This window comes from Alternaria novae-zelandiae (genome assembly GCF_023758075.1).
Source record: "Alternaria novae-zelandiae strain BMP 2774 chromosome Unknown scaffold_5, whole genome shotgun sequence".
Taxonomy (NCBI): domain Eukaryota; kingdom Fungi; phylum Ascomycota; class Dothideomycetes; order Pleosporales; family Pleosporaceae; genus Alternaria; species Alternaria novae-zelandiae.
Window position 1 is genome coordinate 914,568 of NW_026056965.1, and position 243,740 is coordinate 1,158,307.

At 51.7% G+C, this 243,740-nt stretch overlaps 77 protein-coding genes across 77 annotated transcripts; 38 read left to right on the forward strand and 39 right to left on the reverse strand.

The window, feature by feature from the left end:
• Positions 1-256: 256 nt before the first annotated feature.
• Positions 257-1,582, reverse strand: J4E88_003337 (uncharacterized protein; the record flags this gene model as incomplete). The annotated part of the gene is made up of 1 exon (XM_049396990.1): positions 257-1,582. One exon carries the CDS (start codon positions 1,580-1,582, stop codon positions 257-259), a length of 1,326 nt encoding a protein of 441 aa, XP_049257332.1.
• Positions 1,583-4,472: 2,890 nt separating this feature from the next.
• On the reverse strand, positions 4,473-8,286 carry PKC1 (Serine/threonine kinase; the record flags this gene model as incomplete). Its single annotated transcript, XM_049396991.1, has 7 exons — positions 4,473-4,534; positions 4,586-4,991; positions 5,042-5,243; positions 5,293-6,463; positions 6,514-7,488; positions 7,536-7,802; positions 7,854-8,286. 7 exons carry the CDS (start codon positions 8,284-8,286, stop codon positions 4,473-4,475), a joined length of 3,516 nt encoding a protein of 1,171 aa, XP_049257333.1.
• Positions 8,287-13,641: 5,355 nt separating this feature from the next.
• Positions 13,642-14,611, forward strand: J4E88_003339 (uncharacterized protein; the record flags this gene model as incomplete). Its single annotated transcript, XM_049396992.1, has 4 exons — positions 13,642-13,647; positions 13,701-14,089; positions 14,141-14,208; positions 14,265-14,611. The coding sequence occupies 4 exons, from the start codon at positions 13,642-13,644 to the stop codon at positions 14,609-14,611; spliced, it is 810 nt and encodes a 269-aa protein (XP_049257334.1).
• A 1,253-nt stretch (positions 14,612-15,864) lies between these two features.
• Positions 15,865-17,159, forward strand: J4E88_003340 (uncharacterized protein; the record flags this gene model as incomplete). The annotated part of the gene is made up of 3 exons (XM_049396993.1): positions 15,865-15,949; positions 16,000-16,282; positions 16,322-17,159. The coding sequence occupies 3 exons, from the start codon at positions 15,865-15,867 to the stop codon at positions 17,157-17,159; spliced, it is 1,206 nt and encodes a 401-aa protein (XP_049257335.1).
• A 563-nt stretch (positions 17,160-17,722) lies between these two features.
• On the forward strand, positions 17,723-20,940 carry J4E88_003341 (uncharacterized protein; the record flags this gene model as incomplete). Its single annotated transcript, XM_049396994.1, is given in 6 exon segments — positions 17,723-18,548; positions 18,568-18,745; positions 18,804-19,158; positions 19,177-19,842; positions 19,896-20,117; positions 20,173-20,940. The coding sequence occupies 6 exon segments, from the start codon at positions 17,723-17,725 to the stop codon at positions 20,938-20,940; spliced, it is 3,015 nt and encodes a 1,004-aa protein (XP_049257336.1).
• Positions 20,941-22,118: 1,178 nt separating this feature from the next.
• Positions 22,119-25,967, forward strand: J4E88_003342 (putative NRPS-like protein biosynthetic cluster; the record flags this gene model as incomplete). Its single annotated transcript, XM_049396995.1, has 1 exon — positions 22,119-25,967. The coding sequence occupies one exon, from the start codon at positions 22,119-22,121 to the stop codon at positions 25,965-25,967; it is 3,849 nt and encodes a 1,282-aa protein (XP_049257337.1).
• Positions 25,968-26,201: 234 nt separating this feature from the next.
• Positions 26,202-27,668, reverse strand: J4E88_003343 (uncharacterized protein; the record flags this gene model as incomplete). Its single annotated transcript, XM_049396996.1, has 2 exons — positions 26,202-26,799; positions 26,848-27,668. The coding sequence occupies 2 exons, from the start codon at positions 27,666-27,668 to the stop codon at positions 26,202-26,204; spliced, it is 1,419 nt and encodes a 472-aa protein (XP_049257338.1).
• An 860-nt stretch (positions 27,669-28,528) lies between these two features.
• Positions 28,529-29,485, forward strand: J4E88_003344 (uncharacterized protein; the record flags this gene model as incomplete). The annotated part of the gene is made up of 1 exon (XM_049396997.1): positions 28,529-29,485. One exon carries the CDS (start codon positions 28,529-28,531, stop codon positions 29,483-29,485), a length of 957 nt encoding a protein of 318 aa, XP_049257339.1.
• Positions 29,486-29,682: 197 nt separating this feature from the next.
• Positions 29,683-30,696, reverse strand: ESF2 (RNA-binding ATPase activator esf2; the record flags this gene model as incomplete). The annotated part of the gene is made up of 1 exon (XM_049396998.1): positions 29,683-30,696. One exon carries the CDS (start codon positions 30,694-30,696, stop codon positions 29,683-29,685), a length of 1,014 nt encoding a protein of 337 aa, XP_049257340.1.
• Positions 30,697-31,049: 353 nt separating this feature from the next.
• J4E88_003346 (uncharacterized protein) lies at positions 31,050-32,150 on the forward strand (the record flags this gene model as incomplete). Its single annotated transcript, XM_049396999.1, has 1 exon — positions 31,050-32,150. One exon carries the CDS (start codon positions 31,050-31,052, stop codon positions 32,148-32,150), a length of 1,101 nt encoding a protein of 366 aa, XP_049257341.1.
• Positions 32,151-32,545: 395 nt separating this feature from the next.
• J4E88_003347 (uncharacterized protein) lies at positions 32,546-33,301 on the reverse strand (the record flags this gene model as incomplete). The annotated part of the gene is made up of 1 exon (XM_049397000.1): positions 32,546-33,301. One exon carries the CDS (start codon positions 33,299-33,301, stop codon positions 32,546-32,548), a length of 756 nt encoding a protein of 251 aa, XP_049257342.1.
• Positions 33,302-35,385: 2,084 nt separating this feature from the next.
• On the reverse strand, positions 35,386-36,849 carry J4E88_003348 (uncharacterized protein; the record flags this gene model as incomplete). The annotated part of the gene is made up of 1 exon (XM_049397001.1): positions 35,386-36,849. The coding sequence occupies one exon, from the start codon at positions 36,847-36,849 to the stop codon at positions 35,386-35,388; it is 1,464 nt and encodes a 487-aa protein (XP_049257343.1).
• A 411-nt stretch (positions 36,850-37,260) lies between these two features.
• On the forward strand, positions 37,261-39,481 carry J4E88_003349 (uncharacterized protein; the record flags this gene model as incomplete). The annotated part of the gene is made up of 3 exons (XM_049397002.1): positions 37,261-37,397; positions 37,454-38,461; positions 38,515-39,481. 3 exons carry the CDS (start codon positions 37,261-37,263, stop codon positions 39,479-39,481), a joined length of 2,112 nt encoding a protein of 703 aa, XP_049257344.1.
• A 1,366-nt stretch (positions 39,482-40,847) lies between these two features.
• On the forward strand, positions 40,848-42,064 carry J4E88_003350 (uncharacterized protein; the record flags this gene model as incomplete). The annotated part of the gene is made up of 2 exons (XM_049397003.1): positions 40,848-41,433; positions 41,487-42,064. 2 exons carry the CDS (start codon positions 40,848-40,850, stop codon positions 42,062-42,064), a joined length of 1,164 nt encoding a protein of 387 aa, XP_049257345.1.
• Positions 42,065-46,231: 4,167 nt separating this feature from the next.
• J4E88_003351 (uncharacterized protein) lies at positions 46,232-47,785 on the reverse strand (the record flags this gene model as incomplete). Its single annotated transcript, XM_049397004.1, has 1 exon — positions 46,232-47,785. The coding sequence occupies one exon, from the start codon at positions 47,783-47,785 to the stop codon at positions 46,232-46,234; it is 1,554 nt and encodes a 517-aa protein (XP_049257346.1).
• A 229-nt stretch (positions 47,786-48,014) lies between these two features.
• Positions 48,015-49,187, forward strand: J4E88_003352 (uncharacterized protein; the record flags this gene model as incomplete). The annotated part of the gene is made up of 2 exons (XM_049397005.1): positions 48,015-48,083; positions 48,330-49,187. The coding sequence occupies 2 exons, from the start codon at positions 48,015-48,017 to the stop codon at positions 49,185-49,187; spliced, it is 927 nt and encodes a 308-aa protein (XP_049257347.1).
• Positions 49,188-49,483: 296 nt separating this feature from the next.
• On the reverse strand, positions 49,484-52,845 carry J4E88_003353 (uncharacterized protein; the record flags this gene model as incomplete). The annotated part of the gene is made up of 5 exons (XM_049397006.1): positions 49,484-49,756; positions 49,823-49,988; positions 50,046-50,131; positions 50,190-52,741; positions 52,812-52,845. The coding sequence occupies 5 exons, from the start codon at positions 52,843-52,845 to the stop codon at positions 49,484-49,486; spliced, it is 3,111 nt and encodes a 1,036-aa protein (XP_049257348.1).
• Positions 52,846-53,377: 532 nt separating this feature from the next.
• On the reverse strand, positions 53,378-54,085 carry J4E88_003354 (uncharacterized protein; the record flags this gene model as incomplete). Its single annotated transcript, XM_049397007.1, has 1 exon — positions 53,378-54,085. The coding sequence occupies one exon, from the start codon at positions 54,083-54,085 to the stop codon at positions 53,378-53,380; it is 708 nt and encodes a 235-aa protein (XP_049257349.1).
• A 4,621-nt stretch (positions 54,086-58,706) lies between these two features.
• On the forward strand, positions 58,707-59,487 carry J4E88_003355 (uncharacterized protein; the record flags this gene model as incomplete). Its single annotated transcript, XM_049397008.1, has 5 exons — positions 58,707-58,712; positions 58,790-58,829; positions 58,885-58,962; positions 59,026-59,133; positions 59,195-59,487. 5 exons carry the CDS (start codon positions 58,707-58,709, stop codon positions 59,485-59,487), a joined length of 525 nt encoding a protein of 174 aa, XP_049257350.1.
• A 658-nt stretch (positions 59,488-60,145) lies between these two features.
• J4E88_003356 (uncharacterized protein) lies at positions 60,146-61,485 on the reverse strand (the record flags this gene model as incomplete). The annotated part of the gene is made up of 2 exons (XM_049397009.1): positions 60,146-60,933; positions 60,984-61,485. The coding sequence occupies 2 exons, from the start codon at positions 61,483-61,485 to the stop codon at positions 60,146-60,148; spliced, it is 1,290 nt and encodes a 429-aa protein (XP_049257351.1).
• Positions 61,486-62,026: 541 nt separating this feature from the next.
• J4E88_003357 (uncharacterized protein) lies at positions 62,027-63,113 on the reverse strand (the record flags this gene model as incomplete). Its single annotated transcript, XM_049397010.1, has 3 exons — positions 62,027-62,392; positions 62,440-63,014; positions 63,062-63,113. The coding sequence occupies 3 exons, from the start codon at positions 63,111-63,113 to the stop codon at positions 62,027-62,029; spliced, it is 993 nt and encodes a 330-aa protein (XP_049257352.1).
• A 685-nt stretch (positions 63,114-63,798) lies between these two features.
• J4E88_003358 (uncharacterized protein) lies at positions 63,799-64,830 on the reverse strand (the record flags this gene model as incomplete). Its single annotated transcript, XM_049397011.1, has 4 exons — positions 63,799-64,529; positions 64,582-64,642; positions 64,696-64,708; positions 64,754-64,830. The coding sequence occupies 4 exons, from the start codon at positions 64,828-64,830 to the stop codon at positions 63,799-63,801; spliced, it is 882 nt and encodes a 293-aa protein (XP_049257353.1).
• A 2,670-nt stretch (positions 64,831-67,500) lies between these two features.
• J4E88_003359 (uncharacterized protein) lies at positions 67,501-69,278 on the forward strand (the record flags this gene model as incomplete). Its single annotated transcript, XM_049397012.1, has 6 exons — positions 67,501-67,568; positions 67,622-67,963; positions 68,011-68,374; positions 68,423-68,743; positions 68,794-69,024; positions 69,075-69,278. 6 exons carry the CDS (start codon positions 67,501-67,503, stop codon positions 69,276-69,278), a joined length of 1,530 nt encoding a protein of 509 aa, XP_049257354.1.
• A 183-nt stretch (positions 69,279-69,461) lies between these two features.
• J4E88_003360 (uncharacterized protein) lies at positions 69,462-72,041 on the reverse strand (the record flags this gene model as incomplete). Its single annotated transcript, XM_049397013.1, has 1 exon — positions 69,462-72,041. The coding sequence occupies one exon, from the start codon at positions 72,039-72,041 to the stop codon at positions 69,462-69,464; it is 2,580 nt and encodes an 859-aa protein (XP_049257355.1).
• Positions 72,042-76,445: 4,404 nt separating this feature from the next.
• On the forward strand, positions 76,446-77,835 carry J4E88_003361 (uncharacterized protein; the record flags this gene model as incomplete). The annotated part of the gene is made up of 2 exons (XM_049397014.1): positions 76,446-76,520; positions 76,570-77,835. 2 exons carry the CDS (start codon positions 76,446-76,448, stop codon positions 77,833-77,835), a joined length of 1,341 nt encoding a protein of 446 aa, XP_049257356.1.
• Positions 77,836-78,584: 749 nt separating this feature from the next.
• Positions 78,585-79,388, forward strand: PSF1 (DNA replication protein psf1; the record flags this gene model as incomplete). Its single annotated transcript, XM_049397015.1, has 3 exons — positions 78,585-78,611; positions 78,666-79,198; positions 79,295-79,388. 3 exons carry the CDS (start codon positions 78,585-78,587, stop codon positions 79,386-79,388), a joined length of 654 nt encoding a protein of 217 aa, XP_049257357.1.
• A 1,596-nt stretch (positions 79,389-80,984) lies between these two features.
• PRP5 (pre-mRNA processing RNA-helicase) lies at positions 80,985-84,479 on the reverse strand (the record flags this gene model as incomplete). Its single annotated transcript, XM_049397016.1, has 2 exons — positions 80,985-83,632; positions 83,684-84,479. The coding sequence occupies 2 exons, from the start codon at positions 84,477-84,479 to the stop codon at positions 80,985-80,987; spliced, it is 3,444 nt and encodes a 1,147-aa protein (XP_049257358.1).
• Positions 84,480-84,751: 272 nt separating this feature from the next.
• On the forward strand, positions 84,752-87,158 carry ERB1 (Ribosome biogenesis protein erb1; the record flags this gene model as incomplete). Its single annotated transcript, XM_049397017.1, has 2 exons — positions 84,752-86,785; positions 86,841-87,158. The coding sequence occupies 2 exons, from the start codon at positions 84,752-84,754 to the stop codon at positions 87,156-87,158; spliced, it is 2,352 nt and encodes a 783-aa protein (XP_049257359.1).
• A 1,045-nt stretch (positions 87,159-88,203) lies between these two features.
• Positions 88,204-90,128, reverse strand: J4E88_003365 (uncharacterized protein; the record flags this gene model as incomplete). Its single annotated transcript, XM_049397018.1, has 3 exons — positions 88,204-89,003; positions 89,056-89,663; positions 89,713-90,128. The coding sequence occupies 3 exons, from the start codon at positions 90,126-90,128 to the stop codon at positions 88,204-88,206; spliced, it is 1,824 nt and encodes a 607-aa protein (XP_049257360.1).
• An 874-nt stretch (positions 90,129-91,002) lies between these two features.
• J4E88_003366 (uncharacterized protein) lies at positions 91,003-92,597 on the reverse strand (the record flags this gene model as incomplete). Its single annotated transcript, XM_049397019.1, has 5 exons — positions 91,003-91,091; positions 91,144-91,302; positions 91,351-91,903; positions 92,126-92,367; positions 92,594-92,597. 5 exons carry the CDS (start codon positions 92,595-92,597, stop codon positions 91,003-91,005), a joined length of 1,047 nt encoding a protein of 348 aa, XP_049257361.1.
• A 1,972-nt stretch (positions 92,598-94,569) lies between these two features.
• On the forward strand, positions 94,570-95,645 carry J4E88_003367 (uncharacterized protein; the record flags this gene model as incomplete). Its single annotated transcript, XM_049397020.1, has 3 exons — positions 94,570-94,573; positions 94,599-94,803; positions 94,850-95,645. The coding sequence occupies 3 exons, from the start codon at positions 94,570-94,572 to the stop codon at positions 95,643-95,645; spliced, it is 1,005 nt and encodes a 334-aa protein (XP_049257362.1).
• A 61-nt stretch (positions 95,646-95,706) lies between these two features.
• Positions 95,707-96,992, reverse strand: J4E88_003368 (uncharacterized protein; the record flags this gene model as incomplete). The annotated part of the gene is made up of 2 exons (XM_049397021.1): positions 95,707-95,852; positions 95,909-96,992. The coding sequence occupies 2 exons, from the start codon at positions 96,990-96,992 to the stop codon at positions 95,707-95,709; spliced, it is 1,230 nt and encodes a 409-aa protein (XP_049257363.1).
• Positions 96,993-98,246: 1,254 nt separating this feature from the next.
• Positions 98,247-98,907, reverse strand: J4E88_003369 (uncharacterized protein; the record flags this gene model as incomplete). The annotated part of the gene is made up of 2 exons (XM_049397022.1): positions 98,247-98,774; positions 98,827-98,907. The coding sequence occupies 2 exons, from the start codon at positions 98,905-98,907 to the stop codon at positions 98,247-98,249; spliced, it is 609 nt and encodes a 202-aa protein (XP_049257364.1).
• A 2,734-nt stretch (positions 98,908-101,641) lies between these two features.
• On the forward strand, positions 101,642-103,195 carry PRP46 (pre-mRNA-splicing factor prp46; the record flags this gene model as incomplete). Its single annotated transcript, XM_049397023.1, has 2 exons — positions 101,642-102,217; positions 102,272-103,195. 2 exons carry the CDS (start codon positions 101,642-101,644, stop codon positions 103,193-103,195), a joined length of 1,500 nt encoding a protein of 499 aa, XP_049257365.1.
• A 5,029-nt stretch (positions 103,196-108,224) lies between these two features.
• On the forward strand, positions 108,225-112,536 carry J4E88_003371 (uncharacterized protein; the record flags this gene model as incomplete). Its single annotated transcript, XM_049397024.1, has 2 exons — positions 108,225-112,330; positions 112,395-112,536. The coding sequence occupies 2 exons, from the start codon at positions 108,225-108,227 to the stop codon at positions 112,534-112,536; spliced, it is 4,248 nt and encodes a 1,415-aa protein (XP_049257366.1).
• A 243-nt stretch (positions 112,537-112,779) lies between these two features.
• Positions 112,780-114,209, forward strand: J4E88_003372 (uncharacterized protein; the record flags this gene model as incomplete). Its single annotated transcript, XM_049397025.1, is given in 3 exon segments — positions 112,780-112,786; positions 112,803-114,034; positions 114,084-114,209. The coding sequence occupies 3 exon segments, from the start codon at positions 112,780-112,782 to the stop codon at positions 114,207-114,209; spliced, it is 1,365 nt and encodes a 454-aa protein (XP_049257367.1).
• A 1,581-nt stretch (positions 114,210-115,790) lies between these two features.
• J4E88_003373 (uncharacterized protein) lies at positions 115,791-116,503 on the forward strand (the record flags this gene model as incomplete). Its single annotated transcript, XM_049397026.1, has 2 exons — positions 115,791-115,858; positions 116,002-116,503. The coding sequence occupies 2 exons, from the start codon at positions 115,791-115,793 to the stop codon at positions 116,501-116,503; spliced, it is 570 nt and encodes a 189-aa protein (XP_049257368.1).
• Positions 116,504-118,778: 2,275 nt separating this feature from the next.
• J4E88_003374 (uncharacterized protein) lies at positions 118,779-120,399 on the reverse strand (the record flags this gene model as incomplete). The annotated part of the gene is made up of 4 exons (XM_049397027.1): positions 118,779-119,588; positions 119,655-119,786; positions 119,846-120,113; positions 120,173-120,399. 4 exons carry the CDS (start codon positions 120,397-120,399, stop codon positions 118,779-118,781), a joined length of 1,437 nt encoding a protein of 478 aa, XP_049257369.1.
• A 1,732-nt stretch (positions 120,400-122,131) lies between these two features.
• On the reverse strand, positions 122,132-123,395 carry J4E88_003375 (uncharacterized protein; the record flags this gene model as incomplete). Its single annotated transcript, XM_049397028.1, has 4 exons — positions 122,132-122,756; positions 122,804-122,985; positions 123,037-123,131; positions 123,182-123,395. The coding sequence occupies 4 exons, from the start codon at positions 123,393-123,395 to the stop codon at positions 122,132-122,134; spliced, it is 1,116 nt and encodes a 371-aa protein (XP_049257370.1).
• Positions 123,396-129,719: 6,324 nt separating this feature from the next.
• Positions 129,720-131,646, reverse strand: J4E88_003376 (uncharacterized protein; the record flags this gene model as incomplete). Its single annotated transcript, XM_049397029.1, has 2 exons — positions 129,720-131,327; positions 131,401-131,646. 2 exons carry the CDS (start codon positions 131,644-131,646, stop codon positions 129,720-129,722), a joined length of 1,854 nt encoding a protein of 617 aa, XP_049257371.1.
• A 1,532-nt stretch (positions 131,647-133,178) lies between these two features.
• Positions 133,179-134,481, forward strand: J4E88_003377 (uncharacterized protein; the record flags this gene model as incomplete). Its single annotated transcript, XM_049397030.1, has 4 exons — positions 133,179-133,330; positions 133,386-133,429; positions 133,513-133,981; positions 134,037-134,481. 4 exons carry the CDS (start codon positions 133,179-133,181, stop codon positions 134,479-134,481), a joined length of 1,110 nt encoding a protein of 369 aa, XP_049257372.1.
• A 4,591-nt stretch (positions 134,482-139,072) lies between these two features.
• On the forward strand, positions 139,073-141,926 carry J4E88_003378 (uncharacterized protein; the record flags this gene model as incomplete). Its single annotated transcript, XM_049397031.1, has 2 exons — positions 139,073-140,818; positions 140,868-141,926. The coding sequence occupies 2 exons, from the start codon at positions 139,073-139,075 to the stop codon at positions 141,924-141,926; spliced, it is 2,805 nt and encodes a 934-aa protein (XP_049257373.1).
• A 167-nt stretch (positions 141,927-142,093) lies between these two features.
• J4E88_003379 (uncharacterized protein) lies at positions 142,094-143,758 on the reverse strand (the record flags this gene model as incomplete). Its single annotated transcript, XM_049397032.1, has 1 exon — positions 142,094-143,758. The coding sequence occupies one exon, from the start codon at positions 143,756-143,758 to the stop codon at positions 142,094-142,096; it is 1,665 nt and encodes a 554-aa protein (XP_049257374.1).
• Positions 143,759-144,333: 575 nt separating this feature from the next.
• On the reverse strand, positions 144,334-146,790 carry J4E88_003380 (uncharacterized protein; the record flags this gene model as incomplete). Its single annotated transcript, XM_049397033.1, has 1 exon — positions 144,334-146,790. The coding sequence occupies one exon, from the start codon at positions 146,788-146,790 to the stop codon at positions 144,334-144,336; it is 2,457 nt and encodes an 818-aa protein (XP_049257375.1).
• A 685-nt stretch (positions 146,791-147,475) lies between these two features.
• On the reverse strand, positions 147,476-152,972 carry J4E88_003381 (uncharacterized protein; the record flags this gene model as incomplete). The annotated part of the gene is made up of 2 exons (XM_049397034.1): positions 147,476-148,346; positions 148,594-152,972. 2 exons carry the CDS (start codon positions 152,970-152,972, stop codon positions 147,476-147,478), a joined length of 5,250 nt encoding a protein of 1,749 aa, XP_049257376.1.
• A 656-nt stretch (positions 152,973-153,628) lies between these two features.
• On the forward strand, positions 153,629-155,629 carry J4E88_003382 (uncharacterized protein; the record flags this gene model as incomplete). The annotated part of the gene is made up of 1 exon (XM_049397035.1): positions 153,629-155,629. The coding sequence occupies one exon, from the start codon at positions 153,629-153,631 to the stop codon at positions 155,627-155,629; it is 2,001 nt and encodes a 666-aa protein (XP_049257377.1).
• Positions 155,630-156,755: 1,126 nt separating this feature from the next.
• J4E88_003383 (uncharacterized protein) lies at positions 156,756-160,737 on the forward strand (the record flags this gene model as incomplete). Its single annotated transcript, XM_049397036.1, has 3 exons — positions 156,756-158,674; positions 158,778-158,988; positions 159,313-160,737. The coding sequence occupies 3 exons, from the start codon at positions 156,756-156,758 to the stop codon at positions 160,735-160,737; spliced, it is 3,555 nt and encodes a 1,184-aa protein (XP_049257378.1).
• Positions 160,738-161,288: 551 nt separating this feature from the next.
• Positions 161,289-162,344, forward strand: J4E88_003384 (uncharacterized protein; the record flags this gene model as incomplete). Its single annotated transcript, XM_049397037.1, has 1 exon — positions 161,289-162,344. The coding sequence occupies one exon, from the start codon at positions 161,289-161,291 to the stop codon at positions 162,342-162,344; it is 1,056 nt and encodes a 351-aa protein (XP_049257379.1).
• Positions 162,345-162,620: 276 nt separating this feature from the next.
• On the reverse strand, positions 162,621-164,351 carry ALTA10 (Aldehyde dehydrogenase; the record flags this gene model as incomplete). The annotated part of the gene is made up of 5 exons (XM_049397038.1): positions 162,621-162,730; positions 162,787-163,118; positions 163,173-163,762; positions 163,812-164,214; positions 164,293-164,351. The coding sequence occupies 5 exons, from the start codon at positions 164,349-164,351 to the stop codon at positions 162,621-162,623; spliced, it is 1,494 nt and encodes a 497-aa protein (XP_049257380.1).
• Positions 164,352-165,981: 1,630 nt separating this feature from the next.
• On the reverse strand, positions 165,982-167,474 carry J4E88_003386 (uncharacterized protein; the record flags this gene model as incomplete). The annotated part of the gene is made up of 4 exons (XM_049397039.1): positions 165,982-166,243; positions 166,295-166,536; positions 167,162-167,191; positions 167,241-167,474. 4 exons carry the CDS (start codon positions 167,472-167,474, stop codon positions 165,982-165,984), a joined length of 768 nt encoding a protein of 255 aa, XP_049257381.1.
• A 557-nt stretch (positions 167,475-168,031) lies between these two features.
• On the forward strand, positions 168,032-171,067 carry J4E88_003387 (uncharacterized protein; the record flags this gene model as incomplete). The annotated part of the gene is made up of 3 exons (XM_049397040.1): positions 168,032-168,124; positions 168,174-169,343; positions 169,391-171,067. 3 exons carry the CDS (start codon positions 168,032-168,034, stop codon positions 171,065-171,067), a joined length of 2,940 nt encoding a protein of 979 aa, XP_049257382.1.
• Positions 171,068-171,844: 777 nt separating this feature from the next.
• Positions 171,845-173,224, forward strand: J4E88_003388 (uncharacterized protein; the record flags this gene model as incomplete). The annotated part of the gene is made up of 4 exons (XM_049397041.1): positions 171,845-172,023; positions 172,075-172,237; positions 172,339-172,923; positions 172,982-173,224. The coding sequence occupies 4 exons, from the start codon at positions 171,845-171,847 to the stop codon at positions 173,222-173,224; spliced, it is 1,170 nt and encodes a 389-aa protein (XP_049257383.1).
• Positions 173,225-173,359: 135 nt separating this feature from the next.
• Positions 173,360-173,995, reverse strand: J4E88_003389 (uncharacterized protein; the record flags this gene model as incomplete). Its single annotated transcript, XM_049397042.1, has 1 exon — positions 173,360-173,995. One exon carries the CDS (start codon positions 173,993-173,995, stop codon positions 173,360-173,362), a length of 636 nt encoding a protein of 211 aa, XP_049257384.1.
• Positions 173,996-174,793: 798 nt separating this feature from the next.
• On the forward strand, positions 174,794-176,533 carry J4E88_003390 (uncharacterized protein; the record flags this gene model as incomplete). The annotated part of the gene is made up of 4 exons (XM_049397043.1): positions 174,794-174,800; positions 174,860-174,867; positions 174,921-176,082; positions 176,145-176,533. 4 exons carry the CDS (start codon positions 174,794-174,796, stop codon positions 176,531-176,533), a joined length of 1,566 nt encoding a protein of 521 aa, XP_049257385.1.
• A 294-nt stretch (positions 176,534-176,827) lies between these two features.
• On the forward strand, positions 176,828-178,326 carry J4E88_003391 (uncharacterized protein; the record flags this gene model as incomplete). Its single annotated transcript, XM_049397044.1, has 3 exons — positions 176,828-177,451; positions 177,550-177,895; positions 178,028-178,326. 3 exons carry the CDS (start codon positions 176,828-176,830, stop codon positions 178,324-178,326), a joined length of 1,269 nt encoding a protein of 422 aa, XP_049257386.1.
• Positions 178,327-178,596: 270 nt separating this feature from the next.
• Positions 178,597-179,736, reverse strand: J4E88_003392 (uncharacterized protein; the record flags this gene model as incomplete). The annotated part of the gene is made up of 2 exons (XM_049397045.1): positions 178,597-179,503; positions 179,552-179,736. 2 exons carry the CDS (start codon positions 179,734-179,736, stop codon positions 178,597-178,599), a joined length of 1,092 nt encoding a protein of 363 aa, XP_049257387.1.
• A 3,374-nt stretch (positions 179,737-183,110) lies between these two features.
• Positions 183,111-183,564, forward strand: J4E88_003393 (uncharacterized protein; the record flags this gene model as incomplete). Its single annotated transcript, XM_049397046.1, has 2 exons — positions 183,111-183,196; positions 183,249-183,564. The coding sequence occupies 2 exons, from the start codon at positions 183,111-183,113 to the stop codon at positions 183,562-183,564; spliced, it is 402 nt and encodes a 133-aa protein (XP_049257388.1).
• A 548-nt stretch (positions 183,565-184,112) lies between these two features.
• J4E88_003394 (uncharacterized protein) lies at positions 184,113-185,103 on the forward strand (the record flags this gene model as incomplete). Its single annotated transcript, XM_049397047.1, has 3 exons — positions 184,113-184,395; positions 184,451-184,670; positions 184,719-185,103. 3 exons carry the CDS (start codon positions 184,113-184,115, stop codon positions 185,101-185,103), a joined length of 888 nt encoding a protein of 295 aa, XP_049257389.1.
• A 421-nt stretch (positions 185,104-185,524) lies between these two features.
• On the reverse strand, positions 185,525-187,049 carry J4E88_003395 (uncharacterized protein; the record flags this gene model as incomplete). Its single annotated transcript, XM_049397048.1, has 3 exons — positions 185,525-186,569; positions 186,619-186,739; positions 186,800-187,049. The coding sequence occupies 3 exons, from the start codon at positions 187,047-187,049 to the stop codon at positions 185,525-185,527; spliced, it is 1,416 nt and encodes a 471-aa protein (XP_049257390.1).
• Positions 187,050-187,676: 627 nt separating this feature from the next.
• On the reverse strand, positions 187,677-188,368 carry J4E88_003396 (uncharacterized protein; the record flags this gene model as incomplete). Its single annotated transcript, XM_049397049.1, has 2 exons — positions 187,677-187,916; positions 188,111-188,368. 2 exons carry the CDS (start codon positions 188,366-188,368, stop codon positions 187,677-187,679), a joined length of 498 nt encoding a protein of 165 aa, XP_049257391.1.
• A 336-nt stretch (positions 188,369-188,704) lies between these two features.
• Positions 188,705-189,511, reverse strand: J4E88_003397 (uncharacterized protein; the record flags this gene model as incomplete). Its single annotated transcript, XM_049397050.1, has 1 exon — positions 188,705-189,511. The coding sequence occupies one exon, from the start codon at positions 189,509-189,511 to the stop codon at positions 188,705-188,707; it is 807 nt and encodes a 268-aa protein (XP_049257392.1).
• A 376-nt stretch (positions 189,512-189,887) lies between these two features.
• PRP43 (DEAH-box ATP-dependent RNA helicase prp43) lies at positions 189,888-192,241 on the reverse strand (the record flags this gene model as incomplete). The annotated part of the gene is made up of 2 exons (XM_049397051.1): positions 189,888-190,007; positions 190,058-192,241. The coding sequence occupies 2 exons, from the start codon at positions 192,239-192,241 to the stop codon at positions 189,888-189,890; spliced, it is 2,304 nt and encodes a 767-aa protein (XP_049257393.1).
• A 363-nt stretch (positions 192,242-192,604) lies between these two features.
• J4E88_003399 (uncharacterized protein) lies at positions 192,605-195,103 on the forward strand (the record flags this gene model as incomplete). The annotated part of the gene is made up of 3 exons (XM_049397052.1): positions 192,605-192,721; positions 192,767-194,872; positions 194,927-195,103. 3 exons carry the CDS (start codon positions 192,605-192,607, stop codon positions 195,101-195,103), a joined length of 2,400 nt encoding a protein of 799 aa, XP_049257394.1.
• Positions 195,104-195,491: 388 nt separating this feature from the next.
• Positions 195,492-197,056, reverse strand: J4E88_003400 (uncharacterized protein; the record flags this gene model as incomplete). The annotated part of the gene is made up of 5 exons (XM_049397053.1): positions 195,492-195,578; positions 195,637-196,098; positions 196,148-196,564; positions 196,612-196,913; positions 196,969-197,056. The coding sequence occupies 5 exons, from the start codon at positions 197,054-197,056 to the stop codon at positions 195,492-195,494; spliced, it is 1,356 nt and encodes a 451-aa protein (XP_049257395.1).
• Positions 197,057-198,380: 1,324 nt separating this feature from the next.
• Positions 198,381-199,253, reverse strand: J4E88_003401 (uncharacterized protein; the record flags this gene model as incomplete). The annotated part of the gene is made up of 1 exon (XM_049397054.1): positions 198,381-199,253. One exon carries the CDS (start codon positions 199,251-199,253, stop codon positions 198,381-198,383), a length of 873 nt encoding a protein of 290 aa, XP_049257396.1.
• Positions 199,254-200,217: 964 nt separating this feature from the next.
• Positions 200,218-202,325, forward strand: J4E88_003402 (uncharacterized protein; the record flags this gene model as incomplete). Its single annotated transcript, XM_049397055.1, has 3 exons — positions 200,218-200,561; positions 200,798-201,664; positions 201,704-202,325. The coding sequence occupies 3 exons, from the start codon at positions 200,218-200,220 to the stop codon at positions 202,323-202,325; spliced, it is 1,833 nt and encodes a 610-aa protein (XP_049257397.1).
• A 487-nt stretch (positions 202,326-202,812) lies between these two features.
• J4E88_003403 (uncharacterized protein) lies at positions 202,813-204,348 on the reverse strand (the record flags this gene model as incomplete). Its single annotated transcript, XM_049397056.1, has 1 exon — positions 202,813-204,348. The coding sequence occupies one exon, from the start codon at positions 204,346-204,348 to the stop codon at positions 202,813-202,815; it is 1,536 nt and encodes a 511-aa protein (XP_049257398.1).
• Positions 204,349-206,073: 1,725 nt separating this feature from the next.
• On the reverse strand, positions 206,074-207,887 carry J4E88_003404 (uncharacterized protein; the record flags this gene model as incomplete). The annotated part of the gene is made up of 6 exons (XM_049397057.1): positions 206,074-206,548; positions 206,610-206,934; positions 206,995-207,159; positions 207,216-207,377; positions 207,436-207,534; positions 207,596-207,887. The coding sequence occupies 6 exons, from the start codon at positions 207,885-207,887 to the stop codon at positions 206,074-206,076; spliced, it is 1,518 nt and encodes a 505-aa protein (XP_049257399.1).
• Positions 207,888-208,451: 564 nt separating this feature from the next.
• On the forward strand, positions 208,452-209,234 carry J4E88_003405 (uncharacterized protein; the record flags this gene model as incomplete). Its single annotated transcript, XM_049397058.1, has 2 exons — positions 208,452-209,047; positions 209,099-209,234. The coding sequence occupies 2 exons, from the start codon at positions 208,452-208,454 to the stop codon at positions 209,232-209,234; spliced, it is 732 nt and encodes a 243-aa protein (XP_049257400.1).
• Positions 209,235-210,130: 896 nt separating this feature from the next.
• Positions 210,131-211,334, forward strand: J4E88_003406 (uncharacterized protein; the record flags this gene model as incomplete). Its single annotated transcript, XM_049397059.1, has 4 exons — positions 210,131-210,137; positions 210,173-210,369; positions 210,430-210,999; positions 211,161-211,334. 4 exons carry the CDS (start codon positions 210,131-210,133, stop codon positions 211,332-211,334), a joined length of 948 nt encoding a protein of 315 aa, XP_049257401.1.
• Positions 211,335-211,998: 664 nt separating this feature from the next.
• Positions 211,999-213,547, forward strand: J4E88_003407 (uncharacterized protein; the record flags this gene model as incomplete). The annotated part of the gene is made up of 5 exons (XM_049397060.1): positions 211,999-212,005; positions 212,110-212,337; positions 212,394-212,680; positions 212,733-213,216; positions 213,288-213,547. 5 exons carry the CDS (start codon positions 211,999-212,001, stop codon positions 213,545-213,547), a joined length of 1,266 nt encoding a protein of 421 aa, XP_049257402.1.
• A 596-nt stretch (positions 213,548-214,143) lies between these two features.
• On the reverse strand, positions 214,144-214,759 carry J4E88_003408 (uncharacterized protein; the record flags this gene model as incomplete). The annotated part of the gene is made up of 3 exons (XM_049397061.1): positions 214,144-214,185; positions 214,236-214,352; positions 214,406-214,759. The coding sequence occupies 3 exons, from the start codon at positions 214,757-214,759 to the stop codon at positions 214,144-214,146; spliced, it is 513 nt and encodes a 170-aa protein (XP_049257403.1).
• A 1,204-nt stretch (positions 214,760-215,963) lies between these two features.
• J4E88_003409 (uncharacterized protein) lies at positions 215,964-217,226 on the reverse strand (the record flags this gene model as incomplete). The annotated part of the gene is made up of 3 exons (XM_049397062.1): positions 215,964-216,122; positions 216,176-216,817; positions 216,939-217,226. The coding sequence occupies 3 exons, from the start codon at positions 217,224-217,226 to the stop codon at positions 215,964-215,966; spliced, it is 1,089 nt and encodes a 362-aa protein (XP_049257404.1).
• Positions 217,227-218,416: 1,190 nt separating this feature from the next.
• On the forward strand, positions 218,417-219,778 carry J4E88_003410 (uncharacterized protein; the record flags this gene model as incomplete). The annotated part of the gene is made up of 1 exon (XM_049397063.1): positions 218,417-219,778. One exon carries the CDS (start codon positions 218,417-218,419, stop codon positions 219,776-219,778), a length of 1,362 nt encoding a protein of 453 aa, XP_049257405.1.
• Positions 219,779-221,393: 1,615 nt separating this feature from the next.
• On the forward strand, positions 221,394-223,056 carry J4E88_003411 (uncharacterized protein; the record flags this gene model as incomplete). Its single annotated transcript, XM_049397064.1, has 2 exons — positions 221,394-221,474; positions 221,527-223,056. The coding sequence occupies 2 exons, from the start codon at positions 221,394-221,396 to the stop codon at positions 223,054-223,056; spliced, it is 1,611 nt and encodes a 536-aa protein (XP_049257406.1).
• Positions 223,057-233,780: 10,724 nt separating this feature from the next.
• On the reverse strand, positions 233,781-234,633 carry J4E88_003412 (uncharacterized protein; the record flags this gene model as incomplete). Its single annotated transcript, XM_049397065.1, has 3 exons — positions 233,781-234,146; positions 234,204-234,365; positions 234,424-234,633. 3 exons carry the CDS (start codon positions 234,631-234,633, stop codon positions 233,781-233,783), a joined length of 738 nt encoding a protein of 245 aa, XP_049257407.1.
• Positions 234,634-236,532: 1,899 nt separating this feature from the next.
• On the forward strand, positions 236,533-236,925 carry J4E88_003413 (uncharacterized protein; the record flags this gene model as incomplete). Its single annotated transcript, XM_049397066.1, has 1 exon — positions 236,533-236,925. The coding sequence occupies one exon, from the start codon at positions 236,533-236,535 to the stop codon at positions 236,923-236,925; it is 393 nt and encodes a 130-aa protein (XP_049257408.1).
• Between the last annotated feature and the right edge of the window lie 6,815 nt (positions 236,926-243,740).

Below are 243,740 nucleotides of genomic sequence, written 5' to 3' on the forward strand. Positions count from 1 at the left end.
CAGTACGCGTGCGTGTGTTACTAGTGTTGATGCAAAACACTGACACGGCAGTCTCGCTGCGGCCCGTCAACCATGCACGTCGCCCGTAACTTTCTCAACAGCATATGTCTTCGCGGCCGCACATGTGAGCGCCTGCAGCTACCTTTCCGAACACGAACCAGGAATCCGGAGGCGAGACTGCCTATCGTGCAATGTCAGGGCCCAACCATTTTCATCGCTGTAGCCGGGTGTCTTTGCATGATGGGTGCTGCGTCTCTCATGTGAACTTCGCCATGTTTACATATCGTGCGAAGCTGTGGTCCTCGCTTTGGTCGACGCCGCGGTCGTTGACTGCCTGCCTGTATCGCTCTTTTAGGCCGTTTTCTGGATCATCTGAGTCCATCTCGTCCTCGTAATCTAGGTCTTCGTCCATCATGCCGGCTTCGTCGGAATTTTCTGCGTCGCTGACCGTCTCGGGCTCTTCTTTTCGCGGCTTACTCTTTGGTTTTGCGCCCGCGCCGCCCACCTTCATGTCTTTCATCATCTTGTCCAACTCGCGCTCACGTGTCGCTTTCTTCTCTTGCTCCCTTTCCGCCCGACGTCGCTCAAGCTCGGGTTTGTAGTCGCGCTCAAACTCTTCCTTCTTTTCCTGCACGCCTTTGAAGAACTCATCCATGCCGTCTCCGGTCATAGCACTAACGCCCACAACACTGAGATGCTTGTAGAATTCCTCCAGTACCAGTGACATGCTGTTCAGCAGACTGCCCATGTATCCACTTCCTCCACCCATGCCTTCACCACCGAAGCTGCCACCCTCTTCCTCGTTGCGTAAGGCGGTTTGGAAGGCCTCGAAGTCGGTCATCCAATCCTTCGCAAACTGGGCGTCTTGTGCGTCGGTCTTGTTGAAGACGAGTATCATGGGCAGTTTTGTCTTGTAGAGAATGGAGCAGGCGTAGAGCATGTTGGACATGAAGGTACTCGTGCTAGTTGTGCGCGGTGTATCGATGATGTATGCGATGACGGTGGGGAATGTGCTGGCTAAACTCGAAAGCAGAATCTCTCCACTTGCCGACCAGACGAAGACCTCAATCTGCCCTGGCGTGTCCACGAGGATGTGTTTGACCTGCGGTTGTTGCGCCGGCACTGCCTGTTTATCCTTGCCCCCACTTGTCATGAATTCGACTGTGCTTTGCTCTGGCTCCTTCACTGGCGCTGGCGGCTGCGTTCGCTTTTCCAAAAGACCAATGACCTGATCAATCTTTGTGCTGAATAGGTTCAAGCTCGTCAAGATACCCCCGTTGGGTCCTAGGTTGAACTGCTTCATGACCTCCTTGTAGTTGACACTGTCTCGGATGTCGATGTTGGGTGTGAACGGCACATGGTGGACGGCGGGGTCGAGGTTGATGATGTACGGGGGTGTCGGAGACGCTTTGGAGACGGAGGGTTCGCTTTGAGTTGGGTCGGGATGAGTGTAGAGATGTGAGACAAGGCGCTGCATGAAGGTCGTCTTGCCGCTACCAGCCATGCCCACGCAGACAATCGAAACGGGTGTGTTCGAACTGGTGGCAGGCGCGGAGCCCTCTGTAGCCTTTGCGGAGGACATTGCAGAAGTTGTGCGCGTGTTTTGTAGACGATCGAGGGGTGAGAATAGAGATTCGGAGAACGAGTGGTAAAGTGGCAGCGGTCTATCGGGGAAAACGCGTGATACTTTGTAAGGAGAGTTAGGTCAAGCAGCGTTGTTGACAGCGGGATGTAGAGGAGTTGTTCTAGAAATTCTTAGGCGGGGCGGACGCGCGCTAGGGAATCCGCCGCGGTGATGTCAGGCCCGAGCTTTCGAATCTGTCTCCAAACTTTCCTCTCGCGACAAGTCTATCAACACCAATCGACTGAGTATCACCGCCAACATGGGCCTGGAGGATTTTGAAAAGGAACTCGCGCAGACCAAGAAGAAGGACGATAAGAAAAAGCGCGATCGAAGCAGAAGTCGCGACAGACACCACAAGCACCGCTCATCGCGCCATCACGACGACGACCGGGACGAGCGCCACCGTCACAAGCGATCGCGACACCATCGCGAAACCTCGGAAGAGCGCGCACGGAGGAAAAGGCGTGAGAGAGACGAGAATGACGACCGGTCGCGACGGAAGCACAAGGAAACCGCATCGAGCGACGAGGAAGACCGCTTGACGCGAAAGCGCAAGTCGCGACACTACGAGGAAGATGAATCGTCGGGAGATGATGCACCCCAGGAAAAGGACTACGCGCCACCGGACGACGATATCCTTGACCAGCAGCTCGAAGACGCAGCGAACGCAGACCTGCAACGCGACGACTGGATGAAGGCGCCTTCTTCCATGGACGTCGAATACGTGCAGCGCAAGAACAAGGAAGAGAAAGCTACCTATGTGAAGGCGTCGGATGAGGGTCAACCCGCGCTTAAGATGCATCACGCGGAGCTGAACCGTCACATAGGGGACTCCAAAGACCAGGAAGCCGTCGCTGAAGAGCCCGCGCAGAGAGAAGTCAGCTACACATTCGGTGACTCAGGTGCGCAATGGCGCATGACGAAACTGAAGGGCATCTACCGAAACGCAGAGGAGTCAGGACGAAGTGTGGAAGAAATAGCCATGGAGAAGTATGGCGATCTACGGGACTTTGACGAGGCGCGCGAGGAAGAGATCGAGCTGGACCGCAGAAAAATGTATGGGCAAGACTACGTCGGAAAAGAAAAGCCATCCGGCGAGCTATTCGAAGAACGCAGACTCAGCGCAGGCATCCACAGGCCGTCTCGCGAGTCGCACGAACCCTCAGAGCTACCCCAAGGCGAAACAGTGCAGGACCCCCAACCTGCAACAAACACTGTTATGCTCAGCCAGACCGAGTTGAACAGACTAAAGGCGCAGATGATGAAGGCAAAGATGAAGAAGGCGCCCGAAGCCGCCCAACTGGAAGCCGAATACAACGCCGCCCTAGCCGGCAACTCCACCTCCAAAGACCGCGACGTCGTCGTCCTAAACGCAATGGACAACCGCATGCTCGCCGGCGGCCGACAAGGCGAAGTCATCGCCCTAACCAACAAACGCGGCACAGAGCGCGGCCTGGTCAAAGAAAACGAAGAAATGACCATCGACGACATGGTCCGACAAGAACGGCGCACCAAAAACCAAGCCGGCGGCGAAGGCGCCCTCCTCGCCGAAAAGATAGCCAAAGACAGCAAATTCGACAACGACCTCGACTACATCGACGACAACGCGACCAAGCTCGCCGCGCGCGCCCCCAAATCCTCCATCAACCTGCGCAACGCCGCGATTCAAGACTACACGAAAATGAACCGCATCCTCGACGCCTGCCCCCTCTGCCACCACGAAGACAAATCCCCGCCCCAACCCCCCACCGCCCCTATCATCAGCCTCGCAACCCGCGTCTTCCTGACCCTCCCCACCGAACCCGAGATCAGCACCGGCGGCGCCGTCATAGTCCCCATCCAGCACCGCACCAACCTGCTCGAATGCGACGACGACGAATGGGACGAAATACGCAATTTCATGAAGTGCCTCACACGCATGTACCACGACCAAGGCCGCGACGTCGTCTTCTACGAAAACGCCGCGTTTCCGGGGAGAAAAGGACACGCGGCGCTCAACGCCGTGCCTATTCCGTATGAACTAGGTGACACGGCGCCTGCGTTTTTCAAAGAAGCGATCCTCGAGTCTGCGAGCGATTGGACGCAGCATAAGCCGCTTATTGATACGCAGAAGGCGAGTCGGAGTGGGCTTGGGAAGCAGGCGTTTCGGAGGAGTCTGGCGAAGGAGATGCCGTATTTTCATGTTTGGTTTGAGTTGGATGGGGGGCTGGGGCATATTGTGGAGGATGAGAGGGCGTGGCCGAGGGGCGATTTATTTGCGAGGGAGGTGTTGGGCGGGATGTTGGATGTGGGTGTTGAGGTTGTCAAGAGGCAGGGGAGATGGGTGAAGGGGGATCGCAGGGTTGAGGGATGGAGGAAGGGGTGGAGGAAGTTTGATTGGACGAGGGTGCTTACTGAGGGTCAGTAGGTGGACTTGGTTGTCTATCTACTTGAAGTTGGATATGATGATAGAGATGGATTATGTTCTCAAATCGAAGGCATTTGTTTCGTCTATCCTGTAATGTCGATTGCCCATGCAAAATCATTATCGCTTGCTCGCTCCACAAACATCTCCCCAATCACACACTACTACACTACACCACAACGATCCAACCCCCTCGAGCCGAACATATCCATGCGTGATTATACCTCTCCCCTCCGTCCATCCACTCAAGAGATTATTACGCTTAGCACGCTGCGCTTTTCATGCTAATAACATACGTACGGGTGCATTACTGCCCCTCCCCCTCCACCGCCCCTTCGTCGCCAAGGCAGGTTGTTGAGCACGCTAACCACACAAAAGCAAAAGGAACAACCCATTTTCCCAAACGAAAGCCTAGGGTATCAGAAGTGTAAGGCAAGGCAAGCTTTAGGCGAAATCAGCCGAGTACGAGAAGCCACGGAATTCTTCCTGCATGGCTTGTGAAAGCACTGCATGTGTTGTTAGCAAAAGCAATGCGTATACAAGGTTGGGCAACGTACCAGACTGCACAGGCGTAAGCACAGGTGTGACACTTGTAAACTCGGTGTCGAAGTTGCTAGTATCCGTTGGGCTCGTAATCTGTGGCGTGAATGGCGGTTGTACTCGCTTGTGGTAGATGTCGTCCCAGTTGATGTTCCTGAAGAAAGCATGTGACATTATCTCTTGTGCGTCGGTCGGTCCGGATCCAAGGCGCATTTCAGGCTCACGTGTGAGCAGTTTCTGGAGGATAGATACCGAGTCGCGCGGCATATGGATGGGGTAGAGGGGTTCGTCGGCAAGAATGGCGTCGTAGATTTCGTCTTCGTCTTCACCACGGAAGGGTGACTGTTGGAGAAGCATCTGGTAAATGAGCACACCAAAGGCCCACCAGTCGACCGCGCGGCCGTACTTCTTGTCAAGAAGGATCTACAGACTTGTGTTAGTAACTTGACTTTATGATGATGGACGAGACTTACCTCTGGTGCCATGAATTCGGGGGTACCACAGAATGTGCTGGTAGTTGATCCGTACCACATCTCTTCCTTGCACAATCCGTAGTCACCGATCTTGATGTGTCCATCTAGCGTGAGCAGAATGTTATCCAATTTCAGATCTCGGTAGATGACGCCGTTCTCGTGGAAGTACTTCAGTGCAAGGCAAACCTCGGCAGCATAGAACCTGTGAACAAGTTAGCAATTTTCTTCTTAATGGCATCTTGAGAACGTACTGTGCGCGTTTGGTGCCGAACTGGCCTCTCTGAATGTGCAACATCAAGTCACCACCACTAATGTACTCCATGACAAAGTATACACGGGTCTCGGTTTGGAAACAAGCGTGCAAACTCAAGAGGAATGGATGCCTCTCCTTGTTCGCAATCAAGAAGACTCTCTTCTCTGATCGTGTGCTTTCCACTTCGTCGTTTTCGATGATAAACTCTTTCTTCAGGACCTTAATAGCGTAGAGCTGCTTGGTGCTCTTCGTCTCTGCCAACATGACCTTTCCGAAGTTACCCTTACCCAAGACTGCAAGGAAGTTGAAGTGGTCCAGGCCTATTCTCTTTCCAGTTCCCTGTGTGTTCGCTGCCGGTGTGACCTTCTTGCCTGGTGCTTCTATTACCGCCGACGGGGGTTGTTTCGCGGGCGCGGATGGTTCTTGCATCTTTGGTTGCGAAGGAGGCGCTTGTTGCTGGTGCTGGGGTTGCGCTTGTGGCGATGGCTGTGGTAGAGCGTATGAAGACTTTTGTGGGTAGTTGGGCATCGCTGCGGGTTGTTGATGACTCGGTGGGTAGCTCGGGATGTTGGCATATGCCGATGGGTCGTAGGTGGCCGATTGAGGAGCTTGCTGTTGTGGTATGCGTTGATCTGCTGGGTATCCACTACCTGACGTCCTTCCGCCCGGTGGCGCATAGTCCGTGTTACTGCGGCCATAGGCAGGTTGAGCTGTGGTTTTGTTCATCGCAGCTGCAGCCGCAGCGACCGAGGATTGAGTGCGTGGGCCCGACGAAGGTCTTGAGCCTGCAGTAGGCGATGTGGGAGCCGCGCCAGAGCTGGATCCAGAGAAGGAGGCTCTTGCCGCATCAATTGACGCCGCCGATGTGGCATAGGATTGTTGTCGTGGAGGGCCAGGCGGAGGGCTCATCTGCTCTTTCCCGTAAGAGTACCTGTCGGATTGGGCTTGGTCTTGACCGGGTTGACCTGGAGATTGAGGTTGCGCTGGTGGCAGAGGTTTTGCTGGCTTATCTGGTCGCAGGGTCCGTCCGCTCATGCCTGGGCCCGACGATGACTGTCCTCTTCTCGTCCTCTTGATTTCCATCAAAATCTGATTAGCCACTTCCATGGACATACCGCAGAAGTCAGGTACGAAGTGAACGCAGTGAGCGTGACAGGTGAGACCACATTCTGAATCACCGTTAGTGGGGTTTGCAAATCGGAATAGTAGGTCCACTCACCATTGCACTTCTTGGTTTGTTTCCGACCAAGTGGCAGGACGTAACCGCAGTGACAGCACCAGTTGGCACCCATATTGGAAAAGTTTTCGAAGCGATGAGGAATGCGGTGGTTGAGCTTGGCCTCGTCTGGGTCGGTTTCGGCGTTGGACTGAGTGATGCACTTGGTAACAACCTTGGGGTAGCACTTCTTGTGACACGTGTAGTTGCAGTCCGAGCATTGCATACCGGCGGCATACTTGAGGAACTCACCACAGAGCGCACAACGCATAACGTTGTAGAACTGCTGCTGAACGAACTTGTGTCCGTACTGCTCGACGACGTCTTCTTTACGCTGGCGAACGGCACCTTTGCGACCAAGACCAAGATCGAAGGGTTGCTTGTTGCCGGTGTTTTTGGCGAAAGACATGGTGAGGTGGATGCGACCTACCGGCTCCAGTGAGAACCAGTCATCAATCATAACGGGTCCTGTTTGGGGTTGAGGACCACCCGGTCTCGCGCCAGCAGGGCCAGGGCCTCCAGCACCGGCGCCTGCAAAGTTCTGCCCTGGCGGAGGCTGGAACTGCATGTCGGGCTGAATGCCGGCTGCAGCTCCTCCCATCTTGTCAGCAGCCACCCAGCCTGAGTTCGCGAGCTCCGTCTCAATCTTCTTCCTTCGCATTTCTTCGGCGATGTCTGATATGCGGACCCATAACATGCCGATGGGCAGGAGATGGTCGCCCGTCTTGTCGTATACGGTAATTTCGATCTCGTTCGCCTTGTCGATGGCAAAGTCGTGGACTTCGTCGACCCAGCGGTCATTTCGGGTGGGCTTTGTGCGACCCTTGATTGAGTCTTCGACTTTAATGTTGACAAATGTTTCCGGGCCTCGACTAAAGCGCCCAGTAGCTGCGTGATCGACATCGGCGACGGCATGTACGCGGAGGGAGAGGTGGCCGCTCAAAGGTTTTCTTTGACTCGGAATGTTCAAACTGTCATCTGGACATAATCAGCATGTGGCAGCACGCAGTATCGCTGGGACTTACCGTCGCCATCGGCGTCGCCCTCAATGTCGACGTGGAGATCCTCATAGCGCTTCAACGAGTGCTTCAACAGCTGGATCTTCTGGTTACTCTCGATGCGCTTGGCTTCTGCGTCTGCCTTGCTCTTGCGGTCGCCTTCCATTTGGTATAACCGCACCATCTTCTCGATTCCATCCTTGTACTGCTTTTCGACACTGAGCTTGAATTCGAGCTGGGACAGCATGAGCTGGATGCGGGGACCGAGATGCGGGGTATCATATTTGATGAGGTCTGCGCGTGTTAGCCAAGTAGATTACCGATGTATGCAGCAGGTGTATATACCCAGTTTGCTGAAGTTCGGTCGCTTGTTGGGCGCGCCGGGAGCTGGCGGGGCATATGGCGCGCGAGGAGGCTGCAGAGCTTGCCCTCCGCTAAGCTGGCTGTACTGGCTTTCAGGACCGCCATAGGCTCCCTGTTCTTGCACATACCCGTTCCAGCCGTCTTTCGGGGGAGGAGTCAGCGGGTTGTTGGGGCCGCGGCCTGGCTGCAAACTCATGTTCTCCATGCCTGTAGAGGTTCTCTGCACGTCCAGGTCCCGCAGCTTCGACTCAAAGTAGTCAATGTTCCGGCGGCCATCTTTGATCTGTCCATCGAGGCGGGAAAGCACGGCCGGGTTGTTGGTCGACTGGCGCATGGCATTGGCGGCGTTGATGAGGGCCCTTTCACGGTCGATTTTGCGTTGCACATTGGCAACGGTCTCGTCGACGTTCGCCATGGCGGCGGTCGTCTACGGCAGGTGGGCGCGGAGGGCGGCAGGAGATTTCTTCACCGACAGAGGCGACGGCGTGACACGGTGCCCAGCGGTGGTGGGCTGCGAGGGATGCGTCGGCGCTCGGGCAGGCAGCCGTGACGTAAGCAGCTTCTGCGCGCAAGCAACAGCCAGTCCAACGCGTCGTCGGCGGCGGCGGCAGGGAGGTCGCGTAGGTGAGGTTGGCGGGCGACAATGGCGGAGTCGTCGTGCTGTGGTGATGTCGTTGGGCGAACAGCGATTTAGCTCACGCATAGGGTGGCTTAGCGGAGCCCCACTTTCCCCCTCTTCGTCGAGTGGCGTCGGGAAAGGGTTAAGTGCCGCTGTCTATCAAAAGCCGCGGGTGCTGTTTGGCGTCGTCGGGCGCGAGTACGAGACAGCAGAGGTGATGACGGCGACTGTCTGGGCGGCCGTGGCTGTTGGTGGGGAAAAGACTAACAGGCAGGCAGCATGGCGGGGTGAACTCTCAACACCGTCTCACAAGGGTTCCATGGAATCAGGCTTATTGCCCTGCTTCAGTCATGCCACTTTGACTTCTCGCATCCTCTCGACCACATCCCGAATTCTTATCTTTGTTGAAGGCAGGTGCGCATGACGCCCGCCCGATTGGGCACCGACGCCTTGACATGTGCGACCTGATCTGACTGTGCGAGGCTTGTTTTCCCCCAGAACTTCCTCCATCACTCCTTGCACAACTCTCTGAAACCTTCATCACACCGTCCACCACGTCTTGCGCGTCAAGAATTGAGAGCGCTGATGTCGGTAGGCATGTTCCCGTTGTATCGCATTGACACGGGCTTCTTCGACTGCTACCCCATCAGTTCACTCACGCCAAGTACGCGTCGTACTTTCTTATGCTAATCCTAGCTTGATATGTGCGCGAGATGTTCGACACATTGCTTTTCCCTCACTCAGAATGTGTGCATAATCGCGTTGATCTATAGCTACTGCTGACCGGTCCCGTTGCCAGCTGGTGGAGCTAATGTACCGTGTAGTGACAACAATCTTCCACCTGGCATCAAGAGCTGTTGAGAGTGATAGAATATTGCAAGACCGCGTAGCAGACAGATGTCGAGTCAGCATTCGAGAACCGAGCTTCAGTTGATGTTGATAACCACATGCGTCTAGCGAGATCGTGTATGCCGACCCATCCAAGAGCGAATAGGTATGGTCGCATGCACAGCCTCGTGCAACCACCTACATTTTCTCGCCGTCATTGCTGCCTACCTTGACATTCTCTTTTAAACATGACACGAGACCCAACGCTACTTCTATCATAAAGCTGTCAAGGTGGCCGCATCGACGAATTGACGAGTCGAGTCATAGGTACGCTTATTCACACGAACGGCCAAGCGCTACCGAAACTTGGGCCGCACCTACGTTTGTTCAGGAGCTATATGACTACCAGCCGCCATGTCTCTGGCCATGTCGGAAATTTACGATTGCATCCCGTCGTTCAAGCACGCCTCTCTCGATCATACACGACCATCCATCCGGGTCCTTAAGGTGCTACCGGATCTCTCCCGAGAAGGCTTCATACAATGCATTATTGAGCAAGGGACTATCGCCGACGATTATACCTGCTTATCCTACACCTGGGGACACGAAGACACAGCATGTCCAATCCTTGTGGACGCCCAGCTGTTATTTGTCCGACAAAATCTGCACAACTTTCTGCACGTTGTCCGAAAGAAATATCCTTTGAGGCCGTTCTGGATAGACGCTGTTTGCATCGATCAAAACAGCATTGCCGAGCGAAATCACCAGGTCGCTCAGATGGGGGCCATATACGCAGCAGCAGCGCACGTCATGATCTGGCTGGGCAACAGTTCCAAAATTGCTGACTTCTTCCGCACTTGGAACGAACGCCCGCAACATGAGAGTAAACTATCCTGGTACATGCGCGCTGAGGATCAACTGAAGAGGGTAGAGGCTGGCTGGGTCGAACTTGCGAATCATGCTTATTGGACTCGGGCCTGGATCACACAAGAAATCGCAAACAGTAGAGTACTCAGTATGCTGGCCGATGTGGTGGAAGTAAACGATCTTCAAGGTATCCCCCGGATTCCATGGTTTGCGGCTGTAGAATTTGATGAGAGATTTCTTGTTCAAATGAATATTGCACGGCACCATCATACCATTCTGGGAAAGCCCCTCCCATACTTGCTCGAAAGATTGCCGCACCAAGAATGCCACAACCCCCGTGACCAGGTTTACGCTCTTCTGGGACTTGCTGCAGAGGGAGCAGCTGTTCGGGTTGACTATGGCAGCTCAGACCTGGGTTTCATCCTGACGTTGTTCAAAGGATGCACAGGACTAGCGTGTCTATGTGGTATCAGGCTGCTTTCCGGTGTACTAGGCAACATAGAAGAGATGGGCGCCAGGGCATCAATGGAGGCATACTTTGTCAAGCTCACACTGCCGTTATTTTCGAAGTCTATCGTCCAGCACAGAATTGCACCTCAGACGATTACACCCTGGAGAAGTGGGAGAAGTAACAACGACTGCCCGCTGCAAATTCGACCAGGTACAATGCTTTTCTTCCAGATGCGTGACATCTGTCACACGCAACCCCCTAATTTAGGTCTTGAGGTAGTAGACCTCGGAGGTGAAGGGAACAGACAGCAAATCTGTCGTTTTGCTCAGATGAATACGCGCTGCGATGTGACAGGGAGAAAAATATGGCCATTCCATGAATGCCCTTGCGAAGACAGTAAAGACAGTCTGCAAGGGTGGCAGCGACCGATTGCGTCATCACAGGAACGTATGCACTATGACTATAACAGTAGGAGTTGGCAGCCGGACATCGGAATCAGCGGCCATGGAAAGTTATGCTGGTTCTACCATGCGGAAAAAATGGTCTCGGATTGGTTCCGCGTAGAGTCTCAGACCGTAGACGCGAGTGAGGGAATTTTGTGTACTCTGCATATCCCTATGGCGATTCTTCTGTCATACACTCAGCAGTCGAGAGTGCTCGAGGATCTGATACCACGTTGTGCGTCGAGGAGTGCTAAAGATTTGTTGTCGAGAGACACAACGCGTGGGCGGCAATGTGATCGGGCCCGGAATGGACTGGGTGCTTTTATGGCGATAAAGAAAGATCAAGACTCCTGAGGACGTGTAGCTGCGCGAAGGTGTTATCGGCTCTGTACCAAAGAAAACCACTCAATGTTTGCCGAACTCCGCGATAGCACTGCCGAATATGAAAGCGCACGACCATATGTAAGGTGTCGACGAGGAGCACGTGCGACCAACAACGGTTTGCGTACGTGATAAGGGTTATACGAGATGTAGTGTTAGTGGTGGAAACAAGTAAGCAGCGTGAAGTCGAAGACATAGCCCGCGTTTCCCTTGGGTATTTGTTCGCTTGCAAGTTCGTGAGATGGCGCCAAGGACTGGTCTGAAGGATAATCTGTGATCACAAATGCTTAGTGGCTCTCCAGGCAAATGTGAGACGTTCTGGGCGCTCCTTGTATATTTGGGTCTAGTATTCATGAACTGCTGGGATGTGTATAGCACCTAGATATCAATCGCTTTGACATCTTTGGCCCCCATTCCCACGAACTAGGAGCCCTTATCCAAGCCCAAGATTAGGTCCAGTCGTGTCCAGAGACGGGTATGTCTGAGCGAACGACTCGGCAGCCTCCCGCTCTTAGCAGTGCAGGATCTGGGATCTGGGCAAACCTGCATCCGGCTAGCGTCACCCATTTACGTCATGACAAGTCGCGTCAATTGGGTACGTAAGGAGAAGTCGCACGTCGAAACACCGACTTTTCACACTCCACCCAGGCACTATGGCCAATGCCATAGGATACAGACGCCACTGTTATTACGACGTCGGCACTCTTACTCTGGTGTATCCATCACCCGCCAACGCGTTCGTTGAGAAACTGGGATCACGCGCCTCACCTCAGATAGGCATGAGTGCGCCGAGCCGTCCACGGGGATTGAAGTGATGGTTCCATGCGCGTCTCTTCCCCATGTTCTCTCCTATCCTTATGGGCTCCTTCCATCCGCCCATCTTCATCACCAGCCGTCTCGAAGGATTCGTGCAGCGGTTGAGAGTTGATAATTCAAGGTACAAGGTCTACGAGTCGGGCCTTTTGCGGAGCATTTCGCAAGCGAGGCGCGACTAACGCAGGTTCGCCAGCGACGCGCTACCCGAACCCCCTACCGACAACGAGTCCATCAGCCGTCGCGGCTAGCAGCCTCACGGCACGCTGCCCGGGCACGGAGAACTGTGCAGAAGCTAAGAAGAAGAGAGAGAGCCGATCTTTCCAGATGATGCACTCCCGACATCGCGGTACCTCCCAGTATCATGACAAGAAACATCGCACGATCACCAATGGATCCATCCTGTGCTGCGCGGTGTATCAGAATATCAATACCCCTACATTTCAACAGGGCCATTCCATGAACAGAGAGTACGCGAGTGTCAGTCGCGAAGTTTTCGAATCCTCCAGGGTCCATCTATAGCAGCCGTTCAGGAGCCAGGCACGTAACAGCACCCAGCAATATGGTCCAGCCGTGCCACATTCACCGGTTCCACATCGTCAGGCGACCCACGCCATATCTAACCTCGACACGGGAACGAACGTCGGGTGAGGGTCGCCGTACTTGCCTAGCAGCATCCTAGATTACGCCCCAGAAGCTATGCCAGAATGCGACAAAAATCTGTCTCGTGCGGGTCTTTCTGGCGGCTTGTGCTCGACACAGCTGTCAAATTATTTGTTGGACTGATGTGGATACTCGAGAAACCCGGAAGATCAACGATAACAGGTTGATATGCGTCCAATTCTTTCCCTTCTTGAAACCAGGTCGGCTTGTTGCCTCCGCTTAAGTCTGCTTCACAACTATTCGCAATGTCCTGAAGCATATGCATCTTTGCATCGCATCCTGATGTGTTTCCACATGTTCCCTCCTTAGTCCTTCTTTTGCATCTTTTCTGCATACTTCATCCCTTCGCTCCCCACTTCGCGCTCTGGGAAGCCGTGGCTATCAGCGTAAGGGTATTAACATGACTTACTACGGCGACAACGCTCCTGAGCTTGCTGCTTCAGTCATCGCACTGGCAGTTATTGCTTATATTCTTTTCGGATTGCGAGTCTATACGAGACTACACAACAATGCTTGGGGCTTGGATGACTGGAGCATGACAGCTGCAACTGTGAGCCAACCTCGAGGATTCCACACAAGACAACTCAACTGACAGGAACGACGCAGGTTCCCTTTACTGGCTTGACAATAGCATGCATTGGGGGCGCCTTCAGCGGAGTCGGGGTCCACGACGACAACCTCAACGCAGAAGAGAAAGTTAAAGGGATGGAGGTACGTTTACACCTATCTCAAACTCTGTAATTCCTCCATGCTAAACCATGTAGTTCTTCTTCTTCTTCGAGGTCTTCTACTGTGCAGCGATCATTCCTATCAAGATGAGCATCTCGTTCATGCTCATCCGCATCGCATCCCGGAGAAAGGCCTATATCTACAGCTTGTACACTGTTTCAGCCATGTTCATCGTCATGAACTTGATTGCGATGCTGTACATCATTTTCCAGTGCGCACCAGTGTCGTACGCTTGGGATACCTCGACTCCTGGTGGAAAGTGCAACCCAGCGCAAACACTGGCCGACATATACTACGCGACGACTGCAGTCAACATTGCGACGGACTGGTTTTGCGCACTCCTACCCATACCACTGCTCTGGAACGTACAGTTGAACCGTAATGCTAAGCTTTCGGTCGGCGTGATTCTCGGTCTCGGTGCATTGTAAGTTTCGCCTATCTCTTGGGAACCAGATCACCATCTAATGCCCCACAGAGCAAGTCTTTCAGCATGCATTCGTCTTGTCTACACTGTTAATCTGACCAATGCGACCGACTACCTTCGTAAGTCCCCATATCCTTCTGCTCCCACCGGGCAAACGTACTGATCAATCCTGCAGATGGTGTATCTAAGGTGATCCTCTGGGGTTACGCCGAGAATGGTGTCGGCATGATCGTAGGATGCGTCGCCACACTTCGTCCCCTCCTCCAGCGCGTACTCAAACTCGGAAGCAGCGGTAGCTCACATCCCCACACGCCTGCAGCAGGCTATGCGAAACGACCGGTCATAAAGAGTCGTCTGAGTGGAAGAGACGAGGAGTGGGTTGCCCTGGAAGATGGCCAGATGGTCAATATGGTCCATGGGCAAGGGAGTACCGGGAGTGAGGAATACATCCTGCCTGTGAAAGGCGGAGGCATACAGGTTACCAGAAGCGTCGAGCAACGATCAAGCGCCTTGAAAGATTAGGGGTACACCACCCGCAAAAGCGCAAGCTGAACACAGGCACGAAAGCCACATCACATTAGAGAACTACGAAATAATACAATCAGAACCAATAGACAAATCCAACAACATACTCCATCAGATGAAGAGTCAAGCAGGTCTTCGTGCCTACCCTCCAATGTACGGCGACGCCTGCACACGCGCGTCCAAGACCACACAAGCAGCATGCCCAGACTGGGGCCTATGGAGCCGCATGATCGTACCGCGGAGCATCGCGGAATCGCAAAAGCGAAAAAACGGGTCCACACGAATGAGGCGATCCTCCTCAGTTCTGACTCGGCAGGCCAGCCGATCAACTCTCCCCCATCCAAACACAACTCCAGGCTCCAGAAAAACAAACGTTGCCATGTGCCGTATTAGACTACGGCAATGCCGAACGTGTTTGTCGCGTGGCTTCAACGCTCAGCGCCTAGACGAACGATGACTCGGTTGACTTTCGGGGAAATTGAGGAGCGAGCGCCTGTGGGACTTGGAACGGGCTTGGGCCACGGGTGTTACGGAAGAGCGGCACTGGGGGTCATGAGCGTGCGCAACGAGCTTGCGACGCATCACGATCAAAAGATAAATTGAACCTCCACAGGATAGTAGAAGTAACAACCTAGGACTCTTCATTGCACTCAGATTTTGCTGGTACTCATTTTCGATACTAATGTAAACTGCAGGGCACCTCTTCAATCCCTTTTCCTCACGACAGCCGCGATGCACCGTCGTGCTCGCGCCACTGTGATCGGCAATTGTCGTAGCAATCGCCTATTTTGCGTTTTCTGGGAATAGCTGTTCGGACAAAGGGGCGCTGCGACAATGCATCGAGCGATTCGTAGAGGCTGCGTGGTGCATCGCTCAAGCCGAAGTAGAGATATCTGAGGAGGGTGCAGGTGGTGTACAGTACCCGCTCATCAGGCCCACCGTGTCGCGCGTCAGCGTCGGTGCATGTACTCACATCGAAGTATGTATCGTATATGCGCTGCACTGGTTTGAATTTTGGTTCGCAACGAACTCCTAACAGAGGTGGAAGTATAGGTGTCTTTTTGTTGACCGACACGTCAATGGTCGGCCGAGTAGCGATGGTTCTGACTATGCAGTCAGCAATCCTACGGTTTGCAATACGCCTTGCCAACGCCTTGATTATCCGCGACCTATGTCGTAGATATAAAGATGACTTCGAAGTCATTGCTCATGTTGATAGCTGGTAGTCGGAAGGTGATACCATCGCCATCATGACAGACTTCGAAAAGGCGTACGAAAAGGCGATTGCAGACAAGATTCTTCCTGGATACGCTCTTCTTGCAGGCAACAGAAACGGTCCATAATCATCCTTGGCACAAGGCAACAGCCATCTAACAACGAAGCAGGCAACATCCTGTACTCTGGAGCGAAAGGTGTTCAGTCACTTGCGGAAGGCTCGACACGTCCTTTCCAACTCGATACGATATGCGGGATCGCATCGATGACAAAACTCATGACTGCAGTGGCAGCCTCGAAGTGCGTCGAGGAAGGACTAATCACGCTTGATGAAGACGTGGCCAGATACTTGCCTAGTATTGGAAAGTACGGCATTATGACGAGCTTCGACGAAAAGACGAATGAGGCGGTCACTGTGCCTAACACCACGCCGATCACCCTGAGGCAAGCGTTGTACTAATGCACTAGCTGATGGGAAACTGACCGGAACAGGATGCTTCTGAGTCACACAAATGGCCACGAGTACGATTGGCTCAATCCTGATCTGGGGAAGTGGCGTGCAAGCCGCGGAGAGACCCCGTCTTGTGGACCGACAGTGGAGGACAAACATACCCTGCCGCTCCTTTACGAACCAGGCACCAGCTTCAAATACGGCCCGGGATCGGACTGGGCAGGCAAGGTCATCGAGAAAGTGTCGGGGAAAAGACTCGATGCCGTCATGAAGGAGAAGATCTGGGATCTTCTCGGCATAGACGACATCAGCTTTTTCCCAAAGGAGAGATCCGATATGAAAGATCGCATGGCGAGCATCAGCACGTTGAATGAGCAGGGTGAAGGGCCGGCAACGGATGTTGGAGGGTTCGACGTCTTCGTCGATGCCACAGACTGCCTAGGAGGTGTAGGTGCTTTCGCGAGCGCAGACGCTTACTTTACCTTTCTTCAATCCGTGTTGAAGCGCGACTCAAGGCTTTTGAACGACCACTCTTGGGACGAGCTTTTCAAACCGCAGCTCGATGAGAGATGCAAGAAGGAGCTGAACGACTACCTCATGTCTTCACCTCTTCACACGCAGCTTCTGAGTATGGGTCTGCCTGCGGATATCGAGAAGCAATGGTCGTTCGCTGGAATGATAGCCGAGCAAGGCCAGGAAGGACGCATGAATCCTGGGACACTCTTCTGGGGCGGCGTTCCTAGTCTGACCTGGTATCTCGACTTCGAAGCCGGGGTCTGCGGTGTGGCGTTCTGCCAGGTCATCCCGCCGATGAACCCACGCATATTGAAGCTGCATGAATTGTTTCAAAGGGCAATATACGAGAAGGCGGCCGCCTAATAAGTTGGGGTAAGTATGTTGGATGAGGGGTTGAGTGGCACGGTGGACTGTCGAGAATGCTGTGATAGCAATGTATGGTCTGTGCGCTTATCGATAGGCAGGTAAACATGATTGTCCCTTCCGAGCTAATCCCATGGACTCCATCCATCTTCTCTTTCTACGAAATCCTCTTCAGCAGATCCGACATTGAGCTTTCAGTGTAAAGTGACATCAGTGTCACTTCAAAGCTTGGCAGGATGCATAGTTCGAGGCGTTCCCCGCATTACGGACTCAGTTGGGGCACGGTCCTGCCAAGCGCTTGCTGCCTGTTGCCTGCCTTACTGCCTACTATTGGCTAGGTAAGAATTGCACTCAGTATGCGGCAGTGCAATTCTATCACTATATAGTCGAACAAGTCCCCCTCTTATCGAGCGAGCAGAATCACGTTCTCATCGGTTTTCTTTTACCAATCTTAGCGACCACCACCAAAACCTATTGTCACACGCCCTTTCTTCAACCATTCTTTTAAACGTACCACCACTCATCCAGTTTATCCATCTGACACAGTCTCCTGAGACTCGGCCATGGCGACATCGTCCGGTAGTGTTTTCGGGGCGACGCTCAAGACCATCACGACCACCAAGCTCGAAGAGCTTGCGAAGCAGCGCGGAGTATTTGAAGAAGAGTATGCTGCACTCACCACCGCCGCGAAAGCCGAAGCAGACCCACTGAAGCGCGTATGTCTTCTTCTCGATGGCTCGAAAACTTGTTTGGGTTTCCAGACGGAGAAGAAAACCAAGTATGGGCGAGTCGGTCGAGTTATCAGCGGAACATCCAGGAACCTTCGTCTCGAGACTGATCTCAAGAACCTCGATCGCTTCGTCGAACAGGCCCGCTTCGATCCCTCTGTGTCGAACAAGGTCCTCTCAGATTGGGAACAGACCCTTCTACGGTATCTTTCCATTCAGTCGACCAAGTACCAGTACGCCGACCTCTACGGCAAGCTCGTCAGTGAATGGCTTTCTTCTGAAAAGTCTGCAACGGACGATGGCGATGTCGAAATGGGTGAGAGCTTCGAAGAAGTGCCTGGTGCTAAAAAGCTGGCGTCCCGCGCCGCATGGGAGAAAGACGTCTTCCAAGCGGCCGAAGTAGACGAGCAAGCACTAAGATCGTATCTTGATGAGTTGTTCCAGGCGAACAAGAAAGACAGCTCCGCTGCTATTCGCGAGCTGCGCAAGACAGTCGAGAACTTCGAGGCTAATCTGAACTATTCGACACCGTTCAACCCCACTAGCCTTCGTTCCACCATCGAAGGCCTTTTGAATTCCGATCTTCTTTCGAATGAGAAGCGAGAAGCCCTTAGGGACTTCCTCGGTAACGGCAAGTACATATCCTTCGTAGAAATATCTGGTAGCTAACAACCCCGCAGATGTGATACTCGCCGAATTGTGCGACATTCTCAACGTACGCATGGCATCTCTCGATCGCTGGTCTTGGGGACCGCATGTTCTACTAGAGCAGCGAAGGAAGATCAACGGCGACTTCTCTATCCACTTCGATCCGGACCTTCTTCAGGCGATCTTCCTCCATTACGTCGGTGTGACATGGTAAGTCGACTACTACCGCAAGACATGCACAAAGGAATGCTGACCAAATAACTTCTAGGTCTGTCTTCTTCAAGTCCGCATTCTTGGCCATGCACAAGCACCAAGCTTGGCCGAGAAACTCCACAGAGGTCCCGAAAGTTGACCGTCTACGCCGATCGTACTTCCTGGGCGACAAAGGCACGGACACTAAGTCCAGTGTCGAGAAGAAGCGGATGAGCACACACCACAACCGATATTTCGCCCACCAGCTACTGGACTATGATACACAGCAAATCGAGGCACAAGATGGTGAAGAGGAAGCCGAGTATGGGGACTACGTCGCCAAGAAGCGCAAACCCAACGTGCAACGGGAAATGGCTGACAACCAAATGCAATACCATTTCAACACAATTCAACAACCGAGCGGAGGAAGTGTAAGCCAACTATCCCAGCTAGCCCGCACTCAGGGAGGGAGGACGAAGCAGACAGCAAGAAAGGCTACTAACTCTAGCTTGGCTAGAGCCGCTGCGCCTAATCAGCGTAATGGTGCCGGCTTGTTTGGAGGGAACGCCCAAGCGGAGGTAGACGAAGATATAGGGGGTGACAGAGATCGCGACGCGTGCGACTGGGAAGATGAGGTGCACAAAAGTCAGTCGAAGAAGCCTATGGAAACAAAGCAAGGCCTGCTTCATCTCTTGTCCACTGAAATCGTTCTGAACACAAGACTGCACGGAGGACTGACCTGCTTCTCAACGACTTTTGACTCGTGGAATCCACTACTACCACATCAGACCATTTATACGGTTCTAGACTTTCTTGGCGTCTCGGATAGGTGGAAGAAGTTCTTCGAGCGATACCTTCAGGCACCTCTGAAGTTCAATGATGACCCATCCGCTGAGCCGCGTTTACGCCGTCGAGGCATGCCAGGCTCACACGTTCTGAGCGATACTTTGGGGGAGGCAGTGCTATTTTGCTTGGATTACGCGGCGAACCGAGCCGCCGGCGGGCCAGATCTATACCGTCTCGGTGACAATGTCTGGTTCTGGCACAGGGACTACAACACGTGTGCCAAAGCCTGGGCAAGTATCGTCAAATTCACAGAAGTTACGGGAACCAAGGTCAGTCTCCTCATGAGCTCTACTCACGTTGATTCATCTGACGACAGCTCTAGCTTGACCACAAGAAGACAGGTAGTGTTCGCATCTCACGCGACTCCGATGCTGAGATTGACGATCGACTCCCGGAAGGTGAGATTCGATGGGGATTCTTGCAGCTCGATCCAAAGAGTGGCCAGTTCAAGATCGACCAGAAGATGGTCGATGGTCATGTTGAAGAGCTCCGCACGCAACTGCAAGGAAAGCTGAAGAGCGTTATCGACTACATTCAGGTCTGGGTAAGTACTGCAAACTCATTGGTCTCATATCGCAGTCTCTAATCATCAAGAACAGAACTCGTATGCGGCTACGTTCTTCAGTTCCAATTTCGGGACCGCTTCCAACTGCTTCGGCCGCGAACATGTCGACATGATGCTCGCCACCCATCGCCATATCCAGGACAGTATTTTTCCCGATGGTAGCATCGTACAACATCTAAAGACGATGATAAAAGAGCGCTTCTCTGTTGCGGATGTGCCAGACGGTTTCCTCTTTTTCCCAGTCGAGCTTGGGGGTCTTGACTTGAAGTCCCCGTTTGTTGAACCCTTGCAGATCCGAGACTCTGTCAAAGAGAACCCGTACGATCTGTTGGATGAGTACGAAGAGAAGTTGCACGATGATTACGTCACCATCAAGCGCGCCTTTGATAAGGGCACCCGGCATAACGTGCGCCGCAGTTTCCAGGACGCGAACTGGCAGCCTGAAGACCCCAACACATTCCTACCCTTTGAGGAGTTCACCAAGTACCCCGAGACGTTTTCTGCCATTGGTAAAGCAAATTTGACGGAGGTTTACAAGGAGCTACTCGAGCGCCCGAAAGAAAAGTCCATCGACGATAGCGAACAGGTCCTGCAAGCGCTGGAGCAACTCGAGGGCCAGAGCAACTTACGTGGCATCACCGCAGACTGGTATACTATGGATGCCTACTGGAAGTGGATCGCACAAATGTACGGCCCGGACATGATTGGTAAGTTCGGTGGCCTCAATGTAGTTGACTTCGGGCTGCTGCCCATCGGTATGGTGTCAATGTTCCGCCAGAGGCGTACCAAGTGGCAGGGTTGAGCGCAGATGAAACACCGGACCAGTTCACGGTCCCTCAAGTATGTAGCACAATGAAATCATTTGGTAGACACGTCGGTTAGGCGATGAACCACACGGACTTCGTCAATTTTGTGCAAGGCTGACGTGCGTCTGGTACCGCGCCCTAGCGTCTTTCCCCGCACCCGCTCCTCGGGCATGACCTCGACACTGGTCTTCCTTCTTATATAACTTGAACAGCGCTACTGTGCTTATAGATTTGTGTCTATTAAGATGTATCACCCACGCAACGTCCTTCTACATGGCATAGCCTCTGGGCGCGCCTTGTACCCGCGAATATGTTGTACGCCGACAGAACCTCAGCTGGACAATATCAACGTCCTAACATCGACTAACAGTAAGTTGCATATCCTCAGTCCAGTTTTTACCAAGCTATCGGTACATGACTACGCATTGCGATGCTTATTTGAACGACGGAGACCCCCTGGTGTCTTCGTTATGTCTCGCCCAGCGATCAGCATGAGCACCGAAGCCTTCTACAACGCACAATAGCTCAAGAGGGCGATGCGGGATCAAATGGAAATGAAACACAAAACGCGCTTCCGATCGTCTAGTCAAGCTGACCGTGTACAGCATAGAGACGTGCCACGGCTCTTGTCCGGTGGAATTGAACACCCCCACAACGCCTCCCGCATCCACACGTCTCCATTGATGCCCCCGAAAGTCTCAGCAGAAACTGCGCGACCTTTCCTTCTCCAGTGGAAAGGCACTACGAGTTCTCTAGACTGACGCTATGGAGCGACTACCCAACAGGCGGCCACACTGTGTCGGCAGTAACCCGGGTGGTGTTCATGCAAGCTGTCAACAAAGGACCAACCAGCCAAAGGCAACTTTCCGACGGCCCCAACGATGCGCATCACTGAGCAATGATATGGGGTTGTTGGATTGTTAGTTAACGCTAGCAAATGACGTTATCGGCAGGCCTCTCGGCACCACCTCAAGACAAGGAAAGTGCCATGATGCGCGAAGGAATTAGCGAACCACCTCATCCTCAACGAGCCAAATTCCCCACGCTTTGCATCACTCAACGAGGGCTGTCGATCCGACTTATGGGGTGTACAACTCAATAAATAAGACGTTGAGTACCCTTTACTCGCAAACTTTGACTTTTCATCTGCCCCTCCTTTGGAAAATTCCAGACCATGTCTGTCGTCGACACTACCAAGGACCTTTCGGCACTTTTCACGAAACAGGTCCAAGCTACCCCGGATCTGATTGCTTTGGAAGACGACAAGCATACATACACTTATCAGGAGCTCCACGACAAAGTCGCTGCCCTCGCCGACCGGCTGCGGGGTCATGGCGTCGGCCGTGACAGCTTGGTAGGTGTCCTGTTGCCGCGATCCGCCGACTATGTGATCGCCTCTCTAGCAGCCCTACGGGCCGGCGGTGCATTCTTGGTCCTGGAACTGGCCTACCCTCCCGACCTCCTTGCGGATGTTCTAGAGGATGCTCAACCTACCGTCGTGGTAACTATCAGCGCCGAAGTCGGCAAGATCAAGGGAAGCACTCCGCTTGTTGTTCTGGATGAAACCAGTTCAGCTACCAACGGCCAGTTGAGCGAGTCAGAGTTGAAGCCATTGCCCGAGGAGACCGATTTGGACCGCTTGGCCTTTGTTGCGTACTCTAGTGGAACGACTGGCAAGCCGAAAGGCATCGCCAACCCACACCGAGCGGCGGTTCTCTCATATAACCTTCGATTTGGACTCTCAGACATACAGCCAGGCGACCGGGTGGCCTGCAATGTATTCTTCGTTTGGGAAATTCTTCGCCCGCTGTTGCGAGGTGCGACTGTTGTCGCTGTACCGGACGAGGCCAGCTATGATCCGCGCATGCTGGTCGACCTACTCGCCTCGAAAAAGATCACAGAGACTCTTTTCACACCAACACTCTTCTCTGCCGTTCTTGCACGTCACCAAGCGCTGGAGACGCGCCTGCCAAACCTGAAGACTGTTTGGCTTAACGGCGAAGTTGTGACCACCGACCTTGCACGTCGTGGTATCAAAGCTCTACCTAATACCCGCCTACTCAATGTGTACAGCGCATGCGAAACTCACGAGATCGCTTGTGGAGACATCAAGGATATGCTCGAGAAGCTGGACAAGGATGCTGCCTATTGCCCTGTAGGACCGCCGCTCATTGACAGGAAATACATCTACATCGTGGACGAGAGTGGCCAGAAAGTGGACGAAGGAGAAAATGGCGAGCTCTGCGTAGGTGGACACTTGCTTGCTCGTGGATACCTTAATCGCCCGGAGACCACCGCCAAAGCATTCATCCGGAATCCTTACAGCTCGAAGACCGGTGCTCGCATGTACAGGACTGGTGATAAGGCACGTCTTCTATCAAATGGCTTGCTTGAGATCACTGGACGCGTTGGCGCAATGATCAAGATCCGCGGATACTCTGTGGTACCAGGAAAAGTTGAGAGTGCGATTCTCAACCACTTGGCTGTCAGCCACTGCGCTGTCGTACCTTTCGGCGAAGGCATAGATCGACAATTGGTTGCGTACATCGTACGGGACAAAGAAGCGTCTGCAGAACGTCCAGAAGTCGAGATCGACCGAACAGGCCGCAGCTCGACCGCCAGGCGCATGCTAATGGCATACCTTGCCCATTACATGATACCCGCACTTTGGGTAGAGATGGACAGTCTTCCCAGGAGCGATGTGTCTGGAAAGGTCGACCTCAAGGCACTTCCTCCTCCTAGGCCTGCATCCCCCACAGGAAGCGCACGCAAATTCGAGCAGAGTCCCATCTCCATCGAACAGATCACCCAGATCTGGGCGTCTATATTGAGCATCAGCCCAAGCTCCATCACTCCAGAATACAACTTCTTCGATCTCGGTGGTCACTCACTACTCCTTGCTGATCTCGCCGCGCGCCTGTCGAACACTTTCGGATTCAGGGTGCCGGTCGCACGCCTCGCCACTCCAGCAACTCTCAATGGACATCTCGATACCGTTCGGGCTATCCGGGATGGTCACACCGCCGAAGTCCAGGAGAATTTGCCGGCCGTTCTGCGAGCAGACTCTGTACTAGATAAGGAGATCCAGCCAAAAGACGCCAAGATGTGTGCCCTGAAGGATGCGAAGACTGTATTACTCACTGGTGTCACTGGATTCTTGGGCGCATTCCTGCTCCGAGATCTCCTTGAAACTACATCTGCCCAGATCGTCTGTATGGTCCGATTCGCCGATTCTTCGCAGGACGATATCCCTGCTGGTATTGCTAGGATACGTAGGAATTTGCTGGACTTCGGTCTGTGGAGCGACAACATCATGGAGCGTGTCGAAATTCTTCCAGGAAACTTGTCGCGTAAACGATTCGGTCTCGCTCCGGACACATTCAAGGCCCTGGCCGACCGTCTGGACGTGATAGTTCACGCAGCTGCCACTGTCAACTTGGTCTACCCCTATGCTGCGCTGCAGAAACCTAACGTTGGTGGTACAAGAGAGGTTCTTCGTCTTGCCGCTCAGGGCGGTGCTACCGTACAGTACATCTCCACGAACGGAGTACTTCTGCCTGCAAAGGGCCGTGAAGGATGGTCAGAAGATGCCATGCTGGAGGTCGATGATGTTACCAAGCTTGCCGATGGTTATGGTCAGACTAAGTGGGTCGCTGAACAGCTCGCTCTAGAGGCTGGCCGAAGGGGTCTTCCCATCAAGATTCATCGTCTTGGAACAATCAGTGGCCACAGTGAGACAGGTGCTGCTAACGCATGGGATCTGTTGACAGCCATGATTGTCGAGTCGATCAGAATCGGCTACTACCCTGATGTCAAGGGCTGGCGCGCGGAGATGACTCCTGTCGACTTCGTCAGCAAGGCTATAATGCACCTTAGCAACCAGACCGAGACCGATCAGACGATGTTCCACATTGGAGACCCTGACCCAGTCGACATTAGCAAGGTCTTCGAAGATCTCAGCGCGCTAGGTTACCCAACCCAGCCGATGGAATTCGAGAAGTGGACCAGCCTCTGGGACGACAAGCGAGGTTCTGCCAAGGGTGGTGACGGAGCTTTCACCGTTGATATCCTACGAAGCGGTATGCCAAGCGTCGAGTTCCTGAGGGATGTTGTTGTGCTCGATAATGCGAAGACCAGGCCGCTGCGCCTCGCGGTGGAGCGCCCAAAGGTGGACCAAACACTACTTGAGACATACACACGACATTGGTATGCACGTGGCTGGCTTCCAAAGCCGCCCGCGCACCAGGATGCTGCTGGTGGCTCTGCTAGGCTTCCACGAAGAGGTCCTCTTTTCGGAAAGGTTGCCGTAGTCATGGGCGCATCATCCGGTATTGGTGCTGCCACCGCCACTGCTCTTGCCAGGGAGGGTTGCCACGTCGCCCTCGCAGCACGCCGAATCGACGCCCTTGAAGACCTTAAGAAGCGCCTTGTGATCCGCGAAGGCAAGGTCATTACGCAAAAGACCGATGTCACCGACAAGGCTCAGGTTGAGGCACTCGTTGCCGCAGCAGAGAGCCAGCTTGGGCCCGTCGATATCTTCGTGAACGTCTCGGGAGTAATGTACTTCACCATGATGGCCAACACATACACCGACCAGTGGAACCAGACCGTGGACGTCAACTGCAAAGGTCTTCTCAACGTCATTTCGTCCATCGTACCCTCGATGCTCAAGCGCGGAAAGGGCCACCTTCTCGCCATCTCCTCGGATGCTGGACGAAAGGTCTTCCCTGGTCTCGGCGTCTACTCCGCATCGAAGTTCTTCGTCGAAGCTACACTGCAAAGCTTGAGGCTCGAGACTGCTGGGACTGGGCTGAGAGTTACTGCTGTGCAGCCAGGAAACGTGGCGACAGATCTCTTGGGTATGAGCACTGACCAGGAGGCGTTGAAGAAGTTTGGAGAGCCAACTGGCGCGAAGGTACTGGATCCAGAGAACGTTGCTGAGTGCATTGTGTATGCGCTCAAGCAGCCGGATCACGTCTCTGTGAACGAGGTGCTTATTGAGCCGAGAGACGAGCCTATCTAGACGAAACTGTGTGTAGAGAGCGGATCGATACAACGCCGACATGAATCATGATTGAGCCGTACAGCAATGAAACTTTGACGGACTTGTAGCGAAATATCTGTGCCCACTACTTTCTTTTAAGAAACGTGAGATTAACCATGTACGGCAGTATGATGAATCTCATTATCTTGCTGTCAGATTCATTGTTGATACGCACTATCACTGCCATCTCCATGCTATCGCATAACCCCTCAACTAAGCCGCTGGGCTAAGCACAAAAGTCACCATACTTCTCCCCGGCACCTGCGCACTAACACTACCCCCATCCGCCGCCACCGTCGCCACAATCTCATCGCAATCATGTCCATTATCCGTGATCCACGCCTTCGCCTTCTTAGCAACAAAGCCACTCACCTGAACCGTAACGGCACCCGTCACCGTCCCTCCCTGTATGACCTGCACCGCCAAACTCCCATCCACATTCCTAAACGCACTAACGCGACTCCCACTCGGCCCACCGCTCGCACCCACTCTCACAGCACCCGGTCGCACATGTCTACTCCAATTCGCGAATGCCCAGAGACGTTTACTCGGTATGACTGATGCTTTGTCATCGGAGATGCGGATCAGCTTGCTGTTCGTTGCGCCGCCTTGAACGCCGATCCAATATAGATATGCGGAGGCATTGGCGGTGGTGAGTGCAGTGTGGATTTTGTTCGCCCAGTTTAGGCCTTCGCCTGCGCCGTTGTTGGTGTAGAAGGCTGTTGTCCATGCGCCTTGAAGGTCGGCGTTTTCGGTTTGCCAGACGTGGTGGGGGGTGTTTATTGGGCTGTTGGGCTGGGATGTGTAGGAACTACATGGTGGTCAGTGTGCGGTTCCGGCGCTTGGGTGGAGGACTTACTGTGCGGTGATCGTACCCAACAGGCTACTCACGCTACTCAGTGCACTCATCATACTCTGCTGACTACTCCATCCCTCGGCATCACAACATGTAACCTTTACGCTCGTAAAGTTTGCTTTGTCGAGTGTTGGCCGTAGTACTTTGATGAAATCAGCGGCTTGCTGCCCGTTGCTCCTCATGCTGGCATAGCTCGTCGTAAGATCAGGTTCATTCAAGAAACCTAGATGCGTGATGTCCACCCCGATGTTCTTGTAGTAAATGATGTACTGAACTAGATAGTTGGCGTAGGCCTGTTTCCAATCTCCGCTCGAACAACTGGCACCGGATACTCCACACAGAGACCCTCCATTTGCATCGTTGTTGTTCGTTTTCATGTATCCTGGTGCCGACCACGCATTTGCATATACAGTGCGTAAGCCGTACGTCTTCACTGCTTCGGTGCTAACCCAGACTTGGCTGTTGTCATTGCCGTCAAACACGTATTTCGGTGTCGCGTTCGGACCACCGGGATTCGTGGGTTGAATGGAAACCATGTGATCGCTGCTCGAATCCGGAGATGAACCGATGCCATTCCGCAGAATTGAGAAGCCGGCGCCTGATGTACGGTTGAAGAGCAGGTCAAGGGCGTAGCGTTGGAGTGTAGGCGAGAGAGCATGCATCTGGTTCGCGCGTTGGAAGGTTTCCGATATACCGAAGCCATCTATGGTCTGGTAGGTTTTGGTCAAGTCGACGGTTACAGTGGAGGATTGTCGGGGTAGTAGGGACGCGTATGTACTCCCGAAGGTTGTCAGCGCCAGGACGAGGTAGCTGGAGAGCGCCATGACTGGAGTCTGAGGTGACTTGATCCCTTGAAATACACCTAGGGAGCTTCGTAAACGACTGACATGCCGTGAATTGCGGTAGGTGAAGCTTTTGTATAAGCATCATCTCCATTTAGCCTTTATCCATGTTAGAGGAACGCCGCAGGGATGCTATTAGTTGAGTGCCCCACAAACGGCTTCAAGACCGAGCTTCCTGTGCATTCAGTATACGACGAAGATCCTCTGTGAGCTGTTCCCCGCCATAGCGGTATGATCGAGCAGCAATGTCGCTGTGAGTGGTGGAATTACCCGGTGCTTACCTCCGTGAAGTACTATAGCTATCATATATAAATCTCCGAGAAGCGACCTCGAGGAATTGAGCCATATTCTGAGCGGTAAGAACCCCACAATGTCCACTCCATTTCGGTACCCATGTGCGATTTCCTTGGGAACTATCTCCTCCTGAACATTACACAGGGCATGGCCCCAGAATCAGCTGCGTCGCTGCGTCTGAAAATTGCTGCGGTCAATGATCAAGATCTTCCTATTCGATAGGAGATCGACATGTCGTTGCACGTCGGTGTCTCACTGATCTTTCAGATGTAGTATGTGACCGGGAAGCTAGGCGGAACGCGGAAACGCATGTTAGATCGCGTCGGGATACGACAGGCAGGCCATCAAGCATATTGATAGTTGTACCTCTGATACATCTGGTGTGTTGCCGAGCTTGCAGAACTGGTGCTTAGCCTTTGTCACGCTGAGAAGTGATGAAGCGTCATCCAGGGTCGAGGCTGTCGCATGCAACCACGCTAGTGTCTTGGCAGTCGTCAATCCAACATTTCGCGGAGGAGCGACTGCCCTCACAGCAACAACAACCCACCATGGCCGACCTGACGAAAGTAGACGAAGCGGCGCCCGCGCCCGAAGCCCCTCAAAATGTCGAAAAGGAGGTCACTACCGTATCCGTACCGCCGAAAGTCGAAAAGGCCGAAGCATCAGCCACCATGAGCGCGAATGGAGCGCCAGCGCAAGATGCGATCACAGTTGACGAGGCCGCTTCGACGGAAGATAGCTCTCTCAGTGCGACTACAGACCCCGACCCGAAAGCTGCGCTCGCTGCGCGAATGGCCCGCTTCAAAGCGCTCCAAGCAGCCAAAGTAAACGGGCGTAAGGAGACAGAGCGCGAGGTTCGCGATGCCGAAGACCGCAGTTCTCGCCTCGCGCAAATCTCCAAACTCGGCGCCCTCAACGAGAAAGCCTCGTACAAACTCCTCAAATCCGAAGACCCTGATTTTGAGCGCAAGAGGAATTGGGACTACACAATTGAAGAGAGTGAGAGCTGGGACAAGAGGCTCAAGAAGAAGTCAAAGAACAGGGAGGGAGTCGCGTTTGCGGATTATAGGAACGAGGCGAACAAGGTGTACAAGAGGCAGATCGGTCAGATGAGCAAGGTCGATCTGGAGGCGTATGCCGAGGAGAAGGCAAGGAAACTCCAATCGCAAGTATCCTCCGGACTTCTCCAACTCGTCGAAACGGATGCTGGCGAAATCTACACCGTCGACAATCAAGGGCGCATAAACACACCAGTCGACGAAGCGTACAGTCACGACCACAAGCCATCGAAGGAAGCCGTGGATAGGCTAGTAGAAGACTTGGAGAAGGGCGAGCGCGCCAGGTTGAAGGCCAGGGCAGCGAGGGGCATACGCGACTCAGAGGATATGGGCGATGTCACGTACATCAACCAAAAGAACAAACAGTTCAACGACAAGCTCTCGCGCTTCTACAACAAGTACACGAGCGAGATACGGGACAGCTTCGAGCGAGGCACCGCGATATAAACGGGGCGAGAAAACGATACTGTACTTATACCCTGGCATTGTGCTCCCAAGGGCCGGCGTTATTTGATTCAAAAAGGCATTAGGGATTTGGCGTTATTACTATTACGTTATGGCACACACTTTCATCATAGATATGGCTGAGGACATTGGCTCAAGTCTGAAATATACTCGTATTCTTGGATATCATGCGCAACGCTCTACATCATACTACTCAACACCCTATTCACGTCCTGACCCGGCTCGGGCTTCTTCATGGCCTTGCTCGTAGCCGTATGCTGCGAGAACTCGAGCCTTCCCTTCCGCCTCTTTGGCTTCCCATCTACTTCCTGTACCGCTGCTGCCTCGGTCGCCACGTTATCACCATCGACATCTTCTCCTCTCTTCCGCCTTGTAGCCTCAATACCACTAGCCATCTTGCCTCTCTCCACGTTCTCCAAGAACGCCTTGTTCTCCTTCTTGCCCTGCGAAATCTCAAACCTGAGTCTTGCCGCGCGCTCCGCGTTCTCATTCTGGATCTGCTCGACCAAGTTGTGCCACTTGACGCCGCTCAAGTACCGAATATTCCACACTTCGTCATGCCACCTGCCCCTTTTCTTGCCGCCCATTGTTTGCGCATTCAGGTTCTCGGCCACGAACTTGGCGTCGCGCTTGTGTAGGAATTCGACCCAGCCGTCGAGGAAGAGCTTGCGACGCGTGCCTCCGTTGCGCAGGCGCTGGGTGCGCGATGTACTGTCTTCTGGGGTGAGGAATATGCGGCCTACGGCGCCGTAGGGTGTTAGAAGGGAGCGCATTACGGCTGGCTTCATGAAGGGTGGCACGCGCGAGAGGTATATGACGCCGGACTTGTCTTTCTTGAGTGATGATGGTGGCAGAGCCTTTCCGAGTTTTGTGGTCTGTAACCTCATCTCTGAGGGAAGGGACGCAGCGAGTTTCTCGAGATGTGCTAGTTCGGCGCTCTTGGAGGCGAAGCGCTTCGGTGCGTGTTGCTCATCATCTTCTTCTCCATCTTCGGCACCGTCTTCGTTGAAGTCTTGTTCTTCATCATCTTCCAGTTCCTCCGCATCGCCCTCGGAGTCGGAGACGTGATCTATTTTTTGCCGTTTTGACGTAGGTAGCATGCGCGCTCTGCTCTCCTCCTCGGAGTCATAGCCTCTCTCCTCGTCTTCGCTTTCCTCAACGTCGAGGTATTCGTTTCGTTTGCGCGTCGCCATTGCTGCGCGGAAAGTAATTCTTTTGCGGATCGCAATATGATAGACTCTTCTCGGAGTACGTAATCGTCTTTCGGTCGGGAAACGCCTGTCGTGACGTGGATATTCGGGCTGTAAACGGGCGCATTCGTCCGCTCGAAACTTTGGCGGAGAAGTCGCGGAGGTCAACTTTTGGGTGGGGCCTGACCTAGCGCCTTGGCACTTTGTCGCGCAACTCATCTGCCAGCCTCCATCACCTTTTCACATCCACACCCACCACACCCACCAACGAACTCACCTACCCGCGCATCACACCTTACTCGCAAACCTACCAACGAACTTCATCTACCCGCACACACACCACACCTCTCGCAGCCATGGGAGGAGATCTCAATTTGAAGAAGTCGTGGCATCCCCACCTGCGCAAGAACCAGGAAAGAGTGTGGAAGGAGGAGAAGTCTGCGCTCGAGGAGCGCAAACTGATCGAGAAGTTGCGCAAGGAACGTGAAGAGGAAGCGGCGATCGAGCAGCTGCAGAGACTGCAAGCTGAGAATGGCGGCAAGGTCGTACAGCGAAGGGTTGATTGGATGTATTCAGGCCCGAGTGGCGATGCCGGCGTCACAGAGGAGCGCGAGGGCTACCTTTTGGGCAAACGCAGGATCGACAACCTGCTGAAGTCGAACGATACACAAAGCCTTCAGAAGGGCGCTGCAGTCGGCATCGACGCCGCCACCGCCGACACGAACGCGAACACTGCTCGCGACACACAGAAGAAAGTCCTCCAGGACCCGCTCCTCATGATTCAGAAACAGAAGATGGAGATGCAGTTGAAGGCTATGAAGGACGCGCAGAAAGAGGCTAAATACGTCGAAAAGCGCGAGAAAGAGAAGGAGCGAGAAAAGAAACACAGAAACCGGGACAGGGAGCGGAGCAGGGATCGCGAACACAAGCACAGCAGCCGACGCCATCGGTCACGTTCGCCACGCAGGAGGGAAGACCGCGAAGATCGTCGCGATCGCGACAGCCACCGTGACAGCCATCGTAGACGGTCGAGATCCCGCTCACGATCACCATACCGCAAACACAGCAGCCGACGAGACCGCACTCGATCACCACGCAGGAGGGAGGATCGTGGCGATCTTCGCGACCGCGACACATACCGACGACGGGACCGTACACCACCGAGAAAACAAGTCGAGAAACAAGTTGAAAGCAAAGCCGATGATACGGAAGCCCGTCAGAGCGCTGCTGACCGCCTAGCTGCAATGCAAGCAGAGGCGACATCGCTAGAGGAGCAGCGTGCTGAGCGTGTCCGACAACAAGAGATCAAGGATGCAGAGGAGGAAGAGAAGCACAAGAAGAACATGGATGGAGGACGCCGTTTCATTTCGAGCGTGCGTGGACAAGCCTCGAACATGGACCTGGGCGATGCGATTGCTCGCGGACGGGGTAACCTAAGGGCAGAGATTGATGCCTAGGGCCTGGTGTTATGTGCTTATGATGAATAGATAGTAAATTGATACCCTAGTCTTTCTCGCTAGACTTGACTCCATTCTCACTCCCTGAGTTTGGGAGACTTCTGTAACCCCGACTGCTATCTAGTATCTTGATTTTGGCAGTTCTGCGATCTCTTCAACAAAAAAGAGTTCTAGTATTTTGCTATAGGGACAGTATATCTCTCGCAAACTATATGGCCAATTGTTGTCTACGAAGGGGAACTAAGGAATCAAGGTACAGAATTGTGAACCTTCCAAGTAGCTCTTCGCATGTTAAATCTCCCCAGCCTTGAAGTGGAACGATACAACCCGCAATAACCTTACGCTCACTTCACAGGATTCCCTTTACTATCCGGTCCGAAGCTCTAGCTGACCGTTCACAAGCCGCTGTAAATGATGGCAACGGCAAGGGCCGTCACTAGAGCAGCCAGACTTGGTGAACTGATTGGTGCCGCAGACTTGGCGTCAAGTCGCTCAAGACAATAAGTAACAGAGTAGCTCGAATTCTGACCGGTAGGTGCACAAGCGAATGGAGTGTCATATCCGTACTCCTTGGTTTCACATGAGGGCTTGTTCTGCTCGAGCTCGTCCATCTGGTCTTTGGTATACAAGGCATTACCAACGATGACTGGACCAGTGCAGTTCAAGGGATTTCCGATGACACCGAGCACGATGCTGAGGAGTTTAGCTGGGAGGGCTTGCGGACCTGGGATTGCGGCAGCGACGGCGGCTATGCCCTCCACGAAATCTAGTGAAGTATTAGCAGCGATGGGGCACATATCGACGAACTGCTTACTGAAAGCCAATTCCTCATCTTCATCATCGGTATTCAAGCCACCAATGGCTACAGACAGGTTCGAAGCAGAGTCAGGAACATCGATCTCCTGCGTGTACTTGACGGTATCGTTTGCTGCAACGATAGCATCGGCTTCGACCTCGCCCACAAGCCAGGAGTTCTTGATGGTGTTGCTGCCTGCTGTTGAGGCGATGGCGAGAAGCAGGTCGTCTTCTTGCAAGTCACGGGTGACCCCAACGTGTACTTCCTGGATGGTGAAACTGAAGCGGACGGCGATGGCAACGTTTGCTAGGAGCAGGAGGGATAGCAGTACTTTCTGTAGGGTGAAGGAAGACATAATAGAGAAGGTAGGATGATATCAATCCCAAGAGAAATGTATTGTAGGCGTCGGATGAGACTTGACTGGAAACTCTAGCAGATGCAGATAAGTCTCAGGCTGGGATTTACTCCGTTAGAACGAGCATCGTGCTCTACTTATGTTCATGTGAACAGCCTGGCCTAGAGCGCGTGAGTGTCGAGGCTCAGTCCCGTCGCCGTCTAATCCACCGACCGGATATCTGTGGAATGCCAGGGGAAAGCGAGTATCAGGTCTAATCGAGACTTCCTGGCCGTCAAAAAGCACTGCGCATGCGTGTTTGCCAATCAATGAAGCTGGCCCCCCATCTTACAGCGCATGGTCTCTTGATGGTGTGATAGAGAGACATCGCCGGAAATGTAAATATGATCCAAGCTCATGTTGACTTCGACGCCGTGGCTTTGGGGCCGAGTCATCATGCACAGGTGCCAAGTGCAGATTGTCGCCTGGAATTCTGCATGGTATGAATGTTTCAAGCTCGTCTGAAGTAGGTCTTTCCAGCATGGGTGGCTGATGTATCCCTAGCGACAGTGTATATATTCCATGGTGTTTCTCCGGTCAGAATTCCGCCCATTGCCGAAGAGTTTGGAGCCATTGACATTCAGTGTTGTGGTATGTAAAGATACCTCGATTTTCAGCCTTGCTGCTCGGTGCTTGTTGTGCCAAGGAGGAGTGGCTGACACCGCCCCCACTGAGTTCGGGAAGGAGCACTGAATAGAGCACGATGCGTCGTATTTATGCTACACGCAGCATTTAGCCTAGCAAGTGCTCTGGCGTTGAGTATCATTCGTGGCTGATCAGCCCAAGCGGAGTAGGGTCGTTAACGATTGCGGCGGCCTCAGCCTTGTGAGCCGCAACATGAACTCAGACCGATGTGCCGGGAATAGCTGACTAATCAGATTATTTTCTTAATGTCCCACAGTCAGCCCTAGCCCATCTATGGAAGGTACCAGGCTGAGGGAGCATCTGTCTCTAGGTAGCATGGACGCATCCGGCGATACTGAGAAGGTATACCATGCCGCCACACGCAGTGATCCGGAATCCCAAGCCGTTTTGATGAGTGACTGCTGTTAGACACTTGTTCGGCATATGCATGACCGGGCACTAGAAGTACGGCGACAAATCTGGTGGACTTCTGATCCTCAAAATAACTTGGTGCAGGCGGCACGTGCTTTGCTACCACAAGAGTAACAAGCATGACCAACTTCGTCCTTGTCAAGCGATCAACGCCAGATTGACTTCAGTGCATCTGATCGGCATAGCTGGCATCTTGAAAGCGGATCTTCCACCGACCGTGTGGCCCGTAGCTGCAGCGCCTTGAGCTACCAGGGACTATATATATGTTTTCGTGATGAGAGAGGCATTAAGGCGCCATACCCGGTGCCGAAGCTTTTAGCATAATGAATGCGATGTCAAGTAGCGTATCACACGCAGTTGACGCTGATGCTTCTGTCATTAGCAAGGATGAGGCTTCGGTGGCCCAGTCTCTCGATGTCGTATTGTGATAAGAGGGGGTAAGGAGGGATGGCGCGAAGTGGCTGTAAGAAGCGCTGGAAGCTTCATATCCGCACATCTCCGCAGACTCGAAATCGCTGAAGAGGCTGTCTTGATGTCGCATAGTCATTAAGAAGCTGAAAATAGGGCCAAGGTGTATTGACAGATATGGACGATGGCGACATTTGCGCAATCGACGTCTATACGCGCGACACTGGACCTCGACTCCAGGAGACCGGCGGATTGAAAATATCGTGATCGTGAGCCAGTTCATGTCGGGCCAGATGAGCATGTTTCAGGACCGGGAAACCAAGCTGACAAGAGTGTTAAGTATACCCCGGGGTCTCTCGTATACAAATCGCGGGTTCACCAGAAAGACAAATGATCTTGATCATCCTGTAGTTCCTGCACCGTGTAGCGAGCAGGAGAGGTCGTGAAATTGACAAAGACACTCTTCTGGTCAGGTTCATCGTAGGGATCAGTGTTCAGGTACGTCCCATTCATGACTAGTCCTAGATTGGCCAGCTTCGGCCAATTGCTTCCGATCCCTAGTAGGCATTAGTACGGCTTGACTATCCCCTGACCAATGGCCACTTACCCTTGTCGTCTCTGATTGTCAACATAATGTCAAACGTAATGGATGACGTCTCGTATTGCTCTTTGATCTGTACCAGCGACTGAAGTCGTTCTAGCAGATCGAATTCTTCCTTTCTGCGTTGATAGTATACCCATGTGATGTAAACATCTTTCAGTGACGGTAAGACACCGTCCTTGTACGCGGTGAGAACATCGAGAAGTTGTTGATCGGCTTCGTCGTTTGGCTCACGGGGATAGTGGACGTGCAGTGATGTGATGCTTGGCGGTAAGAAAGCAGGCAGGTTTCTAGCACTCAGAGTTTCCCCCGGATCAGAAACCAGATTCAAAGAGACTCTGACCGAGTTTAAGTTGGTGAATTCATGGAGAGGATCGAGCTGCGCCATGCGAGTGTTCTCTAATGAGGGCCAACGAGGTGGCCTACACAGTAACGATAAATTCTGAAGACTCTCGATGTGATCATTCAGCGCAGGAACGAGAGCCCCAAACCACTGATCTTTCGTGCTGGAACGCAGTGGGTGAGAGCATTCAAATCGCTCCAGAGCTTTGCACGCAAGTATCATTTTCTTGACCGCAATCTCGGAGAACACTGGTTTGAATAGCGAGAGCTTGGTGATAGGCGATGAACGTACTGGCCACAACCAAGGGCGGCCGAAAATGGTCAAGTCGTCGTCGGCGGCTTCGTGTTCGGATTCGCCTTCCCATTCGCCTTCAAATTCGTTCTCGGGGATTTGGAACCAGCCGCCCAACGCGACAAGAGTAAGCTCATCCAAGCTGGGAAGAAGTAACAACGGGAGCGCGCACCGAGCGGACATTTCCGGTGAATTAGAGAAATCGAAATACAAGATCTTGAGATTGTCAAAACGGTGAGTGTGAAGCCAACTTACGCCCATAGCCATACGACCTATGCCTTCGAGAAGGGTATTTTTACATTCGTCTAAGGGCCAGTCGTATGAAACGGCCGACCGTGCCCATAAATGCTCCAAGTTCGGTGTCCGAAATGCCAATAGAGCGAAGTATAGGTCTTCGTACCCTAGCCAACGGCCCACGAGTGCTGAGGCGTCTTCCGTGCCTAGCCCAAAGGCTCTCACGTCTCTTGTGATGTCTGTCCTGTACTCATCGCGGACGCGCATAGTGCCGTCGCCGTCCTGTCTCAGCCTAGCACGCGTCTTCTGTCGAAGGGCTTTGATCTCGAAGCGAAGGCTTGGCTGCTCTTGGAGACGAGCAAAAAGTCTTTGAGACTGGGGCAGAAAACCGTCAGTCGGGGGCAGGTCTATCGATTCGTAGAGCAACGGTCTGGCAATATGGTACAACTTCTTGGAAACGCAACAAAGAGCCGCAAGAGCGTGCGTGCGGCTGTAGTCGGCTGGTTCTGACCAGGTTGTAGGGCCTCTCAACTGGTCAACAATGTGGATGAGCAATTCGTTGGGAAGGTCGTCCATGGTGGAGATCTGCGGCTAGGTAGAGAGATGATGGGAGTGTTGGTGGGATGGAAGGTGACGTTGACGGGTAGTGGAGAAGGCACGACCATGACGCGTCGGAAAGGAAAACGCCTCGGCGGAAATTTGCGCCAGCTAAGCGGGCGAAGAGAGGAATTTTTACTCTACTCCGATTGAGAGCGAAGACGTCTGACAATGATACTTGCTAGGCCGCGTTCATTGCAGCCTCTTGCAGGGAGGTTGGCAAGTGGGCGAGTTGGTCCATGGCGCGCTGCAGGAAGGCGCGAACCTGCCACGACCTCAGGTGAGACACGTGCAGCTACCCCACGCCCACGCTACTGGGCCCGCATCAGCCCCCCGCCGATGCCCTTGGAGCTCACCAGACGACTCTCAACCTCAACTAGCACCAACAACATGACCGCCACTATAGACTCCGAGACACTCAAGCAGTACTTGGCCGATAGCCCGCCCACTGTCGTGCCTCTGACCATCAAGCCTCACTTCGATGCGCTCAGCGACAAGGAGAAGCTCTACGCCCACCATCTCTCAGTGTAGGACATACATATGCCTCAGCAGTATGTGGTATAGTAACTGACACATACCACAGAGCCTGCTTCGCCGGAACACGCGTCGTCCTCCGCCAAGTCTCCCCCGAATCCGAGCACATCTACGACTTCATCGTCGCCCTCCATAAGCACGCCAAGGGCGACTATGCTTCTCTCGCCAAAGACACCGGTCTCTCACAAGAAGAGATTGACGCATACCTCGATTACTCAGCGCAGTTTCTAGGCAACCTAGGCAACTTCAAGTCCTTCGGAGACAGCAAGTTCGTGCCCCGCCTCGAACCGCGACAGCTGAAGGCACTCGCGACCGCCTCCAAAGATACTCTGGCCATATACGAAAAGTTCAAGGACGCCATATATGCTGGTGACGATGTGGGAAAGCTGCATCTGGGCTACCCCGGTGCGGGACACATCTCGACCTACTACCCCGACAGCCCCGACATCACCAGCGAACAAATCTCCAGCGTGAGCGATTTCCTCGAGGGCAAAGGACTGCTTCCGGAGAACACACGGATCAAGAAGGCGAAGGATGGATACGAGGTTCTCATTGCTTCAGCCTCGGACAACCCATCGGCAGAACAACGCGATCTAAAAGAAAGCGAGTGGACAATGGACGATGGTAGCAAGGTGAAGCTGGTATTTGGTGACTACTCTAAGGAGATGGACACCATCGCGCACCACATTGAGCAGGCGAAGAAATACGCAGCCAATGACCACGAGATCAAGATGATGGAAGAATACTCCAAGAGCTTCAGGACGGGGTCGCTACAGGCCTTCAAGGAGAGCCAGAAGGCTTGGGTACAGGATAAGGGACCTCAGGTGGAATCGGACATCGGATTCATCGAGACCTACCGCGACCCGCACGGCATCCGTGGCGAGTGGGAGGGCTTCGTTGCCATGGTCAACAAGGAACGGACGCGAGCCTTTGGCAAGTTGGTCGAGACCGCGCCACAGTACATCCCTTTGCTACCGTGGGACAAATCGTTCGAGAAGGACAAGTTCCTTAGCCCTGACTTCACCTCGCTCGAGGTGCTGACATTTGCGGGCAGTGGGTAAGTCAGGAAAACTTTCAACGTTGTTCTGTGACCTCATCTAACATCAACAGCATCCCTGCCGGAATCAACATCCCCAACTATGATGACATTCGGCAGAACTTCGGCTTCAAGAACGTATCGCTTGGCAACATCCTCTCTGCAAAAGCACCAAACGAGGCTGTTCCTTTCATAAAAGACAAAGACCTGGCCACGTACCAAAAGTACCGAGACCCTGCCTTCGAGGTCCAGGTCGGCCTCCACGAGCTGCTAGGCCATGGTTGTGGTAAGCTTCTCCAGGAGACGGAGCCGGGCGTTTTCAACTTCGACAAAGAGAACCCTCCAATCTCACCACTAAGCGGCCAGCCAATAAAGTCTTGGTACAAGCCAGGCCAGACTTGGGGATCAACATTCGGCACGATCGCTGCTTCCTATGAGGAGTGCCGTGCCGAGTGTGTCGCCATGGCGCTCTCTTGCGAGTTCCCCATCTTGCAACTGTTCGGTTTCGGCGACGGCAAGGCCGACATGAACAGTGAGGCCGGCGACGTTCTCTTCACAGCATACCTTCAGATGGCCCGCGCTGGTATCGCAGCTCTAGAGTTCTGGGACCCCAAGAGCAGGAAGTGGGGTCAAGCCCACATGCAAGCTCGCTTCTCTATCTTGCGCACATTCCTCAATGCCGGTGTCGAGTTCTGCCAGCTGGAGTGGGAAAAGGACGATCTCTCCGACCTGACCATTCGCCTCGAGCGTGATCGCATCCTGGATCTAGGCCGCCCTGCCGTGAATGACTACCTTCAGAAGCTGCACATCTACAAGGCCACTGCCGACTACGCAGCTGGTAAGAGGATGTACGATGAGATCACGACTGTTGAGCCCTTCTACGAGAACATGGTCAGGCCGGCCGTTCTTAAGAAGAAGACACCCAGGAAGGTCTTCGTCCAGGCAAACACTGTCGAGAAGGACGGCAAGGTCGACTTGATTGAGTACGACGCGACCAACAAGGGCATGATCCAGAGCTGTGCGGACAGAGACTACGTATGAGCATGGACGAACTTGATGCATAAGAGCGGAGTATGGGTGGTTATGACTACATGCAATACAAGCCATTACGATGTTATGAAAAATCAGACACACGAAGAATCGCAGTCGTTCAAAGTCACGATTACTCAACTCGTCGTCCGAACACTCGGTAGCCATGTGGAAGTGGGTTGCGGACATTTAAATCCACTTTGTAGTCTCCATCCATCGCGTCCTGTCATCTAAATGTCCGACGAGCTACGCGCGTGAATATTCTTCCGACATTTGACAGGTGCGGATAGCAGCTTCCGTGCATGAGAGTCGCAAAGCAAGCGAATACGGTTGCTGCTCCTGGGGTAACCTTGGGTTATTTGCAGCATCACATTGTCAAAGACGGGTTTTCTGTTCCGTGAATCAACATGCATAGATCGGTATGGCTCGAATGCTGGCAACTCAAACACCGACATGTCTAAGACCGGGCAAAACATTGCCGAGATGTGCTTGGTGTGCTTGTAGCGCCGGTATATGCTACGCTAGCGCAGGTCTACCAAAGTGCGGAGAGACGAAACGTGCTAGCCCAGGGTCTGCCATCCGCCCTACCCGTTCCGAAGAGAACGCCGAGGTCTGCATTATTCTTCCACCGCTCAAGCGCTATCTCTATATGAAGCCAGATCAACTGACCAGCGATTAGCTCGAGGCTGATCGCGAAAAGATGAGCGACTAGGGTACGACCTAACAGCAGTGTGGTGTAGTCATTCGGACCGACGTGGAATACACGTCCATCGACTACACGTGCGAACGCCTGAGTAGATACCGTCAACACTTGAGTCGCGCGATTAGGAACGTCCGGTAACAATGGGCCCACATCTATTTCCAAGAGCAGGATTCATCAGGGCTCGAGCGCGACAGCCGAAATGATCCAACTTCCAGAAGCAGGGCAAACATGTTCACGGTCCCTGGCACAACGATAGCATACCGGCGACAGTACCTGAAGAGAATGAGATTGCAGGGATCTGGATAGCTGTCAAACTACTCACAGTCCCTGTGGCGTTCTCGACTGCGCGCCGCTGTCATTTGGAGCGTGCGTTAGCGCCATGAGCTGGTGCTTTACCATGCCCCTATCATCACCAAGCGCTGGTCCTTCCGCCCTGCTAATGGAGGAAATCAACACTAAGGCGCAGAAACTACTCTCCTCAACATCAGATGTTTCTCGATGCCGGCATGGTTGCCGAGTATCCTTCCAGAGGGGTACCCTTCTAGCTAGCATGGGCATTGCTTTTAAAGAGCAGATGTGCCACCGGTAAAGGACTATCTACAGTGTCAAGCCACTCTTTCTACTTATCAAGCCTTTATCTTGCTTCAGGAAAGCATCATTCTTTCGTCTATCACTATGAAGTTTTCCATTCTTGCGCTCGCAGGCGCGTACACAGCCAGCGCCGCCGTTCTTGGAGAGAGGCAATCATACGGAGTCAAGGGCACACCCGAAGGCTTCGGAAGAGGTACCACAGGAGGTGGCAATGCAGCCTGTGTTGTACCTTCCTCGGTAGCCCAACTGAAGACCTGGCTCAGCGACAGCACAGCACGCTGTATCGTACTCGACCGAGAGTTCAACTTCAAGGGTACTGAGGGAACCACAACAGCCACCGGCTGCCGTCCCGCATCCAACAAATGCCCTGGCAACGGAGGTCAAGACGCCATCAACTCTGCCAACTGGTGTGACAACGGCAACGCTGGAGCAGGCGCCACGTCTGTCCAGGTCAAGTACGACAATGCCGGTGTAACTGCCATCAACCTGGGCTCCAACAAGTCCCTCATCGGTGTTGGCAACAAGGGTGTCATTCGTGGCAAAGGTCTCCGCATCGCCAACGGAGCACAAAACATCATCATCCAAAACATCCACATCACCGAGCTCAACCCACAGTACATCTGGGGCGGCGACGCCATCACCCTCGACAAGTCTGACCTCGTCTGGATCGGTACGTCTACCCCTCCCCTCCCTCACCTTTCATACATCTAACAATCCCTGCAGACCACGTCAAAATCTCCCTCATCGGCCGCCAAATGTTCGTAGCCGGCTACGGCGCCTCGGGCCGCGTAACAATCAGCAACTCTGAATTCGACGGCAGCACCTCCTGGTCCGCCTCCTGCGATGGCCGCCACTACTGGTCCATCCTCCTCCTCGGCGGCAGCGATCTCATCACCATGAAGGGCAACTACATCCACCACACCTCTGGCCGCAGCCCGAAGGTCGGTGGACAGGGCAACACGCTGCTTCATGCGGTAAACAACTACTTCTACAGCAACACGGGTCATGCTTTTGATATTGAAGCCGGTGGTATGGTTGTTGCTGAGGGCAATGTGTTTCAAAATGTCAACACGCCGCTGCTTAACAACAAGGGGCAGTTGTTTTCTGCGCCTTCGACGGGCGCGAACGGAGTGTGCCAGACCTATCTTGGACACACTTGCCAGCTTAACTCTTTTGGAAGCAGTGGAAGCTTCAGTGGTACTCAGACGGATTTCTTGGTTAACTTCCAGGGAAAGACTGTGGCTGGCGCGTCGGCGGCGAGCTCGAATGTTGCTAACACTGCTGGTGTTGGTAAGATCTAGAGTGGGTTGGAAGTGCGTGTAAGGCTTGAGGCCTTTGCGAGTTGAAAGGCCACACATTTATCTTCTCTGTATTTACTTTACCTTTACCAAATATGTACATACAATCTACAATGCAATGACCAGTTGCAACATCCACCAAATCTCCCACTCTCACTCCTCTCCAAAAACCTCCCTAAAAGCCTCCAAATTCCTCATCCCAGCCGGCCCCTTCGCATAAACCGCAAAATCCACACTCTCAAACCACCCCTCAAACTCTTCCTCCCCCAACACACCCTTCATCTCCTTCGCCACAGCCCTAGGCGGACACCCATAAGCTCCACAACCCATCGCCCCAAGTACCAACCTCCCCACACCCTCCTGTGCCGCCATCCTCAACACCAACCTAACCTTCTCCCGTAACTCCTCCACAACGCTCTCCTCCCTAAACACCACCTCCCCCTCCCCCTCCGCCACAACAGCAGGAAACCTCGGCGCCGCAACCGTCATAACAGCAACCACAAACCGCCGATCCTCCGGTAACTCCACAAGCCCATTATCTAGCGTATCCCGAAACACAACAACGTCGGGCGACATAACACCAGCCACACACCCCGGCCCGGTATTAGCCCACGGATACCATTCCGGCTTCAACGTCGCATACAACGTGGATGAATAGCACAACGCTTCTTCCTGCGTGGAAGATAGTGTGAAGCGCCAGCCGCCGCCGGGTTCGGCGTCGGAGGCTAGGTTCAGGATGCCGGGTTTGGAGGTGCTGGGGAGGGAGCGCGCGAGGGCGAAGGCGTCGCTGTTGTGGATTCTGACTGGGGGGAGTGGGGAGTGGGATGGGTATGTGGGGTGTGTTTTTGATAAGGGGGGGAGTTGGGATGGGATGAAGTAGCTGGTTAGGGAGCCGTTGGGGGTGGAGGATGCGATGGAGGACGAGCGGGTTATTGTGTCTTCGCAGATGCGGCGGCGGGTTGCTAGGTCGAGCATTTTGGGGGGTTTAGTGGAGGTGTTTCCTATAAATCTTTTTCTTGTTTCCTGATTGGGGGTTGAGACTGTTTTGCTAGATTCTGAAAGTTGAGTAGGCAGCAGTTTTGGGACTCGTGGCGGTGCAATGTGGCGCAGTTTTGATTCGGGCAGTTGCGACGGTTGACGGAACCCTCCTTCGAACATTCCATCGGGCCTTATTCGTGACACATCTACGAACGAAATGAGCGAGGCGTATGCGCTGTGCAGATGCCTGTTCAATATCAGCCGAATGCTTCTGACCGGTACATGGGAACTGCACCGCCACTTTGAACCAACTTGACAACGTCCCACAGCCCCCACGGCTATGACCATATAATTCTACTACGTCCGAACACCACAGCCCAGAAACTTTCTCATCATCAACTCGGGATATCTATACTGGCATCTCTGGAGACAACCACCGCTCCCTACCCAATCTCGAATCCCGAATCTTTTCCAAATGGACTCACAACACAAATCCAGCACCCGCCCCTTCCTCACCCTCTTCCCCCGCGAAATCCGCGACGAGATCTACACCCACCTCCTCACCTCCCTACCTCCAAAACTTCAATACGCCCAACCCAGCGACCCATCCCCTTTACCACCCCTCAGCTCGCGCCTCCCACCCTACCTACGCCTAAACCGTCAAATCAACCAAGAAGCCACCGAGGTATATCTGCGCCACACTGTCATCGCCGTCAACGACGTTATTAACCTTGAACTATGGATGGCCGGCATGCCATCCAGCGCATGGAGCTGTATCCAGCATCTCGAGATAGGGACTGTACGGGAAACTGCGCATGTACCACGGTTAAGCCCTGTTTGGTACCGCGCTGGGAGTGTTGTTGATGTTGTTGCGAGATGTCCTGGCCTTAAGAGTCTTACTGTGGGTGTTCCGGGGAGTATGTTTTTGAAGAAGCAGAAAGAAGATGAGGAGTTGCAGGGCGAGAGGACGTCGCGTCTAGTCAATGGAGCGACGTTTGGGGATATGGCGGATCTTGCGGACGTGGTGAGTTCTATGGGGCTACAGAAGCTGGAGTTGGTGTGTGTTGATGGTGATGAGTATTATTACGCCGATCTCGAGGGATGCGGCAACGACATTAAGCCGAATAAGACTCCGACTTGGATTGGCTTGATTGACGCTGCTCAAAATTGGTCTGAGAGGTTTGTTGAGAAGAGCAGGGAGAAGGGAAGTAACGTTGATGTACAGGTCAAGATTATTCCGAACTTGGGGTGGTCATGGAGGAATGAGATGGGCTTTTATCCAAAGGGGCGTGTCACGTCCTTTCAGTATCATTGCTGGTTTGGGTAATAATTCGAAGTGGAGTAGCTGGATGACGCGTTTGCATGGGATGGATCTTCCGTGGGCGGTATCGCACGATAGACATGTCAAGGGATAATGACAAAGTAGAATGCGGCGAGTAGTTCATTCTGGTGCTCCTCCGTATATACTAGTAAAATGACCGTCCATGTGTCCCGTCCCAGCGACTTGTGCTCTCAAAAGCAGCTTTGAGAGACTTCCATGCGAAGAATACATGGCGATAACTCTCCTCCTGGCTACAACCACTCTACCCACGCCAACAAGTGGCAGACCTGGCTTTCTGATAGAGTCCTCCTCCAGGAAAAGGCAGCCCTTCAACCCCACCAATGAGGCCTTTGCAGTTATTGTCCCTATCACACGTTCTGTCAGCAACAAGGACCTCAATCTAAAATTGCCCATAATACAAAAGAGAACCCAGCCGCGTAGCATATTGCCGAGCACGATAACAACTTACCGGAAGAATCGGCATCTATAGCCTGCAAAAACTGTACAGGTAGCGGCCTGTCCTGGAAAGTTTGGCGAACAACCACCGTTGGCTATCAGGGGGGCTCTATGACTTAGATGATCGGGTATACCGCCTGGTTCATAGTAGATGTAGCCGGCGTCGGAAGCACGGGGGACCAGATGCGTGGCCTCTGTTTCGGCGGTTGGAAGGCCGCTCGCTAGAAATGGGAGAGCAACGAGGGAGAGGAGGGCAGCGAGATGCATGGCTGGTCTTTTTGGGGATAGCTTGGTAGTGAGAAGTCGTGTAGAGTAAGATGAGGCGATCGGATTGTTCGATGATACTATGTGTAACGACAGAGAGAAGGCAGCTTATATAGACATCGAGAGAGTTCGTAAAGAGACCTCAGCGATAAATGCGGTGAGAGATCGTGATACTACCATGTGTGATTCTGGCGCAGCCTGGCTCGTCTGATGTGCACCAACATACAGGCACACCCTTACTTTTGTTGGGTTTGGCCAACTCGTAGAATCATTTTATCCTACTATTGTTCTTGTAATAAAGTTGAGGTTATAGCAAGAAGATCTCGCGCACAGTGGGTCGGTTGTCTTCGCATAGGCCTTTTGTGTATTCACCCACAGCAGCACGCCACAGACCAACACATAATTCCACTCGAGAGCTGGTAGATCTAGAAACTTACATGTATGTGTCTGGTAGTCGTCGTTCCTGATCGCACTCCATGTTCATCGTAGATGAAGCATGAACAGCTGAGATGAACGATTAAACCCACAGTGAAGGACAGCTCGTCCAAGGTTGTGACTGTAAGAACGTCCAACTCATTGCTTGGTTTCAAAAAATAAAACTTATCAAAGACACATACTACTTCATAATGTGGAAAATTGTGTTAGGAAGCACACAAGCATTGCAATAACTAGCGTGTTGCTTGACTGCGCCGTACCTGCGTTTTAGACCCATGCACATTCAACGAACAATAGTAAGAACATCCAGCGAGCAACCGCCATTAGCGAATGGCTTACAGATGGGGATCGCGCTTGCACTCCTTACTCCGGCTATACCCAGAGGTCTTCTAGACCTTGACGGGGTAGCGGGTATGTGTGTGGACCGGCAGACTGGCACCCAGTAGTACTCGTGTGGCGTGGTGTGTGTACATACGATGGGCCCAGGTATACTGGAACACTAACAATTAGTTGCAATTCTTGACACATGATTTAGCCTTTGTACTTTAGACCTGCCGCGGAAGCTCCTCGGACGTCTTAAGATCGTGTCTCTCTGCTCGTGGACCTTTGCAGCCCACGCGTGAGTTCCGCGTCGGAGGCAGAGAGGCGAATATCATTACCAACACTTTTTGAACCCCATTAACCTCCAACAACTCATCATCTTTGGGAGAAACATTTCAGCCCAACCCCAAGATATCCAAACTTCCCCACTCCCTCACTACGGGCCTAATACCCCCACCCCTCTTCGTCCCCTCTTCCATATCACCCCTCAACCCCACCCTCCCACAAGCCGCAACAGCCAAACTGCCCGAAGCATGCACCAGACTGCCCACAACAGGCGCCTTCCCATCACCCACCTCAACCACCTCATCAGCCTGCACAGCCCCCTCCCTCCTATACGGATCCCTCCAAACCCTCATCTTCCCATCCATCCCACCTGCCCAAACCTCATGCGAAACCCCCTCAACATCATACGGACTCTGTCCCGCATTCCACACATCAAAACCCAGTTTCTGACGAGTGAGCGCTTGTCTACCCGCACAGTACCCCAGGGTAAGCGAGAAGTTGCGGACGTCGTAGATGAGGAGGACGTCTGAACTACGTTCCGCGACGTAGAGGTATTTGCCGCATGGGCTCCATTTGAGGGATGTGACGCCGTCGCCCATGACGCTTTGGAGGGTTTCGTTGCGGAATTTGATGCCGTTTATTGTGCCTGGGAGGGAGAAATGTGTTACTTCTGTGCCGCCGATGGGGTCGTAGATACCGATGTACCGGGTGCGGGAGCCGGCTGCTAGAATGCCATCGTGTGATGTGTGGGAAGGTGGTGAGAGGGATAGGGCAGAAATCTGGCCTTTGAAGCCTCGGCCTCCACCTTTGAGTTTGTTGCGTTTGGCGGGTATGGTGCGGATTGTGTGGATTGGTTTGTCGGTCTCGAGGAGGTCGAAGATGGCGATTTCGTCTTTGGAGCCGGCGAAGAAATGGGTGCCGGTGGCGGAGTAGGCGAGGCTGAGGGGTGCAATGACCGCTTCAGTCAGGTTGTTGATTAGTTTGTAGGATGCAAGAGGGGTGGATATGTCCACCGGTCCTGAAGTCTGATTATCTTCGTTGTGCTTTTGCGAGGTAGGCCATAAGGCATTGTGCAGACTGATGTAGGCATCTCGTCGACTGATTAGCACGATCGTGCTGCTAGCATCTTGTAAGTTGAAGAGCGGGTTGACAGCAAAAGCCCAAATAGGATCGGCGGAGCGAAGAGACGCGTAGGGCGTAAGAGGGTGAGGGTTGGTCTGGGTCAAAATGTCGTTGGAGATGGGATACACGGAGAATTGACGGCTGTAATCCGACGTGAAAACGCAGCTACCATCCGGTGAAAGTTGAGCTTCTTGTATACAGCTCGTGTACGGCTTGGCATCCAATGGGTGACCAGAGCCACCAGAGTCGCTATCATCTTCCGACCGCGATTCCGATTCCGATTGGGAAGATGAAAGCGATGATCTTCGAGAGGATTGGCCGTCCGAAGCGTCTTTGTTGTTCTTGTCTTCCGGTTCGTCTTCCATGGACTGCTGTGGTGCCTCATGGCGGCTAGCCATCACTTGCTCCCCTTCGCCCACCTCATTCAACTCAGCACGATCCCGATCTTCATCCCTTCCCTCCTCTCGTTCCTTCTCTTGCGCATCGCATCTCGAAATCCTTGTGCTAGCCAGACATCTCACATTCATAGCCGAAGCAGACATTCTTTCAACGCGCCATCTTCTTTCCGCGAATACCACTTTCGACACAAAAAACAACGTACGGTGTCGTTAGTTAACTCGTGTATTAGGAAAACATCAGAATGAGCAAGGTACTCGCCTAGTCAGGACGAAAGAAGTAGACAGTCCACTAGCTTGCGCACAGACCCTCCGTTCCACCCTCTGCAACCATCTCGAACATCATCGTCATGGCCCGCCGAATTACTTTCCCACCATGCTCGACTCCTCACGCGCACAACCACCACAAGCATGGGTTGAGTCGCCATACTTGCGGTCGCTTATAGTAAGTAACTAGATCTTTCAGCTGTCAGAAAATTGCCTCCCAATGGCACTCGCTCTGCCGATATCGGGTCAAGGCGCATCGTCTACATCTTGTATTGCCATTGCGAAGCTGCTGCTGCAAACGTCCTCGAGAACCTATGTACAACAGTAGCAATTCATTTGCATCTCTACATATCCTCTATCTCCTAAACTCGCCAATCCATCCACCCACTCAAACAAATCCACACCCAACTAACACCCACCCCAGGCAGGCGGCCTAGCAGGCACAACAGTCGACCTATCCCTCTACCCCCTCGACACGCTAAAAACACGCCTCCAATCCGCCTCCGGCTTCGCCGCCAGCGGCGGCTTCAACGGCATCTACCGCGGCGTCGGCAGCGCAATCGTCGGGTCCGCGCCCGGCGCCGCCCTCTTCTTCATAACCTACGACACGATAAAACGCACCTTCGCCCAGAGCCAGTCCCTAGCCACAACCACCGTGCGGTATAACGCAGAAGGGAAGCCGTACAAAGAAGATGCGAGGGACAGCGGGACAGAAGCACTCGTGCACATGGCCGCAGCCAGCGCAGGAGAAGTCGCAGCATGCGCCGTCCGCGTCCCAACAGAAGTAATAAAACAACGCGCCCAAGCATCCCAACACCCCTCCTCCCTCTCCGCACTCACCTTCATCCTCCGGCAGCGCCACACCCACGGTCTCGCACACGTCTGGATGGAACTATACCGCGGGTGGTCGATAACCATAATCCGCGAAGTCCCCTTCACCGTAATCCAATTCCCGCTCTGGGAGGCGCTGAAGAAGTGGCGGATGAGCCGGACAGGGCGGAGCGAAGTAACGGGTCTGGAAGGGGGTTTGCTGGGGAGTGTAGCGGGGGCTGTGGCGGCGGGGGTGACGACGCCGTTGGATGTGCTTAAGACGAGGATGATGCTTGCGAGGGAGAAACAGCCTATGATGCAGATGCTGGGGAGTATCATGAGGGAGAGTGGGCCGAGGGCTTTCTTCGCGGGGATGGGGCCGCGGGTGGGTTGGATTAGTGTTGGGGGAGCGATTTTCTTGGGGAGTTATCAGTGGGCGAGTAATGCGTTGGGGGGTCTGGTTGAGGAGTGAGGTGTGAGGGGTATGGTTGATCATAGAGAGGTTTTGGAGCAAAGGATGGAGGAGGGAACAACGATAATGAGAGTATAGGGTTACGTTCATCCTACTCAGCCCGTATGAGGCCGAGGCCACGGACTCATGGATGAGTCTACTGGCGAGCGGGTATGCTATATACACTATTCAACCCCTCGGGTCTTTATCCAAAGAACAATACCAATATCCCCACTTGAGCTGCAACACAGCCAGTCAACTCTGCCCCCCTTGCTATCCAACCCTCCCGAACCACTCCAAATCAAACCAAACACAGCCTACGGCCCAAACACCGCAGCATCCTTAGTACTCCTATCCGCCTCACTACTCTGCTTCCCCTCACTCGCATTGCTACTCCCAGGCTGCGAGTTCAACCCCGCACCCACCTTCAATCCATGCATAGGACCAGGAGGCGCACCAGACTGCGGTCCAGGGTAAGGCGCATGTCTGATTTCCTTGCGGCCATTGGCTTTGTACAACAGAAGAACGTCGCCACCACCACGCCAGATGTGTGCGCGGATACTGGCTAGTGTCATGGTTGGCGGGATTAACTGTTGATATGAGGATTAGCATGCTCCTCCCACCAATATCATGTAACAAGTAAAAGTAAGACTCACCTGATTATTACAATACAACTCCAAATACTCATCCGGCTTGAGGACACCCCCACTCTCCGCCGACTTCTCTAGATCCTCCTTGGTGGGCGCGGGTTCAATGCGCTCAGCGACATAACCCAGTATCTTGCGTGCGCGCAGCATTCTATTTGCGTTGAGGCGGTTGTTACTGAGAGTCGCGTTAGCGCTGGCGGCGGTTTCGAAGGGGAGGGCAAAGGGAATGTACCCGTCGGATGAGATGGAGGGGAGCGTGTTGTTAAACGGTTCAAGTACGAAGGATACTTTGACGATGTCTTTGGGCGGGAGTTGGTTCTGTGGGGGGGGGTTGCGTTAGTAAAGAGGGGGGTTTTGGAGGTATGGAGTGACGAACTCGTAGTAGGACTTCTGCTAGCCACATTGGTGCGGCTTTTTCGATGAGGTCGGCTTGGGTACCGAGGGTTCCGACTTTGCCCTCGAATAGATCGGCTACACCGCCGGAGTCGGGGCGGTCCTCCTGAATCAGAATGGTGGTCATAGCAGGTGGTTTTAGTACGGGTGTTTCGTTGGGCAGACTAGGTGCAATCTGTGTGTCCAACTTGGTCGCGCCGGCCGCAAGCTGTTCCTCGTAACCCTGCCGTATCCGTTGAAGAGCGCCGAAGAAGTTATCTTCAATGGTCTTTTCATCCGTCTTGTTGGAGTGTGCATCGCTGTCCTCGGCCTTTTCGTCAACGGCGGGTTTGGCTGGCTCCGGGGCAGCTGTGCCAGTGCTGAACTTCTTCATGCTAAAGCCCATGTTAAACTTCTTACCAAACATGCCTTTGCCCTTCTTAGCTGGCGTATCGGCCTCGGTAGGTGATTGGACAGTCTCCTCTTTCGAGTCCGCAGAGCCGTCTTTCGAAGCCTCGGTGGCTTTTCCACTTCCGTTGCCGTTAGCAGCAGAGGCAGAACCGAAGTAGTCACCGCCTTCTTGAGTCGAGCTCCGTTGGGTTTGCGTCTTCTCCAGCTGTGCGCCCTCTTCCTTGGTTGGAGTCAAGGGGTTGGTGGTAGAGTTGCGTCCTGCACTCATAGGTGCTGCCATGGGTGTCGCTAGACCAATAGCTAGACCTGGTGTATGTGGTAGACGCATTCCGTCCGCTCTGATGGTCGAGCCTGAAGCAGGCCCTGAAGTCGCATCTGTCCATCCGTTGATGTTCATGTTCGGTAGCTCGATGTTTGTCGGGCGACCTGGCTGAGGTTGTTCTTCCTTCTGTCTGAGCAGCTCTGCGCGCAGGACCTCATCGCGCTTGATTTCCTCGTCGATGAGGTTGGAGAAAAGGTATCGTAATATCCATTTGCCGAGGTTTATGCGGTGGTCTTCCCGGAAGTCAATCTGCTCCTCTAGCTCCAGCTCATCTGCGTATGTCTCGGCATCGAAGCAGTAGTTCTCTTCGAGCATGCACGTCAAGGTTCCTATCCTTGTATCGACAGCGCACCAGTGAGCGACGGTGTCCACGGTGTTAACTTCTGGCACGACGTCTTCCATGTGCTTCTTGCCGTATGACTTGATGGGTGCGCATTGCAGTAGATCCCATAGAACCACCTCTCCCGCAGTGTCGAGAGTGAGGACTCTTCGCCGATCGTTGAGCAAATGATGCTTGATGAGACCGTTCTGGCCTTCGATTGTAAAGTCTGGAAGTGCCCGAACAGTCCCAACAGCGCTGTGTTCGGGGGCCGCTAGTACTTCGGAGGGTTTGCGCGTGCTGGCTAGAGTTGAGGTGTCGGCATCCTTGGTCGCAAGCGCTTGCGGGAATGGCGCAGTATTGGACATGCGCAGTAGAGACTTGAGCGGAATCTTGGACGTTTCGTTCTTCGGAGGGCTGCCAGCGGGAGGCGAAGGAATGCGCGATCGCATAGTCGACACGCTGTTCCTGTGCCACTTGTAAGATTCCGGAAGCTCCACCTCAGCTGCTGTCTCGACGTCGTTCCACCGGTTGATGCTCGAGCTGGAGGTTGCAGTCCAGATATAGTCGCCAGCCGCGACAACCTTGTTCACACCCTCGTGCTCCTGACACACTGCTAGCGAGAGTCCCTCGTCCATCTCGGCGCAGTTGCGCACATCACTCTTGGCGACTATGCCAGAGCGATCGGAAGAGTAGAAGACATCGAGTTCGGGCGAGTCGGAGTGCAGAGACCAGACGCTGTCGTTGTGCATAGTAAGCGTGTACATGCAGCGGCCTGCCGTCATGGACCACACCTTGACCGTCTGATCGGACGAGCCCGTCAGGATCATGTCGCCGTCCTGCGCCAGGAGGATATCGCGCACATTGTCCGTGTGTCCGACAAACTTGGTGATGCGCTTGCCCGACCTCGCGTCCCATACGCGGACGATGCTCTCCGGCCCGCCACTAGCGATGAGGTTGGGTGTGGCTGCCAGGGCGTATACAGAGCCCTTGGCGGTGTTCTCATCCTCGCCTACCGCAATCTCGAGCTTCTTGCCCGCGCCATTGAGGTCCCACAGGCTGATCTTGCGGTCGAGGCCGCCCGAAGCTACCCAGTTCTCGTTGCCGCCCGGCGATGCGACGCGCTTGACGTAGTCGGTGTGCAGGCCAATCGTTTGCGGAGGCAGCTTGTCGGTGGCAGCGGGGCGCCATACCTTGACGGTGATGTCCGAGGAGGCGGAGACGAGGGCGTCGTTGTTCTGGGCGAGGACGATGTCGTTGATCCAGTGGGTGTGGGCCTGGACCTGGTTGCGGAACTGCGTGGGCGGGGGCTTGGAGTCGGTCGTGTTGGAGTCGGCGAAGGGGTCGTCGTCGTCTTGGGTGGAGTGGTCGAGGTCGAGATGCAGGTCCCAGGCGCAGATTACGCCATCACGGCCGCCCGAGTAGAGGATCGAGTTCTGGGGGTCGACGGCCAAGCCATTGACTCCCAGCCTGTGGCCGCCCGCCGAGTTGGCCAGTGGCAGCACTGCGCGCCCAGGTCAGCTCCAGCTCCAGCTCAGCTTGTCGCGACGGCGCATGCAGCAGCCGACACTTACCGTACGAGATACGCTTCCGCGCGTTGCGTCCCATGCCCCAAGATTAGCCCTGCGCGGACATGCGGGCGGTAAATAAGTGTGTTGGTAGATACACCTTCTACGGGGCTATGCTATGATGTTATGGGGGTTGAGGGCGGCTTGGTAGGAGGATTCCAGGCGGGCTCAGGTCCCTGCCCGGTGCATCATAGTCGACCACTGCAACCCGCGCCGCCCGGGATTCTTACCAGGGCTGGGCCATCAGGCGCGGAGAAGGCTGCAAGTGCGCGCGCTCGTTCCCAGCCGCGCCCGCTGCTTTCTGGAGAGGAATGTATACGTCACGGCCGGGTCCATGATGGGATTAAATTCATGAAATGGTACTGGAGAAATTCAATGGCCAGCTATAAAGACATCTGCACGCTCGACCGTCCCAGCTGGCTTCCCGGCAACGTGGGCGCAGGCTGCGGGGTCTGACAGCCCACGAGCCGGGCGTTCGCATTCGCTCTACGGCTCTTCGGGCGGCTAGCCGGCTATCCACCGACCTGGTACGCCCTGCATTCTCATCTCTGCTATGTATTTCCACAACACAACTACTTCTCTACGCTCTTCGCTGGTCGAACCATGCACCCATGCCAGTCCTTGCCCTCTCCTCCCCACGGCACTCGATCCCACTCAAGCGTCTTCACCAGCGCAAACCCTCTCCGCTCATACACGGGCCTCCCGGTCATCGTGGAGTCCAGATACGTGACCAGCCCCTCTTCATCCGCCTTTTGCATCCCCCAGTCCAGCATCATCTTCGCCGCGCCACGACCCTGGTAATCTGGATGCGTAGCCAGTGAATTCAGCATGAAGTACGGCGTCGATGTGCCCATGATGGAAGCCTGAGCGGCTCGTAGAGGGCCAAGCAACGAGCCCAGAGCTTCGAGACGCAATTCTGGTGGGAGGAAACCGGAAGTGTCATCTGCTTTCTCGACCGGAATGGAAGGTGCTTCGTTCTTCTCATCCCCTTTGGTCACTGAGACGCTGTGCATGCTCCATACTGACACCGCGATGGTGCGTCCGCCGTTATCAGGTGGGTCGTCAGAACTAGGCTCGAGATCTGTGTCTACAACTTTCCAGTGCCACGCGTTTGGCTTGTTGATTTCGCGTTTGCGGTCTTCAGCCACACCGCGTATAGATGTTTCGCTGATGGGGCCGGTGTGTAGGAGGTCGTGCGTCGGACCATAGTAGGCGAGTGCGCGCACGCGTGTCCAAGACAAAGTATCCTCAGTGGTCATTGGGTGGAGTTGGAGTGGCATGGTCGTGATGTGTAGGTGTCCAGTAGTGTGATTAGTACCGGCTGAGTTCAGTCACAAAGATTCCACAGAGGATGCGACACGCTCTAAAAGTACTGAGGGTTATCCTATCACTACCTGGAGGTCACAACGGATGACTCAGAGCGTCGATACAGCTGAAGGCGTCCAGTGACATGCATTCTCACCACAGCACGATGCAGGAAGGAGCTATCGCGATGACGTAGATGCATACCTACCTTCCGAATCGAGAAGCAGTGCTGACATGATACAGTCGAAAGCACTCAGAGGTCAATATAACCAGGCAGGATCTCATACCATGGATGTACGTCAGCTCGACTACGTAGGAAAGAGGCACCGTTGAACCCCTCCAGGGTGCAACTGCAGATAGGTGGGGTAGGAAGGCAACCCCGCTATCCCAGTTACCTGAACAGCAACCATGGACTCATGGAGAACTCACAACAATCACTCACTAGGAATCGCAGCCTCCTTAGCAGAACCATCAGTTTTCTCCATATGCCAGGTTCTGAGTAAGTTCATTGGAGGTCGTTCTTTCGACCGACATTTTCGAAGATGGACGATTTAACCGCCACGGTTCTACCGAGTGTTCACCACCTGCATGCACGAACGACGAGCATTCATCCTACGAGCACACCCAAGGACGCCCATTGGTCAATTGAATCCCGTTCGTACTACCGGTATGAAGCCCGTCGATATATTCTATAACTCATATGTGCGAGTATGCGCTGGCTTGACATTATATATAGATTTCGCATACTGCGCCGTACACATACATGAACAGAACTGCCTGTTCCTTCCTTCCACTCATATCTACATGTTTACTTAGCTTCTCCGTTCCCATATAAACCATCTTCTCTTCCTCGTCACATATCCACTACCTCCATCACATACAGTCCTGTTCATACCAATACCTTCTCTTCACTTCCACGCATCTCCCCCTCGTCGATCTCCTCAACCTCCAAAGAAACCAACCATGCATCCATACACTCTCCTCCCCCTCATCGCCCTCTCAACACTCGTCAACAGCCTACCCACCCCCCAGTCTACAGCCTTACAGGTAGCAGCGCCAGACTACGCAGGATTCGTATTGACCCGAGCTTCTTCACTCGACGTCACCGGCAGATGTGGGCCAAACTTTGGCGCGACCGTTAAATACGTTACGATTTATGCAGGATATAGATGTCGGTTCTATAGGTACGTTGATCTCATGCTGTTGCGTTATGATAGCTTATGATGGGTTATGATGTGAGAGGAGTGGAATTGGGACTTCTGTGTACTGATCGATTTTGTGTGACAGCGGTGATGATTGTAGAGGACAGATTGGCGGGTTTGATGGGCTGCCGGCACCTGGTGGGCAGCTTTATCAAGATGCGAGGTCGGCGACGTGTTGGCATGGGTAGGTTGGGCGTTTTGGGGAGTGGATGGGATGGGGTATTCGATCAACCAAATGCATCCGACCCGTCCGAAGAATGCGGCATCCTTACGACTAATATATGCATGCATGCGCTGGCTCGATCATTCACATGAAATAGAGTAGACTGTGCCGTACTCATACATGAGAGTAAATTCCTTGTTTATTCCTAGCATTTATACCTACGTTGTTGCTTAGCTTTTGTTTCCTGCCTTTCTCTATATAAACCTGCTCTCCCTCCTTCATCTCTATTCTTCATCTCATCATACACAGTCACATTCATATTCAATAACTTCTATTGACTTTCACGTATCATCCCCTCCTTAAGATCCTCGTCATACATACATCAACCATGCATCTATCAGCCCTCCTCTCCCTCGTCGCCCTCCCCTTCCTAGTCAACAGTCGACCCACCAACCAAGACCTACCTGTACACATAATGCCCGGGGGTGATAACATAGCCGGAATCTTCGCAAACGGCCCCGAATTTAACGGTATCTTCGTCAACGGCGGATGTTCGCCAAATTTTGGGAAAACCGTCAAGACTGTCCTCATATTCGAGGGATACAGATGCCGGTTCTTCCGGTACGTTGCTATGATCTACCACTCTATCATCATAAAACACAAAGCTCGTTCGTGGCGGACTGCGTGCTAATTCATTGTGTGACAGCGAGGATTTCTGCAAAGGACGGATTGGTGGGGTTGAGGGATTACCCTTCCCTGGGGGTGATCTGTATCAACCTGCGAGATCGGCGACGTGCTGGCATGGGTAGACTGGATCTTCTGGGGCTGGGCTATGAGACGGGATTCAAACCCACTAGTGATAAACACAGAGTAGTCTTCATGGCAGTCCAACGAAATCAAAAAAGAGGTCTTAAGCGCAAAAGAGCGCCAAAGAGATCACAAGCCGATGTATAAACACTTGAGGATTAAGTTGTCTAGGCTGTTGCTCGCTGCAACAATTCCGATCAGGCTCGTCGCGTTATTGATCATACTTCACGATAGCAGCAAGCGCGTACTAGGCAAATGTAAAAGCCTCTGCTTTCTCGTAACCTTTGCGTGTCCACGCTTACGTTTCGCGCACCAACTCCACAAGCGGACCACATCCACGCCGCGCTCCAAACTCCCATACTTACATTCCAAACCAGTCCAAGCACATCCGCAATACAGCGCACGCCCATCCAACCCTCCGGAGAAACCACATGCGATTCATGACCGGAATCCATGCTTTCCCTCCTCCTTCCTATTCAGGTATACCAACGCCCAACACATCGACCATCTGCCGACGAAAAGAAACCACAAACCTATCAAACAGCTCACCCATCATCTTACTTCTTCACACATCAAGCCACATTCCACATCTGGAATCAACACTTCTCCCCCAAACTGCCCTTTCGGGAACACTTTCGAAAACATACTTTGGTACGCGCTTTGGCACCGCAGCATGGACACAACGCGGTCCATGATCTGACCCCGAAAAACCAAACTAAAAACAAATTTAAATGTTTGCAAGCTCCAAACTCTCGCAGGTGGGACGCCTGAACTGATTCCACAGTTGAAATGTCGTATTGCCTAATTGGGGCTGTTTTGTGTCGGAGTAAGTTTGATGGTACTTGCAACGTCTGGAAGGGTCTTCAGCCTTGTCTTAGTGCATAGGCGAGTAATTCTCCTCAAGCCTTCTGGAATCTATGGAGAGGGGGAATTTCCTGTTTCGGTAGGTTGGTAGCGAGGAATTTGGTAGAGGCGTGGGGAGTGAGGTATTTGGGATTAGGAGATGGGTCCAAAGTTCGGAGTGTTTGCGCGGGATGGGAGGGAGGCGGAGGTCTCTGGGAATGGGACATAATGCAGGATGCGCAGTGTCCATCATCTGCGTGTTCTGTATGCTGGAACGCCCTGGACATGGATGCGCGACGTCGATTTTGCTAGTCCTCTGTATTCGTGGGAAAGCCTGGCATGGCTTGTATACGCTGCCGTCAATCCAAATACTTCTTACTCTTCATTCAGCATTCGTGTACGTCGCGTGACACCTTCGACCCAGACTCCTCGCCAGCCCCTTTTGCTTTTTCGGCGACGTGTCCAGTCGCCCGCCGTCATCCACACCTTTGCAAGCTTCCTTCATTCTTTCCCATCTCGGCATCTATGACTGCCTCGCTACCAAACTCCCCCAGCCCCTTAACCAGACTCTCTTACTTCCAGACCCGGCTGTTCGATCCCAAGGCCGTCTTCTTCTGGTTCGTGGATCTTTTCCCGATAGCGGGATCTACCATCATCAATGGTTTTCTCGTTTCCTTTCCTCTTGCGGTAGATTTTGACCGTTGGATGGGCGGTGGCTAGGCGGGATGGGGGATGGGCGGGGAGAGGGTACCACGGGCCGGAGTCTGGCAGCCGTTGACTGGAATCGATGGTTCATGGTGGGCTTTCCTGTTTGGGACGTGTGCGGGAGGCGCTGACTTTGGGAGCTGTATGTGCGGTAGTTGTTAGATTGAGCGATACGAGGTTTACTACCGGAGATGGAGTCAAGCCCTGAAGGCGTATATGATGGTCGCCTCGCACATGATTTATCGGCGTGTGCTTGTTACCCAGGATGCTGCAGCTGCTCGGTCACTCCAGGGCTGTGTTCCGTGGGGTGCCGAAGCACGATGCGCGAGCCTCGTGGTGTTGCGAGCCATTGGGAAGCGAAGGTAGCTACGCGTCCACCGTCGCAGCAACATAACTAGACAGCTAGGTAGATTTCGCTAAAGAACATGGAGATGCGGAGTAACAGCTGCATGTCACATCTTCCATACATCCAGGTGCTCAGCCGCGAACGCCATCGCACTCGTACACAATCTCACCCGCCCGATCCAAACATCACCAATAGGACAAGACCACTTTCTCCGATGCCACAAAAGCAGTCCTGATGCCACGAAAGCAGCAACACGCATGGGAAACAAGTAAACCCGATTTCCCAAACAAGCGCACAGCCATGTGCCGCGGTATCCATGTTAGCCCAGCAATGACGTAGCGACTGCGCGGATGCTTGCGCAAATCCCGCCAGGAACATCGCTATTGCATCACCGCGACCCACGTCCCAGCCCTTCCTCTCAGTCCTTTCACGAAACAACATTTTTGCCTGCAACTCCTCTCTATAACGCATCGAGATCACATCGAGAACCGAACGAATACCTCAATTGACACCACGAGACCTCTTTCAATATGGATGTAAGTGTGGAGCTGTTGTGGGTGGGAAGGGCTAATGGGTGTTTGCGTAATGGATTCATGCTGATGATGAGGATTAGGTCTACTACTTCTACTCCTACGGCACTGCCGCATGGCTGGGTAAGCTCCCCGTTGATTCAGCAGGATACCGTACAGCTTGCTAACAGGAAGACAGCGACCCAAGCCGCGCCTTTGATCGCATCCCCAACGATGATAGTAGCATTGTTGTCCCCCGAAGTCCGCGAAGCTTCTAGTACGTATACACGAAAGACTGGGAAACATGTTTGTACGATGAGGTGCTAACGAGGATGATCAGCTCTCGAAGTCTACTTCTCCCGCACCCTGGGCCTCTCGCTCATCGCCCTGGGTATCCTGACTGTCCTCCTCACGGGGTCTGTTCCATTGTCTAGTCGACTCGCTGAAGGTACTTTCCCTCCCCATCCTCAACCCACCACTTCCGTACACCAAACTAACACCCACCACAGGCGCAACCACCAACGAAGAAGATCCAAAAGCACCCTACGCCCTCCCCACGCTCACCGTAACCGCCATGTTCCACTCCGCCCTCGCATTCTACGGCTACGCCATGTGGACACGCACCGGCGTCATGGCTTTCAGTCTAGGCACACTAGGCTCCGGTTTCCTAGCCATCGTGGCACTATGGTGCATTCTGTTTGCGAGCAGCAATGGACGGATCAGCAGGAAGACTGGCGCGGATAAGAGGACGTCTGGTTTCCCGTTCAAGAACGCTGAGGCGGAGAAGAAGAAGGGTAGGTAGATGCTTACTATCTATCTATGGAGCCTTTGCTGGCTTCGAGGGGTCATAAGGCATGCTGCGGGTGGGCGGATGGGGCATGGAAGCCATGTCTGCAACGGCGAAGAGGCATACAATGATAGTCATGCGGGAGCAAGGCATGGAAAACTGGCATTGGGAAATTGTCAGACACGGATTAGCGGGATGGAAGCTGTATACTATGGAAGCATTGAATGAATTGGTATCTTTAAACCTTGAATGTACCCAAAGACCCGTGAATACCCAGGTTTCTATCCCATAGTAGTAATACAAAAGTATTATCGAAAAACAAGAGGGCATGGCGCCGTCATCTCCCTCAACACCAGAGCTACGCAGTTATCCACCGTCTCGTCGCAGCCGCGCTCTATCATACCAACACCTTCGCAGCTCACCCATGTGCATAACGCCTCCGGGGCGGGCCCCTGTAATTCAACTGCTCCTCCACCGCAAGACAGCGGTCACGCCAATGAACGCACTCCGCATCCAACCACGCAGCACGATCCGCCAGACCTAGATATTCCAGCGAAGCCTGCGACATAGGAACTTGATGCAGGCGCAGCGCATCCAACCTACGATGATGTATACGCTGCTGCAACTGCAGAGCCATATCCCTCTCCGCGGGGTCCAGATATTCCAGTCCAGGCTACGGAACGGGTACCTGAGGCTGCGACTCTTCGATAGGTTGGATATGCGCGGGAGGCGGTCTAGGCTGAACCGCTTCCTGCTTAATCCGCGGTTGTTGCTGAGTGTCGTCGCGCCACCACGGCAATTTCCCTTCTCGGGGTAAGATGGGCAGGGCTTTCGCGGGCTGGATATCGTTTTCAACGGATTGCCAGCCTTCCATGTCGTCGGGCATGCCTTGATCGACGCGGCGCCGTCGCTCGGTTGCGGCTTGTGCTTCCATGTAGTTCTCGAAGAGGAGTTCTTTGGCTTGCCATTCTTCCTGGCGGGTGTGTTCGAGCTCCTCGGCTTCGGCGCGTAGTTGCTCGCCTTCTTGCGTTGCCCACAGGAGTTGGCGGCGCAGGAGTTGGAAGAGTTCGGGTGCGGGTCGCTGGAGCTCTTCGGGTGTGAATTCGATGTCCGGTGGGAATTGGACGAGCGGTGGGGCGGAGGGGTTGGCGAGGTCTTGCAGGTAGATGACGTTGTTGTGGGCGTAGTCGGCGTCGGGGGCGGGGGCGGGTGCGTTGGACGGAATGGTCGCGCTGTTCGGGGGATGCGAGTGTGAGGAGGGAGAGCCCGGTGTTGAGCCTTTGTCGTGGGGCAGCTTCTTGGCTTCGTTGTTGAGGACGAGCTTGAGGCGCTGCTTGTTGTTTGTGGGGTTTGAGGAGTGGTGCTTGGGGACGGGGTCCGAGGGGCGCAGTGCTTCAGTCTCGTGGACGGTCCTCATATGCTTCGCCAGCGCGTCGGAGCGGGTGAAGGAGCGGTCGCATTCTAATAGCCTTAGTATGACGGATGCTATAGAGATGGGTCTGGCGACTTACCTGGAAGGGTACAGTAGAATGGCTTCTCCCTTGTATGTGAGCGCATGTGAGCCCTAAGCGCATAGCCACTAGCATGGGGTATGCCTTTTCTTGTGCAGTCGCTCCACTCGCAACTGTACTTCTTCTGCCGTGTTCCTATATGGTCTTCATGAAGATGTTCGACGAGGTTATCCATGTTCTGCAGGTCACCCGCCGTGCAGCCGTCCCATTTGCAGACAGTGACCTGTTCCTGGCCATAGTCGTCGTCTTGCGACATGCCCGGGTGGTGGTGTGGCGACGCAGGGACCGAGCCATCTGTGTCTTCAGACAGCTCGTCCTCTTCCTCGGGCGGCATGGTATTGATATGGGGCGGTGAAGATGGCGCGCGGATATTCAGGCGTGGTCGCTTGTTGGGGCGCTGGTCGTGGTCAGGAGTGGCTTCGTAGCTGGCATGGCGGCCTCCTTTGATGTCCTCGGGAAAATCGTCGCTGCCGTACTCGGAAAGTTCTGAAGGCGATTCCATAGCGGCGATTGATGTGGATGTGAATGTAGCGGTGGGCGCGTTTAGAGAGCGTGACGATGGCTGTACGGCGCGTTCGACGTCTAGCCCGAGGTGCAGGGACCACCCGTTTAGCTCGATATTTTTGGGCAGCTTACTTACTTCCTCTTCCTTCCTCCTCGTCTTGTGATCACTCGATTGTAATAACACCAAGCTGTACTTTGGTCAGTTGGCTATGCGACGGCGCTCATTCGTCGGGCGAATGTCCATTTGGACGTCTCCATTCTTTACCACGGTAACGAGGCTGGGTGCGATATGACTTTGCTCTACCTCCCTCCAACACCACGCAAACGGCTATAGGTAAGTTCTTCCACCGTCTCCTTCATCTCATCACTATGATGATCTATTCCAGAGTTCTGCAATTCCAAAGAGTCGCTTCACGGCGGCTCAAATGCGGATTAGCTCTACACTACAACTCTTTCTGATCTGCTATTCTATACACAATCTTAAGCTTGCTATATTACAGCTACAGTGCTAACAAGCTTCAGACTAGATTCTTAGTTGTCTATGCGAACAGCAATGCCGACTGCGACTCGTGGTACCTTCCTCCGATCGGCGGGAATTTCTTGAGCATCTCGTCCAGCGCCTTCATGTCCTCGTCGTTGAGCTTTGCCGGCTTCATATTCTCCTCGATCCTCTCAGATGTCGTAGCGCCAGGGATTGGGATGATAGTAGGCATACCCTTGGCACCGCTCTGTGCAAGAACCCAGCCGATGGCAATTTGAGCTGGTGTGGCTCCCTTGGCCTTCGCCATGTCCTCGACAGCGTGGAGCAACTTGATGTTCTCGTCGAATACGTCAGGCTGGAACCTGGGCATGTGGTGAAGCATCGAGTCGGGCTCGATGTCGCTGTGCTTCTTGTACTTGCCAGTCTGGGATGCATTAGTGTAAGTCGTTGATTGAGAAGAGATGCGCTTACCAGGAACCCGCGTCCAAGAGGAGAGTACGCGATGATAGGGATACCGAGCTCTGCGCACGTCGCCGCGACCCCGTTCTCCAGAATATCGGTCGCCCAGAGCGAGAACTCTACCTCGACGGCGGAGATGGGGTGTACGGCATGTGCCTTGCGGATGGACTGCGCACCAACCTCTGACAAGCTGATGCCGCCCAGCTTGCCTTCCTTGACATACTCTGCGATGTAGCCGACAGTGTCTGCGATGGGTGTCTTGGGGTCGACTCTGGCGCACTCGAATAGATCGAGGCTCTTCTTGCCATCTAGCACCTTCAAACACTCATCGATGCTGCGCCTGACGTTCTCGCGACTGCCATCGGGCGCCATCTCACCCTTCTTGAGACCACCTTTGATAGACAAAACAACCTTTTCTGCGTCGCCAGGGTACTTGGTGAAATACTCATTGAGCAGGTGTAGAGAGTTGCGCTCCGGGGATCCGTAGAGCTCGCCGCCGTTCCAGTTGTTCGCGCCGAGTGAGAGGGCTGTGCGCATGGCCTCGTAGCTCTGTTCGGCTGGTGGTGGGTTCTTGCGCCATGTCAGACCTGTGATGTGTTAGCGGAGCGATTGCGAGGTAGGTAATGATGCATACCCATGAGGCCGTAGCCAACTGGGCCTACAGTCTTTCCGACAAGTTCAGGCATCTTCGGTGCTTCTTCGAAGTTTTGAGACTGGTAGTGGGGTAGATAGAAATCCGGCAAATTTATCACTCTAGTGCCTCAATGGATTGTGTAGCTGTTGATATCGTGCAATGTCCTGTCAACCGTTCTGCCACTGAGTCTTTATATCGAACCGGCGGTCTTCTCGGGCCCGAAGTCGTTTTTAAGTAACTGGATGTTGATGACGCGGGCTCCACATTCCTCCTGCATTTGCCGGGTCCATTGAGATCTTAACTCCGGCCGGCCAATCAAGCGCCGATGTGGCGGAAGAAGATGGACTTTACCGTGATAGCTCCAGCGGAATGTTTGCGCGATGTATGCTACTTGGGGGGATTTGAGGATGCATAGGAGACTGGGTTGGTAAGCTGGGATAGTGAGATGGCATCGAGACAAAAGGTGGATGAACTGCGAGGTAGCGGTAATGGCTATATGGGAACCCAGGGTGGCCACACGAAGAATTCGGAAAAGGCATTTATAGTAGCCTTCAAAAGACAGTTGCCAGGTATAATACTGCGTATACTCTTGGAATGAATTTCGAATGCTTTTCAGGTACACCCCCAAGAAAAAGCCAGCTTCCTCGCATCACGCATCCACCTCTAGAACGCGAAAGGATTACACGACGTACAGTACAAAGCTAACCAACCCATCCCACCATCCCTCAACACACATTTCACTCCATCTTCTTCCCCTCAACACCCCTCCTCTCAACCCCATCCAAATCCCTCAACACCTCCCTGACCGGCCACACAAACCCCTCCTCCACCCTCCCCGTCTTCCCCTCCTCAATCGTAACAAGATACTCCACAAGCGCCATACCCACATACGCGCCAATCGCCGTAAAAATATGCCACCACCCATGCAATTCGAACAAGAAACCCCAGGGCAGGCCAACCCATCTCTTGAAGACTGTGACGTAGTAACAAGCGTGGAAATCAATGTTCCACAAGAAGTACCCGAAGAGGCCGGTGGAGATACCAAAAGTAGCCATCCTCCCAAGTTTCTTACGAGCTTCTTCGGATGTGATTTGCACTTTAATAAGCGCGCGCGTGTACTTACTCACCAAGAAAATCATGACCGCAAACGCAATCTCATGCAGAATGATTTCATCGGCCCAGACGTGGTACACGGATACTGGAATCAGACTTCCTAGGATATACGCCGTATACTTCCTCCTCTCGTTCACCGTAGCTTTGAAACAAAGCAGTTGGTGCAAGATGGCGCCGACGGCCAGGAACATGGATAGGTCGTCGCCCATTTGCGAATGGTATTTTAGCGTTGCGTGGAACCACGCAGAGAGGAGGCCGACGGAAATTAGTCCCCAGTAGGGGAAGGCGAGCGTGGAGATGAGGCCGCCGGTTGGTTTGGGGGCGACGCGGCGGAGGCCGTGGAGGCCGTAGATTACTGGGGAAGTGAGTATGGATTGGGAGGTGGGGTGGTTTTGGAAAGGGCGAACCGTAGGTTATGTTTGTGAGGGTGTTTATGAATTCGCCGATGTAGGGCGTTATTATGTAGTCCTGAACCACAATCAGTTTTCATGATACACATCTCTTTGGTTCATTCTGCGTACCTCCTCACAGAAACTACTTCAAGTCAGCCATGTCCAATTCATCATGCACGCAACTCACTTGTGATTCGACGTCTTCGGCTCCCACGCCCCGACGATGTATTCGTTGGGGCTGGGGTATTCCCATCGCCACTGCATTTTCAATTGCGAAGGCTACGCGTCGGAAGATTGATTCGACGTGTTGAGGTGAGGTGACGTTGTTGTTTCCAAGGTTTCGTGGTTTTCTACTTGCAGCAGGAGGGTTCGCGCTTTGACCCCTGATCGCGGTTCCACTTTGCACGCTACGAAAAGACTATACGAAGACGCGTGGAAAAGCAAACAGACGCAAGGAGGATACATAGTAGAAATTCATGAAGAGTGAGGATTGAGAGCAGTTGCACAATAGCTGTGAGGTTTGACTACAAAATTTTCTAAGCACGGCAAACTTACAGGGCAATTAAATCCTCCTTCTTCATACAAAGTTAGAAACATGCCTTAAAACAGTTCTAGAAGTTAAAGACGTAATTGTAAGAGTATTTTAAGCGCAGGCTATGTCTTGCTGAGTAGATAATTAAGGTCCTTGTGCGGCAGACCTCAAGGCAAAAAAAATCGTTCCTTGCACGTACGCGTAGCAGTGTCTTGCTATGACTGCCGGAAGTGCAAAAAATGGGTCTTACCGCGACTCGAACGCGGGGCCTCTCGCAAGCTATGCTTGGGTTTGCAAGTATCCGAAGATGCTTTCCCTAAGCTGTAGAAGTTAGTATATGCCTTACATGCGTTTCATGAAGTCAGAACTTACCGAGAATCATACCACTAGACCATAAGACCGTAAGAGGCAACTGCTGTGAAGCTGTTGTTCTTGTTGATGGAAGGGGAGCAAAAAGGAGCACATATAAAGGAAATTGGCAAAAACAGATTTTTCCAAAAATGGGCATGTTCTGGAACACCAAATGCAACGCCAGGTCGTTTGTAGTATGGGCCTTGTGCTTCCCACCAAATTTTGTGGGGTTCTGACTGGTGGCAGTTTGGAATTGATGGCACTGATGGTTGACGTGGCCGAACTTAGCCGCTGGCTTGGGCGGGCCAGGGGCGGCAGATAGCTGCTCGAACACCAAAACTTAGGAGGGGTATTCGAGACTCCTGCGCAACCGCGTAGCGATACGGGCGTGAAGCATTATTGGTATAATAGTATTAGTGAGTGATCTGGTGAAGTTGGAGGGTAGAGAGCCAGACTCAGCGCGAACATGTCCCTCCGATACCCTGTTCGTAATATTCGCAATTCTTTGTTCGTACGGTGCACATGGGCACAGCTAGTCTCTACTCGAAACACCGACAAGATCTGGTATTTGATTGCAATAGTCTCTTGTGAGCGACAGCGCGTCTGCGCAGTACATAGTCGAAATCCAAAAATCGATGACGCAGTCCATCTCCAGCATTACGCCTTCGCACGGCTCGCACGTCTTCTCATGTATGCGCCACACTTTCGGGAAGTATATCTTACATCACACACATAGGTGTTGTATGCAGCAAGAAGGCCAAACATTATAACGACCATTTTCTCGGATCTTCTCACCGACTCGCGATTGCTGCAGTTTTTATCACGGCTACGATGCTCGCAGTGCTGAATTTGTTGTCAATACGCACTCGAAACCTTTATTGATTTACGCGCACACTGTAGATTGACTAGGTGTGTGAGCTTATAAGCCAGACCTGCAATCACGGCGCTGTGATCGAAGCAAGATTTGTACGCGTATTATGGCGAATGGCCTGACTTTCTGAGTCGTCCCGCTTCAACATTCCCATGTCGTGAGAATCCTGGTCGACGCGCAGGGCGACGCAATAGGTTAGCCCAAACGCGAACATCTGAAGGAAGAAAGCCCGATCATCGATGAGCAAGTCCGATGTTCGTCACGACTCCGATCATTAGAAGGCATCTTGAACTTGCGCTGATATCAGATGCGCCTACGCATGTGACAAACCAGTATCCTCGACAAAATCGCTTCCACAGAACATCTCCTTTGTCGCACATCACCTCAACCATCCCAATGCGATGCGACTGCGATGCGTCGCCATTGATAGCATCGCGATGGCAAGGTAAAAGTCGGTAGAGCCAGCGTTGCCAAGCAGAGCAACGATCGCGCTTCGTCGTACGTTCTGACCACCCCTCAGGCGCATTCCTGCCCAATCACCCACAACAACAGTCGGAAGCACCACCTGCTCAGGAAACATCTCCAGTCACATGTAACATCGCGCATCGAAGCAACCACCTTAGTCGGATCCCGGCAGTCTGCAAAAAGAGCCGCCGGTTCGGTTAAGATGCCACTGACGACATCCACACATGCACAACGCGGGTGAGGCGATCTCCACAACTCTCCGGGCCTGAGCGCGTCTTTCTCCACCTCCAGCCTAACCCCAGAATCGTTTTTCCACAAATCACACGAGCTCCGACACTGACTCGATCTCGTTTCTCTCCGATGGTCAAGACGGCAGGCTTCTCGGCATGCGGCCGCTATACTTGGGTCGGTAAATACACTTTAACCATTTTACCTGGCTGTCCAGGGCTATGACCAACGAGTATGGAGTCTCCATGCGGAGCAAGGACTCGAGTGGAGACGACTGCTTCAATCGATATGATTGTCACGTCGAGCACAGCGGCGTGTAGTGCCGACTTTCTCGACCTTTATATTCGACCCTCCCCACGTCTGTGGATCGACAGGTCGAACGACTGCCATCTCTGCATCAACCCAAGGCTCTGGACAGGTCTCGGTCAAGATGTTCGAAAGATTTCCTAAGATTTACAATGTCTACTTCTTGGCCATTGTTGCCACGATGGGTGGCATGCTGTTCGGTTTTGATATCTCTTCGATGAGTGCCATTATTCCGAGTGACCAATATCTGTAAGTCGCAGTGACGTCAAACACCTTACTTATTGACCACTAACAACAAACAGCACCTACTTCGACAACCCAACCGGCGTCGTTCAGGGAGCTATTGGCGCGGCCCTTGCTGCGGGTTCAGTGGTTGGCAGTGCTATCGCTGGTCCTATCTCCGACAAGTTTGGTCGTCGCGATGCCCTTATGTTCGCCTGCCTTTGGTGGCTAGTCGGAACTGCGCTGCAGGTTGCTACAACTGGTCGCGGCATGCTTATCGCCGGTCGTGTATTGAACGGAGTCACTGTCGGTATCACTTCGTCTCAGGTCCCTGTCTACCTCGCCGAAATTTCCAAGCACTCGCAGCGTGGTGCGATCATTATCATCCAACAGCTGGCTATTGAGTGGGGTATCCTTATCATGTAAGTACACTGAACACACGAAACAAGCCCAAGCCAACAGATCGCAGGTACTTCATAGGTTACGGATGTACTTTCATCCCTGGCGAGTCAGCTTCATTCCGCACGGCCTGGGGAATTCAATACGTCCCCTGCGTCATGTTCATGATCGGTCTCCCATTCCTCCCAGAGTCTCCACGATGGCTCGCGAAGGTCGACCGTACAGAAGAAGCAATCCACATCCTGGCCTCCATTCAAGCCGACGGCAACATCGAAGATCCCTATGTCATCGCCGAATACGAGGAGATCGTAACTGCTCTCACTGCAGAACGTTTAGCTCCCCAAGGATGGCGAAAGTTCGTCTACAACGGCATGTGGAAACGTACTCTTGCCGGTTTCTCCGTCCAGGCCTGGCAGCAGCTTTCGGGTGCTAATGTATGTTGAGCATACTTCGCGTAGTACCGTCCTGCTAACAGTTCTCAGGTCATGACTTACTACGTCGTATACATCTTCGCCATGGCTGGTCTTACAGGCAACACCAAGCTTATCTCCTCCGGTGTGCAGTACGCTTTGTTCATCGTCTTCTCGTCCATCATGTTCTTCTTCGTCGACAAGATCGGCCGGCGAACACTTCTGGTTTGGGGAGCCATTGCGATGGGCATATGCCATCTGGTCGTAGCTGGAATGCTCGGCGGGTTCTCCACGTATGTTCCTGAGGGTGTTGGTGGCGACGCGAATGTTGTCATGATGGTCACCGGATCGCCGGCGTACACCGTTATCGCCTTCTCGTATCTTTTGATCATCGTAAGTACCTCTACGAGCTGAACATGAACCACACTAATTCCGCATCTTAGTTCTACGCTCTTACCCTCGCACCCATTTGCTGGGTCTACGCCGCTGAAGTTTGGTCACTAGAAACCCGAGCTTCCGGAATGGGTATCGCGGCGATCGGAAACTGGCTCTTCAACTTCGCCATTGGACTGTTCATCCCACCCGCGTTTGTCAACATTAGATGGGGACTTTTCCTCGTTTTCGGAATCCTCTGCTTTATGGCTGCCGTCCAGTTCTTCTTCACCTACCCTGAGGTAAGGAAATTCGAAATTTTTGTGATGGCTCCGACTAATCCTTCAACCAGACTTGTGGCAAGACTCTTGAGGAGGTTGAGTTCCTCTTTAGCAAAGAAGGCCCACACGCTTGGAGGACCAAGAAGGGTAGCGACAATCTTGCGCGCGACCTCGAGAACGTTGCTGCTGCGCAAGCTAAGGGAGAAGCGCTTGCCACCATCAATAATGTCGCGAAGAAGGAGAAGGGAGAGACTGAGACTACTGAGGCAGTCTAATTGGGTCGGAGTCTGCGGTTGTCAGTTCCAATATGACCAATTTTGCACCATTCGGCTCACGTGGAACGAATCGAATCGTTACTTTGGACTCTTACAGCACTGCGTTCTTGTTGAGATCATCTAGACACATGGATGAACTAATACAGCGTTCTGTTACAGATCATTGCTATTCACATCATGCTACTAATCCCAATCCTCCCGCCAGACCCCCACCTTCCTCAAAAAGTCCACCTGATTCCCCTTCGCAAACTCCCTCGCCCAGTAATCCCCATCCCACCGCACCCACGCACTTTTCCAGCTCGAATCCTCCCACCCCGTCTTCTCAACCGGGTACAAAGGCCCCATGCCGGATTTCCGCACTTGATCCATAATATCGGTTGCAATAGTTCCACCCCTGGCTGTCGATCCGCGTGGTTTGACACTGGCCTTGAAGATTTCCACCTCTCGCGCTTCTTCCAGTTCTTTTTCGTAGGCTTTCAGTCTGGCTTCGCGCGCTTGGATCGCGGCGGGCAGGTGGCAGCGCGGTATGAGCGGAGGCCTCTTTATGCGCTCGAGCGGATGAGTCCAGTCCGAGATCGAAGAAGGTGAAGTAGACGATGAGGTATCGCTGTCTGGTGTGCGGCTACCAGAGGTACTAGGTGAGCGTATAGGAAACGGTGCTTCTCGCATGAACGCTTGTTCTGTCTTTCCGATATGGATATCCCGGGCTTTGACACTCTTCCTCAGTCTAACCACCGCGTCTTCCAAGCGCGTATTGAGGCCTTGTTCTCGCTTGTAGTCTCGTTTGAGTGCCTCCCTTACTTGTTCCGCTACCGAGAGTTTTTGTTGGAGGCCCTGGACTTCCCAGTGGGCGTGATCTTTGACTTTTTGATAGTAGTCTCGGATGTATCGGAACTGTTCCAGCTGTTGCTCAGAGATGTTAGCTTCAAATGCGAGACTGCGTTGTTCGAATTGTGCCTTGTTTTCTTCTAGTTCTTCTTTCCAGGTCTTGGCCTCCAGTTTCAACTGGTCGTTCTTGGGGCGGAGCTCTGCGAGCTCTCCTTCCGCTTTGGTAAGGTCTAACTGTAGTTTCTCATTCTCGGGTTGGAGTTGTGACAGCAATTTCTTCGCTTTGGTGAGCTCCATTTCTGCATCACGGCGCTTCTTTTTTTCCCGTTCGTAGTACTGTTCCCATTCATTTTTACCGGTTTGCATGGGATGCGGACTTGGTAGACCGGGGCTCAACAACCCCTTCCTCTCGATTTCGATGGTCTTTCCCAAACTATTAATCTCGTATTCTTTCTCTGCTACCTCACGTTTCAAGTCTTCGATCTGCTCCCGCAACTCTTTAAAGTCTCCATTGAAGTTCTTGATCAATCTCAAAAACTCACCTCGCAGTTTACCAGTCTCATCATCTTGCGAAAGACTCAGGAATACAGCGTCGAGCTCTTTGGTCTCGCATTTTGAGATCATTGGCAAGTTTTCGGCCACTTGGTTGACAACTTCGCAGAGTGTGCGGATAGACTCCTGGTTATTCTTCAGCTTTTCATCTACTTCCCTCAGTGAATCATCAAATGACTTGCAGGCATTGGTCGCATCTTCTGCCTCTGTTTTCTTTGCCTCGAGTTCCAACCGCGTCCGCTCAACCGATGCTCGAAGCTTCTTGTTCTCGGCTTCGACTTCTTCAAGAGGAGGTAAACCAGGTTCGCGTGCGTTGCGCGCTGCAATCTTGGCTTCGCTCTCACGAAGCTGGACAGATAGCTTTTCGTACTCTTGCTTCAGACTCGTAGCTTCTTCTTTGACGGTTTGCAACTCTTGTAATACGGTTTCACGCTGTCTCATCGCCTCGTCGCGCTCTTCCTCCACTTTTTGACGTTTAATCTGGAGCTCTTGTATCTCTGCAACGATCTCGGGCGGAACGATAGGTTTTTCCTCATCGCCATGCGGCGATACGCTCTCAATCTGATCTTGAGGTGCCGCAGCTTGGCTTTCCGCATCCTCGACATGATCCTCTCGTGGCACTGCAACCGTGTTATCTTGCGTCAAAGGCGATTCCCGCTGTTGTGATTTGTGAACATCAGGACTGGAATCCTCAACGTGATGCACCTGTGGCTCTTCCTGGGCCAACAGATCTTCTAAGTCATACGACTGCTCCTCTTCCTGTATGGTCAGCGCTTCTTCAGGCTCTGATACATGCTCTTGTGCTTGCTTTCTTAGCTCTTCCTCTTTTAGCTTATTTTCCTCTAGATCCTCCTTCTCTAGCGGCTTTTCTTCCAGCTCCTTCTTTTCCAGCATAGACGCTGCTTCTTCTCCTTCTTCCTTTGCGCTTCCATCATCTTCCACATCGCTATCAAATCGACTAGAGTCGTCATCATCGACGTGTGCCTCGTCTTCATCTACCTCATCCTCATCATGAACTTCATCGTCTGCCTCGTCCTCATCCACGGCCTCATCGTCTACCTCACCACCGTTACTATCCTGCGTCGACGTACCAGCCCCCCACCGCTGACGACTCTGCGGTCTACTACCAAACCCAGGAGACGAATGCTGCCGCATCGCACTACCCGGCCTAGAAGAAGCTTCTCTCGTCGACGCCCCCCTCTTCCCATACTGAGCAAGTTCAATCTTCTCGTTCTTCTTCGCTTCAGATGCTCTGGTCGGGGCAGCAAAAGATGAAGCATTCGTTCGTGTTACGGGTCTGACTGTGCCTTGCTGCTCTTCGTTGGAAGACTCCGGTGACGCAGCTTCGCGGTCAGGGGATGACATTGGTTTGGTCTCGTACATAATGCGGGTTTTTGTCAGTCAGTCGTGTTCAATTTGGTACTGGTTCCCTGAGCCGTTTTTACTGGCACGTTTGCGCGATTCATATGATGTCGCGATATAGATCATTGGTACAAACAAACCTTTCCGTTAGGTACATGAATGACTGTTCTACAGGCTTGTCTCATTGATCGACCGCTGCATTGTCTCGTCTAATGTTTTGCACAGCACAGTGCTCCTCACATCATGTCAACCATCGTTTGTCTCAATAACGTCGTGAATGCAGTGATTTTATTTCAGCGACATAGTAAGATTTGACGAGACACTGTTTCGACTCTCCAAGGAGGCAAAATGTACTCAAGAGTCTTTGTCAACGTTGCTACTGTGAGAATTGCAAGCAACTGGTATCACCAGAAACGCAAGGTACTGGCTGTCGACCTCACAGTCGTGATTGAAGGAACAACCACTGAACGAAGTGTGCGCCGCATGACTGGCACCTTGCACTGCGAGGATACCCCGACCTTCCTCTGCACTAGGACCAGCCATCTCATCTCGCGCGCATTCGCGCAATGTGATGCAAAGTTAGATAGCTCAACGAACGTACGTTGGGCAGGAAGATGCGAGCTAATGCGAACATGCACTTTCGCCACCCCTACAGGATTCAGCATTTCCCACATCCAGGCTGGCAGCCGTTGTGGATGGGCGTCGACCAACGACTGGGGTAAGCGACAGGAGCGCAGCGTTAGTGACATCACGTGCTAGCGTGTACCGACTCCATGGGGTGGCGTAACACGATGCTAGCTGGTTGAGGAAAGACCCATGTCATCTTTAAGCCGCATCGGTTCAGCAAGGAGATAAGGTGAGTGGAGTGGTGAGCGATGCTGACGTTTTAGCCGAGTGGAATGGAGAAGGATTCAGGCCTTGACGTGAAATGAGGGGTAAAGCAAGAGGCGAATGTCCAGGCTGACGGTGGCGCTCAGTCTACAACGACCTTAGTCCACCGTTGGAAAGCGATGATCGAGCGGAAGCCCCGATCTTGCACGTGTTGTTGTGTGACAAGTGCTGCCCTGATGCTGGTGCGCTACTCGTCACATACCTTACACCTACTTTAGCCGGCAAAACTACGCGAGATAAGCGCCTTCGCGCCAGAAGCGACAGAGGCGTCCCGTTACTGAGCGGCATGCCGGGATATTGCCTCGACGCCATAGATATATCGTAAGCTTTTGCCGGGAGCTTCGTCGACTGTGCCACTGTGCCGTGTCTTCTGATCATTCTGGAACGGGTAAGTTTTCATCAAGGTACATTGAAGAATGTCAGGCAAATCGTGCGATACTTGCATGAGAGCCGTACCAAGCATCAATCGGTATATGGGTATCTCGCGGCATAGTTGCTGGATCGGACTGCGACCGTTGGCCTACTGCAAGAGCGCATACTAGCGTACCAGTGCCAGCTTCCTGGTGCTGGAGGCGTGTATACCTGAGGTGGCTAGGCAACTCCAGCGTGCAAGATGTCATGCAACTGCATCTTCAACGCGAGTGTGCCGGTGGCGCGGCACTTGTCGTGCTGTGAGCAGAAAAGGGCCGAAGCTTGAGCGTAGCTTGCTTCGAGCGCAATGATATTGGTGGTTTCGATCACACTATTGACGGAATTCCCGTGCCAGAAGCTCGTCCCATGGTAACAATGCTGGGAAGTGGGGTAGACCGCTCAACCGCCAAACCCTTCCAGCAAAATGGGGGCTGACCTTGACTCTTAGCGTCCGCGGAATGGTAGCACAACATCTCTTGGTTTACAGTTATTGCAAGGTACCGAGCGTTTTAGATGGAGATAGTCGTTGTAAAAAGTGGAAGGAGGCGCGGGGAGGTCTGTGACCGAGAACATCCGGGTCGATGACGGGTAGAACCAGCGGATCCTATCTCTCTAGCCCGCCGACGGGATCACCGTATGGCAAATTACGGAAATAGTTTCTTGCAATTGCGATAGCTGGCGAAGGTAACGGAGGTATAGCCTATCTAGGTAACACAGAAGTTGGGTCAGTGGAGGCAGACATTGACAGCTACGGCGTCGATCACACACACGTGCGCAGATGATGCTCTCGACACCTGTGACTACGAGTAGCTCGAGTCGACAATGCTGTACCCACCGTGAATACCGATCATGTGTCCTGGTGTAGTCCTTCACGATACTGCCAGAGCACCTTTGGCATGGTGATAGTCCGTTTGCGTTCATTCTTGGGTAGACCGGTCAGAGAAGCATGCTCAAACAGTACAAACTCATTCAAGCCTCCTGGTTCAAAGCAATACTCCAGACAGTGGTCTCCACTTTTGTTTCGCGCTTGCTCGAACCAATCACTATCGTCTTTGAGGCTCAGCCAAACCTGGTCGCACAAGGCTGTAACTGTTTGGTCGTGGTGCCGAAACGGCGATAGTACGCATTCCAAAGGCAGGTCCCCATGTCAACACGATCGACCGGAAGCAACCGAACTTCTGCTGTATGCATGCAATATGCAGGACCTTGCCCAGATGTCCGCGGCCTGTCACCGAAGGACGTTGAGTGCCTGTTGACTGTGACGGGCTTACCACAAATGTCGTCGCTGCAGCATGTTGGGTTCAATAGCCGAGAGGCAAGATGGACGGAATTATTCTGAGCTTGAGCGGTCAACACAGACCTGAACCTCGCCGCGGGGGCGCATCGTAACCAGCCTGTCGGGATTGCCGTACCGACCCTACCCTTTGTCCGGCGACCGCAAAATCATGATAATGTGTTTGAGATCGAGTGTTTGAGATGTGCTTAGTTTGTCGCCGCCTGTGGATTGACTGCGTAGTTGCATTTTGATGTGCGGTGTGGATGTTAGAAATCGTTGTGTCGTGGTCAGCCCTGCCAAGTATGACCAGCTGTCAGGGTTCTGACATAGAAGGCTGCAGCCATCCGTGAACAGCACGTCAGGCTTGACTACGTAGCGAAAGAACCGAAATTTTGGTCGACCAACCACGTTCGGCCTTGGGAAGATTTCTGGTCATGTACCATCTATGTCATTGGTTGCTGGGAAAGGGTACCGCGAGCCCCCGGTGATGCAATTGGTGCAGGAATGCAGCCCATGTTCTGGCGGAACATAATTTCAGGGGTCGTTCTGGAGGCTAAAGATACCAGTGAGCGTGTGGCTTGCTATAGCGAGCGCCCAGTGCACATGACTGCTGCAAGCCATAGTACACCCCTGCTAAGATTGGTAGACAGCTTCTTGGGGTAGGCGATTTGAAAGGAAGGGCGCCTAGATTGAGAGTAGCTTCCGTCTATAGCTGTCGATGTGGAGGGGCTGAGGGCCGCTTTCAACCCCACAACAGGACGGACATGATATTTTCGACTTCGAAACGTGAACGGACCAGAAGGCTAGGTCTTGCGCCATTTCGCAGGTAGTTCATCGCTTGAGAGGTTCGCAGGCCAAAAGCAGCGCGACGTCTGAGTGTGTCAAGCGCGCCCAGCCAACACCAATCCGGTAGTGCCTTTGTCCATGTTCAGACGACTAAGTACACTATACACATACGTGAGCAGTCGACCTCGAGGTTGTGTAGTCGCTACAAATACCTTCTGGCGACTGATCCCGGACAAAGAATCCTTCTCCGTTGATTTGCCCTTCACACTTTGCTCGAGCTCTGCCTTCGCCACAAAGAGACACGGGCCGGAACAACACAACTCAAACAGTACGGCGGTGTCTGACTTGCAAGTTGGTATCGCATAGTCGTCCACGCTGATTGTCTCTGCACCAAAGCCTTGGTGCCGGTGAGAAGCGGGTAACTGCAACAGGTTCGTTCCCTGAACACTTTGCGAACTGCTATGCATCATTGCGGTGAAGCAAACCCAGCAAAGAGCGACGCATTCGCTGGACGTACTGACACATATCCAGTACAATATCTGGAACAGAACAGTCTGATCCAGCATCTTCTCGAGAGACCAACGAACGCATCTCGGTATCCACCAGCAACAAAATCCTTCGGTCTTCATGTTGCACGGCCTTTGACCAACAGAAGAGTCATTCCATCCATTGCAGTTGCGCTTGCTCTGTTCAACTATCGATCTCCATTGCTTAAGCGTTGCATTGAGTCCGGAAACAAGGCCAATCGGCAGTCCGCAATCTCCACTGTCGCAGAAACTAACTTGTGCGTCAACGCTCGCCATGATGAGGGGTGACACGCTCGTCCAACAACATCCTCCGACCCCACCGAATGCTGGGTCAGATTATCAGTCCGGGCTGCATCCAGTTGCGCAATATGGCGTCGATCGCGGCTATTCGTTCGGTGAGACAGGGTACGGCTCGCCAGGCTCGGTGGCGCACGAAGGGATCCCTTCACATGCGTCACATGCCGACAACCATCCTCGTGGGCTCGGACTAGGTATACAATATGTAAGAGTCCCTGCGTCTTCACACATGTAACCATGCTGATAAAGGTACAGGAGGGATATGGTCCACCAGCGGAGTATTACCAGAACGGGCCGTACAACGGCATGCAGGTAAGCAATGTCGCCGGTTGTCTCTGACCCGATTGCTAATGGATGATAGAACGAGCAAGCCTTGTTCTCGCCACCGACCCCAAGATCCGCGAACGATGAGGATTCCGGACGTAGGACAACTCGAAGCGGACGAGCAACAACATCGTCCAGTTCTCCACGCCTGAATGAGACCAGCCCTAGAAGGAAGGCGACACCAAGAGTGAAGAAGCCGAAAGCGCCGAAGAACGAGAAGCACAAGACGCCCAAGCTTACTGCGCCGCTGAGCATACTGACGAAGGAGCTACATCATATCCCGGTCAAGAATATGGAGGAATGGGTTAACAGACCAGCGGATGTCAGGAGACGCGAAGTTGAGAAGAGGAATGGATACATCACTCGTCCCATGAACTCGTTCATGCTGTACCGGTCGGCGTTTGCGGAAAGGGCCAAGTCATGGTGTCTTCAAAACAATCATCAAGTCGTATCGTCCGTAGCGGGGGAGAGCTGGCCGCTGGAGCCGCCGGAGATTCGCGAGCTATACAACGAGTACGCAAAGATCGAGAGGATCAATCACCAAAACGCACACCCGACGTACAAGTTCTCGCCTAGCAAGACAGCAGCGCCGGCTCGTAAGCGAAGAAGCGAGTGGTCTGACGAAGAAGAACCTAGCGACCTCGACGATGCCGAATGGGCTCCCGGTGGTGGCAGGTCTCGTCCCCGACAGGCCAGGAGAATCGATCGATCATTCAGCTACCCGTCAAATGGTGTTGCTGTAGAGTACTTCGATCAGTCGTTCGGACCGAACGGTAATGGTATCAACCGATCGTCCTGGGAGATGACAAACGAAGGGCGACCGATGCCGATGCCGATAAGCCACAACGAGCTCTACAATCAGTACTACCAGACTGCCGCCTACCCGAATATGCAGATCAGTCCGACCTACGCAGACGACATGCACATGAGGAGGGTAGACACGCCATCCTCTTCCATGCAGTTCCACTCGAATCCATCGATGCTGGGATTGCCTGGAGGTAATGCGAACGATCTTCTGCAACAGCTGCACCCGAATATGAGTTCATCATTCGACGAGGGGCAGCTGGATCCATTGCTGTTGGCTTATGACGGAGGAAGTCATTCAGACATCGACCCTTCAGCGCTGCAGAATGCCGTATACCGGAATCCTCATCCGGACATGCAAGAAGATAGACTTGAGCAACACAACCTTGATGGCTTGTTGGATCTTCCGCATGATGAGTACCAAGCTTGGCAGTCAGACCCGACCATGGTGTCGCTCGAACAAGAGTCGGAGTTTGATAAGTGGATGGGTGAGCAGTGATCTATATCACGTTAGCTAGTGCATTCTGGGTGGTTATGTTGCTCTTACGCTTACGTGCGACGTCGTTCGTGGCTATTACCGTTCTTTTCAGCATCGTTGGGTGGTTTCTGATGAGCGCTTCCATGGTGGGCAGCATTCAAGGCGTTGATCGGACCAAAAGCTCGGGGGCTTAGAGCATTTAGACATGGTGTTATCGCATGCGTAGATCGAGATGTACATATTAGGTCAATCTTCCTTCGCTCTTCTCTCAACGCGACGCTGACGTGATGTCGTGTTCATCGTGCGTGTTACCGATCCATCTTTCCGCGTATGTGATAGCAAGTATGATGCCAGCCGAGAGTTTGGCGATGCTGGCGAATGAGGTTGCGTGGATTGCTGGCGTTGTGAAAGGGATTGCCGGAAGAGGTTTGAAGTTGGACTCGACAAGCCAAGACCCGTCCCCGCCCCACCTGCCCCCGCGTCAGGAACGCGCCTGCCCTTCGCGGAGGGTCCAACAAATGTTACTGTTACATCGCATGCGCCAATGGCTCTCGCTTGAACCATTCAATCTTTAGTATATCTCTAAAACAACAAGCTGCACAGTCAAATACACTGCGATTTTGCGATTCAGAGTAGCTTACAACTTCTGCGCATCTTACCTGCAAATTGCAGTGACAGTCGCGTTTGCTTGATCGTCACATCTTTGTGCCACCAAAGAAAGACGTTTAGGGATACAGAACACGAACACGAACACACATCAAATCACAGCCATGTATGGAGAAGCGGCCAATAAGTTGGTAAGAATACATGGTCTCAATCTCACTACTACGTACCCTCTCTAACACACCCAGGTCCAAAACGCCAAACGCACCCTCGCCCTCCCCCATCTCCCACCCTACGCCTCAGAGCTCACACGCTCCATAGTACGCGAAGTGCGCGACCTCGACAAAGACGTTTCATCCATCCTCGCCCCCTACAGCGGGTCTTTCAACCCCAGCGCATCCCCCGAAACCGCCTGCGCCCTCCTCGTAAACCACCTGTGCATGCGCCGGAACAAGCGTTGTCTACTCGCCTACCACCGCGTGCGGAGCGACAAGCTCGAAGAATACTGCTGGGAGGGCGTCGACGTGCTGGAACAGCAGGGCAGCAAGGACCATAGTGGAGAAGGGGGGAGGGGCAGTGGAATGGGCGCTGGAGGCGGGAAGGAAGAGAGTAGTTTGAGTCCTGAAGAGGAGGAGTATGTGAGGCAATACAGTGATCTGCTTGCTGCATATAAGGGACAATGGACGGATATTGATTTAACGGGGAGTCTGGAGCCGCCGCGCGATCTCTTCATCGACGTGCGCGTCTTGAAGGACGCGGGCGAGATCCAAACAGAGTACGGGTACGTGACCGCCATCTCGGCATGCCGAAGCCTACGACCCTTCCTTCCGCATCCGAAGTATTGTATACTAGTCACCATAGCTAACCGACGTCACAGCTCCATAACCCTTACCAAAAACTCCCAATTCTACGTCCGGCAAGGCGACGTCGAACGCCTAATTGCGCAAGGATACCTCCAACGCCTCAGCTAATCAACCTGCTACACTCCCTCCGACCGCTTCCTTAACCAGAAACCATTCCTTCGACCTCTTCAGCGACCAAAAATCAGTCCAATACATGAAAGATTGACAGCAAACCTCACCCCACCTACCCTTTACCAAGTCCCCACCAGGGCACTTCGCATCGACCACCCTCTCTAACGAAACCTGTGAACCAACCAAACCCCTCGGAACGTCCTTCCGCAGACCTACCCTACCGCGTGCATCCTTTCGCCATGCACCCTCCACCGCAACACCCCCCATTCTGTAAAACCCGCCCTGAACCTGGGTTCGCCGAGCCGCATCCGAGACGAAGGGATCTCCAGATCCAGCTGGAGCGAGTGGCGTTGGGGGCGGCAGCAGGCAGGGCTGTGCTGTGCGTCTTTTCTGCGAGCAACGCACGCACGCACGCACGCACGTACGCGCCTTACACCTGCATCTGCATCATCAACAGAATAGTCCAGGTTCCTTTTTCGCGAGGTCAAGACATGTATCGACCCTGCAGGTGGTCCTGGACGCGGCCTAAAATAGGCGGAGATGCACGCGAAGGAGATATGCAGTGTTGCGGCGCGAGGTTCGGTGGATGGAGGATGGAGGGAAGGATGGCAGAGGGAGTGGGAGTGATGTGTGCAGCATGCAATATGCGACATGCAGCTATGGCGCCATTACACCTACACATACATATTCCGATGGATATACCCCCGAGGAGGGTTTTTTCAGATGATGCAGCTGCAGCTGCAGCTTGGGAGGCGATATGGCGTCAGTGCGGTGCGGCGTGGGTCCTGTAGAGCTGCGTCATCAGTGTTCAGGGCAATACGGCGTAGTCGTACCACGCATCTGGGTCTGAGGAATGAATGAATAAATGTCGGTTCGCGTCTGCATGTATTGATTGTCGCGCAGAGGGGGATGTTGAGGAGAGATTTATTGATGGAGTATACAGGATCGGCGAAGAGGCCCGCTATGAGGTCGCGATGCAGTATCACGTCTCCGGAGATCGGGAGTCAGTGCCACCGGGCAAGTTGGAGGATACAGCGCGAGATATGGGTGGTTAGGAACACACGAAAAAGTTCTTGTACTAGACAGAAATGCCTCTCATTTGGAAGGTTATCTTAAGCTACTCCATCGTACCACATCAGGCTGCACGAAAGGCACCAGAGCCAAGACCCCACTCCTTCGTACCAGACATGTTTTACCAGAACTACCAGAGTCAAGCCTCCACTCCCCTTCCCGCATATCGCATGTCGGCGAACCGTGTGGCCGAGCCCGTAATGTACAATGATATCGCTGCCGATGGAGGCTCAGTAGCAGAGTGAAGACCTGTGACGGGTTGTGTAAATCAACGTAGACTCTGAATGGAGCAATGAGGTGAGAACTTACGTTTTGGTACAGCCCGGAGGCATGTATCGTAGCACGACCGTGTTTTGTCGAAACCTTCAACTCCGTCCCATGCCCTTCCCATCCATCCATTTGACCATTCCTCCCAATGCAGTAGACTGACGCCATGGAAAAGAAAGCAACGCTGAAAGAACAGAAAGAAACGCTGGAAAGAGAGAAAAAAGTGTCGAGCATACCTTACGGAAGTAAAACTTCTCAAACCACACTGTAACGGCCGGTAGGGCCACGAGTCGCAGAGGCATCCTCAGCCGCAATGGTTCCCTCGCGCAGAAGACGAGTGAGCTCCATCATAGCCTGTGTGACGATGTTCTCGGTGTCACCCTCGACGAGAATGTACAACTTGGGTAGATCATTCTCACCAGGCTGCTTGGGAGCCGGGTAGTAGTTGCCCTTGGTCGTGATGGAAACACCAGTCTGCTCCAGAATCTTGGCGACGTTGGTGCGGTTGGTGACGGCCCATCGAGCCTTCTGAGGGAAGTCGTTGATCTCGATGGTTGAGTGGTACAGACCAGCATCGGGGCCCTTGTTGTCGATGGGCTGACCCGCGTGGATCATACCCTTCTTGCTCAGCCTGCCGTCGACCTTGGAAGCAGCGGCCATGGCCCGCTCGCGCGCGGTCATCGGCTTGCCAGAAGCGGCAGCGTCGGGGCGCTCAGTCTTGCTGACCACAATCTTGCTGTTCAGCAGCTTCATCCAGTGTGGTTGATCTTCTTCAGCAGCTGCAGCAGGACCAGAAGCGTTAACGACACCAGCTGGGCCAGCGACCTCGGGCTTCTTGATGAGTGGTGCGATCTCTTCCTCGTCTTCACTCTCATCAACACCTTCCAGCTTGAGTTGACGCTTCTCGCGCTTCTTCTCGAGTGCGCGTGCTGCATCCAGCTTGTCGAGACCCTTGCCACCGAAACCGCCGTAGTACTTCTCGGTACCTGCCTTGGCCTTCTCATGAAATGTGTTAGCCATCTCCTGGAGCTCTGGAGGCACTTCTGTACCGCTCTCCTTGAGTGCCTTGACGATGTGAAGAGCGAAGCGCTCTTGACCGGGGTTCTCGATAAGCGTAACAGCGGTACCTTTGTTGCCAGCACGGCCGGTACGTCCGCAGCGGTGCACGTAATCTTCTAGATGGGTTGGCGAATCAAAGTTCAAGACCATAGCCAGTCCAGGGACATCAAGACCACGGGCGGCTACAGATGTGGCAATGAGAATCGAAAGAACACCTTGCTTGAAGTCGTTGATCGCTTCGTTACGATCAGTCTGATCTTTAGCTCCGTGAATCGTGTTGACAGAGAAATACTTAGACTTGTAAAGCTTGGACAGGAGATCTTCGGCTGTCTCTTGCCGCTCAGTGAAGATCAATACCTGGGCATTCTCGTCTTCAGAGAACAACTGACCAAGATACAGTAGAGTCTTGTTGATCTTCTTCTCATAGCTGTTCGGTACGACAGAAATGATCTGAGTGATCTCGGGAGCTACCTTGCTCTTACCACCGATGGTGATCTCGGCTGGGTTGTGCAGTGCTTTGCGAGCCAAAGATTGCATGTTCTTGGGCATAGTTGCTGAGAAGAGGACAGTTTGGCGATCAGGACGTACATTCGCAAGAATCTTCATGACTTGAGGCTCGAAGCCCATATCGAACATGCGATCAGCTTCATCAAGGACAACGTAAGTGATGCGGCGGAAAGAAAGCACTCGTCCTTGGTTGACGTTGGTCAGATCAATCATTCTGCCGGGAGTTGCACATAGGATGTGGATGCCACCACGCTTGATCATAGCAATTTGTTCAGAGATGGGCTGACCACCATAGGCACACTTGATGGTAACACCCGATGCTGCAAGGAATGGCTTGAGCTCGTTGACAATCTGCAGTGCTAGCTCTCGGGTTGGGGCGAGAATCAGTCCGATAGGCCCATCAGTTGGTTTCAGTGGGCGTTGATCAAGGACATGACGAATCATAGGGATACCGAATGCAAGTGTCTTTCCAGAACCGGTCTTGGCGACTCCGATGAGATCTCGGCCAGAGAGAATTGCGGGTACACCTTGAGACTGAATACCTGTGGGCCTCTCGTAGCCGATCTTGGTGAAGACGTCCATGGTAGCTTGCAGCAGGCCCATCTGCGCCCACTTGGTGACAGGACGGGGAACGTCATCAGGCTTGACTTTGATGCCGTCGAGCTCGTGGCGAAGATCTGCGACCTCCTCAGGTGTCATCTGTGCAACTTCGGAGGGCTCAGTGTAGAAGTCTTTCCTAAACGGTTCGTACTCAACTTTATCGTGGTTGACGGTAGGCACCTCCTTCTTCTTCTTTTTCTTGGCAGCGCGAAGTTCGTTGAGGTCCTCATGTTCGACGGAAGTCTCGACAGTCTCAAGCTCGTCAGCAAACATAGTCTGACCCGAAGGAGCTCCGCGGCTTGGTTGTGGCTCAGTGAGATCGGCCATGAAGGCATCGAGAGGATCGACGTCATCTTCTTCGGCGCCTGCATTTTCGTCAACTTCCATCTTGTCGTCGGCAGGGGCTTCGACAGCAGTTGCCTCTTCCATGGCAGTGTCCTCTTGGTTCTCGTTGGCGATCTCAGCGCGACGCTTCTCGAGGCGAGCTTGAAGCTCCGCGTTGTTCTCGTCATCACTGCCGATGTCGCTCATTGGAGAGTCCGCGTTGTCGCCGTCGGCTTCGAGCAAGGGTGCCTCGTTGGCGTCGAATTCGGGGAGAGCCTGTAGCTTGCGCTTGCGGGTCGGGCCTTCCTCGTCGAGCAATGCCTTTCTGGAATTCTCTTCCTCGGTCTCGGCAGCAGTCTTGGTCTTGAGACCGAACGAGCCAATGTTACCATTGCCCTTAACAATGGGAACGTCTGTACGTGTAAGCTTGTGGTTCGTGAAAAGAGGGGTTGGGATGAACATACTGCTAGCGTTGGTGACAGTCTTGCCTGCAGGCTTGGCCATGTCTAGAGGACGGGCTGCGGCGGAAGCATCCAGTCTGAAGGTCGACTTCTCGGGCTGCTTCTGCTTGACTTTCTCAGTAGCACTCTTCTGCGGAATGACTTTGGTCTTAGCGGTATCAACAAGCTTGGCCTCAGATGCCGGAGCTGGCGGGGGCGTCGCAGTGACTGACGGGGTTGCAGGTGCAGTGGCAGCTGGCGAAGCACCGGAGCCGGGTGTGTCGGTCTTCTCTTTGAGCAGGCGCTCGGCATTGAGCTTCTTCCACTCAGCCAGCTTCGCAGCGCGGTCTGCGAGCTTGTCCTTGGCTTGTGTCTCGGGGTCCTTCTTCCTGTCGTCGCGCGAGGAGTGATCTAGCCGATCGCGCCTGCCGTCGTCGCGTCTGCTGTCATCGCGCCTCCAGCTGTCTGAGCCTGGTGCAGGTGTGGCAGATGAACGAGAACCAGGGCGGCGGGAAGTAGAGCGGCGACGCCTGTCTCTATCACCGTCGCGGTCGCGCCTGTAGCTGTCTCCGCGGTCGGCACGGTCTCCTCGGTCACGGGATCGGTCGCGGCGGCGAGGCGGGGAGCGCGAACGTCGACGGTACGTGTCGCCGCGGTCGCGGTCTCGACGGTCAGGCTCTCGACGGTCATCGCGGCGGTCTCGGCGGTCACGGTCGTCTCTGAAGCGGCCTTCGCCATAGCGGTCTCCACGATCTCCGCGGTCGCGGTCGCGGCGCGGGGAATGGCGCCTACGATCGTAGTCAGAGTGGCGCGTCGCCATGATGAGTCGGTGGAATTACTGCTGCAATCAGTCTGGGGTGGCGTCTTGGCGTAGCAGATGCGGGTGGTGGTTGCAATTACGTGGGGTAAACAGAGAGTTGGAGTTGCGGAGTTTGCGACAAAGTTGCTGTAGAGTCTCCGAGGATATGCTTGGCTGATGGCAGCCTGGCACGTGCGGACGCGCTAAAACCGAAATCTTGGACGCTAGCGATAATTTTTGGGAAGTTGCGACAGTCCGCGGTGAACGTGAGGAGGAAACATCAATCGCCCAAAATGTCAGTCAACCCGCGCAAGAGAAAGGTAGTGACTCGCCCGGCGCCCGAGCCCAGTGACTCGGAAGGTGAATTGGCCGACGGACTGCTCGAGGGCATCCTGTCGCATTCCGAGGACGACTCGGACGACAGCCAAGATGAAGGCGCCGATACCGATGCTAGCAGTGTGATTGAGGGTCTTTCCGACGAAGATGAAGAGGAGGAGGAAGACAGCGATGCAGAGCAGATTCGTGAGGAAATGCGCAACCTGAATACCTCAGATGTTCCATTGCGCAAGAAGAATGGAGTACCTACACACGAGATGGATCTGGACGTGGGTGGCGCAAATGGGGAACTAGAAGACGATGAAGACCTGAAGCCCAACTACACTGTCACCACCGATGCGCACGGCAACACTCGTTACATCTACAAAGAGATCGACCCGGTCTACGAATCTGACGATTCTGACGCCGAAGCTACCAACACGATCGGCAACATCGACCTCAAGTACTACGATGAATACCCGCATATTGGCTACGATATCAACGGCAAGAAGATCATGCGCCCGGCAAAGGGAGAGGCGCTGGATGCGCTGTTGGACAGCATCGACATACCCAAGGGCTGGACAGGCTTGACGGATCCCCAGACAGGAAAACCGCTGAACCTGTCGCCCGAGGAGTTGGATGTGCTCAAGAGGCTTACAAGGAACGAGATCGTGGAAGATGGTTACGACCCATACCCAGAGATGGTCGCCTACTTCTCTGGCGTCAACACGGAGATTATGCCACTGAGCGCTGCGCCAGAGCCCAAGCGACGATTCATTCCCTCCAAGCACGAAGCGAAGCGCGTCATGAAGATCGTCAAGGCGATTAGAGAAGGTCGCATCAAGCCATACAGGGCACCGGAGGAGCAGGAGGAAGAGCAAGACGTTTTCACCTTTGACGTGTGGGCGGACGAGAAGCCCCGACCCGATAACACAATGCACATTCCCGCCCCCAAGCTGCCACCGCCTGGCTACGAAGCGAGTTACCACCCACCGCCCGAGTACCTACCGGATAAGGTTGAGGAGCAGAAGTGGCTGGAGCAAGACGATGAAGAGCGAGAGACAGACTTCCTGCCCAAGAACTACGATGCCTTACGCAAGGTTCCTGGTTACGAGACATTCGTCAAGGAACGGTTTGAGCGAAGCTTGGATCTCTACTTGGCACCCCGTATCCGGAGAAACCGACTCAACATCGACCCTGAATCACTGCTACCTAAGCTGCCGAACCCTGAAGAGCTCAAGCCTTTCCCCACTACATGCGCAGCGATATACCGCGGACAAGAAGGACGTGTTCGTTGTGTTTCGGTCGATCCTAACGGTATCTTCGTTGCCAGTGGAGGTGACGACGGCTACGTAAGGATCTGGGAGCTGTTGACAGGCCGCCAGGTCTGGAACGCAAAACTATCAGATGAGGAGGCTGTGGACGCCGTACAATGGAGACCCACCAAGGAGACATCCGTAGTCGCAGCTGCTTGTGGCGAGAACGTCTATCTAATCGTACCTTTCACGCTTCTCTCACCGGACGTAGAGCAAGCTAGTCGCGAGGTTCTCGATGCAGGATGGGGTTACGCAGCATCGAAGCCCACCACAACAACATTTGGCGAGGCGCCCAAAGCAGCACCAGGCAAGTGGAGCCGTCCAGGAGCCCGTCTAGAGAACAAGGGCGTTCTCGTCCAAATCGAAGTCCGAGCAGCAGTCAAGATAGTCAACTGGCACCGAAGAGGAGACTACTTCGCCACCGTATCGCCTCGCGGCCAAAGCACAGCCGTAGCCATCCACACCGTCTCAAAACATCTCACCCAGCTCCCCTTCCGCCGTCTCAAGGGTATCGCGCAAACCGCCCAATTCCACCCCTCTAAAGCCATCTTCTTCGTCGCCACACGCAACACCATCCGCAGCTACGATCTCGCCAAGCAGGAACTCGTCAAGATCTTGCAACCAGGTGCTAAATGGATTTCATCCATCGACGTGCACCCCGGTGGTGACAACATCATCGTCGGAACATACGACAAGGTAAGCTCTACGTATCTCTTCACACTACTAAAACATACACTAACTTCCCATCCAGCGCCTCCTCTGGCACGACCTCGACCTCTCCAACAAACCCTACAAGACCCTTCGTTTCCACAAAGAAGCCATCCGTTCAGTACGCTTCCACCAAGGAGGTCTGCCCCTCTTCGCCGATACCTCCGACGATGGCACTATTCAAATTTTCCACGGCAAGGTTGTGGGTGACCTCATGGAGAACGCGACTATCGTTCCTTTGAAGGTACTGCGCGGGCATAAGGTTAAGAGCAGGCTGGGTGTCATGGGTCTGGATTGGCATCCGAGGGAGCCGTGGTGTGTGTCGGCTGGTGCGGATGGAACGCTGAGGCTGTGGAGTTAGATATGGGATATGTAATATGCCTCTTTTACATGACTTGCATTCGCATGGCGTTAGAGCAAGGACGGAAAATGTAACAACTCTATGCTTCTGTCCGAATGTTGTGCTCTTTGAGTCACTTGTGGCCTGCAATAGTTTACTGTTGGACACACCGCCTGAGAAGGCTCCGGGATGTTACAAATCGGACTTCTTTGACCATGATCAAATCACCCAAAGCATACCAGGTAGTACGTCATCATGCATCACAAGGCGTGCCATAACGCCAACCCGCATATCACCTTCTGAAAGTACTTGACTATTCACAGCCTTGCCTCTTCCTTGAGGCTTCCTGTCTCAGCTTCTTAAAAGATCTTCGAACCTACAAACTCACTCAACGTCCTTTGCCGCCTCGACATAACCCGTCCGTCATGGCTTTGTCCACTCCTTCCAGCCCTCTCCTCCGTCTCCCCAAAGAACTGCGCTACAATATCTACGACCACCTCTTTCGTCAGGAACCCAAGCAGAATCGGACTGCGCACCCACAAGAGCAACTAACCACCTACATCGACCACATGGCACCAACCGAGCTATCTATAACATGTCGTTTCCTCCGCAACGAGATCCACGCCTACTTCCATTCAAAAGCCACCTTGGGTTTCTACCCACTTGCCAGCTCGTGCATTCTCGAAAGCTCGATCGAAGCAATCGCCCTCCGCGCCAGCGCTGGACCTTGGGCCGGATAATTGATGCGTGTCGTGACAAGTCTGGTAGTTACTGGCTGACTGGAAGCAAGAAGGAATGGTCGCAATCATGGAGAGTGTGATCGCGAAGGGCGGATGCTTGGTCGCTGCAAAGCTGTGTGGGCGAGAGATCTCTTAACTTCCTAGATGCCCATATATCACAGCGTTCCGAACTATGCAGGTGTGATCAGTCCATCTACTCCATGGTTGTACGAAGCTTTTACCTCATCTAAAGACTTCATGGTGAGGAATCTCAAACTAGCAAGCGCATCATGTATCGTCTAATTTGCGTCTTCTGTGTGCTTTGTCTCATGTCTACATCCACCTCTTCACTCATCCCTAAACCACAACAGCAACCTCTCATTAAACTTCCTCACACCCTTGAAAGCGTCCGGCCCATTGCAATCCTGAAACTTCGTCAACCCATCAAACATCATCATAAGATCATTATCAAACCCACTACCAAGCACCCTCCCACCCTCTTCCCCATCCCCGGCATCTTTCAGATCTACAAAAGCTAGAATGGCTTCCGCATGCGGTACATCTTCCAGTCCCCTCAGAAACTCCTCCCACCGCCTCCCCGGCGGGCCAAAATAGCCTGTCGTACTGCGAAACGCTGCTAAGCGGTGTCGCATGCTCATCCATTTCTCGAATGCGAGGTGTAGGCGAAGTGCGCTGTCGTTGTGATCAGAATGCCAGGCATCAGCATCGGTGCAGTGAAATTGGTTGAGCAGAAAATCCATGCGTTCTTCTGCAGCGGAGTCGTAGTTGGTGGGATCGAAGTTTTTGATGCCATTCAGATAAGCTACGAGCAGTCTATAGAGTTCGAGACGGTAGATGCGCGTTTGCCGGGTTGCCGGTGAGGGGTCAGAGATGAGAGAACGGATTATGGCGTCGGTGTATGCATCGCTTGATATGTCTTCGTCGATTTGGATGATTTGGCCACTTGGAGGGTAGATGATAGCGTCTACTGCATCGTTTTGCGTTTGTGTGTCTGGTATGACGGAGTCTTGTCTGAGCGGGTTTCGGTAGGTGCCTGATGGGCCGGCGACGTTCTCATTGTTGTTGTCGTACTCGTATTGCATGTCATCTGCGTTTGATGTAGCGATGTCGTTTTGAATGCGCGAGTCTGATGAGAGTAAGCTTCAACAATCATTCTGCTCCCGAAGCAATGAACTCACCGACTTCTCCGGGAAGGATCTCTTCTGCATCGACCACCGTTTCCGCGTCTGCGGTTTCTTCACGAGGCGGTGCCCAAGTCGCGTCTGAGTCATATGTGGACTCTCTTCGTCTTCCAAACGATGAGCGGCCTAGGTTCGGGAATGCGGGAGGCGATATCGGAGACAAAGCAGGAGGAGATATGGGGATCGAGTATGGATCTCGTGACTGATTAGTGAGAACAGGGATCGTTCGACCGCCCTTTGAAGGCTTCGCAAGCTTCCCGGAAGGTGTTCGTTCGTGGGAATATTGCGCTTTCCTCTTACTTGGTGTTGTGGTCTTATTCACGGAGGTGAAGCTGGTGCTTGTAGTCTTCTCGTTGGCACTGGTGGCTGTAGTATCTCTGCGCGGTTCTGGTGTTGGATACATGCGTGGTGGCTCTGGCGCCCGAAACGATCCACCTATGATTCTAGGGCTGTCAATTTCTGCGAGATCTTCGACGGTGTCTTCGTTCTGTTGATCTTGAGATGGCAAGTCGCGGATCCGACCTTTTGCTTTCCCTTTTCGTGGAGTCGCCTTGTACTCTCTGACCACAGTACATATGAGCCAGCATCGGATGTAGAACATAATACTGAGAGGGAGTCAGTAAAGTCGTTTATGAGAACGCATCAAGTGCTCACTTCTGGCGGTCTTTCGGGTCGTCCCAGTCCTGCTCCTCGATGCCGTTTCCTTGGGATTCGCCTGACGAGCGTATTTCACCGTCTTCTATACGGCCCCATATCTTCACTCCAAATTCTTGTCCGAGCCGGAGGACGTCTTCCAAGAACGCATTCTCTTCAGCTAGATACGTATGGAGCTCTTCAATGGTGCCACGATACGACGTAGCGAACGACTTTGCTATTCCCTCAACCACTCTTTGCAGCTCGTTAGCCTTGTCGGCCTTTTCCTTGTTGACGAAGTAGCCATGTTGCTCATCGTGTAGCTTCTCACTGATCAAGCCAAGTGACTCCCAGGCATGCATCGCTTTCTTACGCTTGTTAATACAAGCGTCAACGAACGCTGCACGATCATCTTGAGAGTTGAGTGGAGGTACCATGATGGTGTGAAATAGAATGACGAATATGCCATTTCAGAAATCGGTTGGAGTGGCGAATATAACCAACGTCCCATCAACGCTCTCGTGGAGGCTGCGCGAAACAACCTGTCGTGCATGGCTGAGACTACCCGCGCATAAACGAAGTTGTGGCGTTGACGATATCCAAAAGCTGAACAAGTTCATGCGATACGCTCAGAGATGTCGCGAATAGGGTACTGATTTGCGCTGCCCAGTCGCTTGTTAGAACAAGGGACATCTTTCGACTGGTTGTGTTGCTGCTGCCTACCCGACTGTTCGCGGGCTGTGCAGGCGGCGCAGCCTCGCGACGTGCGCCAGAACCCGGCTGCGCATGCCAAATCTTGTCACAGCTCTGTCTTGGAACGAAACCTGATAGATAAGGAAATTTGAAATCGTGATTGAAGATGTCTTTGAAGATGTCTTTGGAGATGTCTTTGAATTGTTTCCAGCATCCGTGTTGGGCCTGAGGATGTACGTGGGGTGGGTAACGGCAATGGTTACCAGTAAGAGGTGTGCTCTACGCGCCACTATTCTGGAGTGTGACCGAATTCGCTACACCCAGACAATGCGATAGGATGAAAACTTCCGACCCCATCATCACCCCGGAAGCCTCGCAGTCAATGCTTGATCAGTCGTTGGCTTCGCTTCAGCCCGCAGCTGACCAACGAGGCGGCTCGGTCCGATGCCGGCCATTCTCCAGATACTTGGTAGGCGGAGACTGGTGAATTACGATGGCTTTGCTTTCGAAGCAGTAGGAATCGCTCATAAGATGCTTGCGCTTCGATTTTGCGCGCCTTCCTCTATCAAAGCCTGAAGAAGCCTCACGGTCGTATTCGTATTGTATCCAGTTTGCCGCTCAACCTCGTTCAAGACGTTCCAGATACGCGCCTTTCTTGAGATCCCATGGATATGTTTCGCGGCTGGAACGTATCAGTGACCGTTTCGCTGTGATCGAATAATAATTTGACTATGTGTAGCCGGAAGAATGGATACGTACCATAGAAGAGACCATGCGTAGAGAATACCATCAGCGATGGGGGGAAATCTGATATTGCTATGTTGGTAATCTCCATAGCCTGCTCCTGGATCAGGGGAATGTATGCCTCGTCTTGAAGCTCTGGCTCTGCATAGAGCAGGATATGTGTTATGTGATACCCTGAACCCGTTAGATTATGTTGAGCGCTACGTGCGTCTATAAACGTACAAAACGCTGTGGCGGCTGCGGCCGCCACTGGGAAGTATACTTTGCCAAAGCCATCTTCGTCTTTCTCCCCATATGAAATACCAACAAACGTGTCAGAAAGCCCCCTTCGCCACATTTCGATCTCGTGCAGGAAGCTTTGGCGCTGCTCTTTACCTGCTTCAGTTCGTCCATCTGGTCCAAAAATGAGATTGAGAACTCGCGCTAATATCCAAAGCATGTGGTTTCCCAAAATATCTTCTCTAGTCTCACCCTCTACCCAGGACACCTCCCATTCTGCAGGGTCTAGTACCAGAGGCTGCTCGCTAGCCATAGCTACAACGATCTCGTGTCGGATATAGATCCAGAAGTTGGCCAGATCAGTGCCGCTTGACTGTGCGGTAACATGTCGTGATTTGATTAATACTGTAAGGCCTAGGAAGTGTCGCCGGTAGTCTTCAGAGCGCAAGGCTCCGTGGATTTCGTAGCTCAAGAGCAGCATACTTGCGGTAAGCGCATGTTCGTGCGAAGGCATGCTCAAAGCTTCTATGAGTAGGCGCAACGATTCGCCATAATGCTTGGAAGCTGTGACTTGCCAAGAAGGATCATTGCTCGAATTGGAAAGGGCTAGATAGTTGGCGGTAAAGGCGCATACACAATGAAACAGAAGCGGCGATCTGAGGACCAGCTGTGGGATTTTGTGCTGGAAGGTGCTGGCATGATCAAAGATATCCATCCATGTTGCGACGGTGCGTACATAGGTCTGGAGTAAAAAGGCGCTTTCTGGTGTCAAGCGTACCTTCTTCGGACCGTTCGCTTCGTCGGAACCTGCTGTCGTGACACCATTAGCAGGTATGTAGTTCTGACTTGACAAAGTGTCTTCAGGCAGGTCAAGATCATTCATCCGTGTCCTAAACACGTCAACGAGAAGCGGCGCATCATTGTTTGGTTCGTCCGGTGTTGTATCGACACGAGGAGTAGCCCAGACGATCTCCTCGGATAGCTCGCAGTCGAGGTTGAGGCGTTCACAATTCCCGCATACTGGCCTTTTCTCATCGCAGCGAGTGTGACGGCGTTTGCAGGTGGCGCTGGAGCGACTCAGTCAGCCAGAAGTACAGGTTTTCGCGTTGAAAATAGCAGCCAGACGTACCAACCTTGATGCCATTAGCTTATCTCAGCATCGCAGCAGAGTTTCATAGATCACGGCACATACCTGTTCTACTGCGCGGGCCGCCTCTCCGCTTCTTTTTCAATCTTGTATCGCCACTCATTATTGGTTGAGGTGCAGTCGTAGAGTTATGAGTGGATGGCTACATAGATGCTTTCGGAGATCAGCGATCCGGCAAGTCCAGATCCGCTCTAGTGCGACGCGCCGTGCGCGTATGCGCGACATCCGCCGGGACGCCCATCGCACACGCACATCACATTTGGCAACCTTCACTTCCAAGGTTGCAATGCGGCTGTGTTCCTACTTTGATATATGACCGAGCGAAAGTCAATATATCACCACTAGTTGCAGTCGGAGAACGCCGGTTTGACGATGTCTTCATTGAGCTTTCGCGGGAGGAGCTGGTTGAACGCGCCCTGGGCGAACAAGTCAGTCACCACACGCCACTTCCAAGGGCTTACTAACCTGCCGCAGCGTCTTCTCCAAGCCGAATCAGAAGACTGCGCGCATCTTTTCAACATCCTCTGGCCGTTAGGGGACCAACTTCTACATCTGGATAGACGTGTGATCAGCAACATGGGCTGTGACGAGAAATTCCCCGTGGATACCAGCAGGTGTTTCAGGATGCTCTCGCAGCGCGCCTATACCAGCGATCATCAGCCGAAACGACCTTGTATCAATCACATGCTCGTATAGCCACCTCTGGCCGAGTATTCGCAATGCTCCTTGCACCCCACGGCGTGGGGTACGAACGTGCGAAGAGTGTACGCAAAGTTTACGAGAGTCCCCACAGTTGTTCGTGACTTTCCGAAGTCAATCTGCTCAGCTCGTTCCTCGGAGCCACTCGTTCAGACTACTATGATTCAGCATCCCTGCGACCCCTGCCAGATCTGAGGGCTGTGTACTATTCAGCTTCACCAGCTGTCTCTTTGGAGAAGACAGGAGACGTGCAAGGTCCTGCTGAGCACATCTTCACCTGCCTCAGGGAACATCGAATGTGCTCCATCCTGGCTATGGTTGTTCTTGGAATGGAACGAGATGTTGCCCGTGAGCGAAGAACAGGCCGTTGCAACGTCGGCAAAACTCACCCTCGGAGATCAAGATCAGGATCTTTCAGCAGAGCAAGAGAATGGCGCAATGGCGTTCGGCGGATTGTCGCAATCCCGATACGGCAATATTGGCTCCAAAGGGACGAGATCCAGTTACACATTGGACTAGGATCCTCGCCAGGGGAAGCCAACAGGATTTTCCGCTCGACAACGTGGGGTATGAATGGGTGAAGTATGCATGGTTGAGACATCGCGACATCTGGTAAGAATCAGCGAGCCATGACACCTGTCAGGTAGAAAAAGCAAAATGCACACCGGCCTCTAATACCGACCCTGTCCCTGACGGAGATATTTGAGAAAAACCGCATCCAACAGCTACTAGGAACGGGAGCAGCGGCACGCACGTGGATTTCTCACCGGGAATCTCGCGTTCGAGGCCGCATCGGCCAGCCGGCCCCATCTCCGCATCACTAGCGTAAACCCAATCAGCCTCACGCAACATTGGAAGTCAAGCAAAACGATCGCCCTCAGCGCCACAGTCCCTAGCAACTCCCGGTCGATCATAGGCTTGACCATATGATTTACGCAAGAAGAAAATAATGGACCGTCATTTTGTGGGACCAAGACAGATGTCAGGTTGCGAAAAGGGTCCAGTTAAGGACTCAAGGATCCCCAATCGAATGATTATTGATCACGTCTTTCTTTCTGCGAACGCGTACGACTCGTTTCGATATCGGTTCCGAATTTCTGTCAAGAATGAGGCTGTTCGCCTGTCTTTTCTTGATGCAGACGTTCGCTGCTCAAGCCCTCCCCCTACAGGTGCGGCAAGAGGATTTTCGGAACTCGAACGTTTTCATCGACAATGGCGAACTCCCACGGGATAGGTCGATCTTCACGATCATATCGCTGTTGTGCATGATGGTGTGCTCGCTATTACTGGGTAAGTTCTCCTTCCGTACCCAACCGATCTCGAGGCTAGACGATGGCCTCTGCAACATGCATCACGCCATCAAGTTTGGACCAGGCATGCGTTCACTTTCTGACACAGACCATAGGTTCGCGGTTCGAGAAACTCAAACGCCGCATTTTGAGAAAGCATCGCCTCATGTCTGCGCTTGTCTTCATGCTATACGTACTGGTCTTGATGTTCATCATCTGCTCAGCCGTTCTTGTGGCAGGCCAGGGGCTCTATACCTACGAGCTCTGCGTTGCGGGCACATGGGTCTGCTTGATCTTCTACACGCTCATCAAAGCTATCATGTAAGTGTGTATCGACGAAACCCGGTCATTTACTAACACATGGCAGCTATATCTTCTTGGTCGAACGCATCCATGTCGTCCGCGCGCCTTTCGTCAATAGGCGAAAAGACAAGATATACCTATGTTGCATGGCCATGATCGTCGTATTGTACGGTACTGTCGCCATCAACTCCTATCTCAACCATGTCACCGAGTTGCACGAATCGGACGGACGCTGCCACTTTGGCATTCGCGGCATCGCATCGATACCATTCACCGTGGTCAACTTCTTCACGAATATCATTCTGACTGTGGTCTTCTTTTACCTACTCTATCCGGTCGTAGGGTTGCCTGGTGCATCTACTCTTTCCAGGATCTTCAAGAGGAAGTCGAGTCAAAATGAGGCTACAGTGCATGGAGGACAGGATACGCCAGCTAGAAAGAATATCAAGACACTGCTGTGGAAGAGTATCATTGGGTCGCTCTTGATAGAGATACCAACGGCGGCGAACATGGTACAATTCTTCCTGACCAGGGGCGAAGAGCTGGGCATGATATGCCTTGCGATCTGCTTGGTGGACGTTTGCTGGGACGCTCTTATAATCCACTGGCTTACATTCAATTCTTCGGCGTCGGCGGCAGAGAAGGACTTGTCGCGATCGACATTGGTGTCTGAAGATGAGATCGATCCGATACAGGGACGAGTCCTCTCCCCATTGAGAAGTCGCGACGAAGCCAAAAATATCACGCAATGCACGACCGAAAAACCAACAGACGCACACATGGCCGGGTTTGACTTCTCGTGTGAAGGCGCTCGAGACTCGACGGCTGAGCTGATAAAGCCGGCACCTGTCAAACAATGACGATACATAACATAGCTCATCATATCATTCCATCGAAATTGTTTCCATGTACAAACCCATATCAATAACCTGACTTTCCTGGAACTATGCCGTAACACGGTCCGTCCTTCCCAAACATCTTCTGTAGATCAGCAACGATCACATCTGGTCTCTCATGCGCAGCGAAATGCCCGCCCTTATCGTGAACACTCTCATGAACGAGAGGACCTAGTGGCAGATCAGTCAGTATAGGCCACAACCTCATCGTCACGAGGATAACTCACCCAAAGTCTTCGCCCATACCCTCGGCACAACAGTAATCTCTTTAGGAAAGTGCGCAACACCCAACTTCACACGATCAATCCACGTCGTCGTGCGCTCTCGATTCGGAATCAGATCCGTAGGATTATGTTGCGCTTCGTAGTAGATCCTGACATGCGCATTGGGCCCTGCAGTGCTGAACCAGTATACACTAACCCAAGTAAGCACCTCGTCGTCAGTCCAGGGATAGCCATCCGTCCAGTCAATCAGCTTCTCGTAGATCCATGCCAGAAGAGCGACAGGACTATCAGCGAATGCGTAGGACAGCGTCTGTGGCTTGGTAGATTGCAACTGGCGATACGCTTGGCCCTCGTTGAGGAACCACTCCGAGCGCTCGATTCCTTTGGCCTCGGCCTCAGTGTAAGGAGTAATGGCATGCTGCAGAGCGAGTGCCGGCTGCGATTTGAACGTAGGTGCTTGCGCGCGCACCATATTGATGTGACTCGCCAGCACATAGTCGGGATACAGTAAACCCATCGATCTCGTGACCCAGAACCCCCAATCGCCACCCTGCGTAACGTATTTCTCGTATCCGAGGTCTTGCATCAACCGATGGCATGTCTCTGCGTATTGCGACAACGCAAAGCCAGGCTTGCTAATCTTCTGACTAAACCCAAAGTTCGGTAGAGACGGCGCAACGACGTGGAATGCGGTTTTTCCTTCTTTCTCGCCGGCTTCGAGGAGCGGAAGTAGTTTTGTTACTTCGAGGAAGGAGCCTGGCCAGCCGTGGCTGAAGAGGAGGGGTATGGCGTTGGGGTTTGAACTTCTCTTGTGGACGAAGTGTATGTCGATTTGGCCGAAGCCTTCGATTTGGACCTTTTTGCGATAGTTGGGTAGCTCGTTCATTTTGGATTCGGCGTCTCGCCAGGAGAAGTTGGTTTCCCAGTGTTTGGCTAGACGCTTGATGTCAGAGAGGGGTGAGCCGTAGGGCCATTGATCGGGTGTGTCCAGTTCATCTGGAAAGTCGGCGTCTGAGAGCTTTCGTTTGAGCTTTTCGATTGCGGAATCGGTGACTGGAATTGTGTATGGTTCGGGTTCTGAAGTCATGATGAATGTCTAGAAAGGGTCGCGAATGTTGAAGTTGGCGATGTTGCAGGTACGCTCGTCCGCTCTCTAGGCTACCTAGGTATGATGACCCCTCTTTTACATCTCAAAGCACGACAGCGCCCTTTTAGCTATCTGTGTACGCCGGAATTGACGTCACGAATTAAACATGTGTGGTTGCCTTGTCTGCTGCAGCGAGTAGTCACCCTTTACAACGCTTACTAACGTCGCGCCTGCAGCATGCACGCGATCTAGATTTCCGCTGGGGTAGTTTTCCTTTTTCAGGATCATGCATATTTCGGTCGAGTAAGCGCAGGTCTTGGACCAAAGTTTTGTAGTCCTGCTACGCGCAAGTGATGATCTTGTCACTCAAGCTGAGCGCTTGGTGGTGGGTGAGATGACGCAGCTGGGTATCGCGAACAGTCGCTTAACCTTGGAGAAGTTGAGGGGCTTGTTCTCTTTCAGTAGTATACCTTGCACGGTCTAAGCAAGCGACCAGCTACCTGTCACAGAATTGCAATGGGTATAGCTCCAGAGCAACTTTGTCCAGCAACGATTATGTTTCTCAACAACTGGGCGAATACTCAATTTTCCGCAGCGTCCGTCGAGTCCCCAGGCTCTCTTGACGTATGTGAGATCGATTGTAATGTTTATCAACAAATACTCAGCATTATCAATTGAACCGGGCAGACGACACAATAACGTCTGCCAGAGCCGAGCTAAGTGTAAGGGCCGTCTACGGTAATTACACAAGAGAATAGCAGTACGAGAGCGCCTTCGTCGCTTCCACTGCGGTGAATCGGTAAAAGGGCATCGTGATAATTTGCATAAAAAGAGTGCATTACACATCCGTAGCGTCTGTATACACTATGGGCGCTGGTAGCTTTAATCCGAACGAAGGCATGGTAACCCTCGTGTTCTCATTTCGGCGACACGATGGTGCTTACTCTGACGTCACTGGGCAACTTTCCAGCTTCAGTGCGACCGAATGCAAACAGCCACCGGGAGATTCTGACGCGTGACAAACACTGCGAGTGAGCGGCGAGGTAACGGGGTGGAAAATGCATCAGGTTTAGAGAGTAACACAACATAACGATATGAGAGAAAGGGATCAAGTTCGAAGTATTAGGTATCGCATTATCGGTTTTAGGTGGTTATACAAGATTCGATCCATCCATCCCAACGTGATTCCATTACATCCTAACCATGACTAACTAGTCAATCCGTTCATGTTTGCCACTAAGGGCTTGAGGGTATCTACAAAGCGAGCATGGCAAGGGCGGCGGCACCGAGGATACCAACAGCCTGGGTAGCCTGAGCAGCGGCACCGGTGAACTCGGACATGGAAGCAGAGGGGGTCATGCTCATCATGCTCTCGCTGGCAGTGGGGGTACCGGTCATCATGGCGGAGGACATCTCGGAGGCCATGGAGGAAGCGGCAGACTCAACAGCGGAGGAGGCCTCAGACATGACGGAGGAAGCCATGGAGGAGGCAGAGGCGGCGGCAGAAGATGCCATGGAGGCGGCAGCGGATGTGGCGCTGGCGACAGCAGAGCTGGCCATTGAGGGAGCAGCGCTGGCACCGGGGATGTTGATGGGAACACCGGCAGCCTTGCAGGTGTCCTGGACGGCGGAGATGGCCTTGGCCTGGTCCTCCTGCTCGCAGGCACCCTGGACGCAAGGCTGGACCTTGCCGAGGAGCTCAGCACCCTTCTTGCAGTGGCACTCGAAGTCGGTGAGGGAGGAGCAGCCGTCGCTCTGGAGGGGAGCGAGGAAGCATTGAAGCTGGAAGGTGTTAGTTTGTGATGAGTGCAAAGGTTATCATGGTATGACATACGGCGCAAGATGGGATGTTGCTGAGCTGGGCAGTTCCAACGGAGGCCAGAGCGGCGAAGGCAGCGATGGTGAAGGTCTTCATGTTGACGGTTGTCTTGGTGTTGATACTGTGATCGGTGTAGTGAAAGTTCTTTGATGTATGTATAACGACAGTTGAAGCTTGCAGAAGCTCGAACAGGAGGCTCCCATAAGCTCTTTATATCAAGCGGAACCGTAGGCCACCCGTGTCCAGGTGAGAAACAAGCTAGCACCCAAGTGGCTCCACACTGGGCGTGTTGTTCGCCCCCGTTCGAGATCTTCAAGCAGCCCCTGGAGGTATTGCTCGATGTGGTAGCGCGCGATGACACTACCCCAGACTACGCATCGCTAGCTGCGGCTCGTCGAGGCCGGACTTGTGAGGGCAGAGTCTATTGCCACACAACTAGGCGCGGCGCGCCTTGCCAGCGAATGGTCGTGAATCATGAAGATTGAAAGAAAGGAGATAGTACCGCGTAACTTTCTCTACATCTTCTTGAGTGTCATGTAGAGATTGCGAGGAGCGTGTAGTGCTATTGAACCGAGTAAGAAGCCATCCGATCGTCGATTAGACATCATTGGTGAGGATTGGTGTTGGGCGACGGCGAGCTCCAGCATTGAACAGGGATCGAATTGATCAAGGCGCCAAGAACCATGCCGCAGAGACTAGAAGCTTTTGCTGATTGGGTCTCATGAGGCAAGTGACGGTGCGGCCGTTCCCATCTAATCGCTTCCGGGACTAGTGCGAAGCGAGAAGATCCGGGGCAGCCCTGGGGCTGTGAAGCCATGCAACGAGGTAAAATCACCCACTATCTTCATCCTCGCTTTGCGCAGATCCTCAATCGTCAAACTTTTCATCTCCAGTCCGGCTGGGTGGCCATTGGACGGCGGCAAGCGCAAATGCGACACAGAAATCGATATATGGCGCAGGATCCAGTGTTACAAACCCCGCGACATCTCGACCATTCTCGGCCAAACATCCGGGATAATCCATGCTTACACCCTTTGGCTAAGCTCGGTCGCGCAGGAACATGGCTAACCCGCCGAACGGATGCGCCATCCGAACGTCCACCGCTGTCTGCGAAATTCCCGGCAAAAAGACGGTGGCATGGCGTAAGACTGGCGGCCTTGTTGTACCTGCATTCGTGTGTCTAGGCGGCTGTAAGAAATATGCTTGTGTACTCCTATCCTCAAGACACGAGATACCTACTTCTAGGCACAGGACACTTTCTTTTGAGTTACTTTGTGGTGGGTGTGCCGCCGATACGACCTTGTTGTTGGAGTGCAAGGATTTAACCGTTCCTGCGTCATTTCGTGCGGAGGTGGCTTTCCTCCTCTGGAAGGATCTGACGACTCGGTCTGGCTCTCCATTCAACTTCCTCGGCAGCATGTGCTTGACCGCGCGCCGTTCAGCTGCTTTTGCGCAATCCTGGAGCTATGAAGCGGAGAACCCGGAAGATCTGGGGAAACAAGCATCGTCGCCGTGACCGCTGGGTTTTCCGTATCCACACGTTCGCGACGGTTTTGCGCAGTCATAAACGTGGTCGCGATGCAGGAAACATGTGCGCGATGCTGACAGCATCTGACATGTGAGCTCTGCGGCGCAATATTACAGTGTCATGCTGTACGAAGGAGAGGCTCACTCGTATCCCCTGCATGTCCCGCACATTCTGATGTGTGCACGCGAGCGTTGGGCATTGGATCGTCTAGCCACGACGAGTATTGGACGATCCGAAGTTGGTACCCATGTGAATAACCAGATGAGGGCTCTTACGTACAAATTACCGGTCATGTAACCCCATTGAGCACCCAGCATTGCGTCCTGGGTTCCCTACTGCGGAGTAAGACCAGTCGGCTCCTCCGCTTGGGATGTGTGCATTGGACCTTCCATCCAACCGCTATAGACAACCTTCATTTACTCGAAGCCTAGATTCTTTGCTTCCAAGGCTTGTTGAGATGCTCAACCCAGATCTCGGAAAGGTGGGATACGCTTTAGTCGAAAGCAACAGTGTTATCCTATCTTGTCGACTTCGTTCAGCTTTCGCGCTCGAGCTCGATGAATCTTTTCGTATGTAGCTTGGGTTGGGAATTTTGTGTTGGCGTATGGCTATTTATATGCAACAACCTAGAACGCCTTTCCAAAGTAGTTCGCAAACCAAAGTTAGATGGTTGTGAAGTTAGCTGTCAACAATGAGTGTGATATGATGCTTGCATCGGTGTACGCTTGGTATCGATGGATACTGTGTTGCTTGCAGCCAGGCGTCATTGATGGTCGGCGCGAAGCAGTCCAGGGCCACGACACATTTTCAGCCTGGAGATAGGTACAACAACCACATACTCTTTCTTGGCAAGAATCGTCCAGGACGGCAGTCTTACAAGCTCCAAGTCTTGTCCTAGACGAGGCCGCCGTACCACAATAAACAACCCAGGCAGCAACCATTCTGACGATTTCCGCAATAGGGATCGGAAAACTGCAAAGACTGCGTATAGAATGCGACAGATAGTTTGACGAGTTAAGCAATACTTAAGGTAGCAAGATGTGTTTTGGGTAGACACCGTGGTGAGAGAGCGTTTGGGCAGCGGAGATGATTAGATAAGATAACGCTCGGCCTTAGCTCGGCTTAGCTCACAAGGCGCGCTAGTGAAACTTCGCGATGGAGAGTCGACGACCAGCAGTTGGCCTTCAGCATCACCACATACGTCAACACGTGAGTCTCTCCTATCACTGTCGCCTCAGTCGCGAACAGCCGCAGCTAATCTTGATGCAGTAATCCTCCCCTCCTCCACATCACGTCGCCAACATGGCCGAAACCGCAGCTTCGCGACCTCTCAGCACGGCAGAACAGCTTATTCGATCCTCGTCGAAACGGACACGCGAGATATTCGCCGCCGATTTCGCGTCATCAGCGGCACTAGATCACGCTTCAAATGGCAGCTTCTCGATACACCCAACCACGCCAGCGCCCTCGGCCGCCGCAGACCAGGCCAGCGTCGCATCGCGCATTCGCAACGAATATGAGCATGTACGCGAGCTACCACCCGCGCTAGCTGCTAAGATGGCCAGCGCAGCATCTACAGCGGCCGAGCGACGCAAGAAGATCAAGGCACAGAACGCTGAAGAGAAGGCCTCGGACCCCAAGATGCAGAAGATGATCGATGGTGTCTCAGAAAAGGCGGACAAGGCGCGTGATGCACAGTCGATGCAGTTGGCAGTGAGGGCGGGAGGCAAGGGCGCTGCACCAAACGCTCATGGACCTACGCCAAGCAGAGACCAGACGTCGAGCGCGTTGGTCAGGAAAGACGTGGTTCGTCAAGCGAAGCCTGACTGGCATGCGCCATGGAAGGTCAAGACGGTCATTAGCGGACATATGGGATGGGTAAGTTATGCGATGGTATTTTTCAAGAGAGCGACAGCGACTGACTACGTATAGGTGCGATCGGTGGCGATGGAGCCTGGAAACCAATGGTTCGCGACCGGTGCCGCGGACCGGACGATTAAGCTTTGGGATCTGGCCAGCGGTCAACTAAAGATCACCTTGACAGGACACATCTCGGCAGTCAGAGGACTTGCAGTGAGCCCAAGGCATCCGTATCTCTTCTCTTGCGGAGAAGACAAGATGGTCAAATGCTGGGATCTCGAGACCAATAAAGTCATTCGACATTATCACGGCCACTTGAGCGGAGTCTACTCGCTTTCGCTTCATCCGACCGTGGACGTGCTCTGCACAGGAGGACGAGATGGTGTAGTCCGTGTTTGGGATATGCGATCGCGCAGCAATATTCATGTACTCGGGGGCCACAAGGGAACCATTTCCTCGATCCAATGTCAAGAAGCCGAGCCCCAAGTCTTGTCTGGAAGTATGGACAGCACAATTCGACTGTGGGACCTTGTCGCCGGAAAGACTCGTACGGTTCTCACCCATCACAAGAAGTCGGTTCGCTCTCTTGCCACACATCCCACGGAATTCACATTCGCATCTGGATCAGCGCAATCGGCGAAACAATGGCTGTGTCCGAACGGCGACTTCATGCAGAATTTCTCCCCTGTCAACAGCATCATCAACACACTCTCTGTAAACGAGGATAACATCATGTTTGCCGGTAGCGACAACGGCGAAGCCTCGTTCTACGACTGGAAGACAGGCCATCGCTTCCAGCATGGCGAAAGTATCGCACAGCCGGGTTCTCTCGAAGCCGAAGCAGGTGTTATGTGCTCGACATTCGACAAGACCGGCTTGCGTCTCATCACTGGAGAGTCGGACAAGTCTATCAAGATTTGGAAGCAGGATGAGAACGCCACGGAAGAGACACATCCGCTCGACTGGAAGCCGACACTTGGACGAAGGAAATTCTAGATGGATATGGTTGAGACAGACGAGAAAGCTTGTGCATAGTATCGGAGTTGGAACGGCGTCATGAATGTAAACTATTGGGATCATGGCATTATCTGCATAGGAGGTTTATACCAAGCACGAGGAGCGCAGTCATTTTCACGGACCTTGATAGCGCTTAGAAACCTAGCGTAATACAAAAGCGTCATTCGGTGCTTGTCACATCCTAGACTTGCTGAGTTGACTAAGACATCGCAGAAAGCTAGATACTGACGCTGCTATACTCGCTGAATACGATATACGCGGGTCGACGTCAGCAGTGGTCTAAGCTCGAAAGTGGGTTGTCCAAAGAACACCAAGCCTCCCGCACCCTCAGCCATCCCGCTCAAGATGCAGAAACGGGCGCCACCCGCACGATTATGGCCCCCGTGAAGCGCAGAGATCTGGTCTTCGCCGCTATCGCCGTCTTCATCGCCTGGGGGTACCTGACCCATTGGCAGCCCAAGCTGCACTACCTGCCCTACGCCTTCTTCGCCGGAGTACTCGCGACGCTTGCCCTGGGAGCATGGCTCACCTTCACGATCGCCTGGGACACAGATCTACGAAGCGGAGGAAAGGTCGACTATGGGCCGCGCCACGTCGCCTTCGTTGCGCCGGACAGGTGGAAGGCTGAGCGGGAGGCTTTGGACATGAGGAACATGTATATGATGGAGCCGCTATACCCCGCGTCCTTCATGATATCAGACAGCATCGACGTGCTCATTGGGCTGATACTGCGCGACTTCGTGAAGAGCTGGTACGGCAGTATCAGCAAAAGCCCAACATTCGTCAACGAGGTGGACAATGCGATACGGGCTGCAATGGGCGAGATTCGGGAACGCATACTGGCGGTAGATATGGTCGAAACAGTCGTATCGCGCATGATACCTCTTATCACCGATCACTTGCGGGCATCGTACGAGGCAGAGCGCATAGTTCGCGGACGCAAGCTGTCGCGCAACATCACGGATTCTGAGGAGCTTGATCTGGCCATCGCAGCCAAATACAAGGAGGGCCGGTTGCACCCGGCGGCGTCGTTGGCATACTCGAATACCAAGCCTATACAGCAGCAACATCTACGAAGCATCGTCACGCGACTACTGCCAAAGATTATGCCTGCGAACATGTCTACCAGTCCCGCTGTCAATGTACTGATCAAAGAGCTCGTGGCCTGCGCAGTCCTCTCTCCTGTGATGCAGATGCTCGCTGACCCAGACACATGGAACCAGCTTATGGAGGGCTACGTAAGAACTTACCCGCTCGTTGTAAACCGTCGCTAATAAGCTCAGGGACGATCGTTAATACAGGAAAGGAAAACTGTCCGCAAGATTCGAGCTGCTCTCGATGAACATGCTCCGCCCTCACCGAAGAACCCCAAGAACGTCCAGTTCCCGAAGCTTGCGCCCGGCGATAACGAACGACGGTTCGAACGTTTCATACGAGCCATTAGGCAGACCAATACTCTTGCAGATGCTAGACGATTTCGCAGCGAAGTGTCAAGTCAATTGCGGAAGGATTCCACGGTAGAAGATCAAGACCCTGTCTATTTACGGCGCCTGGAAACAGCGCGACAAATCTTGGATACAAAGGTCACCAACCTCAGTGCTGGTGGCTCGGTACGGGCAAAGGTTGCTGCGCAGGAGAAGCCGAAGCACAAGCGTACTTCGTCCAAATTCGCGAATGCGTCTCTACGCGAAGTGCTCTACGATGCCTCAGGGCTGTCTTGCTTCATGGAGTTCATGGACCAGGCGGACCTGATGCGGCTGGTGCAGTTTTGGATTGTGGTGGACGGCTTTCGCAATCCATTGGAAGTAGAGACTGAAGAAGCGCCAAACTATATAGGCTCGCTTCCTGCATGGACAGAGTCTGACCGCGCAGACCTGGCGCAGATCTACGACGGTTACTTGTCGAACCCGGAGTTGAAGATACTCCCTGAAGCTCGACAGGCGGTCTCCGAGTTTCTCAAAGCCGGGCGGAAGGCGACTCCACAGCAGTATCATAATGCGCGACGTTCTTTACTGCAAGCCCAGACGGCAGCGTACGAACAATTACAAGAACCCTACTTTCGAAGGTTCAAGAAGTCCAATTTGTACTACAAGTGGTTGGCCATGGACGAGGCGGCGAACGCCCAGAACAGCAGTGTGAATACGAGGACTGTAGCGCAAACACTCGACAATTCATCTGCTGCTGCACCTGCTATGATTCGCACCCAGTCAAGGCAGAAGAGCGCATTGCAGATACCACAAGGAGACTTGCGTCGAGCTGTCGCATCGTCTTCAGATCTCAAGAGCCAAGGAGCCGTCAGAAACGCCGAGCCACCTGCACGACGTTCTTTAGATGTCCACAGATCATCATCTGCACGCGCACCTCTCTTCGACGAGGACTACGACTCAGACCCTCTCGCACACTCGACCGCAAGCCTGAACTCAGACTTTGGTCATGACCGCTCCAATGGCAACAACACGCAGGTTGTCGATGCTATGCAGGCTGCCATTATCGACATTATGGACGAGCCTGAGGGTTCAATATTCTACGAGCCGGGTCTGAAATCGCCACTAGACAGTGTTTCCATGCGAGGATCCGTCGATCTACCACGAGCGTCATCCCCAGCCCCACAATCACAATTGCAGCAAAGCAAAGACAGTCTCAAGCCAAGCATAGCGTCCCTTGGCTTGGTTGGAGAGCCCAGAACGCGTGGTGTCTTTGATGATGACCTTTTTGGTGATGAAGAAAGGTTCATGGAGGACGAGATCGATGACCCAGTCCCGAGGAGCAAAGCAGAGGAGGAAGAGATCCACGAGGCGGCGCCTGGAGACCTGGGTCTCGCTGAGGCTATCGATGCGCTAACGGCTGATATTGAGCGCCTAGTATCCCAAGAGTCTATCGTCGACTCGCTTACATCGAAAGCTGAGTTGACAAACAACGCTGCAGAACTGAGGATCTTGCGAAAATCGAAAGCCAGCCTTCAGCGTGAGATACAGAGGAAAGAGCTACAGCGTCAGCAATACATCGTTCAAGAAAGCGACAACAGTTTGTACGGACGCGCGACTGTTTTCATTCAATCGATCATGGTCGGCACAGAGGAAGACGGCAAGGAGTATGCTATGTACGTCATCGAAGTACGACGACGTGCCGGCGACCAGATGCCTGCCGCTACTTGGGTCGTCTCACGACGATATAGCGAGTTCCACGAACTAAACAAACGACTCCGCGCCAAATTTCCGCAAGTCCGAAATCTGGAATTCCCGCGCCGGCAGATGATGCTGAAACTCCAAAAGGACTTCCTGCACAAGAGAAGGCTTGGGCTTGAGAAGTATTTAAGGGAGCTTCTCCTCATTCCAGCTGTATGCCGCAGCCGCGAACTACGCGCCTTCCTCTCGCAAGCTGCCATCAGCCCCGCCGATGCCTTGCGAAACCAGGATCCAAACTCCAACGACTTCGTAACTCGCATCTACAACTCAGTCGCGGATGGTATGGAAGAGTTCCTAGGCAACATACCCGTCCTCGATCAGCTATCCGTCGCAGGCCAGAACCTCATATCAGCCGCAACCACCCAGCTTGCCAACACAAACGGCGCGACCGCCCAACCGGGCAACCTGTCTTCTTCCGGCGTCCTGGTCGCGGGCGAACCCAACAATGATGCAGAAGCAGAAGCAGAGCTCCTCGCTTTCGAAAACAAAGAGCTCGAACCCTTCGTAAAACCAATCTGCGACATCTTCCTCGAAACGTTCGAATTGAACCGCGAGAACAACTGGCTCCGAGGCCGTGCCGTCGTCGTAGTCTTGCACCAACTCCTCGGTGGCACTATTGAACGCAAAGTCCGCGAGTCTTTCGACAACCTGCTCTCTGAGAACAACATCGTCAAGTACATCGACACGCTGAAGGACAGTATGTGGCCCAACGGCAGGATGAAGGTGGGTGTCGAACGAACCAGTAAAGATAAAGAGAACAGTAGGAAGGCGGCGAGCGAGGTTCTGAGCACCCTTGTGCCGGAGTTAGCGAGTAGTGTTGTGGGAAGGCAGAATGCGCAGTTGGCAGCAAAGAAGATTGAGGGGACTATTAATAATACCCGGTTGAAGTAAGCTTACCGCCTATTGCGTAGTTTGAGCTCTGCTAACAGAATACAGTACACATATCGCTTTCACGCTTCTCGACGAGATGGTTCAGGTTTTGTTTCCGGATGTTGGGACGAAGTAATGTGCATGGGAAGAGCTGGTGGGGAAAGGTGTTGCATAGCTGGCGTTGTGGGCACTTCAGGTCATAACAGGCGAGTAATTCTGTTTGGAATATCACGTTCCTGATTTCTTTTCCATTTGGCATAGTCTTCATGTTCGTGGTCACTCGCTCTTTCCTCTTCTTGCTTTCAGTACGTCATCAAAACAGAGGGCCCATCTTGATGGGGCAGCCACGCTCAACCAAACTTTCTGAATAATGGGAAGATTTGTAGAGGATCTTTGTCTTGTTTCATTGCTCAGGAGTTGTTGTCCTTCTCGTTGTTTCTGAGACACTAGCAAACAGGCGTGCATAGGCCTGAGTGTATTGGCGGGCACCTGCATCAGTCAATTTCAGCACTTCTGCACCCCCGACCGGGACCCTGTTGAGACATTATATCTCTTCAACTGACAGTAGAGCTCAGATATGCGAGGTCGCCGACGCTGCTCGCTGTCACCGCATCGACGCCCGCCAGCCCTCTTTCGGATGCATCCCCTTCACCTCCCACCATATCCTGACGGGACTTGCTGCAGTGTTGAAAGTGACTAATGCAGATCTCCAGATTCGTATGCACGAATGTTTGCTGATGGATACGGCACTCGCGGTGTTATCTCGCCCGCTTCTTCACCGCTTGACATCTCACTCTCACCTCTCACCACACCGCGCAGGGTTTTCCCGACGGCTAGCGTCCGCACAAAAGGTACAGTTGCTCCTTCCCAACGGAGACTATTACCAACACAGTCTCTACAGCGACGCATCTTCTCGCAGATCTTGCTAAAACCTACGCCCGAATCAGCTCACGATGTCTGGACGCGGCGGCGGACGCAACCCACGAGGCGGCCGTGGTGGAAGAGGTGGCAGAGGCGGAGATCGCGGTCGCGGTCGTGGTGGTTTCAATCAAGGCAGGCACGATGGCAATACCAAGGCCTCCAAGCCCGCACGGGTCAAAGAGACGGAAGAGCAGAGAGAGGCACGAAAGTCATACAGCTCATGGAAGCGCCGCCTTGGTGAGGCAGAAACCGATCCAACGACCATGCGACGCCTCTGGGAGGGTGCTTTCGGTATACTCGAAGCTGGCGACCGAGACTGGCGACAGCAGCTCCCCCAAGACCTCAACGATGATTCGGACGATGAGAGCGGTCATCGTCATATCCTCGCCATTCTGAACTCAAAGGTTGTCGGCTCGGACTACGATACCTTCCTCAGCAACGCCCGCCATTTCCTGCTTACGCTCACGCATTCCTCACTCCTTCGATGTCTCGCGGTTGACACCCACGTCGGTTCCATCTACAACCTCTTCGGTGGTGTCGGTGGGCGGACTGCAGTCTCATATCTCCAGCGGGTTTGCAAGGCTCTGGTGGCAGCTCGGACATCTTCTTCGTCATCTACCAAAGACCACGAGACGACGCTTCTCGCCATGGCGACGGCCCTCTTCGAGCTATTGAGACGTGAGCGTAGAGCCCGGTTCAATGATGAAATCATACCGCTGGTGGACTCCATCCAGGCTGTAAGCGACCTCTACAAAGACTTGGTATCGCCAGATACCTCAACACGGATAAGCAATCGCCTCCATGATATTCGAGCCCTGGTAGCTAGAGCTCACGGACTCCTCGCCGAAACCACCGGTGACAATGGGGTTGAAGACGACAACTATGCTGGCGGCCCTGTATCATTCTACCCAAGAGACATCGTAGTCCCCTCGGACCGCTTTGATAACGACAAGAAGGACATTGGCGACATGGTAATCTTCCCGACCCGGGATGAGATCATAAGCGATGCGAAGGAATTCCTGCCCTATACCGATCCCGACCAGCCACACTTCCTTGAGGATCGCGTGCAACGCCACATTGATACTTACTTCCGCCTGTTGCGCCACGATATCTTCGGTGAGCTGAAGGGGTCATTGGCTGGAATCATGCATGCTGTATCGCAAGACGCCAACACGTTGCTCCACCCCAATCTCAACCTAGGAGATATGCGCGCCAATCAGTACACCAGCGCTCGCGTCAGCTACGTAACGCTCGACAAGCGAATGGGATTACAAGCTCAAATGGAGTTCCTCCAGCCTGCGATAGTCCGTAAGAGGAGTGTTGCCCAGAAGGTGAATTGGTGGGAGGAGTCCAGACGATTCGATGAAGGGTCGCTTTTGTCTTTTATATGGATCCAGGACGCTGTCGTTCAACATGTCTTCCTTACTGTCTCGAATAAGGATACCGATCCGACAAAGGAGTACAGCTTGACACACCACAACCAATTGGCCTACATGACGGCAAGTCTGGTAACTCAAGATCGAGCAACGGTCAAGATGCTCATGCAAGCCAACATCGGAGCCGCCCGTGGTATTCTGCTAGAGTTCCCGAAGGTCATGCCGGCGACCTTTTCACCCACTTTGGAAAGCCTGCAGGCGATGCAGCGACTGAATCGTCTACCGTTTCAGCAGTGGATCGTCCCGGACAAGCACGTTGACCGTCCTTCGACGACTAGGACTCACGAAATTCCTCCACCTCTATACGCGCGCGCGCCTGGCTTCAAGTTCCCCGTGACTGCTCTCCTAAAAGATGGCAACAAAGAAGACTCTTTTTCTATCGAACCAACATCATCATGTGACGACCAGGCGTTACTCGATAAGCTGGAGGCCAAAACGCAACTTGACCGTGGACAGTGTCGCGCGCTCATTGCTGCGCTAACCCGAGAGTTCGCCTTCATCCAAGGACCTCCAGGGACGGGAAAAAGCTTTCTGGGCCTACAGATCATGCGGATACTGCTGGGGATCAAGGAGAAAAGCGATCTCGGTCCCATACTCATCGTATGTTACACTAACCACGCCTTGGACCAGTTCCTCGAACACCTAATCGATATCGGCGTCCACAAGCTCATCCGGGTTGGCGGCATGAGCAAGTCCAAGAAGCTTCTCAACCACAACCTGCGCACCGTCGGCGAATCGGAGACGAAGACCAAGTCCGAGAAGTATATGGCAGCGATGAACTATCAGGATCTAGATCAGAATGAGAAGGAGGCCAAGATGCTCTTTGGTGGTCTTCATGGCTTGTCGAAGCGTCCAGACTGGCATAAGCTCAAAGGTCATATCCACGAAGAATATCCGAAGATTTACAATCAATTCCGTTCTGTCGATGACGAAGGCTTCAAGACAGCCGGCCGCCATCCATTCGATGTATGGATCGCCGGTACTGAGGCATATGGCCAACCCTCATTACCTCAAAGCTCGATACAGCAAATAATCCAGCGGGCGACTATAAGCGTGTTTTCTTTGTCAATGCTTGAGAGAAGCGCACTTGTCGCCTCCTGGGTCTCGCAAGCTCAAGGAAACAAGGTCAGCGAGCTCTTCGAAATTGTCAATAGTGCAGCCAAAACTCAACGACAATTGAACAATATCCATGAGGAGTTGAACCGACGACTGCTAGAAGAGGCTGACGTCATTGGGGTTACCACGTCCGGCTTGGCGAAACGTATCTCGGTTCTCCAGCAGGTGAAGTGTAAGGTGATCATCTGCGAGGAAGCCGGTGAGGTCATGGAGAGTCACATGATCTCGGCGATGCTTCCCGATGTTGAGCATCTCATCCAGATTGGTGATCACGAGCAGCTTCGGCCCTCTGTCAGCAACTTCCGCGACTTATCGCTCGAGAGCGAGCGAGGAAAGCTTCACGCGCTCGATAGGAGTCAGTTCGAGCGACTCTCGATCGGTGAGCCCGGGCGGCCTCTGATGCCTGTTGCTCAACTGAATGTACAGCGTCGAATGCGCCCACAGATCTCTTCGCTGATTCGCGAAACCATCTACGATAAGCTCAAGGACCATCCGTCTACCGTCGAGCTGCCGGATGTTGTTGGTATGCGCCGCAATGTCTTCTGGCTCGACCACACCAACTTCGAAAACGAGAAGGGTGCAGATACACATGATACGAAGTCCAAGTCCAACTTGTGGGAAGTCAAGATGGTGCATGCCATGGTCCGGCATATCGTTCGGCAGGGTGTGTACAAGCCCGATGACATCGCAGTCTTAACCCCATACACTGGCCAGCTTCAGAAACTCCGCGCCGCGATGAGCAGCGATTTTGAGATCTGCCTCAGTGATCGAGATCGAGAAGCGCTTGAGAGGGACGGTTTCGCTGTAGAAGACAACGATACAGCAAAGACCGCAGTACCCGCTCACGAGAGTTACCAGGGCAAGCCGCTGGAGAAGAAACAATTGTCGGAACTATTGAGGGTTGCGACGGTCGATAATTTCCAAGGAGAAGAGGCGAAGATCATCATTGTGTCTCTTGTGCGAAGCAACGATAGACAGAACGTCGGCTTTCTCAAAACGACAAACCGTATCAACGTTTTGCTGAGTCGCGCTCAACATGGCATGTACCTCATAGGTAATGCAGACACCTACTCTAGCGTCGACATGTGGCAGAAAGTCATCGGGATGCTACGTGCGACCGAATCAGTTGGGAAAGCTCTGGCTTTGCGTTGCCCTCGACACCCTGATACCGACGCCCAAGTACAGCAGCCTGACGACTTTCACAAGTTGAGCCCTGAAGGTGGTTGTAGGGAAGCATGCGCCGACCGTCTCGACTGCGGCCATCAATGTGGGGCCCGATGTCACTCGGAAGCCATGCATGAGGTTTTCCTTTGCGAGCAGCCGTGTCAGCGCCGGCATCAGCCCTGCGACCATGCATGCCAGAAGGCTACATGTGGAGAGCCTTGTGGGAAGTGTATGATATTGATGGACCACGTACAGCTTCCATGTGGTCATGTCAAGCACGGCGTCGCCTGTCATCTCACCCAGAATCCTACCAGCATACCCTGCGACGTCAAGATCTCGAAGCGTGTACCTGGCTGCGAACACGATGTAGTCTTGAAGTGCTCGGTAGATGTCTCCAAGAAAGACTTCAAGTGCCCAAAACTGTGCAACACACCTCTATCGTGTGGTCATCCATGCCCCGGAACCTGCGCTCAGTGCAATACCAAGGATATGTACGATCAACCAGTGGTCAAGCACGCTACTTGCGGGAAGACTTGTGGTAGAAAGCATGGGACTTGCAATCACGACTGCAATCGCCGATGTCACGATGGTACGGATTGCGGTCTTTGTCAAGCGCCTTGCGAAGTAAGTGATGCCTATACATTTTGTAGCACTTTCCTAATCTCATTCAGGTACGTTGCAAACATACAAAGTGTCCACAGAGGTGCCATGAGCCCTGTGCTCCATGCGTTGAGCCTTGTACATGGTCCTGCGAGCATCAAGGCGATTGCAAAATGCCTTGCTCGGCCCCGTGCAGCCGCTTACCATGCGACGAGCGATGCACCAAGCTTCTCCCATGCGGTCATCAGTGTCCAAGCATCTGCGGTGAAGCATGTCCAGTCGATTACTGTCAAGATTGTGGCATGAAGCCAGACGAGCAGCCAGACATGATCATGATGTCTCGTTATGCTGACGTCGATCTGAATGAATCGCCCATCGTCGTTCTCGGTTGCGGGCATTTCTTCACCACTGAAACTTTGGACGGACTAGTCAGCCTCAAAGACGTATATAGCGTCGATGCGAAGACGGGCGCCTTTACCGGACTGATTGAGGACGCCGAGCTGTCCGCATCGATTCCACAATGCCCCAATTGCCGAGAGCCTGTCAAGCAGTATGCTACCCAGCGCTACAACCGGCTCATCAACCGAGCTGTCATCGATGAGATGTCCAAGCGCTTCATCGTCAACGGTCAACAAGACTTGCAGCAACTAGAAGGCCAGCTCATGGAAGTCAGGAAGGACCTCGAAAAGTCGCGCATGTCGGTTGTTCCCGATAAGCCAGTCCAGCTCCGCGGTCAGGAAGCTCACGAGTTCACCATGCAGTCCATCAACGACGAGATCAATAATCGCGCAAAGGATACTACCAATCTACTAAACGCAGTTAAGGCCTTCCAGTATAGGATGGGTATCCGACACCAACCAACGTACAAGCTACACCAGGCGACCGTGCATAGTATGGCGCGAAGTGAACCACTGGATGTTGAGCTCGCAAGGTTGACAATCGACTCTTCCGAAAAATCTGCCAAACGCGATCGCGATCAACGCATCACCCTCGGCGGCGGCCTGCTCGAAATCAAGGTACGCTGTTTAGTGCTTGAGGAGAACTTCGAGATCATGCGTACTGTGGATCAGAAGCATTTCCAGAGTACCTTGCCTCTCAAATTTCCCAGTGGTTCACCCGTCGCCAAGACGGATCAATTCCTCAAAGACACCAAGAGGCTCATTGATGACTGCATACGTGAGAGTCTGCCTAAACTTGCGGTTGAGGCTACACTGCACTACGCTCGAATCGCCGAGTTCTTTGGTAGTGCTCAGTCTGGTCAGAACAACGATCGCGAAAAGGCCATGAATTACCGCAACACCGCCAAGGACCTGTTGTCAAAGGCGGACACGCTTTGCGAGAGTTCCTTCAGTGGACGGGATAACTTGCGACAAGCTGTCGTCGCTGCATCGAAGATGCTCAACAAGGAATTCTACGAGGCAGTATCCAAGGAAGAATTGGAGTCTATCAAAAAGGCCATGGTCAGCGGACGTGGCGGTATCGCGACTCATTCTGGGCACTGGTACAAGTGTGTGAACGGCCATCCAGTAAGTTTGTCCTCTCCGATCTGGAATATCATAACCTAACACAACGCAGTTCGCCATCGGAGAATGCGGCATGCCCATGCAACAAGCGCGCTGTCCGGAGTGCGGTCAGCCCGTCGGTGGCCAGAACCATACTGCCGTCGCTGGAGTATCACGCGCCAGGGAGATGGAGGACTGAGGAAAGATGGAATGGCGCTTCGGTGATATTGCGAAGCTATGTGCATCGTTCCAGCCTCATCTAAAATGTTCTGTCGGTAGATGAGTGCCGTAGATCTCGATTATCTTCGCCCAAGCTCTTAGGATGTAGCTGTATACGCTATCATAATGCATCAGCATTTCTGAAAAACGTACTATCGTTACAGAAGTCGTTCGTGAATCATGTTGTGGTAGAAACGATAGTACGTAATAAAGCGCGATAGCGAGACCCGCGCTTTATCTTTGACCCTGACTACCAACGGTCCTCGTCGGCTTCGACCAGATCTAGTCCTGCGCCGTGGACGAGCACGTGTGAAAGTAACCCGCCAGTCGTTATTCGACGGTGGTATAACCAAAAGAACATGTGTTCCGTTATAAACGAAATGTGTTATGCTGATCAACTATGATGGCCAAGTTCACGATGTCTTGACGGCAGATGGGAAAACGGCGCTTGGTGTTCTGCTATCTGGGCAGTAGTGCCGAATTGCCGGCGACTAATTGCGATGTGCAGTGTCGCTTGTCAGTCTTCAGTTTGGCAATCCTCCCTTGGCATATCGCGACGAACTATGGGATTGGCGATATTCCATACACTTCGTACCTAGAGAAGCACCTCCGCCTGCATGCCGTGAGCGCACTCATGACGCAGCGCAAACCACGCACGCGACAAAACGAGGCTGCGAAGAACACGATATGCACCTCATCCGTCCCTGCAGCACACGAATTGAGGCCATGTGGGCTGCCCTGGAGACGGCAACTCGAACCCCTGCCATGCTTAAAAAGTGGAAATTTGACCCTCCCACTAGCGACCTCGCTAGCCGCTCTGATTGGCCTGTTGAGAAGCTTCTCCGCGCTTCAAGGAGATGAGACACCTTGCCCTGAGCGCCGCCAACCGCCATCGCACGCCGGCGACTCTATCGCGTGATCACGATCCCGTCGTGTTTGGAGTTGTCATGGCCATCCAGCGGGCGAACAAACAGGGTGCTTGCAAAAGAAAAGAAACTGCCAAACTGTCAAACGTCGCAAGAAAACTGGAGGGCCCCCAACCAAACAGAAACAGCACAGCATAAAGGAGTTACCGCGATCAGCGAATCACTTTCGCTTGCGCTGCCAATATCCCCATTCCAATTACCATTTTGCGTCGCCCGCCTCAGGCCCCGTCACAAGATTGGTGTAGTAATCTTATTTTTTCCCCATCCGTTAGCCGCTTTTCCCACTGGCCCCCCGTCCCCCCAAGGGGACAACCACACAGGCGAGCAAACCTATCGTGAAGGGAGCGCGCGTGAGCCCTGTGCCCATAGTTTCAAATACAGCCGGGGATCCTCCCTTTGCTCATCTCTCGCTCTCACTTTGTTTCCGCAAACCTTTACGCTCATTACACTTTTTTGCACCCTGCAGTTTTTACTGTCAGTTTGTCTGTCGCGTCGTCATCATCAAGCAGACTTTCTCCACACTCTCTTATTAAACTCAACGTGTCTGTCGGTCCGTTGCTGTCCAACACGTCATACGAAGCCCTAAACACAGTCGCTGTAATTACGATCATTCAACACGAGACAAGAATATCAAGATGAAGTACAACACTATCACGTTGGCGTTGGGTGCGCTTGCTATGGGCGTGACCGCTCAGGGTGTTGCGTAAGTTTGCCCTGTTCTCCACATCTTTTTCCATCTGCGGTTGCTGCCTCACCCGCAAACGCGACGCGACTACCACGCGCGGCTTACCCGCGATAATCATCATGACTACAATGTAGATCCATGCTAACATGCTGGTGACGTAGGCCCGAAGTCCAGTCGTCCGTCCTCATGGAGCTCGCGCAGGCGATTCCTTCTGATCAAGTCGCGTACGCGATCGCCTCGTCGTCTGCTTTCGCCGCTGAGATGGCATCTTCGCTCGCTGCTGGCAACACACCAGCCTGGTACCAAGCGCTCCCTACCGACGTCCAGAGCCTGCTGCCCGAGATCTACCCGGCCATGGTCACACCAACACCTACTCCTACACCTACCCCGTCATCGTCGTCGAGCGCATACGTCGCGAAGAGCAGCAGCGTTGTTGAGACATCCAGCTCCGCCATGGTTACCCCTTACCCCACTGGAAGCAACAGCACCATGGCCATGCCTACCATGAGCGCCACCGGCAGCGTCACCGTCTCGCTCAGCCCCAGCCCCAGCGGCAGTGCCTCGCCCTCCCCAGAGACCCCTCCTTTCGAGGGTGCTGCTTCCAAGATGTCCGTCGGCGCTGGTCTCGGCGCCGCGGTCATGCTTGCCATGCTCGCTTTGTAGACATACCTTGTGGCGTGTCTATGAACTTTGCTGCTGTTACCTTCGTAGCACTGGTCCGCTGAGTACGGGTAGCGGCTGGTTGCTCCTTTCTTCACTCTAACGTTTCTTTACGACGCGATGCTCTTATCCTTTCTTGGGGAAAATGATTCGCAATATACCTTTTTGACTTTTTTGTTGATTGACGAGGGGAGGGGAGGAAAGAAAGGGTGGATTGATGCATCTTTATGCGGTGGATTCTCCGGCTGGGATCGTCGTTGTTACGCTGGTTTGGTGGATTCAGGGACGTGGATGTGGATGTGGCCGGATGGATGATGTTGGGTAGATAGTAATCCGTAGTAGCTTAATATTTAATCAGTCGACGCAGAAAGATGGGAAGACCCAGCCCAATGTATGCCTGAGGGTGATGAGACGTTCAAGGTGAAACGGTCTAGTTATATAACGTTCGAGCACGTCCGTGAGGAGGGAGGGGCTTGTAAGCAACACGCGTCTTCCTCGTGTTGGGCTGAACCTAGACCCGTTTCCCTACACTGACCCACAGTTAGCACTGACGGAATCGACGTCAGCGATGCTCCGAAAATAGAACGATGTGTTGAGAGTACGCGAGGGTTCAGGACCCAAATCAGTTACGGCGGCTTCTCAAGCACTGCACTTTGTATGAGATGGTGTTGGAAGCTGCTACCCATATCCTGCTCTCAACGTAACATGAGAGGAGTAGCAAGTGAAGAGAGTCGATGTTTATCACTTGGGCTAGGATGATGATGGTAATGTGAATCCGGAATCTTGAAACATGTGTAATCTGCAAGATCTCCGCATGTACAGAGATCAATCGTGATGCCAGTCATACAGATTGCACCTCGCAATCGGCGCAGAGCCGGTACCCAAGACTAGGTCAAGACATGCCGCAGACCGAATGGCCTCTTGGCTGCACGTAAGTCAGTGACTCCACACGTGTGCATCTCTATGCCAACTCCCACAGCCTCTAGGTCTCTTGTCTTACTCACGACCAACACCATCTCGCTTACTCACCTCCCAACGACCTCTCTTCCCCTTCAACTATCTACTTTACTACCACCCCCTCTCCCATCGGAACCTGGTGGCCACCAGAGACGTGTGGTCTAATGGCAAGGCACCCACGACCCTATCCGTTAGCTGCAGCTCTCGGCTTTGGGAGTCAATGGTCATCTCGAATCGCGACGTTGCAATTGTTGTGGGAGACTGTACGTTCGAGTCGTGCCACGTCTTTTTTTCTTTGCTTGGCTTTTGTGGATGGGCGGAGTAAGAAGGTGTCTGGAATAGTGAGGGACACTTTGTAATGTCTTTTTGAGGTAAGTTTGAACTTAATGTTTGCCACATCTAGATAGCATGAAGTAAATCGAATTATAGCAACTGTATTCTGGCATCTGAAGTGAAATACTAGAGAAGACCCGATCGCCATTCATGAGACAGCTGCTCTTTTCTTTCGAGTTCTCTCACCTCTCTCATACACTGCCATGCTACTATACCTACCGCCTAGATCAGCAAACCTCTAACAATCACCACCCAAGGACACGTAGCTCAACGGTAGAGCGCCCACACCATACGTTTCACGTCGAAGAGGCTTTAAGTAGCCCCATGCCTCTGGTATGGAGCCTCTTGTTGGATCCCCCCGGATGCAACATGAGGCTCAGGGTGGAGTGGGAGATCGACGTTCGAGTCGTCGCGAGTCCATTTATCTCTCTTTTTTTTGTTGTTGATGTAAAGCTGTACTGTTCAAAATCCGTGGAGTCTTGGAGTTAAGGTAAGATAAAGCAGGGAGCCGAGATCGTGGTGAGAGAGATATATTTTTAGTTCAAGCTCAAGTATCTACATATCTACATATCTAATCCTACCAAATGTAGAAATTCCCATCTCCATCTCTTTTTAAACCAGAATGAAACTCGTAATTACCATTAAAGAACCCCATGAGTAGGGGCATATGCGGGTCATAATCGTAAAGTCCCTCCCATCCGCACTCATATTGCAGAACCCTCCAGGAACAACTGATCATGACGCTCATCGAAGGCGTGTAGGTATCATCATCTAAAGCGCGCAGAAACAACAGAAATCCAGCCGTGATATCATCGTCCGAACAGCAGGAAACAATAAACGATAAACAAAAAAACGAACAAACAAGTATCCTCCAGGTATATACGCGCAGATGTCGCAAACAGACCGAGGTCAAGTTCAGCACGGCATTTCATCCGAATACCGTGCAACAATGTCGTAATCGAGCAATCAAGGAAATTCGTAACAGCACTTAGAAGTACGTGTCGACAACGTCACGTCCACCGCGAATGGCCCACTCGACAATTTCCATGCCGCTGAGTCCACTCGCATAGTACGTCTTCTTCTGGCCCTGCAGCTTGTTCAGCTTGGCGTAGGCGCCATTAGACAGTGCATCGCCCTCGAAATGCGGGAAGTAATCCCACTTCTTGAAGGCCTTGACGTCGTCTTCGCAGAAGGGCTGCGATGGCTCCGTGGAATTGCGCGGGTCCTTGTTAACCTTGGATAAGCTGTCGATAAGGAGGTTCTCGGCTGCAGCTTCGGTTTGGAAGTCGTATGGGCCCCAGGACCAGGCTACGGAGACGTTGGATTCCTTGCTTAGGTGGAGGACGGCTACGGGCTCGCCGTCGTTTGGTGGCGGGACTGTCTCGTCGGTGCTGTTGGCGATGTAGGATACGCCGAAGGGGAGTTCGAGCTCTACGGCAGAAGAGTAGTATTGGTGCGTCGTGATGTTGTTGAAGGTGTCGTGTTCCTGCTCGGTCATGTCTACACCTACACGCTCGAGGTTCTCGATGCTTGGCGGGAATGCGAAGATAACCGAGGAACACTCTTGCTTCTCCCAGGAGACGTAGCTGCCGTTCTTCATAGGTGTAGTGTAAGACACGATAGGGTGGTCGCCGGACCGGTCGACGCAGCGGACTTCGGAAGAAGTGTGAATGGGCGTCTTGCACAGCTGGTTCTTGGCGTACTCGACGAACATCTTGTGGAAGTCCATGTAGTACACGCTGTGTAAGCCGATAAAGGCCGTGAGGATATCCGGGGTGAAGTACTGCAGTATGTACAGCTAATCACACGTTAGCGTCCTGCATGCGCGATCCCTGCAAGAATTTTCTGGAGAATGATGACGTACTGCTGGGACAATGTTGATATCGCCATAACCGTAGAGTGCGACGGGGTTCACGAGCAGGATAGGCAGCGCAGTGAAGTTGTTCTGGCGGAACCATTCTGCGCCGGATACGGTGAATTCGTCTGGTACACCATTCTGTTCCTGCATTAGCCTACCCGGGTTTGTGCAACGGCGCACCACAACGGGTGTCGTACCTTGTAGTTCACGACACTAATCGGTCGGAAGCGCTGCGTCCACAGCTGAATGTACCTCGGAATTTCTGCAGACACCTGCGCGGTGAACTGCGGGGTCAGGGCGGGGTTGACCATGATGTCGCCGTTGGTGTAATTGTAGCGGTACATTTCGCGCGCGCCGGCAAGCGCAAACGGCTCGATCGAGACATTGGTCTGGTTGAGGATGTCGATGGTGTTCGGGTACGACGCATTGGAGAGGAAGGCGGCGCCGAGTGGGTGGAAGATGCCTCTGGAAGGGTGGTCAGCCGCGCCTAATGCGCTTGGAGGCGGACGCTGTGTAACACTTACTGGTCATCATACCAAGCCTGGCATTTACCACCAACTTCATCTTGACGGTCGAACATGACTGCCTTGATGCCCTTCGCTTCTAACCGGCCAGCAGCAGCTAGGCCGGCAGGGCCTGCGCCAATGATGCATACCGGGTGTTCCTCGCAATTGCAACGTTGACCTTTGGGGAGGGCTGTGACGGTGAGCGAGAAAAGCGCGAGCAGTGGTAGCACTAGCGACGACCACATATTGGCGGGTTGGAGTGAATTGTTTGGAGAGAACAATGGGGACAGCGAATGCTTTAGGGAAGGGATGAGGTACCTACTGCTTATAATAGCAAGCGACGCGATTGCAGGTCCCTGCGTGCCTTTGGGCACTTTTGACTTCGTTTGTACAGGTGAAGGAAGGCATAGCTGGGGCAGGCGCTGCACGGTGCGTTGGCATTAAACGGGAAGGGGCCAGGCTAGCATGCTTTCTCGAAGCCAGATGGGCGATTCGCAAGCCTCATCAGGCCTAAAGAGGCATCAATGAGGTAAGTTTGAACGGCAACGGTCGTGCGGCGGAGCACTGAGCGCCGCTGTGACGTTTGAGACGAGGGTCTGCTACCGGAGCGTTGATTTTTTATTAATCTTTACCCCTGGCATATCTGTAGTCCAGGTAACCGCCAGCGACGAAAGCGCTGCTGCTATTCACAGCTTCAATTGCCGCTGAGGTGTGCCTCCTTCATGCGTCGCATGTTCGCAATCGCTAAATCCACACTGCAGGCGCTAGAAGCGGTGAACAGCTGTCTGCAGACATCATGCTGCAGCTGTATGCAGCCTGTCGCTGGTGCCAGTGGATTGGTGCCGAGGTTTGGCCTTCAGCCCTGTCGCTAGCCTCCAAGCCACCGTTTGAGGCCCAGCCGCCCAAATACTCGGGAGTGGTTCCTGACTCTTGAAAAAGCTCCTATGCCCGACAATATCGCAAATGCGCTCGTTGTATGAGACACCAATTCCGGCATTGCGACATTGCGACAAGGTCATGATTCGGTATCTGACGTCCGCTGCGCCGTATGCCCGTATACATTGCGGCGTGGACGTCATCCCGTGCCGGAACATCGCTGCGTTGGCCTTTCCGCGAGCCTGACAGCTCACCGTCCAGCCCTGGGCGGAAACATGTTCAAGCCTCCACTGGATGGAGATTGCAGCTGCGATGGAAGGTTGCGTAGAACAGAGGTAAGTTGGCAGAATGACGACATGCTCGCTGCACAGACCGACCGCCAGCCCAATTTTCGCGAGGTTGAAGCAACAAACTCAGGGTCCAGCTGGGATAGAGGAAAAGCAAAGTTCTGCTGTCGCACCATGCACCTACTCTTCCACACCACCAACCTGTCTGTTCATTTCGACGATGTTCAATGCACACGGCATGACGAACCAGCCCCCGATTTAATGATCTCACCGCATGATGACCGCTTCGGCAGTATCTTTCCGTGAAATCTCAATTGCCCGAAATAAAGCAGTCGACGACCTCTGAATAGTCTGCTTCGCTTCGGCACGACTGGGGCAAAGCAATGCGACAGTGAGCACACCTTCAGTTTCAACCGGTGGCGCAGTCTTCGCGAGACGAAAAAAGAAGTTGCGGCATAGTTGTTGCGCGTCGCGAGAACACGTCGCGACCGAACGAATCAGAGGCCAAACATAAAAGAAGCGACAGCCAAGAGAGTGTAGTGATCGTATGATTCGCTATCTCGCTCGACGCCTCTTAGGCGACGAGAAGAAGGAGCTGCTTCTAAGAGCTTGAACTCGCTAAATTGGAGGAAACCGCCCAGCTGTCGTATCGACGGGTATTGACAAGAGAAGAGAGAAAGGAAAGAGATGTGGTGAGGTGAGTTGAAGAGAAGAGGCTCTTTGTGGGTCTGCTGCCTACAGAAAGCTGAAACATCGCTCGCTGAACGGATGCGCATATTAAACTAAATAATGTGAAAAGTACTGCGCCTCGCGATCAGTACATGAAGCTTTTTTGCTGCTCTATATCGATATCGAACCGGCTCTTATCGGTATCGTCGGTATCGCCACTCATCGGTCGTTCCGAGGGCGCACGGAAGTGGACCGGGGTGATGGCGGTCCCGGGCCGCGTCTCATCGTCGCCCGTGAGCTTCCGCGTGTCCATCTCGACTTGGTCAAGGACAGGCGTGATCTTCTCCTTCCTCCTGCTGTTTTGCGAGTTGTTGCCGTACTTGGACCCTTGCTGTCTTGCCCGGTGCGGAAAGAGCAGAGGCTTGAGCGCTGGGATGCAGCCGCAGATGACACCGACGTTTGTTTCAATCGCGGTCCAGACCCAGATCTGGTATCCCTCCCATGTGGCATCGTATGTTTCGAAGAGTGTGTAGTGGACCCAGTAGGCGCGGAAGCTGCTTGCAACAACGATGACACCGCCGACGGAGAAGAGAATGACGAGCCCGATTCGTTGGGTGGTCGGCAACGAGAGGCCGAAGAGCGTGGGAATAGGTAGCGCGTAGATCATGAAGTCGGTCACGACATTGAGAACACTTTGCACAACCAGTGGCGGTCCTTCTGGGATGCAGTCGCGGTGGTCGGCTTGCAGTGTCCAGTAGCTGGAGATTGGGCTGTGGTTGTCAGCACTGGATTAGATTGATCGCGTGGATGTACTTACATGCATTGTACCCAGAGCGCGACCAGGAAAACGACGAAGGCGGCGAACACGAGGGCAAAGGTTGCCCAGACGAGCTTGCGGAAGAGCGACTTCTCTGGCGCGATGCGGAAATACGAGATGAGGATGGACATCTTGACGGTGGAAGAGGCCAGGACGAATAGTGTTTGGCCTGCCATGGAAGCCTAAAGCCGTCAATATCAGCGTGTGGTGACACGGGTTGCACATTGTCGTACCTGTCTACCGACCATCAGCTCGTGCGGCTTGAGGTCCCAAACGTGGCGATCCCAACCATACAGTTGGGATGCCATGATGACGATTACTGTTGTGCCTGTGGAGAGAGTTAGATGATGGGTGTCATGACGAGTTCGGGTTCCGTACCAATACTGAAGACCATTGCCACGATCATGAGGTAGTCGTCATACCAGCTCTTCTTGAGCCATGCTATCCGTACCCATAGTCGAAGGAAGACCACAATCATAGCAATGGGTAATAATGTCAACTCGACAATCATCAGGCCTGAGCCCCTCGTGACGGGGTCGACGTAGTTCGGCTTGGGCCATGTCGCAAGGACCTCGGGCGGGGGAGACCTCATGGTGATGGCGTATGTGTTTCGAAAGCCGTGAACGTTTGTTAATCGATGTTAGTCGATAGTAGGATGAGACTGAGGAACGAGCGTCACCAGCGTCCAAAGAGCACGGGACTGGGAATGGACAGGAATATAACCTTCACTCAGGGCGAGCCAGATCTCCACCCGTATGCTCCAGCTAGCCGTGCACAAAGGCTCGAATTCCAGTGGGGCTTGGCCATCGTTGGGAAGCATGGTATGCTGGAGTACAGAAAGCTCATCTGCGCAGCACCATTGGCAGTGCACCACGGGAGCTCCGTTGCGGGTACGGAATGGTGTCGGTTTCGCCCGCAGGGGTCCAGGTACCAGCGACGTCGGTAGTCCCTTCAGCTCGCGCTGTGACTTGCTGGTACAAATGACCAGTGTGGATAGGTGACCAGTAGCCGGGAGCTGACTGTGGAGCGTTAATGTGACTGGGTTCAGGCAGGTTGTTGCTGCGGCTCATCAGTGGGTAGAGTCGCATTCCACGCATGGCCAATCGCTGTCCCGGAGCCGGGGTAGCTGAGCAGTAGTACCGAATCCGGCGTCTGGACGTTTTGCCGCAGGACAACCTGATTTGGAGGCCCGTATATGAGCCGATACTCTGGGAAACCAGCGGCGTCCTCTAGACTACCGCATTCTGGCAGGCCGCAATGCTGCTTTTCCCACCATCGCGCGATTGTCGCGTGTCGTGAGCAGAGATCGAAGGGTCCAGCGTTGAGATTTCGCCCGTCGTGGCGAAGCGCTCTCGGATCGCCCGCCTAGCAGCAGGGGCCACCCCCGGCCTGGTCTATCTCAACAACGAATAACCTCACCGCATCACCACAAAGTGTGATCCGCCTTCGCTCTGCGCGATGCCCTGCGGATGCGGGACATTGACGGCGCCTGTTGCTGTCTCCGCTCTCTCGTGGCTGGCAATACTCCGCCCGCCGTCTTTTTCCACCTAACCTACTCGCCGACGTCTTCTCGCTGTCTAGTTGTCTTGGTGACGTCGCGTCTTCGGTACCACCTACCCACTGTGTGTCGTCAGCACGTTGTGTCTTTGACCAGAGGAGCCACAGTAAGCGGTATCCCCGATCCAGCCTACCCTCAGGTACACATGGCTGTTGTTTCGAGACTCACGCGATCCACATTACGAGACCCATCAAGACCAGGGACGCCTATGCGGGCGCCTCAGACGGCATCTATTGCGCCACGCAGAAACTTCGAGTTGGATGTACGAGGCCTCGATTGACTTCCGCACTCAAGAAACCTGATCCCGGTCCTGTGAAGACTTCACCCCTCTTCCTTGCAAAGATCACTCTATCCAAGCCGCTTCCCCGCCAGCAATTCCTGGCCTTTGGGAATACTCAGCCGTTACGTACTTCCACCGTCAAAACACTAATGATCCTTCCGCGGCTGTGCTCCACTCCCTGGAGGCATGCACATGCATCTCATCTACCGACATGCACACGACGTCGTGTATACAGAGGCCACCGTGCTCGCTCGTTGGCAACGGTTTTACTTTTCAGCTCCCCAAGTATTGGCTACCAAAAACCACTCCCACAACACGGGCTCAGCTCCTGTCCCTATCTCGGCACCCGCGTGGGTCCAGTGCTGTGGGGTACGGCCTCGAATTAGAGACCCGCTAACCACAGCGGCTAAGTGACAAAGCTTCCCTTTCCCGTCTGGTGCCGGCTACAGCATACGATTGGACGTCCACGACATGTCCAAGCTGATCGATGTCCCCTTTCGTCGCTCAACATGTTGTTGACTCCTCGGAAGTGTGTTTTGATTGCGCCATATCAGGACTGATTCAGAGCATTACAAAACCAGTCATGTCCCAACGGCTAGATATGCGACTGCGGGACGGCTTCCAATTGACCAGCTACTGGCCCTAGCATCACACCGTTGAAGCCTACGAACGTCCTCAGCATGGGTTATCGCTCTCAACAAGGACGTTACAAGTCCACAGGAATGCATCACGGCCAGAGGCGTGGTCATGATATCCACGGTGATCGATAATTGTCACGACCATCGCGTCCGATCCACACTGCAATCTTGGTACTGAAGTAGCTACAACTTAATACAGCACCTAGGAAATTCCCCGAAGACGGCGGCAACTATATCGGCTCGACATGCTCTGGTTCTTCCTTGCAAGTGCCACGCGGAAGGGTATGCGCGTCTGCACGTCCTTCAGTGTGCTGACTCGTCACATCCTTTCAGGATATCAGCGAATAACTACACGATACGATGCGATGAACGTCTCGACTCTTCCCAGGCCATCTCGCCTCCCCTGGTCAACCCATGTCGCCGACGATCACGAAGCCACACTCATCAGCGATGTCCCATGGCGACTACATCGGTAGTCGAGCACTGATATCGCGTTCGTCATGCTTTGCACAGGTACCCGCGATCACTCACGGTTCATCACGTCGTCACCCATCGGTAGTTCTTCCGGGTTGGAAGCACGGTGCTGGTTGCCTGGAAGCTGTGTTAAAGTTCTTTCTAGTATCTCCATATCGTCAGTGCAGCGGTTATTTCGATCTGCCGACTGATTAGTCGCGATGGTACACTGGGTCCAAAGGGGTAGCTAGACAACTCCAGCGAGTATCTCCTGAGTGTTCTATTTGGAAGATACCCATCGTGGCTTTTGCGCATTTGATTACTCATTTTGACAGTGCGGGTACTTACTCCGACTCCCTCATCACCAACCCCTTCCACTCTCTAGCGTCCGTGCGAAGGCGATGCTAAACTTCCATCTACCACCCCCTTCCCGATCCTGCACCCGATACCAGATCGGCCGGGTAATTGAACCCCCCGTCCTAATCTCGTCTCGCGCTCATAGTGACGTGCCAACTCAGTTGGAGTTGGCGGACTCCGGGTTCTCACCTTTCTTTTCCTTCCCCAAGAGTTCGGATGCGCGGACGCCGAACGGAAAAGGAAAACAAGACACGTAGGCTGAGGCTGCCACGAGGGAAACATAAACTGCATAGTGTGATGGGTAAGCTGGTGGGTGTACGACTAAGCGGGACTAATGTGGGTGTGGCTAATCTTGTCACTAAAAGGAAGGGAGCGTGGGAGGGATAATGTTGGGGGTTCTTTTTTTGAGGCTATGGAGAGGTGTGGCATTACAAAATCATGTAAGATGAACTCGGCGCGTCATCAGCATCGGTTTATTCATCGCATCTCGTCTTGTCGGTGCCTACATCTCATGAGAGGAACGGATTAAACCCATTGCGCTACAGTGTACATTCAAACCAAGACGAAGATTGACAAGTCCAAAGGTGACGTAGACTTCAGATAGGTCGTTTCCACTGTGCCTCGCGCTCGATCCAGGAATCGCGAGTTTGAAAAAGGGCTTGTGCGAACGTTGGATCAAATTCATTATGATCCGCTGACTCGAGAAAGAACAGGAGTTGCGGAAGGCCAGGTTCAGTCCACTTTGAGAGTTTCTCCGAGTCAGACGACATACTGATCCACGACTCTTCCGCAATGACTTCGCGCATAGAGAGAGCTCTATAACGCCAGCGCTCAATTGCCACGGAGAGATGCTGCTGGATTCGTAGCAAGAGATCTCCAATACGAATACCGTCCACGTTGTGGATTCTTTCAAGTAGTTCTAAGTCTCTGAATCTCGCTTCTGGACCAAAGGCGTATATCCCCAAGCCCTTACATGGGGGATTTGTAAGGAACATGGTGTGAACGAGCTCGTGCAACTCTGGCATCAATGCCTGATATCTCAGATGTCGCTGTAGGTGAGGCGTTATAGTAAGAGCGTAGCCACCATCCATTGGCTGCAGACTATCCCCAAACCGGTCGGTGAAGTGTGGGTTTACCTCGAATTGACTTAGATCCTGCCAGCAAGGTCCATCATCTCGAGAAAGAGGCGCTGCCGTAGACTCTACTGGGAGAACACATTCACAGAATGCGGCGAATTCATCGAACGTCGACTGTGGCAGCTTGTCTGCATGCGACAGCCGTGCCGTGAAGAAGGAGTCCGGAAACAACCCGCAATATGAGTTCTGCAACAGTTGATCCACGATTTCCTGAAACTTTGCGATCTTGGAGTCGGATGGTTGCAACCAGTTCAGGTCAGGCTGAATAGCGTCACCATACTCGACAGGTCCGCACGGATATGGAATACGGAATTGAGTTTGCAGGATGTATCTCACCATATCTCTCCAACCCTTCGAAACGTTCCATGCAGCGTACTGTGTGCTTGGCGTGGCGTATCGGAGTATCTGCTCAAGCAGCTCCTTGATACCTAAGGCGCGATGGGGGAGGCCATGCCTATTGTCCGATGTGGCCGGAGGGGTCGCAAGTGGGGAACGCTTTCCGGAGGACTTTGAGTCGTAGAGTGCGATACGCTGGTCGATGATGCGCAGAATTGATTCTCTCCACTCTTCGACACCAATCTCCAATTGCTCGCGCGGACGAGGAAATGGAAGAGGCCACGGCACTCGGGGTGGTACCTCACCCGAGGTCTCTCGCATAACAGCTGACGCACGGAGTGCTGAACGGTTTTGGCTGGCAGCTATTTGCTTGGCGGTATACCACTTGTAGAGTAGAACGTCGGACGGATGATATTTATTCGGGTCAGCCTGACTGATATCGTCGATGAGTAGGGGATTTTCACCGTCGGCCATTGTTTCGTCGGCCATGGCTTGGATGTGCGAAGAATTAATGTAAGGATGGAGTCGTGGGAGAAGTAAGACTGCGGTAGTCGCGATAAACCGAGAGCAGATGCGAAGGCGTGCTACTGCTGGCTTATATGTGTTGCTACAATATTCGAGCTTTTGCTGTGAACCAAAAGTTGAGCGTTCCCCAAAGCCAAGGCTCCAGTTGACACGTGATGCTGCCCAACGGGATTTTCACGGCTTGCCCGCCCGGCCGCAAGCACAGACCTCACGCGTCACCGGCCTCACTCGCGTCGACGCGTCGCATCCATCATGACACCAGAAAACGGGTACTGTTCCCCATCATTTACGCTGTTTATCTCTCTACCGCTCCGCTGGCGTCGCGCAGTCTGAACGGGACACTATCAGCCATGTCTCGATACAGTATTTGCAGTCCCTTGCGTGTACGTGCGGAGTCATGACGAAAGCCGCCCACCAACAAGTGTCCTCTCCACAGGCAAACTGCACAACTACTGGAACAGTGCGGAAGGTCACGCACATCACACCTGAACACACTCACGTACAACCGCGACGTGATCAGACATAGCCTGAGATGCCTCTAGCTACCTTTGGCTGATGAATTCGGCTAGCCTTGGTCCTGCACGTGCGCTGGCGTTTCCGCGACTAGGCACCAACGCGCCTTCCAATCCCGTTCGTGAATCAGTCTCCTGAGCCTGCAACAACCCGCTCGATCCTAAAGAGAGACGAAAACAGCGCGACCATGAGCGGAGGCCTGGGAAAAATGGGTCGCATATATCGCGTCAAAATACATGTTCTTCCATTCACCGACCATGCTGGCAAAGAGGCGCTCATGGTGTTTAGAGGCAGACAAACATGTCCACTTCCACCGCTCTACAGTTTCCACGTCTATTTCACCCATCAAGACGTCAATCCAGGGAATGTCCAGCCGGTCGAACTTCTCGAAGCTCTCATCCGAGACACCCCGTACTTTGCCTATGGATGTCCCTACCGTCTGGAGTTACATTTCCTGCCCATGCCTGGTGTAACGGTTGAAGAATGCGACAAAGCCTGCATCGCCCACTATCTCGAGGAGAAACGCCACAGAGGCGACTATTCGAGCCAGATCATACACTATGAGACATCCATCATTCCCAGCGGTAGTCTACCTGGCTTCGTACCGAGTTACATACAATACGAAAATTGCGATTGGCTACAAGGGCGTCTCTACAGCTACCAAGGAGCCAACTGGAGCACGGACAAGCAGCCTGCACGCAGTATAAGCTTCGATCCTCTCCCTGAAGAAAAGCTTCATGTACTGGCCGAGGAAGTAATGGAAGAATGTGCGGTTGATGGCGTGCTTCCGCCAAATCGAGTCGATCTACGAGCATTTCAAAAGGGTGAAGAATATGGTGTTGGCCCTCAGCATGCGGGCGAGGATATGTATTACCTTTCCAACGGCGATACGCAAAACATCACGCTCGAGCCGTATCAGCAAGCGGTTGAGCGTGGTTGGTCGACGTGGTAGGCAGAGCTGAAAACAAACAAGTCGAGCAAGTCAATCCGAACATCGCCTGTATGACTTTCCCCTAACAACGTTCAGACGCCATCCGAGCGTTGTGGGCATGTGATGATAGTGCTAGAATAGGCTGATCTCGATTCCTTGGATCTATATGGATGTACTCGCATGTCGCTATCACAGCTTCCAGTCCTCTTTGATGATGTCGGCTGCCTTCTCCGCCACCGCATACACCGTCGCTTGTATATTACCCAACGTCTCCATCGGGAAGATCGACGCGTCGACGACCCTAAGGTTCTTTGTTCCGTATACCTTCAATCTGCTGTCGACGACTCCATTCAGTTCCCTCGGCATCATCGCACATGTACCGGTCGGATGAAATGTGCTCAATAATCGCTCTTTGACGATCTCCTTCGCCGTATCCAAATCCTTAGCTTCTTTGCCCTCCGGCAACCTTCCACTTGGCTTGAGAAGAGAAGCAAACGGCTCGGTCTTGACGATGGTCTCGATGTATTGCGTATACCGGGCGAGGATTTCTAAATCCAGCGGATGAGAAAGATATTGGGGGTCTAGGATGGGCTTTTCTTTCGGATCTGCTGATCGGATGTGGCAGAAGCCGCGCGAAAAGGGATGGTTATTGACTGCCATTATTGTGATAAAGTTGCTGGGGTGAGTCGGCGCAAGCAATGCGTTCATCTGCGTTGCACCAGAAGAGATGTTTAACTGCAGTGGCAGCATCATCGCGTATCCTGCTGCTTCCTTGGGGCCTAGGATTTGCTTCTCGAGCTGCTCGTACTGCTTCTTCTTCCAGAGCGGTAGTTCCTTATCGTTGATATACTCCTTTGTCAATTGGGCAATCTCTTCGTGGCTGATGCGACCATCGGAGTCGACGAGCGGAAGCATTGTCAAGCTGATTGGGATACCGACGAGCGGGCCGGTCTTGGTGGTCATGTATTGTTGGAGTACGGCCTGGACGATATTCGGATCGCGCATGATGTCTCCAGAGAACTGGTCGTCGGCGATCTCGAAAGAAGGAGCGGAGATGGCATGATCTTGGAGATTCTCACCCACGCCAGGGCTATCGAGGACTACCGGTATACCATGCTTGCCAAGAAGCTCTTTTTGGCCTATTCCGGAAAGCTCAAGGATTTGCGGTGATTGAATGGCTCCCGCAGAAAGGATGACCTCTTTCTTCGCTACGATCTCATGGTTCGATCCATCTTTTGTCCACACACTCACACCCGTTGCCTCTACAGCACTGTCAGAGCCCTTCGTCAGTATCTTTTCGACGAACGCCTCCGTCAAGACCTCGAGATTTGGTCTCTTCGCAACTTCCGGGGTGTAGTATGCTGACGCTGCATAGCCGCGAGTCTTCGTCTCAGCATCGATAGACAATCCGCACGCGAATGTACCCAACTTCTCGCCTTCAATAGGATCATCCGTGTTGCACCAACCCATCTTGTCCAGGGTCTTGGCCCACGACGCCTGGAACGGTCCATACACGTCCGGAATCGTCACTGGAACAGGACCGTCCTTTCCATGCAACTCCTCATTAATGTAGTCTATGTTGAGGAGTTCTTTCGTTTCCGCACTCGGTGGTGTGAAGCGACTGAACTTGCGAAAGTATGGCGCGATGCCAGCAGCGTCCCAACCATCATTGCCGAGTGCTTTCCAGGCTTCAAAGTTAGCCTTTGATGGATACACGATTGCGCCAAAGTTGATGGCTGAAGATCCACCGAGAACCTTTCCTCGGGGATGCGGGATCTGGCGACCGTTGACGTGTGTCTAATAAGCCCGATTGTCAGTTGGGTTCGATGTTCTCTTTAACGGCAACATGGCATCGTGCCGCTGGACTCACCTGAGGCTCAGACATGAAGTCCCAATCATAGTAAGAGTCTCCATAAAGCGTTGATAGCATACCAACAGTGTCGATCTTGGGGTCTCCTTGTCGGTTGGCCCCAGCTTCGATCAGTAGCACGCTCTTGTCCGCATCCTCGCTCAGACGATTGGCAACCACCAACCCGCCGATACCGCCGCCAATGACGATGAAGTCGGGCGCTCTCGTGGAAAGCGCATCGATAGATGTAACGCAACCGATGTGCATGCTGTCGATTGGTAAATCTGTGTGCTTATGGTGGCACAAGGGAGACGCAGTGCGACCATCGCAGTACAAAGCGAAAGCTTAAGCGACTGTCCCGCCATAGGACCAACGACCTTCTCAATAGAGAAAGACCTTTAATCTGGACTCATCGTGGTCTCAACACGCAACGGGCGGCTACTCCCTCGGCAGACGGCAAGCGATGATTGGGAGGCACTAAGGCTGCGGGCCGGGGTATGCGGGTCCACAACGGTATGCCGAGCGCCTATCTTGTCGCGAACTCGCGAAATATCCACCTGCTTGCTTGATAATAGCAGACAGAGCGCGAAAGACGCGGCTAGTATCCCTCCATGTGAGGGCGCGGAGCCGGAAAGCTTTGCAGGCTCAGCACCCGGTCCCGCCCGCGCTCCACTGCAGCCTCAAAACGTCTCTAGCCACACTCTGGAAGAAGAAGTGATTCAGTTGCCAAAATTGTCGTGGTTAGGCGACGCAATAACAAGCGGCTCGCTTTTCATCCCACCTCCAGGCAGGCACCGTTGCGTCTACCTGTGGTGACGCACTAGACTCCAGCGAACAACATCAAAGCCATCGCAATCATACTGTGTACCAAGTTCCAATCTTAATAACCAGCCCGAACCAGTACTACACAGCAGTCTGAGTTAAAGGCGCACTCTATTCATTCTGTCAACACAATGCAATTTTACATCCGCACAACAAAGACCCAACACTTCAATCGAGGAAGCTTCAACATTGCACGCAAGATCCAACGAATGTGATCGCTTGCGTACGCGACGCGCACGTGACTGCGGGGCATGGTCCTCCGCCAATGCCGCAACGCACCCTTTGCATCCCTTTCAATAACAGTGCTTTGCGCAAGGGCGATGGCCTTTGGTAACACAACTTCCTATAAGTTATACATTCTATTACTCTCAATCGTGCAGTTCGCCAAACCGAACGCTGCGCAAGGAAAGGGACGTCATGAAACCGTGGAGTAGGCAAACTTGATACTGTCAGCTGAGATGAGATTGTCAGCTGAATGGGGCTGTCAACTAACATGCTAATTGCAGATAGGTCCTCTAAAGAATAACAGTCCAAGCCACAGCCCATACAAGCCCGAGCTGACTCAACCTAGGCATATATACCCGGCAATCGATATCGTAGCTTAATGGCGATTCGTCTCCAGTCTTTCGGAAAATTTCACTTGCTTATCGAATCTTATCGAGCATCCAGTATCGTAGAGGAATTTATCGACATTAGCCAGGCAATGTGTTGCACAAACTGCGCAGCAACAGATTCTCTGCCTTGCGCAAAGCCCCTTGGGGTTGAATAACGAATCGCATTACGCTCGCAGCATTACGACTGGTTCGAGTCAACGCCATGGCGTTTTCCAACCACACGATTTAATCTGTCGGGTCATTGAATGCATGCGGGGGCAAGAAGAGATCCACCGTATCTAACAGTAATCAGTCCTCAAATGCCATCATATACTTTCCCATACCTTTCCAAGGCTATCCAGAACACCAGATCAGCTCGCTAACATGATACTCTTTGATCCATTGACGAAGACGAATATCTTTCATTCTGACCTTGTCACGAGACACTTGGCTGCGAACTTCTTCCTCGTCGGTCTTGCTACCACGCTCGTTGCGCTGCGGTTCGTTGTGAGACGAATCTGCAGGACCAAGGTATGGTATGTGAAGACTAGAATGCTTACCCCAGAGCTACATGATCTAACAAGGCTCCAGGTGGGATGATTTCGCCGCGGTGGGCTCACTGATCTTCACTTTCGGTAAGTACAAGCCGTAGCCTTGGCGCGACCATCATGCGATGCGGTGACATACAGTTAAAGCGCGACACTGACCAACCACGTAGGCCTGCTCGGAATACAGATCACAGATGCAAATTACGGAATGGGTTACCACGTCATTGAGATACCCATTGCGAACAGCATCTTCCTAGTCAAGGTGCTCCTAGCCTTCCAAGCTGTGTACTTCGCCGCAATCTCCACCATCAAGCTATCCTGCCTCTTATTCTACCTACGCCTATTCTCGCTACGCGAACACCGTATATGGGTCTGGATATGCATGGGCATAATCCCTTTGTTCTGGTTGGGTGGTACGCTCCAAGTTTTCCTCTTGTGCACGCCTTTCAAGGCGAGCTGGGACCCCATCCTGTCTCCAACGCACTGCGCAAACTCCAACGTGGCATTCGTTACGATGGGTATTTTCAACATGCTCTCAGATCTGATGATTATGTTGCTGCCTATACCGTTCATTCGAAAACTACAAATGACTCGTGCTGCAAAGTTTGGATTGATAGCGATCTTTGGTATAGGTCTCTTGTGCGTACCTCTTGGAGCTGTTTCCCAGGTCGATGTCAGCTAACCCACATCGTAGTGTCACAGCCATCACTCTCATCCGTATCGTCGTCCTCCTTCGTGTCTCGGCCAACGTCCTCAACCTCCCCTACGTAATGACCGATGCGGTGTTCTGGTCCGTCGCCGAGCCTGCTGTAGCTATCATCAATTGCTGCATCATGACCCTGCGCCCGCTACTCAGACTGATATCGCCTGCCCGTCTCTGGACTTCTAATAGAGTCAACCCGCTGGACGAAGCGAGCCATCCTGCAACCATTGGCACGGGATCTAAGCTGAGAAACCAGATTGAAGATGAGAATGACGAGTACCCAGTTACTCTGATAGAGGATGGGGTGGCAGACATGATGATTGGGCGTGTGGACAGTGGGGCGCACCGGGGTATGCATGGCTATGCCGGTAGTGAGAAGAGTGGCAACAACGTGCCAAGCATGAACGATGTATCGAACTATCTAGGTAGAGATTGATCTCTACCTAGCCACCTTGTCGACGAAGAAGAGAATGAGCGTTTGACTCAGAATGGAGCCTAGCCCTGGTTCGGGCTGATAATTGATGTTACTTCGAGATGCAGAATGATCGTGGTAGCTTTGAGGTGCGTCGCTGTCGGTTGCTTTCCCGTCGAATATACATGAGAGATTCCATCCAGACTCGCGGTCACGCCTTTTTTTCTTTTGCCAGCAAAGACGGCAACAAGCAAGCGACACGCTCAGCCGTGATCTTCGAGATGTAGGCAACAGCGCAACACGTGCGCGGCCGTGCAACCCCTCGGCCAGGCAGCAGTCTCACGTGCGCCCGCCTAACGCCGCACGGCCCATCCTCATCGCCTATATAAACCCCCCCATCCCCCGTCCCTCATCCGCTCACCAGCTCTCTTTGCCAATCTGGCTTAGATCAAAAGTGTAGTATCTGTTCTTCATAGTGTAATAGCTATGATTCCGCTACTGGCGGTTCATCCATTACTCTTATTTTTGAAAGTTCGACCACAAGGTCCCTGAGCTCGCTCATACCTCGAGGTTACGGTGCCGCCAGTATCTTGCACTACTTCTGGCTGGCGCGACTCTTTTTTTTTCATTGGGTTTCTTCGCTTGCGAGGATCTTGAGGAAGAAATGTTGATGTGGTTTGCTGATGTGCCTTTCTAAAGCTAGTACTACTACTCGAAGAAGAGAGCTCTCCAGCCACGAACGTCTCGAGATGAGCACTCTGTGTAGTGCTAGGCTAACGTGAACATTTGCTCAGGGCGTGTCAAAGTTGAAATATGTACTCCGCACATTGCATGAAGTTTACCGATCGCATCCTTTTTGCGTTTCCAATAGTCAGTACGGCTCAGACGGAATGAGCTCCTTTGTACCTTCTGCTTTGAACGACGCGTGAGAGCAGCTAACGGAACGCGTCCCGCTGTCGGGTTTAACATGCGCCACACAATGGTGGCAGCAACGGCAGGACGCCTATCGATAGTCGTGAAGAAGTTTTCCTATACGTGCCCAAACGGAGGTTGGGCCTTACCACGCGACTCTGTTTTACCTATAAGAGGCACCTAGACACACGATACCTGCACCTAATGTTATACAGAAATCTTGATGCAGCGTATTTGCTCCGTATAACGCGAGTATCACGCGCATGTCAGGGTCCTCTAGCGCCCCTTCGTATCGCAATCGCGCACGCGATGAGACGGCAGGTAGTTGACTCGACCTCGAACCGTTTGCGGAGAAGATATGAGCAATCAATACATGTGCCAAGGCTCGCCCGAGTCTTGTTCTGCCATAGCTAGGAGCGAAAAGTACGAGAGAGGGGTAGGACAAGCTTCTAGTAGTGCCGAGCGTGCCGGGTCTGGGCGAGTTTCTATTTTCGGTCCCTTGCCGACTGACACCTGGGCCACAGCGCGCTTCCAACAGCTTCACAACAGCTGTTTACGCGCCCACGTTTGCTCGCTTTCCGAGATGTTGAGTGCCAACGGAGGGTTCAAGACACGGTCACCGAGACCCAGGAATGCGTTTTTTGTCCTGCATGGGACCCGGAGAGGGGTTCTTTGAAGCCATTAGGTTGGACCGATCGCACGCCGGGCTAGCTCGTATACCCCTAGTGCCCACGGAACAGTGGGCGGATCCACAAGTCCCTGACCAGAACCTCGGATCCTCTTTGCCTTGACGGTACGATCGGATGTCTTTGGACGACTCCTATAAGGCGTCGGGAGTCGCCCCGTTGATGGAGTGAGGGGACGACGAGCGTACCGCCGTTGCCGTTGCCGCTTCTTCACCCACTACTCCCTTACTCACCACCGTCGCTCTTTCACGCCGTGCCATCCTTTCTTTCTGCACCTGATCCTACGAATACTCGGGTCCGCTCTTTATTGTAGTCGGTTCCTTACGCTCTCTTCTTTCTTTGTAACAATCTTCATCTCACGACTTCAAAATGAAACTCTTCGCTCTTCTTCTGCTTGTGCCTTTGGCTAGTGCACGAGCTGTACGATACCACCACCAAATACCCATTGTCGAAGAACCCCTCGACAAACACACTAGCGCAGAAGGACTCGATGCGCCTCCCAGCATCGGCGTCCATTTCACAACCTCACAAGCAGTAGCAGCTGCGCGATACCCAAACGGCACAACAATCGACCTGGCCCAAATCCCCGGAGACGCCGAATACATAGACCTAATGTCGCGGTGGATGACACCACACACTTCATCAAATTCTCCAAACGACAGCAGAATCCTCACAGAATTCCTCTCACAAGTCCACGCAACCCTCGAACATGAACTCGGACACCCAATCACAAATATCACATCGGCCGTCACATTCCCTTTCTACGGATCCCATGAGAAGGACTTTGAAAACGCTTTACTATCAGCTGGTCTCGCTCTATCAGAGGATACCCCGAGCATATACTCGGAAGCATACGCCACACACGCTGGATTAGAACACGCTTCATGCGCCTCTGCGACCCTTGCACATCAACACCAACACATCCTCGTCCTGGCCTTCGACTCCAGTTCCTTCAGCGCAAGCATGCACGAAACTAGCTGCTCCCCCACTCAAACCAACCCACCAACCCCCCACTCCCGCATGATCAACTACGTCGCGCGCAACGATCTCGGCTGGTGGAGTCTCCCCGTCTACGACGCCCCCCGCGCAAAGTTCTGGGCGAAGCTGCAGGAAGCTGTTGTTCATGCTGTGAGTGGGTTGGGTGTGCCGCCGGGGAAAATCGTGTTGCTGGGGAGTCATGGTCAAGATAAGGAGTTTAGGGTGCAGGTGGAGCAGGCGCTGTGGACGGAGTTGGAGGTTGATGTTGGGGCGTTGCTTGGGAGACGTGGGGGGAAGGCGGAGGGTGAGTGGTTGGCTGCGAGGGGGGCGGCGGGGCTGGGATGGCGGAGTCAGAATCGAAGGTGAAATGTTTTTTATGTTGTTGGGCGTTGGGGGCAAAAGTACGTTTTTGAGTAAAAAGATACCCATAATTTACATCATCATGAACAGAGTCACATTCATTCCCTTGGCCTGAATGCATGTCATGTTATGTTTTATACGACTTTGACGACACCCTCTTACTTTCCTCGGGCGCAGCCTTTAATTCAGTCTCCAGAGTGTTAGATACATGGGCCTGCCCGTGTACAACTAGACTGTATTTCTTTCACTCAAGACCTTTTCCTTCTCCTCAATCACCTCAACTCCTCTACAGCTGCAGTATCGAAGCACGCGATATACGCATCTCCGAGCTGGTCACGAGCCTGTTTTGATCTCAGCTTACCCAAAACTCGGTGGCTGAGATGTTCCTCTGCTGTATGCGCGGTTTCGCAATGCTTATCTCGTTTGGCGGTGCCAGAGAGAGCAAGCGCGTCGTCTCCGGTAGCGCGGTATAGGCATTCACCTACCAACTGTCAAGGTCGCTTTCCACTGTTTTAGCTCTTCTCAGCTTGAGGCTTTACCTGACTGTAACAGTAGGGGTGGCTTTAGACATCTTTTCCTTTCGGTCATTTCCTCTACTTGTTAGTTTCAGCGAACCAGCAGTACCGTTACTATTAGCGTCATGGCGTACAAACACTGCGTCAGGACTTTTTCGTTCGCGTACAGACACTTGGTCAGGAAGCCGATATGCTCCATCCCAGCAATCCTTTCTTCTTCGTACTCGGCGATGAGTTCGGAAGCGTGGTCCAGCCAGGCTTTCTGTTCATTACACTTGGCTTCCCACGCAGCAATTTCGCTGTCGTAGTATTCGGTGAGCTCGTCGAGGACGCCTACGAGAGGCCCGGGAGATGGTGGTGGTGGTGGTTTTGGAGCATTCGTGCCCAGCTTTCTTGGTGGTTCGTCGAAGGCGCTTACTGAGGGATGGGGAGATGGTAGTGGCTTAGGAGTGGACACGCACAGCGTGTTGCCCAGCTTTCTTGGTGAATCCACGAAGGTGCTTATGAAGGGTTGAGGAGATGGTAGAGATTTGGGGGTATACACGCACAGCGTGTCGCGCTGGTTGCGTACCTTTCTTGATGATATGGTCATGGTGGTGGTTATTGACATGGTGGTGGTCTAGTGTGAATCCTGTATCAGACTGCTGTGAATGTAGTAGTTTGCTTAGAGAGTTGGTGAGAATGTTTGCTCGAAAATACTTATGGGGTGCCATGTCCAATGTCAGGTAAGGTCACGATGTGTGGTGCAGGTCGATGACTATGAATCGTTGGCATTGTGAAATAACGGTATAGACTTTGCGTGCACAACTTAGAGCACATGCCACTTCGGATGGTTCGGCGCAATTTCGCGCAAACGCGGATGTTCTGTGTATAGGTTTGGTGGGTGAGGCGGCTGACGGAGGGCTGTTCACATGTCGAGGCACGCGTCGGTTTTAGCGCGGCGGTTGCGTCAGTGCTCCGAATGCTGATCGGAAATATACCGCCCTAGAACAACAAGGAACAACAACCGTCCTCAGGCTGCCACCGCGTCCACGCCAGCTGTCTTCTTCACACCAACACGTGAGGGACGGAATACGCGCTCGCACCATGATATGATGCGATTCTTCCACGACTGCTTCTCTTGAAAGTTGCAGCTCACGCCCACACCAAACCACGCCAGACGTCATGGCAGGCAACGAGCCCACACTATCGTCTCGCGCGAACCAGTACGTTCGCGAGGTCCTGCACAACACCGAAGCCCCGCCCACGATCCCCGTCCGCTACTTCTACACGTCGCCTCTCGCTATAGACGACCCGCTATCTCCGCTTCCGCCGCCACCAACGGGCTCCTCGACTGCGAAGAGAGTGCCACCGCGGCCCTTCTCCGAATACGATAATGAAGCCATCCAGGAGTCGTGGCTGGAGCTGCGGAAGAAGATCCTGAAGCACACCGAAGAGTTTGGCGAGAAAGATGCGACGGGACGCGGTACGCCGACCAACCCGGCGGTGGAGCGCCTGAAGAGGAAGAGAGGCGCTAGTGCTTCGAGCGAGGAAGGCTCGATCCAGGGACGAGATATACCGTCTGGGCGGTCATCGAGCAGAGGGCAGTACTCGAGGTCTGCCGAGCTGGTGGACAAGAAGACACCCGGCTCGGGTGGTGGCAGCTACGGCCAATCCATGTCTGGCTCGCTGAAGGCCTACGATCCCGGCCCAATATCGCCCCTCGAGCCTGCGACAACCGGTACCCCGTTCATCCGAGCCCCGTCGAGAGGCAATCTCGCCAAGTCGTGGAAGCCTGCGCCTATGGAGGGAGGACATCGGCCGACTATACATGAAGTGGACAGCTACAAATGGGATGACGACATGGAACCCGCTCTATCGACGGCCAAAGACAAGGCGCCTGCGCGAAGATCCTCCAAGCCGAAACCGGGGCCATCCGCGAAGGTGCCCGTGGGAGTCTCAAGACTGCATCACGTAGTCATGGACACAGAGTCAATACGAATGGAGCCTATATACTGGTCACCGCTTAGCGACGTCGCCCAGATAGTACGAGGAACGTGGTTCTACAAGGACAGCATGATGCCTGTCGAGGTGGAAGTCGCCAACATGCTCGAAGCCGGATACATCGAACTGAGACCCTGGACGCAGACGTGGACGGACGAGCTCAACAGCGCTGTTGAAGTCGGTGCGTTTGGCGAGATGAAGATACTACACCACCTCTGGCCCGAACGGCCGAAGAGAGCAGAGAGCAGGCCATCGACTTCGCAACAGATGATGCAAACAGCAGGTCTCGTTCAAAGCACTCTACCCGAAGAAGATGATGACCCAGAGAAAGAGCGCAAAGAAACTGTGGAGAATGCCTGCGACTTGATCGACATCTCCACAGGTCCAGAGGGACCAGATCACAAAGCAGCGGGAGATCTCGAGTACGGTGCCGACGGAAGGAAGCGCCTGTACCTGAAAGCGGGTGTGATTTACTCTAATGATAAGGAAGCTTACATCCTCAAGCCAGCACTCCAGCCATCGGACTACTACGGACGACGACCATTGGCGAACTACATCCGCAAGGGCAGAGCGATCGGGGTCCACGTAGTGCGCGGTTTCGACCAGGCCGTCTGGGACAAGCTACATCCGAATAAGAACACACCAAAAGCACAGGCAGCACGGGAAGGCGTCTCGTCATCGCAAGGTGGTGCGCCCCAGTATCGAAGGCAGAAGTCGGACCCCGACCTCGCGCAGTCTGAACGACCGAAGGTGTCAGACCTGGTGTTGGTCATACATGGTATTGGGCAAAAGCTGTCAGAACGAATGGAGACGTTTCACTTCACGCATGCAATGAACGCCTTTCGAAGAGAGATGAACGTCGAGCTTGGGACTCCGGATGTCAAGCGGCACCTGCGAAAAGATATGGGAGGCGTCATGTGTCTGCCAGTAAGTCATCGTTGCAGTGACTCTCGATCAATATACTAACACAGGGCAGGTCAATTGGCGACACCGCGTATCCCTCGACGTCGATAACACCGAGGCTCCCGAGCTTGAAGACCCATCTGCGAACAAATACACACTCAAAGACATCACACCCGACACGCTGCCGTCCGTACGTGGTATCGTTAGCGATGTCATGCTCGACATCCCATACTACCTCTCGCCGATGCACAACCCCAAGATGATATCAGCTTGCATAACAGAGGCGAACCGCATCTACCGCCTGTGGTGCCAGAACAACCCTGGGTTCGCAGAGTACGGGCGAGTACATCTGATCGCCCATTCGCTCGGTTCAGTAATGGCCATAGACATCTTAAGCCAACAACCGACCTACGTCGATCCGCAATTCACCGACCCATCCTTCCCCAAAGCCGACCTACCCCAAGACCAATTCATCTTCAACACAACCGACCTCTTCGTCTGCGGCAGCCCCGTCGGCCTCTTTCTCCTCATGAAAAATGCAAACCTACTCCCTCGTCGCGACAAAGAGAAACCTGGCGCCGACTCCTACGCCGCCCCCGGCATCGCAGGCGAGCAAGGCACATATGGCTGCCTAGCCGTCGACAACATCTACAACATCATCAACCCCTACGACCCGGTCGCATGCCGCATCAACCCCACCGTCGACGTCGTCTACGCCTCAATGCTCAAACAAACCACCATCCCCTCAGCCTCGACATCCTATTTCGCCTCGCTTAACCCCTTCCGCTCGTCCACCTCCTCCGCCAACAACGCCGCAAACGACAGACCCACCACTATCCGTCTACCCAGCAACGTCGAGCTCGAAACGCACAATTTCACGCGCGAGGAGATTGCGGAGAAGAGAGCGTATCTGCTTAACGATAATGGTCAGATTGATTACTACATGAAGTATGGTGGTGGGCCGCTGGAGATACAGTATCTGACTATGCTGGGCGCGCATAGTAGTTATTGGCTTAGTAAGGATTTTGTTAGGATGATTGTTGTGGAGGTGGGGAGGGGGTTGGGGAAGGAGGGCACGGTTAGGGAGATGAGGGCGCAGAAGAAGAAGATTGCTGTTGGGGGTGCGACGTAGGGATGTGGTGATTGGAAGCTGATGGCATTATCGTATCGGAGTTTGTGTTTGTTGGCAGCTTTTAGAAGTTATACCCCGTTTTATACGCAATTTGGCAAGAGTTTGAAGCAGTACTCGTTCAATTGAAAATAAAGCTATTTAGCATACCACAGTTCCTCAATGTCTTCTCACACAAAACCCGCTTCTAAACACAACTTGCGCGACGCAAATTTATGGTGTTGCTCCTGCGCCTCGTCTTCCCAATCAATCTCCACCTCTTTCCCTGCATGCATACTCGCGAAAGCGCTACAACGGGATTTAAGCCAGTTCGTATGCGTTGTATCCAGTACCATGGCCACTCGATCGGCGATGAGTCTATCGTTTGTACTTTCATCGGAGGGACCCTTCAACGTGGGTCCTAGCGCGAAAATGGCCCCAGGGTCATCGATGAAGCCAACGCGCTTCAGTATCGCGTGCATAGTGGATCGCCGGAGTGATTCACCAGGCGCGCACCATGAGTTCTTTCCTAGGGCTTCTATGTCTTCCTCCCAGCCGGGTGCCTGGAGTCTATGTCGCACCGCGATGTTCAAGACGGCGCGATACCATAGGTACATCTTCTTCGGTCGGTTGTCGTTTGCAAACTCTAGAATCCTTCCGTCGAGCTGTGTATGGGCAACAGGCCGAGTTCGGTATCTCAAGTCGCCATCCCCATTTCTCACCTTTGGGTCCAGCACTCGTATCTTATACGGTTCCTTATCCGTTTCTTGTACTGTTTTGCCGGTCTCGGGGTCGGTATCGCCCACACGGGCAGGAACAATGATGATCTGAGCTCTGTTGAGCATACCCTTGAAATCACGGTAAAGCAAGAGGCCGTTTGATGGGTCCATCAAGTGGCCGCGTGTACTGTCTGTTTTGCCAAAAAGGTAGTCACAAGCATGGTCACCCGTGTTGTAGTGCACTAGGTGGATAGCCCCGGTGTCATGTGGCCACGGGTGTACACCTGTGCGTTGCCACGCGATAGGGCACCAGACGTGAAGCCATAAGCGGATATTTTCAGTGAAGGTGCTGCCGCCATAGTAGTCACTGGCATCTTCGTCAAACCTCTGGGGCGCGTCGAGGTCGCGTCCGTCGGGGCCTTTGTACCATGACTGATGGACCTGCGGTGACTGGTAGGGCTTAGTGAAGCGCTGGATCATGGAGTTGATATACGCCATATCGGTGGCGTCGGCATGCTGATGCGCATCAATGTATTCTCCTTTCATCTGGTTCTTGAAGTCCCGCAGTATGACCAGTAGCTTTCTGAGGTTGGCGGTAGTTGTCTCAGCCTGCACTATCAAAGGCAGTGTTTCTGACTTTGGCATGTTTCCATGTTCCTCGGTTATCTGCCATTGCCGGATGGAGAAGGAATGCGCATCGATCTCAGCGCTGAGCTTGTTGGTGATGTCGTTGTGCCAGGTTTGATATTGGTGCTCGATTGCTTTCTCCCATTCGTCCTGTGCCATTTCAGACGTCCTTTCCAAGGTCTTTGGGCTTGACCATGTATCGAAATGATGATCGCTCGCTCTCTTTGCTGCCCCTAGTAACTTGTTGAGTTGGATATAGGCAGTCAAAGATAACCACATTTTCGTCTCGGTGGTAGCTGGTGACGCAAACCTAGCAAGGTTTAGGACGTCCATGGGCGCATCAACATCAGTTTCTGATGATTCTGAGTCGCTTGATGAGTCGTAATGCTCTATCTCCAACATCTCCTCTTCTTGTTCTATTTCAAAACTGAACAACGCTTCTCGCGCCTGAAGCCCCCGTTTCTGTTTCTTCTTCAATTTGGGCATCTTGTGCTCTCGCTGGTGGGCCATGACAAAGTTTCGATGGCGGATAGTGTTAGGTAAGTATGCAAATCTGTGGTGTTGTAGTGTCAGATAATATTCAAGTTTAGGTTTACGGCGATGTTGCTACCTCTCAGAATAAAATAAAGTGATGTGGGCAACATCAGATTGTGAGTCACATAGATGCAGAGAGACGTGGTTCGCAGAGCGAGTATGACTAGAAACTAGAAGCGACCACGGTACGCATCAGTGAGGACCCTTGGATGACGAGCCACTCACAGTCATCGCAATACATGCAACTAGAACATGTATCTCGCTACCAAATGAGCATGCGGATGCGACAAGACCTCTTCTAGCCATGCGGAGCGAGTGGCCTTTGCAATCACACGATAAAGCTGAGAAGACCGATGAATGGGAAAAAGCGGGCTGAGTACCCGTGGCGTGAGAAACCCGAAGAACACGAAAATCTTCTTGACTAAGAAATTACAAATGGCATTCTTTTGAGTCTTCCAGGCTTCGTGCTCAAGCTCCAAGTCTTCCTGCGATGGACTTTGGGTGTGTAGGCATTCTTTTTGAGTCATCACCTCTTTCCATCACACCCCAGCCTATTGCCCCAACAATATCTTCATAGTCTCCACCCCCACCCCCAGCACCTCCTGACTCCTACTCCCCTGCAACACCCCCTTCAGTTCGTCCACCACACCCTTCTTCTTACAAATCTCCACCCCCTCCTTAACATCCACCACACTCCTTAGACAAACAATCCCCCGATACCTAATACCCTCATCCTCATCCTTGCACAACCCAACCAGCCACTCCACACTCTTATCCTGCTTGAGGAACTCGAGAACCGCAAGATCTACACTCAGCAACATCGCCAGCGCACCTCCAGCCGCCGATCGTGTTGCAGCGTCATCGACGTCCGTCATAGCAAGTAGGAGATGGAGTCTATGTTTCGCCCTTGGTGAGCCGTCTGCGAAGTTAGAAATGCAAACCGGAGAAGCCATGAGGTTACACAGAAGTTCCGTAGCCGCACGCCGAATCATCGTGTTGGAACTAAGTAGCAAATCATCCACAACCGTGTCGAAAGACTGGCGAATGATATGGTCCTGCGTATTCCTATCCAGAGAAGCGAGGTTCGTGAGTGCGAGGAGCGCTTCAAAGGCATGCAGTTGCCAAGACGTAGACTCAGTCCGTGTGAGTTGGCTGAGGAGGGGGCGGATGGCTGATGCGCTGGGTAGTGCGGCGTTGAAAGCGTGAGACGGGTTTATGCTGATGAGGAGCCGGGAGAGGGCTTGCGCTGTTGTGGGGAGGGCGGCGGGAGGGAAGGGCGTGGTGCCGGTTGTTGAGAGGTCGTTGGTCGAGGAGATGTGGTCGTAGATCTGGATGAGCAGTTTCACTGCGCCTTGTTGGGCCATGGTGCCGCGGGACTTTGTGTCTTTGGAGAGGGCGAGCAGGATTAGACTGCTTTGGGTGAGGATGGATGGGGAGCCCTTTTTGCAGACTTGCACCAGCAGAGGGACAACGCCGGCGTCTAGTACGCGCTTGCAGCGTATGGCGACGTCTTCGTCGTTGAGGAGAACGTGCGGGGTCGATGGCTTTTGCACGTTGGCGTAGGCTTTGAGTTGTGCCATGCGCTTTTCCTCTTCGGATTGTAGGGGCAGGTATTGTGTGATGTTGACGAAGATGGTCAGGCCACCGAACACAATGTTCTTGGGTGAGGAGGGGTCGCTCATGGTCTCGATGAGGCGTTTGAGAAACTTTGGTGACTTGGAGAGATCTTCTCGTACTTTGGGTTGGAGCGAGGCGTAGGCGAGTCCTTCGACTGAGTCTTGCTTTGAGGACGTGTCGCCTCCTATGACCATTGACTTGAAGCTGGCGATTAGGTCGCTTTGGTCTACCTTCTCTGCCCTCACGATTCTTGGTGCATCCTCTGACGGTTGCTCTTCGCCTAGCTTGACGAGGACAAGCGCGGCTAAGTTGGCACGCTTCTTGTTCTGGCTTTCTGCGACAACATCTTCCAGCCATTCTCTGCAGTTCTTGCTGATCGCCTCTCGACAGTTCTTGTCAACGCAGGCAGCGCTGATTAACTCCAGAGTAGCTTGCTCCAGGTTGTGCGACTTCTTGCTTTGGACCCTTGACACCAACGTGCTGACAAAGCCGTCTGTGAGAAAGAGCGCAGCAGCAGCTGTGACAGCGACCGGGAAGATAGCTGCAGCCGCCGAGAACGCAATAACCAGATCATTCGCCTCCCCCTTCTTCGTCCTGTGCGTAACAAACTTCGAGATCAACTCGCTAGCAGTCTCCGGCGCAAGCTCAAACAACTTGATACTCGCAAGAGTAGCCTGACTACGCAGACTAGCAGGCAGACGAATATCGAGCGAAGTGAGGATGACATCGAAACTATCCGCATCAATAATCCCTTTGAGATGCTCCGCGTAATGAGCAAGCAGCTGCGCGATCCCCTTCATCGCACGCTCAGGATGCTCAAGCGCCTCCTCCATCATCATCGCCAAACTGAGCATGAAGATATCTCTATGCCCCGTCTTGAAAGATTCGTCGTCGGGCCAGACCGCCCGGTTGAGACAGACTTTGAGTAAGCCGTCGATGGAGTCGTCGCCCCGCTCGAACATTTCGTAGTAGATACGTGTCGGCTGCTCGCGGATGGCTTTCGCGACCCACATCTGGGCTCCGGGGTTCTGGAGTAGTTCGCCTGAGACCTGGTCGAGGATGTCGTCTTCGCCTTTGAAGTCAAAGAGGATGGACATCGCTTGTTCCGCTTCGTCCTGCTTCAGGTCATGGGTCCGGATCGCTTTGAGTGCCTTTTCGCCATCGTGTTCGTCTTTGCTGATGACCCAGGCTCGACAGTGGCCCAGTAGTTCGCTCTTTCCTTCCTCTTCTTTCAGTGCAACCCATGCCTCTTTGATCCGCGGATGCTCGGGTGCGATCGTACTAGCTTCACGCAGGTACCGGGCTGCAACGGTTAAATCGCCTGATTTTGTGCTCTCGGTTGCCTTCTCGGCAAGTTGCACCGCTCTGTCTTCTTCAGATGAGGATGCCATTGTTGATGGCATGATGGACGAAGGTCACTCTAACGTGATGACCTTGGGAGTTCATGGATGCCCACGTGTCACGGGGCCTGGGTCGATTTGATGGACGACGCACGGGCCTCTGCGGAGCTGTTTAGTGGAGCGCGGGGAGGTTGATCACCTCTGCAGCAGGAGCAACCTTGAAACTTCCCTTTCGATAACACACCAACTTCTCTGTGCCTATAGATCCTACGCGTATGCGAACCTAGTGAAGACCAAGTTCAGCCCTGGAGCTTTCAGCAGCTATGTCAAAGTGTCTTCTTGTGTTCGCGCTCGTATCGTAACGATTTGCTTGCAATGATGACTATGAATGGCGCTTTGGGTATGTCAAGGTGTCGTCACTGCATCACAATGCGTCCAGAAGGTAGTATGCAAAGACTATTCTTGATTACCAAATGCACCTCATCCCGTCATTAAAAGATCTAATCCTCGCTTTCCCACAGTGAAGCGTGCGAGGTCCAAAGATATATACCTACGCCTAGAAGATGCTCAAGTATAAATGCTTCGCGAACGAGAAACAATGAGACCGACCACTCTGAAATGATCATACAAAACGCCATGCCAAGTCGCTATGCAAAACGTGCGCCAATTCCCAAATCGGCCTCCCTTACCCCCACAACTCCATGCTCATGCATTCTACTCCATGCATACAACCACCCTACTTCCCCTCATCAACCGCCGTATCCGCCCTCTTCCTCTGAATAACGCCCAAAAACAACAGTCTCTCCCAAACATCATCCTTAACCAGCACCCTCGTCTTATCAAACGGCAGCCCATCCAACTCCCTCAGACTCCTACAAAGATTCGCCAACATCATCTCGGTAACCCGACGCCTAATCCGGGTCTCATAGTCCAATCGTTGCAGGTGCTGGACATCGGCTTCGACCTCGCCCTCGGGGAGCACGAAGCGATTGGTGAGTTGCTCGTCGGAGGGTTTCTGCCGGAGAGACAGGATGCGGTTTTCGCAGGTGGGGGCGTAGAAGCGGAGGGTGAGGGGGTTGTCGCGCCAGTCGAGGGTGGAGAGCGTGGGGAGCTTGCCGAGGACCATGGCGTTGGCGCGGAGGCGCTCGAGTTTGTTGCCGGCGAGGAGGAGGGTGCTGAGGCGCTTGATGTTGAGGAGGGGGCGGAGGTCGGTGAGTGAGTTGAAGTTGAGGTTTATGGAGCGGATGTTGGGGGTTAGCTGGCCGAAGTTGTCGGGGAGTTCTTTTAGGCCCATGGAGGCGAGTTCTAGGCGTTGCAGACTTAGTAGGTGTGAAGATATCTGCAGGCCGTAGGTTGGGTTGAGGGAGAGGTAGAGGTTGCGGACTTCGGTGTTTCGGACTAGGTTGCTTGCGCACATCTCCATGTCGGATTCCGAGTTTAGGATTTGTTCGCGGGCGGAGAAGGTGCGGAGGTGGCGGAGATGTTCTAGTCCAGATACTTGCGTCAGGCAGTTGCCGTCGACGTAGAGAGATTCAAGCTTGGGGAAGTACTGGTCGACGTCGAGGAGTGTTGTTCCGTTTCGGCACATACGGATCGAGCGCAGGAATCTGCATGGCTTCAGAGGCCCATCAAGAAGGGGAAACTCCTCGATTTCGTTGTCATCTTCTGAGAGTTAGTATTGATCGAATGTGTATAGCAAGAGAAGACATACCAAGGTTGAGATGCTGAAGCTGAGGTAGGCAATGCAGATTCCGCACTTCAACCAAACGATTCTTGCGCATATCCAGGTCCGTGAGGGATTTTCTATCGCACGAATTAGCAGGGGACGAGGCATGTTCAGGTTGATATACTTACAGATTCGTTCGGGTGAAGTCAACCATGTCGATCTCGTTACCACGAACACTCAACTCCATCAGACCATCGAGGTGCAAGATGCCTTGGAGGGATTTGATTTTGTTATTGTCGGCCTTGAGTATGCGGAGATGCACAAGCTCAGCGAGACCGTCAAGCCTGTCGATGTCGTTGCCGGAAATGTCAAGGTGCTGAAGGTTGACGAGGGTCGTCCAGGAAGTAAGTCCGTTCAGGCAGTTGTTCTGTACTTGTAGTCGCCGCATAGTGTAGGGGATGCCCTCGACTTGATTGATCTTATTGTCAGAAACATCAAGCTCTTCGAGTGAGTAGCAGAGCTCATCAAGGCGGTGTAAGCTATTGAGATCCTTCTTCCGGAGGTTGACGCTGCGAAGATCCTCCCAGTACGGCTCATCAGGCTCAACATCTTGCAGCGCCTTGACGAGCTCCGCAGTACCCTGTGCATAGCGGTCCTCCAGGGCCTTGGAAAATCGACTCCCGTTATGCTTTACGACGACTCGATCCGGAAGGTCAAACTCGTCGATCTGGTTAAGGGTGAATTCAGGGAGATCGCTGAGCATGAATGTAACATCCTTGACAGGTGATGATGGTGCGGCCACAAGTGTGTCTCGTCGTTCGTGTCTGAGCGGAGGCGCGACGTTCATTGATAGTTGCATTCGATAGTTCTTTGACGGGGCATCGTCCAAAATCGACAGATCGCCATCTCCGTTGAAAACTGGCAAACGACTGGGCCGCCCATGCGACACAGTCCGGGTACCGTTCGTTTGTTCCCAAGCAGATTGTTTCTTTTCTGACCTCTGCTGCGCACTTGATGGTCCCCATTGGTTTTGTCGACGCTGTGGTGGTGCGCGTTCTGAATGCTGGTCCCGCGTGGGAGCTTCGTGCTCAGCGATCGAAATAGTAACATTGCGCACTCGCGGACGTTGCACACTTGCAGGAGCATGGTCTCTTCCTTCAAAGTACTGGATCTCGTGTTCGATACCATCTTCCTCCGACTCCGGTATGGCATACGTTGTAGGCGCATGAGGCATCTTGTGTGTGCTGTAGTTTCGAGGAGCTTGCGTGCTCCAAGAAGTGGCCCGTGTGTCGGTCTTGGGAAAGCTCCACCCAAAGTTGGAGGCCTTGGAAGGCGCCGAGCTTGTATCTGTGTAAGCGACACCTTTGCCTTCACGGGTCACAGGGCGTGAGTCTTCTTCGGCCCCGGGTCTTTCCGTGTCTTCAAGTATGGTTTCTGCCGTAGGTTGAAGGCGAACTGGAGAGCCTGCTTTGTTATCCTGCTCATGGGTGTCTTCCACTGTCAGATCCGGAATGTTGCCGAATGGATCGTCTTCGCTTGCGTTCATACCACTTGGCTCATCCTCTAGTAGGTGCTGTTGTCTGGAAGGGCTCTTCTGACGGACCCATATATTCTTGTCGCGGTCAAAGCTCATTCCGGCTACCTGCTGAGGGATCAAATGCGCGACCGCTTCGGGTGCAAGGGTCGCGACACATTCGGAACGGCGTGATGCATTTGTGACAATTGTGTTTCCAAATGATGAAGCTGTAGATAGAAGCGTGTTATTTCCGCGAGGCTGGGAGCTGGGCCGCTCGTCGCTATCGGCCCGGTGCCTATTGGGATTGTCGGTGATCCGGATATCATCTTGCTCGACCACCACACTTTCGTCTTCCGGTGTCGCAGATCCTCTCAAACGCGATACTCGTATGGAATTGACTGAAGAGTTCAGGAATGTGTCGTTCTCGTGTTCTTGATATTTGCGGAGGTGGTCCATGATATCAGCATCCATATGTTGCGTTCTTTGGTCCTGCCAGGAAGACTGCCGACCCTCTTTGCTCGGGGGCCTTTCAAATGTCAACATACTAGAAGGATCATCGTTGACCTCCTCGAGCAGTTGCGTCTCGGCTTCGGTCTCCTCAAGGCTGCCCAAGCCGCTAGTTGGTCTGCCCTTGGTACGGATGAAGTCCATGATCTTGAGCGCTTCGTCGAGGAAATCCTGTGTTGTGACAGATCGTTTGCGATTCTTATCGCGTATATTGGGCTTTCTCTTCAAGGTAAAAGCGGCAATCTGATTGGCAACCGCCTTTGCTCGATCTCGTTCTGAGTCAGTATCTGACATGATTGACGAGTCTAGGTGTTCGCGGATGGTGTTGAGCTTCGGTGACGATAGGATGAATGCTTCGGTAGCTTCCATAATCTCTGCTTGTATCTCCTCTCTCCTGCGTTGACTAGGCGTAGGGTTCCGAGGTCTCAAAATGTGTCTGCGGGCCAGTGTTTCGGAATCGGCAATCTTCTTCAAAGGGTCTTGGCCAGCTTCCTGTCGTGTACGTCCAACAACGGCTTGTATGGCTGCGTGCGAGCGTTGTACTGTGCCCTCCTCAGCATCACTAACCGCGTTCTCGTCGTCTTCGTCCTCATCCACCGCGGTTATCGTCCTTCTACGCTTCGGCGTCGGGTTCTTGAAAGGGGATGTCGGACCTCTCTTCCCATCTGCGTACTCGTGCACGATTTCTGAGAATGATTCTGGCTCTGTCTCAGAGACCTTTCGATGTGGTACGAATTTTGGCCGGCTAGCACTGACATTCCTAGAAGAATTCCTTGTATGGCTTGACAAGTGCCTCTTAGCCTTGGAAGGTTCCACTTTGCCTGGTGATTCGTCGAGCTGGAACTTGAAGGGTGGGCGACTGCCAGGGGGTGCAACGTCGGAAGAAGGCGAAGCGTCGGGTGCGCTATCGTCGTGTGCATCGTAGTCATCATCGGAACATATCGCCGAATAGTCGCCGGAGTACTCGTATTGGTTCAGTTGACCCTGACCGAAAGACACAACTCTGGAGGGTAGTTGCGACTTATCTTGGTCGGGGTTCTGGAAGCTTTTCTCTTCTACCGAAGTCAATCTCGATTTGTTCGGCGCCGCCTTGGCTGACTCTATCGTGCCCTCCTTGACACTTGAGGCTTTCACGCTGGAAGCCTTCTCGGACTTGTACTCCAACTGACTAAGTCGTCGCTGTATCCGGTTGCTTGTGAATGTGTCATGGGCATCGAAGAGTTTCAGCGGACTTCCAGAGCCCTTTGCACGATCCGGGCTGAGGAACTGTTCGCGCCGACGATGTGGAGTCGTTGGGTTGTTAGTCTTCAATGCTGGGGGAGGAGTAGGGTGCTTCGCGGTGGTACTAGACTGGGCCGTGCCAGCACGGCTGCTAGACGGTCGCGCCCCAGCCATTCTTTCCGGTGATGGGCTGAGTGGTTTCCGGTGGAATGATCCGTCTCTAGAGTATCCGCCTCTTCGGAGCTCCACATTGCGATGGACCTCGCCCATGTCTGGGGTACCGGCGGGGAGGCCTTCGGGCAGCGACTCGTCCTGTAGCCTGGCGAAGGATGAATCCTCGCGACTGTGTCCCAGAGCACTCTCCTCGTGCTCAGTCTCGTACTGTTCTGGCGGCGGCGATCCAATCTGGCGTAGGCGGTTGGCAAGCTCGGATCCTCGGAAGTTGGGAGCAGGCTTAGCGGCCTGGCTGACGTTCATGTTGGCGGTCATGGTGAGATAGACGGGACTGAAGTTCTCGTTCTCGTATTCTATCTGGCCGCTGACGGTTCGGACAGGATCGCTGGGTGGTGGCATGAGGTTTGTGGTGCATTCCGACGATCCCTCTTCGTGTACTGTTCCGTCCTGAGAAGGCTCCTCTTGGTCTGTTTGTTGTTGCTCGTCTTGTTCCGTCTGTTGCGCGTCGGGTCGCGATTTGGGCCATGGCGGCGGGCTCGACGGCAGCGGCACGGCACTGAGGCCCTTCAGCAGGCCGAGCCTGCGCTTTGGCTGGGCAGAGTCGTCTGATGCGCCTGGAGCCGGCCGCTGGAAGATGTTCTCGAGGCCTGTGGGGCCGAACAGGTCGGTCTGGTTGCCGTAGCCGACTTCGCCGTTGACGAGCCTGCGTCTCCACTCGGGCGTGTCCTGGGATCCTGGCTCTTTCGTGGGTGATCTCGCGACCGTGTGGTGCGCTACTGTTCCGAATTGCATGCCGGAGCCTTGCGACATGGAAAAGGACGAATACGAGGCGCGACGCGGGGGCTCGACGTGTGACGCGTTGGGCGACGACGGGGCGGGGGGCACGTTGACGTCGCTGAGGCTGCGCTCGAGGAGGGCATTGCGCTGCTTGGGCGGGCGCAGCTCTTTCGCGATGCTGCGCACCTGGATCTCGGAGAAGGAGCCTGACGACTGCCGCATGCGGGGAAGGCGGCTGCGGGCTTTGGCCGACGCGCTCTGGGGCGTTTTCGTCGCGGGCGGGCTCTGGGCATTGTGGGCGCCTGTGTCGGGCGAGGGCTGGTCAACCCACTCCTCAGACAGGCCCTCGAGGTAGGCGAGCGTGTTGGCCATGGTGGTGGTGGTGGTGGATGTCTCGCGTAGGCCGGGTGGCCGTGATGTCTCGGGAGGGCGACGCTGAAGATGCGGTGAGAGGGAAACTTGTTGGCGAGTCCCCATGCGCGTCGAAAGAATGCTATGCTAGCGCAAACGGCATTGCTTCTGCAGCAGCGGCTTCAATGGCGCAAGAGTGGTGCTGCAACGCGTCGCCGAGTCGTGCTGACTTGTTTATCGATATCCTCCAGGGCTAGCATCTACTATGACATCTCGTCCCGACTGCACGGCCATAATGGGTGCGCTAACTCGTCATCACCACGGCAACCACATCGATCTCCCGCCTCGCGACAATGCGCCGATGAGGCCTATCCCGATAATCCAGAGCACTAGGCCACCCCAAAAAACGGCTATTCCTGCTCGGCGGCGTAGCAGATCCTCCACAGCTGTCTTGGCGATGTCCTTCGCTTGACACCCGAGCTCCTCCAGGCCTTGTTCTATTTACGCCGCGTGGCAGCCACGATACACACACGCCGCCCGAACATGCGATCCGACCTGGCCCCACCTATTTCTACCACACCGTCACCACTACGCATATAATACTGTCACATGTTGGGACTATACTCGAAGAGGCTGCATGAACAAAAGAGGGCCCTTGGATCGTGCCCTTCAGAGCAATGCCGCTGAGCTTGCATCCTCACTTGAAGCGGGGACTGGACTTTGACGCCTTCCATGTCGATCCCGAAGACCTCATCGAAGAACCACCGGCGGAGTACGAAGACCCTGCGCATAGGGCAGCAAAGCGACGCAGAATCGAGGCGATTGCATCCCGATACCTACGCGGCCGACCGCCCGTCATCATCACAGCCGCGCTGAGAGGGCCTTTCGACAATGGCTGGAAGAACCCGTGGACGAAGCCCATAGTAGAGAAGCGGAGGGTATCGGGCAAGAACAATGCGGTAGCGGGCACAAGGAACGCCAATAGCAAAAAGGTCGCTGCCGGTCGCAACAACACCACCAAACGCAGGAGCAGCTCAAGACTGAATGGAGGCAACGGGAAGGACGTCGTGGAAGATATTGCGCCCCAGATGGCGTCACCGGAAACATCTAGAGCTGCCAGGGATGATTTGGACCACCGCGAACACGATGATAGCCTCGACGAGATCGAAGTCCCGCCCGCGACAGCACCCTTACCCGACGATGATGACGCACCCGGTACTGCAGAGCCCTTCAGCACGAACACGAACAATTGCATACAAAACCGCTCCCCCATGACCAACCCCTTCTGGTTGCGCCGCCCTGGGTCTGCAAGAGTCGACATGCGCAAGGCTGCAAATCGAAACACCGACACGTCCCCAACGCGGTCCCGATCGCGAAATAGCACTTCGCAAACCCAAACCCAAACACTGTCAGAACTACGGCTCAGTCTGCCAAAAGCGCCCATTCAGGCTCAGAAGTCAGCTCCGGCGACACCAGCACAGGAGGAGTGGAGATCAAGTGCCTCAGCTTCGATGGTCATCTCATCGCCGGCGAAGGATGCTGATGTACATGGTCAGGCTGAGCATGAACCAACTGCAAGCCCACCACGTTCGCAACGGACTGTACCGATCATCACTTCTTCAATGGGCAGTCAAGGAAGGCGGACAAGACAAGACATACAACAGTCTGCAGAACGTCCAGGCCGCCAAACACCTGGACTGTCATCAGAAGGACAGCCACGGCGCTCAAGTCGTCGAAGTACGCAGAATGCACCCTCGCCTACAGATGCGCAGCATGGTCCCGTGACCTCGCCTTTGCCGGCTTCTTCGACTGGCAAAGTTCGTAGAAAGACCAAGCTGAAACCAAGAGCTGTCAATTTTGACTCATCGCCAGAGAAGGTTCCTTCTGCCAAGAAGTCATGCGCAGAGGGGGACGTCATCCACGAGGATGCCGAAGATGAACTGCAGGTGGATCCAACAGAGGCAATTGTGGTCGATGTACAAGCGTCTCCACAAGTCGAAGGAGATGCCAGTGTGATCCAGAATGAAAACTCTGAAATGCGCACGAGTCGGTCTAGTCGGGACTCTGACTGGTCTACACAAGCCGCCATGATGCGAGCTCAGCTTGAGTTCCAGCAAAGCACCTTCCCCATGATGTCTCCGGAGGTTCTCCAATTGGACTCGCAAACCTCACTTCTTGATACACCCCGTCCCATACTAGCCGCAGCCAGTGCAGCCGTTACACCTCTTTCTGCCTTCACTGTCCAGCGAGACGAGCCACTTGCACCCGAGACTGTTCTCCAAGCTCCACCGATCAGCACGCAAGATCTCTTCGGCGCAGCGTCTCCGTTCGCATTTAGTACCGTGAAAAAGAAGCCGGAAGAAACGCAAAGAAGCAACTTGAGGTTCGCTTTCAGCCCTAGTGATGGGGTGCTGAGAGCTGACGCGGTCGCTAAGAGCCCCACTCCTACTGCTGAGCGGGTCCCGCTGAAGAACAAGGACAACATCACGTCGTTTTGGAGCTTCACCACGGACAAAGCTTCTCAAATATCTCATGGATTCTTTGGTGACAGGTCGAAAGGGGTATTGAATGAGGTCAGATTTCCAGCGCTGAACATCGACACGTCACTTGGCGACTTCGGCCCTACCGGTAGTCTGGATTTCACAGATCGCTTTCTTCGCAATATAGACGACACTTGAATACTATGACAAAGAACCAAGATCATTTCTGCACGCAGCGCACTCCCGGTAGGAGCACCGCGGAAGCATCGGCATGGCTACGTGCTCCAAGTGGCTCTGAGCGCCGTGGCACTTGAATATTGCTAGAGAGAAGCATTCTGTACCGGTATCACAGCGACGTGCAGCGATAGTCACGTAAGGATGCAGCAGGCGGTGAGAGGCCACGTTCTCGAGTGATTGGACGTCGACACCTCTCGCCCATGCACAGTCGATGCAAGCAGCAGACCTTGGGGGAGCACGGATTGATATCGGCGAAAGGGGGTGAGGCAATCGCGATGGGACGGTATAGCCGGTACCGCATAGTTTGGATACGGGCCTTTGCACGGCCACGCTGGGGAGGGCGCGGAGGCGGGAGGAAGTCTAGCTTGTGTCACGGTGCTTGGGAAATTGACAGTGCTGTCCAAATAACGTGCAAAGTGAAGCGGCAGCAAACCTCAGCGCCCTATCGTGACAGCATGTGTCGTGGGTTGTAGCGTCAACGTTGTGCTAGTGCTGTCCGTGAACCGATATCGTCTGCGTGCACGGACGCTCCTTCCTCGTCTTCACCAGACAGGAACCCATGACAAGAGCTGCCAGCATTGCGTGCGCAATTGCCGCCAAGCCCGATTGCCTCTGTCGCTATCAACAAGCCACCTGTTCACTGCCTCAGTACTGCAGCAAAACAAACCCCCAATCCACTCACTGCACTCGGCGTCGCGAAACAACCACCACCACTCGGACCACCTGCACTGACGCGCTTTGTTACGCGGTAGCAGTCAGGCAGACGTCATTGGGCCGCTCGCTTGGGATAATCTTTGCGCCACTTTGGACTGGACGCCAAACCACACAGAATTAGAACGTGGACCTCTCGCCCTTCTCACTGGTCTCGTCGCTCGCTAGCACCCTGGAACACCGCCTGCAGCCCTCGCGTCCGCCAGCGCTGCTCTGCACGCTAATCTAGAAGATCCGCCCCTGCTGGCCCTCCGCTGTGTCTCCGCCGCGCCCAAACGACCGCATCCTGGCCAACGTCCTGAGCGCCCGCCCGGCAATATCTGCCACCCATCCCGCCACGAGGTGCCTTCCTGACGGTCGAATCAATGTCGAGCCCATGTCACCCCAGCCGGACGCCCAAGGAAATACCTCACCCCCCGCATCGGTGAGGTCGACGGCCAGCCATGGACTGCCCACGCCCGACGCCGAGCACGACCAAGTGACGCCCAAGAGCCTCGCGCAGACGGGCCGTTCACGCACCGCGCCCATTGTCAACGAGAGCAACCTCTGGAAGTCGTCAATTGACCGCCCCCAGCTCGACGAGCGCGACAGCATCTTCGCAACTACGTACCTCGTCTCCGACAGCCCCATCTCCTCCCCGCGGGCCAGCGCACGCAATGTAGATTCTGCCAACGATGCTCCCGAACACAGTCTGGCTGAGATGGCAGCGCCAGCACCTCCCCAGAGGCGATTGATGGATCCACCCATCATACGCAGGAAACACTCTACCCTTCCTCCGCCTTCTTCCATCGACCACCAAGCCGTCCTGACTACCCCCTTTAACCCCCGCGCAGCCATTGCAGCCGGCATGAGTTTCGACGCCATCCATCACAGTCCTCCGCCCTACATGAGCCCAGTCGACTCGCCCGTACAACACCCCACCACCCCGCCACGTCCCGAGCTCCAATACGAGGCTCTGCTGGAGAGCGAAGAGAGGCGCAGGAACAGGGAGTGGCGCGAAGGGAAGCCTGTGCCATTCAAGGGCAACATGATCTTGGATCAGCCCGTCATGGACGTGGAAATGGAGAAGAAGATTGAAGCAACGCTTGCCAAGACCGAACAACCCACTTCCGCACGCAGTCGAAAAGCAAGTCACTATCTGCGCGTATTCAAGGATGGCGATCCTACTGAAGAGCCGAAGAAGAAGGACAACAAGACAAAAGAACGTCCTTCTGCTGAGAGGACCCTATCCGCACTTTCAGAGGAAGGCTCAACCGAGACTGTCGGTCTCATCGACCAGCTGCGTCGCGCATCACTAGCTTCCTCCGTCGTGCAATCACCTCTAGGCGGTCCGACTGATTCGTACTTCGACGCGAAAGCGGCGCCTCGCACCGAGTCAGGCGTTGCCTCTACACCTCCCAACGGGAGCACGCGACCAGACGCAAGCTCTCAGGACAAGCACAAATTTCCAAGGCGCCTTCTCGAGGACATTCGCGGCTTCGGCAACCTGACTCCTGGTGCGGACCCCCGGTCTTCGTTCTCTCGCAGTCTACCCACATCAGCTGTCGAAAAGGTTCACGCGCACGCACCGACGAATGGAGCGACTCCCTATGACGAGCCGTCCGATTACTTTCAGGTTAAAGACGGAGGCGATAAAGAACGTACGCCAGGCTCGGAGGAGGACGAAGAATCGGAAAAAGAACAGATCTCTTCGGCTCTCTACTTTCCCCATCGCCGGCTTAAGACGAGTGAGCAAGTCCCTACAGAACCACAGAACCGAGATAGAGAGGTGAATGCTGTCGATAAGAGGGCTTCAACTCACGAGGTTGCGGGGCCGAAAGGGTGGGCCACAGAGAAGGATGTGCAAACTCCACAAGAAGTAGAAATTTCTCTAAAGGCCCAAGATACCAATCAATGCCTTCATGGTGATATCTCCACGGCGACTTCCTTGAAGAAAGACAAAGAGCAGCCGCTGACCGCCCCCGATGCGCTTTCAGCTGAATCTGAGTCTGAGTCGCACGCCGAGTCTACTCAATCAAATCTTGGTTATGAATCCAGTGCGACTGATGACCTAGGAACGACGCCCACTGCGACTTCGCACAAACAGGAAGCTAAGGCTGCTGCGCCTCAGGTGGCTCAGCCGCCAGCCCCACTGGGTGCTGTGGAGCTGAAGCCATACGATCACCAAGTTGGCGGTCATTCTACTGTCTATCGTTTTTCTAGGCGAGCAGTATGCAAACAGCTAAACAATCGAGAGAACGAGTTTTACGAGACAGTGGAGCGCCAGCATCCTGAACTGTTGGAATTCTTGCCAAGGTACGAAATGTCCCCCCGCTATTGATCGAGGCTGAGACATCAGCGAAGATCATTGCCTCCGCCTCGGTTCTTGATTAGGATATTTGCTGACATTGACATCTAGATACATCGGCGTGTTGAACGTGACCTACCGAAAAGCCCCCAAGAAGAAGAAGGTAGCCAAAGACAAAGCGAAATCCGACGCTGCTCCCACTACTTCTGCGACACAGTCGGAAAGCGCTTCAAGACAGGCTTCAAAGGCCCCCGAAGATCGGGGCAATGCGGAACAACCTCGAGTGGTCAGCCACTCGCAGCAGATTATGCCCATCCCTCAGGTAATCTTTGAGAACAATCGGCACATCATCCCAGACAATCTGTTTCGTGTGCCACCACGCTCCACCACTCCAGATCCATGGATGCGCAATGCTTCCTTGTTGCAACAACAACATCGACGAAACCAAAGTGATTACGGTCACATCTCTACGAGCCCGACTCGGCCCCCACTGCAGCATGCTAGCAGTTGGGGTGTGACGACGATCAACAGAAAGTTACAGGAAGAGGTACTCCGGCAGGTTTTTGCGCCGCCAACTATTCATCATAGGCCGCGCCATCATCATCACGGGATCTCAGCTCGTAAGACGGGAGGGGATGTTCCGCAGAACGTAGCTGGCTCTGCGCCTACGATAAGGAGGAACAGCACAGATGTAGCTGGATTGCATCCACCACTTACAGAAGAGTCGACACGGAAACAAGTTCTGAAAGCTGAAGCGCACCGCTTTGCCTCGGAAAGGAGCGCTGATCCTGCCGTTTCCAGCTCCCTTGGACAGCCAGACACCAACGCCGATGCGCTTAAGCCACCATCGAACAATCTCCCCCGCCGTCGTCATTCTGGTAGTGGACTTACTAGAAGGCCCTTGGGAATAGACACTGTCCAGAGACACAACCTGGAATACTATGAAGAAGATGGTTACGGTGGTGATGCAGAGGAGGAAGTATTTGCTATGGACGAAGATCGCAATGCCATGTCAGACGCAAAAGATCAGCACCGAGGCCGATCTGTGCAAACATCTGGCGCAACAAACGGCGTTCATCCCCCAAAACCATCCGAGGGCACCATGCTACCAGCCCCTGCCGCACCAAATGGCAATGGCGCCCCACTGGGCGAGGAGCCTTCCAATCCCGAAGAAGCGCAACAACAACCCGACGAGCGCGTTCAGCACTTCATCCTTCTGGAAGACCTTACCGCAGGCATGTCCAGGCCTTGTGTCTTGGACCTGAAAATGGGCACGAGGCAGTATGGAGTGGAAGCCGATGAGAAGAAACAAAAGTCTCAAAGACGCAAGTGTAAGATGACAACGAGTGCCCAGCTCGGCGTACGTGTTTGCGGCATGCAGATTTGGAACGCCAAAACCCAAAGCTACATCTTCGAAGACAAGTACTTTGGCCGCGACTTGAAGGCTGGCAGAGAGTTTCAGGATGCGCTGAAGCGCTTTTTCTGGGATGGGACAAGTTACAAAGCAGCGACAAGACATATTCCTGTCATACTGGAGAAGATCAGTCAGCTGGAGCGCATGATACGGAATCTTCCAGGCTACCGATTCTACGCAAGCAGCTTGCTCATGCTCTACGATCGTGGAGATGGAGAGTCAAAGGAAAAAGACGCGCAACCCTCCCTGTCCAATGGTCTATCGAACCCGAGCAGCGAAGACGTCTCAGTAATACCATCCGGACCCACATCACCTGGCCCGACAACCGCCTCTAAGCCGACACCTAAGCATCTCCCAGAGATTAAGCTCAAGATTGTCGACTTCGCCAATTGTGTCACCGCAGAAGACCCGCTGCCTGACGACTTACCTTGCCCACCCCAGAACCCGGATGGCATTGATAGAGGCTACCTTCGTGGTCTGCGATCGCTGCGGCTCTACTTCCAGCGCATCTGGCACGACATCAACGAAGAGTGGGTTGAACGAGGCGAAGGCGAAGGTATGGCGCGCAACCATCACCACGGCCCTGGCCTAGGTGAAGTCGGCGCGGGCTGGATGGACGATGCTGGTGGTGAAGACACGGGCTATGCCAGCTTTTAAAGAAGAAGTCGAGCGAAGTCAGCAGAGCCGAAGTTGGTCCCCAGACACGTCCTTTCTCTAATTCCTTTTTGAACTGGCGTTTTGATTTTCATCGGCTTCAGGGACGCAAGCATGGCGTTTTGGCGCATCACGGAAAGACAAAGGTAATGAAATTGGTAAACTACTCTGGCATGCATCGGCGCATAGCATTTATGGGCGGCAAATCCTTTGCATTGCTTTCCTTCTTGTTCATTCTGGGCTTTATTGGGATGGGCATGGGGTTTGTGTTTCGGAGTCCGGTTGGGTTTTTCTTGTATATTATCATGGAAAGAGTAGGGTAGCGCTAGCCTCATTAATGCAGCATTTTGAACATTGAATATTTCTCCGTGCTGTTGGCGGAAGTAGTGACCTTCCTGTTACGTATCTCGAGCTATCATGCACTCAGCGGCACTATACAAAGCTTATCATCGCAACCCCACTTGCGCAGCCAGACGCCACGTGCCATCCGACTCGCAGAAACCGTTCACTTTCCAGAGCATTTTTCTACTCTGACCAGCAATCTGCATTCAAAGATGGCATCTCTGAACATCGACCCACCCCTCCTCAATTCTGCGAACCCATGGTGCACGACCCTTGAGCAACTCCAAGAACTTTACGAAAGTCCACACACAGGCGCCATCACAACGCGCACATCCCTCTTGAAAGGCTTCCCACACGACCCCGCGCACCATCAATTCACTTTCTTCAACCCATCTACGCACAGTTCCAGCACCCTAAATACCGATCTAGCCGGCGATGCCACAACAACAGGCAGTTTAAACACACTCGGCTACTCACCCCTCAATCTCGGGCAGTACCTCGACTTCGTCACCAAAATCAGCGATTCCCTGCCTTCCGAGCCGCCAAAAGGAAGAGAAACCTTCAAACCCATTCTCATCTCCGTAACCGGAAGCGTGGAGGAAGTGGCGCAATGCTACCAGCTCATCTACACCATCCGACACAGTGTGAAAATGCCACTAGCCATGGAAATCAACCTTTCCTGCCCAAACATCCCAGGGAAGACACCACCAGCCTACAACGCTGACGCCCTACGCGAATACCTCGCCGCGCTCAAAATAACCATCGATGTTGGCCTCACGAAAAGCGGAGGCGAGACACAAATACCCGTTGGTATCAAGATACCGCCGTATACGTACCAAGAGCAATTCGACGCCTTGATAAGCGTATTGGAGGAGAGTGCAGAGAACAAAATGAAACCAGTCTACCTCCCCTGCCCTATTTCTTTCATCACCGCCGTGAACACACTCGGTTCGTCTCTGGTCTTATCTACACAGGACGTGGGTGGTGAAAGCATGATCAGTCCTGCGCTCAACTCAGCGAATGGGTCTGGGATTGGGGGGCTGGCGGGCGCGCCGTTACATCCCCTTGCGCTGGGCAATGTGCGCATATTGAGGGAGATGCTGGATAAGAGGGAGGCGTTGAAGCGGATTATGGTTGTTGGAACGGGAGGGGTGGAGGATAAGAGTGGGTTTGAGAGGATGAGACATGTGGGTGCGGGGGCGGTGGGCGTGGGGACTGCGTTGGGGAGGAAGGGGGTGAAGGTTTTTGGGGAGATTATGGAGGGATGATGTCGTGAATGTCATGTATATAGTGTGTAGCATTCTTCATCTCATCAAAGAGTCATGCGAGATGTGGCATCATATCGTCAATATATCCACAGGATTGTAGATACTAGTCTCGGATATGGGGTCAATGTGCACTTCAAAATCCGTATAGAGTGATCAAAGGTTCATCATTTTACAGATTAGAAAGCTTGTTATGATTCTTTACGTTCATTCATTCAGATTCTCCATGATTACTTGAACTATACACAGTACTCACTCGAGCCCATCTCCACCACTCACTTAACCGAACAGCACATCACCAAGACGAATGGAAACAGTCTTGGTCTGAATGTAGTTGTCCAGCGCCGCCTCACCCAACTCGCGGCCAATGCCAGACTCCTTGTAGCCACCTGTAGATAAGAAGTCAGTATATGTCTCACATGCGCATCGTACAGCCAGAACTTACCGAATGGCAGCTGCCAGTGAAGAGTGTTGTAAGAGTTGACCCAGACAGTTCCAGCGCGGAGCGCGTTGGCAACCTCGATGGCAGTGGTGAGGTTGGAAGTGTGGACTGCGGCGGCAAGACCGTAGGTGGTGTTGTTGCCGATCTTGATGACGTCGGCCTTTGTCTTGAACTTGGAGATTGTGCAGACGGGGCCGAAGATTTCTTCTTGTTGGATCTTCATGTCTTCGGTTACGTTGGAGAAGATGGTGGGCTCGATGAAGTAGCCCTTGTCACCGTGGCGGTTGCCGCCGGTCTCGACGGTTGCGCCGGACTTCTTGCCCTCCTCGATGTAGCTAGAATCTGTATTAGCATTGGCTTCAGTTTTAGAAGGACATGACATTGCTTACCCCATGATACGGTCGAATTGGAGCTTCGAGACCTGAGGTCCCTGGAAGGTGTCCTTGGCGAATGGGTCACCGACAGCGTTCTGGGCGGCCCTCTCCTTAAAGCGGGCAATGAACTTGTCGTAGATTTCTTCTTGGACGTAGATACGCGATCCAGCGCAGCAAGCCTGTCCGTGGTTGAAGTAGATACCGAAGTTGACCCAGTGGATGGCCTCGTCGAGATCGGCATCGGCGAAAACAATGTTGGGGCTCTTGCCTCCAAGCTCGAGAGTAACCTTCTTCAAGTTGGAGCCAGCAGCGGCCTTCATGATTTGACGACCGACAACGGTTGAACCGGTGAAGGCAACCTTGTCGACATCCATGTGGGCGGAGATAGCGGCACCAGCGACCTTTCCGAAACCAGTAATGACGTTGATAACACCTGGTGGGAAACCGGCCTCTTGGATGAGCTTGCAAGCTACGTATGCGGAGAGAGGAGTCTGCTCAGCTGTCTTGATGACAACGGTGTTACCAGTGGCGATGGCAGGACCAATCTTCCATGACCACATGAGAATGGGGAAGTTCCATGGGATAATTTGTCCGCAAACACCAATCTGGAATTGTTAATCACGGGACTTGGACTTGGAAACATGCAGAACTTACGGGCTCCTTGCGGATGTAGTTGAAGCTGTCGGGTGCTGTGTCGACGACCTTGCCCTCAATCTTGTCGGCCCATCCTCCGTAGTACCTCAAGCAACCAGCGGCGGCAGGGATATCGACGTTCCTGGCCATGCTGAAAGCCTTACCGTTGTCGAGAGCCTCGACTGAGGCGAGAAGATCGGCATTCTTCTCAAAGAGGTCGGCGAGCTTGACAAGCAGCTTTCCTCGGTTCTCTGGTGTCTCCTTCCGCCATGGGCCGTTAAAGGCCTTGCGTGCGGCAGCGACAGCAATGTCAACATCCTTCTCGGTGGCCTCGGCAACATTGCAGATGACCTCCTCGGTGGATGGATTGATGACCTCGAAGGTCTTGCCGTCAACGGCCTTTACGAACTCATTGTTGATGAAGCTGGTTAATGTCAGTATTGACGATGCCGAAGCATTACAAACTCTCCGAAGAATATCGGAAACTGGATATCTGACTTACAGTCCGGTGGGCTGCTCGTACTCGCCCGTTTGGGGGGTTGTTAGCTTTACGGATGTCATTGCGAAAGCGAATTGGGGTATATGGACAAAACAAAGCTGTGAAGTGAAGGAGGGGTAGAGGCACAGGCAAATCCTTAAGTACTTTCAGGAGCTCCGCATGACGACACTAGAGGTTATCTCCACTCGAGACAGGACAACAGTACGATCGCCCAGACAGCCTCGGCCATCAGGAGCCAGTCTCAGGAAAGCGCTGCAGCCTATTGCGTGTCTCGACGATGCATGGCCGGGTGGCGCTTGATGCAACGGCGGAAGCTCTTGCCCCGCTTTCGTAGCCAGTGGTAAGCTACCCCTCCCCCGCAGTTCTGCTCTGGAAGTCCTCGAAGCCGCAGCTAACCCTGCTACACGCGGTACTGGATTCTCCAATTTGGAATAGACACCTATTGGCAACTGATGCGCATCCGCAAAAGGCATTTCTCCACTTGCGGCGCGTGGTCATCTCGATACAGCATCTTTCTATAACGCATATCGCAGGACTAAGCTCGGAGCTCTAGACACGTATCCAAGCAAAACATACCCACCATCGGAGCCACTACGCTAAAGCCGAAGGGGCAGCCCTATGGACCATATCGTCGTACCCCCAGCTAGCTCGGCCCTTTTTCGAGCGAGCACCGGTATGCGAGGATAACACTGATCCACAACCCCGAGCCTAGAGTAATCGCTGTATGCACGTGGGCGACCTGGATTGCAAACATTGAGAGCGCAAGATACTCAGCTCTTCCGGTCCGTCAGCTGTGTCGGATGAACGCTCCTTTCACCCAGCCAGATCCTGGTCAGAAGCTAGAGTAGCCGCGGGCCTCCACACCACCTAGTAAATCGCGGGGAAGGTGCGACAAAATTTGAACTAATGACGTTGGCGTGAGAACTTCGCACGAAGGGGTACTGCGGCGCGAATAGGAGCATGCAAGGACCGAATAGCTGTCAACCGGAGAGCACTACACATGAGCAGATGGTGGTGTGATCCGGGCTGCTGGGAAGCGCCAACCCGGTCAGCACGAGTAAAGTTCACATTTTGTTGTTGCGGAGTCCTCCGGGGAGAAAAGCACGGAGCGATTCCGCTGTACCGAGTCGTACTGTCTAGCAAGCTTTCTAAGCCTCGCTGATCTTCTATATGATCGTCTCTCTGCAGCATGTCATTGCCGTCTTGGGTTCGTGGAAGCCTCAGTATTGCCATGTTGCCACGCTCTAGAGATGTGGCAGCTCTCCATCTCGGTGTGTTTCAGCCAGCACGCTGGCCGGGTTCCGTCCACAACATCAAGAGAGCCGGGAGGTCGGTGTATGTGAACATTCGAATAAGGGTACTTCACGATGGATGAGTCGACGAGATAAGTTTTCAGGATCATGTTTCCGAATCATAGCCATTCTGATTGAAGCTACCAAATACCCGGCGTGCAATTTAGGAGCCGAGAATAAACGTCCATGAATAGTGTACAAGAGCCGAATTGTGTCCGATGCTGACGTTCCGTTGGCAGCAGTAGACGTTCGTGATAAAGCAGTTTCCGAAAAGATGACGCCTCCAAGAAAAGAAAGATTGAAGCAGACCGACTAGCAAAGGGTCGAACCGATTCCGTTGGATGTTGGATTAAACCGTGACAAGTGAAGTGAGTGGAAAGCGTCTCAAAGCGAAAGAAGCTCAGAGCATCTCGTCGTCCATAGCAGTGTCACCGCCGGCGGTGATTTGTGCAACCTCAGCGCCGCCGGCAGCAGCAGTGGTTTCGCTGCCAGGGAAGTAGTCGGCCATCTCGGCATCGAGCTCCTCGACGGTCTTCTTCTTGGGGCGGGCCTCGCGACCACCACGGCCCTTTCCTTTGCCACGGGTCTGGCCACGTCCACGAGCGGCACCGGGAGCAGCCTTCTCAGCGGTGGCCGGCTTCGGCTTGTCCTTCTTCGGCTGACTGAAAACTTGTTAGTTGCTGGTTACACTGCAAGGAATCTTTGGTACGTACGTTACACGATCAGCAAGCGAAGATGGGCGAGTGGCGGCGGGAAGGGCGGCGGCGCTGACGAGCATCTCGACACGAACAGGGCGGCCGTCAATCTTGACGCCATTGAGGTGGGAGGTGGCCTTGGCGGCTTGGTCATGCTTGGTGAAGATGACGGTAGCGCTGCCAACGCTGCGGCCCTGGGCATCGTACTGGAGAAGAACCTTCTTCGGGCGACCTACACCAACAGCATTCACAAAGTAGTCCTATGAGGCGTATTAGTCGTCGTACCAGGGTAGTTTTCACGCGCGTAAAGCAAGATCGACAATGAGGTTCCGGCGTCGGCGGTGGGTCGTCGTCGATTCCATATACTCGGTCAGAAGGTACCGCTCAGAAAGTGGGTGTCCTGGTCAGATCTCAATGACCGTAAGTTCTGAGACGAAGCAAACTCAGCGCGAGAGCAGTTGTTGCGAGTAACGTATTGAAACGCTGCGAACCAATCTTTTAGTGTCTGCCCACACCCATCTGTAAGCCAAAAGGCTATCCGAACGGATTGGTTTCGCATCTCGCTGCTCTGTATCGGGCTAGAGTTGCTGCAAGGCTACCAGGAATATCACCGGTGCTCTGCCGTCTGTGCTGACACAGTGAAGTGGAGCACATTGACTTGGATCACCCACTTTCGTCGCGGCGGTACCTCGGAATGTTCGCATGCTGCTAGTCTTCTTCCTGTCTTGTGTGCCCAACACAGATCTTGGAGTGACTTTGGGCAAGCTATGGCTCAACATCCATACCGGAGCGGAGGAGGAAGTCTCGGTTCGTCGGATCGAGTTCGTTCATGCTTGCAAAAGCGAAGCTGCAGTAGGCTCAAAGACCTGCATCGGTCTTACATACCTGGAGTTGGGAGTTGTCAATGTCCCGTGGCTGCGACATGTTAGTGATGGTTTGGGTGTGGTTGTGAGACTGAACATACCAAGTTGGATACCATGATCTTGGTCTCGCCGCCGCCGAAAGAAGCGGCGGGAGCAGTGGGCGCAGGCTTGGATTGCTTGTTGCCTTGCTTGGTCGACTTGGCGACACCGCCTACAGGGGCGGCAGCAGTGGCCGGTCGTCCAGCGCCAGAGCGGCGAGCGCCACGGCCACGGCGGGAGGTCTTGGAGGCCTTGAGGATGTCGTCGAGGCTCTGCTCCATCTTGTTTGAAGACATGATGAGTGGTTGAGGGATGGTAATACTTGGGTAAGCGGGCGTTGATGGAAAGGCGCGCTCGTGTTGAGTGGGCGACGTTTGAGTAGCGAAGGCTGAAAGTCTCTTTTATGGAGGCGCGACTGAACCGGTGAGGTCTGAGGACAAAGGGGCGCGCTGTTCGATGACAGGGCGCGTCGCAGGAGGTGAGACTCGTGAAAGGAGAGTCAAAGTGGGCTTGCGCGAATGTAGAGTGAGTTGCGCGGGTTGTGGGAGCTGCTGTTGATGAAGAGCAGATGGGTGTGGGAGTATTATGTGGGAGGAGTGTGAGAGTGAGATGAAGAAAAGGGAGAGCGCGAGGCAGCACTCAAGAACGGAGGGACGCGCCAAGGCCCGACACTGCCACGCACTGCCGCCTGGTGATTGGCGGACAGTGCACGGACGCACTTGCCCGCAGCTTCCATGGGAGTCGCGAATGACGATAGCTCCTGCCATTCAGGCAGTAGGCGATGACAATGGAGCAATAGCAGTATGGCAGTCACTCCGGTGCGTTTTGGCTCACCCACATTCCGCTTCACAACATGTCCCGGCTAATGCGCGAACAGTGGCAGTTCAAGTTCTTCGACGTCTCGCAAGTCAAGCTCCCCGACGACGAGAGCTCCTTCCTGTCCGAGGTATGACGATACCTCCTCCGCGCATGCACAGTCTTATAAATGCCATTAGATCGGGAACATCACGTGCATAGTATCTGGATCAGAGAGCATCTTCCTCGGCAGCGCAGATGGCATCGTCCGCATCGTGTCGCAGGCCTTCAAGGTCGTGCGCGCATTCAAGGCCCATGACGCAGGCGCAATCACCCACATGAAGCAGGTCGAAGGCACTTCGCTTCTCGTCACCATTGCTGAAGACCTTTCTGGGGAGCCAGTACTAAAAGTATGGGCTTTGGACAAGCTGGAAAAGAAGACAGGCATTCCGCGATGTCAGAGCACCCTCACCGTCCACAACGGGCGCAAGCAGTTCCCCATATCCGCTTTCGCAGCCCTCGATGACCTATCACAACTCGCAGTTGGATTCGCCAACGGTGCCGTCACTGTCGTTCGAGGTGACCTCATACACGATCGCGGCGCGCGACAACGGACGGTATTCGAGTCGGAAGAGCCCATCACAGGCATCGAGTTCAGAGAAGGGAGCATCACGACCTTGTATATCGCGACGACCGGACGTATAATGACACTTGTAATATCTGGGAGGGGGCAAGGACAGCCGGCCAAATCGCTTGACGAGTATGGCTGTGGCGTGGGTTGCATGGCGGTGGATAAGGCGTCGCGGGACGTTGTCGTCGCACGAAACGATGCCATATACTACTACGGTCAGCACGGCCGCGGACCACCGTACACATATGAGGGCGAGAAGAAGATGATCTCCGTATTCAAGGACTATGTCGCGATAGTCGCACCCCCCAAATCAAATGCGATGCCTCGGTCGAACCCTCTCCGTGCTTTCGGCGTCGGTGCCGCCGACGACGTCTTCAACACTTCGAGCTTTACCCTGCTCAACACAGAGCTGAGGTTTGTCGCACATCAGGAACAGTTGACTTCGCAAGTGAAGGCCGTTATTTCCGAATGGGGCGACCTCTTCGTCTTCACAATCGACGGCAAGATCTTCCGATACCATGAGAAGCCCTTTGCTCAAAAACTCGACATACTGTACCAGCGCAATCTATACGTTCTGGCCATCAATCTGGCCCAGAAGGCTGGGCTAGACTCGTCACAACAGAACATCATCCTCCGGAAGTTTGGTGACTACTTGTATTCGAAGCAAGATTACGATACAGCTATGCAGCAGTATCTGAAGGCTATCGATAACACAGAACCCTCTCAGGTCATCCGCAAGGTACGTAATGATGCCATCGCGATACGACCAATACTAACATCACGCAGTTCCTTGATACGCAACGGATACATAACTTGATTGAGTACCTCGAGGAGCTCCACGATCACCACAAAGCCACATCAGATCATACAACGCTCCTGTTGAACTGCTATGCCAAGTTGAAGGATGTAGAGAAGCTTGAAGAGTTTATCAAGTCACCGGACGATCTGAAGTTTGACCTCGATACGGCCATTTTGATGTGTCGACAGGGCGGTTACTATGACCAAGCGGCCTTCCTTGCTCGAAAACACGGTGAGCATGAATTGGTCGTCGACGTACTGATCGAAGATTCGAAACGATACGCCGAAGCTCTGGCCTACATATGGCGACTGGAGCCCGAGGTGGCCTACTTCAACCTCATGAAGTACGCGACAGTACTGCTGCAGCACCTTCCCAAAGATACGACGCAATTGTTCATCGACTACTACACCGGAACATTCCGACCCAAGCAGGATGCTATAGTCATCCCCAATACGCCTGCAACAGGAGGAGGCGGTGGTATGAGCATGGGTCTCGGAGTAGCTTCTAGCGCTGTACAAAACCTCGCTGCACTACTTCCACTGCCATACATGAACACCAACGCGTTGGCATCGCCTCCGAGTGGTGAACAGAAGAGTACCATGAGCCAAGCTCAGATCGTCGAGACGACCTCAGATGAGCCCGCTCCAGAGTACAAAGTACCGAAACCGCGAACTGCGTTCTCCGCATTCGTTGATCACCCCCAAGAGCTCATAGTCTTCCTCGAGGCCTGCATCGCATCCGATGATCTACGCGAAGATGACAAGGTCGATCTTTACACCACCCTGTTCGAGATGTACCTCCACACTGCATCATCGAAGAAGGATGGCGAGCGACAAGAGTGGGAGAACAAGGCCAAGAAGCTTGTCGAAGGCAAGGACATACCTATAGACACGTCCAACGTACTCCTACTCTCCCATCTGTCCAACTTCCGCGATGGCGCGATCCTTGTACGCGAACAGCAAGGCCTTCACTTCGACATCTTCCGCTCCTACACGGCAGCCAACGATACGCAAGGCGCCATCCGCGCACTTCGAAAGTACGGTCCCCTGGAACCAGCGCTTTACCCCGCGGCGCTCGCCTACTTTACCTCCACGCCCTCTATTCTTGCCGAAGCCGGCGACGAGCTCGACTCGGTCTTGAAGAAGATCGACGAAGACGGCCTCATGGCGCCCCTCCAAGTAATCCAAACTCTCTCCACCAACGGTGTAGCAACCATGGGCATGATAAAAGCCTACCTCAGCACCACCATCGAGCGCGAGCGCGCCGAAATCGCTGCCAACCGCCGCAACATCGAGACCTTCCGCGCCGATACGTCGACCAAGAAGACCGAGCTCGAAAACCTAAACACCAAGCCCGCGGTATTCCAAAACTCACGTTGCCAAGTGTGCATGAAGAGTCTCGAGTTGCCTGTTGTGCATTTCCTGTGCAAGCATAGTTACCATCAGAGTTGTTTGAGTACGGATGAGGATGTTCATGATGCCGAGGTGGAGTGTCCGATTTGTAGTTCGAGTAATGCAACGGTCAAGGCGATTAGGAGGGCGCAGGTGGAGAGTGCTGAGAGGCATGATCTTTTCCAGGACGCGCTCAAGAGGGGGAGGGATGGGTTTGCGGTTATTAGTGAGTGGTTTGGGAGGGGCGTTATGGGGGTTGGTGGTGCGGACTAGGACCTGGGTATGTACAGAATTAGCAGCAACACGGCACAGACGGAGAAACTATCAGATGTCTGGAATTTGGTATACATATGAGCTAGACTGAGTGTACTCTGCAGCCGATCTAACGTAGATATTAAACGCCTTCCGCGGATGCGGCTCGATGCCTGTGCCACATTGGCGACCGGCCCGCGCCCGTGTTCGTGGACCCACTACTAGGCCTTCCTTTCCGTATCACACCATCTCACCACATACTCTCAGTGGCCTCTTCAACACCGTTTGGCGACATTAGATGAATGTCAATACAGTTCCCCTTTGTATCTGAACAGACCAGTTCGTGCCACTCCAACCCAAAGATCAGACACCGTGCCGTCGGCAATGCCAACCATGAACCCGGCAGATTGGCTAAATACCCGCCAGGATCCTTCGGCATCCACCTGCAAAAGAGTATTGTTGAGCGAGCAAGGGAAATGATCTCCCATCTCCTCTCGTCCAAACTTCCGAAGCTGCGTCCATTCACGTTTGAGCAGCAGCGCTATGGACCCTACGCGACTCCACTCTTGAATCTACATTGCGGCACAGCTGCATATGGCAGAGTTCCATGCAGGAGGATGCAGAAAAATGAATCAGCGCGAAGATGAAGATATTACAAGCGAAGGGGATATATAAGGTAGGGTTTGTGTAGTGTTGTTTCGTCAGGACTGAAGTCTCACATTCGTTGTTCAGTTACCGCTTTTTTTCATACCTCGCGTCCAGGTATCTACAGGCGCAAAACACCTTCATCACTTCGAGATGAGATTGTTCGGTATACCAGCACTGGCGCTTGCCAGTAGCGTCACCGCCGTCAAAGTTACCGAACACGACAAGCTCGCCGTTCTCGGATTGGAAAACCTTCAACGTTATGTAGCGGAGAATGGCTCTCCCGACCCAGGTACATGCACTCCGGAGACAGCATCAGTACGAAAAGAGTGGTGAGTGGCTAGTATCTGGAAGACGTCTCTACAAATTTAACACCATTCAAGGTCAACGCTCACGAAGCCTGAGAGGAGGAACTACATTGACGCTATCAAGTGTCTACACTCCAAGCCTGGTCTTACACCAGCTTCCGTTGCGCCCGGAGCAAGGAGTCGCTTCGACGACTTTGTCGTGACACATGTTAAGCAGACGTATTCTATCCACGCAACTGTACGTCTGATGCCAGCAATATTTCCTCACATCGAACGACTATTTGATTAGCAAAAACTTACAACAGCGTCCGAGGCAACAGGATAAGCTAACTTCCCCAGGCCAACTTCCTATCCTGGCACCGCTACTACATCTGGGCCTACGAGCAACTACTCCGCAACGAATGCGGCTACAAAGGCTACCTCCCCTACTACAACTGGGCATGGTGGTACGAAGACCCCGCCTCATCCCCCCTCTTCGACGGCAGCGACACCAGCATATCCAACGGCGGAGACTACGTCCCCGGCCGAAACTACACCTGCGTAGGCGTCCCAACCGGGTCACCAGATTGTCCCATCAAGCTCGAGCCCGGAAGCGGCGGCGGCTGCGTTTCCGGACCCTTGGCAAACTGGACTGTGACTCTCGGGCCCATCGCTACGAAAGTGACGGGCATCAAACCGAACCCCCAGGCAGATGGGCTGGGATACAATCCCAGGTGCATTAACAGAGATGTTAATAAAAATTCTGCGTATTTGTCGAGGGATGAAGTTATCACTGAGCTCCTCGAGAACAGCGACGATATTCTTACTTTCCAGAACCGCATGCAGGGCGATTTCCCCAATGGATACCTTGGTGTGCACAGCGCTGGTCATTACACCGTTGGAGGAGATGCTGGTTCTGACTTTTTCAACTCGCCGGCTGATCCTGTAAGCTTGATCCACTATAATACCCTACGCACAGGATGCTCGCTGACTCCATTGTTAGGCTTTCTACTTCCACCACGCACAGATCGATCGCACGTGGTGGATCTGGCAGAACCAAGATCTCGAGAACAGGAGAAATGCGGTTGATGGCACTATCACGTTCCAGAACGACCCGCCGAGTCGGAAGGGTATGCTGAATGATACGTTGACGCTGGGTCCGATGCTTCAGGACGCGTTTGGGAATATCACGATTAAGGATGCGATGAGTACGCTGGGTGGGCCGTTCTGCTATATCTATGTGTAGACGGATGCGGCGAGGATGTATCGAGATTAATGAACGTAATGTACTGCTCTACCACGAACCTTTGTGATGTAATGGTCTGGAGTTGCCATCCCGAGTGCCAGTGTAGGAACGGGTGTCCCCATGATACTAATCGTCTTAAATATCCAAAAGCCTGACATGCTTAACATCATTCCGCTCAACACACTCCGACGTATACGCAGAAGCCTCCCTCTCCTTCCCTTTCCCAAACAGTTCATATTCCGCAATAGTCCTCCAAGCAAAAAGCGTCACAAACACATCATCCTCTCCCTCCTTCTTCCCAACACACCACCCACCTCCAACCCCGTCTTCCAACTTCTCCTTCATCTCCCTGAATTGGACTTCGAAAGCTTCTCTGTTCCCAGCCTTGATAGTGTAATGAGTGATACTCCACACCTGCTCCCCCCTCTTCGCCCTCTCCAGTTCTTCCTCTCCTCTCGGCAACGGCAGCTCCGCATTCGGCACATCGAGATGTTCGAGGTTGGAATCCACGGTGATGTAGTCCTTCAAGCTTTCTAACAGTGCCTGATTGTCTGCGCTGGGTATGAAGTCGTTCAAGTGCTGGTCTAGCGAATCCCATTCTCCCACTACGTAGATGCAGCTCGGATCGGAGATTTGCTGCATGTAGTAGAAAGTGCGGTTTGTGTAGTTCTGTAGGACGGTTTTCGCGTGGGAGAGGTTGGTGCGGAGGGTGGGTGATTCGAGCGTGGTGCCGGGGGTGAGGTGGAGGAGGGCGAGTTCGGTGATTGGCATTTTGGGTGGTGGTGGATGGGAGGGTTGGAACTATTACTGTGGTGAGTGGGTTAATACGGTGTTAGTAGGTGATCAAAGTGAGATCGCGCGTCTTTATAGCATTGGTAAGATGAGCGCTGCGAGTGTAAGGCAGACATGGCTGCGTAACCGAGTTCAGGCAGAAGGATGGTTACGCGGAGTTGGAGGAATCGCGTAGGAGCGCGTTGGATGACGCAACGGCAGGATGCCTGAGCTGGCTTAGTCAGCCACCAACGCGACTTTGGCGTCCTCGACTCGCGTCATTGACCACCACGACACACACGCGTACGAAGCAGCATGTTTCTCATTAGTGATACTTTCGATGATATCCTGAAGGCACACGTCCCTGCTTGTTCTAAATGAGTCGAAACTCATCGCGCATACTCCCTGGGCACATTCTTAGTTGAGGATGTCAGTCATATCTGATACGGTTGCATCTATCCACCTACTTCATTCGGCAAGTGTACGCGGAAGAGATACAGGGCTCATGATGACCTCTTGTACATTGCCTGGGAGACGATTTCGGCGCGTTGCGCGGTCTCCAATGAACTCAAAGGTGGGAGCAGTACTGATAAGCCGATCGTTATCTTCGGAACGGTTCCGAATGCACCCCTCGCGATCATGCATGAAATTGGATACCGGTAGTGCCCTCGCACCTGGACGATGGTATCTATAAGTAATCGTTTCGTTGCTTTGCTAACAAGTTCTTCCCTTGCTGTTGATCTCAAGGACTCGTGGCACCAAGTTCTAACATGGAGCATCTGCCGGATATCGTACCACATGCTAGGTATATGCCTTCTGGTCATATAGTAGTGGTTTCAATTGTTGCAGCTGTCGCATTTGTAGCGTATAAGGTATTTGTGTCATTGGAAGCTAGCCATGGTCAGCAATGTTGACAGCTACATAGGTACTGAGTCGCACCGACATCCCATACATACACGGCATACCAGAAATACCAGGTGCTCTTCCAATTACAGGTCATCTCACTCAGCTCGGCGACGACCATGCGACAGTGTGCGAGAAGTGGTGGCGGCAGTATGGCAACTCGGTCTTCCAGATTCGACTCGGTAATACGCGCGCTGTGATCGTCAACTCCTTTGAAGACTGCAAGAAGATTTTGGTCTCGAATTCGCAAGGACTGATTGATCGACCGAAACTGTATACGTTTCATGGCTTGATCTCATCGACACAGGGATTCACTATCGGAAGCTCACCATGGGACGAGAGCTGTCGCAACAAGCGCAAGGCCGCATCGACTACCTTGAGTAAAGGCATGATGAAGAACTACTACGACATGTTCGACCTGGAATCCTACTGCATTGCCCGAGATCTCTGTCGGGACAGCAAGAGTGGGGAAGTTGAAGTCAGCATCCGGCCGTACATCCAGCGCTATGCCCTCAACACAACCCTCACATTGTGCTATGGTATCCGCATGGACGCAGTCTACGACGATCTTCTCCGCGAGATCCTCGAAGTCGGGTCAGCTATTTCGCTCCTCCGCTCCGCCTCGGAGAACTACCAAGATTACGTACCCATCTTGCGATACATACCTAACAACGAAAAGAACCGGCGCTCGAAAGAACTGCGCGAGCGACGAGACAAGTACCTCAACGAGCTTCTAGACAAAGTCCGCGAGATGATCAGGAACGGTACTGAGAAGCCATGTATTAGCGCTGCTATTCTCAAAGACGAAGAAACCCGCCTCACAGGTGTCGAGGTGAGTTCGATCTGTCTATCCCTCGTCTCCGGCGGCTTCGAAACCATACCCGGTACGCTAGTCTCCTGCATTGGTTCTTTGTCTACACCCGAAGGCCATATCTTCCAAGAACGCGCTTATGCGGAGATACGCAAAATGTATCCGGACGACGCAGCGTTGAAGGAAGCCTGGGCAACGGACTTTGAGAAGGAAACTGTGCCCTATCTGAACGCAATTGTGAAGGAGGCGGGGAGGTACTATACAGTCAGTAACATGAGTCTACCGCGTAAGACGATGAGCGAGGTCAGGTGGGGCGATGCTGTTATACCGAAGGGGACGATGGTGTTGATCAACGCTCAAGCTGGGAACCACGGTAGGGCTTCCTTCCACGGCAATCATCCCATACTCCTTCCACAAAAGACTGACAACCCGTAGACACAGACTACTTCGGTCCCACCGCCGCAACCTTCAATCCCGAACGCTGGCTCACACCCCCCACCTCCCCATCTTCCCTCCACACACCGACTTCCCACGCCAACCCTCCTCACCTCTCCTTTGGCGCTGGCTCCCGATCTTGCCCCGGCGCTTTGATAGCAAGCAAACTCATCTACGCCGCGCTGTTCCGTTTGCTCAGCTTGTACAAGATTGAAGCTAGTGTAACGAATCCGCCGAGTACTGATTATGTGGACTACAATGCTATTAAGAGTGCGTTGGTGGCTATACCGAGGGACTTTGGCGTTAGGCTTGTTCCGAGGGACGGGGAGATGGTCAAAGCGGTGTTGGAGGAGGGGAGGGTGAGGACGGCGGAGTTATATAAGGAGTGAAGCACAGCGTGGCGGCGACATCGACTTCGTAGGTGTAGTTTCTGATGACCATGTTGTGATGTATCTGTTTTAGGACATGATGACCGCAACGTGTTATATCTGACCATCATGTGACCTGGTTTCACAGTCTTGCGTCAGCAAAGCGATCTGTTCTCTCACCTGCTCATGATTCATTCACTCACTTGACTGATGGGTACGGTTAGCGTATACCGAGCGACATACACTCTTACCTTGTCTACCCCTCACTGCCCAGTCTTTGATAACCCCCCACCACTCACCTTGTAATTTCCAGTTATGAGGCTGCGAATCACTGTAGCCAGCACTATCGCACTCGCTGCCTCGGCGATCGGTAGACATGTTGATAGTCCTGTTGTTACCGAAGTCTTCGGTGTCGACTCCTCAAAGGTTCCTCCCCGATTCAGTCCTCTTGACTTCGATGCTCTCAAGTTTAGTCCTACCCTTGACGCTCGAGGCCCCGATGACTTCAATAAAGGCGCGTATGCTACCAAAGCTCTATGGGACAAGTACCTGGAGAAAGGGAATCGCTTGATGTGTCTCATGGAGGCTACTGATAGAGGCGCTGGATGGCTCTCCCAAGATACTAGACAACCGCCTTCTGCAGCGAGCAGGTGGACCGGCGATCTCAGAGCTGAGCTCAAGTTATGGGGCTGGCGCGAAGGAGACATGGACAAGGGTTGGGAGTGCGAGTTCACAAAGCTGGGGCTCAAAGAGGCATTTGAAGGCCTCAATCTAGACCCACGATCCATGTATGAAGAATCTGGTCAACCTCAAGAGGGGGCCAATGACTGTTACTATCTTCAACACTACGACGAAAGGTCTCAAGACTCGGAGGATGAAGATGGCGAAATGAAGGATGTTAAAGACCAGAAGTATTACGTTGAGGGCAGGGAGTATACGGTATGTCACTCCCAAACTGACAGCACGCAAAGTCGTCACGGACTATTATGAAACAGGCATTCCTTCAATTGTCAAAGCACGTAGCTGATACGGTCCAGGCAACAGGCGCATACTATAAATTCGCTGTCAACCACGGTGGAGGCATGATGGCTCAGAACATCGAGAGTCCACGCCATGCTGTTACGATGCCGGGAGCATGGGGTCGACAAGCAAACCCTGGAGAGCTTCCTGAACTCCAGTCCGCGTCTGACGTCTTCTGGGGATATTGGGTTCGTGATAACCCTGATGTCAAGAACTTCCGCGTCTATGGCGCTCAACAAGTCATCAACACGGATACTACTCTTCTGGTTGCTCGGGCTTTAAAGAACGTGGGTAAAGTACAGTTATCGGTATGGCCGGGTGACGTTTTCTCTCTTGGGACTGATGAATTCCGGGCCCTAGTTGGTAAGTTGATTACTTTTTGCAGCATACATTGCCCCTCGAAGAGTGTCTTTGACGTCCAAGATATTCTTAACGTCCTCCCGGCCTAGATTTCAGGTCGCGGCTGTAAATTAAAACCATACTGACTACCTCCAGGCTCCCCTATCGGCGCGACTGCTGCATATATCCTTGCAACACACAAGGCCGAACTCGGGATTAAACGCATCACCAATGTGGTAGTTGTGACCGATACGATAAAACCGTATAAGAGTAAACGTCCCAACGATACTCTGCACATGTTCTTCATCATGGAAGATGTACCACCGGACGTTGTGACGAAGCCCGGTGAAGAGGACGCTGTTGCTAAGAGGCAGACTGAGCGAATCTACTCCAACATCATCAGTGTCAGGAATAACGGGACAGATTTGGTTCGCGTGCATACTATGATGACCTAGAGCTGGGTGTTGCGTGTGGAAGGATGAGCATAGCTAGAGGGAGACGGTCGGCTTTGTGTCGCTAGACATGTCCGTGGGACATAGTGCGGATACCCTCAGACTCCAATAGAACTTGTTGCAATCTCTTGCTGTATGACACTGTCATCCTGGAAAGGCGCCAATTCGTGTCGTATTCGATAAAATGGTTTTGAGGTTGAAGTATACATTGTCTTTTCAAGTATGTACATGTCAACATTTAGTAACGTGTTGCAGCATACAGAGATTCTGCCACTAGGCAGCCCCCTCAAGTTCCCGCACCCTCGCCAGTATATCCTCCTTCCATCTCGCATAATCCTCCTGCTGGCGCTCCCCCAAGTAGTCAGTCGCGTCCTGCATCATCGTGCCCAGACCAATATAATCGCTCCCCCCAGATTTCAGCCCAATACCCTTCGCCTTAGCCGCCGCTGCCGCATCATCACACATCTCTACACCTTCCATCTCCTCTCCATCACCCTGCGGCTTCACGCTATCGAACCACTGCATCTGCAGCCACCCCTCCTCTTTCGCCATCTTCATCGTCTCCTCGATCTTGGCTTGTAGCTCGTCATCCTCGACGTCCTTTGTAGCAGGGAGGACCAGAACGGCCTTCACGGCTTTGGCTAGCCAATCGTTGTATTGTTGTATGGAGACGTCGATGTCCTTCATGCGCGAGTAGACGAGGAGAAAAACCACGACGATGAGACTAAGTACGCGGGTATCGCTGACTTCTCCCGACGACGAAGTCGTGGCTGCGGTTCGTTTCGGTCGCTTGCTGGGTGTCTCGGCGGCGGCGGCGGACATGCGGGATAGGAGGGGGTAGATGGACTCTACTCCTGTGTATACGTGCGGTATCAGACTTGTGTATTCGAACGTCTTGGCTAGGGAGCGTATCGTAGGCATCACCCATTCCGGTGCTTCGCCATTGTTGTCATCGAGCCTCCTTGCGGTTCTCGGTGTTTTCCTCGCGCTCAACGGCGTTTTTGGTGTGTTGCGTGCTGATGCGGGGGCTGAGGCTTTTGGTTTGCTCGGTGTTGTTGGCTCGCGGGGTGTTGTGCTGTCGGGGAGTGCGCTGCTGAGGTAGTTGTATAGTTTCTTGTATATCCGCGGGGGACAGGGCGGTCGTGATGCGATGGTAGGGAGGTTGAGACGTTTCTTCAGCCTTTGGAAGTCAGTATTAGGCGCTCATCGCGAATCGAGATTTCCCTACCTTTCACATGCTAATTGAGCACATGCGTATGGTCGTGCGATTTCCTCATCTGGCTTCATAGACGTTGCGACGCTTCGCGAACGCGTGAGCAGGGACAGCGCCAGTTCTATCAATTCGGGTGGCAGAGGACCGCTCAATGTAGGTATTAAGCCCGTTAGGGCTTGCTCAATGCTTGCTCGGCTCATTTGGGAGATGATCGGTATGGGTTTGGAGGTCGTGTCGAGATGTTGGTCTATCGTCGGTATGTCCCAAAGTCGCGTCGTCGAGATCTCGCGCTATCACGTGCACGCTAAGGCCGCCCCTCTTTATCGTCTTCCAACATTGATGCGTCTTCCTTCCACGTCTCCTGACCACCTCTACTATGCCGTCAAGTCCGCGCGTCACGTCACATCGATCTCGTCGGCATTAAGTTTTCCTCCGAAGCCTGTCACAAATAAGCTCGCCATTCGTGGCCTGTACCGCCATACAGGTATGCACTATCTGGCATTCTTGAAATCGATCGGCGTGAGTTACCACAAAGATGTCAAAATACAGGACTATTTCGGGATGCTACCTGCTGGCTACGAGCTCATGGCTCATGCGCGATGGCACATGCCCACTCTTCTCGACGCCATATCCTGGATATTTAGAACACGGCATACACTGTAACATACCGCTTTTCGTTTCCAGCTGTATTCGCACTGATGCTGCTAAGCTTGTTCGTAATACATCCGTATAGAGGATTGGTACGACTGCATCAAGCGCTACTTCTCGTCGTTTTCTTTCGTCATACCGTTGCAGTAACACCTCTAGCTATACTCACCGCTGCCGACATCCAATCGGCGATCGCGATCCTGCAGAGATGAAGTAGCAAACCGCGCCAAGCACACCAAAGCTATGTTATCGACACAGATATTGCGCCATACTACTGCTACTACTGTCTCGAATACATTTCAGCGTCGTACCGGAGAGGCGCGGTTCGGCGGTCAGGCTGCTCCTACTTCCGAACACGTCAACTCGGCTTGACCGACATATTGCGCATATGGCTCCTGATCGTGTTTACCGTGCTTGATAGGGCACCGTCGTGGGCGCATTCGTCAAGAAGGCGAAGGTGACATGGAATCGGTATATGTGTACGACACTCAACGTCCATGATAGGCAAGGGAGGGAGTACCAAAGCCATGCTGATGACGGGATCTTGCATTTTGACAGCTCGGTTACCACTGGCGAAGATGGTGAGATGAGCTCATCGCGATCCACATGTGGTATTTAGACCTGCTTCACATCCTCTCACCACAGGTATCAGTAAACGCAAGCACATCCGACGCAAACATCAAAGATATCTTCAAGGTCTTTCAGATTTATCTTTCAAACCTTTGTCACTCTACACACCGAAGAGCCTTCAAAACAACAACAGTTATATACACTGTCTTCATCCCAGCGAAACTCACCAAACCCCAAGATGTATCTTACCACCTTCCTCACAAGCTTGCTCGCCAGCTTGCCTATCACACTTTCAGCTCCTGTATCGACGACTCCAGAACTCTACGGCGAGCCATACAACTGCGGTTACGTTCTCACCATTCGAAACAGCAGCGCTTATGCTGGTATCTCCGCATACCCATCAGCTGTAGCTGAGTGTACAGCAATATACTACAACGATACAATCCCAGGATACCAAGACGCGTATGCCTATAGCTTGTTTGGGGGCTGTGAATGCTCATTCCACCTGTAAGTACAATACACTTTGAGAGATACATATCGTTCGATATTGCATGTGGGCTAGACTACAGTCACTGTTAAGGACTACATAACTTTCGACACTCTGCCTGCGCGAGGCGGGTACGATGGCTGACAACTACATACTGTTTAACTCGTGCATGAGCAGAACCATAACAGTGGCTAACGACTACCTTGTAGGAGCGAGGACGACTGCAAAGGAGCTACCGATCCACCGATGTATGAGGGACCGACTGGAGAGCCCGGCGAAGAACCCTGCTTCGAAGACCCCAATCCCAAGTGGTACAAGTGCGCAACCTTAGCTTAATTGCATCATAGCAGACTCGCACATGGCCAGAGTCAATGGCCCTGGTCACATCTTTGGGTGTCGTATCAGCATGGCAGGGCTGGTATCAATGGTGGCTTCTTAGCGATAATGTATGTTTACGGCGTCGGTAGGCCAAATCATGTTTCACTCAGCAAAACATAACATCTCTTTCGTCATGGTCTCTGGCTACACGTATGCGCGTGACTGATACGTCAGCCTGGATAGCTTACAACCTACTCGGAATGCAATAGCCGTGAACCTTCATCGTGTTGTCATTCGCACGCGCAACAAGAGAAAAGTCTGCGAACACACTCACGCTTCACTCAATTCCCGGTAAAGATCCATCGTTACGGCACAGCATTCTCAAAGACCCCGACACGAGTGGGGTCTGAAGTGGTTGGAGCTGACGTCCGAAGAGGTGTATCGGCCCCCAGATACGCCACACAGGTGCGTCGATTGATGAGCTGGCAATATACACGCACATACGCGAGCGTTGATCAATTCTTCGCAAGAGCGAATTTGTAGTTCCCCGCACATTTTGGACCCACGGCGTGGGAGGCGCGGCCCGGGCCTTCACCGCGTACGTTCGCGCATTCCTCAAGTGATTCACGCACCGGCTTGGCGCATTCCCGGACGTTGATATAAGAAGTCGCGGATCGACTCTTGCTCCTGCTAACACAACCAACACCTCCTGACAACTCACCCGCAACAGCCCCGACAACATGTATCACTTCTACTCCTTGCTGAGCCTACTCGGCTTCCTTTCACTCGCTCTTGCCGCCCCTCGATCCTCCCCAGCGAGCCCTAGCGTCTTCGCCACACGTGATGAATGTCACACTCAAGGAGATATCTGTGCCGAAACCTGGATCGGTAACAAGGTACACCAGCGTCTTGAATGGGGTGGCTGCGTTCCCGTCAACGACTACAAGGACATCACGGGTTTCAAAGCATTCAACTGCGATTGTTACCTCTACTAGTGAGTTATTGTTCAGCGATGGAAGCAAGAGATGGGTACTTACTGACTCCTCCTTAGCGCCGTCGACTCGGGTACATGCAACAGCGGCGGAGACGAATCCATCGACCAGTTCTCGCGCTGCAGCGGGCTTCTAACCAAGGAAGAGCGGCGTTGGAAGAAGGCGCCCAACTACTACAGCTGCTCGCCTGGACCCCTCACTCAAGGCTGAAGGGCTGAATGCTAGCGTGCGCGTGCTATATATGTTGGGGTTTGTAGCGTTTGGAACTTTCCAAGCTTGCCGCATACATACAGTCCATGCAGCGAACTAAGCTACTTGGAGGTCCCGTTGTAGCTTCCAGAGCGCGCTAAGATGCTTTCTTTGTTTTTTTGTTGTTTGCTTTATCTCGCGTTCCACGGTAACGGGTTCGTGTTGGGAAGGCGCTATCACGGTCGAGAACTTTGTGCAACGCTGGAGTAGTAGTACAACGGCAATCGTCTTCCTGACGCACCAGGTTATAAAACTCTTTACAGTCACAGTTCTTCTCCTGCAGTGAAGACCCAAGAATCGCTCGTCTACCATGCAGTTCCCCACGATGTTCTCCACCCTATTCATCTTCGCTTCCGTGCTCACCTCTTCCATCGCTTTTGCTGCTGAAGCCCTTCCGTGAGTACCGAATCTCAGCCCAGCCTCAATCTCACTCATTAACACGCCTCAGCCCCGTCGCCCATGTTACAGACTGCAATGGCAAAACCTACATGCTCGACACCACCGGCCAGAACAACGTCCGCGTCATCACTCAGGACAGAGCAGACGGCTACTACATCCAGCCTGTTAGCTACCACGTAGACTCAGGCACCACGTGCAATTTCTACAGCGAATCGACCCGCGGCGTTGGGTATCCCATCGGCAAATACTATGGCCCCGTAGACGGAGACTTTGTGGGTGACTGGGCTGCGTTTTACGAGTGCTGGGATGTGGAGTCGGAGATTGAGTCTCTGACTAGGCGGAGAGGGCAGAGCTTCAGAGCTTAAGTGAGCAAAAAGTGATGAATGGTAGCATGTGGATGTTCTGAGGGTGCGTGTGGTCCAGGAACGGGCTTGATGTCGCAGCTTGCTGATCACACCTGCTGTAGCGGACGTGGTATTAGCGGATGGACCCCGGACTATGTGGCGACAGGCTACGTGGAAACCAAGACGAGAAGAAGATTCGGAGACAGGGTCTATGAGTGTTGTTTCTTCTTCAATGTAAATAGTGTTGAATCAGCTCTATGAAGCTGGGGCGGATAGTGAGACCGGGCCGGCGGAAGGAAGGCATGACAGTCGGGATTCTTGCACACAATTAAGCCATATCTTGAATGTACTCACCGCGCGTTCTGTTGATGAATCACGGCAGAATGATAGTGTATTCATCATGGTGGTGTGTTTCGTGAATGAGATCGGGAGTCCGAGGTATTCGAATTGGCGTGATCTTATCGATAAGAATCGCGACCCACTTTTCTTTTCGTCGCTCGGTCGCGAACTTTCCAACTTCCTGCATGCGCCTCTAGTAACCCTCCCAATCCACACCACATACCACCAACATGATCCGAAAACAAGCCCGAGAACGTCGCGACTACCTCTACCGCCGCGCGCTTACCCTTCGCGACGCCGAACTCGCTTCGAAAAGAGCAGCGCTGAAAGCTTCGCTCGCGAGCGGCAAGCCACTTTCCAAGGATGTCGCCAACGACCAGAACCTACGACAGGATTTCAAATACGATGAGAGCAGAGCGGATAGGACGGCAGAAGAGGAGCTGGGCTTGGACGACGAGTATGCGCAGTTGTCGGGCGTGGTAGATCCCAGGATATTGGTCACAACTTCGAGAGGTACAAAACTCTGGGCAAGATTGGAAGGCTGAGCTACGTGCTAACGATGATATAGATCCATCGAGTAGATTGGGGACGTTCGCCAAGGAAATCAGGTTACTGCTACCTACGTCGATACGATTGAATCGCGGAAACATGGTCCTGCCAAACCTCGTCGAGAGCGCAAAGTCAGGCGGTCTAAGCGACATCGTCCTTCTTCACGAGCATAGAGGAACACCCACGGCCTTGACAGTATCGCATTTCCCCCACGGCCCGACCGCTTCCTTCTCATTACAGTAAGCCGTATCGCACCCTCCAAACCACACCTACTAACACGAACCTAGTAACGTCGTCCTCCGCGCCGACATCCCCAACGCCTCTCGCGGCACAGTCTCCGAATCCTACCCACACCTAATCTTCGAAGGCTTCAGCACCAAACTCGGAGAACGCTGCGTCCAGATCTTAAAACACCTATTCCCGCCCCGCGAAGCCACCGCTAAAGTGGGAAACCGCGTCGTTACGTTCAAGAACATCGAGGATACGATTGAGGTCAGGCACCATGTCTTTGTCAAAACAGGGTACCAGTCTGTGGAACTGGCGGAAGTGGGACCGAGGATGAGCATGCGTTTGTTTGAAATTAGGGCGGGTACGCTGGACAATAAGGAGGGGGATGTTGAGTGGCATCTCAACCAGTATACGAGGACGGGAAGGAAGAAGGAGTATTTGTAGAGAGCATCGGAAAGAGCCAGAGCGCATGCTGTGTGTGGAGAAAAGAAGAGGAGAACGCATATATGGCGCAAAGGATTATTTTCAGTATGAGATACCATAAATCAAAAGCGATATCCGGAATCTAATGATCAACAAAGAACAGGAACCTTTTCCACATGCGTCGAGCATTTTAACTCAATCATATTATAGAGTGATTCTTTGTTACACTACTCGATAGTAACCCTGACACCTTTATGATCCTTCGTCATCGGCACAAACATATCATGATCATACGCCACATCTTCTTCCGTCGTATCGAACAATCGCATCTTCGGTATCACACGCAGCACCGTTGCAGCAAGACACAGATTGAGCTCGCACAAAGCCAGACTACAAGATCAACGTTAGCCATCCATCTCCAATCATAATAATCACAATCCACTTACTTCTTCCCCAAACAAGAGCGACTCCCCTTCGACCAAGAAAGTATACTACGCTCCGGCTCTTTCCTCCTCTGATTACTCTCATCCAACCACCGCTCCGGCGCAAAAGCATAAGAATCCGGAAACGCGCGTTCATCGTGATGTGTAACGTACGACGACATGCCGATCGCATAGCCTTTCGGAAGCACGTACTCAACAGGCTTCTTATTCCATTCGCCACGGTACAGCAGTGTTTCCTCCGTGGGAATACGGGCTGTACGACTAGAAACGCCATAAGATAGTCTCAGTCCTTCTTGAATGACAGCGCCGAGATAAGGTAGTGTTTCCAGAACTGTCCATCCAGGGAGGTTTAGCGGGTCTTCTACAACGGTTTCGAGTTCTTGGGTAAGCTTAGCGAGGATTTGGGGGTTGGTTAGGAGGTGGTATGTCATTACGGCCAGAGCCCAGCTCGTGGTCTCTGTGCCGGCACCCAGTACAGCTTGTGCTTCGTGGACTAGGCGCACCACGCCCTTATCCCCGGCACCGAGATCGGACTGCAAAAGTGAAGCAAAGATCGTGGGTCGGTCGTACGTGATTCCCGCGTCTAGATCCGCCTTCGCTTTGAGCACTCTATTCGGCAAATCAACCTGCAAAGTCTTTACCATCAACGCAATATCCTTCGGCAAATAATCGATAAAAGTCGTCGCGAGCGCCGCACTCTTACTTGTCCAAGGAAAAAACCGAAACACAAAAACGGGTCGTAGGACTGCGGCTGTGGGCTCTCGGAAATTCGGGTACCACCCTTCCTGGTCGAGGAACCCAAAGCTTTCGCCGAAACTGTAGCTAGAGATGGCGTCGGAGGTGAAGCAGCTGTATGCCATGGCGATGTCGAAGGGTTCGTTGTCGCTGGATTGCCGCAGTAGTTTGTCGCAGAGCTGTTGGACTAGGCTGTGGATTTCGGGTTCGAGCCGTGTGATCATGGCTCGTGAGAAGAATTTTGCTAGGGGCACGCGCCGGAGTCGGTGGAGGTCGTGGTCGATGGTGCCGAATCCGGATAGTGAGATACTAGCAAACGTTGGTTAGACTGCATCTATGTGTGTAATGAGTGGCTTACGAAGAGCCGTTGACTTGGTGCTTTGGCTTGTCGCGTTTTCGGCTACCAGTTGCGTATATCTCGTCTGCGAAGCGAATGTCGTCGCAGTGGACTTCGTTGGGGTTGATTCGCACGATGGGGCCTGGTAGAAAGGTCGTTGATCAGTTGCGGGCTGGTGCAAGATAGCTAGTGATGAGCTCACCATAAACCTTGTGCATTTTACTGATCTCCTTCGTATAACAGCCAAACTTGACGACATCGTGGTAAAACTCAGGCAAGTACGTCGCTGCCGCCAGTCTTGGTCCAGGGATTGAGCTCAGTGGGTGGAGCGGCGAGATATTGTAGATGGCCTCTAGCACTTTGAACACTAGCCAGAGGCCTGCGAGACCCAAGATATGGCGCGCTGATGGCAGCCATGTTATTGACGATGTCTCAATACTCGTTGCATCCATGCTGCGTAACAATGTGAGGAAAAGAACGATACTGCCGCATGGGAAGACATTGATTTTACCCTAGTTCCCGAGCAGTCTTCTCTTACAAGGTAGAAAGCCGCTATCCTATGCAGCCGCTTCCTGCGGCACACGCTACATATCTAAGTGGGGGGTAAGTGCCGGAGCATGTCATAATGGGACATGTTTGGGGGCCATAACGGTTCTTCGGTGCCAGACTACAGTTTTGAATACGAAACATGTGACAAAGAAAGGCAGAGCGGGACGCCAGCACATAGCTGGTTGGGATGGACGTTGAAGATGATGTTCTAGGCTTGCGGATGTGGGGTGCGGCTCGTCTCGAGTCATGGGAGCTAGAGATCTTGATCTGAAACTAGTCATTCGTGAGTGGGCGCGGTGCGGTGGCGCGTAAGGATCGGTGTAGCTATTTTGATCTCAGGATGTGTTTGTGAAGAGTTGTTGCACGGTGAAGGATTTGACTCGTTGTAGAATTTGCCAGAAGCAATTTGTTGTTATTCATCAAGCTCATAACCGATCATCTCATGCATCTCGTGATATGCCAGACCTGCAGGCTTTGTTCATCTGTACAACTGTCCATTTCCTGGTCCATCAATTCTTTGTTCTCATCCATCACGCGCTCCTAGGTAGCCTAACCATCTTTCCCCTCGCGGCCAGCGCCAGCCAACCAGCGATAAGGCAAGCGCCGCCAATTGGCGTGACAGGCCCCAGTTGCTTGTACTTCTTCGCATCCAGCACAAGCAGGTATATGCTTCCAGAGAACATGGTCATGCCGGCGGTGAAGAGGGCCATGGCGATTTTGTTTTGCGGCGCGACGACGGATGTCATGGTTAGGACGACGGAGTGGACGAGCTGTTATAACCATTGTTAGCATAGGTCCCGATCAACAAAGACAGAAGGGATGTGGTGTCCAATGCGAAGAGGGGCAAATGTTGCGCCTGGATGCACCTCATCCATTGGTACTGCGGTGACACAGAGCGACGAACTACTCGCAATTTCAAAGGCACCCTTTGATTCGAGACACCGCAACCATCAAAGACACATACCTGATACTGCGCCGCAGTCCCCCAATTCGCCAACGCCCCCGGATCCCTAATCCGACTCTTCAACCCATGCGCCCCAAACGCACCCAGCGCCACACTGCTCGCCCCCAACAGCGTGCCAATCGTCCAGAAAGGCGACATGCTGCTATACGTCGTGCCGTAGGATCTGCTGCTGCTGCTACTATATCCAGATTCGTAGATGGGGTCGTGGGAGCGTGATTTGCGGGAGGATGACGAGGAGGATTTCTTGGATGAAGACATAATACAGTGTACGATGGCGGGTGAAAGAGTGTGGGTGGTTGGATTGGGGGGTTGGGGAGGGAGGTGGGATGGCGATGGGTTTGATGGGGAGTGCTTGCCGCGGTTTGCTGCGGCGGGAGACGGAGGTGTGCGTTGTCTGATTGGTCTGTGCTCACGAGGGACGGGAAGTGGAGCGTTTGATGAAGGTTGTTATATTTGTGTGGTATCGTAGATGCTGGAATTTGCATCTTGCTTTGTTTTTAAACGCCTTAACGCCGTTTTGATGCGAATGATATGCTGCGCATATCGCAGAGTTTGCGACCAGATAGATCCGTATAGTGTCCCATCACCCACGACCTAGTCCGAATCGATCTCCATGACTTCTCCCTCCGCCTGCTTCTGTGGTTGTGCCTTCATCGCGCTCGTGGTAGCCTTCCTCTTCCCCTTGCCAGCCTTCTGTTGTGCCGCCTTGATCTCCTCCTCAGAAACCAGCGCTCCGTCAATGCGCAAGAAGCCCTTGCCCTTTCCTTTTCCATCCATCCTACCCTCAACGTCTCGTATCCTCACTCGTAGCTCTCCCTCCACCTTCTCTCCGTCGCCGTTCACCCACCAGCCTCCCTCGTCCGACAATTTGCCATCCCATCCCTGCTTCGTTTGACCGGATTCTTCCGAATGCCACGACCAGTCTGAGGGCAGACATTCCTTGAGTATGCTCACGGGGAAGGTGTTGAGGTGTGCGAGTGTGAGATGCGTCTTCGCTTGGTCGGTGATGTGCGCGGTGAGGTATGCATTTCGGGCTGGGCGCCATACGATGAAAGAGGCGGTCACCCAAAGGAACGGCGCTGCGTATTCATCGACGTGCCTGAGTAGCAGTGGCTCAGCGGGCGCATTGTCGTTGGAACTGGATTCGCTTCGTTGTTGTGACTGTGATCTGTTCTTGGACTTCGGATCCGGTCCGGCGGGTGGTGTACTTTGCAGGTCTACATCTTCGTATGCGAGTACTACGCCTTTCGCAGGTGGGAAGTACGTGAGGAGTAGTGGTGATAGTACTGTTGCGCATACTGCTGAGAAGGGATCCGCGAGACACGAGGGTGGGATGCAGACGTATTGCGATATGCGCTCGATGTGAAACAAAGACGCGTCTTCACTTTGTACTGGGGCCATTTCCAAGAGAGACCAAGCCTGTTCCGTCGCGTAATGTGGTTTGCGATCGCGTTGTCGCGGAAATGTGAGCTGAGAAAAAGTTGGAGATGTCGGCATGCGCAGATACCGACATGTGGGGGTCAACGCTAGCGTGTATGCGGTTAGCCAATACCGCAAGTCAGGGTGAAAGATGAAGATGCATAAGGATTCAATTAGAATGACGCTCATAGCGGCGTCCTTATCTTCAATCATGTCATCCGATGCACAAGCAAGCCTAACGCCAAGCGGCATAACACCAGATACAAGCGCCGTCTATAGGACGTTTATGATGCTGCCAATGTTCAGCTCGCCCTCGAATCCTGTTTTACATTCGCTTTCACAGTGCACCCGGAGTCAATCATCTCCGTCCTCCCTTCTCCACTTCCTTTCGCTGGAGCTTGGTAACCACTCGCTGCAAGGCGGTCTTGATCTCACCCTTCTTAAACTGTGACAAATCGTAGTAGTTCGGTGAGATATCCTGGCAGAGGTTAGTAAAACGTTTATCAAAGCAAGAAAGGATGCACTCACCATAAGCCACTCCGGCTTCACAGATGTCACTGTTCGGATGTAGTTCTTGGTTGTCAAGACGAACTCGTTGTAGATGACCCATTCACTGTCCTCTGCAAGAACAGTGCTTGGGTGCAAGAGAACATTCTGCTCGTCCTTGACGGTGATGTAGCTCTTGCCGTTACCATCGCGCTTGGCAACTTGCATAAAGAAACCGGCAACAAGCGCACGCTGAATGTTCTCGTAGTACTTCTTGTTCTCAAACGGCGTTGACATAAGTTCAAGTTCCTCGCGCTCCATTATGCGCTTGAGTTGAAGACGGACGTTGTCAGCTTGCTGAAGCGCTCGGTAAGAGAGGAAATGGTCGTGGCACCACTGCTTCGGGTTTGCTTGCGCCTCCTCGCTCTTGAATGCATGGTAGACGTTGAGCATGGTAAGCTGGTCGCCCTTGGGGTGTGCGAACAGCTCCTTCATCTCGTCTGCGCGCTTTCGGTTGTTGGCTGGACGGACGAAGATTTGGGGTACAGAGAGGAGCGCAGTAAGCGATAGGATCTCGTTTGAGCAGTAGAACTCGGGCGATGTGATGAGCATGACTGCCAATGCGGGATCCAGAGGGAACTGCGAGGCGAGTCCTCCGAGTGTGGTCAGCTCACCCTCGTCATCAAGACATGCCAGGTAGTTGAGCTCCTCCAACGCACGCATCAGGGTCTCAGGCGCAGGCGGGTCCATCAGATCGAAGTGTACCAGATCGTCGACTCCAAGCTTCTTCAACTCAAGAACGGTGCTAGCCAAATTTGACCTGAGAATTTCAGGGTAGGTCTGCTCGATGAGCTCCTTCTTAAAGGCTTGCTCGGTGTACAGGCGGAAGCATTTACCGGGACGCGTACGTCCGGCACGACCAGCTCGCTGTTGTGCTGAGGCCTTGGAGATGGGCGAAACGAGGAGGGATTCGACACGGATACGGGGGTTGTAGACTTTTTGCTTGCTGAAACCGGGGTCCACGACGTAGACGATACCGTCAATAGTGAGAGATGTCTCAGCAATGTTGGTAGAAACGATGCACTTGCGTCCGGGGCGGCCGCCGTGTGTTGCGGGCGGAGGCGCAGGGTTGAAGATCTTCTGCTGCTGTGCAGGCGGCAAAGTTCCGTACAGCGGGTATACGACCAATGGTCCAGCACCACCTTCACGAGAAAGGTCCTGGGCCTCGAGGTTTATCTTCCTGCACGCATCCTCAATCTCCTCCTCACCAGTCAAGAACAGCAGAATATCGCCTTCGGGCTCGGTGGCGTGGATCTGGAGGACGGTGCGCAGGGCGGCTTCGACGTAGTCTCGCTCGGGGGCAGGCGTGTAGAAGACCTCGACGGGGTGGGTTCGTCCAGGTACGGCGAGCAGGGGCGCGTTGTGGAAGTACTTCTGGAACTTGGTCGCATCGAGCGTAGCACTCATGATGATGAGCTTGAGGTCCGGCCGCCTCAGGACGACCTCCTTCAGCAGACCCATGAGGATATCGGTAGCCAGGGTTCTCTCGTGAGCCTCGTCCAGGATGATGGTGCTGTAGCGCGTGAGGTTGTGGTCGTTCATGGCCTCGCGCAGCAACATTCCGTCCGTCATGTACTTGAGGATGGTGTTGGGCCCCGTCTTGTCCTCGAAACGGATGCTGTATCCGACCTCCTCGCCCAGCTCGACGTCCATTTCCTCGGCCACACGCTGGGCGACGGACATGGCAGCGACACGGCGCGGCTGGGTGCAGGCGACCATCTTGGCATTCTGCTGGGGCAGGTCGTCAAAAAGGACGAACTGCGGGATCTGCGTCGTCTTTCCGGAACCCGTCTCACCGACGAAGACGAGGATCTGCGACTCCTGGTACAGCTTGAGGAACTCGTCGCGCTGCTGGTGGACGGGCAGGTCTCGCCTCTTCTTGAGGATGCTCATGTACTTGCTCGAGAGCGGGCGGCCGGTGAAGGCGTTGTTGGGGCCGTCTTCGGCGGCGTTGGCCTGCGCCGTCGTCGTCGCATGCTTCTTGAAACCCTGGAGGCCGGTGCCGCTGCCGCTGTACTCGCTCTTGACGGGCTTGTCGTCGTTCCAGTGCGCCAGGTAGGGATTCGCCGCCGCGTCCATCTTGCCCTCTCCGTTGGACTCGGTCTTGACGCGCTTGACGCGGGCACTGTCGTCGTCGCCGTATTCGCGCTTCGTCATGGCAGTCATTGTGGTGCTGGGGCGTTTGCGCGTGTCGGTGTCGCCTGCACTCGCCGTCCCAGAAAAAGTTATGCGACGGGCCCTTAGCTCCACTTACCGCGACTGCTCGCGCTTGGCGCAATCGACGACAGGCTGCAAGGCACCACAGCAATATCCACACGCCGCCATGTAGTAAATATACCTTCTCCACCCCTGGTGGCTCCTTCTCTCTAATTCACGCCCCTGCCGCTGTGATCCCGCTCCGCATCCCTGGTCGCGCGCCGCAGCATTGCATCCGCGACTTTGCTGACCCCGCGGTAGTCCGCAACATTCACCAACTTTTCTTCCACTAACACTTTTTCTCATCTTGGCCTGACTAACCCCGATACTGTTATGGACTACTCAGAAGGCATGGGCGAACATGCGCCCGTATTCTATATTGGCCAACATGAGTCGAAGCGTACCCTGGACGTCGCGCCCGAGTTGGTGCAGCATGCCCAAGATCTCGGAGTAAGTACCTCCAAGACTAGCAGGAACTCTACTGACGACCTCCAGTATGATATGCTCACTAGCACCATCACCAACGACCACTTCCAGAACCGCGTCTTGAGTCTGCTCAACTCCTACACCCAAGCCCTCGCTGAGTCGCAATCCCAACCGCTGCCCTTGATACCTGCCTTGGACAATTTCGATACACCACTTAGCCCGAATGAGATCATTAGTCAACTGGTAGCATTCACCAGCTCGTGGATCGATCTGTCTTCTCCCGACCCGATCATCTCCCATTTGTCGCGCCAAGTCTTCCACCTCGAGGTTGCCTATGCAGCTTTCTGCGGCGTTACCAATCTGGTCATCCCTGGACCAAGACTCGCCCACGGCCAGACTGGCGTATCTCAGTATGCTCGTTCTATCAAGGAGGCGCTTGTCACTGGATCTTACATCCAGCTGCACATCCAACTACCCATGGATGGAACGCAGTCAGACTCCAGCAAGGACGACGTGGGAGACCTAGCGCGATTCGCAAGACCTGAGTTCGAGGCCAGCAGTGAGTCGAAGAACGTCGATTCTTGGAGCTCATGGGATGCGTGGAACACCATTCGATCGATTTGCAAGTACCATAACAGGTTAGCAGTCATGCTCGATATGCCGCGTCGCCTGCCATCCTTGGCTGTTCAGTCACGTTGGTTCTCCGAGCCTGTGCGACTTCTCAACTTGCACGCTTCCTCTTTCCTAGTCAACGCTCGTCAATCTTACGTCCTGTCCAAAGCACACCAGGTCTTCATCTTCCGTTGCATGCGCCTGCAGCGCGGGCCTTGGCTACTCATCTCGGATGTTGGCCAACTACCAGGCATTGATGACCCCGATATGATAATGTCGTACTCCACGGGTCATCTATCCCCTCGCACTGTAGAAGATGCACCGAGTCCAGGATCATCAGGAACAGTCGCACCAACACCAGCTGAAGCAGCCGAGATTGCAAAGAAGCTTCCCAAGAAGAGCAGTAGCAACAACGACCCGACTCCTCACTTGAGCTACATGCGATACCTGCAGCGCAATCAGCCTCCTAAGAGCCAGATTGAACGGTTCGGTGGTGGATTCCAGGACTATCTCCAGAGCCCACTGCAACCCCTGACGGACAACCTCGAATCTATTACATACGAGGTGTTTGAAAAGGATCCAATCAAATACGCGTGGTACGAGCGCGCCATCGCTCAGGCGCTGAAAGACTGGCATGCCGAGAGCAAATCAACCAGTTCCAGCAACGGTGCCGTCGTTATCGCAGTCGTAGGATCCGGTCGAGGTCCGCTTGTGACACGCGCGCTAAATGCCAGCGCAAGCTCCGGTGTACCCGTACAAGTCTACGCCATCGAGAAGAATCCTAACGCATACGTACTGCTTCAACGGCACAACATCGAAACCTGGGGCGGACGCGTCACAGTCGTTAAGACCGACATGCGCGCCTGGAAAGGCCCAACTCTCGCCGACGGCACGTTCGGCAAAGTTGACATCCTCGTGAGCGAGCTTCTCGGTTCCTTCGCCGACAATGAGCTATCACCCGAATGTCTCGACGGTGTGCAACATGTCCTGAACCCTACTCACGGCATCTCGATACCCTCCAGCTACACCGCGCACTTCACTCCCATCTCCACGCCAAAGCTCTGGTCCGACCTGTATACTAGAAGTACCAGCGTCGATCCCAACGCTTTCGATATCCCATGGGTAGTCATGCTGACTCAATTCGACTACCTCTCCACCTCCTCCGAAGAAACCGTCGCATCCAAACAACTCAGCAACGGCACTAGGATGCAACACTTCAACCTCGAGGCCCCCCTTACACCCAAGGTTGAAACAGCCTGGGATTTCACACACCCCCTTCCTCCCGCCGTTCTAGCACAATCTTCGCTCAGGAAAGGCGGTTCGGCGATAGGCGGCGGTGGTGGCTTCAGCGGCGGCGACGGCGCAAATGAACATAACCTGCGCTACTGCCGCATCGCCTTCCCTATTCAGGAACCGGGTGTATGCCATGGTCTCGGCGCATACTTCGAAACAGTACTGTACAGCGGTTCGGAAGGACCGGTGGAGTTGAGCACGAATCCAGTGACTATGGAAGCGAAGAGCAAAGATATGATTTCTTGGTTCCCCATCTTGTTCCCACTCAAGGTATGTTATTCACTGATTACAGGAAATAAGGATCGCGGCTAATTCGTGTTGCAGACCCCCATGCAGTTACCCGCCAACTCAGAGGTCGAAGTCAGTTTCTGGAGGCAGACGGATGACCGCAAGGTGTGGTATGAGTGGCTGGTTGAGAGCTATCTGACGGTTGAGGGACGGAGGATACGCTTGGATGTTTCGGATTTGCATTCTAGCAAGTCGAATGGGTGTATGATGTAGTCCGGTACCGTCTGGTGCGTAGCTGTATAGTTGGAATGAGAAGATGAGGCTACTGGTTTCAGTGTTCGCTATACATTGTCTCTACTGCGAGACAAAAGTTGGTGCTTCTCTTTCCCAGAATTGGAATACGATGTATATGGAAGCGTACTTTATTGCAGTATAGAGGACCTTCTTGGACTATGTTGTAGTCATGATGATAAGTTAACGTGTGATGTAAGAGACAGAAAATGAGCATTCGTATGTTCATTGCGCATTAATCATTGGCAATAGCAACATTCATGTCATAACCTGAAGCTACTTGCTATATCATGCACTGGGTAGTGACATACTCAGCTCGAGCCAGGAATCTGAGCTCATCCTCTCTGTTGAAAAGCGCACTCCAAGTCCACTACGAAGGCGGCGCATCAGTATTCTGAGTCTTCTCCTTCCTCTGCACCCAACCGAATCGCGGCGATCCATTATTCATGTCGAAGATCTAGAATACTACATTAGTATGATTTCCAGAATGGAGCAACAGTTTCAGCACAACTTACCGCGTACATAGCCTTCAGCACAGCATCACCATAAATATCCATATCCATAGACCCCCTACTCTGGATGCTTCCGTACACCATACCGTTTCCAGCGTCAGCGAAGCCCAAGTCCTCTTTCTGAAACGTCACCATCGCGTCTCCAATCGCAAGCTTGATCTCAGGAAGATCGGCTGCTGCGGTGGAAGTGGGGAAGACGTAGCCTTGGTTACTCTGGTCGTATTTGGCGCCTGGGATGGCTTTGTAGACGGCGTCGACTAGGGCGTCATCGACGAGGCAGAGAGTGGTGCCGGTGTCCATGATTGAGGTGTTGCTGGATCGGTCGACAGTCTGGCCGTTGATGGTCGCGGAGGTGGATGCGATTTGCCAGAAGCCTTGGCTGGAGTCTACGGGGGCGTAGTTGGGGGAGGAGGCGCCCGAGGCGGTTAGGACGGCTTGGTCGATGAAACCGAAGGTGTAGAAACTCTGGTGGCCTGTCAGAAGAAAGTATGAGTTAATGGCGCGAATGACATACTTCTCCCTTGTCAGCCTCGTTCGTGTCGCGCCAGCTACCAAGGTACGCGGTGAAAAGCTGCTCCTTAGCGCTCTTCTGTGCGATGATGTTGTCGACGGGCGTCTTTTGAGGGGTTGGGGAAACAGTGTTGATGGAACTGAACGCCAGACCAAGTAGTCCGCTTCCATTGCCCTCCGCAAATTGCTGCGAAAGCTCCTTTGCAAGCTCCACAGCTTGGTTCTCGACTTTGAGACCACCCAGGTTCACGACATCAGTACCGACGTCACCGCTTGCGGAAGACGAGTCTCCGTACGAGATCTTCCATGTCTCGCCGTCAAGTTTCTTGAATGTGCTTGACTTTGAGGGGTCGAAAGCGACCTGCTGCTTTGACGCATCTGCTGAACTGAGGATGTTCTTGGGGAGTTCGGTGGACCAGACCTGTATATCTTAGTGATGTGATCAACTCGTCAACGAACACAACATACCCAAAGATCCGAAGATCCAGTATCGAAGTCAAGGTAGATCTTCTGTTCGGGTGTTCCAACGCCGACTTCGCAGAGATACAAGGAGTCGTTTTGGATGTCTTCGGCGGGTACTTCACCTTCAGTCGGAGTACCGTCGCTTGGGGCTGCGGCTTTGCTTTGCGCACCACCTGGTGCCGATGTTTCGTTGCGCTTCTTGAGAACGTAGCGTGATCGCATGCGGCCGCCGATTCGGCCGAACTTGCCTTGCTGCGACATGACCTTGGCTTGGAAATACGGGCCGGGTTTTGTAGGGTGGAAGCCATCTACGCGTGTCAGTTGAATGGTGAAGGAGAAACATGTAGGGAATAGGTGACGGACACTTTGTCATGGCGTAGACGTAGCTCTTGACCCCAGCGGGCTTGTAGGCTGGGCTACGCTGGATCGCAAGGCGTTGTAGAGATGCCATGTTGATATTGGGTTGCTGGATTTGATGGATTCTTGGATGCGAGTGACGAAATTCTTGTTACAACACTGATGCAACAAGACAAAGATAAGAAAGAATTACTCCTCTCGAAGCAACGACGACGAGGCAGCATAAGTACCTTCGTGCCTTCCAACCAACGCATGCATCACGCCCACCTTGAAAGAAGCAAACCTACCTGCCCAACTGCAAACGCTCCAATCACCAGCGCTCGACCAGGAACAGGCGGTCACACCGGCCGGATTGTCGCAGCCGCGATCATGGGCCTACAAGCATGCGACCAAGCTTTCCAAGCTTTTATCAAGCTTTCGTTAAGCTCCGCGTGCCGCATATGGTGCGTCTGAAACAACGCATACGCAGATCACACGCACGATGATGCGCGATGGGAGTACGGCTGTGGCGTTTGCGCTGATAAGGACCCGGACGGCATGACAGGTACAAAGGCGAAGGCGGCTGCGGCCGAGGTGTCGACGTAGTCGTCCATGCGAAGGGCATTGGATGAGTGATATGCGAGGTTGGAAAGTAATCTGATTGCTCCGAGAGTGATGGGAAGCCTGCTTCAAGATGTCACTTGAGGCCCTATCGAAAGCCCCGCAGACAGCTCTCTGTCCCCGCGTTGTGGATCGGCCGCGGGGCTGGAATGGCCGCGTGCATGTGCCATATCCCAGCGCAGATAGCGAAAGAGGTTCTGGTTTGTGTCGTGTCTGGACATTGGCTGGTCCGCGTGTAGCGTTGTGTCTTTGAGGTGGTGTTTCGCAAGTCATTGGATGACGTCAGTAGAGACGCGTCATCACTTGTAGATGTCAGGGGGCTAGCCGCCCGCGTCTTCTTGTCGCTACTACGCATTCCAACGTCGGCGGAGGCTTCGGCCATTACATTTCCCAATGACGAGAGACGACATGACCATGTGTTTCGTCCAAAGCCAGAGCTTTGGCGCATTGATGTCTAATAGCGTTCCTGAGGTCGAAGTTCCTTCCAAGCTTTGGACTGCCTTCGCGCAACATCGAAGTAAAACGTATGTCATCGATAAGTCAGTTGCTTGTCGGATGGCGTGAGTTGATATTTGGTGACTGACCGCTCCATCTAGGTATCTCTTGGATAAACTAGAGCAGTTTCCTAGTTCCAGTCCGCTCTTCAGACAACAGATCCCTGTGGCGAAACTATGCAACCGAGGAAGGCCATCGACATGCTCCAGAACGCATCGCGCATGCGGAGGTGGAAGTAGAAAAGCTTGCGCAATCGAACGTGTCGAGCCTTTGCAATCACGGGATACGTTATAGCAATCCTGCGGCCTCAGTACATTCTTTTACTACCCTCGGGCGTTCGGAGCGGGCGCAGCGCAGAAGGTGGTCTTCATTATGTCCTTGGGAAAAGGAAATGCAGGCATCGACCCGACTTTGCTAACGGTCAACCCCCCAGCTTTGATTCCGAGCTTCATGGCCGACGCTATGTCTTGCCTCAGGCCTGCCTGCTTTTGATGCACGAGTTCCACCGTGTAACCTCCAATAAAAGCATCAGAAGCTCCGGTAGTATCCACGACTGGAAGACCTTTCCCTTGCTCGGCGGCAAATATGTATTGCTGCCGTATACCTGACACTGGGTCCTTCTCCGATCCGACCACTCCAAGTTCAGCCATTGTGATCACAACACACGCAGCCCCATAGCTATGGAACTTCTCGCAGAGCTCTTGGTAGTGTTGACGTATATCCTTTTGCTGAACGAACCGATCGTCGAAGAGAACACCTTCGATGCCGTTCAAGATGTCGGCTTGTTGCTCATTCACTATGAAGTGGTCGACTTGGAAGATCTCGTCTGGAACCGAGGATGTTGCTGGGGCCGCGTTGCAGATCGTCATTGCTTTGTGCTCCTTCGCCCACGCAAGCGCATGAACAACCATCTCTATGGGAATTTCCAGGGATACGAGAACAACATTCGGGGTGATCTTGGGGTCGAATAAAGGTCCCGGAACGAAATTGCTGTAAGCCCCCCGTGTGACGATGACCGTGGGATCACCAGCAAGGTTCACGCCTATATGAGCGTACCCCGTGTCTTCCTCCTCAATAGTGCGGACGCCGTCGATGTTCACTTCGTTTTCCTTCAGTCCTACTTTGATATCTTTGCCATTTCTGTCGCCCCCTACGACTCCGAACATGAAGACCTCTACGCCGGATGGAACAGACATCGCGTTATCCGGGCGATAGTCAGCTTGTAGCAAGAAGGCTCGGGGAACGCCACTCAGCCTCGCACAAGCTACAGCCTGATTGACACCATGGCCTCCCGGAAATCGTAGGCTTTTCGTTGTTACCACATGACTGCCAATACGAGGATGGCTATCGATGAGGTTGATGAAATCCATGTTCATTGAACCCACGACTGCGACTCTAGCTGTTGCAGTGCTAGCATCTGGTCCGGGGGGAGACATGGAACGGCGGAGGATAGCAGAATTAGGCGTGTTCGTCGACATCTCTAGAAAGTTTCGATAGATCGGTAATGGCTATCAAGGGTAAATCGATTAATCGCTGTTCTGAGATTCACTCGGGGGAGGTCTCAGTAACAACCAATTTGTGCAGTATCGCCATCGCATGTGCGCAAGACTCAGCCTTGGGCGCATGTAAAGCAGGCAACTAGGATGCGGAGCGGGGTCGCAAGTAATCGCCGTTTCCAGTTCCTGATGCCCGTTAAGATACGTCATGAAGGTCAGAATGGCGAATGGAGTCGTTACACGATGTTGTGGCTGATGAGCATCTCCGTGCCGAGTCGCTCGGTTAGCTTCACAATGCATGAAGGCTGACCTCGGCGCATTCATCCAGGCTGTATCGCTTCAGCTGAATTCCGGTGAGACTTCATCCAGCCTGTCATTAGATAGAGCACATAGCTTGGCGCACGTCCTCCAGCGCCGCCGTCCAGATGCAGCCATTCAGCTTTCAGAGAGTACCGCCCATGCAGAAGCAACACCGGCCCAAGAGTATGTGGCTGACGATTGGTGCAGACTCTTTCTCATGGTTCCTGCTGTTCAGCTGTGGGAACAGATCAATACGCATAATCGCCGCCAAACACCAGTTCCATCGCGACATCGTCCAGCCCCGTATAAAGCCCGCAGCCTTCTACAGATTGGCGCCACAAAATCTTAGAAGTTCAAAGCTTCGATGACGCATTCTGTTTCGCAAGCTATCGTCCAGGAATGGAACAAATCCCTCGGAGAAGACGTTCCAAAGCGATCGAATCTTCATGCCCGAGCGAAAGCGCTGTTTCTCCTCTGGGAAGATGCATCACCCGACCGAAGATCTGATTCTGAAGATCTGAAGTTATTGCTCGAACAGCGATACAGATTCGAAACAGAGTCTTTCGAAATTCCTCTGGAAGATCCTCAAACTGTTCTTCACGACCGTGTGCTTGCATTCATCGATTCTATCGACAGCAGCTCAGGTCTCGCTCTCGTTTACTACTCTGGACACGGGAACATCAAGAATGGCTCTCAGTTTTGGCTGCCGTAAGATATGGGACAGAAAATCACTTGATCGGCTACTAACATACCTATAGAAGCCCTGAATCGCAGCCACAGCCACACCCAGAAGTGGAATGGTCCCTGTTACAAGAGAGTTTTGAACTCAACTCATGTGATGTCGCACTTCTTTTCGACTGCAGCTATGCTCCTGCATCATCTGATGATCGTCATAGGAGAAGTAGCTCCTTCTTTCACTGTGTCACCAGAGTACCTATTGGGAGATTGGAGGTCCTTGCTACGCCGAGCGGTATGAGCGCAGAGGACTCGTCCTTCCGACGAGCCCTTACTGGAACCCTTTCCGAGGCGCATGGAGAGTATGTCTATATCGACCAACTTCGCAAATCCATATACCGAAGGCTCGGCAATCCTTTCGACCCTGTATACGTCAATCTATCCCGCGGCAACGACCGTTCAAGCATTGCCATCTTACCTTTGGAGAGAGTTGACATCGACTTGCTCATCAAAACGTCTATGGATGCTAGCAACCAGCAAGGTCTCAAACAATGGGCTGATAGAGCCCCAAGGCAGATCAAAGCATTCAAGTTTCTTCTCCCAGAGGGAAGGAGTGGTGATAGTAATCTGAATCATATGACAGTCCAAGTAGATGTGGCAAACTTGAACGACTTGGAAAACATCTCAAGCTGGACAAAGAAGCTCCCGTCGTTCGTTAAGGACATCACAATTCCAGGCTTGTTGCAGTCCACAAAAGCAAAGACCAGCAACGAACGTCTCAACGAATTCTGCCAAGTGTTCAACAAGAACAAGAGGCTTCATACGGACTTGGGCACGCGGGACGGAAGATACAGAAGAATCGTTGTCCTACCTTTGAAGTGGCTCAAAGATGGGTTCATCAATACGTCCATGATCTCTCAGGAGCTGCGCAAGTTTAGCGATGCTTTCAGGACAAATTTCGATAACTGCGAAGTAAAGCCGATCTTCGAGATACCCGCAGGTGAAGCACCACTATCCAAGGTCGTAAAGAGAATAATACAGATACTGGACGATCTGAGTAGCAGCGACCTGTTGATCGTCGCGTACAACGGTCATGGGTCGAAGACCAACCACCAATCCGGCCAATGTGTACTCTCGTAAGTATGTTCCCGGCCATTATCTACACTCGCTGACAGATCTGCTCCTAGAGGCGGAAATGGCTCGGAGATTAATTGGAACGCCGTGCAGCCTCATCTCTACGAGGCCACATGCGACGTGGTTCAGGTACTCGATTGTTGTTATGCCGGTAGCGCAATCAAGGCCGCGCCTCAAGGAAGGAACGAGATCTTGGCAGCCTGTGATCGTGAGGTGTCAACGCCCTGTGGTTCGGATTCCTACATGGAACGTTTCACAGCCATTCTTCTAGAACTGATACAGGAGGCGAAACCGTTCTCGTTGTCAACGGTGCAAGAGAGAATCAAGATCGCGACTGATCACCGTAACGTTGACATTGAGCAGCAGAAAGCGCAAGGACAACACGCCACTAGCGTGTTGGAACTGATACCACTTCCGGTTTACCAGTTGATTCCCGACTCTTCCAGCAGCATCACCTTGCGACCAAAGACTCTAGCTATTGATTATGAGTACGACGGTATGACTGGTCACAGAAGTTCGCAAGATGGCAATGAATTTGTTGGTTGGGCATATGCCAAAATTGCCGTATGTAGCGGAGACGATGGGAAAGACTGGAAGAACATGAGGGTCGCAAAGCTTTTCAACGGCGAGGAAATGTTGGGCGAGCTGCAGCGGGATACTTGAGATGAGGTTTATCCCGCCATAACCCTCGTTATTAGCTTTTACATCATGAGGATAGCTTGTGCGCACGTTGGCAAGTGGTGGTGTTTCGCAAGTCATGTAATGACGTCACTGGGTACGCGTCATCACTCGCACCTACCTGCCCTTAAGGAACTAGCAGCCATCTTCCTTTCTCCAGCCACCGAAGCACGCAGTGTTTGTAGAGCACAGATTTTGACGTTTGTTTTACTATATTTATGAGTAATGCGACGCTTGCATTTGTCATTTTATGAACTTCCATGTACTCTGAAAAGCACTACTTGGGTATATCTTGTAGTTTGAGTGACAGGCGCATCCCTTGCTTCTTGGAGACGATCAGATGTGTTCCAAATGATCAGAACCATCCGCACACTCGGCACGCTTCGGTCAAGTGAGTGACGCAACTACTAAGACAGACAAATGGAAGAGAAAAGAAAAGAAGATAGAGAATCGACGGCCACAGCACCCATCATCACGCAGTCCTGGGCTTGAAGATCAAGTCACATCGATCGTGCCTGCTCCTGTATCCATTCGCCTCAAAAGGCGCCATCGCCTCCGGCGTTGTCTCCGGCGCAAGTTCAACCTTGAACGCCCTGAATGTAGCCGCCAAGATGACTCGCATCTGGTATGTCGCCATGTTGCCTCCTGGGCAGCGTCTCGCTCCTACACCAAACGGAACGAGGTGCTTCTTTCGCTCAGCGCTGTATTCATCCTCGACGAGCCATCGTCGCGGGTTGTAGGTATCGAAATCGGGGAAGAGGTCGGGACGCTGACGAGACATGCTGAGCGACTGGGTAGTGACGACCGTGCCGGCGGGGAGGTGGTGACCTAGAACGTTGATACCACCATCTGGTACGAGGCGGGAACCTGTAAGGGCAACTGGTGGGCGGAAACGCAGACCTTCGTTGATGCATGCACAGAGAAGTTTGCAGGAGTCAAGCTCCTCGTAGCCCTCGTGCGCGGCAACTTCCTCGTAGAGCTCTTCTTGAAGGCTTGGGTTCTTTGACAACTCGTAGTATATAAAAGCGAGGGCCGAGGAAGTTGTTTCGGTAGCAGCAAGTACCTGGCCTGCCATCTCCGCGCCGATCTCTGGGTCTGTCCATGAATCCTCGAGGGGGTACTTTGCGTCTGGATCCGTGAAGAGTTGGAAGACGTTGGCGGTTGAGTCCTCGGCTATAGCCTTGGCCTGCTTGCACAGCTCTGCGCCTAGGTCGAAGAGCTTGTCACTGGATCGTACGCGGAAACGAGGATGGGCGAATGGGCCGTATTGGAGCCATGTGAATAGCCACTCTGGGAGGCACAGGCGCCAAACAACGAGGAAGTTGTACTCGCCGACAACGTGTGGGAACTCGTCAGACTCCAGGTCGACACCTGTGCCGCCCATGACGACTTGAGAGTTCTTGAGAGTGCAAATGCGCAGGTGGTAGACAATGTCTTCTGACTTCTGACCCTCTGTCTTCCCAAGATTGCGAACCATGGCTTCGATGTTGGTGACGAAGGTGTCGTGCCAGAACTTCATGTTCTTTGTTGTGGTAGCAATCATGACAGGGTGACGTCTTTGCCGCGCGATGGGATGCTGAGGGTACGTGACAGTCCAGTCATGGCCGCCGACACGAAGGGCTCGGATGGATTTTGGCGAAGTGTCGAGATCTTTCCTAACGAAGATCTTCTCCACTGACTCGGAGTCGTTGAGAATGACGAGATTCGGTGCGATCCTGACGATGGGTCCATACTTGGTCATGAGCTTGTCTGCCTCAAAGGACAGTCTGCCATGCCAACGCTGCCAGCGGATCCAGGCTGATGTTGCTGAACTGATCCAAGGTCCGGGTATGGCCCGCAGAGGGTCGATGTGGGCCCGGTAGATCATTTTGGTGATCTGAGTAACAGCCATGAGGACCACAATGGCCCCGACGAGCTTCCAGCGAAGCACGTAGGCATTTGACATTGCGCCTTGAACAAGGCTGGGCTTGTCAGTGACCAGCAGGTCGTGAATAGTTTCGTTCAACATGATGAAGAATGCAAAGATTGGTCTTCAGGGAGTGAAGTACAGCTGGATAAGCACGGGACGGCATTATATACTTTTCTCTGAGAATTGAACCTGTATCACCGTTACTCACATTACCTTTTGCCTCGACTGGGAGCCATGTGCGATCGAAGTCAATCCTACCAGCCCGGCACCCGAAGGACCCTGATCCCCGCAGACCCTGGAGCCTCAAGGTTCGGACCTATCTCAAACCTTATACAAAAAAGGGTTTCGGTAGTTGATGTCACAAATACGCTGAGAATGACTGTGCACTAGAAGTCTACTGGCTGATGAAAGTATACTACCAGGTAACCGAAAATTTGAGGCGGCCTTGGTAACTTCTGCGCTTTGCGAACCGCGTGCGATGACCTGATGGTTCCTCCGCAGCTCGCACAGCCCTATGGTGATGGACGGCAGTTGAGAAAAAGGAATGTTCGCAGCCGAGGCAAGTGGCAATGTCAATCATGTGGAGAGCACACAGAAGGCCCGACGTGTCGCGATGAAGTACCGAAGCACTGTTGTATGTTCGCCTTGGGTACCTAGTTAGGTGATGATCGATCTCCCAAGGGCTCTTGCTGCTGAACCACCGCCCGTGTTCTGAAGCGTAGCCAACAACGTGAGAGTTACAGCACCAATAAGGCTACCGGAAAGCTGGGCAGCAGAACGCCGTTACACCCCAAGAGCGTAGGGTATGCCGTTGATGATCTCAGGTTGATTAATGCCCGATAACGAGGTGGAGAACGAGTTGCGAAGTCAGCGTAGTTAGAATTACTCATGTTCACAAAGGGTGCATGTCGTGGTGATCGCTGACTCCGACGCGTAGACATCGTACTGACCTTGCCGAACCTCGAGGGTGTGTAGGACCTGGCGAAGCTGGAGGCGCCCATCCACGAGCACTCATTTCACATGAAAGATAGTATTTGTGCCCAATGTGGGCCCATAATTATTCGACCGAAGTGGCGCACAATACGAAGCTCATGCTGCTGCTTCAAGAAGCGAGCGCTTCAGCGTTGACGATATCGAAGGGCGTCGTTAATGACATCGTAGGGTTAATAAAGTTGTGGTCATGTAAACTATGCGGTGCATGGTTGGCCAATCTCCCAAGAGAGTTCTATTTCTGTTAGGGAAGTCTAAATTTGTGCACATGGGGACTGTTGCTGAAAGCCAATATTGAAGCGATGAACGCACAATCAGGTTTGTTTGCCTTGGGCAACGATTTTGCGTTGCGCTACCATACGACATCTAGGAGCAAACAAGGACGTTGGAGTAAGACGGTTTCATCACTACTGTTGTACGTCGTGCAGGCGAACGTCCTGTGCTTTAGGGATCACGCTGCCCGTTCGGCGCGTCCACGGGCGCTTACCAGGGCAAACATCCGCGATGCGCATGAACAGGAGATCGGCAGGAGGCTTCGATGAGTTGAAGACGACTGTGTGTGTGGAATCTGGAGACGAGCTTTGACACGGCGCTCACGGTCGTTGTTGAGCTGACTAGGAAGGTCGGAAGGCTGGGCACGCGAGAGCGAGAGAACAGGGCACGCTTTACCGTTTCGGGCGTTCCGACACGCGTTCCGCAAGCCTATGATAAGCATAGACCATTTGACGTCACTGACCCCGGTCCTCGAATCTCTCCTTCCCATCTTCGCTACCAGACCTCGCTTCATTTTCCCATCGAACGCATCTTCCCGTCTGCCTTTCGGTCCGTCCCAGATTATTCATCCCGTTTCTTGAGTTGGTCCGAGTCGTTGTCAGCAAGGTGGACCTCATGTCCGCGCAACACCCCATCAGATCGCGGCTTCGGCAAATAGTTCGCAACCACTGGCATCAATGCAGCGATCAACACGCCAAGCCATAGAACGGCAGTCGATACGGCAAATCCCTTCAGGTTGCGTGGTCCCTCAGCGCTGGGCCACAAAAAGCTTCCATATATGAAACTCGTGTGACCAAAAGAGTTGACCAGCGCGATGGCTATCGATCGCTTGCGTGCTGGTTGGGACATGACCTCGCTTGTCCAGTTGAGAATCAGAGGAACCGTTGTGTACATCGCACCAGTCTGCAGGCATAGCATGGCATATTTGACCGCATTGTTGCTGACAAGAAGAGCCACTAAAGTAGCAACTCCGGCGAAAGCGAGCAGACCAGCGTTGTGCCATCTTCGGTCTTCGGTCTTGTCAGAAGTCCAGGACCTACCAATCGGTGTACGATTAGTGGATGTCTCTTGCCGTGCCTTTACAAGGGTTTACTCACCAGAACAGCTGAAACACGGCACCACAACTCCAGATGGGTACCGTCATCCATTGGGCACTGGTGCTCGTATATCCCATTCCTCGAAGCATGGTCGGAATGAAGTACGAAACGGTCAAGGCCAAGCAGTTCGAGGTGTAGATGACCATAAAGAGATATGTCCGTCCATCTCTAATCACTGCAAGGAAGGCTTGGAATGGGGTGAGGGCTGCCTCATCGATGTCCCAGGACTGATCTCGATCGCGGAGGATACGGACGTGAGCAAGAAGGCGTTGCTCCGGAGAGAGCATCTTGGATTCAATTGGCCAATTGGGAAGGATGAAATACACTGACATGTGGGACGGGACATATTAGTAGTGTTCGCACCTTCTGTATGAAGATTACTTACGCCCAAAGCCACAAGCAATGGTGATGATGCTCTCGATTATGAGCAGCCATCGCCAGCCCGGAATACCACGAGCACCGTCCAGGCTGGAAATTATGGCACCTGCCATAATACCACCCAGTGCTGGAGATACGCAGCCGGAGGTGTAGAAGATGCAAAAGCGCTTGCCTGGAGGATTACGTCAGTCACATGTCAGATCCCAAAGAGATCGGCTAGGTACTGACCAACTTCTTTCTTTGTGTACCAGCAGGTCAGGATGAATAACGCGCCCGGATACAGTCCGGCCTCGATTGCGCCCAGGAAGAAACGTCCAATGAGGAGTCCTGTTGCGCTCTTTGTCTGCGACATTCCCAGAACTACGCATCCCCAGACCCACACGATCGTGGCTGAACCGACGTTTATCAGTATTGACTCAGCGTCGCTCGGCTGATTGGGTACGCTTACACAAATAGATCGACGGTTTTACCTTCATGAGGATCATGTTGGAAGGAACCTCGAAGATGACGTAGGCTACAAAGAAGAGAGATACGAGCATCGCGTATTCTGGCCACCGTCAGTTTCTTCACCTCCAACACTGTTGTGTGGTCTGTATTGGCAAACGTACGATTATCCGACAGGCCAAGTTCCTCACTCATGCCCGCCGCGTTGGCGTTGGCAATGTTGCTCCTGTCGAGATGGGCAAGTATGTACATCCACCAAAGGATTGGTAGCAAGATGAAGTCAATCTTTCGGACCAAGCGTTTTTCTTCCACAGTATCTGGCACATAGCCTTGCAGTGCTGCTATGATTGCCGCATCTTCGGCCTCTCCATATTGTATTTTCGGGGTTTTCTCATCGCTTGGATCAGAGGCAACTCGTTGTGCCAGATCCGGTGCTTCACCATCTTTGGAAGTCATGATCTTCGATCGTTGAGGCTTGCAGGGGGGACAGGGCGCCCGAGGAACAACACGAGAATAGTGAAGCCAGGCAACTGACAGAAACAGCAGATTCACAGCATATACATTAGTGCTACGTCGAACGGCTGCAACCTTCCCGCCATCTATCTGTATGGCACCCGTTGACAGCTCGATGTTATCGCAATCCTACTCACGACGTAATCAGACCGCCACTGTTGCGAAACCATGACCCCGCTTCCTATCTATCTCTATCAGCTTAGTAAAACCCAACAGGATTGTGAGTGGGCGTGTCCCAAAGCAATGCTGGCATCATGATCATGCGGAGTTCGCCAAGACAAGGCCCCTACCTGGCCAAGATGCAAGTGGAGCAGCGCTTATCATACCCGACAATTCGCTCGACTCTGTCCCCGAAATTACCATGACATACTGTACTTCTTCATAGCCATCCGAAGAATGCGAACTTGACCAACAAGCACGGTCTGCTGTCACCCTCTACCACCACCTACTCCAAGGCCTCATAAACCGCGACGGAAAGCCGATTCCTCGAGACACAATACTTCCGTCATGTCTAAATCCAGCAAACATGTAGTGTTCGATATTGTCGGCACCTGCGTCTCCTATGATGCCATATTCGATGCTCTGGAGCACTGCTTAGGCGACAAGATGCGTGCTGAAGGCATCAAGCCACGACTATTTGGCTACCTCTGGATTGAAGTCACCGAAAGAGAGTACACTTATCTCAGCATGAATGGTCGCTACATGGCTTTCCGCGACGTCTTCAGCAGCCTCTTTTACCGAATGCTATACATGTCCGGCATCGAGGAACCCCAAACTTTCGCTAGCGACAAGGATTTGCAATACATCCTAGAGCAGTACAAGAAGCTTGAAGCGCGGCCTGGTGTCGCGGAGTGTTTCCAATTGCTCCGGGATGCTGGCTTCACGGTGTGGGCGTTGACGGCTGGGGATGTTGAGCGTGTTGGAGGCTACTTCACGCACAATGGTATCCATATGCCCAAGGAGAACTTCATCTCATGCGACACGGCCAAGATTGGTAAACCGGATCCAAAAGTGTACCAAATGATGATGGAGAAGCTGGGCAGTGATGAGAAATGGTTTGCAGCTGCGCATAACTGGGATGTTGCGGCTGCTAAGATTCACGGGTGAGTTGGCACTACCCGTCTACCTGCGCAGCTCCATTAACCATTCAACAGATTCAAGGCTGCGTATTGCACGATATGGGAGAAGATTCGTTGCGACAATCTCTTCGGCGAGATGGATGTGACTGCGGACTCCTTTCCCGAGATGGCTCGTGGTATCATAGCTGCATCTGATGCCGACTCAAATTAAGCCGTTTGCGTTTCGAAACATAGCGATGTCAGAACATCTCGCGCGATCTGGTCAGCTGCAGAAACTCAGAGTGCTGAACAGTCATGCCAAGTCAACGTCGTGCAGAAGGATTGCTCAGAACGCCGCTAAACATCTTCGTGTACTTGATGGGATGATATATGCATGACCTCCTCAGTCAAGCGAGTAATCACCCTTGCCGATCTACGTTTCGGCAAATGTTCTCCGTCCTCGTTATCGAGTGCATCCCCCACTCTATCATCGATAAGAATGAATCATGGAGCAGAACTCGCTAAGCACCCTGGAGAACTCCAGCCGTTGAGATGTTCAGGAAGTGGGGGAACCACCAGCGCGCTTTGCGCCGCGGCCATCTCCGTGCCTCATCATGTGCATACCCGTGTACCGTTGTCGGAAACGCTCTGTTATCTTCTTGTAACCATGTCAGACCGTCGTTTGGGCAAAATATTTGTGGCCTTGGTTTTGATAGGCAGTCTTCTGCGATCCGGTACAAGTACGTTTATGCAGCACACATCGATATCGCAACATGAAGAGCGACCGCACACCGGTAGCAGATCCCGTACACTCATTCTGGACTTCTGTATCCAATCCTCTTGATGACCTACTGAGTACGGATGACCTTTCCACTGAGGCAGACATTGTAATCATCGGTGCGGGATTTGCCGGGGTTGTACGTCTACATCACGAGTTGATTTCCGAACGCATATGTGCTGATTGCAATCTACTAGGCGACAGCTTATAATATTCTCACATCATCCTCGTCGTCCCCGAAGCAATCTGTCCTCATTCTAGATGCTCGCAAGATTTGTTTTGGTGCCACTGGTCGCAATGGCGGGCACGTAAAGCCAGACCTTTACTTCAACGTCTCGAAATATGTATCCATGGATGGTGCGAGCGCTGCAGCGGAAGTTACAAATTTGAAGCGGCGAATGTGTACGCAGTCAAAGAGCTTGTTGAGGCTGAGAAGTTGGACTGTGACTTACATCTTACGAGAGCGATCGATGTGTATCTGGATGCCGATCATGCCAGGCAGACGGAGGCGGCGTGGGAGATGCTAAGGAGGGATAATATTGTCGAACTAAGAGACGTAGCTTGTGTCTCTAAAGAAGATGCAGAGAGGGTGAGCACGCTTGTCTTTCATAAAGACGTATGAATCGTAAGGCTAATTGTTCTTCCGAAGGTATCGGGAGTCAAGGGCGCTCAGCTGGCTGTCAGCTTTACTGCAGCGCACTTGTGGCCACGAAAGATGGTGCATCAATTGCTAGCGAAGCTACTCGAGCAAGACCATAAGCTCAATGTTCAAGCAAATACACCAGTGACGTCTGTATCCGACACGACGGACGAGGCAGGAAGATGGATAATAGAAACATCGCGCGGCACTATCAAAGCCACAAAGGTCATCCACGCCACCAACGGCTACGCGAGCCAAGTTCTGCCCGAATACACGCGAAGCATAACTCCGATCCGCGGCGTCTGCAGCCATATCGACAGCGCATTGAAGCAACACGCACCACATCTCAACAACACTTACGCCCTTCGTTTCGACGGCCGAAATTACGACTATCTCATTCCCCGAGCAGACGGAAGCATCATCGTTGGAGGTGCAAGGCAGCGGTTCTGGCACAAGCCTGAGCGCTGGTTCGACACCGTGCGCGATGACGAGCTTGTTGATGAAGCAACGACCTACTTCGACGGGTACATGCAGCGCCACTTCCGCGGATGGGAGGATACGCAAGCGCAGACAAAGAAGGTGTGGACTGGAAGCAAGTATCGTAGTCTCCTGCCCATGCGCAACTAACGCATTGAACAGTCATGGGCTATAGTGCAGACTTCATGCCGCACATTAGTCCAGTTCCAAATAAACCAGGACAATTCATCATCGCGGGGTTCAATGGTCACGGAATGCCGCAGATACTGTTGTCGAGTAAGGGTCTGGCTGCTATGGTGCGAGATGGAGTACCTTTCGAGAAGACCGGGCTACCGCGGTTATTCAAGACGGCAAAAGGAAGGGTTGAGATGCGCGATAGCCCACTCGAAGATCCGTTCCGTCCGCTGTGGGAAGAGCATGCCAGGTCGAAGCTATGACGATTGCGTCTCCATGATCGAGACAGTCAACCCAACTTGGCTCAGGGTCTTGCGGCATCTTCTTGTGAGGAATATTAAGTCAGACTCGGAACGATTAAAGTCGAGATGCGTTGTTGCTACGTACGTTTATGGTACGGTGGTGAGCGATGACACTTGGGGATCGGGGCCAGGGCGACAAAGGGGATGACAACAGACGCTAACCCGATTTGGATACCTCGGCATTAGCCACTGCAGAGTGGGGTCGTGCTCAACAGCCACAACTCCTCATCCCCTTTTCCCTCCTAGACGCCTTTAATGATCTCTCTTATCAACATACACGCCGACTGGGTGATGACCTCGCTAATGATGAAGATGCCAACACATCCCTGCCAACATCTGGACCCGAGGGATGCAACGCCCATGTGCCTACTGGACAGCGCTGATTCGCATGGTACAACATGCTGCAGTCAGCATTCACTGTTGCATGTTGCAGACAGCCATGGTCGATAGCGTAATAGCGCGCTATGCTCGTTCTGAACAAACGTTTTGAGTATACAAATACGCGTAGGTCGCCGGCTCATTGTACATAATTGAGTGCGCAACCCTCGCTTTTAGCCTTCCATCCATCCTGTCTTCGGTATCTGCAACATGGCTTCCTTCGAACCGGAGTTTGATCAAGCCTACAATGGTGCGTACTGAACCTTCATATCCATCGTCGATGTGCGTAACTTGCTAACGCGCATCTCAGACCTTGCGTCATCGCTCGATGGCTCCACGGTGCTTAAACAGCATCCAGAGTACAGAGATGCTCTTAAAGTCTTTGCTGTTCCCGAACGCGTCATTCAATTTCGTGTGATCTGGGAGGATGACAGGAACTGCGTGCAAGTCAACCGCGGCTATCGTGTACAATTCAACTCAGCACTGGGGCCGTACAAAGGCGGACTGAGGTTTCATCCGTCCGTCAACCTCTCGGTGCTGAAGTTTCTCTCGCTCGAGCAAACCCTAAAAAATGCTTTGACAGGCTGTAAGTCTTACATCTCCAGTCAGTCAATGTCCAGATCTTTCTGACCATCGCAATAGTGAATCTTGGTGGTGCAAAGGGAGGGTCAGACTTTGACCCCAAAGGCAAATCTGATCACGAGATTCGTCGCTTTTGCGTGTCTTTCATGCGCGAACTGAGCAAGTACATTGGAGCTGATACGGACGTGCCTGCTGGTGATGTTGGCTGTACACGGCGCGAAGTGGGATGGATGTTTGGCGCATTCAAGGCGGCGACTACGAGGTGGGAAGGTTGCATCACAAACAAAGGAGATGCGTTTGGTGGAAGTCTGATGAAGCTTGAGGCAACTGGCTTTGGGCTGGTTCATGTACGTCAAGCACCGAAAAGGCCTGATTTACTCGCTAACAGTACAATCACAGTACGTCTCTTTGATGATCGAATACGCTTCCGATGGCGCTGAGTCTACGCGTGGCAAGAAGGTCGCGATTTCAGGCTCTGGAAATGTCGCACAGTATGCCGCTATCAAAGCCATTGATGCGGGTGCTGTCGTCCTTACTCTGTCCGACAGTAAGGGGACGCTCAAAGCTATCTCTGTGGAAGGCTTCACAAAAGACGACATCGCCCTCATCGCCTCTATCAAGAAGAAACGCCTTCCACTTTCCGACATCATGGCAATGGAGCAGGGTCAAAGGTTCGAGCATCTCGAAGGCGAAAGACCCTGGAAGCATGTGAAGGAAGTCGATATTGCGTTACCCTCCGCCACGCAGAACGAAATGTCCAAAGACGAAGCAGAAGCACTGATATCTGCTGGCTGTCGCTTCATCGCCGAAGGCAGCAACATGGGCTGCGCACAAGACGCTATCCAACTCTTCGAATCGCGCAGGGCAGATAATCCGAACGGACGTGTGTGGTTTGCTCCAGGTACTTTGGCAACACCACTCTAAGTCTCATCAACTCGCTGATCCAATCCATAGGTAAGGGTGCCAACATTGGCGGCTCGGCAGTGTCAGGGCTCGAAATGGTGCAAAACAGCCAGCGCATCGCTTGGCCGGCCGCACAGGTCGAGGCTGAACTGTATCGCATTGTCGAATCATGCTTTCACAGCGGTATTGAAGCCGCCAAAAACTACACGGATATGCGCGCGGAAGACTTACCCAGCCTTTTTGTGGGAAGCAATATTGCCGGGTTTGTCAAGCTGGCGGATGCGATGCATGCCCAAGGAGATTGGTGGTGAGTCAAAGTACAAGGCATTCAAACATGGGTGACTACAACAGTATTACGATATCATATCATTCATTACTAGAACTATGGGCGAAAGGCGCTTGCAATGATTGACAAATCGCGATACTAAGAAACCCAAATCATCACCAGCTCGTAACGCAACGCTCCCTGTCGAACCCACCACGCAACTGCCGATCAGGCTTGACAACTTTTCCTTGCAGAATGGTGTACCGAACGATGTTCTCGCAATCTTCAGGCCGAACTCTCGCCAACCATATACACTGCTTTGCTTCTCTCAGTGGAAGTGATGCAGCGCCATCCGTACTCTCCTTTGCTCCATGAAATGGCAACGGTGTCCGACGATACACAATGACATTTGCGGCAAACTTGTGCCCACCAAAATGACTGACGAAGTGAACACCCACACCCCCGGGTCTCTCGTCAAGCGAGTCGCGATACAAATCTCGTTGCCGGAGATGGCGTTCGAATTCTTTCTTCAGGAGTGGTGCAGATTGACCGCACCGGGCATCGCGGGTCCGGTGACTGCACAGTAAGATGAGGTAGTCGTGTGGGCATGAGCGTATCTTCAGTCCGGATTCTGGCGGCACGCTAAGCGAGTTGAGCGGAAGCAATGACGAGGTATTGCATGGGCTGCGGTTGACGAGGTGTGATATGAGATCTGGTGTCCGGGATGGTGTGACGCAATCAACGATGACGAAAGCTGGGAGAAGGAGGACAGAAGAGATTGGTTCGTCGTCGGGATTCTTGTTGACGCTGTAGTCCGGTACGGGGATGTTGGATGCGGAAAGCATGAACTTCTAGAGGCTCTTGTTAGGCATCATCGCTTTTGATGTGGAGGGGTTTATTTTACCTTCTCGACCATATGTCCATGTGTCTTGGCTATGGCTTCTCCGATGCTGCCTTCCTCACTCATGAAATTGCTGATCCAATTGGCTTTGCCAGTCGCAACGAGGAGATGTCTCTCCCAAGGCATGACAGTACCGTACAAATTCTCGGTCTCATTGATCTTGAACTTCTCCGGGTATGTGATGTCACATGATGAACAGTCCTGAATGCACTCCGGCCCGTCTTTTGCCGGGGTGGTCGGCTCGAACAGTGGTGGTGGGCCACTGGCCACTTTCGGCAAAAGACTTGTCAAAAGACTCTCAATCGGTGCGACCTTTTGCGTGACTGGGGTGATGAGGAGGGGAAGTAAAGACGGCATCGTGGATGATACTTAAGACTCTTTGAAGATACTCAAGCCGTAGGAAGAGATTGATAAGATGCTGTTTCGCTTTCTTATACGTCGTCCAGGAGTGTCATTGAGGGTGACAATCTCATAGCACGGATGCTCTGGTCAATGACATCATAAAAATGCTATTGAGTGAACATTGGCACACACATTAGCATGCAAAGTTCGTTCATCAAGATCGCCGTTACGAAAACCTCGATCCTACTGAAGATGAGCGATGTCCAGGATGTTGCACGTCAAGAATCCCCTCGACGTGACATCATACCAACTACTCAGCGCACTGATATGATGCTTTACCTTCACGGAGATCGCAGGCATCGGCTGCGATCGATGCTAGAGCTGACACTACAAGCTGTGGTGATACGAACCTCCATGCCGCGGTGTACGCATACAAATGCACAAGACCAATAACGGACCGCCTAAACGCACGCTCGGCTGACGGAATTGCAGCCGAAACCGTCGAAGTCTCCATTACGAGATACTCGGCCGTTCATGATGAGCCAAGCTATGCAGGTCGTGATACATGGGTACGTGTAGGGGTCACACCAAGCGATCAGCATGGGTCTGATACATTGAGTGAAAGTTGGAAGCTTACATGTCCTGCAGTCGATCGAACCAGAATCCTCGATGAGCTGCAGGCTAATTGCGAAGTTCGTCATACGGGGAAACAGATTGTCTTACAGATAGGCGTCAGGGGCGTCAAAAAGACATGGCAGGACATACAGGTTTAGCATGCAATCACCGGTTTCTGTCCGTACCCGGGCGTTCATCCCCACATTCTTCGACCCAAGTTTGAGGCCAGTAGCGTCATAAACTAAAAGTGGTTCTCGTTTTGGAGTATACACAATGGAAACAGTCGGGGTTTACTCGCTGCCCAAGCTGATGTAGCTTTCAAGGTCCAATTTCACCCCACAACTAGTTCTAGATGTATCCCGACATACGTGTTTATTGATGATACGGATTTAATGGCAGAGGGCTTGATAGTGCATGATGTGGTGTGATAAGACAACTTCTTTGACGTAAACACATGTTTATTGGTATGCTACCTTTGCCGTCTACATGCAAAGAAAAGCCAAGGAAAACATGACTTCCTGGTGGGCCGAAGCAATCTTAGCGAGTGAGAGTAAACAAAGAAAGACAAGGAAACGACCCGCTCAGCCACTGAACACTTCTCCGCCTAATGCGCCTTATGATCCGTTGGAATGACACCCGCTCTTGCGTACACTTCATCGTACTTACCCCTGACGAATTCCTCAATCCTGATGGGCCCAAATTCTGGACCTACGGCGGGGTCGTAGCACGACTTCTTAGCCTCAATCATGTAGTCAGGGTTGCCCTACGAATCGTTAGCGGCTGCCTCACTTCCTGAATCTTGGTAGTTGAACTTACGTGGTACAAGTGCGCAATAGAGTGGCGGTCAGTACCAGAGAAGTTGAGTACCCGATGTACGTTCGAAAGGTACTTGCGGTTGGTCCAGCGTTCGAGCAGATTGCCAAGGTTGACAACAAAGGCGCCTTCCGTAGGCGGCACGTCGATCCAGGACTCAGACGGCGCGTCCCAGACTTCGAGACCGGGGTTGCCGTCTTGCAGGAGGAGAGTGACAAAGCCGAAGTCTTTGTGCTCGCCGTGGCCCTTCTGGCCGATGTCGTCCATCCGGGGTGGCTTCGGGTAATGGTTCATCTTGAAGTAGGTGATGGGCCCTTCAGTGAAGTGCTTGATGAACTCATTGGTCTCTTCGACATTGCCGTCTACCGACATGGAGACAGCTCGCAGCACTTCAACACTGAGGAAGTTGAGTTGCTCAAGGTAGTCCATGCAGACATCCTGGAAACCTTGTCCCAGGCTTTCGGGCCAGTAGTTCGGCCCGTGGGCGAACTTCCCAGCCACAACTTGCGGGTGGTCCCAAGATAGCTCAGGACCAACGTAGTAGCCCTCCTTGAGATCTGGCGCCGTATCTTCTTCCTTGTACTTTTGCGAAAGAAGAGTCTGGTAGCCCCGGTTGTGATCGTTCTGGCGCTGATCTAGCTTTGCCTATCAAGCTGTTAGCACGAATAATAAGATGTCTTAGAACTGCGTTAGCAAAGCATAGCAAGAAGGCTACATACTAGTAATAAGTTAGCAAGATATCTTAAGAGCTACTTGTGGCGGCTACTTTACCCTTCTCCTCTCGTGGAAGTGCGAAGAAGTCGGCAGAAGCCTTCAAAATGGCCTTCTGAGTCTCGAGAGATACCGGGTGGTTGATGATCTGGAAGAACCCATGCTCAACACAGGCCTCATGAAGCTCGCTGAGGCAGAACTTCACACGCTTCTCGTCTCCCGACAAGAAGTCACTGAAGTCGATGGTCTTGATGAGGCCAGGATCAGGCTTGTTTGCCCATGTTTTGATGACGCCCTGAGCTGTTGGCTCAGCCGATGAGGTCAGAACTTGAGTGTTGGCCATGTTGATTGGAGATGTGAATGGAGTGTAGAAGTGGAGATTGAATGAAGTACGTCAAAGCTTGTTTCTGATACACAGATACACCTTATGTTTTCCTATGGATCATTCATGTTATATGAAAGCTCAGACATGACGGTGACGTCAATAGTAAGTCAATACCAGTACAATCTGCGCCAGCGTATTCCAAACCGGATCGTTGCAAGCCGTATGAAGCTCATGTGTCTCACTTCCACGTCATTCTGCACCAGTGAAGCAGTCTCGACGTATGCTAGAGCTAGGCAGTGCGAATTCGGCATGCATGTGTTACCGAAATAAAGGGTGGAAGCGCCTCAATCTCATGCTTCCAATAGCATGTAGGCATGATGAGGCAGTTTGGGTGATGATTGCGCGAGACGCTGATGATGCATGGTATCGACGATCCACAGTATCACCCGGTGCCATGTCAAACCAAAGGAGATGCATACGAGTCGAGTGCTGATGAGGAGTCGATAATCGTGTAACCGATCTGCTCATCATGCTCGATGCCACCGAAAGGCGCTACGTACCTTCTCCCAACCGACGTCCCCATGGGGAACGAATCCATGGATGTACGAAAGATGCATGCGGCAGCCGCACGCTAGATTACTGCGGATACGCCCGACCATGGTTCATCTTCCTGTATGCGAGATCAATTAATTTATGCTAATCCTGGCAAGCACGCCAGCATCACGAGGTGCACGTTGGCCACTGTTTGGTTGACTCGGCGGTTACACCAGATTCTACGGGGCGGCCGAGTCGCTCATGCAGCAGCTATAGTCCTTTGAGATATTTGGTGCAATGCAAGCCAGCCGTAATGCTGACATGCAAGGCCCGGATTCAAGTGCTTATGGCGGTACTAGGTCGACATTTTGGCGTTCCGTCTTCCAAGGTTTCACCACAACCGGTGGGTTCACGTTACACAAGCGTCTCTGGCGTCAAACCTCACGACAAGTGCGGAGAATCTCACCTGCATCGCTATCATCGCTAGATTAGGCCACTACTTTCAATCAGTGGGGAGGTTGATCAGTGATTCCATACTGCGCCATTGAACTCATTTAAACAGGAGTCCATCAGATGTGCTTCTCCATCCATGATCAAGAAGCTTCACCGACTTCAGTCTTCAATCATAACATAATTTTGATCTAACCATCACCCATCATTCACTTCCTCCAACCATGGGTTCAATCGACACATTGGAGTCCTCTGTCACGAGGGCCACCATGTGTAAGAAATGCACCAATGGCAACAAAGTCACTATCGACTTTCCAGATGGGAGCTTCACCTTCCACTCTCAGTGGCTCCGTGATGCTCGTTTCGACAACGGTGCAGCCCGGAATGCCGAGACAGCAATGTGCCAGCAGCCGCTCCAACTCGCCCAAGTCGAGAAGGTTCGCACTTCAAGCTATGGTCTCAAGGAAACGCTTGACATCAGCTGGAAGGATGGAGTCAATACTCAGATCCCGCTTCCTTGGCTTCGTGTCATGGCGCCTCTGGTAGCTGCTCCAGCCGACGACCTTACCGCTTCGCCAGCCCAAGCCGAAGTCAAAGGTTGGACAGTTGACAGTCTGCATATCCCAGAGGTATCCTACTCGAAACTGTTCGCTGGAGAGCTCGAGCCCAAGGATCTTGAGGAAACCATTCTTTCCATCATCGACCGAATTCTGGGCTCCTCCGCGCCCGGTATTGTGAAGATCGTGGATCTTCCCGCTCCGAACATGGAAGAAGAGCACAGCCACAAGAAAAACATCAACACCCAAGTCCTCAAACGTCTTTTTGGTGCTGTCTTCGTCCACCCAATTCGCGGTGCCGATCAGACTTTCAACGTATCGAGCCACTCCGGCGATGCCAATCGCAAGATTGGACTACCCAATTACGACACCACCCAAATTCTTCTGCCGCACACTGACCATGCCTTCTACGACAACCCCATCCAAGTCCAGGGATTCTACGGCCTCGAAGGTACCAGTGAGAACACGTGGATCTCGTCCCTTCAAGCGCTCGAGACGCTGCGCAGCGAGGACCCAGAGTCTTATCGCCACCTATGCAACGCTCCCGTAGCGTTCGGGCGTGTGTCCAAATTCTACGGCGAGCCGCTGTATCAAGCCACCACTGACACGGCTGTCACCATGCACCCAGGCTATCCAGATCGCGTGAAGCGCGTGCGCTGGCATCCGAACTTGACTGGCTACCTGTGCAGCCCGTATGCCGACTACAAAGCCCATCGGCTCGCGCATCAGAAGTTTGAGGAGATCATGAGGCGTCCAAGCCACCAACTCAAGATTGTGTTGAAGCCGGGAGACCTGTACGTCTGGGACAACTTCCGGCTCATGCATGGCCGAGAAAAGGTTCTGACCACGCCGCGTACGGGTGTTGGCCAGACGGTGCCTGAGAATGTCGTTCATGACCGATACCGGGCGTTGTGCGTCAATATGCTCAAGGGGCATATTGATGGTGATTGGCTGTGCCATATGCCCATGCAGCAGCTGCGTGAGCTCGTCAAGCTTTTCCAGGGTGGCCAGGAAGACATCGGGAATTGAGAGTGCGCATTGAAGCTCGTAGAAAGATCGCTGAGGTATGCCTCTTCGGTCTAGATTGTGGAGATGAATCAAGCCCGGGCATGCAGTTACCCTGGTTCTTTTGAATTTAGTAGACTGACCTATACATTCTTTCACTACCACAATGCAAACGGTCCTCATTTGCTCGTGATCCATGGTGGTAGTGACGCGTCTTGGTTGACTCTGATCATTATCCGTTCTGAGCGATGGCTCCGTAGCTGCCGCATGGAATACCTTGGTACTCAAGAGTACTGTCTTGTTGTTAGCATTATGCGAGATGAAATGACTGCTACCTTAGCTTTAGGCGTCCCATGCGGAAGGTTTTGCACAAAGACCACCCGCTGGTCTAGCCTAAATGTTTCTCGGGTCCAATCTAGGAGCGACCTCCGTGAGGTGGTCATGCTGTAAATCGAATTAGGCCATGCATATGCTGAAGCGTCAACCCGCCATGAGATATGCAGGTGCGGCCTAAAGCGCGAACCGAGGCTTCGATGAATGCCATTTAGAGGCTTCCAAGGCAAGCGTAAACGACGATGAATGATCCGAGGTTTCCCATATCAGACTGACTTTGAGCGCTTGACTCAATGTAAGCTTCTGGAGTTCTGTCGTAACTCTGAACGATGGAGATGTGCGCTTCTCGCGAAATATCGATCAGGCTCAACAATGGGGCTCTGACAAGCGTTGGTGGACGTACGCGTACGCGAAAGCAGACTGTTGATAGTGGTGGCTGAGACATCGCGTTGTACTACATGCGTTGTCGTAGTACCTGCTCATGCAATGGAGGTTCGGACCGGAGCTTCGTCCCAGATGACTGGTCTGATTGCTGCAACCTAGCCTGGCGCGCAGACAGTCGACGATACCCCATCTGGTACCAATGTAGTTGCATATGGCGAGAAGGGAAGTAAGACAAGGACGCGACGCTAGTGGTGGGCCTTACTGTGTTACATGAACTTCTGGCCACGAGTCTAGAGTTCCTTTGTGTCGGTCGCGTAATCCTTGGAAAGTTCTGACATGCAGCATGCGGGGCGAAGTTAGAAACAGCAACGAGCAAGCTGGCTTGGCCAGCCATTTCGCGACCATTCTTCTTCTGGTCAAATACTAGCTTGATCAGGGCAAAGGCATGCGAAACACAAACTGCTTAGCTTGCTTGACGTGCTTGCGACATCTCTGCACGGCTTCCGCTGACCCCGGGCCGCACCGCATGAAGCTTGCACAGACGCCATAGCTTGGCTTTCAGGAAGATGCGTTTCGAGAGCAATGTGCATGTTACCAATGATCACGCTTCTCCTAGCCACATGCAAGTACGATCACCGTCGCACAACTACTTTCGACCGTGAACCGCAGTCTCACCGGGATGGTTAGTTCCGAGCTGTCAGATCGCTTGACAGTGAAGCGTAGCGTACGTTCAACTGATTGAACGCCATCTTTGCATAGGCGAGGAGTATCATCAGCACCTACCGCATTGTGCTGACGATCATGTCCGTTCTATGCATCGAGAGGAGCTTCATAGTAGCCGGGGAATGTTTTCGAAAAGACTTAAAAGGGAGGTCTCTTCAACCTTCGGCGACTCAAAAGCTCGACACAGCAATACTTCATCATGAGTCCTGCCATTACCCACGTCACCGACCCTACCGCAGATGCCCATATTTTGACCTCGCGTTCTGAAGAGGTCGAGAAGGTTAGGATGCCGATCTGCACCTGTGTAGGGGAGATTTCACTGACATTTGTAGTTGCTGGGCCAAGTCCAAGATCTGATCATCCCTTTCATCCACTCAGCAGACAACCACAAGTCTCCCAATGACCTTCCGAATGGTCACTCCAACGGAGTGAACAAGAAGGGGTTGCGCAAGGCATTGGTCGAGCAGCATGACCCGAGGGAGCTGCAAAGGCTTATGGCATTGAGCTTTCCCACTGCTGGGCTTCTTGAGGAGGGCTTCTTGGAGGAAGTCGAGAAAGTCCTTCGCTACTCTGTGAACACCTGGGATGCAGGTTTCATGAGCAAGCTCTACGGCTCCACCGACGCACCAGGTCTAGCAGCTGAACTAGTGTTGGCCTCTCTCAACACCCAGGTCCACACCTTTCAGGTGTCGCCTGCACTAGCCGTCATTGAGAAGTTCACCGCACGCGCTCTCGCGAACCTGTTCGGACTGAATGGGGCTTTCGCAGGCGGCGTAACCACCTCAGGAGGATCAGGCTCCAATGCAACTGCTATGCTAGTAGCACGTCATACTCTGTTCCCCGAGACGAAGCAGCTGGGCAACAGTGCTGGTGGGCTTCGACTGGCCGCTTTCACTTCAGCCAATGGTCATTACAGCATCGAAAAGGCTGGGTTGATGCTTGGTCTCGGCATGTCGTCGGTGTTTGCGGTCCCTGCCGATCCAACGACTCGTAGCATGGATCCGGCGGCGCTTCGGTCCTGTATTGAGAATGCCATCTCTGAAGGATTCACACCCTTCTTCTTGAACGCCACTGCCGGAACAACCGTTTTCGGCGCTTACGACAATCTTCGCCCACTCCATGCTATCTGCAAGGACTTCGGCATGTGGCTCCATGTTGATGCCTCTCTGGGTGGGCCCGCTGTTTTCAGTGCAAAGCACAAGTACAAACTTGACGGAAGTCATCTGGCCAACTCCATCACCATCAATCCACACAAGATGATGGGCGTACCCGCAACTTGTTCCTTCGTGCTCAGCGCGGATATACGTCAATTCCACACCAGCAACACATTACCCGCGAGCTATCTTTTCCACAGTGCTGATAGCTCGGAGGAAGTGTTTGACTTGGCTGATCTCACCATGCAGTGCGGACGTCGTGGCGATGCATTGAAGATGTACCTGAGTTGGATGTATCATGGCTACGAGGGCTATGCCAAGCAGGTTGACGCAGTCTTCAGTACCGCTGCATATCTTGCAAGGCTCGTGGAAGATCATCCAAATCTCGTTTTGATTAGCCCAAACCCGCCACCTTGCTGCCAAGTGTGCTTCTACTATGCAGAAGGAGGACGGTTGAGCGAGGATGCTGGTCGCAATGAGGAAGTTACGAAGCAAATAGCGGCGCAGCTCGTGCATCGGGGGTTCATGGTGGATTACGCTGGCGGAGATACCCGTGGCGCGTTCTTGCGACCAGTTGTCAGCAGGGGAACTGGCATCCAGAAGGTGGAAGAGCTGATCGAGGTCGTGGAGCAGATCGGATCCACTGTCTGGGAGAGCAATGTGGAGACCTTCATGGAGGACTCAACGGGTTCAGACGTTTCGCCCTAGCGTGGTAGTACTATTACCACTATTTCGCTTCAGTTTTCGGATTGATGATAGCGCACAATATCATTCGTTTGCCACATGCATCATCTGCAGTCCAATGTCAGCCGAGTTCCCGATCATCAAGGCGTGTATCAGCCAGTGATTTGACACAGCCCGACATGAAAGTACAGGTACTCTAAAGAGCATACATGGCTCATACCCACATACAGCATGCCGCCGTGAAGGAACCATTCGGCTGCAGGCCAATGTGGAAAATGATAACAGCCTGTAGTAGTCCAGAGCCCAGGGTGTTCTTGTCATGGTGCCAAAGATGTGACGGGCGTGTAACAAGTGCTTACCCCCGGTAGTGTGGCCTCAACGCCGGGCATCGTGTGGGTGTAGGAAAGGGGCTTGACCCATGGCGATGCCACCGAACTCGGGGCACGCGTGGCAGAAGCTGCATATAGGCAAGTAGATTAAATAAAGGGCGTAAATCTAAACGCCATGCTGTCTAGATGCAAATGCGTGCTTAGATTTTGATGTAACGTCGTAAAAGTGCGGGTGATAAATAGGTTTGCGCGAGATATGCAGAGTCTGCGGGAAGAGCTAGCGCGGTTTTAGTGCAGGGCTATTACCTATATATACTAAAAAGTATTAGTATTATTTTAAGTACTATATAAGCTATAAGTAAGCTTAATAGTAAAGTAAGTAATAACTACTTTAATATAGCTAAAGTAAAGTTAAAACTTTTAAAGTTAAACTAGATTAAATATAAAAAAAAAATTTAGTTACTAAATTTACTATTTTAAAGCTATTATATATTAGTATTATTAATTATATTATTAGAGCTCTAGCTTAGTTTTAATTTCTAGAACCTTTAAAAGAATATATACTACTATCTACTATAAAATAAAATATTTAGAAAATACACCTATATTATAATTATATACTATATTACTTAACTACGTTATGTCTATATTTCTGCACTAGTATACTTAATAAAGTAATATTATTAGATATAAGAGATGCGATTAGGTAGGCATATAATAGAATATAAGCTATTAAGCAGAATACAAAGGTGCAGAGACCTTTATATTCTAGAGCTAGCGCTAGTCTAACCTAATTAGGCTAGGCTAGTTACGTAATAACGTAATTAGGTAAGTATAGATAGAACTATAACATTACTCTCCCTCTTTAAAGCAATTACACTAGCAATTAAAGCACTTCTCTAATAAGCGCGCGCCTTAATAGCAATAGCTATATAATATAATGCGCGCCTTTATAGTAACACTCTATATTCTATTCTTCTATATTCTACAGCGTATTATATTCTCTATAAGGTACTATTTAGTTATATTACAACACGCAGGCGCAGCGTCTAGGTTAGAGCTAACAGGCCTAGAGTTAGAGTTAGAGTTAGAGTTAGAGTTAGAGTTAGAGTTAGAGTTAGAGTTAGAGTTAGAGTTAGAGTTAGAGTTAGAGTTAGAGTTAGAGTTAGAGTAACAGAGACAGTAACAGTAACGTTCTAGTAGCAACCTCTAACTAGGTTAGAGTATAGTTATAGCAACAAAGCTGTTTGTAGTTAATACTAGAAAGGCGTCTTACCTTACCTAGCTACTTTAGGTCTACCTAGCAACTATAAGGCTTGCTTTCTAAACTAGCGCTGCAATAGTTCTCCTCTAATAAATTAGAACGCTAAGCAATATAGCCTTCTACTATGCCTTTATTATTAGAGCTATTAGCGTAGCTATTAAAGGTATACGCTAAGATAGCATTAAGATATAGAGCTAGGTTATAATAGAGAGAGTGCAAAGGCAGCTTATAAAAATAGTAGTTATAGAAGTTCTTTATAGCTTTCTCTACACTCTATAGGTTAGTATAGTTCTACTATAGAAAGTTAGCGTTCTAGTCTAGAGAATTAGTGTACTTAACCTTGTACTACTATATCTCTTTAGTGCTAGTAATAGAGTTCTTACAACGTTATTTAATATAGTAGTTAATAACTTTCTTAATGTAATAGTTATAGACGCTGTCTAGCTTCTTATATATAACTTTACTCTTAACGCTATAGTTACTCTAGTCTACGTTAAGGTGTAGTAGCTATAGATAGAAGACAGAGTACACGTTCTTATAACAATTAGGTAGGTTAAGTATAATAGTGTACTAATTAGAGACAGCGCTAACTTTATAAAGGCTAAGGTTCTTTGCACTTAGGCTCTAATTAGATTATATAGTAGAGATATTGCAAGTATTAAGATATACTCTATTACTAACGCAGTACTTAGAAGTAGCCTATTAGTTATAGTTTACGTAGTGCTCTATTCTATCTTAGGCCTAGCGCAAGTTCTCTTATATAAAGTAGACAACGTCTACTATATAGTTTACTATTCTATAGGCCTTCTTCTAAAGTAACTACTCTAAATAGAAGAGCGCTATAAAGATAGCGTAATTAGGTTTAACACCTATACAAGAAAGGTATTCTTTAGTAGCTAGAGTAGAGGCAACACCTATAGACGTATTCTTCTAGTTATTAATAGTAAGCTATGCAATAGGTAGCTAGTCTACCTAGTTATTCTATATATAGTTAGTGTAGGCACAAAGATAATACTTTAAGCTAGTGTTAGCAACTTTAGTCTAGCTGTCTATCTCTAGATAATAAGCTATTAACAACTTAGGTGTAACGCTTATATAGAGGTAGAGCTTCTTCTAGAAGTAGAAAACAAACTAAAAGCTATAATTAAATACTACTATAGACAGAAATCTCTCTTCTCTTTACATATACTTAGTAAAAGCGTAGATAATAGTCTATACGTTAAGGCTGTTAAGAGTAATAAAGCGCTGTTGCTTACTAAGCCTATTAATAACTACTATAACGTGCTTATAGATCTTATTAAAGCGTAAGTATAGAAGCAGCAGTATAATAAAATTAATAAAGATATCTATCTAGAAGCTGCAAGAGATAGGCAAGAAGTAGAGAAGTCTCTACTTCTAGTTCTTATAGAGCTTTAAACAGCAATAGATAATACACCTATAGGTATACTAGGCAATAGTATCTATTATTAAGAGCTAGTAGTAATACTAACTAACTAGGTAATACGTTAGACGTTTACTACTATAGCTAGTAGAGAAAGTGTTATAAAAGCGTTAGACAATCTTCTTACGCAGGTTATTATTAAAGAGAATAATAAGCTACTTTCTAAAGTATATAAGTCTATTATAGACTTTATAGTTCTTTAGTTCTATCTTAAGCTACATCTCTATAATAAGACTATATAGTAACTACTAGGCTCTCTTAGCCTTAGCCTTTAAGATCTCTTTTATAGTGTTATTAGTGTTATAGGTAGTATAAATAGCTATTATAAGTATATTGTCTATAGCGCTCTCTACTAGCACCTATACTAGTAGAGGTATAACACAAAGCAAAGAGTTCTCTATAGACTTTCTCTCTACTATAGGCTCTAAAGCAGCAGCTAGCTAAGGCTTCTTATCTACTAAGTTACTATTACTAACTACCTCTTCGCTTATTAGATATACTATAGCAGCTAGCGTAGGCGTAGACTCTAAATAATTCTTAAAAAGCATATAGGCTAGATACACTATATAAAGAGCGCTCTTACTATATTATACCTTTATAATATTCTATTATACAATTAGATTAACGCAGTATAGTCTAAGAACTATCTAGTTCTAGTATAATATGCACAGATTATTTAGATTTGTAGAGGTATTGCTAGAGCGTTAGGTAAGAGCGTTAGGCTTAGTACTAAGCTATTCTAGTCTATAAGTAATCTTAAAATTAAACTTACTAAGAAATTCTACCTAGCGGGCTTAATAGTAATTTAACTTCTTGTTTACTATAAACGTCTGTAACGTAGCATAGTTAGAGATTACTTTAATAGAATTAGCAGTGCTAGTAAGCTCTAGGCGCTACTTCTTAAATGCCTTAACAATTGCTATTAACTTCTTATTATAGATAGCATAGTTATATTTAGCAGGTAATATCTTTGTTAAGATAAAGGTAATAGGCTTTAAGATGCTATTACTCTAGACTTATAATAACACTATAGCTATAACTATATCTAAAGCATTAGTCTCTATCTAAGTCTTAAGATTAGAATTAAAGTAAGCTAACACTAGAGTAATAGTAAAGGCGTACTTAAGCTTTTTAAAAGCTTTATATACAGAGAACCTACGCGTAATAGAGAAGTTAGCCTAAATATTACTATTTAATTCTTATATAAGGTTAGTAAGTAAGCGTAAGATATAAGAGTACCTAATAATAAAGCGTTAGTAGAAGTTAGCAAATCTAAGAAACACCTATAACTTCTTTAGCGTTGTAGAGAGCTTCTAGTTAAGTACTATTTAGACTTTAGTAGTATCTATCTTAATCTCTTCTATTGTAAGAATTAGGCTAAGGTACTTAATCTTCTTTACAGCAAACTCGCTCTTATTAATATCTAAATAGAGTCTAGCGTTACTAAGCTTACTAATTACCTTACAAACGTAATTCTTATAATCTTCTAGCATCTTACTATACACTAGAATATTATCTAGGTAGATAGAGTAGAAGTTATCTAGGTAGTTGTAGAGAACCTTATTAATATACAACTAGAACGTACTAGAGGCATTATATAGCCTAAAGAGCATAACAAGATACTTAAATAGTCTATACCTAGTAAGAAAGGCTATCTTATGCTTATTACCCTCTTTAATACATATCTTATTAAAAGTAGTAATAATATTAATAATAGTGTAGTACCTAACGTTAGAGAGTTAGGTAAGAGTTTTCTTTATTATAGAAGGTGCGTTTCTATTCTTAATAGTAATAGTGTTAAGAGCGCAGTAGTTAACACAAACCTAGAGGCTACTCTCTAGCTTCTTAATAATAAGCACTAGCAAGGTATACTTAGACTTACTCTTACGTATCTTACTTCTAGAACTTATATTCTAAATATAGGCCTTTATAGTAAGACTCTTATTACATCTAAGACTATACATTCTAGTAGAGAAATACTTAGAACTAGAGACAATATTAATACTATAGTTAATAGGTCTACAACGTTATAGTAGCTCTATTATAGAGAGATTAGAGTTAAAGTAATAGGCTATGTTATACAGCTATTTAGAGAGCTTCTACAAGATATTCTCTCTACGCTTAGGTAGTGCGTTTAGCTTATTATAGAACTTAGTAATATTCTCTAGCAATAGAGTATTAAACTTAATAGAGAATAATAACGTAAAGACACGCCTTGCGTAGTTACAGTTCTTATTCTTCTTATTAGTCTAACTAAGCTATTTAAAGTTCTATAGGTATATCTAAATAACCTTATAATTAGGTAGAAAGGCTATTCTAGTAGTAGTGTTACTAGAGATATATATAATGTCTATAAGAGTATAGGCAGAGTTAGGCTTCTTATTAGTAGCCTTCTTCTTTCTATATCTAGTACTATAGATAAGAATAGGCTTACTATAGGTAAGATAATTAGCAAAATAATACTCGCTATAGAAGCGTATTATGTAATCTTACTAGTTAATATAGAGGTTATATTCTTCTAACTAAGAAAGGCTAAAGATAAGGTTGTAACTAGTTATATTAATATAGTAGAAGAGCTTCTCTTCTCTATAGTTGCTATAGGCAACGTTAACTAAGACACTATAAGTAATAGTCTAGCTAATAACGCTACTATTGCCTAGGCGTAGCTATAGAGGCTGCTTAAGTAGAATAGTCTTAAGTTTATATTATTGCGTAAATAATAATAATATATAGTTACTAGTTGCGCTAGAGTCTATTAATTCTTCTATATTAATAGTAACGCTAGTAGGTAACGTAGCTCTACATTTAAATACAAATTGCTAGCTCTAGACTAGCTACTTTCTCTTAACTACTATATTTACACTAAGAGTTACTTCTCTACTATTATCTCTACTATTAGTGTATATCTAGTTCTCTAAATATTGTATATAGATCTATAGAATCTTAGTTTTCTACTCTAGTAAGCGCGGAGTAGGCAGAGGCAGTAGAGTAGAAGAAGGCAGTCTAGCAAGAACGTTAAAGAGCGTATTAGAGTAAGTAGGTACAGGCCTAGAGGCGTATAGAGTAACTAGAGAACTCTAGAGTAGTATATTATTCTTTCTTTTTATCTGTCTCTAGCGGCGACAATCGCTAGAGACATCTAGTTTTCTAAACTAGTAGTGTTATTCTTAACAAAGGCTTATAGAGCTGCGTTAGTAAGAGTAGTCTATAGAGTAGAGACCTTAGACGTAGCAACAATAGAGCTATTCTTATAGAAGAATAGAGTATTACTATTACTAGCGCAATAGTTCTTGCTATTAATATTATAAGTACTACTACACTTAAAGCACTTATCTTGCTTAGAGAGAATAGCTAGCTAGGTCTTAGTTCTTCTATAGTTAGCGCGTATGCCTATTAATTACCTACTACTAGTAGTAGCACTTATAGCAGCGCTACTACTACGTTTACTATAAGTAGTGTTAGAGCTAGAGGTACTACCTCTAGTTAAGCAGAGAAACTGTACCTAGGTATAACAGTTGTAGACGAACTAGTCCTACGTATCGCTAATACAGTACTAAGTAGAGGCACTATAACTATACTTTATAAGGCAGATAGCGTATTAGACAAGCTTCTAGTTAGCTATATTAATTAGAGTAATAACTAAAGTAAAGTGTCTAACCTAAGCGTTAAAAGCCTCGCTATTCTTCTACTTAAGAGTACTATTATATAGAGCTATAGTAGTGTCGCTAAAAGTGTCTATAGTATTAAAGATATAGTTAAGGCTCTTAAAGATCTTCTAGACGTTAATAAACTAAGTGTAGTAGTTTGTAGACGCGTAGTACTTAACCTACTACGTAGCTAGTCTGCAGAGGTAATTAATAATATAGTCTATCTAGTTCTTAATAGTAGTGTAGATATTAGTTTTATTAAGAAAGTTCTATATAGAGCAACGCTAGTACTTATACTTAGAGGTGTTACTACTAGAGTTACTATAGAAGATCTTAATGTCTTTAAGCTTTAAGCTAGTAGTAGTAAGGTTCTTAGAGACTAAACGCGTAGGTTAGAAAGGCTAAGAAGATAAGGCTAGAGAGTTACTACTATATTCTACAAAAGAATTAGAGTGTATAAGCAGAGCTAGCGGCGAACTAGCAGGTGTAGCAGAACAAGAATACTAGTTATCTAGTAGCTAGCTAGTACTATTAAGATAAGTATAACTGCTAGCAGCGCTGCTGCCTAGGTTAATACTACTATTAGTAGAAATTCTAGCGCGCTGCTACAACTAGTTCTTCTTATTAGTAAGTTTAGTAATATAAGTCTATAGATAGATATTAGAGTTGCGCAACGCCTTTATTTTGTTATTAATAACCTTAACGTAGATAGCGTAGTTGTTCTTTATCTTAGTTATATAGGCGCACTTCTTAGTAAGTGCCTTAAGGTTAATATTAGTAGTAGTCTTAACTTAGGCCTTTGCGCGCTTAATGCGTATAGTAACCTTCTTCTTCTAAAGGCAAGCGTTATTGCAAAGTTGTTTAAGCTTCTTATTATAGGTAATATAGTTGTTTATAACGTTAACTAGGTAGCTAAAGATAGCGTCTAGATATTTATTAACAGCTTTCTTAAGCTAGTTAGAAGTATAGATATTATAAAGATACTTCTCTTTACTATTCTTGTAGACGTTGTAAAGACAGACGCATATAGTGTTAGTGTTATTATTCTAGATAATAGAAAGAATAGTCTAGCTCTTAGGCTTAAGTATAGCCTAAAGAGACTATTAGCGTAAGTTACAGCAGCGTTAGGTACGTTTATTAGTGTTATTACTACTACTACTACTTTTACTATCGCTGTTCTTAAAGTGTACTCTATAAGTGCGCTAATACTCTTAGAGGGCAGCAGCGCGCTAATAATAGAAGCTTACCTTCTTAGCGTTATTAAAGTTGTTGTTGTTCTTAAAGTTGCTAAAGCTATTATTAAAGCTCTAGTTAACATCTAGCTAAGTCTAGGTATTAGCAGAATTAGTAGAATCGCTGCTGCTGCTATTGCCGCTATAGGCAGAGTTCTTAGTATTCTAAACTATGTCTTAGTAGTGTTAGAGATATAGAATATAGAGCTACTGCAACTAGTTAGTGTTGCGCGCTTATTAGGTAAGCTGTAGTAACCTATTAGTGTTGCGCGCTAAATATATTAGTTAATATTATTTATAACTATAATACAATTTGCGTATAAGTTATTAGACTTATCTTAAAAAGAAGCTTATATAATATAAGAGATGCGATTAGGTAGGCATATAATAAAATACAAGCTATTAAGTAGAATACAGAGGTATAGAAACCTTTATATTCTAGAGCTAGCGCTAGTCTAACCTAATTAGGCTAGGCTAGTTACGTAATAACGTAATTAAGTAAGTACAAATAGAACTATAACATTAGAGCTCTATCTAAAGAGAGAAGTACTATTATAGCGCTAGTCTAGATAGCTAATTAGATAGCGCTAAGCTACTAAGTAAGTAGCTCTATAACTACTAAAATTCTTATATAATTACGCCTATTATATACTTCTTAAGCTATATTCTTATCTTAGTCTAACTCTAGACTATTAGCAATATATAGTAAATATACTAATTACGTATATCTATCTTCTCTACTAGCTAACTCTATTATAAGATTATACTTTCTAGATTTTTCTTCTTAGTTAGTAAACTCTAATATAATATCTAATTAAGTGTAGATTATATATAGTCTATTATCTTATATTAGTTAGAGTTAGCTTAAGCTATTAAGTAAGCTTCTAGAGTTAGCTTAAGCTATAAGACTAGTACTAAAATTTATAGATATATAGACTATATTTAATAGAATTTAATAGTAAAAGTTATAAACTTAATAAACTTAGAGATAGATAATAAGTATTAATATTATAGAAGAGAGCGTAGAGAGCTTTATAGCACGTAGTAAGGTAGTAGAAAGATAGTAGAGAAGGTAGAAGAGGCAAAAATAGAGTAGAGAGTGTTATAGTAAGAAGAGAAAAGAGAGGCAAGAATAGAGGTATAGAACCTACGCTAATTTTAAAACGTAGTAGAATTCTATATAGTCGCTTAGAGGTTAGTCTATATTAAATCTTTTATGCTCTACGACGAAAAACTACTTCTATAGAAACAATACTTTCTTTGCTAACTTAGGTCGTTTAGCCTGTGCCTAAGCAGCACCTGTCTTCTCGTTGTTGCATTTCGTGGATACGCAGCCGTTAGCGTATCCACATCCACTGTAGGTCCCCGATCCGGGTTTGATACAATAATGGCTGATATCCACCTTGCCATTACCCTTGGTCGTGCTGCTCATGCCATCGCTCCTGCGAGTTGTCTCTATCTTGTTTGACAGTCCGTAAATCCAAAAATTGTCGTTACCCATAACGAGCGTTTGCTCCAGGAACGTAACGTTCGTGTCTATCGCACCAAAATTAGCCTCTTGCACTGAGCTTCGCAGACGTGGATGTCCGGCAGATAGAATAATCAAGATGACTTACAGTCCCATTCATACTTCAATCCCGTGCTACACACATCCGTCTCGGCAGGCGCACTGGTTCCTTGTGGCACGAAGCTGTAGTGACACTTTCCCTCAATGACATTGGTGATTGATGAATGGAAAGTAGCGTTGAAGTCGCGGATGCTGTAGCCTGGGCGACCGGACTGTGTAGAAATGCTCACGTCCCAGTATGTGTCCGCAAGATCGGGGCGGTCGTATTCGCTCTCTGCGACTGTCACGGCGGCCGAGCCGGCGAGCGCAAGCGCGAGGAAGGAGAAACGCATAGTCAATTGATTTAGGTTGTTGTGACTGAGGTGTGTTAAAATGCGCACGGGGCGAACTGTCTTGTTTCTACAGCTGCACGGAAAAACACCTCTAGGCACCAGGGAGCTATACGAGCATGCCCCAGATAAACGGTACGCCTTACAAAAATCCTTTCGTGAACGGGCCGTGAGTGGGTCTCCCCGTCCTCGGTTCCTGAAGCTCGCTACACCTAATTGGTCGTGTAGACGGACCTGCATCTCCGACCTTCCCCATTCGGACATTCTAAAGTCGAGACCCTTTCAAGGTAAATTTGATGTGTATTTATATCGTGATGCTTAAGATGCGGTGAGTGTCTATGCATGTTGTCGTGAACGAGATATGGCAGTAGTATTCCATATGTATCTAAGTATTCGTATGTCCTCAATGCATCTCTCAATGGAATAGCAACCCGCAAACAATGGCCAGACGTACCACTATTTCAACTCTACCATGTCTTCCCATCTCTGCAATATTCCAAAAGGACCATGTCCATTCATGCAGGGTACCTCCATATAGCAGCCCTGATCGTACGAAGTTCGTCCAGGTGGGCCAGATCACGTTATGAGCATCGTTCAAGCTGCGGCGCAGCTGCCGCTTACGCAAGTGTTCGGCTTCTGACATGGCGTCGAGGCATCACAGGTCCATCCAGTGCATCTGTAGATCCAAGTTAGTTTTCCACGACTCGTCGCACACGTAAAGATCGCTCACCCCCAGTTGCACTGCGCGCTGCTGCAAACGCCATCGGGGCTCAAACATGTCAAGCCAGAGTTGCAATCTGTCGTATTACTGCATTTCGCACCTACGGCGCCGGTGGTCGGAGCTGCGCAGGCGCCGTTTACACACGTGTTTGGTTTCTGGCACGGCGACGAAGCACTACAGGTCCATCCGGTACATCTGAAAATTTTGGTTAGTAAGTCTCAAAAGCCAAAGGAAGGAGGATCTAACCCCCAATTACAAGCGGCTGTGCTGCAGACACCATCAGGTGCTAAGCATGTCATGCCAGAATTACAGTTCGTCGAGTCACTGCACTTCGCACCTTCGCCACCACCAGGTGGAGAGGCAGACGGTTTTGGTGAAGCAGAAGTCTGCATCTTTGTAGGAGCAGGAGTCGTTGGTGCTGCTCCAGCTTTTGTTGGCCATACGGCGCCATCCGCAGCATACTTCGTGTTGACGCGTCCTGTAAGCTGCCACTCCACACCCTTGATGACGTCGTTCTTGTTACCGTTGGGGTTCCCGTGGATGTTCGAGAAGGCGTCGATCATGATGTCGATAGACCCCGGCGACTGATGAACCGTGTTACTAAGTGATCTTGCGAAATAGTACTCGAGGAGATTACTTACAAGGACATATTTATCATCAAATGCGTCGCCAATGTACATAAGCATTTGCTTGCCAGTTTTGGGATCCTTAACAGTCGCCTCGAGACCACAGTACTTTTGCGTTGCTGCCTTCCAACCCGCTGGGTCCGAATTGTAGGTCTTGCCGCCCATCGCTTTTAGGGACTGAGCATCGTTCTCGTTAGTGACAATTCCAGAGATCTTGAAAAGGGTTGTTACCTACCACAGCAAAGACAGGATCGCTGTTATAGTACGTGTACGCACACCAACTCTTGCCGTTTGTCGAGTCTTGGCCGGCAGAGGCACGGTACCATGATCCAATACCGCTCTGTGGACCATCGAAGAAGTTCGAGGGAAGATTGACATTGTGGATGTCTGCGAGCGCGGACCCAATGAGAGCCGCAAGAGCGATGGGATAAGCAGGTGATGGCATGTTGGATTCGCTTGGAACTGTTTGTTGAAGCTTGTGAATGTTGATGATTCTGTCTGCAGCGCTCCAGCCTGTCTTTATACAACGCAGACGTCGACGTGACTATTCCCGCAGTGACCTCGATACTCTGTACCTTCTCCTGGTGCTCGATCGATGTAGGCACTAACTGAGCATATGAGGTGCACTAAGCTACACGAGGCTTAAGCTGAAGCTTGAACATCGGAGGTCACTGCATAGTAGTCCTGCAACTGCAGCCTAACTCGATTCATAACGGAATGAAGAGTCCGTGCTAGCGGGAAATCGATAGAACGGATGTTAGACTAGGCGTCCTGTGTATTTGCCTACAGTGGCATCCAAACATACAGCGGCAATGACGATCAAACAATCGAGACGCATCTGTTTTCCTTCCTGGGCCTAGCCGGGGCTATTTGAAGCCCCGACACCGAATTCATGCGCTAGAAGTGCATGCCGTACACCTGGGCATGGTTCAACCTTCTGTTAGATCACCACAAGGAATAAACGATCTTCCATAATTTTCTTGCCAACACATTACGTATACACATGTGCCGAGGCATGGCTGCAAAATTGTGGGTTGAAGCGTGCCTCACGCGGCTTCTTGCAGTAGATCAAACCTTCACTTGTCCAAATCGGGCCGAACCGGACGTTAGTAGTCGGACGCTCCGAGATCGTGATCAACAAGACCCGAGTTCGAGAATACGAGCAACTTCGATTGGGTGACTTCATTCCTGATGAAACATGAGGAGCTTGCTACTACAGCCACAATCTACGTGCGAAGAAAGACGGCTGCATGCTATGGAGATGTCGCTGAGCTCATGAATATCTGCGAAGGACACCGAAAAGCTTAGCATCAGAAGCCTCTAATGTTTCTTGGTAGAAACATGCGAATACACACGAACGCATTATCTGCCTGAAAGTCTGAGGTGATCAAAACCAAACTCGCCTCTTGGATCTAGCGCAGATGATCGGTGTGACATGAAAAGCGGTAACCCTTAGGGTTCATTAGATCTATGAACTAGATATGAGTACGCCGGACCGACACAGTGTGCTGCCCTTTCAAGCAAGTATCAGTGTATAGTGAATATTGAAAATACGAGGGCGGTGACAGATAAAACTCTTCATCTCTTTAGCGGCTGTCGTCTATGGCACTTTCATGAATTCAATCGAAGTGAGAAGGTCGAATTGCAATGGAATTAAGAAAGCTACGTGCTTCCACTTGTTCACATAATGACATGATGATGAAAGACCGCTGCGACATCAGCGTCCGCAAAACCGGGGCAGTCATGGTCGTGCAAGAGGCAATGTTATCATATCAGCCTATTTTAGGGATACAGTCGGATAAGCTGCTCTAATATCTGACAGGCCAGTCCATGACAGCTGCACGGACGTACTTAGGCTCATGACTGACGCGTCATGTCTAAGTTGCACGCTTTGGGCCATGGTATAACAGTGCGATGTCATAGTATAATAGTGGCGGTCAACGAACTCAGCACGAGGCTGTGTACAGGCAACGTATGCAGGCAGTGACACCGGGCCGCTTGACGCCCATTGATGTGGCAGAGAACAAGAGCTGCTCTGGTGCTTGAGCAGTTGATCGGACCAAACATTACGATGGAGCATCATCAGACGCGAGGCGTAAGAAGCAGGATGCAATCGGTCCTTTGCCGGGATCTCGTATATCTGTAAGACAACTGTTAGAAGGCGATGCAAAAGCATATATAAGCCCACTAAGTCTCTGTCCCCAAGCTTATCAAAGTCCTCAACATTCGATACGGTTGTTCCACTACCCTCCATCGCTGTCGCATATCCGAGTGCCTTGTTCAAGTGAGTCAAAAGGACAGCCTGGGATCAATATGTACTGATACCTATCCTAGCATACCCAACATGGTCAAATCACTCCTCCTAGCCATCTACGCCACGACTGGTACCCAAGCCCTCTGGCTAGCTGCCGTAAACATGGATTACGGCTCAGCTGTCGGCACTGCGATATTTAGTTCCCCGTATTGCCAAGTCGGTAAGGGCAATACTGAAGCAGAAGCCCTCTCCAAAGCCAGCAACACCGTAGGTGGCACTGCAATCATTGCTGGTGGTCACTGCGATCAGCTTCCGTACCAACATACCAACCAGCTTGGCGGATTCTGGGACGATTACGGAACGATCAATTATGAGGATGACAACTGGCATTGGTATTGCAATCCTGGCCACACGAACAGGAACTCATGCGACGCCGGGAATGGATCGCCGAAGAAGAAGAGAGCAGTGAAGCTCACTGCTTAGCTCTCAGGCGACGCTAAGTATTGTATCGGAGATCTTTCGAAGGGCGTGGTGAAATGTAAAAGAGCTTAGAGACCACGTATCCATGTGGCATGGAGGACCTCTGGCTAATTTTATGAGAGCGTCTCTGTTCAACACAGCAGTTATGTAGTCACCCATTCTACTTCTTGTCAACATGAGTCATGGAAGCCTGTATCTGCCAGCCTCGCATTGCATCGTCTTAGGGTGACTACGTTCCTGCTTTAGGATCAACAGATCTTGAGACTGCTTAGACGCGAGAACGAAGTGGATATTTTCGACCACTGCGCTGTCGCTGTTGAAAGTCCGTATGGGACATACTGCCCTCCGAGCACCGTGGGCTCCAGTGTAACAACACCCGCCATTAACACGCTTCTTTCCTGATGATCCGCGCGTTGCCGAACGTCCCAGTGCAGTTGCTCGAGTTCAAGTTTGGTCATTGTGGGTTGTGCGGCTTTGCGTGCGACGGGGTCTGGGGCTCACCGCCGCCTTCGATTCGGCGGACTGAATCAGGGGAGTGCAGCGTGTCATCATCTTGGCAGGGCGAAGGAGAGGAAAATAGTATCTCGCGTTCGTAAAATTAAATGTGAAGGAACTTCTCCTCATTACACAGAGACGCATGTCGCCTGTAGAATTAACAAATCTAAACCAGCGTATTTGTAGGTAGGTCCGTGTGCTGTTTAGCAGCCGACTTTAGATACAAAGATAGAGCTCTTACCTAAACTGTAGAGATTAACAAGCTACTAATTGTTCTAACCTTATAATTTATCTTACTTTGTAGTCTCTAACTAAAATTTTCTATAAAGGCATAGTAACTTAATAGTACTTAGAAGACTAAGTTTTAGAGAAAGTTTTATAGCATATAATATATTAGAAAAGATACTTACTCTAGTTAAATAGTTATAGTATATAGAAGAATTAACTAAAGTAGATAAGTTATATTCTAAATCTAAGATGTAGTAACTAATACAATTGTTAGGTTCTATATTTAATACACTATAGTATAGATTTAGTACTTTTATTTAGGTAGTTCTAAGATAGTATTAATACTTTTTAAACTTACTACTTATACTTATATAAGTCTTTAGAATATAGTAAGAGTTTAGCTTATAAATAAATATAGTATTATACCTAGTACTATCTTAAAAATAAGCTTTATAGAAATATACTTATCTTATAAAGTACTTATAGAGATAGTAATAAGTTTATATATATAAGTAGTTTTTCTCTATTTACTTTAGATACCTATACTACTACGCACTAATCTAGACTAGCTATATAGTTTCTAAATAGAAACTAATTAGTTCTTAGCGTATAGAAGTAGTTTATAGTAGATTACTACTAATCTTTATAAGTCTTATACTTAGTTCTCTTCTACTATCTTACTAATTAGTAAGTGTCGCAACAGGTGTTTAAGCACCTATTAGGTTAATTACGTACTTTCTCTCTTTTGTACTAGTATTTTACGCGCTTGCCTATATATATTACGCTACTCTTGTCTAATCTTATAAGAGTAGTAATTATAATTCTAATTACCTAAATCTATTGTTTTTAGCTTAATTTTCTCTATAGTTATAAGCCTAGCGCTTTAAAGTATAGGTCTTATTCTCTCTACGCAATAATAACGCTGCAAATAATATATTTAGACGCTCCTCTAATCTTTATTTAAACTCTCTTTTTATAATAAGCAAGGTAACTAGCTATTACTAGCTCTCTACGCATTAACTATATACGCCTACTATAGTGCCTCTACATTAACTACCTACGCCTATAGCAGCGCTTCTCTCTAATAACTCTAAGTACGTTAGTAATACGCGCGCTACTTACTACCTCTCTTATAAGTAGCTATAAGTAACTATAGCCTCTTAGTAAGCTTAATACTTATTCTAATAAGTAGCGTAATTCTTAAGAGACGCTCTACTTAGCCTAAGTAGTTTACGTAGCTTAAATTTAACGCGCGCTCTCTAGAAGTATAGAAGAAGATTAACTTAGTAATACTCTTCTCTAGAAACAGCCTTTTTAAAGCTTCTAATTATTCTATCTACCTAGAGAGAGAAACTAGCAAGCGCAATAAGAAGGCGCTCTAGAATAAGAAACTAGCAGTGTAGAAACTTAAGTCTGCTCTTCTAGCAAGCACCTAAAGCAGGCTTAGAAAGCTTAAGAGGTAGGTTAACATAACTATTAACCTACTTCTACTACTTTTAGTGTAGATTAAGCTAGCTAAAAGCTAAGACTAGTCTCTTTACGCAATTATAAAGTCTCTTAAGACATAACTATAGCCTTATAATAATATAACTAAGAAGCAGGTTAGAGAGAACTACTATACTTACTTAGGTAAGGCTAAGCTAGTAAAAACTAACCTAGAGTAGTAGTACTATAAGTAGAACGCGCTCTATATACGCGCAAAGGCGTATAAGCTTTCTAAAGTAGATAGTACGCTTACTACCTATAACTTTCTTAACGCGCTAATACCTAGAATAGTAACAGACTAGGTAATTTAGATAAAGCGCAATATAATTACTACTTAGGCGCTTAGTATAAAGATCTTTATACTTTCTTAGCTTAGAATCTTCTTTTTAGCGCTTATATAGTATTAGGCAGTCTACTCTAAGTTATATAAAATCTTTACCTCTATTAGAGAAGCTCTATCTACTAATAAGGCTAGCGCTAAGTCTAAGTTGCTAAACTAGGCTAAGCCTACTGCCTACTCTTACGCTACTCTAGAGTCTTAGACCTACTACTAGCCTATTAAAAAGTGCTATAACATGCTTACTACTATTAGAGCTAAGTAGAAGCGCCTCTAATAGCTCTTACAAGAGAATAAAGAAGTAATTATTAAACGCTTAGGTATAAAGCACTTTAAGAAGGCGCGTACAAAGCTTATTAGTAAGAGATACTCTATTCTAAGCTTTTTAGAAAGCTTGTACAATAATAATAGGTACTCTAAAGGCGTAGTTACTGCGCTTCTTAACTTAGGTATACTTTAGCTAACGCTAAGTGTCTACTCTACTATAGACTATAACGCTTACTCTCTCTTAGCTAGCACTATTCTTAATAATAGAGTAGCTATCTACTTAGTTAACTACTTCTCTCTATTATTAGACTTTAAACTAGCTAGAACTCTTAAGATAGTTAAGGTAGGTATATAGGCTTTTTCTATTCTTAGTTATAGTACGCGTGTTCTAAAGAGCTTTATTAAGCTTATAAGTAGTAAACGCGTTAATCTTACGCTTACTAGCGTTGTAGTTATAGAGCGCTTCTATATTAATATAGTCTTAGAAGCTTACCTTAACTAATCTAGAATCTAGTACCTAGGTCTTAATAACACTCTTTATACTAGGTTACTAGTAAGAAGCACTATAGTAGCTACTTTACAGCGTAGGCTAAACCTTACGTTTATAGAATATAAGCTAATTACTATTTATAACGCTTCTATTATAAACGTAATATCTAGAATAAAACCTAGCTTTACCTCTTAGCTGCGCAGTAACTTAAAAGACCTTTAGTATACTTACGCTAGTTACTTAAGCTCTAAAGCGCTTAAGGTACTTATACATAACGCTTAGAGAGTAAGAATTAAAGAGCCTACGCGCGTATAGTGTAAGTTCTATACTTTATTTTATATAAAGTAAGTTATTTCTTATTAGCTAAAGAAGTAAGCTTTCTAACTCTTCTAGAGAATTGCGTAAGACCTTTTTAACATACCTAAAGAGCGCTTAGAAGAGAAGTAGATTCTACTTATTAAGAATAAGTATAGTAGTAAAGTCTACCTTTATCTACTCTTCTCTAAGAAGATAGAAGAGATAATAAAGGCTCTTAAGAAGTTTTAAGCGCTTATCTAGACCTATTATTACCTACTTATTATAAGAATTAGCTCTAATAATAACTCTTTAACTAATCTATAGCGTAGTAACTTACGCTATAAGGTATAGATAAGAGAGTATAGTATTACGCTAGAGCCTACTTCTCTTTATACCTATAAGCCTAATAAAGTAGCTAAAAGAGCTAGATAAGAGATTATTACTAAATAGATTAAGATAAAGAAGAAAGCTAATCTACCTAAGCACTTCTAGATAAAGATAGCGCTTACTACTACTTAGCTCTATAACAGAAGCCCCTTATATATCTATACTCTACGCTCTTCTAATAAGAAGTTAAAGCAGTAGTTTATAGAATACTTTAGATAGTATTAGCCTAAGCTTATAAGAAGAGCTTCTACTAATCTATAACTTAATTAGAGCAGCGTATACGCCTATAGGTGTTGCGCCTATCCCTTAAATAAAAATAGAGTAGCTAGGCGTAAGCTAAAGAGCTTTAAAACACTACCTAGAGAATATATTAGTTATTTAGTAGGCTATTAAGCTTCTAATATATACTATATATAGGTTCTATTACTAAGAGAAGTGTTTACTACGTGCAACGTAACGTTTAATAAGCAGCTCTTTTATAGTAGTAGAGAGCAGAAGCCTTCTAAGAAGAATACTTATATTATAGTTAATATTCTCTATAAGAATAAGTAGAAGAACGTAGTAGAGGCTTACAATAAGCTTCTATTACTTTCTTAGTAAGGTAACGTAGATAATAGTAAGCTACTACCTAACTAAATAGACAAGCTACTTAACAGCCTATTAGAAGCTTATCTAGAAGAGTTAGGCCTTATATAAGTAGATCTCTAGGCTAAGAAAACGTAGAGAGTACGTATAAGGCTTACTAAACGCGCTATAGAACTACTATTACTAGAGACTACACTAGAGCCTTCTAATATAATAAGTATTACTAAGTAGCTTAGTAATAGACGCGTTAATTCTAGTAAGTACTAGTCTATAGTAACTAGATTAGTAAGCTTATTAGATGCGCAGAGACATAACTTCTAAGGTAATAGACTTCTATTACCTATAGTAATAAACATCTCTTAGAATAAAGAAGTACCTAATAGCTCTCTACCTAATCTATAAAATCTATCTACTAAGCGTAAGTACGTAAAAAAGGTCTATAGACCTTCTACACGTAGAAGTAAGTATTGCCTAGATAGTTATAATAATTATAATAATCTTAGAGGTATAGGCGTCTATACCTTACTATTTAACTCTAAGTAGCTTAATAACTTAAAAACCTACTATAGCGCTTCTAATTAGTTATTAGACTGCGCGCACGTAACACTATATTATATTATTACTACTATAATTATAGATAAGCCTAACAAAGACTAAGTCTATTAGAATAATCTTCTAGCGCTTCTAACGCTTTAGAAGTACCTCTACAACTATCTCTACAAGAATAAGTTTAAGGCAGCAGCGCATTAAGAGATTAATATACTACTTATAGCTAATATCTAAAAGAAAGTAGAGTATATAAGTAGTAAAGAACGCTTTCTACTACTTAAGTAGGTCTTTACGTACAAAGTAGACAAGAATAGCTACTTTATAAAGTATAAGGCACGCCTTATAGTGCGCAGAGATATATAGGCTAAGAATACACTCTACTTAATCTATACTACTACGCTTACTACGTAATTCTTCTACCTAGTAATAGCTATTACTACTAAATTTAACATAGAGATCTAGTAGCTTAATATTATAGTAGCCTTCTTAAACGCTAAAGTTAGCAGTAATAGACTAGTATACTATAAGCTTCTAGATAGCTTTTAGAGAAAGAGCTACTACGCTAAGCTTAAGAAAGCTCTTTACAGTATACGTAAGAGCTTTCTTCTCTAGTATAATAACTTCTTAAACACTCTTTTAAAGCTTAGCCTACAAGCTAGCAAGAAGAAGCTCTATTTATACTATAACGCTACTTAACGCGTTTTTATACTCTTCTACGTAGATAATATTCTACTTATATTTACTAAGTTACACTACCTAGAAGTAACTAAGCTACTTAGTAGAATTAAGAAGACCTATAAGATTAATAATAGAGAAGTAGTAAACTAGTTCTTAGAGGTACGCATTATGCGCAATTACTCTATAGGCACTATTTTACTACTCTATAATACCTACCTTAATAAGGTTATAAAGAAGTTTAGTCTTAAAGACAGTAGCTACTTTCTAGAGACACCTCTACTAGCTAGTAAGCTTCTAAAGCACTAAGAGAACGCTTTAAAGTAGAAGATTAAGGCCTATTAAGAGCGTATTAGCTTAGTGTTATACTCTACTATTATAATACGCCTAGACGTTACGTATATAGTTTTCTAGCTCTCTTAGTTTCTAACTAATTTTTCTTTAGCTTACCTTAAGATAGTAGAGTATCTTATTATATACCTATACTACTTATAATATAAAAGTATTACGTATAGTAAAAGAGTAAAGTTAGATAAGAAGCTCTAGATCTATAGAGACGCAAGCTTTATAGATAATACTAAGACACGCTACTTCTTTTATAAGTTTATTATAACGCTGTTTAGAGGCCTAATTATATAGTAGGCTACTTGCTAGTTAATAGTTATAACCTTAACTACTAAGGCAGAGCTTCTTACTCTTAAAGCTATTACTAAAGAAACTATAGCTTTAAAGCGCTTATTTGCTAAGCTTTAGCTACTTATTACTAGCGCCTAGTAGATCTTCTATAATAATTAATAGACTATTAGGCTTATAGTAGAGAGTAACAAAAGAATCTCTACTAAGCTCTACTATATTAATATCTAGAACATATAGCTTTGCTAGAAGTATAGTAAAAGCTCTTTTAAAGTGCTTTATAAGCCTACTATTAATATATTAGTAGATAGACTTACTAAGTACTTGCCTAAGTAGAAGTTTAAGGCCTTTAAGAAGTAGCTAAATCTAAGATAGGTAGCTTATAAGAAT